Source organism: Podarcis liolepis, assembly GCF_965112155.1.
Source record: "Podarcis liolepis genome assembly, chromosome: 5".
Classification (NCBI taxonomy): domain Eukaryota; kingdom Metazoa; phylum Chordata; class Lepidosauria; order Squamata; family Lacertidae; genus Podarcis; species Podarcis liolepis.
Window position 1 is genome coordinate 72,816,998 of NC_139556.1, and position 288,358 is coordinate 73,105,355.

At 43.3% G+C, this 288,358-nt stretch overlaps 8 protein-coding genes and 5 long non-coding RNA genes across 24 annotated transcripts in view; 6 read left to right on the forward strand and 7 right to left on the reverse strand.

Moving 5' to 3' along the window:
- Positions 1 to 882, reverse strand: part of PAX3 (paired box 3) — a 108,000-nt gene extending 107,118 nt beyond the window's left edge. Inside the window, exon 1 of one of the 3 annotated variants that reach the window (XM_083506502.1) lies at positions 92 to 882. In XM_083506502.1, the coding sequence (XP_083362628.1) occupies positions 92 to 176 (85 nt within the window). In that variant the 5' untranslated portion in view covers positions 177 to 882. The remainder of the gene's footprint in view (positions 1 to 91) is intronic. The other 2 variants (XM_083506501.1, XM_083506500.1) reach the window with 2 other exon arrangements.
- A 14,154-nt stretch (positions 883 to 15,036) lies between these two features.
- On the forward strand, positions 15,037 to 164,302 carry LOC310708398. Its single transcript, XR_014526997.1, has 2 exons — positions 15,037 to 15,084; positions 163,636 to 164,302. It is a non-coding gene; the product is annotated as an uncharacterized lncRNA (long non-coding RNA).
- Positions 37,432 to 41,275, reverse strand: RNF228 (ring finger protein 228). Its single transcript, XM_083505813.1, has one exon. It carries the CDS (start codon positions 40,938 to 40,940, stop codon positions 39,972 to 39,974), a length of 969 nt encoding a protein of 322 aa, XP_083361939.1. The 5' UTR covers positions 40,941 to 41,275; the 3' UTR covers positions 37,432 to 39,971.
- On the reverse strand, positions 49,389 to 51,976 carry LOC310707803 (uncharacterized protein). Its single transcript, XM_083505201.1, has one exon. It carries the CDS (start codon positions 51,599 to 51,601, stop codon positions 50,801 to 50,803), a length of 801 nt encoding a protein of 266 aa, XP_083361327.1. The 5' UTR covers positions 51,602 to 51,976; the 3' UTR covers positions 49,389 to 50,800.
- On the forward strand, positions 64,307 to 93,886 carry SGPP2 (sphingosine-1-phosphate phosphatase 2). The gene is made up of 5 exons (XM_083506539.1): positions 64,307 to 64,652; positions 72,909 to 73,067; positions 86,828 to 87,007; positions 88,352 to 88,441; positions 92,969 to 93,886. Exons 1-5 carry the CDS (start codon positions 64,440 to 64,442, stop codon positions 93,509 to 93,511), a joined length of 1,185 nt encoding a protein of 394 aa, XP_083362665.1. The 5' UTR covers positions 64,307 to 64,439; the 3' UTR covers positions 93,512 to 93,886.
- Positions 97,644 to 124,612, reverse strand: FARSB (phenylalanyl-tRNA synthetase subunit beta). Its single transcript, XM_083506462.1, has 17 exons — positions 124,461 to 124,612; positions 123,153 to 123,208; positions 122,336 to 122,490; positions 121,396 to 121,468; positions 120,613 to 120,728; positions 119,110 to 119,260; positions 118,187 to 118,295; positions 117,622 to 117,692; positions 117,061 to 117,122; positions 116,061 to 116,112; positions 115,450 to 115,511; positions 112,148 to 112,355; positions 111,676 to 111,756; positions 110,455 to 110,547; positions 109,590 to 109,707; positions 107,820 to 107,972; positions 97,644 to 98,414 (listed from the first exon to the last, which is right to left on the reverse strand). Exons 1-17 carry the CDS (start codon positions 124,516 to 124,518, stop codon positions 98,263 to 98,265), a joined length of 1,770 nt encoding a protein of 589 aa, XP_083362588.1. The 5' UTR covers positions 124,519 to 124,612; the 3' UTR covers positions 97,644 to 98,262.
- Positions 98,421 to 105,331, forward strand: LOC310708402. The gene is made up of 2 exons (XR_014527001.1): positions 98,421 to 101,670; positions 104,832 to 105,331. It is a non-coding gene; the product is annotated as an uncharacterized lncRNA (long non-coding RNA).
- On the forward strand, positions 130,595 to 164,302 carry MOGAT1 (monoacylglycerol O-acyltransferase 1). The gene is given in 10 exon segments (XM_083506503.1): positions 130,595 to 130,963; positions 130,965 to 130,995; positions 130,998 to 131,384; positions 146,105 to 146,283; positions 147,309 to 147,513; positions 149,861 to 150,035; positions 153,458 to 153,657; positions 156,632 to 158,655; positions 159,219 to 159,948; positions 163,652 to 164,302. Coding segments are annotated over 8 exon segments (1,422 nt in total). The 5' UTR covers positions 130,595 to 130,873; the 3' UTR covers positions 156,787 to 158,655; positions 159,219 to 159,948; positions 163,652 to 164,302.
- On the reverse strand, positions 133,116 to 138,971 carry LOC310708401. Its single transcript, XR_014527000.1, has 3 exons — positions 138,861 to 138,971; positions 136,762 to 136,871; positions 133,116 to 133,284 (listed from the first exon to the last, which is right to left on the reverse strand). It is a non-coding gene; the product is annotated as an uncharacterized lncRNA (long non-coding RNA).
- An 18,562-nt stretch (positions 164,303 to 182,864) lies between the features above and the next one.
- Positions 182,865 to 242,866, forward strand: ACSL3 (acyl-CoA synthetase long chain family member 3). 10 transcript variants are annotated; one of them, XM_083506417.1, is made up of 18 exons: positions 182,865 to 183,402; positions 199,883 to 199,922; positions 202,037 to 202,135; positions 205,021 to 205,097; positions 206,672 to 207,095; positions 215,516 to 215,693; positions 223,744 to 223,853; positions 225,980 to 226,118; positions 227,298 to 227,454; positions 228,460 to 228,583; positions 229,369 to 229,440; positions 230,547 to 230,686; positions 231,425 to 231,597; positions 231,970 to 232,044; positions 234,304 to 234,495; positions 235,099 to 235,213; positions 236,724 to 236,881; positions 237,556 to 242,866. In XM_083506417.1, exons 5-18 carry the CDS (start codon positions 206,721 to 206,723, stop codon positions 237,717 to 237,719), a joined length of 2,172 nt encoding a protein of 723 aa, XP_083362543.1. In that variant the 5' UTR covers positions 182,865 to 183,402; positions 199,883 to 199,922; positions 202,037 to 202,135; positions 205,021 to 205,097; positions 206,672 to 206,720; the 3' UTR covers positions 237,720 to 242,866. The 10 variants fall into 10 exon arrangements, with proteins under 10 accessions (XP_083362543.1, XP_083362541.1, XP_083362546.1 ...); XM_083506416.1 differs by having other exon boundaries at positions 183,170 to 183,402; positions 199,878 to 199,922; XM_083506421.1 differs by having other exon boundaries at positions 183,235 to 183,402; positions 199,878 to 199,922; positions 202,037 to 202,205.
- On the reverse strand, positions 184,366 to 195,892 carry LOC310708385. The gene is made up of 3 exons (XR_014526982.1): positions 194,843 to 195,892; positions 189,772 to 189,951; positions 184,366 to 184,874 (listed from the first exon to the last, which is right to left on the reverse strand). It is a non-coding gene; the product is annotated as an uncharacterized lncRNA (long non-coding RNA).
- Positions 238,996 to 243,828, reverse strand: LOC310708373. Its single transcript, XR_014526964.1, has 2 exons — positions 240,565 to 243,828; positions 238,996 to 240,324 (listed from the first exon to the last, which is right to left on the reverse strand). It is a non-coding gene; the product is annotated as an uncharacterized lncRNA (long non-coding RNA).
- Positions 243,829 to 272,166: 28,338 nt separating this feature from the next.
- On the forward strand, positions 272,167 to 276,906 carry KCNE4 (potassium voltage-gated channel subfamily E regulatory subunit 4). Its single transcript, XM_083506664.1, has 2 exons — positions 272,167 to 272,873; positions 274,268 to 276,906. The coding sequence occupies exon 2, from the start codon at positions 274,294 to 274,296 to the stop codon at positions 274,804 to 274,806; it is 513 nt and encodes a 170-aa protein (XP_083362790.1). The 5' UTR covers positions 272,167 to 272,873; positions 274,268 to 274,293; the 3' UTR covers positions 274,807 to 276,906.
- The last annotated feature ends 11,452 nt before the right edge of the window (positions 276,907 to 288,358 follow it).

The following is a 288,358-nucleotide window of genomic DNA, read 5'->3' on the forward strand; positions in this document are numbered from 1 at the left end:
ATTGGCACCAAAGAAGGCCACAGATTCCCCCACCCCCTCCTCCCCACCCCACCCCACCCCAACATCCCATTTTCCTGCTCCACGGTCTTACCTTCTAATGGGAACCCGCTGCGAGGATAATTCTGTCCGGGAGCTGGTCGCATCATCCTTGGGACAGCTCCACCCAGACTTGTCATTTTGAAGGCAGCTTGACTCTCTTTCAACGTATTATATCCAGGTATGGCGGAGGTTAAGAGGAAAGGGCAAACGCAGATCAGCTCTGGGAAAAGATCCGCAGAGAATGAATCGAGTAGATTTGTTGCTGTTGCTGTTGTTGTTGTTGTTGTTGTTGTTGTTGTTAAAAAAGATATTAATAAAAAGGAGGGGAAGGAGAAAAGGGGGAAGGGATAAAGCTATGGGAAGGGGGGAAGGGGGGTCGTTGTCCCTGGTCTGTTTCTCAATCAAACGTGGTATCTCGAGTCAAAAATGTGGCCGAGAGAGAAAGTGAGAGCGAGGGAAAGAGAGAGTGAGCAAGGAAAAGGAGGTGGGGAAAGTTTTGCCCGGAGAAAAAGGCTGCCGAGGAAGCCGCGAGGTGCCTGGTCCCTGCCGTGGGGTGAGCTCACTTTGCTACGAACTGGGCTTGAGTGGCAGGAATGATTTCTTCCTGTTGTTGATACGAAGTGAAAGGAAGCTCCGCTCCGGAGTATTTATTAGTTCTTTCACCCCAAGCTTCCTTAGGATCTCTGCGCCGCGATTGGCCAGCCTGGAGACTGTCCCGTCTGGAGAAGACACGAGCTGATTGGACGACAGCGCCAACTTTCTCTTCTCCTCCTGACAATCGAAGGGCTCCGGCTTAGGAGGGTGACCCGGGATTTGCCTCTCTCTTCCCTTGATGAAGTGCCTTTTCTTTCAGAGAATGGCTGGACAGGAGAAAATGCAAGAGGAGCAGGGGAGGGAAGCGGCGGAGGAGGGAGGAGGAGGAGGAGAAGGTGGGGGGAAGGACGGTCCCTTCCTTTTTTCTCCCTTTTTTTTTACAACTCCTCTTGGCACAATGCCACTGTGCGAGAGATTACAATGAGGAAGTAGCCAACCTCTTGCATGGCTTGAAGTCAGTGTCTTTCTCTGCCTCTCTCTTTCTGGGCCACCTTTTCTTTCTTCTACAGCGAGGTTGTAAATGCGCAGCTGTACGCAGGGAAACTCAAGAGAAACTCCAGCGTTTCTCTCGAGACTATCCTTTGTCCTTTCAAACTCCAGACTAGATTCCCCTGGGCGTGTGTCTGGCATCCAGCAAAACTCTCTCTCTCTCTCTCTCTCTCTCTCTCTCTCTCTCTCTCTCTCTCTCTCTTACTTAGCCCCCACTCAACCCCCTCCCTTCTGTTTTCAAACTTTTCAAAGCAGCATTTGGAGGGAGTGGAAACCCAGCTTTCGGTGCAATCGTATTTTTAAAAACAAAACAAAAACCAAGACAGCGACGGCGGCAACAGGAATCTTTATAGATCCCCCCAAACGGATTCTTGCTTTTAAAAACTGGAAAGATAGGTAGGAGTCGGTCTTTGTGCACATTTACGGGGCCGTGTGCTGTATATATATACACACACACACACATATATACTGCACATTCCTATATATGTTTGCCAAAGTGAACTTTGCTAAGAAGCAGTTCTTCCCAGGAATTTATTATAGCATTGAAACTAAACTGCTGGGGGAGGGGAAGGGTTTTTTTTTAAAAAAAAGAAAAAGGAAAAAGGAAAAGAAAGAGGGAGAGAAAAGACTGACTAGGAGCTGAAGTGACCACAGCAGGATATGACGCCAGGAGTGTTGTAAAGACTGTCTGTCTTTAAAGAAGGTACTATTGTGCATGTCCTTTTATTTATAACTTAGTAAGTGCCAGCAAACTCGCCTCCTTTGCACTCTGAAGTGCCAGCCCGGCTTTCCACAGGGCTTTTTTTATTTGCAATAGTCTATTCAGTAACTGTCACTCTCAAGCCTCAAGTTATTCAAGACCTTAATCAATCAAAAGGATGAGAATCGTTCAGGTTTTCCCCCCTTTGAAATAAAGGAAACAATGAGTTTTAGGCTTCAAGTCCCTCCCCACCCTACTCCTCAACTTATGATACATTTTATAATTTCTGAGGGGCGGACAATGTTTGCCCGGTTTTCTTCCAGCCATACAATGAAAAGTTACCCGTAAATATAGAATAAAGTAAAAGCTGGTAGAAGTCTTTAAAAGGCGGGTCAGTTCCTCCCCCAGTGATAACTTAAAAGGAGTCCATGTGCAAAAGGAGTCCAGTATACGGTGGGGTTTTTTTCAAAATACTGAAGCCAATGCAATTTGAGTCTAGTCATTATTATATGGGTGGGTGCGCTCGCGGGTGCGCGCGTTTATATTGCCTTAAAAATATTTTGCTTTCCTAGTTAAAAGTCTCCCGACCGGCGGCTCCCAAAATCACAGAATTCGTAAACAGATCAAGGTACAGCAGATTGTTTGCCACTTTTAAGACGAACGCGTTCGTAGAACACTGTATTAATGTGTGGCTTTTGTACGTTACAAAAGCGCTAACCTGGCCCTGAAAGGTAATGAAAAGTAAGGAAAATATGCCCCTAAATATATTTTTTACAAAAGTTGAAAAAGAAATAAAACCTGTCGTTATTCTTGCTGTCGTCCACATATCATGGCCTGAGAGCAGACCCAATCCAAGCATGGCCTTTACTCCCAAGTAGCGCATTTAGGATGGAAGTGCCTGCGCCTTGTTCTTCCACAGGCACCCGAGGGCAGTCGGGGGAGCTAGCCGGATCTGGGAAATACGCCATGGTAGAAGAATTGTTGCTTCACAAAATACTTCGAATTTTCCAACCTACCTGGCTGGTTTGCAGAGATCGCTTTTTATTAAGTTTCGAAAAACACGCCTCTAGCCTTTTCTGAAAATCTCCAAGTTTTACTCAAGCCCTCCTGTTTTTGCCATGGCATTTGAAAGCGACTGGCTGAACAGTGAGAACCGTATTGCTTGAAGGGCCCAGGCAACAGATCTTGAAGCGCCAGGATAGTGAATAGATGTGAATTGAATTGAGGCACATTGTTTGTTTGGAAGCAGTTTCCATCGAACCGAATTGCGTTTAAGATCAGGGTGGGTGCCAAACATTGATTTCAGAGCTGCTGAATTAATAGCACAGTCCTAGAGGTGTAACTCCACTGAGACTTACACCTCATAAAGTGTGCATAGGATTGCAGCCTTAGAGTGAAATCTTATCTATGTCTACTCAGAAGTAAGCCCCAGGGGACCAAGGGACTCACCTGGGACTTACTCCTAGGTGTGTATAAGCCCCAGTGATCCTCCATTGCGCAGAAAATATCTTCCCATACATTATTTCCGTGTTCCTCGTCAACACTGTGACTAAAGGAAAATCATCTTCCTTTCCATGGGTGTGATGTCGTTTTATTTTTTAACCAGCTCAACCACATGGGCGCGCACACAGGGTAATTACTACACCTATGAACATTGGGGGGGGGGGAGGATTGCACTATACGAACTCTAAATGGCAGCAATTATTAACTGATTTGATTCAGAGTAGTCCTATTTGAGTCAACAGAACTCCCAATGTGTGTTTTTTGTTCTGTTTTACGATTCCCGATCGATACAGATCAATATGCAGCCGGGATTCTACTGATGTTTAGTCGGAAAGAAGTCTTGTTGAATGAGACTTACTCCCCAGTAAGAGTGCATAGATTGTTGCCTGCGTTTCAGCCTGAAGTGCGCAGAAATCAGACGTGCGTTAAAGGAATGGATCTAGAGCGCGTGTTATATACCTAGCATATATAGACTCGTCAACAGATTCGTCAACTCTCCATCCTCAGCTGTTTACTTGAAAGTAAATCGTCAGCTCTCCATCTTGATCCTCAACTATTTACGTGACACGAAATCCCCATTGATTTCCTTGCAATTTAGTTGCATCGGAGAGCCTGAAAAGCTGGAAGTGCGGTATATTGTTTCTCTGTCTTCCACCGTTTTAAAAAGAAAATTGTTTTAATTTACTATTAGTTCCGCCCTAATGACATCTCATTGCTCCCAACCCCGAGATCTATATTATTCGCCTGGTGTGTGTGTGGGGGGGGGGGTTGTCTGCGTGTATAACATAAGCTCATCACAATTGATCCTGCAGAGATAATGAAAGGGAGTCATCTTGCCAGGCCACCTTACCTTGCCTGTGCAAAACCAACTCTGAACCAAATTTGGCTGCCCCTTAAAAGCCAAACTAAGCTGGTTCCGGTTTGGACACAGTGCTTCGGGAAGCGATCCTGCCTAACTCTTCACCCTCTGGCATTGAAATGAATACGACCTTGCGCAAGCTCCATTATTTCCTTTGGGGCTCGTGGATGAGAATCTCCCGGTGGGTTGCTGTGACCTCTGTTCTTTAATTAGCTCCCAAAAGTGCTCATCCCCCCTCCAGCCTACAGGCCCAAAGCACAGGTCGGAAGAAAGGCTGCATTGGCCTTAAAAGAACATTGAAATTCAAACTCGTGGAATTGGGCAGCTCGGGCGTATGCTTTTGTAAAAAGTTATGACCAAAACTTAGACATAAAATGAAAGTGTCCTTTCTATTGCAGTGAAGCCCCAGGCCAAATGAACCCTGCTCCAGAATGCAGTTTTGGATTCTACCCCTCTCCGAAACACATTTAATTGGAAGCTTCCGATATATTCCACTCTACCATAAAGCAAGGTTGCAATCCTGTTGTTGGTTCTTACTATATTGAAGCGGCCCAATTCAAAGCACAATGAAGGTTTAAATCACCCTGTACACACTTACTTACCTGAGAGTAAGGCTCAATGAACTCAACAGGACACGCTCTTGAGTATCCATGCATAAATAACACTGCTGTTAGACTGCAATCCTATGCATATTTACCAGGAAGGAAGATCTACTGAACGGCGTAGGACCTGCTGTTGAGTAAATATGCCTAGAATTGCATTATAAGGTTCTTGTGCCTATTTACCATTAATATTAAGGAAATGATTTCTGAATCAACGTGCTTGGAAACGGGCAGAATATCCATGTTCCGGATGCGATCTTAATCATTGTTGAGTGGAAGTAGATTCCACTGAAATCACACAATCATATAGTGGGAAGGGACCTCAAAGACCTTCTAGCCTAACCCATTGCCTGAAAGTCACCTCTACTGCCTCTGCTTAAAAACATCTGGGGAAGAAGCATCCAGCACCTTCCAAGGCAATCCATTCAATCCCTTCCATCAACAGCTCTCAGGAAGTTCCTCCCAGTGCGTGAGTGAAAAACAACAACTTTCTTCTCCTTAGAAGAACGCATGGACTCTGGTCCTACCATATGGGCAACAGAAAAGAGACTCGCCCCATCCTCGAAGTGGCCAGCCTTTCAAAATAATAATAATAATAATAATAATAATAATAATAATAATAATAACAACAACAACAACAACAACAACAACAATAATAATAATAATAATAATAATAATAATAATAATAATAAATATCCCGCTCATCTGGTTGGGTTTCCCCAGCCACTCTGGGCGGCTCCCAACAGAATATTAAAAAACACAATAAAACATCAAACATTAAAAACTTCCCTAAACAGTGTTGCCTTCAGATGTCTTTTAAAAGTGAGATAGTTGCTTATTTCATTGACATATGCTGGGAGGGCATTCTACAGGGCAGGTGCCACTACCGAGAAGGCCCTCTGCCTGGTTCCCTGTAACCGCACTTCTCGCAGGGAGGAAGCCGCCAGAAGGCCCTCTGAGCTGGACCTCAGTGTCCGGGCTGAACGATAGGGGTGGAGACGCTCCTTATACTGGGATTTGTTTCCCGGTGCGTTAGGTGCGGAGTGCAGGTCCCAGTAACACTTTCTTAGATCCTAGCCCCATTTCTCTGGAAATCCGTCCGGAGGGATTTACACACAAGGAAAGCCGCGACGCCTGGAACAAGCTGAGAACTGGATTGCCCAACAGTGTCCTCTCTGCATTGCTCACTCTCACCGCCGCCTCCCTTTCACTTGGGTCCGAGCCTGCGGCCACTGAGCCACGCTGTGGGCCACCAGCCTCTCACCCTTCGTTCCCCACCCCGAAGCCCAGTGTGGGCCGTCTGCCAGCTCCGGGGATCCTGTGCTGTTGTTGCGTCCCGCTTGAATCCGCCGGGTCTCCCTCCCCACCACTAACATTAAGATATCTTCCCCCACGATCGCGCCAGCAGTGCCAGGCGCAACGCGACGCTGCTGAATAGCTCCATAGAGCAGAGCTTGGCTGGAGCTGCAGTTTCTAATTGGAACATTATTGCCCTTCAGGCCCCTCCGAGCGCAAAAAAATGGAGAGGGGAGCGCCGGTCTCCGGCAGGTCTCCATGCAGTTTTATAGCTCAGCATGCAGGAATTCAAGCCTCGTTTTCTAAGCGGCCTTCCGTTTGTTACAAGAAGCTCAGGACTGTATTCGGTAGGTATATAAAGAGAAAAGGCCCGGGCATCTGTGCGGCAAAGCTGGATTTTAAGATGGACGTGCAACAGGTCCTCATGATCTGTATCGGGAATTGCAACTCCCGTCTAATGGAGGCGGGCGCAGTTCGGCCACCTTGAAGCACCTTGAAGCCCCGTGGACTTTAATGGGCGAGAGAGTTAAGCAGGCGCTTAATTCTCTCCCCTGCTAAAGTCACTGGGACTTAGGACTGCAAGCCTAAAAGCAGTCTTTCTGGAACTCCAGTAGAGCTTATCTCAGAGTTAACCCGGGTGAAAGTGAAATTCAAGTACTGATTGGGGCTATTTTATAGCTACAGAAGTCCTTTTCAAACGATATGATGGGGGGAAATTATCAGGATTTATATACTGCTTAATCATCAAAATCTGAAAGCGGTTTACATAAAATAACTTGAGGGCAGAGGAGTGGCCTCTATAACAATTTCTCTCCACGTGTACTCGGAGGCAAGGAATCTCCGCAAGCACACGCTTCCACCTCTTTGGATCCTGTTCTGAGGCATCCTCCCTCCAGACGTGTGAGCGCTTCTACAGTTATTCACGCGCCAGGGCGTAAGACCTTGTGCAGGCTTCCACGCTATATGGAGGGTTCTCGATCGCGTGGTTTCCCTGCCGCCTTTCACACGTTTACGCGCTCTGAGTGGACACTAGCAGGAGGTCTACTCGCGCCGAACCCTCCCATACCCTCTCCTCGCGTGTTCACATTCAATGTCAGCAAACAGCCCCTCCCCCCCAACACGTGCCCCGCTCCATTTCTGAACTCTTGTTATTAACATGTGCTGCTGTTTTTCTTACTCGCCCACCTAGAAATACACTTTGGCTTTGCTAGTCCACCCCATAGCTGTCAACGTTTCCCTTTTTTAAAGGGAAATTCCCTTACTCCGAATAGGGAAAAGTTGACAGCTATGGTCCCTCCGATTTTCTTTTCCTGGTGCCGTCACTATCAGCATAACGCCTGAAGAGGGTTAATAATCTTCCCCAAAACAGTAAAGGCCATCCCCTCCGGAGACAAGTCGCTAATTTAAGTGTTTCTCCCCGTAAATTAGCAAATTCAGAATATGTACAACCAGCCAGATTGTAGCTGCAGATCATTTGCAAATAACCAAAGGCTTCACTTCTTAGGTATCAACCCTGATATAAACTCTGAACAAGAAGTAAGGCTGGAACCTTCAGATAATTTCCTTCCGAGGAGCCTCACGACAGGACGGATAAGATCTGAATTTCTGAAGGTCTGTTGTGCACAATCTTACGGTGATCTCATTGTCAAGAACTCTGGGTGGAGTCCAGAATCAATGCAGTCATAGGAATTCTATCATTGGCTTTAATGATGCGAGGACTGCATCCCAGATAAACAGCTCGGCTCTTCCCCTTTCTCAAAGTGAAAAGAAGCCGGGCAAGGCTATGGTCTCGTGGTCCTACGAACGGCTGACCGGACAATTATTCACGTTTTCCAAACGAGGCCGGCTACCGGCTAGATGGAGACATCCCTTCGCGAGTTTCCCATCGGACAAAGTGGACCCGTCCTCCCAGGGCCGTGCATGGCAAATTGTCGACTATGCTTGTCTTACACAACCAGACGTTCCTTTCACGGGACACAAAGAAAGGGTTTCATTTCATGGGGATTCAGAATTGCCCCACCAACCAGAAAGTTTGCGAAACCCGGAGGGGAGGGTTGGGAGGGAAAGGAGAACAAACACACGTAGCATCATTCTGCCGAGAAAAAATGCCAAGAATCGTCTCTCTGTGTGTGTGTGTTATTGGCTATCTGTGGTGAGTCTTTGGTGATAATATTGTGAATGAAAACGCGAGACCTCTGAGAAATGATGGCCTCCCTCGAAAGCAAATATCATTCTATTTAGGCTTCTGCTGCCTAAACAAAAAAAATGTGAACGAATAAAACAATCACACCAAGGAAGCGCGGTGCGGGAGGGAGTCCTTGGGACGTTCGAAATGCTCCCATTGGCTGAATCGGGCCCTCCGGCGTTCCATTGGAATTCTCCGTGCACTTTGGCATGAATGGCTCTGGCTACCCCTGCTGTGCGTAAAAATCTTCTTCTCTCTCCCCCGCCCCCAAGCCACCAGCAAGATCCTGGGGACCCGATCCCGTCCCGTCCCGGCTATTTGAGCGAAGAAAGGGCCGCCCCCCTTGGGCCTATGGCTTTTCATTTCCCAAGAGGAGACAAAAGTCGCTCAACTTCTTCCCCTGCCCGGGAACTTGTTCACATTCCAGGCGAACGATTAGCCACGAATGCCTGGACCCCCATATTAGCCCAGCGGAGAGGATTTCACGCCTTTCCAGTGGAAATAGCTAAAAATGCTCCTGCTAATTATAGAGCTCTTCCAGGCCAGGTGCACTTTTAATTGGATTAGTAAGTGCTCAATATTAAACCTGCAGCACATCAAATGGGCAGGGAAAATTAGAGCTATTAACAACACCCAGGCAATTATTTATGGACGGTAACATTAGTATGTTTCTCCCCTGTTGGAAGGAAAAATATCAATTATGCTATTTAGCAGGCTTCCCACCCGCTCTCAAATACAGTAGAAAGCTTTCCTATTCCAGTTTCTCATGATTTTTCTTTAATAAAAAAATAGAAGTCTAGCATAAAGGAACTTCTAAGCTGTTCGGGACAAGAATAACCTGCCAAATCACCTCCCGCCTCCTAACCTTTGGAGCATCTGTAAGTTTTTGCAAAGAATAATTCCAGTTGCCAACTTGGAAGAAAGATCTCCCCCCCCCCCTCAAAATTAAGGGAATTTTGTTTCCGTGTAGCTGCGTTTAGGCTTTTAGATTGCAAAGAAGAAAGAAAGAAAGAATTGGCGTGGCTGATCCTGCGAAAGATTCCCTTATGGAACAGGCAGTTTTATAAGAGAAGAGCACGATTCTGAAACGTGCCTCTCTTTATTGCACAACTCAGGCAGAAAACGATATAGCCCAAGTCAAGAACTTTCAATTTATGTTGATTTCAATGGAGAGTTAGACATGCACCTAGACAGTCTTTTCTCCCCTAAGTTTAGTTTTCGAAGCTTAGTTTTAGCTGGATCGTAAGTACACAATTTCAGTTCAGTCTTAGTTATTACTGGTTGTAGTTTAGCGGACCGTTTAGCGTGGTGAGTGTTGGTTTGCTTTTGTGGCTGTTTCTTTTTGAGCGACACACTCATTTTCTCTCTCCTTTTATTGCCTGCTTTTATCCCACGATATAGATTCACGGCAGACTGAATGAAAAACAAGTACCTTTTAAAAGTTATTTGTTTATTTTGAAAGTAAGTGTTGCTGATGGGGATTCCGCCGCCCCCCTGCAGCTCTTGGGGCGCACTTGGATGCATTTCTTCGTGCGCTGGCTAAAGCTATTTTGGTCCGGTGCTTGCCTTCACTTCGTTGGCTTCCTGAATAGGTAGGAAAACGTTGCTCCTGCCTCCCAAATGAAAGTGTAACGGCTAGAGGAAATTAACGCTGCGATTTGAGCGAAAAAAGTGAGTGTTTTCAGTGCAAACAAATGGAGCCAGCTAAGGAAACATAGGGGACGCTGGTGGCTCTGTGGGTTAAACCACAGAGCCTAGGGCTTGCCGATCAGAAGGTCAGCGGTTCGAATCCCCGCGACGGGGTGAGCTCCTGCTGCTCGATCCCGGCTCCTGCCAATCTAGCAGTTAAAAAACCACGTCAAAGCGCAAGACTGGACCTAATGGTCAGGGGTCCCTTTGCCTTTACAAGGAAGCATAGACTTCTCTGAACCCAGTTGCCTCAAGTTAGGAAATAGGAACTTTAGAAAGAAATCCCAGTGGCGGCAGGGTGGGGAACTACATTTGCCAACCCTCTCAGTGCTTACTTGGAAGTAAGTCCCACTGAGATTAATGGGGCTTACTCCTTTGTGTATTTAGGGTCACAGCCTAATGATTTCGTATTTTCGTTTATTTATGTATATGAAGAAGCACAACCATCCCTATCAACCGGTTAAAGGTGGGCTAAGTAGATGTAAACCTTTTGGTCCTGTTTCCATCCACCAGAGTGTATGCATGAAGTTGGGACCCTATACAGTGGTACCTCGGGTTACAGACGCTTCAGGTTACAGACGCTTCAGGTTACAGACTCCGCTAACCCAGAAATAGTACCTCAGGTTAAGAACTTTGCTTCAGGATGAGAACAGAATTCGTGCTCCGGCGGCGCAGCGACAGCGGGAGACCCCATTAGCTAAAGTGGTGCTTCTGGTTAAGAACAGTTTCAGGTTAAGAGCGGACCTCCGGAACGAATTAAGTTCTTAACCTGAGGTACCACTGTACTGTACAAGCTTTCTGAGAAGTAAGTCTCACTGCATTGGAATAAGCTGGACTTGACTTTTGATTGGAATGTTAGACTTCTGAGAAATCACACCCTGGATCCATCTGCAGGTTCAACGTTCTCAGGCAAGCCGAGCGATCCTCGGCAAGTTTGCGTGGAGCTAACAGTCCCACAGAGTTTGATTTCCCTGCCACATTGCTTAGACTTGCACGCCCCAAACGCTTCGGCGTCGTAAACAGTAGTGGGAATTGAGACGCAGGTTTAACTTTTGACTCCCAGCAAATTGCATGAATCTCCCGCGCTTTGAAGTCAGTTCCACTGGACCCAATAGGAATTTAATTTCCAAGTTAAGGCGTTTGGGATTGGGGCAAGGGTTTGGAATCTCTCCACCACTGCCACCCAGTTATTTGCAAGCACTGAGGCTGAAGCTGTAAACAGGAAAACAACCAAGCAGTTGGGAAGCTGATCTTAAATACGGCGTCCTCTTTTGTATTAAACATCTTATCTGGAGGAAGTAACGCTCACTGATTTCAACGGGACAAACTTCCAGGCAATATTTTTAGGATAGGACTTCAAAGCAAGAATTGACCATGTCTAACTCCCAGATAGATCCATCACTAACAGCTCAAGCCCTATGCAGCCTTAGAAAGTTAATTCCATTGACACTAATGCCATTTAATTGGACCTACTACTCTTTGGTTTTCTTCCACAAGTAAATATGTTTACAAACTGATATTAATTGCGAAAGTTTCGCCGAGTTGAGTTGAGATGTTCAAGATGTTGCATGCAAGCTTTACTTTTTAAAAAGTCCCACTTACAACTTATTCTTAAACATGGAAGTTAAGCCTCACGGGCTTCAAAGGGACTTACTCCCAGGTAAGTGAGTATAAGATTACATACAATCTTAATTGAGTGGCGTTTACTCCAAAGTAAATGTGCATGGATTGCAGATTTACCTCCTGTGAGCAAAAGAGCTGAAGAAATGCAAGCCGTCCAATTCTATCCATGTTTACTCGGAAGTAAGTCATATGCAGACTTATACATAAGCTTGTATGAATTAGTTTGCACAGGACTGTCCTATGCACACAAATATATTTGCAGTGCACTGTCACTGGAGCTGCATGCCCTCTCTTTATTTATTATAGTTTTTGCAAGGAATCAGAAGGGGTAAATCCATAACTAGCAGAAAACAGCAGACCCTAGCTATACAGCTAGGGACTAAATCTGCCATTCTAAGCAGACTAACATGGGGGCGTGTTTATTGAACACCGTGGAAATTACTTCCATCAAGTTAGGCATAAGCTCAGGCTTCACAGTTCAGTTTTTCACATTATATCCTGGTCTGAAATCAGTGAGACAATTGCCAATTTAAGACGTCTGAGCTTATGGCACTTGTTGAGATTCCACCCGCGTAACCCTCAGAATATTCGCTCATAAACTGAGTTCAGTTGGACTTACTGTCTGGTAAATGTGTATAAGGTTGCAGCCTTACGTTAATATCTCCGCCCCAAATATATAAAATCACTGAAGTGCATAGGGGGAAATCCTGAGTAAACGTCCTTAGGACAGTGTGAAAAGCAAGCTTTACGGTGGGGGGGCAGGAATCAGCTACCCTCTCTTAGTTTTATAACGTACGTAAGTATTATGTAGCTGTGCGTAAAGCATTACTACTCTCCGTGGGGTATATGCATTGGAATCTGGGCTTTAGCCTGCAAATAAAAATTCCTTTTCAGGATTGGGTGGGGCGGGGGCGGGAAAGAGAGATAAATGGACCCCTCTCTGCAGAAAGTAATGATTAGCGGACTATAAAACGAGCGCAGCGGTCTTAGGGTACCCCTCTGTTTCCAAGCGAAGTCAATTTCCACAGCCAACCGACGCTCACCAGGCTAGCGGCATTTTTATGACTCCGGTCAAGTGGCACCATCTCTCCTCAAAGGGAACCTCGCCTGGAAAAGCAGCAGGAAATTCGTCAGGCCGGCCCTGCTCGAGGTTTTGAGCAGCGGTCCTTGGATCCTTTGCAACGTCCTGCAGCGCCCAGATAATAAATTCCCTACGTTCTTCATAGCGAGACGATCTTCTCCAGCAACCGAACCCATCACTCCAGTTATACCCAACATATCAGATCTCCTTCGCCTGGCTCTGGTTGAGGGCAAAGATAATGCACACACCTCACGGATTTTATTGGGATTCCCTTCCGAGAAAGTGTCCTTTTGGTACGATGCCTTCGTCAGCTCGCGTCCCCAAACGCACTTGAGGGCGCATGTTCTATTGAAATAAAAGGGGCCTGCGGTCCAAGGATCAGAATGGTAGGTTAGAAATTCCCAAGCAGTCTTACACGGATGTATATATGAGATCTGAGTATCCTTGCATCCCAGTTCAACAGCGCTTACTCTTAAGTGTACAAAGATTTTTGCAGTTTGGGCTGTTGGGGGCACCTTTCCTCGAAGGACAGCGGACAGTCATACTATAAACTTAGGTTTTACAACGAGAGGAAACTTTATAAAGCAATCGCTGGCCACGTGTAATCCCAAAGGACTGGTAAATGGCAATTTTAATTGTTGGTTGCAGTAGGAACAGATCTGCAGTCACTGTTTAAACAATAAACACAGAAAGGCTCTTTGGTGCGGGACAGACTTCGCGCAGGTCCGTACCTGTGCACAGCCTGAACTATTCTAGAAAATAGAATAAACTAGGTACACTTTTCCTTAAATATGCATGGAATTGCTGTCTAAAGCTGCAGCGTATGCTCACTTATAACGGGATAAATCTCATTGATTTCAGTGGGCCTTATTTCCGAGGAAACATGCATAATCTCTTAAATATTCAGTAGAGCGCTGTGTGAAACTTTGTCCTGAAAGGTTGCAAAGATGTCAGAAGTCCACAGTAACTCGGAGCAGGACTTTTAGTGTGGCTGTCCCTGTTCTGTGGAATAGTATGTTCCTGTTCAGATATGACAGGCGCCCGCTGGCCGCTATCTTCACTTTCCGGAAACAATTGAAGAATTGAAGACAGCTGGATAAATGAGTCTTTTCCAGGAGTGTCTAATTTGTATTACTTTGGTTTTGTATTAAATATAACGGCTGTTTTGTGTTTTAAACTTTTTCTGTTGTTATTGTATATCGCCGTGGTACATATCCTTGAGGCAAGTGTGTAGAAGGGATGATGGTGATGATGATGATGGTGATGATTAGGCTGCATAACTTCAATCCTATGCACCCCCTTTAGGAGCAAGCCTTACCGAACTCAGTGAAACTTCCTTCCCAGCAAACATACACAGATAGGATCCGGTTTCACTTGCAAGTTCCACAACAGGCAGAAAACGCAAGAAAACTGACGCCACAGAAATCTAAAAACTGAAAGGGAAGTGTTTGATGAGTTTTTAACGTGTTTATGTCTAAATGATTTCGGTAAGAGCCTTAAATACTCAAAAGCTTGCAACAAGTGTGTGACATTTTGGTTGGTCCTAATACAGTGGTACCTCGGGTTACATACGCTTCAGGTTACATACCCTTCAGGTTACAGACTCCGCTAACCCAGAAATAGTGCTTCAGGTTAAGAACTTTGCTTCAGGATAAGAACAGAAATCGTGCTCCGGCGGCGGGGCAGCGGCGGGAGGCCCCATTAGCTAAAGTGGTGCTTCAGGTTAAGAACAGTTTCAGGTTAAGTACGGACCTCCGGAACGAATTAAGTACTTAACCCGAGGTACCACTGTAAAGGACAGATTTTTGAGTGATGTTTTTCCAGGTATTTTGGAGGGTTTATTTTTTTAAATGGACGAAGTAGGCTACAGTTGCTTTCTCTGAGTTCAAGAGAACTCAGTCTTAGGGAACAATGTATAGGTTTGCACGCGCCATTAAATGGGAAACTCTCATCTTTGTTTCGGTGGAAAATGCTTAACAACCAAGTATGCCCGCCTGGAGTTTCGGTGTCTCAAAGGTGAGAAAGTAAGTGTGTGTGTGTGTGTGTGTGTGTGTGTGTGTGTGTGTGTTTGTGTGCGTGTACACAAACACAAATACTGGACTGGCATCCAATACATTACCAAGCTAAGCTTCCAGATATTACTGTGAACATCCTAAGTGACCTGAAGGACACCGGCCAGACCACTGCGAACACTGTCCCCACTGAAATCCAAGCATTTTTGAGAAAATGAATTGGAATCGGTGCTGGTCATTTATTCTGGATATTATGCTATTTAAATGCCTTTACTGCAGGTAGCCATGACTTTTCATAATGAGAAGGATGTATAGAAATAGCTATATAACTAAATAAGCAACACGTACAGGGGTGTGTGTGTGTGTGTGTGTGTGTGTGTGAGAGAGAGAGAGAGAGAGAGAGTGTGTCCTGGTGTGCTTGAAGGATAATGTTTCCAAGGCTGAAATCTAAATACTTAGGGATAAATCCTGCCGAACTCCGAGGCCCTTTGCATGGGACCGGAGTGGACGTCAACAAAACACGACCCATTGGGCTGGAGTTCCAAACTCTCCTAGATAGACTCCCATAAAGCGCGCAGCCCTTCCCTCTGCCGCCGGCTGGTTAAGAGGCCACCCGCTTCCCCTCCCTGTTTCCCCGTCCCGGGTAAATGTGACACCCCCTCCCCAAGAGAGGGGAGCCAGCCTTCCTCTCCCCCTGCCTTTAGCCTTTTTTTTTTTTTAAAAAAAAAAGTCCTTCTCAATCAAGTAGCCCGAAGATTAATTGTTCGGAGGGTTCCTTTCACCTCCCTCGACTGTCGAAACATAATATGAGATGGCGAAAGAAAGGGGGGGAAATTAACAGTCAGGACCTAGAGAGAAAAAAGTGGGGGGAAGATTAACATTTGGGATCTTATGAAATGTAATCTGCATATCTAATTGATTCCCAGCATATCAGTTGAAAGGATAAAGATGTATATCTGCGCGATGGAGATTGCATTAATAGCCACATAAATAAAGGTTGGAAAGTCATCAGGGGGCCCTTTGAAGCTTGCGCCCCGCGCTTTTATGGCCCTGACACACTTTCGCAGCGCTCCCTCGAAGGACCGCCTTCGCTGAAGAAGAAGAAGAAGAAGAAGAAGAAGAAGAAGAAGAAGAAGAAGAAGAAGAAGAAGAAGAAGAAGAAGAAGAAGAAGAAGAAGAAGAAGAAGAAGAAGAACAACAACAACAACAACAACAACAACAACAACAACAACAACTCAGGAACCGAAGCATCTTGGTCATAAGAGAGAGACAGAGGAGGTTAGCTGGGCTTTCCCTGTTGCTCGCGGGCTGTGGACAAGGCAGGTGCGCTCAAGGGTGAAGAGCCTTCCGGGATCCCATCATCAGCGAAGAAATCAAGCGGAGACACAATTGGGGAGCCAGATACGTTGCAAAGAATTGCCAAAGAATCTCTCCCCAATCTCGCTTTCCCTCTCATCAGCTCCAAGGCGAAAAGGGAAAGGAGGCTGGATTTTACTGATGGATGGATTGGCCGCTTCATGACAAAATGAGAGATCTATGCCCTCTGCGAAATATATAAAACAATCCCACGGCCGTTACAATAGTAACATCAGTAAATAAAACACAGAGCAAAACAACCCGGTGAAAAGAGTTTATAGAAATAGCTTTCCTCTACAGACACACTTTGAAGAATGGATCATGCCTGAAGCAGATCCAGGTTAGGAAGCACTGCGGAATATTGGTTCGATTCCTAGGAGAGGCTGGTCTTGAAAAGGAGAGCGTGGGACGCGAGGAAATAGAGGTCGGGCAAGGCTAAGTGGGATAAAATGCCGTGCAGGGTTTCTGCGGTCCTGTAGACTGGGGGGGGGGGGGGGGAGCGGGCAAAGAAGCTGGACGGATTGCAGAGCTCAAATTCGCAAACGATGGGGGAGATTCGGGGTTTTAATTAGGCAGCCGAACTGTATTTATAAAATCATGCGTGGCATGAAGAAAGAGGACAGAGAAATGTTTTGCTCCCTCTCTAGAACTCGTAGTCATTCAATGCAGCGGAATGTTGGAAGAGTCAGGACAGAGAAAAGAAAGACCTTCACGGAACACATAGTTAAACTACGAACTCACTTCCACAGAAGGTGGTGGTGGCCTGGATGGCTTTAGAAGAGGTTTGGACCTTTAGAAGAGGTTTAGACATTCTTGGAGGAGACGGCTATTGATGGCTATGCTCTGCGTCCATGGTGGAAGGCAATACAGTGGTACCTCGGGTTAAGAACTTAATACGTTCCGGAGGTCCGTTCTTAACCTGAAACTGTTCTTAACCTGAGGTACTACTTTAGCTAATGGGGCTTCTTGCTGCTGCTGCGCCGCCACCGCTAGATTTCTGTTCTCATCCTGAAGCAAAGTTCTTAACCCGAGGTACTATTCCTGGGTTAGCGGAATCTGTAACCTGAAGCGTCTGTAACCCGAGGTACCACTGTAATGCTTCTGAATACCACTTCCTGGTAACCAAAGGAGGGGAGAGTGTTGTTCTGCTCGGATTCTGCTTGCAAGTTTCCCACAGGTTGGGCTAGATGGGCCATTGGTATGATCCAGCAGGCTCTTCACCTGGCACTGGTGAGCAGCATAATGTCCATCTAGGTGTAAGTAGATCTCCTAGGATCTGGGAGACCAGGGTTGTTGGAATCCCCTCTCAGCCATGAAGCTCACTGGGCAACCCTGGGCCAGTCACTGCCTCTCAGCCTAACCCAGAACACAGCTTCTACCCAGAACAAACTTAGTTGGTCTCTAAGGTGCTACTGGACGATTTTATTTATTTATTTCTACCTCACAGGGTTGTTGTGGGAAATAAATAAGGAGGGGATGAACAATGAACTCCATCTTGAGCTTCTTGGAACAAAGGTGGGATATAAACACAATAAATAAATAAGCCAGAGACAGTGCTGTACATGTGCGCTGCAGGTGTGTGTTTTCATGCACTGATGAGTGTGCAAGTGTGTGAATGATGAGTGAAGTAGGATGAAAGTGCCTGTGGGGTAAGTGTATATGTGTGCATAAGTTTGGCCTTCTCTACCCTGTTACATTATAGAGTAAGAAGAGTCTTGCTGGATCAGGTCAAAGGTCCATCTGGTCCAGTATCCTGTTCTCACAATGCCCAGCCAGATGCTTGTGCACTGATGGACCTACATTTTGGGGTCCCTGAAGCTTGAACTGTATAGGGACCCCTTCGCAACCAGCAACAAGGTCTGATTAACTCCTGTTATTGTCTTCAAAGGGGTTGTTCCACGGCAGATTGCCACATTTTCCCCATGAGTTTACATTTTTCCCTATCCACTCAAGTACTTTCATGAACTCATTGTTATTCTTCTCAGGTCTTGACCTCTGTCAAAAAAAGGGGGGGGGGGTTACATTTGCCACAGCAGAAGAGCCAATTTAGCACAACACTTCATCTCTATAACACCTGTGCTATTGAATCTCAAGCTTTGGGATTCTTGAAATTCATACAACAACAAAAAACTAAGCAACTTGTGATACTCAGATTGGGTCTACTAGACTTACGGGATAGATTCCAGGTGTATGTATTTTGTAACTTAAGTCTGCCTTCTGGGATCCATCTGTGAACAGAATGTGTGTGAGTAAATTCTTTTATACTTTTATACAAGACTATGTGGTGTCTAACCTTTTTATGAGGGAATAAAGGGAAATTATCAGGAAACTTATTTTAGAGGCTTATACAAGCCTGGCAAAGATGTTATCTGCTGTACAAGTTTAAAAAGGGGAATGTTACTCTGCTAAATTGTAGAACTTGTTAACACAAGTTGGGAAGGATATAATTAAACAATATATCCTCTCCTGCCTCCCTGAACGTTCCCACAGGAAGCCCATGATTGAAACAGGGATCTCCCCACCTATGATTCCCAATGTCTAGGGGAAACCTCTGTCTGTGGTGTTCTAGATCTGTATTTCCCAGTCTGTGGTCACAAAGCTCATGCAAGTGGATTATGGGCTTTTTAGAAGCACATCCAAAATAACGGCTGCTTTTAATCCTTAACTGGTGTGGTAATACCCCTTACAACTTTTTGTTTCATTGACATATTATAATGCCATGTTGACACTTTTAGGTGAAGTTGGAAAGGTTTGAGTCTCACATTTTAACACTTGTGAACCACTCTCTGGCAGGCAGATCAGAGGGCAATTGGCACAAAGGGCTCATATAAGGCGCTGCTTCTGTAACCATATGTTTTAAGAATACATTTTTTATAACTTATGAAGCAGAGTCCTGCAAAGAGAAGGCTGGCACTCTTACACTCCTATTAAAAACTGTGAATAACTTTGTAAGCAATATAAATATTTCAACAAATTCCACCTTAACAGGGCCATTAAGCAAACTTCTGCTTGGATGCCTCAAGGAGTGGTTAGGAAACAGGCGAACTTGAAGTCGAAATGCACAAAGCCAAAGGCTGCTGAAGTCCTAAGGTCCGAAAGTCAGATGACAATCAATGGATTTGGAGCAATATTCTAGATGGAAAACGAATTCTAGGTGGAAAACGAATCTGTCACACCTGCAAGACATCACTTGATGTTGCAGTCAGACCTCACCGTCCGTGTGACTAGGACGGTCGGTGATAAGCCACCAAAAATTAAGCTAGCAAACGGTGCACAAAGGCAGCGTGAGTCAGTACTGCGTCGAAGTTTTTGGAATACTTTTAAAGTGGATGTGTTTTAAAGCAAATCTCTTCGATTTGCTTTGCATTAGTGCCGCGCAATGTTTTCCTCTGCGTAAGTGACCCTGTGCTATTTAATTCCAAGATAGGCTGATTGAATTTACTTCCAAGTTAACCCTCTTAGGAGGCAGGGTGTTAGCAAAATGTTGCCTATCCTCATCCACCTCTAATGTGCTTTGCTTTGAACTCCTCTGCGTGAAGAAGAATGCTGTGTAACGCCAAAGCTGACATCCAGCCTGGTCCAGCCAAAGGCTCTGCCTTTGGGTTTTGTGTCTGCCTGTTTGTTTGTTTGTTTCAGTCCGCGGAACTAAATCAGCTACTGCCTGTGATGTCCTCGCTGCCGCTACGAGGGACCAGATACGCCTCCCGTCCTTCTTCGAGCAGCCTCGGTGCAGTGAGATCCGTGCGAGAAGCGAGGCCAGCCCTAGAACAGTAGCCGCTGCCGGTGTAGCTTATCTCCGGCGTTGACTCAGGGCTGAAGAACCTGGTCTGTTTATGAATGGGTGTTTGGTTTGCTGGGCGGAGCGCCGACTAGCTGCATGGAAGCGCCAAGGCGGGCTGGTGTGGAATCTCGGAGTGGGGTCACGACCTGAAATCACAAACCAATTCAAAATGTTTATTTTAGTCTCTCGCAGAAAGGCAGCGAGACCGCAGCGGGCAACCAAAATAAAGAATAAATCACAAAAGGAACACAACGGGCCAACCAGAAGAAAAACAAACTGTATTTGGTCACACCACAAATGGATACATTGGGTTCCTCCTTCTCCTCCTCTCCGGTCCTCCTCCGTCCTCCGCTTGCTTTTGGGATGGCGCAGAAGCTGGTGACGGCCATCACCACCAAAGGGTCCAAGCTTGTCTCTGCTGCTATCACTTATTCAAAGCCTTGCCTAGCCACTTTTGGTACTATGCTAAAGTTGAATTGGCTGCTGAAATTCCTAAGGCTACTGAGGACATGAAGGGATTGCTGAAGAGCACGCAGTCTGGCCGCATCAAACAACAGCTCACCTTCAAGGGACGGCTAAGGAAATCATAGGCAAACATGGCCTGGTTGGCTATAATGTTTGAAAGTTTTTGTTGGTTTTTTTGTTCCTAACAGTGTCTTAATATTAAATTATGGCGCAGAGATGAAATTGTGGGGGTCTTTACAAATATCATTCCGACTGGGGCAGAATCAGACGATGGTGACGTGAATGCTGAGGAGGATCCCTAAAATAGTCCTTCTCTTCCTCCTCCTGTTGGGGGGTAGGGGGGGCTATTCAAATAAATGCTGCACAAAGAAAAAACCCACACAAAATAATAAAAAATACAAATGGATACATTGGAAGAAAGCCTCCTCAAAATGCACCCCCTCCTTCCCCCCTTCTTTCTGAGGATGCCTTGCTTCCAAATCAATAGGACCATCTTGTTCTTAAATCAGCAAGAAATTAGAGAGAGAGAGAGAGAGAGAGAGAGAGAGAGAGAGAGAGAGATACCATATATGAGCAAGAATCCTAACTTTATTCTCAGAGAAACCACTGGGAATATTTATACTATTTATACTGGTTTATAATGGTTTCTTCCTAAGTAGAAGTAGCAAAGCAGTCCTATAATCTCTACTCAGAAGGAAGCCCTATTATTATTATTATTATTATTATTATTATTATTATTACTCAGTCAGTAGAGCATGAGACTCTTAATCTCAGGGCTATGGGTTTGAGCCCCACAATAAGCAAAAGATTCCTGCATTGTAGGGGGTTGGACTAGAGTACCCTCGTGCTGCCTTCCAACTCTATGATTCTATTTATTTACTATATTTACATCCAGCCTTCCTCCCAAGTTGGAATTCAAGGGTTCCTTGGTAAGTGTGCAGAATGGCAGCTGTCGTGTGCACAGGATCTCAAAATTGTGCAAGGTGTCACACTTCCTCACGTAAACATCTGAGGGCTGCCTTCCTTCTCATGCAAAATACTTGAAGTCTCTGAACTTCCATGGCCTGTGTAATGTGGAATCAGCTCATTTTATTTCCGTGGGGAGTTTTCTTTCTTTCATAAAGTTCACTGAATTGGGTGGGATTTACTGCTGGGTAAAAAAAGAGAGAGAGGTTTGCTGGGAACACTTCCCATTTACAAACTTATCCTTTTTGGCTACACGGAGTGCAAGGGCTGCACGTCCCTTACTTGGTGTGCTGCCTTTATGGGTTTATGGGGTTGTGGGTGGGAAGATTCTGGGTGCTGCCTGGGAAAAGCAGAGAGCTCCAGAAGGGTGTGGTGTCATTTGACCTCACCTTTTGTTTGGAGCTTAAGTTAGGAAGGGATAGCAACAGAAGTGAGGGTGCTCTACATAAATACATGCTTGTATACTTGGTGGGTAGAGCTGGTTGTGTCTGTTGTATTTGTGGGAATTTTCAGGGAGGCAGGAGAGGATATATTGTTTAATTATATCCTTCCCAACTTGTGTTAACAAGTTCTATAATTTAGCAGAGTAACATTCCCCTTTTTAAAAAATTGCACAGCGGATAACGTCTTTGCCAGGCTTGCATAAGCCTCTAAAATAAGTTTCCTGGTAATTCCCCTTTATTCCCTCTTAAAAGAATAGACACAACAAAGTCTTGTATAAAAGTATATAAAATAGTTTACTCACATTCTGTTCACAGAAGGATCCCAGAAGGCAGACTTAGGTTACAAAATATATAAACGTGGAATCTATCCAATAACCAGATACAGTGGTACCTCTGGATGCGAATGGGATCCATTCCGGAGCCCCGTTCACATCCTGAGTAGAATATAACACGCGTCTGCGCGTGCGCAGGTCACGTTTTGTCGCTTCCACGCATGCGTGTGATGTCATTTTGAGCGTCTGTGCATGCGCAAGCAGCAAAACACAGAAGTAACACGCTCCATTACTTCCGGGTCACCAAGGAGCGTAACTTGAAAACGCTCAACCTGAAGCATATTTAACCCAAGGTATGGCTGTAGTTCCTTTGTCCTCTCTTGGCTGAGAGCATCTCAGGCTAAGGAGATGTTGCTTCTTCAAGGAATGGAGTCAGAGAGAGATGGTTGCCTCCCCTGTGCTATTTTGTTATCTGCACTGGTGAGGTCACACCCACCTCTGGTTACATGTAGAGGATGTCTGTTCGAGCCCAGGAGGAAACAGGAAGTTCTGACTGGCTGGTCCAGACACCCCCTTTTATCTTCACTCTAGGAATGTTGTATTTGACTGCTATGTGTTTCACACCCCACAGTATTTTGGATCTGCTAGTAGTTATTATAGTGATTATACAAGGTGTTACCTGAAAGTTCGGTGAATGGTCACAGAAACCAGACAGTGAGAAATATTCAAACTTACATACCTTACAGGCCTTCAAAGTAGACCCCCTCTGATACAATGCACCGTTGATAACGTTCGTAGAACTGTTGGAAACTTCTGAAAAAGTCCTCTTTTCGGACTGCTTTCAGTTCCCTCGTCACAGCAGCTTTGACATGTAAAATGTTAGAAAATCTATGACCTTTCAGTAAAGATTTCAGTTTTGGAAAAAGAAAGAAATCCAGTGGGGACAGATTGGGAAAATATGAAGGGTGGGACAACTCAGTAACCTCAGTAACGATTTCATTTCACACAGAAAATGCAATTCTTCTGCCATCATTCAGACGGTCAAATGCCAATCAATAACTCACAGACTCTGTCAACATTTGCGGCTGCTCTGGTTGTTGACGGCCTGCCAGACCAAGGGCTATCTTTGATGGTTTGCTGCCCTTCACAGAAATGCTTAAACCACGCATACACTGTCTTTCAAGTTACAACTTCATCTCCATACACAATTGTGAGCATGTCGTGGGTTTCCAATGCCAATTGTATGTTCAAATATTTCTCGCTGTCCAATTTCTGTGACCATTCACCGAACTTTCCGGTCACACCTTGTATAATAATATATTATTATTATCATTTTTGTTTCATGTTTAAGAGGATATGTGCACCTCTTTTAAAAATTGTTCTCTTTTAAAATTTGATTTTTACTTGTGATGTTTATTTGAGGTGTGGTGGTTGGGGTTTGGACTAGGACTAAGCAGAACAGGGTTCAAGTTCCCACTCAGCCATGAAGTTCAGCTCTTGGGTTAGCCTAATCTACTTCCACAGGGTTAAGTAAAGGTAAAGGGACCCCTGACCATTAGGTCCAATCGTGACCGACTCTGGGGTTGTGGCACTCATCTCGCTTTATTGGCCAAGGGAGCCGGCGTACAGCTTCCGGGTCATGTGGCCAGCATGACTAAGCCACTTCTGGAAACGCCGTTTACCTTCCCGCCGGAGCAGTACCTATTTACCTACTTGCACTTTGATGTGCTTTTGAACTGCTAGGTTGGCAGGAGCAGGGACTGAGCAATGGAAGCTCACCCCGTTGCGGGGATTTGAACCGCCAACCTTCTGATAGGCAAGTCCTAGGCTCTATGGTTTAACCCACAGGCAAATACAGAGCCTCAAGCTCCTTGAAGGAAAAGGTGAGATAGAGATGCAATAATAAATAATTTTTAGGACTTTGTAACCCACTTAAGAGTTTTTTGTGTGTTTTTTAATGTGAAGTGGCAGACAAAAAAGTTAATTAAAGATGCCTAGGACTGACTTTCACATCCACTGACTTTGAAGCTCCATTGATTCCATTTGGATTGTTTCCAAGTGTTGGTGTTCTTGAGCTAGTACACATTCTAAGCACAATTTGGAAATTGGGCTCTATTGAGATCAGCAGACTGGCTTCCAAGGCCATGTGGGATTTGGGTTGTTAACGGGCTTTGACCCAATAACTCTCCCCTTAAGTAAAATGGGGACTAAGCATTTATGATTAACAGCCAGATGCACTTACCCATTGCACCACAACTAATCAGTTACTTTTTTAATCCAGCAAATTAACATCTAATTTCACATAGTATTAGAATAAATGGGGTTTTTTTAATGTGTGCTGAAGAAAAGCAACAAAATCTTGATGTTGCCTCTTGCAATTAGAAACGTAAGAAAGTAGAAGCCAGAAATTACAACAGTGGGTCATTTGGATCCCCTCCAATCTACTTGGTGGGTTGGTTATTTTACTGTTCAATTTATCATGGGTATCACATTATCACTCAGTACCAAGTAATACTTTGACTGGTGTGGAACTGCACGTTCTTCTCGCATTCACTTTTAAGCACAGTATCCTCCCTTGGGCTTGTTTTGGAGTGACGTCATGTGCTTTGGAGCAGCAAAGTTTTTCTGTATACATTGTAATGCTTCATCACAAGAGGAAAATAGATGCTTGGCATTCCACTACTGAGAAGGAAGCCTCATGGATCTTTATGGAAACTACATTTTTAAAAAACTGAGTTTAATCCTACAGTATGAGAAAATAAAATATTTCGGTTACTTCTGGTAGGGAAACTACTAGTAGGGCAGTAGTACTACAATAACAGTACTTTGTTGGGAGAACTATATGAATTTTCTGCTGGAGAGAAAGCGTGAAATCTTGGCCCCATCCAAGTCAATCACAAATTCCCTTTGACCTCAAGAGGGGTCACAATTTCACCCCCCTCTGCCCCTTCTGTCTTTAAAAGGACAGAGCATATTTTTAGAGGATTAACTGTGTAATCTACACGGCTGCCGGACTTTCTGCTTCTTGAGCTGATTCCATCAGCTTGGCTCCCATTTGTGATTTTTAAATCCCAGTAGAAGACAATCACCTCTCAGTTTACTGCAGAAAGGGAGTCCCTAGCTCAGGAGTCTTTTGTTTGGTGAAAGCAAGCATTCTGTTTGAGTTTCAGGAATTCTGTTCCTTCTGTCGGAAGATCATCTTTAATACCTCTACATTTTCAGACCCACAGACTATTTACCAGATCTAGATAGAAGCAATGTTGTACTATCAACCATCATGTCGTCTATGATATCCATTGTAGAGCACTGGACTATGGTCATCAACATTAGCTGGCAGCGCACAGGTGTAATAAATGTGATACAATCCATCTACTGTGTTAAGCATCGATGTGGCTAGCAGGCTGGCAAGACAACAGATGGACTGTCTGTTTTACACACTGGTTTCCAATAGTGTTGTCACACAATTTTTAAAACATAAAAAAAATACTAATCATATGAGTTTTAAAGATACATTTAAGATACCTGTAAATGTCTTCTCTAAAGACCTATGCTAAAGTTTTGTGTTAGTTTTCTGCTGCCTCCCACAAGTGTGCATTGACATATCCAGTTGGAGTTTGCAGTTAATACCTCCCAAAATGGTCAGATCTTCTCCAAACCTGTGCCAGAGTTTGGGGTGCATTTTCTGCTGTTCAGGGTTCAACCACAAAACATGAGCATTTGGGAGGGGGGACAGGACCAAATTTGGAGTTTCATAGTAAATGGACCTGGATTTATTTGTCCATGGCATACTTTTTGCATAATGGCAAACCCAATAGTTCTGAATCAAGGAGAATACTTACCGTACTTTGTAAATGATGTGTGCATGTGTGGAAGAAGAATTCCTATCTTAGAAAAAAAAGACAATGCTTCTTTTAAATATGGTGCTTGCAATCTTCTTTTTGTATCCCCATTGTGTGTGTGTGTGTGTGTCTGTTTGTCTACTGCCTAATTAATCAAAGACACCTTTAGGGTGTTGTTGTTCGTGCTTATTGACAGCATAATCCTATGCATATCTACTCAGAAGTAAGCCCCACTGAGGATGTGTTTCTTGGTTGATGTCTATGGGATTGCACTATAACATTTTTAAAAGTTGCTGTTCGAAATACACTTACCAGAGAATACGTATATACCATCGAACACAGTGCCAATTACTTATCAGTAAATATACTTTAACATTGTAACTCAAATTTCTTGATACAGAAAACTTGTTCTGGCTTAATAAAATACGCTAAGCTAACCTAACCTAATCGTGAAAAATTTTGGTTAACAATGGAAGCAGTATGATTCATATAGAATGGATGGCATGGTATTCTTGGAGAAAAGGATGTTCTGTTCTATAAAAAAAAATTAAAAAATCTGCTAAGTAATGGCCGACAGAGGGCAGCCTTCAGCAATAGTCCCATTTGAACTTCTGAGGTCACTTCCAGATGACCTGTTTCATACGCATTCAACCTGATTTGCTTGTGGGGAGATTAGACAAAGTTGCAAGAAGCAAGGGCTACCGCTCATTTTTATGTGTATCTTTCCGTATAAGGAAAAGTATGACCTTTTGGGGAAGCTGATTTTGAAGCACGGCGTTTCAAATCAGCTTTAATTGTGCAGCCTGCATCTGCTGGGATGTGATTGAATCCCATCCCCAATAGTGTAGCTGTAGGTGCTGATTCTACATCCTCAAAGTGGAAGAGAGAGCATGAGAACATTGCAGGCCTGAAGACTTTTTGTCTTATTAAGTGTTCGTTTTAATAACCACCTTGCCGTTTATTCTGCCCTTCTCCTAATCGGAAGGTGAAATCTACACCATCAGTAGAATGGAACAGTCACACATGTCTCAGACTGTGCCACTTCAGAAGTATGAGTGTGACTGTAAAATTCTATATCTATATCTATCTCCTTGATATACTGTCTTGATTTGCTGTCTGTCAGGAGGCGGAGTCAGGAGTAGGTCAGTAATAAAACACCCAGTGTCAGTGAAGTTAACTCTTTATTCAGAAAAACCAAAACAGTGCAGGCCTGGTGACCACAGCAACTCTTCCCAGTAGGTCTTGCCCCAATGAGGCAGTTGTGAGGACTGAAGGTCTCTGTCTTCCCATTGCTCCCTAAGACTCACCCTCCCCTTTGTAAGGAATCTCAGGCTCCTTACTCTCTTATTGCTCTGCCCTCTTCACTCCTCTACATGTTCTGGGAGACCAGTGAGAAGGGGAGCTGGTCATAGTGGGGGTAGGGGCACGGAGTCTACCTGGCTTCTTCAGCAGCCTGTCTCATCTCTGTCTCTTGGACCCCTTTCTCTCCTGTCTCTTGATTCTGGACTGCTCTCTGCCCCAGCCTCTCCCTGCTCACTATTCCGTTGTCTCTTCAGCTTCCTCCTCCTCCCAGTCTGCCCCCTCTTCTCCCTCTGACCACTAATCATCATCCCTGATGGACTTTTTGGAGCTAGCCGACCTGATCGGAAGAGTCCGTGACCAGAAGGAGGAGGACCAGGAAGAATGGAAGAACTTCAGAGATTATTTACTTAAATATGTTAAGATAAATTAATTAGAAATACTTGCGAAAAAAAAGATAGGCCAAGGATTTAAATATGTGAAGTTATAGAACATTATGTTTAAAGCAAAGATGAAAAGAAACAACGATGTTAAGAGGATTAAGTAAATTTTATGAGATTTTGTTTTGGAAAACCGTTACAATGATATATATTGAAATTCAGTCAAGGGAATTTGAGGAAGTCACTTAACAATGTTATTAAGATTGGATTAAGCACTGTTATGATGTGTGTGTTTTTTTGTTTATTTAAAATTTTGGAAAAGTAATTTAATTTTTTTTTAAAGAAACTAATCATCATCCCACACACCAATCCCCTGGCTCTGAACCTTCTTCATTTGGGGGTTCCCTTGGGGTTCCCCAGATGGTGCCTCCCAACACTCCTCTGCATTCAGCCAGTCCATAACACTATCTATATGCAGGGTAGATGATGTCTCTGCCACTGAAGCATCGTGAGAGGTGGCAAGCAGTGGGATGAATGAATCAATCAATCTGCCATGTGCCACACCTTCCCTCTAGTATTACAGTGACACTTCACTTTCTGCTTTGTTCCAGTTTCCAGAAAGTAAGAATCTAGTGCCTTACAGCAAAATCCAGGGTAGGTGTGATCAGGTAGTTGAAAGCCCTGAGACGTTTCCAAAACTACATGGCAAATACCCATGTAGGTCTTTGGAGAGTTTGGGCATATTTTAGGAAACAAAGTGTGAAGACAATTAACTAAGTGGTTGTGCCCAGCTAGGGAAAATGGGGCATTGACCCAGCAAGCTCAGCCTGCCCCAACTTGCCTGTCTTCTTATTTACAACAACCAATCAGGTAATGGATCTTCCTGCCATTGGCTCTGGCTCCACCTACTCTTGAGCTCCCTGCTTTCTGCCCTGCTGGTCCCAATGAGCATCAGTTTGTGGCACCAGTTGTACCACAATTAAAATTGCAATTACATGGTCAATCAGGATGTAATTACAACAGGGCAGGACTTGGGGGTGGGGGGAGACATCCAGGACTGCACTCAGCAGAACGTAAAGGGGGATCCCCAAACACAGTAGAACTGGCCATGTGCCACATTTTAAAGTAAAAAGAGAAATAACCCTTGGATGGTTAAGTCCAGTCAAAAGGCAACTATGGGCTGCGACACTCTTCTTGCTTTTCAGGCCCAGGGAGCAATGTTTGTCTACATGCAAAACAACATCAAACCTAGCGTTACGTAAAATACATTCAACAAACGCAAAAAAAATTTAATAATAATGTACATCTATGGTATAATTGTTTATATTATTCTTATTTGTTAAAATATGTTGAAATACGATATTATATTCATTCATATTATCTAGAACATGTATAACTGATGAAGCCCAGGAAGGCGAAACAAGGCATTATTCCAGAAATTCTTGTCAAGATTCTGTGGAACTGTACTAAGCTCACATTTGGATTTTATGAACATACAAAGACATACATGGAACAGAAACTAGCAGACATTTGGACTCTGTGAATGAACTGATCTATTGGGACTTCCATTTATATTGTTGTACTTTATGTGTTGATTATGTGCAAGAGAAATATTTGATACTGTGATAAAAACACAGAAGAGAATTGTTTATGTGAATGCACAGGCGGTTACATTTTTTGTGTGTTTGTTGAGCATTTGTCTACAGACAGCTTTCCAGGTCATGTGGCCAGCATGACTAAACTGCTACTGGCGCACAGAGGACCGTGACAGAAACCAGAGTGCAGAAACCTGCCACAGCAGTACCTATTTATCTACTGGTGTGCTTTTTGAACTGCTAGGTTGGCAGAGGCTGGGATAGAGCAACAGGAGCTCCCGCCCCCCCCCCATCCCCACCCCGTTGTGCAGATTCGAACCACAGACCTTCCAATCAGCAAGCCCAAGAGGCTTAATGGTTTAGACCACAGCACCACCCGCTCCCTCACATTTTAAAGTACACAAAGTAATACATATTACAATGTGAAGAACTCCCACCTGTATGAACATTTAGTCTGGAACATAAAATTATGCAGCTGCCTCCCAATGGAATTCACGAAGTGTGTATGCAGCTAAATTCTGTGCTATTCTGCAGTTCCAAACACCCTGCTGTGCTCAGTGGATGCAAACATATAGCAGCACTTCTGAATTGCTAAATGTGCATGCTACGAGCCCTCCCAGTCTTGACTTGGCACACTGATAACCTTAACAAATTGTAATAGTAATCAATGCTAAAGGTAGAGGTGGAGACAGTTTATTTAATATATTGACCACTTAGGGTTTCAAATGTTGTCACCAGCACTTTGAATACCGGCTGGAAAGAAAGAGGCAGCTAATGAAAGGAGCACTGAGATATTATGTTTCCAGAAAGCTGGTAACTCACCCCAGAGAGAATACTAGATGTCATCTGAGTATAGAGGCCACTGAACACCATTTCTCAAGATGATCTCATCCCGTGGCCTCATATATACACTGACAAAAAGGGACAGAGTCAAGCAATCTCTCCTGATCACTTGGGAGTTCAGGAAAGACTCTCTGTCTCTGTGTCTCTGTCTCTCTCTCCCCCACACCAAACAAACACAAAAACTGACTCAAGGGTATTGTTTTGCTGCTATTAAGTTCAGCAATCTCTTCAAGCATTAAGCATGAAAATGAGAGCCTTGTTGTCCAAATACCATAGAAATACGGCACACACACACACCCCAATGGTTACAGCATGGTGCTAATAACACCAAGGTTGCAGGTTCGATCCCTGTAAGGGACAACTGCATGTTTCCTGCACTGCTGGGGACTGGACTAGTTGATCCTCAGGGTCCCTTCCAACTCAATGATACTGTGGCAAAAGGCTTGATGGTAAAAAGTCATAAAAATATTAATTGATTTCAGTAAGAAAATCTCAGTGATAAGGATATGGTGGGAAAGAGACTTGGGACACAGCATTTCTGAGCACAAAATGCTCTGAATTTACCAGTTCAGGAAGCTCAATATAAAGTGTTATTATGCTGGTACTCAATGCCATCCAGGCTTAATAAAATCTGTTCAAGTGCATGTTTTAAGGGAGCAACCTTATAACAAGATGCAGTGGCCCTCCAGTTCAGCTGAGTTCAGCTAGTCCGGATGCAGCCCATTTGCCATCTCAATCTGGCCCACGGACGGTCCGGGAATCAGCGTGTTTTCACATGAGTAGAATGTGTCTTTTTATTTAAAATGCATCTCTGGGTTATTTGTGGGGCCTGCCTGGTGTTTTTACATGAGTAGAATGTGTGCTTTTATTTAAAAATGCATCTCTGGGTTATTTGTGGGGCATAGGAATGCATTCTTCTTCTTTTTTTCCAAAATATAGTCCAGCCCACCACATGGTCTGAGGGACAGTAGACCGGCCCACAGCTGAAAAAGGTTGCTGACCCCTGAGCTAGTCCCCAACCCAACCCAGTTCAGTCAAAGCCTGCTAAACCAAGGCTGATGAAAGTCTCCCCCAAGGAGTGTTCTGGGGGCATGGCAGGGCAGTGGCGTAGCGTGGGGGGTGCAGGGGGGGCCGGCCGCACCGGGCGCAACATCTGGGGGTTAGGGTTAGGGGGCGCAAATCCACGGGTTAGGGGGCGCAAATTACTTGCCTTGCCCCGGGTGCTGACAACCCATGCTATGCCACTGTGGCAGGGGCAGAAGCAGAGAGGGAGGACTTCTTGGACTGGGTCCTGATTCCATTCAGCTCAGTCATGTGGCCTGACAATCTAATGCAGAACACTGTTTTAAAGGCTTGTTTTCCAAGGCTGACGCAGAACCCCATCTTAATTGACAGTGGCATGATTTATGCCAGCTTCTTCTGCATAGGATTGCTCTGAGTGGTGTTGCTGCTTGCTCCCTCCCGGGCCAGCAGCAGCGCTTCCCGGGCCACTAGCTGACTGTGTAGTGGGGCAGACACGTTGGAGAGAAAGGCCAGGAAGTCAGCTGCATGTAACCCTCTCGTAGTTGAAGGTGCAGGCGGCACAGTCGGAATGTTCTGGCTAGCTTGGGGGAACTGGATTAGGTGACCTTCGTGGTCCCTTCCAAGTCTGCAATTCTATGATTTCTGTCTATGCCCTGGTTGCAGAAAAGGCGGCGGCAAGAAATCTCTGCTGGCTGCAGAGACGGGTGTCGCCGAACGAGTCGCCGCTCTGCTCCGGCAGGGGGCGCCGGACGTTAGAACAGGGGACAGGTGGCGGCCGCGGATGCTGTAGCGGCGAAGAAGGCGAGGGCGGGCCAGCTTGGCGTCGAGGAGCTGCGCGCTCCGCCATCCCACAGGGATGCCCACCAAAGACGTGACGCGGACGCCACCGAGATCCTCCGCGCTGGTCTTCTTGCTGCCTCTGCTTCGCGCTGCAGCGCAGGCGCGCGAACAGCCTGGGCGCGCGGCCTCCCCGTCGAAAGGCTTGCTGCAGATGCGGCGCTCGCGCTCTCGGAAAGGGGAGGAAGGAGGGGGCCGCCCTCGCTGCTGGGGTTCTTGGATCGCTTCCTCCTCCTCATGCTGGCGGCTGTTGCTCTCCTGGTCTGTTTGCTCCGCCTGTTCTGCCGTCAGAACTTCGTTTCATCGGAAGGCTTCGTTTTCCCGACGTGGGTGCAGGTGCAAAGGGCCAGATCTGGAGGCGACGCGGTTCTCCCCACTCCATGATGCGTGCGGGCAGCTGGCTGTAAACGGGCGTGCTTCTTTGGCTGTTGCTGCTGGTGGCTCCTCACCCCCCCCCTTCAGATTTCTCTCGCGGCTCCACGCCCCGCCGTCGAGCTTTACCGACGGTGTTACCCAGCACACAGTAGCGCCCAGGAGTGCCAGTTTGGCCTTGCGACCGTGGGTGCCCGCGGTCGTGGGTGCCATGCAGCGTGCATGGCCCTGGCACCGAAATTTGTGGGTGCCCTGCCCTTTCATGGGAGTCACCACCTATGGCACCTATGGTAGCGCCCCTTCCCTGAATATGAGCGCCCCTGTGATCGCATATCTCCGAAATTGTGCGTTTGGAAGTGCCTCCTCCGCTGCTAATGCCCCCCCCCAAGTGGGGTTCCTGATTTAGTAGCCAATATTTTCTAACACCTGCGTCTGCATTATTTTTATTATTTTTATTATTTTATAATAATTCTCAACCACGGAGAACCTTCTCTGGTTCCCAGTACCTCCCCAGTCCTGCCATACTGACTACACCAGCCTTTTCCATGGCTATACATCTCCAAGCCTCTTTCTCTCATCTGTGCCAAATCTTTTCTCAGAAAGTCATCTCTTGGGGCATATATCTACTTGCTTCATTTCAGCTACCCTTTGGGAACCATATAAAGGGGGGCACAAGTCAATGAGGCTGGAACCCTAAACAGCAGCAGCCACCCTGCTACACTGGGGCTGGGGGAGAAACTTGGTTTCACAGGTGCCAATAGGGCACCAATCAAATACACTTTGATTTGCTCAAAGTGTATTAGAACATGGACTGATTCCTCAGGAGTAATCATGATGTGAAATAATCAGCAACATTTCTGCTAAATGCTTCAGTTATTCTACTTCTGGGAACTTGGATTCTGACATGTACTCAGCTCTATACTAAATCTTCTGAAAACAAAATTTCCTTGCAGTCTCTATCTTATTATTGTGGGGTGTGAAACACATAGCAGTCAAGTAAAACATTCCTAGAGTGGACAAAAGGAGGAATGTTTGCACCAGCCAGTAGGTAAACTTCCTGTTTCTTCCTAGGCTGGGGCAAACTTCTTCTGCATGTGACTAGAGATGGGTGTGACCATACCTGCCCAGGTGACAAAAGCACCTGGGACACAGCCCTCCTTCTCTCTCTCTCTCTCTCTCTGACTCCATTCCTAGAAAAAGCAACATCTCTTCAAAATGGGTGGGTCATGGTAGTAGGTGAAAGGTACCTCTGGCCAATGCCACCATCTAGGTGTGTAGACTAGTAAAACAAGGGACATCTTATGATACTATGCCTCAGTCTCCAGAGCAGGGTAAATCCATCGATTATGGAAGTTCCAGTATCTTTTAAAAGGGCATATTGATCTCAGCACCTGATTTAGGGAGGTGTAGGTGGTTCCCCCACCCAGGATGCTGAGCCAAGTGGGCACAAAACTGAGAAGATCCATAATTGAGAAGATCCATTTGGGGATGCCAAATGCTGGCCTTATACAGGGCGTCATATTATGAAAGATTACCTTAACCTGCCCCTGCTTGACCTAACTTCCAATGTTTTCTATGCAGCCAGTCTCTAACCATGGCCAGACAGTGGGAAAGCACTTGGCTCTGGATCAGATGAAAAGGAGAGGTGCAGATGAGTGTCACCATAGTACTGATAGCTCCTGAACACCATGTGTTCATGCGGTCTCACTCAATGGCCTCATCTATGCATTGAACAGAACAGGGAGCAAAACCAAGGAATAATTCACAGTCCAGAGGTATAACCACACACAAACGTATCTGACTCAACTTTCATGTATTGTTGCCATTAAATACTTATTCATTCCTAGTAATAAATTAACAAGCTAATGAGGTTAAAACATAAACTGGGCACTGAAAGACATACCCTGCAATGCACAAAAATACTTGCATATCAAGTGCTAATTAGCAGGTTGCACAATCACTGGTGGCATTTTTAAATGTACAATAATCGCTTATGAAAGAGAGCAGTTAAGTAAAAATCCAAATCTGAAGGGTACAAAAAGTAGCTTAGGTATAAATCTGTATTATAGCATTTAAGCATGTCAAGAAGAAGAAACCACCCTAAGCACATTATAAAGGGGCTATCCTATGCACAAGATGCTGGTGTAATGTTAAGCTCGGTCAGGGTTAAGTATGGCGGATCCAAGCTTCATTCTGGAGCACGGCTACTGCTGACTGAGGCAGTCTAAGACTGGCAGAGGGGAAACAAACCATAGTTACACAACTCTTTTTGCCAGTTTAATTGATGTCAGGGTCCCAGGTCACATGACCAAGTTGAATGGGCTTAAGATCAAGTCCAAATCCCTGCTCTATGGTCCCACCCCCAGAATGCCCCTTTCCCAGGGCTTAAGACCTGCTAGGCTCCACTTAGCTGGCTTTGTCCTGGCTGAGCTGGAATGAGGGAGATAGAATATCTCTGTCTGAGCTGAGGATAGGGAGCTACACCAGCACAGCCTGACTGCGCCAGGAATCTCCTAGCTCAGCTAGAGATCCACTGGTTCCTGACCATGTTCATCCCGCCAGATCTTGCTATAGGATTGCTCCCTTGATGTGCAAAGAATGCTTTTCTATTTCACTTATTATGATTCAGGTCTACCACACAAATAAGATGCCAGTGCACATTAGAATACATATCTCAGTCAAAGCAACACAGTGTAAACAGGCTATCCTCACTCACATGTCCATTCAGTTGTGATTTAAGTGCTGGTTCTCAAGGCAGCAAGCAACACACAATTACTTGTAGAGTATAAAATACGTTTTTTAAAAACTCCCTATCAGTGAATACTTTGCTACAGAAGGAGTGATCACCCATGTTAAGTGATGACCGTCTATGATTAGCAGCCTTCACCACTAATGGAAACTGGAAGAAGGGGAGTGCTTTATTTTACTTTTGTGTAGTAGCAAGAAAAACAAGAATCTGCCCACAGGTACAAAAATGGTAAATATTTCCATCCAAACCTTTCCAATTCTATGTGGATTGTATTGGTTGCCAGTAGTCTACTTGTAACATCGAATGGTAGCTTCAGTTGCATGGTAAGCTTCAGTTGCATAGACTCCATGTGTCTGTTATAATGAACAGACAAATCTGGGACTAAGGTACACCCCTATAATCCATAGAAATCCACCTAACTGCCTCACAACTAGCCAGCCAGCCTTCTACAAGGCAGCTGGTAAGGGGAAGAGAAAGCATCTCTAGTAGTTCCATGCAGACCCAACATGGAAAAAGTTTATAAGCTCTTGGTTCCTGTGCAAGACTCATTCAGTGGCCCATCTCTTGGAGTGCTAATGATGCTCTCATGAGACCTTGTGAAACAATCTGACTTTTTGCAAGATCTCGTTAGAACATCCCCACCTCGCCTGAGAATAGCTAAAACCACATACGTTGAAAGTGTGTAAGAAGCAGGCATAGTGTAATGACAGAATCCAGCTGAGCTGACTCACCTTTAATATAGGTCTGTGGGCCTATATTTAAGAATAAGCCAACTATCCACAGCCAATTATTCAGTCAGCAGCAAACAAAAAAAAACCTGATAAAGATTAAATAATCTATCATAATCACACACACTTTAGAGCTTATCTACACAGAAAAAGCCAGTCATATGGTAATGCAGTTCCTGGACATTTCAAATTTCAATTGGGAGGTGGGACCAAAAAAAAAGGAAGTCCCCTTCACATTGATAGCTGTAGAGATTCCCTGATATCAAATTTTCTTTGTGAAGGGAGATTTTATAAATGAATTAATGGGAGGGTATTTTAACATTTGGGTCTCACATCAGCCTGAAGTGGTACAGTCCAGAAGCAATTTTACCATGCTTGAGAGACATGTAGACAAAAACATATGTCACATGCATGTTCAGAGGAAATTCACACTTGTGTGTTCATCACTATTTCTGTAGGTTCGCACACAAACCTAATTTGAGTACTGACAACTGAATGTGTGAACTATGTCTGAGATGTGATCACTGTTCTGAAGATTCTACTGATGATTCTACATCTGTAATGGCTTGTTTACATATGAAAGTCACCACAACACTGCAGCCATGAGCATGCACGTTTGAACAAGGCCTATGTGACTTTTTGGTGGCAGTAGCCCTTTTAACTTTAGCATCAAGCAATGGCTTGCACATGTGAATTGGCAATCACATATTAATTGCCACAGACAGAACTTTAGTATTATCTACTGTGAAAACACACACAGTATTTTCAGAGGGGAAAAGGCATGCATTCTTCAGAGAGCCCCCAAATATATGATGAATCAATACAATGAAAGGCTGGTACCTGGATGTCTGACCCACCAAACCCAAAAAGTGCATTTGGTGCAAAAAAAAATTAAAATAACAAATCACTAGCACTCTTTTAGTATTTTTTCCTGGGTGTACCGTACTTAAAAAACAACTACTGATCTCTATACTCTGGCTTCTCTTCAGATTGTATTATTCTATAGCACTTGTTATTCTAAAGTGCTTCCTCTCCTCAACAGGTGTGGTCCACATCCTGACAAATGTGTCTCGTTGATTTGTATGGACCTGGATAACACCCAACATAGCATCTATCTGGGTTCCAATTCTAACAAATAGCAGGGCCTTCTTCAGACATTATGTTCCTTATGTGACATGGGAGGGAACAGGGATGAGCTCGTGGTCTCCACCTCCTCATTGTCCATCCCCACTGCACTCCATAAACTGAGGGCTTTCTGTCTGCATTGGGGAGCCTTATCTACTTGTCTGCCTCTTCTTTTTTTGTCCTGTCTTCTGGATCAGCAATTCTCAACCTGTGAGTCCCCAGATGTTGTTGGACTACAACTCCCATCATCCCTAGCTAGCAAGGCCAGAGCTCAGGGATGATGGGAGTTGTAGCCCAACAACATTTGGGGATCCACAGGTTGAGAACCGCTGTTCTAGATTGTAAGTTGAGGGAAGGCACTGTCTTGCTTTTATTGATCTGGACTACTACTACTACTACTAATAATAATAATAATTTGTTTATACCCCGCCCTTCTGGCTGGGTTTCCCCAGCCACTCTGGGCGGCTTCCAACAAAATATTAAAAATACAATAAAACAACAGACATTAAAAACTTTCCTAAACAGAGCTCCCTTCAGATGCTTCCTCTGCAAGCCTTTATTTATTTATTTTTGGCTGAAGAGTAAGGCAAACGTTCTTTAAACAAATAAATAACTAAATACTTGCTGGTTATGATAAACAGTCTTAAGGAACTTTAAACATTGCTTTTTTTAAAAAAATGAATAAAGTGTCAAACAATTGGTCAGAAACTCAAAAGATGCTAGCAGAGTAGTATCTCCCTATATACATAAGAACATAACATGTTGGCGGCCATGCCAACTGCAGCATGAGAAATAACAGGCCAGCCCAGGCACAGTGTTTAATAGAGCCTTGGTTAAATGTACCCACAGCAAGGTTTAATGGGGGGCTGAGGAGCCCTTAACCCAGCAGTTTAGCAGCTCACTGGGCAAAGCAACTCACGTCCCCATTAAACACATCTGTAGGGAAGAGAGGCATTTCACAGAGCAGTTTAGTGAGCTCTGTTAAACCTTGAGTTGGGTGGGGTTGACAAGCTGATGGGCAGATGGGATCTCACATCCAGCCACTCCCGCATCTCCTTCAGACCTTCACTGAAATCTGAAAGCTCTGTGCTTCACTTTGAAGTCCTGACCTCACTATGACATCAGAGATTGACAATTGGAGAGCATGGGGGTGGAATGAGCTCAGTGAGTGAGTGGAAGGAGCTGGGGAAAATTTTTGGGAAGGTGTAAAGAGTAAGTGGAGTTGACAAGAAGAGTGAGCACCAGTGGAACACCTAGGTGGTGATGACGACAGCAACAGCTCTAGCTCTGCTTTATCTATTTGATTGTGTAGTTGGAGCGGGAAGTGAACTGTCCTCTTCATTGTCTTACAGATGCAGTGGAAGGGCATTTCCTCTGAACTCATACAACCCCTAACACCAAGCCACTTCCTCAGCCTTATCCGGGTTTTTCTTATTTGGGAATAGTCTCATTCAAGTACTGTATGTGTGCAGAGCCATCTTTCCCATAGGGCTTAGTGGTGCGTCGCGCCAGCGTGCTGGCCTCTCAGGAACGCCCCAGCGAGTGGGGGAGCTGTGCGGCTTTGCCAGTGGCCTCCCCTTTCCCTGCATGCCCGCCAGCTGTGCCCTGCCAACCATATGGCTGGCGGGCGTGCAGCTTGCCTCCCAAGCTTCTGTAGGGATCGCTCTCCCACGGCAGCATGGGAGAGAGTTGCAAACCCCACCCCACCCCGGATGACTGGCAGTTCGCAGTTTCACCGCCCCACCCCCACTATCTGTGGTAATTTGGGGGTGCTGGGCAGGCAGATATTTGCACCCCGGCGCCGCATCTGCTAAAGAAATGGTAACATAAGAAATGGCAGTTTTACACATTTCTTATTTGCATTTCATAATGCTAGCTCCAATTCTTTTCTCATCTCTGTGGAAATATGAATGGTAAAGAACTCCCAAGGAACAATAAGTGGGTCTGGTTTTGCCACACCTTGCACATCAGAAAGACATACAGTTGCAATCACTTTCTAACCACTTCTTTCATTTTCAAAGAACAAGAATAAAGGAATGTGACATGAAAGACCTGCCTATTTGAATGGCCTATCCCATACCCCAGCTTTGCTCCAGCTTTAACCACAAAAATATAGCAACACATATGATTCTACATCATGATCAACTGCATGGGGTGCCACACAACAAATACCACATTTCTTCAGTATGTCTTGGGGGAGCAGTGCATAATTTCTGAGAGAGGAAAGCATTTGTCTGCCTTGGAAGGTGCACCATCTAATCTAGGATGTGCATGAGGATTGTCCTTGGAAGAAGTGAGGAAAAGGCACTCTACAGAAACTCACTCTGCTTTAAACATTCCTGGAGTTTTAACTTTGGCACAACAAAGAGATGGCAGGGCTAAGTCCAGTCCAGATGCAAAAAAGGAACTCTGCAGGAGAGGTCATTGGCCTAAGACTTTTTTCCAGCCCATCATTCCTTCAGGAGGGTGAAAGTTTCATTCTTTTATTTCTCCAACCTCTGGGACCCTCCCAGCTTGTGTGGCAAGCTGGGAGATTTCTTCCTCATGGCCTTCCCACAAGAACGTGGGGAGCTGCCATTGGACAAGTATTGACCACTTCACTTCTACGGAGTCTTTCCCAGCCCTACACAGAGCAAAGGGTAGCCCATAAGAAGAAGAAATCAAAAATCATATTAAGGCAATGCCTTTATTAGACCAGAGCAGTGTGGAAACTTCCAAGTTCTCCAGAACTCTTCAACCATCTAATCACATGGAAGAGCTCAAAATCTCACACACTATTTTGTGTCATTTGGGTTGGCCCAATAAATACATTGCCCTAATGTGGATTTTGGAGTTTTCCCTGCCTACCTACTCAAGGTCCCTTTAACTAGTGTTGAAATTGTGATCTGCATGCAAAGGAGAGCTATGGACCCCTCCCCCCCAAAAAAAAACTTCCTACCTAGCATGCAAATCAGAAACCTTGCCAGGGGAAAAGGTGGCAACCCTGCCAAGGGTAGGAATCGCAAGCGTCCGGGTTGCCACATCTCTTGTTCTAACCAGGCTCCTATACCTTTAATAGTCGCCCGACATGAGAGACATTCGGAAGAGAAAGCTTTTCCCAGCCCGGCTGTGCAAATGTGGCGGGGAAGACCCCACCTGCTTAAACATCATGCAGCTTATCATGCACCGGAAATAAAGGAAGGAATAAATAAATTAAAAGCGGAGAGGCCGCCCCAACCCCGCCAGTCTAGCAGCGGCTCCTGCCCTCGGCAGCCACGCGGCCTGCGGGAGTGCTGCGCCCCGACGCCACCTCCCTGGAGCCGCCGGCCGTCGCTCTGGTGAAGAAGATAGTCCTGGGCTCGCTCCTGGATTTGTAGCTGTACATGAAAGGCACGGTGGAGGCGAAGAGGAGCACGAGGGCCACGCCGAGGAAGATGGAGCCCGTCAGCCACTCCATCCATGCGAAGCCCAGCAGCACCATGGCCAGGAAGGTGAACACCAGGCAGACACATCCCGCCTTCCGCCGGCAGGAGGCGCAGCAGTGGCCGTCGCCGGGGTCCTCCGAGCAAGAGGCGTCCGGGCTGCCCACGGTGATCGTGGCCGCGCCGCTGCTGCGGTCCGACGACGGCGAAGGCTGCCGGGCGGGGGGCCGGGGCACCTGCAGCAGCAGCAAGCGCTGGGCGCGCAGGTCGCGCAGCAGAGGCGCCCAGCCGCGCAGCTGCTGCAAGATGCCCTCCACCAGCTTGGTGTTGACGGGCAGGCTCTGCACGCGTCCGTCGGGCAGGGCCGTGCGGTGCCGGCACACCGGGCACGTGAGGTGGGAGTCGGGGGGAGCGCCCCGGCCCCGCGGAGAGTGCTCGCCGCCGCGCAGGTGCAGCTGCGCCAGGCAGTCCTGGCAGAAGGTGTGCAGGCACTCCAGCAGCTTGGGCGCGTGGCGCTCCAGGTCGAAGAAGTTGTAGCAGATGCGGCACTCGTACTCGCCCGAGCTGAGCAGCGCCTCGGGCTGCGGCGGCGCGGAAGGCGGCGCAGAAGGCACCCGGATGGCAGCTTCTGCAGCAGCAGCAGGAGCAGCAGCAGCAGGAGTAGGCTGCGCCTCGGTCCCTTTCAGCGCCTCCCCCTCCTTGCCATCCTGCCGAGCCCCTCCCTCGAGCTCGCCTGGGGTGCAGGCTTCCTGCTCTGCCTGCTGGTCCATGCTGTCCTCTTTGCCTCCGCGCATCAGGGGGCCGGGGCGGGAGATGCTCACTTTCCCCCTCCCCGGGATTCCGCGGGCTCTTCACATGCTCAGCTGGCCGCAGTTGCGCGTGATGCTCCCCCTTCCTTCCTCTCTCCTTTGCCTGGCGAAGGAGGCTTCGGCACCCCCTCGGGATGGCTTGGATCTCAGCACGACTCCCCTCCCCTCCCCCGCCTCCGGTGCCCCTCTTAAGGCTGCTTCTCCCCAGCCCGCTGACGTCACGCGGGTAGCCCCCCTCCCGTGGCCCGAGCGGGCAGAGGCTCTCTCCGGTGGCGGCCCCGCCACTCCCTCTCCGAAGCGGTGGGCCTGCCTGTGCGTGAGCTCATTTCCTCGGAGAGGGAAGCCGGAAGCTGCCGCCTGGCTTAAGGGGGCGGGTTTGGGGGGGAGCACCGGCACGAGCGGAGGAAGGGGAGACGGCGGGGAGCGAGACCCGCACCGAAGTGCTGCTATGCGGACAAGGCGTTCCACCCCATCCCGTGTGTGTGTGTGTGCGCAAGTGCTTTCAAATCCATATGTATATTCATATAGGTATAACAGAGAAAGGTAAAGAGGCAAGAGAGCCTCCCCTCCCCACCAGATTAGTTGCAGAATGCATTAAATTCACTAATTCAAAACGCATTCAAATAAAGGTGCCCGTCCACAGCCTCCCGTGAGTGCCAGGAGGTTCCCATGCTCCTTTGGAACCGTTTGTGAAATAAAGCTTATTTAACAGCACTATTCTTTTAGAAGTGTTATGGGAGAGAGCGAGAATCATAGAGTTGGAAAGACACTCCGTGGGTCATCTAGTTCAATGCGGGAATATTTTGCCCAATGTGGGGCTTGAACCCACGACCCTGAGATGAAGAGTCTTAGGCTCTACCAACTGAGCTATATATAAGGGAGTCTGCACTACGTTCAGGCTCAGCTGCCTGCTTTTGTTGTTGTTTCTCTACCATTAGGTATCTTGCTGTTAATTTATCCACTAAGTCCCATGTTTGTATTATTAGCCACACTTGGTAAAAGTTTGGGTTCAGCTGTGTGAATGTTTAAATAATGGCTGCACTTAATAAGAGGCTGCAAATCATGCCATGCACATAAGGGGGTAAAACAAACTTTGCATTACAATTTATAAAATTCAGTATTGTCAAAAAAGAGTGATGAGGGGAAAAGGTAAAGGGACCCCTGACCATAAGGTCCAGTTGCGGGCGACTCTGGGGTTGTGGCGCTCATCTCGCTTTATTAGCCGAGGGAGCTGGTGTACAGCTTCCGGGTCATGTGGCCAGCATGACTAAGCCGCTTCTGGTGAACCAGCTCAGTGCACGGAAACGCTGTTTACCTTCCCGCCAGAGCGGTACCTATTTATTTACTTACACTTTGACATGCTTTCAAACTGCTAGGTTGGCGGGAGCAGGGACCGAGCAACAGGAGCTCACCCCGTCACGGGGCTTCGAACTGCCAACCTTCTGATTGGCAAGCCCTAGGCTCTGTGGTTTAACCCACAACCACCCCCTAAAGGGGAACAACATTATTTTTGTTAATAACAGCACATACAATTTTGGCATGTATTTATTTTTTTATTACCTTGGGTTGAGGGTAGATGTTCTAAGGCAGGGGTGCATAAACAACTACCTCAGTTTCATATACATTGCCATCGGAAGAGGACAGAGCATTAAGCCCAGAGCCTAAAATTACCAACTGCACATCTGTATCCCTGTCCTTGCAGTGATGCTGCTGCCTGCCATAGAACAGCCAGCACTAGACTGTATGGACCAAAGGTACCTTCTTATGCACCTTTTTCAGGCTCCACTGAGTAGCATTGAGGCTGGTTGGTTTTCATTTTTAAAGCATATAAAACATTTTGCCCCATCTTTCTTCCAGTGGTGTTCAAGGCAGATCTTAACAAGAAAAGATTGAAACAAAATTCTAATACAAAGCAAAAAAACACACAAACAAAACCCAGAATGATCCAAAGCCACAGACAACAAATAACAACATCCATTAAGACCAATTTCCAGCAACATTAGAACAATTTCCCAATCAGACTTAAAACACTTAGTGCCCAAAAGCCTTCCTAAAAATGCTTCAGGGGCATTAGCAAGAGACCAAAGCAGACTTCCCTTCAGAAAGAGTTACAGAGTTACAGAAGAAAGGATCCTTCAGATCCTTCAGTTCCAAAGAACTTGTGGCCCTCCAGGTGTTGTTAGACTCCATGTTCCATTAGCCTCAGCCAACATCTGGATGACCACAGATTACCAGTCCATGCCATACATAAAGTAATATAAAGTAACAAACAAGATGAACTTTAACAGGGAGAAATGTAAAGTATTGCACTTGGGCAAAAAAAATGAGAGGCACAAATACAAGATGGGTGACACCTGGCTTGAGAGCAGTACATGTGAAAAGGATCTAGGAGTCTTGGTTGACCACAAACTTGACATGAGCCAACAGTGTGACGCGGCAGCTAAAAAGGCCAGTGCAATTCTGGGCTGCATCAATAGGAGTATAGCATCTAGATCAAGGGAAGTAATAGTGCCACTGTATTCTGCTCTGGTCAGACCTCACCTGGAGTACTGTGTCCAGTTCTGGGCACCACAGTTCAAGAAGGACGCTGACAAACTGGAACGTGTCCAGAGGAGGGCAACCAAAATGGTCAAAGGCCTGGAAACGATGCCTTATGAGGAACGGCTAAGGGAGCTGGGCATGTTTAGCCTGGAGAAGAGGAGGTTAAGGGGTGAATGATAGCCATGTTCAAATATATAAAAGGATGTCACATAGAGGAGGGAGAAAGGTTGTTTTCTGCTGCTCCAGAGAAGCAGACATGGAGCAATGGATCCAAACTACAAGAAAGAAGATTCCACCTAAACATTAGGAAGAACTTCCTGACAGTAAGAGCTGTTCGACAGTGGAATTTGCTGCCAAGGAGTGTGGTGGAGTCTCCTTTAGAGGTCTTTAAGCAGAGGCTTGACAACCATATGTCAGGAGTGCTCTGATGGTGTTTCCTGCTTGGCAGGGGGTTGGACTCGATGGCCCTTGTGGTCTCTTCCAACTCTATGATTCTAATCATCAGTATTTTGATTTGAAACCAACTGGAAGCTATTATCAATAACATGGTGTTCTATGTTCCCAACAGGCAGCCTGCTGTGAACAATTTCAGGCTAACAATCCTAACCTGCCCCCATTGACAGTGCTTGGCATAATGGCTGGGCTACTACCACATCCTCAGCCCTACTGATCATAGAATTGTAGAGTTAGGGACCCTGAGGATCATCTAGTCCAGCCCCCTGCAATGCAGGAATATGCAGCTGTCCCATACAGGGATCCAACCTGCAATCTTGACTTATCAGCACCATGCTCTAACCAATTGAGCTATCATGGCAGCCATGGTGGAAGGTGAAAGAGGAATGATAAGGGCTGATGTCTTCACATGGCACTTAAGAAAACAGCTCAGGATTTGTCCCATCCCCACCCTCCAAACACCCCATTTGGGGGGTTTCCACTGGTTCCCACCAGCAGGGAATCTGCCACCATGGCACTTTCCCATCTTGCAACTAGTGGGAAGCTGGCTGAGCCAGGGTAGTTGGGCAGAAGGACACCTACCAAACCCACCATCCCTAGTCCAGCACAAGGGGAGGACAGCATTGCTCTGTTATTCACCACTTTGTGGACCTGTTAAAGCTCCTGGACACAGGAGGCAGCCTCAGAGTGTGCTGCAGTGGTCCACATTTGAAAGTGTGTGTTATCTTCAAGTTCTAGGAACTGACACACCTGGTGGAGAAGCCTAAGCTGGGCAAAGATGCATCTGGCTACAGCCATCACCTAGACACCCAAGGTTAAGTCCAGGCCCAGAACCACCCATTCCACAAATGGGGCACAAAACGGCTTATCAGAATATCATCAAATACAGTGGTACCTCGCAAGACGAATGCCTCACAAGACAAAAAAACTCGCTAGACGAAAGGTTTTTCCGTTTTCGATTTGCCTCGCAAGACGAATTTCCCTATGGGCTTGTTTCGCAAGACGAAAACGTCTCGCGACTTTGTTTTCTTTGTCTAAAAAATTTCCCTTCAATTTTTGAACTTCTCTTTACAGTATGTGTGACTTTAAAGAGCAGTTAATAAAGTGTTGTTGTACCAAATTTGGCTTTGTTTGGACTTTTTTTGACCATAGGAACACATTAATTGATTTTCAATGCATTCCTATGGGATTTCGTGATTCGCAAGACGAAAAATTCGCTAGACGACAAAACTTGCGGAACGAATTAATTTCGTCTTGCGGGGCACCACTGTAGTAGCAACATAAAATGTTACATGAGAGTTCTTTCTGCCTTATTTGGAAAACTTGCAATGGCTCACTCACTGTTGACCTTCAATCACACACTCTATTTCTTTGGCAGATCTCGTTCTAAAGTGTTCCCTTTACACAACAGATGCAACCCACATCCTAATTGCAAGAGGCTCGTTTATTTTAATGGAACCGAATCGCACTCCATGGCAGCTTTTGCTAATGTGATACAAAAAATAAGAATTTTAATTCTCTTGTTTGCTTTGAGGCAAAATGAATAATAAAAAACCCATTGTGACCTATCCAAAGATAGATAAAACAAATATGAAACAGGTTCTAACATGCTGTGACAGACACCCTCACTGAAGGTGGGTGCTGGGTAATGTGGCTGATTTTATGGGTGTATTCATAGATTTAAAAAACCCTCCCCTTTCTAACCTCAGAAGAGGTCTATAATTAACTATTTCTGGTAATGTTTTTATTATTATTACTAAACAGCAGCAAAGTTTTGTGCTTCTGTGAAGGCTGCCTGATAGCCACTCTCCCCCCCCCCCCATCCAGTGGGTGAAAGTATGAGAAATCACTTCTGCAACAAAACTGAATTGTTTATTTATTTACACTCTATGAGGGTTTAAAGTGTGATAGCTTCACAAGTGAGGACAAAGCTTCTTTTAAGACACACATTCATAACAGAGAATTTCAAAGCAGCACTAGTTTCCAAACCAAGTCTCAGGAAGACTTTTTCCACCTGGAATAGCTATCAGTGTCCTAACTAGCAACACCCACGTAGCCCCTTCCAAGATTTAGCTTCCTCTCAGGGAATCCAAACTGAGTTGCACTACCTGGCTCGCCCCACTTAGATAGTCCAAGCTCCCAGCTCCCCACAGTAACATTTAGTCCCTATCTATACCCACTGACAGGTAATCCATGTCTGAGCCCACAGAGATAGTCAGAACCCCCCAATGCCCACACTGATGGAAAATCCCTTCTATCCTCAATGACAGATAGTCCCTATCTGAACCCTCTCAGTCAGAGACATCATCTGCCCACAGTGACAGAAAGTCCCTCTCTCTCACTCCTGATTGGCTGGGGGTTTCATCAGCTCTCGATGGTGGCTCCATCACCAGAGGCTGTCCCAGGGCCTCCCCACCACACATGCATTCTTTGAAAACTAGTATGAAACCACATGCTTTAAATACATTTTCCTGGATGTGCGGTATACTAATGGTCCCTAATATTACTAGACAAGGAGTTCCAGAGAAAAAGCACGGATTGATTCTTTGCAATGAAACAATGGACATTATTTGGCACTTATAAAAGTGCCAGTTCCACAGACTTAAATGTTGAGAGGCTAATGTGTTCCTTAAAGTAAACTGGCCCCATTGGGCTTACACATTGGTAAAGTTATTTATAAGCACTTCAACAATTTAACCTCTTAACTCTCCACGACACCCCCCTTCCCCCCACCCAAAAAACTGAATGACATCAGAGGGTGCTTATGCTATGTACAAAAGGACTGCAGTTATGACAGTCACAATCAAACATATTTAAGTATCATAAATATTACAGAGAAAAAACAGCACACTGAAGCATGCATTCTAAGCATGGGGTGTTCCTTCCTTCTGCATAATCTAAAATGAATGTTTAAAAGGACCCTTGAATTCAAGCTCCCATGTACAGCCTTTTATTTTACAAGTTGTGTACGAGCAAACCCTAGCCACAGTCACATGGCTAACAGGCTGCAAATGTTACGCAGTTTCCCAAAGTTCAGATCATGCATATGAAATCTCAGATTCAGACAGGAATATTTTAGAGCATTTATAGTTTTAAATCTCAAAGCACAGCAAGCAGGACTTCAGATTAAGCAGCATTTGGAGTTTTACTTTCAAAAGGCATTACGTGTAAACCTAAGGTAGATATGTTTGGAACAGTTACAATGCAAAATATACAGGTACTTATCATCTGAGTATACACGTTCAGTTTACAGAGCTCCTTTACATAGCATTTATCCTTAATCTTTACCGTATTTCTCTTTATTTATTTAGTTTAGCATTGCATTTAAATCCTCCAAGGAACTGAAGGCAGTATAATACATAGTTCGCCCCCTTATTCAGATGATCCATTGAGCTTCATGAATGGAGCCATGAACCCAGGTCCTAGTCCAATATGCTGACTCACTCAAAGGGGTCAGCAAATGTACAGCACACTCTGACACAGCAGCTTGGAAACTATAGGAGCTTCAAGACAGACTGGGCCATTCTCATAGCTTTCCTTAGGAAATTAGGTGGATCTAAGGCATTTCCCCCTTCCCTCTTGGAAATAAGCTGGGAGAATCACAACTGGAACTTTGCCCACAAGGCACTCTGAGTCCCAGACCTCATTTGGTGTAGCTGCTTCTTCAGAAACAGGAATGGGGTTTACATTTGCTTTAGGCACTCATTGTTGTTGAAAGTTCTAGCAAGACTGGGAGACTCTAACCTCAATGAGATAGCTACTGCACGCTCAAAACGTTGTACAGAAACACAATAGTCCATGTTCGATTTATTAAATTTTATCCCTGCAACTTGGTAGGTTATGAGTTTGAGGTAAGGGGTTGTTAACCAGTGGCCCTCCCATCTACAGATACATACTACAACTTCCATCATCCCTGACTTTTATCATTCTGGGTAGGAGCTGATGGGAGCTGGAGTCCCACAACAATTGGAGGGTCCCTGTTTCCCCATCCCTGCTTTTGATCAACACAACGATCCATTCAAATTCCAGTGGATACACAGCTCCAAAGTTAGAGTTTAAAAAAACACACAATTGCATCTGTTGTGGGAGTGATAATGGGATCAGGCCACACATGAATTGAGGCTATGACAACCTTCTTTCTTCCTCTGCTGCAGTCCTGAGGAAAATCAGCTATTTGCTTTGGTGAGGGGCTTCCTTTGGTTGCAAGTCCCCACTTGCATATATTTAGCAATCTCAGTTCTTTGAGTGCTAGTCCTTATGTAGTACTGTATGTACCCAAAAAAGGCACTGTCCATGCAGAAGAGGGAGCTTTGAGCAGGTTTAGGGGAAGCCCAAGGCTTGCAGAAGTATAGAAAGAACATCACAGGGAGGACAGAGTATACATACAGAGTATGGCAGTGGAATGCTGACTGGATGTTGCCAAGAGGGAAGGAAAACCAGGGGAGGAGTAGAAATGGACTGGATTGTCCTGGAAGAAGACAGGGCTGCAGCTAGCCAGCCATGAGCAGAAGCACTTCTTGCTGCAACTTTTTGTTGCAGGTTCCCCTTGTAGATATTAATAGCAAAATCAGTTCTTTGGGTGCTGGTTCTTATGCAGCCAAAGTGTCATTACCAAGAACAAGAAGGGGATATCAACACATTTAGGAGAAGTACAAAAAATATTTAGGGAGAAAAACTATGGGGCAAATGTCTTTCCCACCAAAAAAACAAAACGTCCAAAGAAGACTGTAAACGCAGAATACTGTCTGACTGCTGGTGAGAAAGGAGTGGAACCCTGAAGAGGAGCATTGCCACACTGCAAGATGTCATACATACACATTTATGTACATTTTCTACAATGTAACTCATGCTATAAGATGCTATTTTTGTAGATGCATCATATGCCTTGTGGGTTTTTTCATGAACATGTTAATGATTTATATGAATGTTTAATGGTGTTTATGTTTTTAAGTATAAACCACTTTGAGATCTTGGTAACAAGTGAGTAATAAACCTATTAACAACAACAACAACAACAGCAACAACAACACTGATAATTCTCTATATGGAGACAAATCCCTTTAATTTCTGATTTCAGCAGTCTTTTAATAATAATAATAATAATAATTTATTATTTGTACCCCGCCCATCTGGCTGGGTTTCCCCAGCCACTCTGGGCGGCTTCCACAGAAACCAAAAAACATTAAAATATCATACATTAAAAGCTTCCCTAAATAGGGCCACCTTAAGATGTTTTCTGAATGTCAGGTAGTTGTCCATCACCTTGACATCCGATGGGAGGGCATTCCACAGGGCGGGCGCCACCACCGAAAAGGCCCTCTGCCTGGTTCCCTGTAGCTTCGCTTCTCGCAATGAGGGAACCGCCAGAAGGCCCTCGGCGCTGGACCTCAGTGTCCGGGCAGAACGATGGGGGTGGAGACGCTCCTTCAGAAGAAAAGTTCATTTTCTTCTCTCACAGGGAAGAAGTGAGAACTAGTCAGAGAAATCAATGGAGAAAACAAATATTTTACTGTATCTGTGACCAGGCTCCAGCCTGTTCACCCCAAAACAAAAAGGTACAATCAAAAATAAAAGTTCACATTTATTTTATGTGAAACATTTGATTTTTTGATTTTTTTTTTATTTAGTTGTGGAATATTTAAAAATGTGCCTTTTCTGCAGGCAAGGCAGTGGAGCACTGGAAGTGACTTGGAAGGACTGGGTTACACTTTGCATGAGCTGTTTTTTGACTGTGAATGAGCCTCAGCCCCACTTCTTACCAGCAATATTAACAGTAGACTACAGTGCAAAGCAATCTCAAACTAGTGTCTCTGAGAGCAGCTCCACAGCCTTCAATAGGGGCATAATAGAGCAGACTACCTTACACAGTTGCACTGTAACCTAGGCTGACTCCCAACTTGTAACAGGTGATATGATGTAACTGGGCAACATGGGAGGGTTGTTGTACACAATTAATTCAACTCCTAACAGCAATATAATTTCAGAATTGACAGGGCTGTTGTAAACCATTATCTCTCAGCCACAACCCCTTCCAACACAGGAATGGATGCTTTTGCATTGGTATTTGCAATGGCAGGGCAATTTTTCAAAGGATGATGATGATGATGATGATGATGATGATGATAAAGAAATGGCTTAAATGCCTCTCTTATTATTATTTGTCTGGGGATGGAAACACATTAAAATCTGTTCCATTGATTTCTACGGTTATCTCCCACTTGTACTGGAGGGGTGGGGTCCATATTACAATGAGAGTCAGAAAATGGGAACCGCCCAAAATCTTGTGGCATATTCAAGATTAACATATTTATTATAGATCATCTGCTGCCTTAGATGGAGCATAAAGTGCCCCTCTCCAAAGTCAGGGTGCACAGTCAAGTCATTTTGGCAGCTTAGGCAGAAACACCAGCATGGACCTCTTCCCCCCTCCCTGGCAATAAAAAAAACACAGCAATCGTTGCTGAGTGTACATGGCTCCCCTAATAGGGCCAGCCTATTAGGCAGAGTGAGGTGTGGGCAGGGAGCAGTAGGATGGTGCTGAAGGGCAGAGCTGTGCATGCAATCCAGCCCCGTACTACCCTGGCCAACACCCTTTAAGTTAGTCTGCTGTCCCTTCACCAGTGCTGAAGTACGATGCCGCTGCTAGCCTGGTTAGTTTCTGTGCATGGAATGGAAAGGCTTCCCGAAGTAAGCATTCGGCTGGCCACCGTGAGAATAGGATGCTGGTCTGCGATGGGCCATTGACCTGATCTAACAGGTCTCTTCTGACGCTCTTTGCCTAACGGTAGGGCCGGTCCCCATTAAGCCCTTAGGTGCCAGAGGTCCACCAGAACGTCTTCAGGTGCAAGAACCTAAAAGGGAAGGACCAGGCAGGGTGGGCAAGGAGGGGATTCCCTCTGGTATCTCCTAATCTCTGTGTAACAGAGGATGAGGCAACAGGGCAGGATGCAGCAGAGGGAAGCCCCCAAGAATAGGACCCACGGGCTCCAGTTCCACAGCAGAGCGCTAATGAACGCTATGGAGAAGAACACCCCGAAGAGGAGGCAGAAGGCGACCCACACCCAAGGAATTTTCTCCACGAGCCGCTGGGGGCGCCCGTGGCAAGTGTGGCATCCCGAGCCCGGCTCCGCTTCTCCGTCGGGAACTGCAGAAGGAAGCGGCTGGGGCGCCGTCCCGTCGCTGCTACTCCTGCCGCCGCCCTGGTCCGGCAGGGGGCGCTGCTGGGCAGGCTGGGGTGCCGCTTGCGAAGGCCGAACAGGCTGCAAGGGCTCTGGAGGCAGCGGGCAGCTTGTGGCGGCCAGTGCGCGGTCGACGGGCAGGTTGGACACGCGGCCGTCTGGCAGGGCTGTCCGGTGCCTGCAGAGCGGGCAAGTGATGGTGGCCGCGCCGGGGTTACTGTGGCGGAGGCCGCGCCTGCAGCGCTCGGCTTGATGTACCTGGCTCAGGCAATCCAGGCAGAAAGTGTGGAGGCACTCGAGTTGTCGGGGAGGGCGGCACTCCACGTCGAAAGGGCCGTAGCAGATTCGGCATTCCTCCGTCCTGGAAGGGGCGGACACCCCCGCCGGCTCCCCTTGGGAACCTTCCGGCTCCCCATCCGGACCAGCTTTTGCCTTCAAGCTGTTGTCGCCGCAATCGTCTGCGGTGTCGCCCATCGTCTCATCCGAGGGGTGGGGCGCCTCTCAGGAAACCTCCTGCCCTGCCCGGCCTTCCTCTCGGCTGGCTCGACTCCACGGGAAAAGGGGGTGGTGGGAAAAACCTCAGCTCCGTGGGTGGGAAAGCAAATGCTGGGCGGGGGGATATTGGCGGCTGCGGAGCGCTGAAGCCAAAACAGGTGGTCGTTTCTCTCTCCCTCTGTCAATGCATTTCAGGTTGCGTGGTTCCCCCTCCCCTGTCACTGCTTCCGGGTCTCTTAGATCCTATAGCGGTCCTTTCCAAGTGTAGCCACAGGATGTTCCCCCTCCCCCTCCATCATGAGCTGGTCGATGATGTCATTCGAGGGGGTTCTGCATGGATTGCGGACATGCCAAGCAGTGATTCCAGCGTCAATTCCCGGAAACGATCATTCACTATGTAACCCTTCCATCCCCTGCGGATAGAAAGCCTGCATGTGGCAATGATTTTGGTTGTTTTTTTTAAACAAAAAAACAACACACACACACACATTTGAATTTCGATAAAGGAGGGCTGGCTCTCCGGACGTTCTATGAAAGCGTGCAATATGTGTTCATCTTCTGGAACCCCTCCTAAAATCTGAAGGTGGGAAGGAGGCACAGACAATCACCCACATATGACGCTGAGGCCCTCAAGGCAGGACTGGGGAACCTACCGCCCTCCAGGTGTTGTTGGAGTCCAACTCACATCATAATAGAATCATAGAATTGGAAGGGACCCTGAGGGTCATCTAGTCCAACCCCCTGCAATGCAAGAATTTCAACTAGCTCATACATGACAGGGGGACATCCATCCTCGGCCTAAAAACCTCCAAGGATGGAGAGTCCACAACCTCACATGGAAGTCTGTTCCACTGTCAAACAGCTCTTATCATCATAGAGTTCTTCCTAGTTTTCAGTCAGTATCTTCTTTCTTGTAACTTGAATTCATTGGTTCCGGTCACAACCTCCAGAGCAGGAGAAAACAATATTGCACCATCTATCATATGGTAAGCCCTTTAAATAAACAGGGGTACCTTGAGTTACATATGCTTCAGGTTACAGACTCCACTAACCCAGAAATAGTACCTCGGGTTAAGAACTTTGCTTCAGGATGAGAACAGAAATCGTGCAGCGGTGGGGCGGCAGTGGGAGGCCCCATTAGCTAAAGTGGTACCTCAGGTTAAGAACAGTTTCAGGTTAAGAACGGACCTCCGGAATGAATTAAGTACTTAACCCGAGGTACCACTGTATGAAGATGGCTACCATATCTCCACTCACTCTCCTCTGGCCAGGGAAGACGAGAGTTGAAGTACACCACCACCACAGGGCCAGAGCTTTCCATCCCTCTGAGAATGCACAGTAGGAAGAGCATTGTGGTTCCTTTTGGCTCCCATCCACATTCTTTCAATTCTACCTTACTACTCATCTGGTTCAAAGAGCTGCCCCTTTAATATTATTAAAGCAGCCAAACCTTCCATCAAACCCAGTGTACCTGTGCATCCTCTGCCCCATCTTGTCTGATGAAAGTGGCATTCAGATCCCGAATAGCTAACCTGGTTTGCATCTGCAACACTGGTAGACATCGTAACCACACTATGACATCTTGCTTTGTGTCCCTGTTCTTGATTGACCAAGTCTTATGACTTCTTCGCACATTACTCCTGAAAGATACACTTTCTCCTGGTGATGGGGAGAAGGGGATTCATATGAGAAATGAAACTTTTTGTGTTGATTTCAGAGAAAAGATGCACAAGCTTAAACATTATTTCAAGAGTTCTGACCAAAATTTGTCAATGAAAGACCTCTGTAAACAGGGATTAGGAGCACAGGAAAGTTGCCTTTCCTGGGACAGACCAGTTGGCTATCCCTAGCTAGCAGGAACAGTGATCAGGGATGATGGGAGTTATAGTCCAACAACATCTGGTGACCCAAGGCTGAAAAAGGCTGGTCTACACTAACTTGAAGAAGCTCCCCTGCGTCCCAAATGAGAGTCTGTCCCTGGCCCACTTGGAAATCTCCTGCGTTTCAGGTAGGTAGTCCTTACCAGCCCTGCCTCAGGATGTTGGAGATTTGACCTGGGACCTTTTGCATGGAAAGCATGAGCTCTACCACTGGGCTATAGTCCTTCTTCAAGGTTGGGGCAAATTCTGTGATGAAACCTAAATAAAGGCTAGCATGCTCTGTCCAACAGATTATCACAAAATGATTAAGTAAACCAGTTAGAGGTTGTCATGATTATAATAGAAACAAATAGATAAATAGACAGGCAGGCAGACAGACGGACGGATGGATGGATGGCCTGGATAGTCATTTTAGGATAAAGTAAGTTCAATGGGTAAGTACAAATGCTGTTCCCAACCTATTAGGATTTTGGCTGTGCCGTTTATGGAGAATGTGCCTATCATTGATAAACAAATTGACTTCACTTTCTCAAAGATGACAAACAGCTGTTGCTTCTTTGTCCCAGAATCCAAGGGTGTGACCTGATATTTGTAGCACCTGGGAGGAACTTTTTCAGCCTACGGTCTCCTTCTTGGGCCTAAATCTACAAGCTGATCTCATGGATGCAACACCAGCTTTATACCCGTCTCCCCCTTCTTGTGTAGCATCTTGCCTAACTACAAGATCTGGAGGACTTGAAAGCTTGTCACATTTTAGGGATATTTGGGACATTCCCAATAAAGATACAGTGGTACCTCGGGTTACATACGCTTCAGGTTACATACACTTCAGGTTACAGACTCCGCTAACCCAGAAATAGTACCTCAGGTTAAGAACTTTGCTTCAGGATGAGAACAGAAATCGTGCTCCAGCAGTGCGGCAGCAGCAGGGGGCCCCATTAGCTAAAGTGGTGCTTCAGGTTAAGAACAGTTTCAGGTTAAGAATGGACCTCCTGAACGAATTAAGTACTTAACCCGAGGTACCACTGTATTGCCTAGCTGTGTATTTTGGACTTCTTTTCTTAATTCAGCCTAATGCAGCTACTTTTGCTCTCTTTTTCATTGGTTGTAGACTTTAATGAGAGAATATTAATGCTGCTTCATGGTTGGTAGGTTTGGAAGATGGAAGGTGCAGAGAAACAGTTTGATGGGAGTTTGAATCTGAACAGTTGGGTTTTTAGTGGGATGGTGTTCAAAGAGAATTAGACAGATTCATGGAAGACAAGGCCAACTATTGCTACTAGCCACTACCTCCACAGTCAGACACATTGATACTTCTGAAAACCAGTTCCTGGGAAATGCAGGAGGGGGGAGGGCTCCTGTTTGTGGACTTCCCGCAGGCAACTGGTTGTCCATTGTGAATACAGGATGCTGGACTAGATAGGCCACTGGCATGATCCAGCAAACTCCTCTTATGTTCTTAACTGGACTGTAAAAAGCCTGGGAGGCTGCAGGAATCCTACTGTTCCCGGAATCTGATGTGGAAACAGTGGACGGTTTTAAACTAAATGGTTATGCCTGTACAATCACTTCTAGCTGTGCAATGTAACTTCTTCACACACACCCTAAATATGCTATTGGGTTTCTCCAACCCTCTGGAGCAGATTCAGGGACACAAAGTGAGAAAGAAAGAAATAAAATCCTGTAATGCTAACTCTGGGCTTTTCATTGCTTGGGGAAATGAGAAGCGCATTACTACACATAACAGGAATGAACAACACACACTTTCAGTCATTTTATTTTCTTAATACATGGTTTGTTTGTTTTTAAATGGCTTATTGCATGATCCAGGGAGTATCCTCCTAACTGGATTTAGAATTGCAGGGAAAGAACTGGGATTGCAAAGGAAGAAGGATTGAATGTGCTACTATTCCCACCTCAACAACCACACCCCAACCGCAGCTGCTGGCAGCAAAGGAGCATCAGGGACTTCTTACTCATGAGTAGGCTGATGACTCTGGGGCTGAAGATGTATGCTGCATCATTGTTCTCCATCCCGAACCAAAGCTTTTTACACTGGCGCTGGGGTATGGCGGATGGCTCCATCTCCTCCTCTAACAATTCCTGGGGTTCTTCATTGGCTATCAACCCAGAAAGCCACTGAAAGGGATGCTCAGCATTGGATTTAGGGGGCCTTCCTTCTCCTCAAGATCTTTGACCCACAGGGTGCCTGGTTCATTCTCTGAGACGTCAGTGTCTGGCCCTGGTCAGAGCTAGGCATGGCAGCTTACCATTGAATAGGTACGGACAGGAGGCTAAAATAAAGCAAATTCACATGCCTAGCTAAGCTGATGCAGCGAGCCCTGCTGTCTCTCTCTGAGGTGCACAGTTCACATAGACAATTCTGGGAAGGGATGTGCCATGTGGTTTGCTGGTCCCAGCTGAGCCAGTGGAAGAGTCTTGCCGTCTCACCTCTTCTGCACATAATGCAGGCAGATAGAAATAAATCTTTATCAACCAGAGAGACCTCTGCTTTAGATTTATTTTGTAGCAATTTATTTATTTCATTTATATACCACCTTTATCTTCCAATGATATCAAGGTTGTTTATGACAGGAGCTCGTCCTACACTCGAGTAGGACCCTGGTAGAGACACATGCCCGACTGGCATGTTCTCTCCCTCCTGGTCGTTCGTTCAGGAGCTTCATAAGCTTTCTTCAGCCCGAACATCACAGCAACCGATGCCAACAGACACCGGCACACTTATGGATCCACAAAGTCTTCGCAGCTTGCGTAACAGACCTCAGCATTTTGGCTAATCTACTGTATTTACATATAAACACACGCGGAGCACTGCAACATGGCCCCCTCTCTCTCTAGCATCAGACAGCAAAGAGAAAAGGACAATAGTCTCACTTCATGGAACACAGTAACACAAACATCCTGTCTCCGTCACTTCCCACTCTGTGGAGTCATAACATACACCGTCATGTGATAGACAACAATCCCATGACTGCAGTCATGGAGCAGGAATTCTAACAGTTTACACGGTTCTCCTTCACATTTCATCCTCACAACAACCCTGAAAAGTAGGCTAGGCTGAGAGATGGTGACTGGCTCAAGGTCACCCAGTGAGCTTCATGGCTGAGTGGGAATCCAAACCCTGATCTCCAAAGTCATCGTCCAACACTCTAACCATTACATCACAGTGTTTTATTGTGAACCAAGGAAGACATCAGACACTCTTGGAAGATTTTTTTCGGATTGAGGAACCACTTATTTATATTCTGCCTTTTTGCTGCTTGACTGCATGACTTGACCACAGCTAGAGTTTACGTGGTGAAGGGGAACCTGCCTTATCTTTTATTCATGATATTTGCTCACATTTCCAAGAATGAGAAAAGGGGCCTAACTGCCTTGTGATGAGTATAATGGCTACCTCAATATTTTCATCCCATATCATATCCCATTTCATCCCTGTTCAGGGAAGTTTTTAATGTATGATATTTTAGTGGTTTTTGGTTTCTATGGAAGCCGCCCAGAGTGGCTGGGGAAACCCAGCCAGATGGGCGGGGTACAAATAATAAATTATTATTATTATTATTATTATTATTATTATTATTATTATTATTTACAAGTCCTAAGTGCTCACAATGACCTACATGATAAACTTCTGCTTCTGTCTATAAACATACATATTCCTCAATAATTTATACTTAAAAGTGCTTTTGAGCATCATTTCCCATATTTGGGACACAAGTGTGCATACTCCTAACTGGATTTAGAATTGCAGGAAAAGAACTGGGAATGCAAAGGAAGAAGGATTGAATATGTCTATATTCCCATAAGCCCTCCATATATATTATTCAGTACCGTCTCATTCATTCCACTGTTTAAACTGAATGGCAGCTGAGCCTGACTTTCCATTCTCTCCCTTTACGCTCAGTACTGAGCTATTTTTGAAAGCCTGAAAATAAAACCTTCTATAGCTCAGTTGCTTTTCCAATTCATGATGGCCTCGGCTTTTCCTTAAGATTTTCTCATTCATCCAAACAAGTATTCATTTGCTCTTGGCTGTGCATATCATTGCAATCTTTGCTGGAGAAACATGCAAAGGAAACATTTGTCATTTGGGTTCTCAGTTCCCACAATTTGTCTTCTTAATTCAGAAAGCAGTTGGCTCCATATGTTCCAGAGAAAATCTCCAAAAACTGCTATGACTAGGCTGAGAAAATTCAAGGCACAGGACTCTAGCTTTGCAGAGAGGCGGGAAGTATTTGGACCATATGATGGTTTCAGAGCCAGTCTCATCATGAATTTTAACAATGACATCTTATTTGTATGAACATCTTTGTATAGCATTATTTGAATGAACATCTGCGTGTGTCTGGATGCAGAAATTGAGAAATAGAGGGGTTGAGCATGGTAGGAGCTTTTTGTTGTTGGTTGAGAAGAACAGAACAGAGACTCCTCACCTCTAAACATAGGCTAAGATTTGTAGTTGTTGTGCACTTATTTCAAATAGCTTCATCTGCAATTGAGTCTTGCCTATCCTTGGTTATTCAGAAAGAGGATGATGATCCAAACCTGATTGTAATGGTTCTAGGGGTTGCTCGTGCGTAAGCCGGTGCAAACACCTGGCTGGGTTGCCTGAGTGAACCTTTTCTGTCCGGACAGCCACTCACCCGTGGCTGTCTCAATCGCTGGCAGAATCCGCCAGTGGGCGTTTCTTAAACTTCTTCCAGCAAAGAAGCTCTTTGACGCCTAGTCTCCTCCTACTCTCTCTGCGCAAAAGCCTTCTGCGCAAGGAGGGCGTAGGTAGCGGAGGACCTCTACTCTCCCCCTGGTCCCCGGCAAGGAGTCATGGGACCACCTCGCCGCTTCCCCCATCTGCCCCCCTTCTCCTCTGGTGCTACGCTGATTCTCTTCCCCAGAAGATGGGCTGCTGCCTCTCCCAATCCCGGGACGCTCTCTGGAATCCCTCTGGATTTTGCTCTCTCCCTCCGGCACTGATGGCAGTTCCCTGACACTGATCAACCAACAGCCGGCCCTATCAATTGGCACAGTAAGGAAGCTGTCTCAGATAGCAGTTATGGAGAAAAGGGGTTGTCAGCAGCCTCCCTCTGAACTCCCTAAAATAAGCTGTTACTCTCAGGTGTGGGGTAGGACGCTGTCCCATCACCAGTGCTAAAGTAAGATTCAGCTACTCATTTGTATGTGGAATTGGCTAGGCTGCCATCTTGTCCTTTTCTTCAGGTGGCAATGAACTGTGAGCAGGTCCTGGTTCAACCACTCTTTGCTGCTGAAGCGATCATGGAGACTGGATTGCAGAGAAGAAAACATGACTTGCCACTACAGTCTTTTCCAGTGTTCTACAAGACTTCCATACCCCAGTTGCTTTAGGTACTAAGAGAGGTGAACAGCCTCAAGCCACACCTATCCCTGAACCAGTCAAGGGTTGTTGTTTTTTTAATCATCCAGGTGCTTTGTTATCCCAGCACCAACGGAGAAGAATCCATGTGTCAAGTACTTAGAACAGGTTTGTCATTTTTTGTCCTCTGATTTCAGTCTGAGCCTTTGATGACCTCTGCATGAATTCTGCTCCAACTTGAGTGGTGGTGGGGAGGCTTGGCTTTAAATGCAAATTATTTCACATTTCTCCTTCCATCCATAGTAGGGTGTAGGATCTTGATGCACTTACCTTACCTATGAGGTGGCCAAGGGGACTTTGTAAGTGTCCTTTCATTCTTCAAATAATATCACAGGAACATAGCAATGTGGGAAGGAAGGTGCTTTATACAGAATGAAACCACTGGTCTGTCTAGCTCAGTACTTCCTACGCGGACTGGCAATGACTCTCCAGGGTTTCACATGGGGCTCTAACATGGTGCTACCTGGAGGTGCCAGGGATTGAATTTGGGCCCTTTTGCATGCAAGGAAGATGCTCTACCATTGAGCAACTATTATGCAGAAGCAAACACACAGCTGCTTCTGCATAACACATGAAACACTTCTCCATGGATTAAAAAACAGAATCATTTGGGAAGGTAGGATTGGGTTTAAAAAGGTAACGAATCCTACTATTTCATCATTGCTCAGGATAGCGTAGGAAGAATTTGTAAAGTATGTTTTCGCTTTTGTGGTTAAGACAATTGCTACCTTCCACTGCTTCCATCCTACCTTTTAAAATTATTATTTTGCAACCGTATCACTGAGCACATACATTGAGGGGGGAATTGCTTTGGAAAGTCTTCCCCCCCCCCCGAATTGTGTTAAAACTCAACCAGCCATACTTCCTCATAACATTAAAACAATTTGGAGGAGATTAATTATTTTAAATGGCCTGCAAAACTTCAATGGAAATTACCCGTACCGTTTCGTGCAATGCAAATCATACATAATTACATAGCATTATCTGGTTACTTACCACATAAACAGGAAAGTTAATTGCTTCTATCTGAAGCAGATAAATATGCAGCAGGCAGCTGCTGTGCTGCTCACCCTTTTTACTATTTCACAGGATATGTTTACCTCACAATAAAATTCACTTCTTTTGTTCTTATGGTACCTTGAAATAGAAGTGGATGCCAAATGCAAAATAAGCATGCTAATGAGCAGAATTAAAAATATCCCAGTAACTATTAGATCAAAAAAAGCAAAATCTGAATAAAACTATTTAAAGAACAGATTTAATTTGGGGGGCTTACAGGGGTGGGGAACTTTACTTTTTGTTGAGGGCTGCATCCCCTCAGTTAATTTGTAAGGGGCTGCATGCCAGCTGGTGGGCAGAGTTTGAGCTGCTGATTGGCAAAGACATTCCTTTTTTGATGGCCCTCCTTCAAATTTACCGGTACTTCAGATTAGAATTCCCAGTCCTATTCAGGTCTATGCAGATAAACTCTACTGGGTTAGAAAAGGTTACAGTAAAATAAGCATACAGAGGATTTTGATTTTTCTCTCCAATACAACTGACCATATAGCTACACACACACACACACACACACACACACCCCTACCAACTTGTTCTCAGATAGATGGGGCACTATTTCTTTTCCCCAAAGTCTTGCAACCAAGGAAAAAAAGTTCAAAAAGCAAACATTGATTTATTTCTATTCAATAAAATACAGTGGTACCTTGGGTTAAGTACTTAATTCGTTCCGGAGGTCCGTTCTTAACCTGAAACTGTTCTTAACCTGAAGCACCACTTTAGCTAATGGGGCCTCCTGCTGCTGTCGTGCCACCGGAGCACGATTTCTGTTGTCATCCTGAAGCAAAGTTCTTAACCCGAGGTACTATTTCTGGGTTAGCAGAGTCTGTAACCTGAAGCGAATGTAACCTGAAGTGTATGTAACCTGAGCTACCACTGTACTGCCCTTTCCAGTTGTTCTGAATTTACATAGAAAGGAGCAATTGCACAGGAAGGAACTCTGACAGGATGTGAGAGTGGGGCAGCTTCAGGAGACATTGGGGCTAAATAAAATGAGGCCTAAATAACTTGTAGCCCATGAGAAGCAGGGTGCTCACCTGTGATGTAAAAGCATCAGGTAGGAAGTGATGGCGCAGACCCTTCTCTAAGCCCCTGAAGAGCCACTTCCAATTGGAGTCAACAGTACTAAGCTGGATAGATCAATGGTAGCTTCCTGTTCCTATGGTTATTCAGCAAACATGTGACCAAGTAGCAAATTCCATCCTTTCTGTGTCTGCCTCTCTGTCCACTATAGTTACGTAACTGGTTCTTATACAGGGAGAGAGATCTGAAAGTAGCCCTCTGGGATAACAAATGCTGGTGGCTTTGTTTTCCAAAAATTGCAGAAACCAGACTTTTCAGGTTTTTCTGCTGTCGTGATCACCACCGCTCACAACTTGGATCTCTCTAAGGCAGCATTCCCAAACCCGGTGCCATGCTGGCTGCAGCTGATGGGAGTTGTAGTCCAAAACACCTGGAGGGCACAGGTTGGGGAATGTTGCTCTAAGGGGAGCAGAGTGAGTTGTATATGGTTGGAAGGGGTTCTTTTCAGGCAGTTTGCAGAGCTAAACCTGCTTAACTCAACAGTAGAAGGATGTTTACTTCCAGGCCATTCTGTGGGTACTCCTTTTTACAAACAGATTTGTTGGGGAAAGGGCTGGAGTTGTTGTTTTTATATTTAAAAAAAGAGGGGCAATCAGTTTCCTGAGGTTTCTAGGCAAAACGTCTGTGATGTGTCTTTGCAAAGTTTCCACACAAAAATGTATATAAAAGAAGATGAATCAGATACTTAATGTTCCATGATTTTAAATTAATGCTTCTTGGAAGTATCCTGATTGCATTTATGCTGTGATACCATACCAAATAATTTCACATTAAGCTTAAGTTAAACTCCGTTAACTCTGGTTTCCTAGAGCAAGGTCAGCAAAATATTGAATATATTTTAAAGGAATTGCATATAACACAATACTTTTTTGTGTTAATTGGCACTGTCTGTTCTACTGGCATACTGATGTTTTTATTTATTTATTTATTTGGCTTCCTTGATTGTGGCACACTGTCCTCTGGGTTATGCACCTTTACAGTCCAATCCTATACAAGCGTACTCAGAAGCCCACAGAATTTCATGGGATTCCCAGGAAAGCATGAATAGAATCGCAGCCTTAATCAGTGGGAAGGTGCTGTGTGAACAAGCTTTCTTTGGGGCAGTAGTATAGGTGCAAATGGGGCTGGACCTTAGGGTCTCTCCTTACGCTTTGAGCAGAAGACCCTCTCTATTCTGTGTGGCAGAACGCTGGGACCACAGTGAAGTGCACAGCACAAAGCTTTGGAAAGACAACAGCATCAAAATGAGGGCACCAGGCTGTGCTGAGAGCAGTACTCTGTAAACAGGCGCATCTGCATTGCAGTCTTGTTTAGCCCCAGTTAAAGCGGCAGCACAGCCCAAAGTAGGCTGGCAGATAAGTAGCACCTGCAAAAGGAAAGAGCGGCTTTTTCTACAAAATCAACAATAGACTCAGAGCACCACTTGATGAGCTTTTGATGTTATTTAATCAGCCAGGACAAATTAAAGGTGATCCTATTATTTCAAGATGAGCATAGCGATACAAAGCACTGCTTTATGTGGGTCCCAAGTGGCAGATGTAACACAGCTGTGTCAGACTTATTGGACAGCACCTCTCCTGATTCTGGCTGAGAAACTGGAACTCATACATACTAGTGAATGAACTTTAACTAAGGCTGCAGTCCCAAGTCCACTTACCTTGAATTCAAAGGGGAATCTGAGCAGAAACGGTTTGGCTCATGCTGTAAATTTAGCAAATCTCTTACCTGGATTCAGTAGCTTTCTTTGGCCCTAGCACACCCATTGATTTTGTTGGTTACATTTCTATTCCACTTCCTTCTTATGCTCAGTAACTAAGGCTATGGCCCTATACAATTTACACAGCAGCAAGCCTCACTAAACTTAGACTCATAGAATTGTAGAGTTGGAAGGGACCTGCAGGAACATCTAGTCCAACCCCCTGCAATGCAGAAATATGCAGCTGTCCCATACAGGGATCGAACCTGCAACCTTGGCGTTATGAACACTATGCTGTAACCAAACCGTAAAAGGATTTCCTTCTGAGTGCACAAGATTACTTGGGACAGTATGTCCCTGCATCCCTTCTCTTTGTCCTCACACAGAGAGGTTGCACCTAGGGGCTGGTTTGGTTGGCCCTTGCCAAAGGTCCAGGCCCAAGGAGGGCACAAAAACTGAACCTCTCCACTCTGGCTTAGAGTGGCTAGAAGCCAGTCTGCCCATCCACACACTGCCTGGACTGCCCTTCTGCTGCTCTGGGCATCTGGACAAGGTTTTCAGGCTCCTCCAGGTGCCACGGTGGGGGAATCCAGTCACTGGTATGGGGCATAGCAACAGCTCTGCGGGGCCTCCTTCTCAGTTGGCCAGCAGTGCTATTAGAAGTGCAAGTGGACTCAGAGGGGAGAAAGAGGGAGAGAGTAATAAGAGTTGCCAGAGGAGGGAAAGGAAAGGAAAGGCAGAAGGAGGAAGAATGGAAAGCAGTGAGTGGAAGGAAGGAGGAAGGCTGGGAGGCAGGTAGACAGACTGATAGAGGAGGAGGAAAGGCAGAGCAGAGCAGACCCAACCTTGATGGCTGTGGACTTTAGGCTCTCAAATTTCAGCAGTGCCCTGTGTGGTACTAAAATTCAGTGCCCCTGTCTCTCAGGCTCCATTCTACAGCACTGTCACAGCGCCCAGTGCTGCTGAACCAGTTGTACTGCCCTAAAACCGCCTCTTCATGGAGGAAGTCACTAGCAGAGCGCGAAAGGCAGTGAGAAGGAAACTTTTGGGGTTTCTGGTCCTTGGTCTCCGATACATCTCATTGCCAAGGGTGCAAGTGATGCGGCAGGGTGCCGATACAGCTCATTGCCAAGGGCACAAGAGCTGAGGTACACCTCTGTCCCTGAAACAGCCTTGAAGGCACGTTCAGCTAAGAATCAGTGCCTTGTCCAAGTTCCTTCAAGGAGCTTCCTGGCGGAGTGGCGATTTGAACCTGGGTCTCAGCCCAACATCTAACCACCACCAGAGCAGATGCTCTATATAGCCAGAAGAAAGATCATTTGCAGTATTTCCCAAGGAAGATAGGGAAGTAGTCAGGCAGGTGTGGAGTTGGCTGGGTTTGAATGGCATTGGTTTCAGCTCCACATGGAGCAGGTTCGTGCAGCAATCTTGCGCTCCTGTCGGACTAAGAGATCACCCTGTCACCTCTCCCGCCTTCGTCATGCAAGGCGGGGCGGGGCGGGGCAAGGAGGGTCGTGGGCAGCGGCCAGGGGTGGGCGGGGCCTCGCCGCCTGCACCTGTCCGCGGGGCGCCAGGAGCCCCGCCCTTTCTCCTTGGCTCCTCCGCAACGCGGTGGCCGGCCGGCCGGGCTGGGCTGTGTTTGCGCGCCGCGCCTGGGCGGGGGAAGCGAGTCCCCAGCCGCCGGGAAGGAGGATGGCCTGCCTGCTGGACTCGCAGCCCGTGGCCCGCTTCCAGCGCTGCTGCGGGCTCTTTCCGGCCTCCGAGGGAGCGGCGGAGCAGGCCGGCAAGGTGGGGAACGGCAGCCCCCTCCACCTGCCCGCGAGGGACGTCGCCAATGGGCGCAGCAGTCCGGCCAAGCAGCGCGCCCACCCTCCGGCCCCCGGCGCCGCCAGCAACGGCTGGAAGGTAAGAAAGTTACAAAGGGAGAGGAAGGGGTTAATTGATACAGCGGCGGGGAGGGGGAGAGGAAAAGGTCCCGGGGCTCAAGCTGTAGCCTCTGACCCAGAAGCGCGTCCTAGAGACAGATAAGGAGCTTGGCACGTTGGACGGAAGAAATGGCACCTCCTTGAAAGCAGGTGAGTTGCGAGACCGCGTGAAATGCTTGCTATCCCGAGGAAATGGACTCTTCTCAGTCTTGCGCAGGTTTCCCCTGTCCGGGTCTCTCGCCCCACTATCTCGCTCCTTCCCCCCCCCCCCTTTTTCTCGCGGAGGCAGATGGATTTCCTGTTGTCCAAGTGAGGAAGGTTAAAGGGAGGGGAAGGGGAAAGAACTGCAGCCCCCGTTCCTTAGCTCAGCAATAACTGAGTTGCAAGTCTAGGACATCAGGGATAGCCGAAGATATTGTGCAGGACGCTTTTCATTTCAAGCCGAGCACCACAGCCTTTCGACCTCGGTTGTGCTGAGCTCGGGTTGACATGGCAGAGCACAGATAGGGAAGGCAGACTCTGCAATATCACGGAACGAGATTGTTGCAGAAGAATTTGGCAGTGTTATACCTACCTGACTTAATATCTAGCAAATTTCCTAGGCTGCTTTATTTTTCAGGTTAATTTTAAATGAAAGCAAATTGGGTGATTATAGGATAACCGCCCACCCCCCACCCTAAAGAAAAGGACTAGCGGATGATGAGATACTTGCTTCAGGATTTGTGAATGAGTTGACACTTTCCCAAGAGTTGCTGGTTTGCATTCATTTGAAATAAAGTACAAAATCAGGGCCTAGTGTGACAAAATTGAATTTGACCTTACATAGGTAGGGTGATGGCATTTTCATTTCAGTGAGAAACTAGGTGAAGAATTGGACTCCGCCCTTCAATAAAACTGAAAACGTGAACATTGTATTCCTTCCTGCTCCCAGAACTGATTAACTTCTATGATGTCAGAAGAAAATTATAATAAACCTCAGATATTGTGACATCATAAACCTATTGGCTTGGATCAAAAGATGTAAACTTTAAAGGAGTTCCTCCAATATAGCCCTTACCCCAGATTGTTTAAAGGCTCTGTTGATCCCAAAGCAATATTTTTGGGCGGGATCACAGGTGGTTATAGGGAAGTGTAAGGACTGAGAAACTTTCCTATTGTACAGTTCCTTAAGTAACCTTCGTATCCTAGCCATTGATTTCCTTTGTACCACCAGACTGGAATGATTCTGTACTAACGCAAGCAGGAACTTGATAAGGTAATGTTGGCTTACTCTTTGAAACTGTAACGCTTCCCTTGAGCATGGCAAGGCTGCTTAAGTGTTAAGAGATCTTCCCCCCCTCACAGTACTATGTCATAGAATTCCATGGAGACCATTGTGCACAAATAGAAACAATATGACTCTGTGATAATAGCTATTGTGATATGCCCAAACTGAACTCTGTTGAAAAGAGACACAAATTAATTAATTCTGATTGTGTGGGCACTGACGCACCAAGAATCAAGTGTGCTACCTGTGTAGCACTGCTAAAGAGGGTGTATGTGTGACTTTTATGAAATACTTCACTATTCAGGTGGACTTTGTAGATGAGCTAGTAATATCTGACCACTTCAATTTGTTTATCCTCTTGTCTCTAAAGGCTGGAGGTTTCTGAGCAGGGATCTATCACGTAAATGTACCAAAAGTCTCTTCCCTTTGTATTCTGTCCTCCCATGCTCCATTTATTATCTTATTTGTTTCCAGCTTATTGCTTCTGCACTTTACAGTGCAGTCCTACATACATGTTTCCTTGGAATCAAGTCCCATTACGATCCACAGGACTTATTCCCAGAAAAGTGGTTCTAGGGCTGCAGCTTTAATTTTTCTTTCTTATGCTATTGTTGTTCCTTCATAGGAACACAGGAACTTGTCTCATGCCAAGTGCAGCTCTTCAGTGTCCCAGACGGGCAACGTTCTGAGCCCTATCTAGAGATGTCTGGGCTAATAATAATAATAATTTATTATTTATACCCTGCCCATCTGGCTTGAACCTGAGACCTTTGGCTTACAGAGCAGATGTCGCGGCCCTCCCTGCCTTCCTCCTCTTCCTTTTCCAAAATTTGGTTTGTTTCTTGTGTCATCTCAGCCAACTACTTTCCTCCTGAATCGAGTTCATTTTCCTCCCCCCCTCCCCTTCTTTTGTTCCATAGCTTTCTCATTTTTTCCTTTCAGATCCTCTCCAATCCAATCCAAGCAAGCCAGTCTTTACTCTGATGTGAAAAACCCTTGCGTCAATCCAACAACACTGGGAGGGTGAAAGGTTCTTCATTCACACTCTAGTGGGATAAATGAGCTTTTTCATATTCAGAATAATGGAAACATTTAAAAAAACTTCTTTCCACCTTAAAGATCTCTATTGCCTTGCTCTTTCCTACCATTCCACTTACTCTGTCCTTCACATGTGTTTTTTAAATATATAACACACATACTCTATGCTGGTGTGCAGATTTTGTTTCTCCCCCACCCCTTCTCCAAGATGCTTTTCCTCCCTCCTTCCCCCAATCAACACATTAGCTTAGAACTATGCAGAGCAGCTCCAAAGAGCAAATTTCTAACGCAGGTGTGGAGGTTTGGCCCTCCAGGTGTTGTTGAGCTGCATCTCCCATCAGCCCCTGCAAGCATGGCCCGTGGCCAGGGATGATGGTAACTGTACATCTGGAGGGCCAATGGTTCCCCATGAAAAAGATGGGGAGTCACTTAACTTCTCTCTTAGAAAAGCCAGGCACTCACATCTGAATGCTGCGGTTCATGGAGAAAGTTTGGGCCCTGTCAAAAGGAGGTGGGGAATAATTCTACCCTTCCTTCCTCTGGTGTGGCTAGCAGCTGATTGGAAGAATCCAATTCTGTTTCTTCTCCATGCCTGGTTCATTTCTGGTGCTGGGCTTTGGGTTTGGACAATTGACTTCAGGAATGATGATTCAACTCTCTCCCTTTTGAGGTTATAATTAGATGGATACAATTATGGATAGACGCATGAAAGTGATGGTGTCTGCCACTGTTGCATCTAGTTTGGCCCCCATAAAGGTAGTTCTCCACTTAAAATCTAGCAAGATCTCGTATAGGGTCTGCTTATGTTATGTGAAACTGACGTTGCCTTGTAGGTGTCTTAAGACCCTAGCTGCCACTTTTACATGATTTCAAAATCATTAAATCTGCAAGGTATGCTAAAATCCTACTTGCCTTCAGCTCTGCACCATTTGGTAACTGTACAGCAGAGCTAATGTATTTTAAATCCTGGAGGCCATAATACCTAAAAGACTTTCTTAATTTTGGATTGCATTGCCTTCAGCATTTTACAGAACAATATTAATTTGGCACACAAATTATAGTTACTTTAAAAAATAAGCCTGACTAAGTAGAGTCAGGATTGGCTATTGTGCATTGTGTGGGTCTGATTATGAGTAACACTCAAATTCTAATCCCAAATCTGAAAACACCTATTTACTTGCCTTCGGCAACTCATTTTTCTACATAAAGTAGGGGTGATGGCTACATTAGAGTAGTGGAGCTTAATTTATTAATGTTGTACAACCCTTTGAAGATACAAAGCTCTAAATGAATGCTGAGGATTAGTATTGTCGAATCATGTTCCTCAGTTGGGTATTAAACTATAGAAACTCAATACAATATTGCAATTCTTGTGCTGGTGAAAGGTGAGGAGGAGGAGCAGGTTTGAAGTTTTATGGCATTATGTTTATTGCTGAAAGCAGAACAGGTAGGGGTATTTGTGTAGAAATGCATGTGTTCATGAAGAAAAAATCTGGTTTACAACCACACGTTATAATCTTCTGCTTTAGATGAAGGCTGAGCCAGATCTGATAAACTGATGCAGCAGAATTTTGTGGCACACAGATTTTCCTAAATGGAAGGGAATCACATTTTTGAATGCTCCGTGGTGACAGATAGTCCCTGTGCACTGAAAACTAGCATGTCTTTTGAAAATTATTCTTGAAATTACTGTCCCTCCCACGTCTGGAGCTGAGCTCAACTGAATACTGTTTGTAACTAGATCATGTGTTTAATACTTCATAAGGGAAATTTAATAATTTAAGACACTTGCATCCTTCAGTAAAGTATAACCATTTTTAGATTGCTATGGGAGTCTCACAAAGAATTTAGATTTAAACATCCATGTAACATCTCTGGAAAAATACAGGGATGGTGAGTTTAGACATGTCTGCTGCCTAGAACCTGAACAGAGCCTTGAATGCACACATTTTTCATTCTTGTGGGAGACTTGAGCCATTGGGAGTGCCTACAGCCCTGTTTTCACATCACTTTTCAAGGGAACAGGTTGTGAAATATACAGGGAATGGTCCCATCTACACTGCCACAGCCTCTTAGGAAGAAGGACAATCAATTCACAATTGTTGTAATATCCAGTGACAGCTGGAGGTAAGCTTGCAAGTTGCAGGCATCTAGGTGCAGCCCTGGGTACAGTGTGTGGCTCTTTGCACATCAGAGATTTAAGTTTCTCTCAAAGTCCTGTTGTAGCTGGTCCAGGATAATGTTACAGGATAACTCATGTGCATCACAATAGGAGAGCATTCCCTACATGCTTCTTGGAGTCAGAAAACAGAAAGGCTTAATCGCTGCCAATGATGGCAAGGTGCTTATATCTGGAGGCTATTCACAGAAGTCATTAAAAACTTGTTGCCAACACAGCTGCCCTGCTCTTTAGCTGTTTTCCCTTCACCTTTATCTTAACCACACACAACTCCTCTTGTCCCTAGGTTCTGTGGGATTTCCCCACAGCCTATTGTTTTTCATCTCTCTCCTTTTTTGCACCACTTCTCATCCTCCCATATTTTCCATCTGTCCTTTCATCATGTCATACTTCTGTATCCAGGTCCTCTCTGACCATTGTTGAGCTTCCTGCCCAAAGTTCTTTGTAAACTGCTTAGAGGTGTTTTATGCTAGTAAGTGGTGTGCATTTTTAAAAAATGCACACATTTTGTTTTTATTTATTGCATGTTCATCCTGCCCTTTCTGCAAGCAACCTGGGATGGTCTACTGTACATAATTTCCCACATTTTGCCCTCAAAATGTTCTTACCCTGGTAGGTAGAGAAATGAGGGAGAAATTCACTTTGCTTTTAAAGGCAAACCAACCCAATTTTCACCAACAATACATGAACCAACTGTTTGCAAGCAATGCATGAACCAAAGCGCAGTCGTCTTTCAAAATTTGCACTACTCTGAATTTTGCAGTGCAGTGTTCCCACCAAGCAGTGAGTTCAAAAATACATATTCCACGCTAAAGTGTGCATGAAATGAAAACAACATTAAAAAATGCATTGTATTGGGGAAAATTGCCTTGCAAAAATGTGCATATTAGGCTAAACTGCATTAAAAAAAATGTTTATTTTGAGAAATTCACACTTAAATGCTGACAAATTTTCAAGAGGACTTTAAAAAAATCACAAACTGATGTGAAAATGTAAAGAACTGAACTTAAGAATGGAAAACAGAGAAACTAAGAGAGATCAAAATTGTCTGTTTCACCTATTCCTCGTGGTAGACTTTGCTGAGAGAAGAATGCATTAAAGTCACACACTGAGCTTTGTGGCTCAATGAGATTTGAACAGCCACCATACCAGACTGGCTGGCAGTTTACTGCTCCCAGGGCCCCGTTTCCATTTAGCTTTACACTTCCTGTCGGCATCCTTCCTCCATGGAAAGCTGCCTTTATACTGAATCAGAGCATTGGTCCATCTAGCTCAGTATTGTCAACACTGACTGCTAGTGGTTCTCCAGGGTTTCAGGCAGGGATCTATCCCAGTGCTACCTCTAGTGCTTGGTGTTTTTGGAGTATACAGTCATGCTGGCTGGGAATGATGGGAGTTGTGCTTCAAAATCTCTGGAAGACACATGGTTAGTGGATGCTGCTTCAGACCATCATACAAAAAGGAGAGACCTTACGAAACAAGCTGCTGTCGCTACTCACTTTGTTGTTGTTCAGGCTGCTTATCCAGTCTGACCTCAGAGTTCAGTTCAGATGAATTTACCACTGTTGAAGTCGTGCCCCAAAAGTGTCTTCAGTCTATTTGCTTATTCCATTTCATTGTGTAAAATAACTTATTGTGTAAATATTATGTGTGGAAATGAACACTGTGATGAAGCGGTGCTGTTGCCCGGAATGAAAAGGAAGTATTAAAAATGGAGTTGCCTTGAAGGAAATTACTCTGAAAATCAAGCAGGAAGAAAATATCATTAACGCCAGTTAAGTTATGTGGTTCAAACTTCCCCGCACAATGCATTTCATAACTATGCATTTGTTTGGTTTCTGGATGGACAGCCCCCCCCTCTCTCTCTCCCTCTCCCTCTCCCCCCTGTTTTCATTAGATTTGCATAGCTTGTTCACTTAAATAAAACTGAGCTTTCCCAAATATAGTTAGAAGGGGACAAATAAGGCCAACCCATCCATGAGGCAAGGAGAGGTGACTGCCTCAGGTGGAAGGATTCACAGGAGCAGCAAATCTGGCCTTCAAGGAATGCATCTCCTGCTGCCACTCCTGTGGTGGCAGCTATGGCTGTGGCATGCTCCTTGGAGACTAGATCTGTCTCCTCCCTTTCAACACCTTCCCCACAATGATGCCTCTACCTGGTGGCTTCTTGGTGAATAGGAGGCTATACTGGTCTCATCCCACCCTTTGGGAGGAAATGGTGGGGGCTCCTGGGCTCTGCACCCCCTGGGTGTGATTCAGAGTGGGCCCCTTCCCACGATGGCCTTTGGTTCCACTTCAACCATTGGGTAAGGTTGATTTGAGTGCCCCCTGTTCTCAGTGTAGATCTTTATTCCCCCCCTTCCATGTTCTTGACATAAATCTTCACTCACATCTTCTTCCCTGATGGGGAAGTCACCATTTTGTGGTTCCTATCTGATGTCTTTCTTATCTTGGCCTATATAATGTTTATGTTTCTTTGTTTGTTATTGTTTTATATCATCCTCAGCAGGATAAGTGTTTCATTAATCGTTGATGGCTATATTGATTTTTAAATCTTGTATCCTGGAGTTTTTTGTCCAGTGACAACTAGATCTAGTGACGATGAAAAATGAAAAGCATCGCATCTAGCTTGGCCTTGAGAACCCAAGAACTGGCTTCCAGTCTTGGGCCAGAATTCCACCCAGTCCGGTTTCCTGTCTTCAAAAGTGCCTGGCCACATGCCCTGCAAAACTTGCAAATAATGCTAGTTTTTGTACTGGCAACTTTGCCCCTCTTTATAGTGCCTTGGGGAGGCAAGGATGTCAGTGAGCAAAATGCTCAGTCTGCTGTCTCAGTCACTGAGAGTAAGATGTCTGCATCTGCCTTTGCAACTATCCATGCCACCTTAGAAAGGTGTCCCTCGTCCTTTGAGAGCAGTTGGCTGTTCGGGAAGGCATATGCCTAAGTGGAGATTTTCCTTTTGTTTTCCAACGAACAGCTCCCCCCCCCCCAAATACGAGAAGCAAAGGAAAACTTAAAGGAAATGCTGTATCCTGTCCTCTGCCCCCACTGCCTGCACACATCAACACTCACATAAGAACTTTGTTGATTTGTGGGCGTTAATTGTATTCTCAGACTAGAAAAATGCTTTTCTGTTGAGAAAATAAATACTGGTTGCTTGTATCTTGTCCAAGGAAGAAGATTTTCACTGTGTGCCATTCACTGTGATATAGTAACATTTAGATAATATTGCAAACTAAATGAAATGAAGTCTGAGGTTTTAAATAATCAGCCCTATAAGTTTTTGTTCTGATCACAGGGACAGATTAAATTATGGTGTCTTGGTTCCCCTCCTTGTTATGTATTCAGAGCAATACTTTATCAGCATGGTATCTTGTACAACATGGATTTGATTCATTATTTGCTTATTATTTAGTTGGTTTTAGCTTAGGAGCAAATAGAAAGCAGGCTGTTACTTCTTGAGCTACGTTAGGCTTTTAAATTTTTTGGTACATTACCAGCTTTGTTTGTTTTGCATGATGTAATAGATTAATGTGGGTTAAAAGACATTTTTAACAAATTAATTTTTTAAAAAAGGCCAGTTAGGCAGGAAATGCATTAAACCCATGTGTTAAAACATGAGGACCCAAATGTCACATGCAAAGAGATCATTTGAATAACAAATTAGTTTCTGGAGGGCTGTTAGAGTGGCGAAGTAACATTGGTTTCTCTTCAGCAAAACATATTAACCTGTACAAAACAATTTCTCTTAGGACTGTTCACAAGAATACGTTGTAAAGAATTATTTCTACTACTACCTGTTCAGGATTTCCGCTGCAATGGGTCAAGAGGTTTTCTACATCACATTCCTCCCATTCAGTTACTGGAGCATTAACCCCTATGTTGCCAGAAGGCTGATACTTATGTGGTCTGTAAGTATTGCTCGGATTATTACTATATATGTTCAAGTTGTTGTAACATTATCAGCTGTTTTTTCTCTAGCTTTCTGGTTGCCAATCAAGCTGTATAACTTTTGACATTTCTAGCAACGAAAGATCTAGGGACACCTTAAAGACTAACAGCTTTCTTGGACTAGACTCTACTTCATCTTGCATCTAAAGGGAATGGATTCTAGTCAATGAAAATACCTCATACCATAATAAAATTGGTTGGTCTTTAAGATACCACAATACATGCTTTTGTTTTGACTGCAACATAATAGCATGTCCACCACTCTGGAAACAGAAAGGATGATAGTGTGCCTTCTAAAAAGGTAACATTAAAAAACGGTACTTATTTTATAGGTTGAGCTCGATTTATATGCAATTATAATTTTTGTATTAAATTCATTTTTTCGAAACGTTTCACCTGAAGTTCAAAGTTCTTGTCCCCAGTTTGGAATGTACAAGTGTCACACTTTACACAACTGGTATTACATCCAGTTGGTCGTTGATTCCTAGCATGTGTTCATACTGTTTTGGGATACACCAGGATAAAAATTTAGCAAACATAACTGCTTGCTCTTGCAGTATTTGAAAATCTGTGGGGGGGGGGGTTGGGGGGCGTGTTTGTACAGTTGTGGTGGACATCCTTAAGTTCAACGTTGTTTGGTATCAAGTAGTGCAAAATTAGTCAGTGGCACTTATTTCACTGATTTTTGAATCGGCCCTATACAAGACGTCATTCCATAGTTTTAATATATTGCTTGAAGCCATAAAAAAGAAACATGGCACCAACCAATCCAAAACTTTCAACTCCAACCCAAACATTCCATTGTGAAGTAGATGCAAGAATCTGTACAGCCATTCTTGCACCAGCACTGAATAGCCTTTTGAGAAAAGGTAGAGCTTACCTTCATTGATATTCACCCCTGACAGTGTGTGCCCAATGTCTCTGCAGGAGATGGTTGGTTGGTGAGTGCTGTTGAAGGCGACAGCCCTAGCCACCAACTGAACTTTGCACACACACCTGATAGACACCTGGGCACATAAATTGTGTGCATTGGCAGCCTCTTTTGCACTGTGTCGAAGCCAGCAGGGAATACTTGGCAAGGATCCCTGTTTCTGTGCCCAGACCTCCCTCAGTGAATTGGGGCAATAAAACACTCAGTTACAGAACTCCCGAGCCATGTTATTGCTTCAGTTTTCACATGGGTTAATGCTTGTTGCAAATTTGCACATCTCTTAAATGCTCTCCACGCTCCATGTTCTAAAGACAAACAAACAAACCCACCTTGCCATGTGAAAATGGAGATCATATGATCCTCCCATGCAGCTGTACCCACCTCAGTGACAGACAGTGTAAATTGGCCTTCATATGCTGTAGCTGAACTGAACCTGGCAAACCTTGCTTTTTAAGTTGAAGTACTCACGCCAGTTGTTTGCACTGGTTCTCCCTCATCGATGATTTTAGACTTGCTAGCTTTTCAGGAGTTTTAGGCCCAGGCTTTCTGGAGTTATTCATCCACACACACCTGCCTGGGCTCTGAGATCTTTGGGTGAGGCCCTTCTCTCGGTCCCACCACCTTCATAGGCGCGCTTGGTGGGGATGCGGGAAAGGGCCTTCTCAGTGGCTGCTCCCAGGCTTTGGAACTCTCTCCCTAAAGAAACTAGACTGGCTCCCTCCTTGTTGTCCTTCCGCTGGTAAACAAAGACTATTTTATTTCAAAAGGCCTTTGGGGACTGTTTTTTTTTAAAAAAAGAAAAAAGAAAAGAAAGAAATAGCTTTGCTGTGCTGTACTGTACTGTTTTTGGTATGTATATTTTAAAAGGTTTAAATTTTGTTAGATTTTAATTACTTTTCAGCTATTATCTTTTAGCCTTTTGTATTTTATCTGTGTTGTTTCAATTTGTGTAAGCCGCCTTGAGTCTTGCTCTGGGGAGGAAAGATGGGATATAAATAAATGTTATTGTCATTGTTGTTATCAGAACTGGACACAGAATACAGTGGTGCCTCGTAAGACGAAATTAATTCGTTCTGCGAGTTTTTTCGTCTTGCAAATTTTTCGTCTTGCGAAGCACGGTTTCCCTGGGTATTAACGGTTTTAAGAAAAAGGAAACAAACTTGCAAGACATTTTCGCCTTGCAAAGCAAGCCCATAGGGAAATTTGTCTTGTGAAGCAACTCAAAAAACGAAAAACTATTTCGTCTTGCGAGTTTTTCGTCTTGCGAGGCATTCGTCTTGTGAGGTACCACTGTAGTTTGGGCTAACCGACTGAAAGCAGACAGTGAGCTTTGTCCCCCGCTCTATATTCATTCTCCAAAATCCATATTCATCCCCGTATTTTGAAGCTGCTTAATAATATAATTCTTGACATAAACTTAAAACTTTTTGCAGCTGTGTGTAGTAGTGACCTCTGCTGGAGCCTGCTGGGTGTTACTAAGAAAGACCAAACTGATGCATGGAGTGTGTTTCACCCTCTGTTCTCCCTCTCCCTTGTAGTTCAGATGTTTTTTGAAAAATCTCAAACAGAAAAGATGAGGGGGAGAGACCAATACGTTCCATTTTTTTGAGTAAGATGCATTACTTTAGGCAATATCTCTGGGTCCAAAGGAGAGTGTCTCCCTGCTAGAAATAGACATCGTTTTTATTCCCTGCATGCTGGAGATAATATATAGGTACATTCAATAGTTTCTCCCAAGGCTTGGTGCATTCAAATGGCCATTCTTTGGTTAACACACAGGCAAGCCAGTTGCTTAATTTGCTAAGTTAAAAAGTATGTGGAGTTGTGACTCAGTGGTGGAGAATCTGCTTTGCATTCTGAACGTTCCAGGTTCAATTCCCTGCATCTCCACATAGCACTGGGAGAGAACCCAGCGTGAAACCCTGGAGATCTGCTGCCAAGCTGTGTGGACAATACTGAGCTAGGAGCATTGATGGTCTGACTTGGTTTATGGCAGCTTTCTAGGTTTCTAATTTTGGGGGGGAGGGAGGGGGCATTTTTAGGCTTGTCAGTATATCACAGCGTTTAAGTATTGGGAATGATGCAGTAGACACTTCTGTCTGAAAACTATATTTCTGCTAGAATTAACACACACAAAAAGTGAATTTATAGGTAACTTGTGTTTAACAACGTTCTACGCTGCCTGGTACTGGGAGATGTTGCTGCTGCACTCCTGCAATTTCCTCAGATAATGCCATTCGACATTCCAGAGCAAAAACTATGACGTCTCCCACTTGGGGAGACAAACCTAAAAAGTATTGTGGTATGTACCTGCTTTCTCACACCAGCCCTGACATCCTCTGCTTCAGGAATGTCTTGAAAACCTCAATTTCATAAGGAAAAGAGCCTGATAGATCTGGCCAACAGCCCAACTAGTCAGGATCCTGAACTCGCGCTAGCCAACCAGATGCCTGTGGGAAGCATGCAAGCAGGACGTGAGCACAAGATCCCACTGCTCTCCTGCGGTTTCTAGCAAAAAGGAATTCAGAAGCATTACTGTCTCCCATTGCTAAGAGTCATTGATAGCCTTGTCAGGAGTTCAGCCTACACTCGAGTAGGACCCTGGCAGAGACACATGCCCGACTGGCATGTTCTCTCCCTCCTGGTCGATCGTTCGGGAGCCTCAAAAGCTTTCTTCAGCCCGAACATCACAGTAACCGATGCCAACAGACACTGGCACACTTGGGGATCCACAAAGTCTTCGCAGCTTGCATAACAGACCTCAGCAACTCAGCATTTTGGCTAATCTACTGTATTTACATATAAACACACACAGAGCACTGCAACATGGCTCCCTCTCTCTCTAGCATCAGACAGCAAAGAGAAAAAGAACAAGGACAATAGTCCCACTTCAGGGAACACAGTAACACAAACATCCTGTCCCCATCACTTCCCACTCTGTGGAGTCAAAACATATACTGTCATGTGATAGACAACAATCCCATGACTGCAATCATGGAGCAGGAATTCTAATAAGCCGCCTCCTCCATGAATTTGTTTACTCCCCCTTTAAAGCTCTCCAAGCTGGTGGCCATTGCAGCTTCCTTCCTGTGGGAGTGAGTTCCATTGTTTGTCTTAAATCTCCCAACATTCAGCTTCACTGAATACTCACAAGTTCCAGTGTTATGGGAGAGGGGGACATTTCTCTGTGAATTTCCTCTATGCCAGGCATAATTTTATTAACTCCTATTGTGTCACCACTCACCTTGTCTCTAAACTGAGAATTCCCAATTGCTGCAAGCTTTCCTCATAGGGAAGTTGCTTCATCAGCTTTCATCAGCTTCTTCCAGTGTTAACTTGGACGTTATATATTGCCTCATTCTTCACATGACAGGAATGGTTTCAGCAGGTTTTGTTCATGAGAAACTGAAGTTCTGAGCAAGTAACCTAAATGGAATGAATTGCCATGCAGTTTTCCAGTTACATTGTTGATCTTATTTGACTGCATTGACCTGGCTAGAAGATGCAAAAAGCAGTCTTTAAAGATAAAGGTAAAGGTACCCCTGACCATTAGGTCCAGTTGCGGACGACTCTGGGGTTGCGGAGCTCATCTCACTCTATAGGCCAAGGGGGCCGGTGTTTGTCCGCAGACACCTTCCAGGTCATGTGGCCAACATGACTAAGCTGCTTCTGGCAAACCAGAGCAGGGCACGGAAACACCGTTTACCTTCCCACCAGAGCAGTACCTATTTATCTACTTGAACTTTGATGTGCTTTTGAACTGCTAGGTGGGCAGGAGCTGGGACTGAACAATGGGAGCTCACCCCGTCACAGGGATTCGAACTGCCGACCTTCTGACTGGCAAGCCCTAGGCTCTGTAGTTTAGACCACAGGGCCACCCGCGTCCTAAAAGCAGTCTTGGAACACTCATGGATCAAGGAAGTTGGTTTTCCCATTGCCAGGGTGCACAAGGAAATACAGAGAACACAACTCCTATTCGAAACAGGCTTTTAAAGCATGTGGGAGAAGAATTTTCCACCTGCTTAATCTCAGTGCTATTGTAAGCAGATTGTTAAGCTATTTGACTATCATGGTTCTCCATATTGTTCAGAACCTGCGGGGACAGGAATTGCTCCATAGCAGGAATAAACCTCCAGATCTCTATCCTTGGCTTTCGGAGTTCTGCCCAGGCTTCACCCTTCTCCACAACATGCCCAGTTCTGCACACACTGTGAGTGCTTTTACCTGACTGGACTGAGAAGTTTTTGGGTGGTGGTCTAGAAACCACACTGACCTTTGTGTATGAAAAGTTCCTCAGGAGGGAATGTGGCCCTGAGGCTGGCAAAAATTCCACACGCCTCCCTGCTTTATAGATTTACAAATGCACACCGGCATGTGCTGCCAGCTCAGGGACTCAAGCAGCATATATATGTGTATCTATGTTGAAGGGCTGAGCAGTGTGGACTTTGGCAGGGGAGTGTTTCATGTAAACTGATAGATTGCAGAAAAACAAGATGCCTGGCAGTAACTGGTGGAGAAATATTAGTGGTTGGACGATTTATTCCACCCCACCCCACCCCAGAAAACCAAGAGTGTCTCTACAAAGTGTGCACTGAGGTTTTTTCCAGCATTTTCATGATTGATCTCATTTTTGCTGTTCAGAGCATCTGTTCAGACCCCTCAAATATTTCATCAACAATGAATGTGCCTCATTGTATTCAATCATTAGATTTTAAAAGTGTGTGTCCTGCTTTTTGATGTAAAATACAACCATTGCAACTGTGTCAAGAGTAATTTTGACACAAATTTTAAAATGAGGCTTGTCTCAAAAGTACTATTTTACAACATGCAGAGAATAATATGCATAAACAAAACAGAGAGAGGAGCTGAGGGAAGTCTTTGGAGGCTGGGAGAGGGAGGGGGGAAATGTAATTGGTTACATTTGATTCATAATTTGATTTGTTAAATTTGTTTAATAAAAAATATTTTTTTAAAAGTACTAAAAAGCCAGAGGCAGCAATGCAACTAAGTATTCTTTTTTAAAAGCAGGATACAGAATTAGAACAAATGTTTATAAAATAAAAGACTCTAGCATGCAGGATTGTTGAAAAGTCTCTCTCTCTCTCTCTCTCTCTCTCTCTCTGTGTGTGTGTGTGTGTGTGTGTGTGTGTGTGTGTGTGCGTGTGTGTGTGTCCATATTGAAAACCTTGTTCATAGGATTCCTTCAAAATAAGAATTAGAGCTCGAGGACCATGGAATCCACCAAGCTGATTGGGTGCTGGCCACTAAATTCATTTCTACAAAATCCCCATTGAGAGTTAAATTACAACTGAAAATTATCTATCTGTACAAATACAAAAACCACTGCATTAGTGATCCTTCCCATTGATCTGTGCTGGTAAATGGCATTAAGCTCTTCAGGTGGGCATGCTCTGTGGTTTTTTAAATAACTCTCATAATCATGAGGTCAGATGATAGGTTTCCAGAAGAAGTCTCTCAAAATTTAAAAAGAGCTTTCTAATAGAAAAGCATTTCACAAACTTGAGCGCATCGATACATTGCTTCCCCAAGGAAGAAAAGAACCAGCAGCTTGCTAATAACTGTGGGTTCTCAAATAATCCTGTGCATTAGGTCCCCTAATTACAACTGTATGTTCCAATTTTGTATCGTACTTGGAATATTTAATTCCATTTGCCTCTGGTGTGTGTCACTTCTTGGGGGTTTTAGAGGAAACCTGACATCATGCGGTCAGTGTAATTGCATGCAGTCACAAGAGGAATTCCCACAGCCTCCAATCGCTAGTCAACAAATGCACCCTGCCTCAAAGCCCAGACAGTTAATGCAGAGAAGGGGACAGCATTTCTGGAGAAACGATCCCAGTGCAACGTGTCTGCTGGAGAAGGGATGAAGGTCCAAAATGTTATTGGACAGAGCACGGGCAGCTAACACCTGGCCCAGGAACCCGATTAAACCCTCAAGCAAAATTTTCCAGCACCCCAAGATCCCACCAGTTTTGGTGGTGGTGATGAAAAACAAAACAAAAATAATAAAGACACAAGGTTGTGGTGGGGCAAAAGGTTTGAACTTTTCTGAGCTTGGATAAAGATGCAAATTGCACCTTTCTGGGCCACCAGATAGGCCATTTGAGAAAATAAGAGTTGGTAACTGGCTCTCCTTGACTGATCTACTTATGCCCCTGTGTGTACACATGTGCAGGAGTGTGGTGTGGCCACAGCTACTTGTGGCATGCAGTTTCCCAGAGGTTTGACCAAGGGGAAATATGGTCCTTGAGATAGAGGCAAAGAATTGGGAAGGGAACGGTGCCACTAAAAGAATAGTATGTGGGACCACAAGAATTGTGCTATCTGTGGCGCGAACAAGGCAGTGAATATGTGGTGGTTGAAAAGTGCTGGAAAATCTATCGGGAGAAGGCCATGAGGAGGAAAGGCATCTTTCAAGTTGATGTGCCACTTTTCTGCCATCGTTGGTAGAATCAAGGCAGCTTAATAGAAGGTCACAAACACAATGGAATAAGAACTCCTGCAACATGATATGATATAATTAATGGCAATGCAATCAGGAGAACAGGCCATTCTTACAGCAATAGGAAAAGCAGAAGATCTGCTCTACCTATCCACCCACCCAAACATTTACACAAGAATGAAGCAACATCTGGAAAAAGGGGTGCATCTTGGAGTATTTTAAATTTATTTTCGAGACTTCGTTAAACGAATCCCGGTGATTCAGCAGCACTCTAATTAGCCATCTTGGAGAGCACATAAACATCTAAATGCAGCTGTCTTCTGTTACAGTAAATGTTTCTCTCTCTCAAATTAGGCCCACTTCCAAGTGGAAAAAGCCTTTGTGTTGAAGGTTGCATTTGAACGCCGACTAATTGGTTAAGAGCCTATAATTCGGTATTGGGTAGGCAAGGAAGGAGGTCGGGTGTGTGCTTCCACTGCTTGGATTTGAAATCTGAGACCAAGTAATTCCTTGTATGGATTAGAAATTTAAGTATATAGGAGTTGTGAGAGAACATGAAACCAAAGGTGCAAGCAGCGCTTATATCTAAAGTAATACAAAAGTGAGGGGGAGGGAGCAAGAAATCCCTCTCACTCCAAACCCAAAATAATTAAAATAAGTGAACAGGGAAGTTCTGCCACATGTCTAATTTGACATGCTCTTTTACTCCTTTACTGGTACTCTAAATTATGGACTATATACCAGATTTGTTTCTAATCTTGGGCTATCAAAATGGTCCAATCACATTTAGGCTGTCTTCATATATATTTCAGAAGTTCAGGGGCTTTCCTCTGTATTTCTGCTGAAAGAGGAGAGAAATATGTTGCCTTTTGTATTCCCATATCCCCCCCTTTGTTTACTGTAGCGCCTCTTTCTCCTTCTGTTTCTTAGACCTATACTTTGACCACACCACTGTACCTTCCCCCTCCTTCCAGTCTCTTCCATACATACAACACTTCCTGTTTTTAAATCTTGGGCTGCAGCGTTCCTTGGAAATGAAGGAGTTAAAACTGAGCTCTAAGAGGAAGCAAAGCATTGTGAGGTGTTTCTGTGCTTTACTTCAGTTTTCTAAATGTTGTGCAGAAAATTAGTCATGCTTTTCCCCCTCAGTTTTTGTGAGTCACACAATTTTAATCCCCATGCATTGCTTTGAAACTGTCAGCCCTGCTATCTTGCACTATCCATTATGTTTCCATTTTGCTGCTGCGGTAATGGGACCAAGAGCTCTAAATTCATTCTCTTCCAGTGCAAAAAAAGAAGCATGAAAAGCATACTGTTTGTATTCTAGTTGCTCTTTAAAAATTCCCCCTGTAGTTGGTCTGTATGGGTCAAGATCTGTAATGAAATAATAATAATAATAATAATAATAATAATAATAATAATAATAATAATTAATAATATAATTTATTTATACATACATACATGCCCTACCCATCTGACTAGGTTTCCCCAGCCACTCTGGGCAGCTCCCAACCGAATGTTAAAAACACAATACAACATTAAACATTAAAAACTTCCCTAAACAGGGCTGCCTTCAGATGTCTTTTAAAAGTCAGATAGTTGCTTATTTCCTTGACATTTGCTGGGAGGGCATTCTGCAGGGCAGGCGCCACTACTGAGAAGGCCCTCTGCTCGGTTCCCTGTAACATCACTTCTCACAGTGAGAGAGAAGGCCCTTGGCGCTGGACCTCAGTGTCTGGGCTGAACAATGGGTGTGGAGACGCTCCTTCAGGTATACAGGGCCAAGGCCATTTAGGGCCTTAAAGGTCAGCACCAATACTTTGAATTGTGTTCGGAAATGTACTGGCAGCCAATGCAGGTCTCTTAGGACCAGTGTTATATGGTCTCAGCGGCCACTCCCAGGCACCAGTCTAGCTGCCGGACATCCTTTAAAAAAAAACCTTTGACAGAAAGTCTTTAAAAAGAAGAAGAGAGAGACTTGGAACACTAGCTGTAAATAAAAATTGCTTTGAGAAAGAACATAAGACTCTTCATATTTGCAAAATCACTATCACCTCCATCATGGGATCATGGACAATTCTGTCCCAAGAAAACATTCTATAGTGAGAGGACACAGGGAAGGAAACCTCAGACCTGGGGGCCAAAGGTGACTCTCCAGGCCTCTTTACCTGACTCATAAGATTCTCCCCAGGCCACACACTTTCCAAAGACACACTCCCCTCACTAGCCCTACTTTCCACTCCCCTTGTGAGTTTTTCGTTGGCTGGGATGCATCCTCGAACTCACATAATGATTGCCTGAGTACACGTTTTGTTTGTGTGTGTGAAGCAGCCAGCCTATAGTCCAAAGGCAAAATCACATTTTGTTGCTCTGCCCTCTTTTGCCTCTGGCACCATCCCCACCACTGGCATGTGGTCTGCAGAAGCTTGCCCCCAAGGAAATCAGGTCCCACTAGCCAGAAAAGGATTCCCCAGTCCTGCTAATATGGTTTTCAGGTTTTGACTTGTAGAGTGACTTAATGAGCAACAGTTGGATTAAAAAGTTAAAAACAAACCTGTCTGGCACCAGCATCTAATTTTGCACTACCATCCCCAGGGATAGGCCTTCCTGTGCAAACTGGCATACAATTCCTGCCCAGGAATTTCCTTGTATGGAAGTTTCACACTCTTTCAGGACACACAGTAAGTGCATCAATAGCAGGTTGTGGTTCCACAAACCATTCATTGCTCATGCTTTCAATTACAATGGTACCTCGGGTTACATCTGCTTCAGGTTACATATGTTTCAGGTTACAGACTCCGCTAACCCAGAAATAGTACCGTGGGTTAAGAACTTTGCTTCAGGATGAGAACAGAAATCGTTATCTGGCGGCGTGGTGGCAGCAGGAGGCCCCATTAGCGAAAGTGGTGCTTCAGGTTAAGAACAGTTTCAGGTTAAGGATGGACCTCCAGAATGAATTAAGTACTTAACCCGAGGTACCACTATATTACTATTCATTCAGTTTATATCCCACACTTCCTCCCATCGAAGCCCAGAGCAGCAAACATAGAAATAATTGTGATATTAAACGGTTATTATCTTATCTTGACTAAAGCCTTATTAGTAATTCTGCTTCTCTCACACATCGGGGGGGGGGGGGGAATTGCCCTCAAGAGTGGCATTTCAGGTCTACTTTGTCATGAGCCAGAGTCACTTGCCCATAGTTTCCTTCCATTCATCAATGGAAGGAATCATCAAATGCCTGAGTAAACAGAACAGCTTTTTAATCTCCCCCCCCCCCTCAGGAAGACAGACAGACCTTATCAGGGAGGGCATTCCACAAACAGGTAACTACCATTGAAATGGCCCTGTCATGCCATGTTCAACATCACCTGGGCAGCCCATTTGTGTGATGTAAGTGCATCTTAAAGCTATCCTACAAATTAGTGGCCTTAAAAAGAGCAAAGACTAAAGCCAATGGTTTTCCCAGTAGTGATGTATGGAAGTGAGAGCTGGACCATAAAGAAGGCTGATCACTGAAGAATTGATGCTTTTGAATTATGGTGCTGGAGGAGACTCTTGAGAGTCCCATGAACTGCAAGAAGATCAAACCTACCCATTCTTAAGGAAATCAGCCCTGAGTTCTCACTGGAAGGACAGATCCTGAAGTTTGGTCACCTCATGAGAAGAGCCCTGGAAAAGACCCTGGTGTTGGGAAAGATGGAGGGCACAAGAAGAAGGGGACGACAGAGGACGAGATGGTTGGACAGTGTTCTTGAAGCTACCAACATGAGTGTGACCAGGAGGCAGTGCAAGACAGGAGTGCCTGGCGTGCTCTGGTCCATGAGTTCACGAAGAGTTGGACACGACTAAACGACAACAACAAAGCCAATGGCAGCTAAAAGATGTTGCCGCTAACTAAACTTGTGACATCAGCTTTTGAATTCTCAGCCATCCAACAAAATACAAGAAGTGATTCGCTTTGATATCATCGCTGGCTACGTTGCACGTGACAGCAGTAGTGAGCCAGAGTACTGATCACTTTTTAAGTGTTTTGAATCCCAGTGTCTTGTCTTCAACCATTCTGCAGTTGTGGTTCTGAACCAGAACAGCCGCTTCTTGTTCAGCAAAACTCATTTGTAAAAGTGAGGACGAAATGATGACAGAAGAGCATTCACACAAAAAGCTAAAATCCTCCCCAAAGATGCTGATGTGACCTGATGAGAAAAGACCTAGTTAGCCTTTTGCTATGATCTTGACCTCGTGACCCAGTTGAAAAAGTCACTACAGGCACTGTCCGTTACTAAATGTGTCTCATGGTCATCAAAGGAATTGTAACACTTCAGAAATGAGTGATTCATGGAGGAATTGAAGGCAAAAGCTGCAGTTCATGGGCCTTCAGTCTTGATTTTGGGATGGGGCTGGGGTGTTCTTCAATAGTTCTGTGACCTTCACTGCTGCATGTGTGAGAGCATTCTGGGAAAGTTCCTTGTACATGACAGCCAAATATTGACTCTTTAGCACCACGTCTCTATTCTTTAAGACCTTCACAGACATATTTAATCAAGATTTAATCAACTTAAAAGGAGCTGCTTAAAGGCAGTATAATATATTTGGGGTTTTAGCTCACCAAGGAGGATTGTGAATTAAACACAAAAGGAGGCCAGGAGGAGTCTTGGAAATAAAAGCAGGAAAATGATATGAAACTTATTCTGGAGGGGGATATTTGAGAATGTATAGGGAGTCCCAAGGAGAGAGAGATTTCATGTGGTGCTTGGTAGGGAAGAAGCACGGAGATAGAAAACACAAATCCCATGGATAGCAAACCACTGAGAACCTCTATGCCAGGCATAATTTTATCAACTCCTATTGTGTCACCACTCACCTTGTCTCTAAACTGAAAAGTCCCAAATGCTGCAAGCTTTCCTCATAGGGAAGTTGCTTCATCAGCTTTCATCAGCTTCTTCCAGTGTTAACTTGGACGTTATATATTGCCTCATTCTTCACATGACAGGAATGGTTTTAGCAGGTTTTGTTCATGAGAAACTGAAGTTCTGAGCAAGTAACCTAAATGGAATGAACTGCCATGCAGTTTTCCAGTTACATTGCTGATCTTATTTGACTGCATTGACTTGGCTAGAAGATGCAAAGCAGTCTTTATTTGTACTAAATTAAGACTGGTGTAGAAATATGTAGGCTTTAGAGTTTTGCAGCAGCACACACCCTTCCAATGCCTTAACAGGCATGTATCTAAGTTTTAGCAGTTCTTTAGCAATTTGCAAATTGTTGCCACATGGGTGAAAATTAAAGCGTTTTGCTCCAATCTCCTTGATTTGTTTTATTGGGGATAAGAAATATGGTTTTGGGAGATTTGTTTAGTTGGGGAGGAAACTGAATGACAAAGTGATCAACTCTGAAAAGCAGGTGGTGTAAAACATATATATATATTGCATTAGTCTGTGTCCCAAAGTTTACTGAAACACTCATGGATCAAGGAAGTTGGTTTTCCCATTGCCAGGGTGCACAAGGAAATACAGAGAACACAACTCCTATTCGAAACAGGCTTTTAAAGCATGTGGGAGAAGAATTTTCCTCTTGCAGTGAGATATGCTAGCACAAATTGTTATTTTTTCAGGTCTTTAATAATCTAGCTCTTCATGGCTTGCCATATCTTTACCCAAGGCATATATTTGCACAAGAAACTAAGTTCATAAAATGTGGAGCCCTTTTTTTCCCTTTTAAAGTTGAAATTTGCTCTTTTTGTTTTGATGGTCCCTGTTGTGAAGTTTAGCATTTTTAACCTGCTTCTTTCTATACACTCCAGTAATATTTCCTGTTGTTATTTCATTCACAGCAATATAAACTACAGAAAGCCAGAGGTAAATTATGCAATATTGCTGGTGTAACTTACCTCTTTTCCAAACTCTAAACAGGAGCAGGGGCTCCCCTAGCAGAGGGGTAATAATCCCTTAAAACAGAGTTTGACATACACCGCTTTTTTGCCAGTATAACTTTCTCTGGGTTACTTAGTCACATGTCTCTCCCCGCACCCAGTGTCTTGTCCCCACCATTCCCCTGAAACATCCTTTTGTGGGGACTTAATTCAGAGTCAGCTTTGCTAGCTGAGCCCCAGTTGATCTGGGATCAAGGAGCTATGCTGGCATATATCTGGCTGAGCTGGAGAGATGCCGATATGCTGGTCTCAAAAGTACCATGCCAAGATGACAGGAGTGAATTGCTGTAACTGAAAATGTGTCTGAGACTTGAGGGGGGGTGCTACTTGGGTGAAAGGCAGGGTATAAATGAAATGAAATAAGCACATCTCTGTTATCTGTGTGCTGTCTCCAGGTGGTTATGTACATTGGCCAAGTCTCAAAGGACCTGCTCAAGTGGCCCCGCCCTTGTTCTCCACCTGTTGTCAAGCTAGAAAAAAGGACCACTGCAGAGTATGGAATGCCATCCACACATGCAATGGCAGCAACCGCCATTTCTTTTACATTTGTGGTTACAACTGTGAACAAGTACAAGGTAGGCATGCAGTGTGGTGTGCTGGATAAGGCAGATCTTTCCAAACTTTTCGTGTTGGTGACACACTCTTTCTCATGCATCATTTCATGACACAGTACAGTAGTACCTCAGGTTACAGATGCTTCAGGTTACAGATGCTTCAGGTTACAGACGCTTCAGGTTACAGACGCTTCAGGTTACAGACTCTGCTAACCCAGAAATAGTACCTCAGGTTAAGAACTTTGCTTCAGGATGAGAACAGAAATTGTGCTCTGGTGGCACGGCAGCAGTGGGAGGCCCCATTAGCTAAAGTGGTGCTTCAGGTTAAGAACAGTTTCAGGTTCAGAACGGACCTCCAGAATGAATTAAGTTCTTAACCCGAGGTACCACTGTAATTCAGTTTTACTAGCAAACTGGAGGCTAAACTAACCCCTTTCCAGCCCCAGAAAGTGTAGCCTCTCCAAAAACTTTGGCTTAAATCTAAGAAGTGTAGGCTTGGTGTGTTCCCTTTCTCTCCCTCCCACACCATCTCAGGCAAAATTGCCCCACTGATCTTGCCACACAGGGGCAGCTCTAGCTGAATCCAGCATGATCTAAAAGCCTTTCCCTTTTACTCTGCAACCAGACCCCACATTCTACACATTCATCTGTATAATGGCATCATGACCACTTTGTTTTCAAGCCATGACCTAATAGTTTCTGTTATGTGCCTTTTCCAGGGATCTGAATCTCTCTTTCTGACGTGAGCTTTTCGCTCAGATCATTCCTAAGGATTTATAGCCAATTTGTTTGTTTGTGCTGATGTGAAGTTAGAATATTCTGTTCCATTTGGCTCCTGTCTGCTATTCTGTTACATAACCATACAGTTTGGAGACCTTATTTGGGAGCCCTTCACAATTGAATTTTGTATTCTTGACTGACTTTGCCATCTGCAAATGTGGCTACATCCACTGCTTGATTCCATATATTTATGAACAGGTCTAACGGCACAGGTCCAAATACGGGGGTGAGGTCCTCTTCACTATCTGTTGACTTCTTCATCCAGTGTTGGACTAAATAGAGTGCAGCTTTTGCATTTTCCATTCCTAGGGCTCAGTAGCCCCTGTGGAGGTTGAAATTTTATCCTTTTCCAACAATTGTAGGTGATTCATTTATTCTAAGGATAACATTACAAATCATCACTGCTAGTCCAGGTTGTTTGGAAATGTTACTTGAATACATCAAACTTCTGCTATTCTAGAATGCAGTTGATTCTGAATTAGAATGGCCTGGCCATTGATAAAAGTCTGATGGTGCCTTATTTGATTCTTTGTGATATATGCAACTGCTATTAATGTATCTTTCACTCCCCTTTTATGTTTACAGTACCCACTTGAACTAGGCCTGCTGGGAGCCTTCTTATTTTCAACTCTGGTATGCCTCAGCAGAATTTACACTGGAATGCACACAGTTTTGGTAAGGTCTCTCCTTAGTTTATTGCCCATTTTTTGGGATTTATATCCTGAAGCATGAACATAAACCAGTGCATGTTCAAAGCAAATGGAACACAAAAACTGCCTAAATTGTAGTTAAACCCTCTTCTAGAAATAGCACATAAACTTGCAGCTCAACCTATTCTGCATCCATTTTCTCTCTTTTCAACCTATCTTTTCCATGCAAAGCTCATGTATGTAACATATAATAAACAAGTAAGGCTGTTGTCATGTTGCAGTTCTCTTGGTGGCTGACAGGTGGCTGCTGCAAATAACAGCATGATGGTAAACTTCTGATAGCTGTTGGCCATTGGATGAGGAAGACAGAAGAAGGCAGGTATAAATCAAGGGAGGGGTGGCTTTGGTGGCCTCTAAATGGAGCGGGTAGGGTAGATGGGGTTGGTAAGTGAAGCAGAGGCACAGCCCCTTGTTTATAAATAATATCCTATGCTTGAACATCATCAGCCTCTCTCACTGCACGCATACATTGAGCACCATTCTTTAGGCATCTCTTGTTTTTACTGTAGTTACCCCTTGGGGCAAAGCCTTACTGGTAGAATTAAGTACAGTAGCTTGCTAGCTTAGTGGTGAGCTGGACTTTCTGCTCCTCCTTCTCCCAGGGCTACAAGTATTTCTGGTGACTGGGAAGGGCTGCAAAGCTGGGCGATTTGCTGGCTGGAATGCATAATCTTGACTCACAGTATGTTATATGACTACTCCTACATGTAGCCTCTTTCACTGAAAATTAGGCCTGATGTAGCTACTGTAGTGAGAAGAGGTGTGCATCATTTTTCATAGTGCCGCTAGCTGATTCTATACCATGAGCCTCCTGGATTCACTCATGACATTTGCTTGTTTACCATCCTCATCAGGCACATTGGTAAAGGTCTTGACCTCAGTAGATCAAACCAATAATTTGAAAGGGAGGATGTCTCCAGTCTAGATTTAACTAATGACCTAAAGTCAGACAGTAAAAATTCTCTGCATATTTCCCTTGATAAGTGATAAGAAGAGACTTTTCTAAATTCAGATGGGGTTGGTGGTAAAGAAGAGAGAAGCCTTTGTTGACATTCTTGAAAGAACAAAGCTACTGTAATTTGGGTGGGGAGGGGAGTCCCCTCCTTTCAATAGATTTAAATTATAGTTCTGTGAGATTTTTTTGCTATCACAAGAACATGAAATACAGTGCAGTCCTGTGCATGCCTATTCAGAAGTAAGGTCCATTCCATGAGACTTTGTCCCAGGTAAGTAACTGTTGAATTGTAGCCTTAAAAGATTTTAATATGGTTGCATAATTGGTTTATATATATTTTTTGTAAGTCACTTAGAGGCCTACTGTGGCATTTAGCAGTATATAACATAATAAAGACTAATAATAATAATAATGTAGCAGCAAAAAAATGTTCTGCAATTTAAATCTATTTGAATAAACTTTAAATCTATTTGAATAAACTTAGTTATCTATGTAGAAGATTTCTTGAATCTTGTCCTGATCCTAGAATAACTTCCACTCTTCTCTCACAACACCCTGGAATGTTGTAGATTCCAGCATCATGGAGGATGTAAAATGGTGGTCTGACCATCAACACAGTTGCTGCTACTATCACCTACAGTGGAAAAAACAAAACTAAAAAATAGCAAAATTGGAAGTCTGTGCTAATGGTGAATTCCATCCCTGAGAAACTGTTGGAGAGATTCCTTGCTTTGCTCTTGCCCTAAGAAATTCAACAGTGCCCACAATATATTTGCATCTGCACCCAAATATGGAGAATTTCAAGAGGCCATTAGTGCATAGCTCTAGGGTGAACCACTTGGAGGTTCTGTTTACCATCAAGTGGTATATACATTTTGTTTAAATAATAAGTAGCATATTATTACAAAAGTTGGGTGTCACCCCCCCCCACTCTCTCTACCAAGCCGTAGCAAAATTTCAGGGGGGTTCCAGGTGCTCACCCAGGGGCTGTGCTCCTTTGGAAAATTGAAGATGTGGTGGAGACAGTCTTAGCTTTAAGAAATATGATTGATTCAGCTATTTACACCTTCAGTCTGCATGGAGGGAGTCAAGCTCTTACAGCATAGTCATCTCAAGCAGGGCTTGTTTCCCACAGCAGTGCAACTTTGGAGTCAAAGGCATCACAACCAGTCAGCCTTCGGCCAGCCGTCCCAAGATGGATCTCAGTCTTCTCTTTCCACCCCCTGTCTTCTTCTTCTCCGTTTTTTAACTAAAAATCACTCTTTTCCTGTCACCGCTCACACATACCCCATCACCCTGGCAACCTCTGCCTGCCCAGGCCCAAGAAGGGCCAATAACACCTTTTGTCATGTTAATGCCTCTATGCCAGGTGAGCCCCTGGCTTGGAAAGGAACCTTAGCCTATATTTATCCACTGGCCTGCAATCTTCCCTTCAATACTCCAAATAATTAAAATCAAAATTTCTAGGGTTTAGCTCCCCCCCCCACCCTGCATACCAATAACCATATTCTTCATTTTACATTCACCATGGGCTGCAGATGTGTTGACATGATTTTAACATGCTATTCTTCTCGTATGTAATTGACAGTAGCTGAAGTCCTCTAAATGGTGCTTGCTTGCTTGCTTGCTTGCTTGCTTGCTTGCTTGCTTGCTTGGCTTGCTTCTCTTAATAAATTCCACTCTGACCTGACAAAGCTGGTTTCAGGCTGCTCAGCAGCAATCCAGACTTCAGTGTTAACATATGTTTTTGCCTGAAGATGCCTGTGCTGATCAACGGAGAGGCATAACTTAAATCCTTTGAACTGCATTCATCTACTTTTGTGATGGTTTTCTCCTTAATCTTTTCATTAATAGAGCTTCCTCCTTGTGCAAAAGTGGATGAAGGAAACATAATCCTCCTTTGAAATTAAGAGATTTAACAGATTATGGGTGGGGAAGGGCTTGGCATAGACAGAAACCTGTTGTTTAAACTTGCTTTAGATGTGTTCCTGAAACTATTTGCTTCAGTGAATTTGTCGCCAGTTTTTATTTGGGGGTTATATTGATGGTTTCATTGTCCTTTAGCAAGCAAAAAGAATGAAAATATCTATAGGGTTCTCCATGTGTACGGTGTGCACCAGAAGTGCCAGTATATTTGGGCACACTTAGATATTTTTGAGTGAGCACTGTCAGCATCACTCTGGTCACTTCTGCCCCCTTATCCCTGCCCCACACACAGCAGGAAGAGTGTGTCAGCAAACACACTTTGCTTTTACAAGGGCTCTGGGTTAAAGTCAGATCTGGTAGACTTGATGTGAGCCTTGAAAAGCACCCATAGCTGAGAGAGAAAATGCAAAAGACTTTGATTCTTCCAGCTTTCTTCTTCCTTCAGCTGCATGCACTTTTTCAAGGGAGAAAAAGCTAACACCTTTGTGCTGGTACTGCAGTAGAAGTTTCAAATATGACCATAAACTCAATAGCTTTAAAATAATAATTATAACAACAATGGGAGCACTATGGAGGAAACAGAGAAATTCATAGAGGCTTGTGAAGAATGTAGTCTGGATTCTCTGGAACAAACTGAGAAAGTACTACATAAATAATCGGGATAAAAGTTCTCCTCCTTCTTGTTTTAGCCTTTGAGTTTTGCTGCATAGGAATATGGTTGCTGCTGCAAATACATGAAATGGTAGGAAAATAACTTTTAGCAAAGAACTGGTGCAGAATGCACAGAATGTTACCAGGCAAGGAAATCACCTGCAAGGAAAAAAGTTTTCTGGGTTGATATCTCTTCCACTTGCCCCTCCCCCCCCCCGGTGTTTGTCAACTTGAACTAAATAAGGTAATTTATTTTTTGTGCTGCCAGGTAGATGAACCTATATGCACACTTTTCAGCGGGCATGCAGTTGTTCAAGTCCTTATCCAAATGCATTCTAAAGGAAGTGATTCATCTGTTAATCATTAACCTGGTAATACATAAAGCAAGATGACACAAGTTCCAGGGCCATAGCCTCAGAGGCCAAGGGTTGCTATGAGACTTTAGAGCCCTTCCTGAATTTTCAGCATTTTATTATTTCATTTGATTAAAGTTAATCTTTAGCCCCTGTACTTCATTCTTGAACAACCATGCATGTTTTCCCTTATATGCCCGTAAGTAAACTGTGGCCCCACCTTCTTCTGTCCCACCTAACTGGTTTGCAAAAGGCACTAAGAGGAGACGAGCATTTGAAACTTTTTTGGTTATGAAGTTATAAATTTAACTTAAATTAATTTGCTTAATTTGCCTGTATTTAGGCTTCCTTAAGGTCCATTTAATTTGTCAGCGGTCTTGCGAAGCTCCAAAATGCATTAACTTCAAAACAATTTGGCTCCGTTGTTCATAGGTTTTCTGCTCAGCATAGTTACATGTTCAATATACATAATATGCTCAAGCATCACAGCTCAGTGATCTTTAGCAATTCATCAGATACCCATTCTTACAGTTACTTTGGGAGAAGGATGGTCTGCTTGAAGGAAATGAGAATGCGCTGTATGCCTAACACCTCTATGTCTTTCTAGGACGTGATTGTTGGCAGCCTGATCTCAGCCATATTAACTGCTCTGGCTTATCCAACTTGGGACCTCCTTGACCACCTGATGCTGACCAGCCCCTGGTGCCCCATGTTCTGCATCGTTGTCCCCCTCATCTTATGCTACAACTACCCCAAACTGGATTACTATAGCCCCACTAGGGCAGACACAACCACTATTCTGGGAGCTGGAGCTGGAGCAATTACAGGGTTCTGGATAAACAACCACTACGTTTCAAATGTTTCGGCTGAAGAAGCGACACACAGCATCCCTTCGGTCACTGGCGAAATGCTCTTGATGGTTCTTGCACAGTTTTTGGTGGGAATTGCTGTACTGCTGATTATACGGCAGATCATCAAAAGCCTGGCTCTTAAATCACTGTGTTCTTGGTACAAGGTTTCTATTAATGACATTGAAGCTATGCAGCAAATAGAAATTGAAGTGCCCTATAAATTTATAACCTATTCTACCATCGGCCTGAGTGCTACAGTGCTTGTGCCATTGCTGCATAAATTATTGGGCTTAAACTGAATGGTGCACACTTTTTTTTAAGAAGCAGTCCTGATTATAGGGTGCAATAAAAATGCACGCAGAAGCAAAAACTTGAGCAGCAAAGTGTCGTGCCTTCCTGCATAGCTCTACAACATAGATAATAGTGGAGATCTAAACTGAGTTTCCAATAATTTTTGTTCGCTGCAATCTTTTAACACGCTGTGGCTGCTTCAGCGACTATGGCTGTCTGAGCTAAACGTTTAGTGCAACTAGAAGCCTGCCATGACAGACAGTCAGATCTGTTCTTCCTAGATCTAGTGGTTTGAAGAGGTTCTTCAGGGTTGTCAAACCTCAAAACAAGCCCTTCAAGGGATGCAGCCAGATCAGGGTAGTTGGAGAAGAGCCTCCCTTTTAGAAGACAAAGCAAAACTACAAAGTAATTATCCTTACAAGCTTAACAGTCTGAGAATTGGGAGGAAGATAAGCACTCTCAGGGAGAAATAAGATGCTGTAAACAGGGAAACTGGGTTGGCACTGAATCTGGCTGCCCATCTAGCAGGATGACGAACACTGGAGTCATATCTTGCAAAACAGACTCCCAGTCATACAAATTCACATGTATGGGTATAATTGTGTTGTGTTCTGAACATATCCATGTTATTAAATTAAGCTGTGTCATGTCTGAAACTGTGCTCTGGTATGGTATGCTATGGCATTGGCCCAGAATGTTGAAAACAATCACTGCTGCTGTGACTTGTAGGCCACCAAGAAATGAATTGCAAGGACCAAGTAACTGATGGCAAGTGCAAATGTGATTGCAGATTTTATTTTTTAACGTGATTGCAGATTTATTTTTTAACATGTCCTCTTTGTTTCCACTAATTGCTCTTGTGCAAAGTGATATTTCCCATTGGCAATGAAGGCTCCAGCAAGACCTGTGAAACAACTGTTGCCCTTTTTGGAGCTTGAGGACAGGATGAAACTAGCATTGGTCTGACTTTGACGCCGCCATTCCAGGTGTTGGTAAATTGCTATCTGCCTGCTGCTTTACATAGATTCCCACTGTAGGGAAGCAAATATAGCACTTATCAGAGCCTTTAAATGAAATGCTGCTTAGACATGCAGATTTGAGAATTAATGTCTAAATGTTAACCTAACTTTAATATAAACAACAACAACAACAAAAACCTAAACTAGGAATGGCTTAGGATGGGAGAGGGCTATTCTGTTCATGTCTTGCCCACGGGTTTCCAATAACGGCATCTGGTTAGCCACTTTAAGAACAGAATCTTGGAACTAGAAGATGCTTCCTTCTGATCCATTAAGACTGTTCATATATCCTTAAGCTTCAGTATTACATTAAGGGTATAACTCCTACGTATATCCCTGCAATTTGAACTTGTCCTATAAGAAATACAGGGCTCTCATCTTTCCCGCCATGCTCATTCTTTAGTTAACATGTTCTGTAAAATGTGGGGGTTGTATGAAGGCAAAGACCTGAAACCCACGGGGATTCTAATGACAATACAGAACTCCCCTGGAGCAGAATTTTTCAATATAAGTGTGGTTCTCTTCATCATGCTAAAGTAGACGCACTTGCAAGGTAGTGCTGGCATATATGGTATACTTGCTAAACCCCTCAATCTTCATCTAAATTGGAGGTGAATCTGTTGAGCTGGTAGGCAAGAATATGGGTTGTAAGAGAATATAAGGGTCCCTCCCATCTGCCAGCTACTGCATTCTCAACATCTCAGCAAATTATCGGTGTAACAGCAAGCTTGCACAGAAACGTGTGGTTGGACAGGGATATATATTTGCAAATAAATTTATGTGTCCCCGCCTTTGCAATGGCTTCAGATTTAGCTGTAGCTCTAAAACTGCTCTTTTAAATGCATCTATTTTATTCTTTTATGATCACATATGTATGCTGCGATTTATAAACCACAAGCTGCACAATTTCTATTTTTGTATTGTTTTACTGTAAGTTGTAAAGTGTATTCTGAAAATTCTGACTTTATTCAAACTGAAAATGTTTCCAGAAACTATTTTTTATTAAAGCTTATTTTGTCACATACATTGCAAGTGTATTATATAAAGTAGGAGGCTTCTATGAAGCAGGCAGGCATAAATGCCAAGTGGGCAGAAGATTGAAGGGCAACCCACTATTTTCATGCAGCAGATTTTTTGTTCATAGAATTGTAGAGTTGGAAGGGGGTCTTCTAGTCCAACTGCCTGCAATGCAGGAATCCCAACTAAAGCATCCATGGCAGACGGTCATCCAGCCTCTGCTTAAAAACCTCCAAGGAAGTAGAGTCCACCACCGCCAGAGGGAGACCATTCCAGTGTTAAATTACTCTTACTGTCAGAAAGATGCTTAGTTGGAATCTCCTTTCTTGTAACCTGAATCCACTGGTTCAGGTTCTACCCTCCACAGCAGAAGAAAACAAGCTTGCTCCATCCTCCATATGACAACCCTTCAGGTATCTGAAGATGGTTATTGTATCTCCTCCCAGTCTCCTCTTATCATACCCAGTTCCCTCAACCATTCCTCCTAAGGCTTGGTTTCCAGACCCTTGATCTTTATTGCCCTCCTCTGCACAAGTTCCAGCTTGTCAATGTCCTTCTTAAATTGTGGTGCCCATAACTAGACACAGTACTTCAAGTGTGTTCTAACCAAGGCAGAATACAACAGTACTATGACGTCCCTTGATCTGGACACATAACTTCTGTTGATGCATCCTAGAATAGCATCATTTTTTACAGCTTCATCACTGTTGATTCATGTCATGCTTGTGGTCTACTAGGACCACTACTTGCCTACTGGCAAGCCAGATGTCCCCCATCTTATATTTGTGCAGCTGGTTATTCTTATTTCATTTTGTTAGCTTTGGGCCAGTTCTCCAATCTGTTACGGTCATCTTGAATCCTGAGTCTGTCTTCTGCAGCATTAGCTACTCCTCCCAGTTTGGTGTCATCTGCAAATTTGTTGAGTATCACTCAATTCCTTCATCCAAGTCATTTATAAAGGCGTTGAACAACAACAGACCCAGGACAGAACAAGGAAACATTAGGGGGTACTCTTCGGGTTCCGTCAGCCAACCAGCTACAAATCCAAGTAACTGTCCAGCCCACATTTACCAGCTTCTTTGCAAAGGTATCATAGGGGACTTTGTCAAAGAATTACTGAAATCAAGATACACTACATCCACAGCACCCCCTGATCCACCAAGTTTATAACTATATCAAAAAGAGAGATTTGTCTGGCATTACTTGTGTTTGAGAAACCCATGTGCAGCATTCTTTTTAAATTGGTCACACACTGACTAATTGCTCACATTACTTCTTCCCAAGGTTCTCAGTACAGTGGTGCCCTGCAAGACGAATGCCTCGCAAGACGAAAAACTCGCTAGATGAAAGGGTTTTGCGTTGCTTCGCTAGACGAATTTCCCTATGGGCTTGCTTCGCAAGACGAAAACGTCTTGCGTTTTTTTTTAAAGCCGCTTGAAGAGGCGCAGTTGCGACGGACCGTGCTTCGCAAGACGAAAAACATCGCAAGACGAAAAGACTCACGGAACGAATTCTTTTCGTCTTGCGAGGCACCACTGTACTTCCATTTTGTCGCAGTTCCTTCCTGTTGGTGAGGACCAAGTCCAAGATAGATGAGCCCCTTGTTGCTGCTTCTACCTTCTGGGAAAGGAATTTGTCAGTGAGGCAACTGCAGAATTTGCTGGCCCTTACATTCTTGGCAGAGTTTGAGTTCCAACAAACACTGGGGTCGTTGAAATCTCCCATTACTGCCTTCTCTCTCCTTTTTGAAAGTTTGGTAATCTGCCATTGGAAGGCATCATCCAAGTCATCAGTCTGGCTTGGAGGTCTACAGTATACACGTTGTTTACATACTACAAGGCTATTTCTCCTCCCCTCCTGTTTGGTCTCCTCCTTTTCAACATGGCAACCCAAAGAGTTCCTTTAGGTAGATGTGATAGCTTCCAAAAATGCACTGGGGCTTTCTCATTTCATATTCCAGTGGCAGTTTCTCTGCCAGCACATAAGAAGTCAGGAGGGTGATAAGATGGTGTTCTGGCACACAGGTCCAGTTTGAGCAATCTCAGCCCTATGACAGAAGCAGTGCTCACCACACCAGTCTTTCTCATGGGAACTTAGGTGTATATAAATACAGAACCTTCAAGTTTTATTTTGATCCCTTCTTTACAATAAAACAGGTTAACATACAACAGTATCTATTATAGAAATCTTGCTTTAAAACTGCTGTACTTTACAAGAAATGCACATTTCTCAACCCTGAAGAGTTCATATCAACCCTATACAAAGAAAGCTTAATTCCTCAGTTCTGTTCACATTTGTTCAACATTTGCTATAATCAATTACGTTATTTCATGCAATAAAAGAATGTGATTCCTGTTATGCAGCTATAATCTGTTACAGTTTGAGATTCAGCCTCTGGAACATTCTCGAGAACAGATCATGTTCTTTGCCCATATATATTCATGGTAATATATTGAACTTTTTTATTTTTTACATCTGACTGATGGCTCAATCTGTTAAGAAAAGCCCTAAAAAAACCCCTGAAGGAAGTATTATTGCACTGAAGGAACATTTAGCAAAGAGCAAAATAAGACTTGTCTATTTCATTGCCTAATTTATTAAAATTAGGGACAGTGCCCGATGGTAGAAACAGACCATCTTGGAAACAGAACTATGTGGACTTTTGCAGGGGGGGGGAGGAAACAGAACTATGTGGACTGAAGAAGCATGCTGTTGTCAGGATTTCACACGAAAGGCTCAATTGTGATTTCTAGGGCAGAGCAGGGCATGGTGAGCTCAAATTGGGTGACGACGTCAGGGTGGAGTACTCCTAGCTTCCCAATAATCTGCCCTTTTGCAAAGATCTCAGCACAGCGTCCAGGGAAAAAAGCAGGGTCTGAAAGAAAAGGGGGGTGAGAGAAATGAATGTTTCTCATAATAATAATAGTAATAAATAATTATTATTTTATTATTTGTACCCCACCCATCTGACTGGGTTGCCCCAGCCATTCTGGGCACTGAACCTCAAGTAAACATCAAGAGCAGAAGGGTGTGTTACACGAGAATAATTTTTGCTAAAACAATGAAAGATTGCTTCTCTTATCATAGCCCAATTTTATTAATGCTAGAGAAGAAATATTTTTTGGGGGGTGGGGGATGAACCCTTAAGTAGACCTGCTTCACATTTCCAGGGCGAAGTGTAAGGGGTTGGACTACTAGACGATGCCTTGGGAATCCTTCAACTCTACAGTTCTTTGATTCTACATTCGGTGTACAGGTTACAAGCTTTTGCACAGAGTGAGTAAGAATGATGAATCCACCAAAGCTGCTTCATGTATCGTGAAACAAAATATGTCAATGCTTGGACAAATCATAATTCAGCTAAATAAGACTTATGAATGAGCCCCTGTACACAGCTGCTTGACCTTCTCTTCATGCAAGAGGAGAAACAAGCCATGGAGCCAGACTTAATACTAAATGGCTGTTACATTCAAAGCATGGAAACTGTGGTTAATGGCTTCCAAGCAAACAAGGATATGAAGACAACTTCATATCATGACTTATTATCCTGGCTTGTTTGGAAGCCATTAACCGTAGTTTCCCAAATGCACATGTTAACAGGCTGCTATAGTTAACTGTGATTCCTGGCTTGATTCACCGATTCCCACAAAATAAGGAAGTCATTCACATATACGTGGGCAACGTTCTGTGGGCCAATGATGATTAGTGAAATGGAACTACTAGTCTTAAATAGACAAAATGGCACCAATAAAGGCTTACCCTCTTGCAGTTGAAGTGATTTTGTCTCTTGCTGCACCCCTATGTGTAATCAAAATCTCCTGTAACTCATTCAAATCCTCTGAAACTAATAAAACTAAATGACCAATCCATGCATTCTTTTTCTCACGGTAAAGTCACACAGTAACTTTACCATGTAATTCTAATGCAGTGAAATGTTCATGAAACACATGGGAAGATTGCTATAAGATGAGGTCATTTTTAAAAATCTTTCGTCACCCCCAAAAATTGTGGTGGATGTTTCATAGGAATCTATTGTCAAACAAAAACTGTATTAATAGTCATCCATCAAAGACTTTCCTGTATTAAAGAGAGCAGAAACTTGGGGGTGGGCACTGGGTCCAAAGCTACGACCTTCACAATCCCTGAAGATGAGAGATCGCCAGAGGTGTATCTAGGGGTTGGGTAAGTTGGCCCCTGCTAAGGGCACAGGTCAGGGATGGGGTGCACCCCTCTCGGCGCCTCACCAGAAAAATCTGGACACTGCCGTGGGCTGTCACTACAGCCCTGTAGAGCTCCCTTCCCAGTCGGCCAACAGCGCTGGTGGTTACTTTGTGCAATGAGACTCCCCCATGAGGATGTTGCCACCTGGCCCTCCCTCCTAGCACGACCACTGCTTCCTGCCCTCCATTCCCCCTGCTTGTCCCGAGAGCAGACTTTCAGCTGATGTAGTAACTGAGAAACGTTAGGTGAGGCTCTGAATTTACCACAGCCGAGTCACTTTCCCCTCGTTTCTTTATGGCCTTGACCAATTTCCATCATAAGAATATTCAGATGTTTGAATTTTACTTTGGTGTCCACAAAATCAAGTTCTTATTGCCACAGACAGAGAATATTTAAAGTGTCCCAGGGCACCCCAAAGGTTGAGGCATGAAGGTATACCATCTCTACAATCTGTAATTAAAAATGGGCAAGGCACCAAGTAGTTTGTAATTCAGATATACACACACACATTGTGGGAACAGAAACTCTAAAACTAGCCTTGTCGTAGGAACACTACATGCAAGCAAGAGACAAAAATCACAGTTCATAGTAAGATTGTCACTTCTAAAGTGCTTTGAAGTTCAAAGAATCTGTTATTAAAGCTTTTACACTATGCCCCTAAGAACCAATAATTGCCTGTGTGTTCAGACTGCAGGACCACTTTGATTATTCAGGGCATAATTCTTTGGCCGCTAATCCAATCAAGTACCTAGTCTTTAGCACATTTTCTGGCTAATTGACCTTCAAAGGGCTTGTTGAATTCTCTGTGTGCTTGCCGGTCAAACACCTTGCATGGCTTTTCTTCTCTTCCCAATTCCTTCCCTTCTTCCCATGTTTGGGAGAAGAAGATTAAAGGGATAATATTGGGTCAGAGTTGGGAAAAGCTTTAGCGATCATAACAATTATATTCTTATAAGGGGATGGGGGAGAGTATCAGAAGTCAACACTTAAGTAACTGAGAAGCAGGAGACAGGTTATTCAGCATGACTACTGAAGTCCTGGTCACATTTTCCCTCAGATAAATGGTTATTTCCTGAACATAACTGGAACAAACCAGATGACTGAAATATGGTGTACACAAAGAAACAGTGATAGTCATGCCAGCAAATAACTTATTCTCTGGTGGTTCTCCAGAAAGCCTATAGAAATCCTCCATGGCTGCTCCTGTTCCAGAAGTTTAGCAAACTCTAACCACGCAAGTTACATCCATAAAGCTTAGATTTTGAAGAGTTTACACCCAAATATTTTGTAATATGTATCGAAATGTGACAGTCAAAACTCTGAAATGTCAGTTCACATTAGAAAAAATATGTTACTAAATACATGAATTGTCTTCAGTCTTTCAGGGATTAAAATGTAATATCTTTATTTGTTGCTCATTTCATAGCAAAGTGTTTAAGCTTTCCTAAATTTTACTATGTAAATTATTGTTTGATTTTTATCCTGCCCTTCCTCCCAAAGGAGCCCATACATAAACAGAAGTTATGTATTCTCTGCTGCACAAAAGCAATACTTTTACTGGTCATTCTATACGGCATATAAATCTTGTCCATGATTAAATATGGTTTTGCAAGAGAAAACACTATACTCTGCACACTCAAATATTCCCAAACTGGCATTAGTTACACACTGTCATAAAAAAGAAGAAATAAAAAAAATTACCACTTGCAGAACAGGAAATCTGATCTGAGTAAATGGCTTATGCTGGAAGTGAAACAGTTAATAGCCCCCAAAGTTCTTAATAAATGCAAGCCTAATCCCTCAATTCAAGAGCAGCCTCTCATCTCTTTTCATCTCTTTAAGGAACATCAAAAAGAAAAATATTTTACTATACATCTGAATCAGTGGGACAGGTGTAGTAGTCTCAACAGGTAAGAAGATACAAAGTGAAAAGGAATAATTACCTAGTCTGTCCATTCTGGAGTTAGGGGACCTGAACTGTCTTCAAGAAGCAAGAGGTTTGTGCTGCAGTTCTTTGAATAAGTATTCTGTGAACTGCCCTGAGACCTCCAGGTATAGGGCAGTATATAAATTCAATAAATAATAATAATAAATAACTGTTCTGTAACATCTATAAGGAAGTTTGTTGTTGAAAACATGACAAAGTTTCCATTAACTATTTCCCAACATCTGAAATTCACTACCTTCCTTCTGCACTTTCCCAGTGTTAACTCCCTGTAAAAGAATTTAGCTTATGAACAATAATCGCAGTCGATCAAAAGCAACCACGGTTTACAGAGACAGTAAAAATAAATTGCCCACAGACTTGGTTTTCCCAGGCAAAATACTAGAGTTGCATTCTTCAAATGCAGAATCCTACACACTTCTTTACTTACTTGCAATGAACTTATTGAAGGAAAACATATTACTGTAGTTCTGGGCAGATGACTCAAAACTTTGTACAAAGCCAACATGTGGAAAGAGTGAGAGGGGGACTGAGGCAACAGAACGCACCCACAATTTCCACCCATAAATCATACCTTATACACAGAGCTGCTGGGTGTCAAATGGGTGCTTATATTATAGGCAGCTTACTTCTCTGTGGAGTGTAAACAGACAGTATTTCGGAGGTTGGTTTGTTCTTCCTAAGTATGTCTGAAGTTCTCTACCCTTGTGATCCCTAAGACAAGATGTACTCCATGGATGCAGAAACACTTGCTAGTTACCTTGAATGCACAAGACTTTTCATATGATTTGAAAGTACCAAACAAGATAAAGTTCTCCACTACAGGCATGTTGTGGTGCTTCTATTTGGTAGTGCTGAAGACAATAAGAAACATTAGCATATAAAGATAACTGCTTCACCATCACTGTCTGAAGAGCGCTAAATTTTGGTGCCTATCTACAAACAATTTGAACAGAAGTGTCAAAATTGCTCAAATAGTATACTGTCAGCCTCAGCAAGAAATGAACCCATGCATAGAGCCTAAGTGATACTGGAATAATTATTCATTCTAAGGAAGTTCAACTGGTCCATTGGATCCAAATGCTAGGGTAGAATTCGTATCTTGAATATCTTCAAGGTGATGCTGACAGTTTAATGGGAAGGTCTCAAAGCACAACTGGGGCTTGTGTGGGAAGATGTCTCAGTATATTGATGGATTTTGCTGATGGCTTCAGCACCGTGTGACTTGCCTAGATTGGCATGGAGATTATATTTTAGGGTCAGAATTTTGACACACCAACATATTTAGCAGGAACTATGCTAGTATTTTTTCAGTGGCTTCAGGGACAGACAAAGCCTCACAAACACTGTGCCAGCTTTCCACTGATTTCTTGTGAGCCCACTTCACAGGTAGGACTGTCTGAGAACGACAAAAATATGACAAATCAAATCAAGATATGAACATGAGCCATGTTGGGCTGGGACCTGGGAGACCAGGGTTCAAATCCCCACTAAACCACGAAGCTCACTGGGTGGATTTGGGTCAGTCACCATCTCTTATAATAATAATAATTTATTACTTATACCCTGCTCGTCTGGCCGGGCCTCCCCAGCCACTCTGGGCAGCTCCCAACAGAATATTAAAAACATGATAAAACATCAAACATTAAGAACTTCCCTAAACAGGGTTGCCTTCAGATGTCTTCTAAAAGTCAGGTAGTTGTTTATTCCTTGACATCTGATAGGAGGGTGTTCCCACAGGGCAGGCGCCAGTACCAAGAAGGCCCTCTGCCTGGTTCCCTGCAACCTCACCTCCTGTAGTGAGAGAACCACCAGAAGGCCCTTGGAGCTGAACCTCAGTGTCCGGGCTGAACGATGGGGGTGTTGCCAGCAAGACAGAGGCAATCAGGTAGGCCTCCATCGTCGTCTCTGGACGATCTCCGTTCTCCCATTGGAACAGTATCAGTCAATTAGCGACACGAGCCTCAGACACATTCCAAGACTCGTGCACACACTTTTTGCAGAGTTTCCACAACGGAAGATTCACCCAGAAGAGCATATTTACAGCTTTATTCAACATTGGTCAGAACAAAGGAAAAACATGACTGCTCGCATTCGGGTCGAGGAAAACAGCCAGAAAATAAAATACATTCTGCAGACCACCTGAATGAAGCTTCTGAAGGACCACTGGCAGTTCACGCTCCACAGTTTGGAAACCCCTGTCCTGGGAGGTCACTAACTTGCACATTATGTAGGGAGAATTACAGCACATTATGCTCCTTTCACCGATCCCAATAAAGGGAACAGAGTGAAAGATTTTGATCTCAACACAATAAAGTGTTTGATCTCATGGCAGAGTGTCTAGAGCTTTCCCCTGTGGCTGTGAAACATTTCAAATGACCTCTAGTGAGAGAACTAAGTAAACTGCAGAACATCAATACAAATTCAGGAAGAAACACAACCTAGAAGCAGTCTTTTCATGGACTTGGAATCCTACCTCCTTCTAAGAGTCTCTACATTTACCCTTTCCACAGATGAATGTAAAAAAATTAATAATAATAAATGAACTATGTCCTGCCTCTATTCCATGATGGAACTCAATACAGTATATAGAAACTTTCTAGATAGCCTCCCATCCAGTCTCAGAACTGTTTAGTTTAAGCAAGGTTGCCTCATCTTGTGCCTTCTGACAATGTCCTGGGACCAGTTAGAACCAATTCATAACAGGATAGGAGAGATTATATGTAGCAGTAGGTGGGAGGTTCTCTCCCTTTGTATCACCCTAAACACTTGCCATTACATAAACATTTAAGCTGGTTCACCAGCTTGCAGTTGCTCCTATAACTCAAGTTACTGTAGGATTTATAAGGTTCAGTAGTTCATTTTTCAGGCTTTAAGAAATATAAGAGATTTGTGCTGCAGTTCTTTAAATATATATATATATATATATGGCAGAAAACTAGCTTATTAGGTTTGCATAATGCCTGACTAAAACAGCCTGCAACACATTTGTAACGCAAAAACCATTACAAACTATAGATTATAGTGTGACAAATCAAATACAAATGTTTCATATTTTGGTTTCTTTGTTAGGAGTTTATTACTAACAGCATGCTTTTATTTATTTATTTTCTTTTAAAAAAAAAGTTGCAGCTTAACTTCTGACACATCTTACCAATCTCCAAGACTCCAAGGAAAAATGGCAGGATGCAGAAATTATTCCCCAGCAAACTGCTTTGTGGCCAATCAAAGAACTAGTTGTGGACCTGGCAATAATTTAACTACCACCACTGCCTGGAGCCCCAGCATGACCTGTGAGAGATTATACGGGAAATGGCCATAGGCTCAGAAATGGAAAAAAACAACCACTGAGGTGTAACCCCTGCTCTGGGAACATGAGAGGAAGGGGTGGGGAATCCCTTTCAAATTACCAACTGTCCCCCAGTATAATAATCAATGGAGTAAACTGAGAATGTATCCTATTATGAAAGGTCTCAAACAGCATTGAGACTGGTTGCTTCTGAGACTATTATTTAACATTTTCATCAAGTGCTAAGTGAAGCATGATCAATGGGTATGGCCAGGTGGACATCTCAAAATGACATTGAGATTCTTGGAACATTACAACAAAGGTCATATTGTAGTTGTGAGAGTTGTTTTCCATTTTATGGTAATACAAATGTGCAGCACATATTTCAAAAATTGCAAATAACTCTTACTGCCAGACAAACCTTAAATGAAAAGCTGTCATTGCGATTTACTGTCATTAGGATTTTCCACACTGCGCCACACCTTCAATTAAACAAATGGAGCCCAGAAATAGAAAGAAGTGGAACACTGCTGAGATGCATCACCAGCGCTATTGCACAACTTTCCCAATGAGCACTGAAGAAGGTCCAAGACTTTAGAATAAGGCATTTACATCTCAGCTGTCAGGCTTCCAAGCGTATCTACATTATTAGGGCCACACATGGAACCTGATGTTCATGCAAAGCAGATCCTACAAAGATAGCAGAGTCTGCAGGCCTGATATTTTTCTCCTGCCCACCTGCCAGCCTCAAAATGCTCTCCAGAACACTAAGAGGCCTTCCTGAACTGCAGTGTCTGCAGTACATGACTGCTTGTGACAGAATCAACTGAAACCTGATGAAGGAACCTTACATAACCAAGAAGCTCTGCTTGTGCAATGAAAAGAGTAGCTATCATCTCCTCTGCCAGTAACTGCCTCTAAAGCCTTATGCTGTGATTCTTTCTAGCTATTAGAGATCCTTTTAACTGGAGAGGATGGGGGGCACCTTCTGTTTTGAGCAAAGATCTCTACTTTTTGAAAATCATGGAAGGATTTTAAAAATGTATTTCTTCCATTTAACCCTACCTAACCCTGCTCTTCCTCTGAAGAGTTCAATGATGCTTAGATATGGTTCCCAGACAGCTTTCTATCCAAGCAGCTTACAGGACCAGACATGCTTTGATTCTGTGTTAGAGCTGTATCATGTACCTTTGGACAGTTCTCAGGATCTAAAGTGGCAGTCCTCATGCATATACCTGGCAGAAGAAAGGACATGCCCGAAAAGGGACTTGAACCCTGAATACTAAGATTTCAAGGTTGATATTCTAAAAGTTTAACAATTCAGGCCTTTAGACAGAAAAAACAAGTACGGGAAGGGGAAGCTTCTCGTCCATGTGTGCCCATAAACGTATATTTAATCTATTTATGGATCAACCAAGGAACACTGAATGTAAAGACAGCACGTGACAGTCTCTAAGCTACGCAAAATGTAGTTTACAGTAATAGTCTGCTAATTTCAACGGAAAGCTTGTTTCATATCGTTTAACAAATTAATTTAGAAAATTGCAATTAAGTTTTTGAAAGGGGTGCTAAATTTTGGAGATGTATTTATGACTCTTAATAAGTGTCAGATGGTAAATATTTGGGATTGTCCCAGAATCCTTTCATAAAGGAGTATGGTTTCATCTTTAATAAAACTTGATCACTCAAGGCTAAAATTCTCTCCCAATATACTGCAGGGCTCCAGTTACACTAAACATCAGTGTGAAGGCCTGGGGAACATCACAATTTCACCCATATTTTCAAGCATCTGTAATTGTTGCACAGGTGTTGCTGCAAGGGCAAAAAGGTTGTGACCCTGAGATTAACTTAATGGATATTTAGGTATTACGGGAACAGAAGGTGATCTAATAACCGTGGTGTGCACATATGGAACAAGAACGAACATATACAGTAAACAGACACCTTTTCTAAATTATGAAATGAGCCAGATCATTACACAGATCTTAGCAAGGCTTTTATATTAAAAATGTACAAAGTTTTAACTGAAGTCACATACTTGCAACGCACACACTGAATGAAGTACAAGAATTAAACAAAAGAGCATCCTTATTGCAATTTATAAGGCAATTTTAATGACAACTACACAGCTAAGCTTCATTTCCCTCCCTCTTTTATAAAAGCTACTAGAAATTTGTAGCTCAACCTAACTTTGAGAGACACAGGCACTTCGTCATCGCCCATCACCCCCCCAGTTTAAATATAAACACACCTCAGAGAGCTATTTACAGCTCATTTTTAAAAGTGCATTAGGGACTCTCATTCTTATGGATAAAAAAGGATGGCCTCATGCTACTGTCCATTGGACATTCAGTTCCTCATGTTTCATTCAAATGGTATGAAGTAAAAAAAACCCCCGCTGTACTTCACAAACACCTGAGGTTCCACGAGGAAAATTGTGGTGCAACTGTATCAACCTTTGTGATAAAATACCTACCATCTGTATTGTTAGAAAGATCACTTCGCTGCACTGAAGAACTACAGAGCGACCAGAAGGAACATTGCCTCCTTACCCCAATTTTGGGAATTTACCTCTCTTCAATGGCCATGTGGCCCCATCTCTCTCTGTTCAGGAGAGTTCCCCCAAACTTCTGAAGAGTTTTTTGGGAGGTGAAGGGGCTAGAGGGGGTGAGAAATTCATTGCTGCTTCCTTCTGCTTGCACTACAAGACAAGTCATTGTCTCCAAATAATTGCTTTACTAGATAGGCAGTATATAAGGCTCTGATCCACCTGTTCAGCAACTACATGCAGGTAGGGTCCCTGGCATTTTCTGTGCTCCCCTTACCTTCAGTTGCTTTAATATAATATCCCTTCTCTTTACTTGGTGGGATATCCAGCAGCTGCATGACTCTATCCAGCAATCCATGAATTATCTCGAAACCAGGGTTTTTGTTATAGTAGACAGCACAAAGATGCCTATGGTTTCTTGTACCGACATCTGGAGAAGAAAGAGGAAACCAAAATTATTGGCTTTGCACAGACTGCATTTTATTGCTCTTGCCTGCTTTAATCCAATTTTTATCAGTGTTTATTTACAGTTACACACTGACCATCTGTAGATCAAAAGAAAAATACAGAATGTAATAACTTATTAAATAAAAGTAAATAAATAAGAACAAGCAAAAATAAAATGTCTTTTCCGAGGCTTAGTTCTTTTGCAGTATAAAACTCTGTTTGAATTGTACCACTTCAGACTAGTTGTGAGCGTTGTCAAGACTGAATCTTTGACTTTTTTTAAAAAAAGAACATTCCAGCTCATAGAAATCTAGCATGTCAAGAAAATGCATTTTAGCCTAGCCTTCTCCTTGGCATGCTGATTTTTGCTATAGTGTATAAACGCCACAATTATACACAGTTTAGTGTGATCTGAACAAGGCCTCAAAGGGCCTCAGGCTCATCCTCATCAATGGAAGAATGAAGCATATAAAATGCAATGAAAAACACAACTAGCATATACTGTAACAACAACAAATTTAAACCTCCACCTGCAGTCTGAAATGACACAGTCCAGGCAGAGCTTTATTACCACAGAGAGTACTCGGCCAAAGTCTGAGTCATATCCAGGCAGTACTAACAGCTCTAGATGTCTCTCCCTCTCTCTCTCACACACACACTCATGACATCCAGATTTGAAATATTGTACTTGATTATGAAGTTCATTCATTACAGACCAAATAGAGTGTTTGCTGCCAAATCTAAGGTAAGCTTTCTCAGTTCATTCTAACTAACTCGAAAACTATGGCGTCATTCCACAAAACAATTCTGCTGTGTTTTAAAAAAATGGACCAGCCAAATATATTAACATAAATTTCATATGTATTGTAGTGACTTCAAAGCACTGTCTGAAAAACCTGTTTAATACAATTTGCGAGCCAAGAAAACGCAATGAGAAATAAAATTGGTAAACGCTGCCCTCTAGCAACAAACTTTCATAAGACACTTGCATTTGGGTGAAGTACATCTTTTTTTACCATGTTGTTTTACAAGGTCTCCAAATGATTCGTTAAGACCCATGAATGATCTAATTGCAAAGCTCTACATAGGGCTCCTGAAACATGGCGGATAGAATAAGTAAAAGGACACGTGATTTAAAATATTAATTCAAAAGAGAGACATTTCAATAAAAACAGAGAGCTATTGTATAATCATCAACTTTACCCACTGAGTAAGTATATGCTGAAAGCATTTCAAAATTGAGGTATCATCCAGTCTAGTACAAAAGCAGAGCAGCCACCTGCAAGGGGATTCCCTGACATTCAACAGAGCCCTGTTTCTCCTTCTGCACCTATGTGGATGCCTGAGAGCACTCAGTTAGTGCAACAGGCCATGGCAAGTCTATTTGTGCCTTCCAATGCATACCTCTATGCTGTAGCAAGCAGAGCGGAAAGGCTGAACAGGGATATAGTACCTCTCATTCCTCCTGATGCACTGGCTGAGCACACCCATGTATGAACCCATGGCAGAGGGAAAACAGGAGATCTATCAGTGCGCTCAGGTGGGACTCAATCATGCCCTTGATTTCTGAAGACATTAGCATTTACTGAGATTATCTTACCTGTGGTGGAATCTTTCACTACAATGTCAGAGATTTCAAAGAGTTTCAGAGGTAAAGGCATTTTCCTGTTAGCGGCAATAGTTTTCAGAAGACCAGGCAAGAGAGTAGTGCGCGCCACCTGTAGGGCACATAGGGAACTTTATATATTAAACTTGTCTCTATAGGTAAGAACAGGGGTCAGCAAACTTTTTCAGTAAGGGGCCGGTCCACTGTCCCTCAGGCCTTGTGGGGGGCTGGACTATATTCTGAAGAAGAAGAAAAATAAATGAATTCCTATGCCCCACAAATAACCCAGAGATGCATTTTAAATAAAAGGACACATTCTACTCATGTAAAAACATGCTGATTCCCAGACCGTCCGTGGGCTGGATTTAGAAGGCAATTGAGCCGGATCTGGCCCCCGGGCTTTAGTTTGCCTACCCATGGGTAAGAACATCTCCAACTGAGAGCAAGACGTGGCAACATACACAAGAGTCAAGTATCAGCATTAATAGGAAATATATTTATTTCTCCCTTATTTCTCCCCTACACTTCAGCAATTCCCAGCCTCTTACAGTCCGCCAACACAGACCAACATTTGCAGGACTGTCTATGTAGTAATTATCTAAAACAAACTGCCTGTGGAAAAAAGCAATACTATTAAACTGGAGAATACAAGACTGAAATTAAATATTGCAAAAGATACTCAGGACTGACCACAAACAATGCTACCTATAAAACATGGCCTATGAAAGGCTTCTGATTGACATATTTCATACTTATATGCCACAGTAAATAAAAGTTTTTCATTGGCCATAACTCATTTAGAGTTACAAGCAACAAGCAGTTTTGTATTCTAGCCTAAAACTCAATTTATAATCCTCACCTGAAATTCTGCTGTTTTGGGATTTGCTATATGCACAGCTTTCGTTGTAGAGATGTCAACTCCCAGTTTATTAGCAATGTCTTCTTGGGAACACTGATATGAAAAGAAACAAATTAATTTAAACCCAACCAAGTTAAATAGAACTCAATTTCAAAAATTACTAATAGCAAAAAATAAATATCTAGGAATGGTCAGGATATGAAGGCTGGCAACACTAAATCTAACCGGGCTGGTCTGTGTTTAACTTTTTAAATTTGAACATGTAGTGTTGCATTTCAACACTAGTTATGTTATCTATTAATTTAGTACATTTGTTAGCCATTTTCCGGCATAAGCTCCTGAGACGGTGCAATCTTAAAAACACAAGAAATCTGAATATAATCCAGCCAAACCATAAAACAACAATGGAAACTAGCTATTCAAGATACTGGAAAAATAGAAGCATTTGCCTGGAACCAGAAATTCATCAAACTTCTTGTCCAGTGAGCTTCACTGATAAAGCATGCCAAACGCAGCACACCAAGTCCTCCCTTGGGTCACCAACTGCCTCCCCTCAAATAATGGCAGAACTCAAAGGAGAACCTCTGATGAAGAATATAGTTTTGGACAGATTTTTTAGGACAAAGGCTGGTCCTTCAGAAAGCCAGGTCTTAAGTTGCTTACAGCTTCAATAGTTAACATATTTAACAGTGAACTGTGCCTAAAAATGGACATTGCAGCTCTTTTAAGAGCAGGTGAGATGTTCTCTGTAAGACTGGGGTGTGGAACGCATGACCCTCCAGACGTTATTGGACCGGGCCTGAGGAGTTCCTTTTGGCTCAGGTATTAGCAGATCTATCAGTCAAGCTCCACTCTCTTTGATGTAGGACAGGACCAGCATAACTTACTGCCCCTCCAGAAAAGATGTTTCCAACAGGGCCTCAGTTCTGCAGAATCACTCTTAACATCATTGTGCAATGGCCAGCTTGCTCTCTTACTGGCCACAACCTTCCAAAAAGGAAGGTTCTTTATTTTTCATTTTCTCTCTTCATCCTGCTGATAAGCTCAGGCAGGGTCTTAGAACTCAAAAAACCAGAGCAACTATTCCTTTTTCACAGCTGTGAAATTTGTTTACACTGAAACATTAGCAAATCAGAGCCTGACAAAATGATCATACACCACTGCTGATGCCTGAATTCTCATTGAGATTATAGCAGTCTTAAATAGTTCTTTAACACGCACCAGAGAAAAAGTGAGCACTTCAGTAAAGCCTGCCGCTGCCAAATCTTGTCTCAGAAGTTCTGTGAGCTTATTGAGAGGAAGCTAGAGGGAACAGAAAATAATTTTGTCATCTTTCAGCTCAATGAATATCATGGAGATGACTGCGAGAACGGCTTTTCAAAAAAGGTTATCCCAAACAGCTACATCTGGCCTTGACTGAGGAAATGCAGTTCCCAGTTAGAGATTTAATATGGCCTCCAGGTTTAAACGTTGCCCTCCCCCTCCCCAAGCCCATCCACTGCAGGTCTTTGGAGTTTCTCAGATCAGTTGGGCATCTGTTTTGTATCCCTGCTACAGTAAACTCCCATTGCTAGAAGACATGACAGAATATTGTTTTAATTCTTAGGCGCAGTTTTCTTCTAAGAACCCTTCTGGCATACTTCTAGCCTTTAAACTGACAATACAGACTGTTTACTTAAGGGTGCAATCTTACTTGATTAGCTATGGTGTATGTTTTCGGAATAGTCATCTGAATGTTATTATAGCCATACGCTATTGCTGCGTCTTCTATGATATCACATGCATGGATAATGTCAGCTCTGGTAGGAGGGATTTCAACCTCTATATTGTTCCCATTCGCTATGACGTGTGACTTCAAACACATCCTGGTGAGCAGCTTTGCAAGGTTTGATGGAGTCTCACTAAAACATAAGCAAGAGTAATTTTTAAAGGAAAATATCACATGGTTTCATTCTGAAGCCACTGCCTTTCATTTTCACAGCGATCAAGCTAAAAAAAATGCCAAGACTCACAAATCAATCCAGGAGATAAAATAGTAGTATTTTTGCTGCACAACAGCAAACCTTATGATACTTGGTATTGAACAAGTCCTTAAGACCTTTAAAAAACAAAACAAAAAAACTGGCTTATAATTTTCAAACACCCGCATTGGCATTTCAAGCAAATATCGTTACCCCCTCAACTTGCACCAACATTTATCCTCTCACATTTATGAGAGGAAATACACAAATAGGAGTTTGAAAAGTTGCACCCAAGAGAAAGTGTGAAGTAATTAAAATGTCCCAGATCTCAAACAGACTGGTTTCATCTAATAAAGTGAAGCCTAAGTAAAAGATGAATAGTGCCTGTCCCTGACTGGAGCTCCTGCTAGAATTATATTATCTGGTGTGTATTTTCTTTTTACTTCTCGAGGGCAAGAGATCAGGGGTTGTATGGTGCAGTGCAGCAGTGTATAATTATGGTGTTGTACGGTACTATCACTGTTGAAAGGTACTATGCAACTACAATGTCCCTGACAGATGGTCAACCAGCCTATAATAGAAATAGGCTGCTTTGCAATGGACAGCACATATTTGGATACAATTAATCAGCATTCCCTATCCTGGTGTCTTCTAATCGATTTTGGACAACAGCTCCCATCAGCCCCAGTCAGCATGGCCAACTATCAGAGATGATGCAAGCTGTAGTTTAATAACATCTGAAGGTTGGGGAATAAAGGGCAATAAAGGCACACAGCATCTGATGATTAAAGGCTCAAATGGCAACATGGTTGTCCCCTCCATACCTAAACCAATGCTGTGATACAAAACAACATACCATCTCCAATCTCCCAAGTACCTTAGAACTGGACACCTAAATTTCGTAGCACTATCATCAAAATGGAAGAGAGCAGTCCCAGGAGCAGAAAGGTTTTAGAAGTTCAGCAGAGACATACACCTTAGCATGGGTCCCATTTTGGCCCATAAGGCCATTTTCCCCCAAACTAAACCCACCCACCCCACACCTGATGCCAGCTGCCAATCCAAACCACGAGTCTTAAAGTGTTTTCCTGATTGTGCATTAACAAGAGAGGTTTGCTCTCACTGTCAGTCAGGGGCACACAGCAGTGCAACTGATCCCAGAAGAAAGCAGGTCCTGGTGGCAACTTCAAGCTCCCTGGAATCCCATGGGGAGCTTCATAGCCAGTCAGTCTTTGAAGGGATCTGCCAAGAGCCCTGCTCAGTACTATCAACCAGCTGATCAACAGGACCTCAAAGCGCCGTGCCGGACTCTTTGCGACATCAGGTGGTTGACTAATTTGACCTGCAAATGATATGGGAAGGAAGGACATGGCCCAATAGCCAGATCCAATTCCCAGCTCCTGTTGTACAGATTAAGATTTCAGGTGTGGCATGGGTGGATGAGACCATGTGCCACTGAATCCGAGCACTGACATATGGGAGATGATTGGCCTTTAATTTATTTAATTTGTATATTGCCCTTCATCCCATAGATCTCAGGGTAGTTCACAACATAAAAATACAATATAAAAACACAAAACACATAATAGAAACAAGAGCAAACCCCCCACACAAACGAATACCCCTGCTCCCTCACCTCCTTCCACAAACACATTTAAAAGGGTATAGGATGTTAATCAGCCAAAGGCCTGGTTGAAGAGGAACATTTTTGCCTGGCACCTGAAGGTATACACCTGAAGGTGTATAATGAAGGTGCCAAGGTGGGGAGAGCATTCCACAAACAGAGCCACTACTGAGTGACAGATTTCCTGGTAGCAATGCTAAAGAAGTATTTCAGTGGAACAGTAATACAAGTAGAGAATGTTGGATGTGTTGGGATTCCATTCCACCCTTTGCTGCAGACATGGGGTTTTACATGTCACATGTCTGTTTACATTCCAGGACAAATTGCTGGTGTGAGCGGAACTTCCGCTCTGTATTGCTTTTGTTTTTAATCTCTCTCTGAGAAGACGGCAAGGAGAGATGCCATGTTTTCTTTGTCCTGAGTTATGTATAATAAATGCGTAGTTTAGTATGTGCCTACAGCTTCAAGCCTCTTCTGTTGCACAGTTCACACTGCTGAGTAATGTGTGCTCAAGACTGCAAGCTTGAGTCACTGATGTACATCGGAGCAGAGGTCGATGAATCTCCACATCGGCAAGGCTGAGGGGAGATGCTCCAGCTGGGGCCGAGCCAGCTGGCCTTTCGACCCCCTGATTCCAACAGGATGGGTCCATACTTGACTTCATTGCATTTCTGTCCCCAAATGAGTCCCACTAACACAACACATGGCAAGTGCTTTGGAATATCGTGATATAGTACATGGCATCTTAGCTTGCTTTTACGGGATGCTATATTATGTTATAGGTTTAATATGGTTGTGTTTCAGTGATGCATCAAGACCGTGTTTCTCATCTTAAGTTTATGCATGTTGTTGAACCGCTCCTTTGTTTTAACAAAGGGAGATATGTAAATAAAGCAGCAGCAGCAACAAATAAAAAGGTACAGCTTTGGAGCAACAGTACACATCCATTCAGAACTATCCAAGGAGAACGATTACTGAATGGTGGGTGCAACATTTATTCAGAGCACTAGTTGGCACTGTGGTATTTTGTAACATCATCATGATAGTTCTCTGGCCTGTAGCATCACGCACTGAGTTCATGAATATGTACAACAGACTTGAAGTTTAAATAAAATGGCATCTACGGCATTCTTGGCTCTACCAAACAAATTTTCATTCTGTTACTATTTTATTTTAGTTGAATTTTTTTGTTGTGTTTTGATTTTTAATTGTATATCCAAAAAGTGGGTTATATATCATAATAAAATATGGATCTCTAGGGTTCAAGCACCTCTCTGTATTCTAACCAGATCCTAAAAATGTATAAACCTAACAAGCATTAAAAATGTGACACAAATGCTGTCAATGGAACTATGTGCACCCTTCAAAGCCAAGAAAAAGCCAAGAGAAGAGCCAAGAGATTTAGCATACCTAATTCCGATTTTCTTATTCAGTATTTCAGGCTTTATCTTTTCCCGACGATAAGCCAGTTCCTGCAAAGAAGAGATTAAGTTTTAAGTATAGAAACCAATTTTGTCTCTAAGTGTATCACTCTCCTACATGTGTACTTAAAAACCTACAGGGCATTTATGTGCCACTCAGCACCCAGAAGAACAACCCAGAGCATGCTGGTGGAAGACCAGAAAGCCTACCTGGACAGAGTGAAGCAAGCTGCTTGAGGTGGCAGGATGAAGGTAGGGGTGGGAGTGGCAGAATACACAGGTCGTTTTAAAGTACTGGCCCTTCTAGGGAAATATTTAGGCTCCACTTCAGGTTGCAAAGCGTCCTGGCACTGCACTTGAAGATGGTAAGGGGGACAGTTTTGGGGAAATAGTTGGAACATTACCCTGTAAAAGAACTCTATGATGTGCAAGGGAACAAACAAGGGTACCCAAAGTGCTCTGCAGCAGACATGCAAGCTGGGAAAGAGAAAATACACCCTGTCTTATGACTCCTTTCAAAAAGTGGGTCCATCAATGTGTATTTATTAGTTTGCATTTATGAAAACAAAGCTCCGGTTGCATCACTTCTTCAATACTCACTGGAAAATTGTAGCTTTTTCCATTAGGGTAAGTTACTTCTGCTGCTTCAACACTGGAGGAGGGAAAAGCAAACAATGTTTAACTTGCGGGATACAGAAGACATGAACATTTTTGGTTTTGGTTTTAAGTGCTAAGGTTAACTCATGTGAAGTCAAATCAGTAATGATTAAATGGGCACAGGATTTAGGTCACAATATACAATCTGAAGACTGGATAAGACTTTGGAAAGTGAATTTGAAATTTACATATTGTATATTGTTGAAAGAGAATTACATGAAAATGATGTATAGATGGTACATTACACCAGTAAAACTGGCAAAAATGTATAGAGCAGAACAAAAAAACTGTTGGAGATGTAAGGAAGGGGAAGGTACATTTATCATGTGTGGTGGGATTGCAGAATCATTAAAAACTTTTGGGAAATGATATATAATAAATTTTAAAAAATGTTTAAGATTATATTTGTTAAAAAACCAGAAGCTTTTCTCTTAGGTATTTTAGGATAAGAATTGCTGGAAAAAAAACGGAATCTATTTATGTACGTGACAACAGCAGCAAGAATCTTAATAGCTCAAAACTGGAAGACTGGAGAAGTACCATCGAAAGCACAATGGCAAGAAAAGTTGATGAACTATGCAGAACTGGACAAGTTAACGGACAAATTGCATGAAAAGGATAATAGTGACTTTGAAAAAGAATGGGAACCTTTTACAATATATTTGCAGAAACGAGAAGAAGAAATGATCTCGTTGGCTGGATTTAAATAAACATTTACAACTTTATTTACTGAGAACAAGAAGTATAACAATTTGACAACATATTATAGTATACAAACAGCAAAATGCATCATTTGATGTAACAAACCAGAAAAGGTAGTTGAGGGAAGTCAACAGGGAGGGAGAAAATTGGAAAATGTATGTTTAGTAATGTTATTGGTTATTTGTTATGAGAAAAGAAACTTAATAAAAATTATTTTTTTAAAAAAAAAAGGTTAACTCACGTGAATTGCTTCTGACAGTATTCACTGAACATTGTGACGAGGATGTCAAGAACAATCTTCGCCTTTAAGAAATATTAAATATATACTGTTTAGTTTCATATACATATTTTAAATACAAGACTACAATGTTAGCTCACAATAAGATACTAAAGCAGTATCACCTTTAAAAACTAACTCCTCCCCTCCCCCCAAAAAAGTGAGGCAAGAGTTACCCAACCCAATCCCATTGGTTGAAGTCAACAGATTTTCTTGAAGATGAAGTGAGTGGATGCCTGTGGCTGGCAGACGAGAGCATCAAGTGGGTTATCGCTCTAAAATTAGATGTCCAAAGGAACAATCAATCCAACAACTATGAGATTGTAGGATCTGGTGACTCCATAAAACACCACCCTAAACTCTCATATAGACTTTGCCGAATATATATTTCTAGAGATTAATGTATGCTAGCAGCTTAGGTCAGCTTCAAAGATGAACCATTTCCAATTTACTTTGCAAATCAGAATTATACTTTCAGCAGAATTATGCTGTTCAGCATCTTACTGCTTTATCAAGCTTACTTACCTTGGTAAGATCTGTGGCTGTACATTCAATGAACACATTTCTGGTGTTAAGACTTATTTTTGTATGGTCCCCTGGAAAATACAGATACAGACATTTGAAGTTGTTTGATGCTGCAAAAGTGCTTTTATTTAAAATATGAGCAGGCGTCTAGACCTTGCCAATTTTTTTCCCCATACAGCAAAGACTTCACCTCAACTGAACACTGAAATTAGAGTTACAATTTGGTCCTGACAGGCATACTGATGTAATATGTACATTTCTGAACAACACTTTGTTACATTTACAGTATACATTTCATTTTCTCAGATTTCTACACTTTCAAAACAGCTTATATTCTTCTTTTAATATAGATTTGAGAGAATCAGACTGAGAGAATAGATGAAAAACACCCTCAAAAACAGAAAAGGTTACTATGCAACACAGGCTTCAGCAAAGAGATAATATCGTAACTGTATTGGTATAATCAAAATAATGAACTTCACCAGACCCTAACAGAAGAAGAAAGTCATGAGGTAGCAGATAGGAAGTACTAAATTAACACAAAATAAGAAAAGCACAATCTTACCATTAATTATCGGTGGCATTGAAAGCACAACACCATTGCTATCATAGATAACTGGGTAAAGGGGTTCATTTTCAATAATGTGTAGATAATGCCTCAGATGGCTATCCGTCTAAAACAAATAAAGCAGAAATATTTACATTTCTTTCCTAAGCAGTTACTGCAAGGTATCATCCTGCGATTGTAGCACCATGATATTATTTAAACAAAAGGAAAACATAACACTGCTGCTTCTAACAGATGTGTTTCATTCCTAGGATAAAAAAACGAAAAAAACATATGCTGAAGTTTCTCCAGAGAAAACATGCATGGGGGAAAATGTGAATTGAGCATCATTGTGATGTTTGGTTCAACAATGTAACTTTCTTCCATGTATTTTGCTTTAGTCATATTTTTCTTAAACTCCCTATCAGTTCCAAAACTGGTTTCCTATGTAGTATGGGGAGCTAATTGGGGGGGGGGGGAATGAAACCTCATTGTACACAGAGTACTAGTTGCATCATCTTCCAAATTCGAGCAGTCCAAATGTTCATACCAAGTGGGCCACAAGAGTAGATCAACACACACTGGATTAAATTTCCATATCATAAATTAAAATGCTCGCAATATATGTAAAATTAATATACACAATTAATATTATGTGTGTGTGTCTGTGTGTACACACAAGCACACATAATTAATAGTTAATTATTTAAATATTAAATAGTTATATTTAATTATTAAACAAATTTAATACACAAATAAATGTGCTTTCATGAATGAATGACACAAAAATATTTTTTAAAGGCTTTAAGTTTTTTTTTCTTGAATGCCGCTGAGCACTGCCAAAAAAGGCCTCGCAGACCACCCTGTCTAAACTGTGAACAATGTGTCTCTACACCTGCATTTTTTTTGAAGATACATCTTATTGATTTGTAGTCACCTACCCTGTACAGATCCATGATTTCAGAAGCATTGTATTCCTTGTCCTGATTCAAAGGTTTGAATTTAATTTCAGATGGCGGCTTAGCTGTGTATGTAAATGGGCCAGAGATTGTGTCAAGATCATGGGTACCAATTGCTACCAATGATCTTTTCCTATAAAATGAAAACAAGACAAATTAGCAATGAAGATTCCAACCACTCCAGAAATTCCTCATTAAAATATACAGATATCACAGAGGGGAAGCAGGCAGAGGGCCTTCTCAGTAGTGGCACCTGCCCTGTGGAATGTCCTCCCAGCATATGTCAAGGAAATAAGCAACTATCTACTTTTAAAAGACATCTGAAGGCAGCCCTGTTTGGGGAAGTTTTAAATGTTTAATGCTGTACTGTGTTTGCAATATTCGGTTGGAAGCTGCCCAGAGTGGCTGGGGAAACCCAGCCAGATGGACAGGGTATGTATAAATAAATAAATAAATAAATAACGCATCTTCTTTATAGAAATATTAAATCACTTCTGCTCAGTGGTCCAGTTGTCTTAAACAGCCTTCAATGTTACACAATAATATGCATATCAAAAGAGACCATGAAAAAAAGATTTATCCAAGAAGCTTCTTCAATTAGCCCTGATTTTTTTTAAAAAAATAGCTAATTGCTTTAAAATATAATGAAAACAGGGGTGTGGGTGGCGCTGTGGGTAAAACCTCAGTGCCTAGGGCTTGCCGATCGCATGGTCGGCGGTTCGAATCCGCGCGGCGGGGTGAGCTCCCGTCTTCGGTCCCAGCTCCTGCCCACCTAGCAGTTCGAAAGCACGCTTAAGTGCAAGTAGATAAATAGGTACCGCTTTATAGAGGGAAGGTAAACGGCGTTTCCGTGTGCTGCGCTGGTGCTGGCTCACCAGAGCAGCTTCGTCACTCTGGCCACGTGACCCGGAAGTGTCTGCGGACAGCGCTGGCCCCCGGCCTCTTAAGTGAGATGGGCGCACAACCCTAGAGTCGGACACGACTGGCCCATACGGGCAGGGGTACCTTTACCTTTTACCTTTATAATGAAAACATAAAAGACCACCTTCTTCTTCAATCACAACTTTTCCAAGAAACTGATCCAGTTGCTCGTCCCCCACTCTTGCTGCTGCGAGGCAGCACTGTATTTGAACCCAGGCTCATGGCTTTTTTCTCTCTTTCTGACCAAACCATAAGCAGTAGCAAGCGTTTGGTCTTGGCTTACTGCTCCTGGTTTGCTTGAGGAAAACAAATTGTGAGCTCAGGATTGGGTGTTAATGTCAAACCAAACCATGATGTAGCTCCCAGCAACATGGCAAGGGAGGAGTGAAGCAGCAGTGATTTGCACACTGTACACAAGATTGCTGTGTGTTCGCCTTTACATTATAGTGAAGCTTAACTATGGTTTAACACAATGTGTGAATGCTGCCAATGATTCATAATTCACCATTTAAAAAAACAACAACAATGTAATTTGTTCAACTGTATGCAGTATTGCCAACTAACCTGCATATATTTTGATGTAATTTTTCTTGAAGATCAATAAGGCTATCATAGCGGTTCTTGTCAAGAGTTATATTACGAAGCACTGCAGCCACAGCATAAGGACGGACTTGAGTAGTCTGCAATGTGTAAGGGTACATTACGAAGATTAGGGAATTTGACAAAGCGGGGTGGATTCTATTGTGCCACTAGGAAGCAATCCCAAAACACAGAATATTTTGCAATTAATTTTCACTTTGGGGGTGGACTGCACAAAGAAAAAAATACCATATTCTATCATGAAACTCTACCTAGGAGCAAGAAAAGGTTGACCAAGATCCAAAGAACTATGGAATGAGTTCTGGGATCCCTCAAGGTTGCTTTACATTTGCTTTTTATCAAACTACAAACCCCATCCCTGCAACCCACCACCTATACAATATGGTAAACTGTGTCTGAAACTGAAGAGTTTTTCAAAAGCAAGCTGCTGTAACAGCACAGAATTCTGAAATCCAAAGATAAGAAGTGAACATTTCACTGAGACAGTACAAACTCCTTACTTGGGGTTTAAACTGTGCCAATATTCACAGTAAATGACATCCAGAATAATTTGTCATCTCACATGCATATATTCCTGAAGACACACACGGTGACCAAAAGCCTTAGTACAGCTAACACCAAATTTTACTTTAAATCCAATAAAGCATAGACTTCAGAATTCCTAAAGAGAGGCCCCATCATTATCAGTTATGACAAATATTCATTGAAGTGTTATGTTGAGATGTACTGTAGTTGTGTTTTATTTACCTCTTCAGTGATGGTCAGCTTTTGAATTTCACCATTAGGTGGTGTGATCTTCTTGTATCTTGGAGCCCTAATTCTAAAATATTAAGCATTGAGATTAACATTCAAGAACAATTTTTACACATATACAAAAAAAGGAACAGCACTGAACCATGGATCCATGTTGTTCTCCAAACAACATATGCAACTCCTAAATATCAAACTCCCTTCTGCCACCTTCTAGTCAGCCATGCATACATGTGCACATAGGGCAAGAAGAAGTCTGTACCTTAAATATTTTAAATAGAACCAAACTTGAAGTGTTATTCAATATTTTAAAGCATCTAAATACAACTGGAAACAGTTGGTACCCTTTTTTGCTAGAAAGTATTAAGGTGCAGAGGTTGGATGTCCATCCATCATGGATGCTTTAGTTGAGATTCCTACATTTGAACTAGATTGAACTAGATGACCCCTGGGGTCTTTTCCAGCTCTACAGTTCTATCATTTTATCATTAGAGATAAGTCTTACTGGATTCAATAAGTGGCTGAGGAAATATGTGTAAGATGTAATGGGTGCTACTATCAACACATTATTTTGCAGGAAAATGTTGCTCAAATATAAACAGACATCCAATGAATGCAAATACAAGTTACATAAAACAAATAGAACAGAGTAAAATCACCACGTTTCTAATAATACTCAACTTTTCCTTGAAAACATTAGAAAATAGTGTGAGTTGGACTTAAGAGTATGTGTGTAAGTCAATACTCTTGCTTCCTAACGCATTGCAGTGCATTTGGAGTGCTCTGTAGATCTGCTTTACTTGCTTTTGAAACTTCAGCATCTACGGCCTAGTTACACAAATGCTTTTCAGGAACAGAACAAATGGAAGTGTTTTACCTAAGCACTTATTAGTAAACGAATAAAACAGGTTTGCAACATCTCCAAATACTACGGTACCTTTCTTTAAAGACCTGAAGTCCTCTGACGAGACCTTCCAAGCAAAGAAGGTCATATCGGTTAGCAGGAACATCAATTTTATAGAGAATGATTTCTGATGCACCCTCAGCCTTTTCACCACCTTTCTCTTTGCTTATTATTTCCTTCTCGGAAGTCTGAAATGAAACAAGCGTACTTCATAGGAAACTGTTTTGAAATCAGTAATACATATATGAAAAATAAAATGAGTTTGGTTAATGTGACTTTCATACAAACATGCAGATCACTAATAAAACACAGTTGTACTGAAGTTTTAAAAAGAAATGGTTGTCTATACCAGCCGGAGACATACAAATGTTTGATAGCACAACCCTAACTACTTTTACTCAGAATACCAAATATGATACAACTATATTTTTAGCAAAATTTGTATAGTGAAGCAGCCACATAACAGTGACAAGCCAAAGACCTTTTTTTTAAAAAAAGAAGCTATAAATTCTACTGACAACTAATTGCAGTCATTACTCATTAACACACTATTACATTTGACAGCAAAATAATAATACTGTACAGACTGGTTTTTCAGACCTCACCATTTGGAGAAACTTTTAGTCATTAACTTACTATAATAAAGTTCAACTACAGCCTGAACTTAGGAAAGATTATATGGAATAAAAAGTACTAAAAGTATAGTTTCACTATACTAGTAGGCTGTTCATTGAAGAGGGTCCTAAATATTCAGGAATAAAGTTTTGTAGGATGGCAGCTGGATTACACAACAAATGCCACAAATTAAATGTCTTTGCAAGCAGATATGTTAATAAAAATAATTACTTACAATTTCATCAAGTTCCAATCCAAACTCAAAGCATAGTTCATCAAATTCTTCATCCGCTGGAAAGGAATTTGTTTCATTAATTCTGGCATGTGCTAATATTTACAGTAAGTCAAAATGGTTCAGTCCTTGAAAAGGGCAACTGATTTTACCTGCTCGGTTGCAGAAGGGGCCAGAAAGTAACTCCAGTTCTGCAAAGTATCTAACTTCCCACTCCTACCTTAAAACATTGAAGGTATCTATACGTAATCCATACATATCATTTTGCAACTTGTTTTGTATCTCTCTTTGTGCTTCCTAGCACAGTAATTTAACATATGGTTACTAATTGCCAGTTGACAAGTATTCTTATCAGCTACATATAACCTCCCATTTGTGTTCCTCATCTAGCCCTTTTCGCACTCTTTCCCTCTTCATTGTACCAATTACATTTACTACCTGTGTAGTTTCTATTATAGAATGGGAAAGCCCACAGCTACGACAAACAAACAAATCTGAATCTAAAACAACAACAAAAGGCACATGAAGCTACAACCTTCTTCCAAGTATGTACAGCCATAATTTTCAACCACTGGTACCTCAAATTAAGTAGAAATGGGAAAAGGACCCCTGGTGTTGAGCCTGCTTGCATTGCAAGGGGCTGGACTGGATGACCCTCAGGGACCATCCCAACTCTATATGTAGTTCTATGATTCTACAGGAACAAGGGCTGGGCAAGACGCCTTCTGCTTTTCCCAACTCCTACAGATGCATGAACAGATCATAGCTGTCAACTTTTCCCTTTTCTTGAGAGGAATCCTATTCGGAATAAGGGAATTTCCCTTAAAAAAGGGGAAACGTTGACAGCTATGGAACAGATCCAGTCCAGGAATTCAATGCTTCCCTCCTTTGGCTGTGGAATGAATGAACAAAACCTCTTTCATTCCTTCTACGAAAGACAGAGGCACGCCTCAGGTTTCAGTCTGACCTGAAGCTAAAGGTATCTTAATAAATAATAATAATAATAAATATAGTATTTACACCCCAGCCACTCTGGGCAGCTTACTGGGGCACACACACAACCCCCCTCCCACCAGGACCCAGCCTTCCCCTTCTCCAGACGCCACACCGACCGACAGACCTGCAGGAGCCTGTCATTCCTTGCTGTCCCTTTCGCTGCCAGGGACCCCAGCAGCCTCTCAAGGCCTGATCCTGGACACATTTCCCCCAGCTCGTCTCCCTGGATTCCCTCGGCATGAGGGATGCCCAAACCCCGGTGGCGCGAGAACCACCACCACCACCACCCCTCGGCCCCCGCCGCTCCCCACTTACTGTAGCTCTTGCCCAGCGCTTGGAAAAGCAAATCCCGCTTCACGCTGACAGTCGGCATGGTCAGCAAAAGAGACGACGGGGCAAGAGCACCTCACTGCGCGTGCGCCAAGCGCGCCCCTGCAAGGAAAGCCCTTTCGCCGGGTCGGGCCTCGGGCCCTTTCCTTCTTTAATGAGTGCTGGCTAAATCAATGCCTGATCCGCGCCGCGGCGCTCCGATTCCTCCCAGCTCGCCCGGCTCACCCAAGGGCATACATAGGCTGTCATGAAGATAGTCGAGGGGCTAGATCATTATCGCGGCGCCTCCGTCAGCAGATGGGAATTCGCCTGCTGTTTGGGTGACCTTTGATCAGGCAAGATGAAGACAACTAAATAACGTTTGCATCAGCAACACGCTCTGCCCATAGACTTACGTAGGGCTGGAAGAGAATTGGCAGCCCCCCCCCCCGGTTTCCGGACTCATTCAGTTCCGCCGCCTGCAAGCGAGGCAACGTGTCTGGCTCTGAGTGCAAATGCATAGAGCGAACCGGATCTGCATTTGGCTGCGTGCTGGCTGCGGGGCAGAGAGCTGCGAGGGGGCGAGGGAGTTGTTAATTTAACTTTGCTGTGTTTTGCTTGTGGCTGAACTTTAATCATTAACTGCCTTTGTACCCCAGTGTGTTTTCAACTTGGTTGTGGGATGGGTACAGATGATTGACAGCGTGCGGTCCTTGACATGTCTGTAGGAAGGAAGCCCCATCGAATTCAGCGGGGCTTACTCCCAGGCAAGCGGCCAAAGGTGTGCAGCCTGAGCACATGGATACAGTTAGCAAACTGAGTTCACGTGAAACGTCTCTATATCCTGTTATATTTGTTCTGGTTTCAGGCAGGTAGCCATGTTGGTCTGACACAGTCGAAATAAATTTAAAAATGGTCCAGTAGGACTTTAAAGATAAAGGTAAAGGGACCCCTGACCATTAGGTCCAGTTGCGGACGACTCTGGCGTTGCAGTGCTCATCTCGCTTTATTGGTCTGGGGAGCCAGCGTACAGCTTCCGGGTCATGTGGCCAGCATGACTAAGCTGCTTCTGGTGAACCAGAGCAGCGCACAGAAACGCCATTTACCTTCCCACTGGAGCAGTACCTATTTATCTACTTGCACTTTGACGTGCTTTCGAACTGCTAGGTTGGCAGGAGCAGGGACTGAGCAACGGGAGCTCACCCCGTCGCAGGGATTCGAACCGCTACCTTCTGATCGGCAAGTCCTAGGCTCTGTGGTTTAACCCACAGCGCCACCCGTGTCCCTAGTAGGACTTTAGAGACCAACTAAGTTTGTTCTGAGTATCAAGCTTTCGTATCTGAAGAAGTGTGCATGCACACAAAAGCTTATACCCAGAACAAACTTAGTTGGTCTCTAAGGTGCTACTGGACAACTTTTTATTTTTTTGTTCTAGTGTCTATGTCCTGATAGGAATTTTCAGCGGAATCCTGTATCTGAAATGTTCTCTTTTCAACCAGAAAAATGGAGCCAGCAACAATTTTAAAAACTTTTATATGACAGCTGCTGTCAGCCACCTTCAGTCTCAGCCCCAGGGCCAAATCAATACAGTGGTACCTCGGGTTACATACGCTTCAGGTTACAGACTCCGCTAACCCAGAAATAGTACCTCAAGAAATAGTACCTCAAGTTAAGAATTTTGCTTCAGGATAAGAACAGAAATTGTGCAGCGGCGGCGCAGCGGCAGCAGGAGGCCCCATTAGCTAAAGTGGTGCTTCAGGTTAGGAACAGTTTCAGGTTAAGAACAGACCTCCAGAATGAATTAAGTTCTTAACCCGAGGTACCACTGTACAATTTGATGTTCAAAGTGAAGAACGAGATGGTGCACTTGCACACGGACCTATTTCTACATATAGAAACTGATTGAACTGGCATTTGATGCTTATGTCGGCACTGGTGACAGGGCAGCAGGCTCCTGAGGACAGCAAGATAGCTTAGGGAGCACAGGGCCAGCCACTTGCCACCACTCTCTCTCCCACCCCCAAAGCACCAGCTACTCCTCTTAAAGGTAGGGCTAGCCCTGGCTCTTTAATAGAAAGTGGTTTTAAACGTTCTCCCAAACTGCCACATCAGGATATTAACAACAGGTGACATTGCATTTACCTTGCATTATACGGTTGTCATATGCCACTCAGCTTTAGTTCCAGCCCAGGCTGTAATGTCAAGATAACAACCCTCATAAGCCAGTCTGCTTCTCTTACCATGCTTGCTGCTCCCCGCCCCCGCCCCCCAAAAATACCAGCATATCTCTCAGCCTCTCTTTCACATCACACCCATTTCACACCATGTGTGGAGACAACAGCACTGGAGAGTTTATTTCTCCTCTCCTGCAGCAGGAAGCATTTGCCAGACAACTGGGCGGGGGGGGGGGGGTGGGCACAGAAAATTCAAATATTTAAAATGCATTAGAACAAGTTTAATGGATGAATGCAAACTTTGGTCTTCTACTATTTTGTGAGATGGATATGTTTGTAATGGTACCAATCAGTGTAGCATTAAAGTCATAAGACTGAAACATGTCTCAGCATTTTCTGTTCCTTATTCCATCCTTGATTGATCTCCTAACAATGAGAGCCACAGTGTCAAATAACCAAGAAATCTCATCCACAGCCCAAAGAACAAGTCGTAATTGTTATGTCTTTGCTGGTTTACCATGCTTCAAAACACACACATCTTTCTTTCTTTCTTTCTTTCTTTCTTTCTTTCTTTCTTTCTTTCCTATGTAAAACTTTTCTGTAGAAAAATTGGACTAACTCCCTCACTGGGGGTCTTCAAGCAGAGAGTGAACAGCCCTCTGTTGGGGACACACTCGTTCTGATTTTCCTACATTGAGCAGGATGGTCCCCAGTTCTCCAATTTGGGGGAACACAATCACTGTTAAGAAACAATTCCCAAAGCTATAACAAGATAGTATTTTGATTTGTTTGTAAGGAACATAGGAATCTGCCATATACCAAGTCAGACCAGCTCAGTACTGTCAACACCAACTGACAATAGCTCCCCAGGGTTCCAAAGATAACAATCCCAGTCCTACCTTAAGACACCAGGGATTGAACCTGGAACCTTCTGCACACAAAGCAGATGCTCTGCAGCTGAGTCTACAGCCCTATTGATTTCATGGAGTAAGTAATACTATTGCTTCATCTGGTTCAGTATTGCCTATGCTGACAGCAGATTTCTACAGTTTCAATCAGGGAACTTCACCAGCCTTTCGGGAAGTTGCTGGGGACTGAACCTATGACCACATGCATGCAGCGCAGGTGCTCTACCACTGAACTGTAGCCTGTTACTTCTCCATTACCCCGCAGTAATGCTGCAATTCTAAACACATTTACTAGGGAATCTACTTGAACTCAGCAACAGTTACTTCTGAGTAAGCCTGTTGAGGAGTGCCCTGAAAACATAAAAGTAGGATTACCATTTAATGGCTTTTTCACTGTTATCTGCCCCAGTCCTTCTAAAGGAGGGATGGTGAAATTGTAGTCTGTCCCCCCCAATGCTGTTGTACCATAAGCTCACAGTTTATGTGGGGGTTACATTCCAGGGGTCACGCCTAAAGCCATAATCACAAAAAAGTAAAAACACATTGGGTTCAATGACATGTGGAATTGCCAAAGTTTTTTTTCCATGGACGCCTGCCCCGTTTCTGCACCCCCCTTTTAAAAAAACCAAAAAACATTTTTTGCCAAGTGTGTTAAGATGAATGCACACAAGTTAAATGCATGTAAGTTGGGGGTTAAAGGTAAAGGGTAAAGGGACCCCTGACCATAGGTCCAGTCGTGGCCGACTCTGGGGTTGCGGCGCTCATCTTGCTTTATTGGCCGAGGGAGCCAGCGTACAGCTTCCGGGTCATGTGGCCAGCATGACTAAACCGCTTCTGGTGAACCAGAGCAGCGCACGGAAATGCCGTTTACCTTCCCGCCAAAGCGGTACCTATTTATCTACTTGCACTTTGACGTGCTTTCAAACTGCTAGGTTGGCAGGAGCAGGGACTGAGCAATGGGAGTTCCATTGTGGGGATTCAAACCACCAACCTTCTGATCGGCAAGTCCTAGGCTCTGTGGTTTAACCCACAGCGCCACCCGCATTACTGTATTTCAATTCCCAACATGCAAGAGAATTGTAGTCCAGTTATATTTGGAAGACCATGGGTTCCCCACCTCTGACCTAAAGAGATCTGTGTTGGACTGCACATGTCAGATTAGGAACTGGGCGTGTTCGTCTGGTGCAGCAAACACAACCAAGTGACATTGTAACTCAATTTATTATGTCATGATAAGCTTCTGTGGACTCCAGTCCACTCCATCAGTTACATCTGATGGACTCCAGTCCATGAACACTTCTGCCATAATCAATTTCTTAAGTCTTTAAGGTGCCACAATATTTTGTTATTGATTTGCGTTATATTGCTTTCAATTTGAATTTGCATTCCCACATACATTCTGGCACTTGATGCAAAAAGACATTTTTAGAGCATAAGAAGACCAGAATTGGGTGTTGTTGTTTTTTAAAAAAGCACACAAACTATTGGTTTTCCCCAGATTCCACGTCTACTAGCCCCACATAAGGGAAGATGCAGAGGAGAAGTCAGGAGTCAAAATGGGGAAGAAGCAAATGTAATACCCTGCCTTGGCTGTGGACAAGTTTGTGATCAGTAGCAGAGGGGAAGTGTGTGAGCATGAGTCTTTGAGTCAGTGACAATGAATGGAAGCAGGAAGAACCCAACTTAGGTCATCATGCAAAGCATTTAAGCAACTAGGCTGAATCATGCAGATGAAGATTGTTGACGGTATACTGAGTTGCTACTGATAAAATTAGTCAAGGATCAAGAAAAAGAAGTTTTTTGTTTCAATTTTGGAAGTGTAAATACAGAGTTTCAATGCTACGTATGTATATTTCTTTTTAAAATGTTCAGAAAGGAAAATGCAACTAACTTGAGAAACCTCATGTCTTCCCAAATCTCCTCTTAACCCAAAGGGAGGGAAGTCAAGATAACGAAATCAGGGGAAAGGGAATTCCATCGGTAGGCAAACTGAGCCAACTTGTAATATCACCTGGAATCCATTGTTATGCAGACACTATGGCTAGCCTTCATGAACTTATATATGGATTTATTCTCCTCAACTGTTTGTGTACAGGGGAATACCCACTTACGTGAGGGTTCTGTTACTGTCTACCACCCACGTCAGTGGGATGAGTGTATGTGCCATCTAGTCTGCCTCCAAACTGCCCCCTTTGGGTGCTGCAAATGGCACATGTCAGCAGTTGAGTGCGTTCTGATCATGCATGAGTGGGGAGGAGCCTGTATATGGGTGCCAGCTTGAATAAAAATTGGGTGGAGGCCAAGTAAGCTCCGCTCTGCATAACTGATCACATGATGGGGCACACCCACACCATTTGAATGGCAGTTCCCATCAACTTTGGGGTGGCCCAGCTTCTTCAACTATTTTATTGGCAGGGGGGTGGGTGGGAGGGACATTGGCCCCAGGAGTTGGCTCCTATGATATGGTTTTATACAAGGTCAATCAATATATACTCTAAATTGAGGGGGGAATTTGCACCTGAACCATGTCCAATTAAAAATTGTCCCCAAGACCCCTGTCACCAGTCACCATTAACACCAAGCCTCCTAAGCCCAGCTCAAATGGCCAGTCAGCGCTAAGAGGTCCAGGAGAACCGATCTGGTCACCCCACCATCTTTCCACTCTGTGGTGTAAGTCATCCTCAGGAATGACAATGGGCAAATCCTCACCATACTTTCAAAGCACAGTCAACAGGCATTTAAAGCACTTGACTCCCCCTCTTAAGACTCTTGGAAACTGTAATTCCCCCTCTCACAGAACTACAATTCCCAGAATCCTTAACGAACCACAATTCCCAGGATTCTTTGGGTGGGGGAGAAGCTATGTTTAAATGTATGTTGTGAATGTGCCCTTTCAAGGAGGGTTCCTTGCAATAGCCAGCGGCTTCACACGAACAAGACACTTTTGTCTTTTCTGCAGCTGTAATCGACGCCCCTGAAGCAAATTGCATTTGCACACAAATTATTGGATCCTTGAACTAAGAGACGGCTTATTGCATGGGGGAGGCAGAAAAGAGCGCAGGAGGGGGAGAGCTGCGCCCAACAAGTAACTTACTCCATCCCGTTGTTGGAATTAAATGAAAAACACTTTTCAGTTATAAATGATAGCAATGGATAAACTGATTTGTTTAAGGCTGTGCAATCCTAAACGGGCTTACTGGGACGCTAACTGCCTCGAAAGCAGCAGGGCTTTACTTGCTCACAATAAGGACTTCAGGGAAGATACGTTTCGAATGGATCGTGTGGCAGTGTGAAATAGATCGGAGATCTAAGAAAGCCCCCACAACTTAGTTTGTCCATGTTGTGCCGCGTATGCCCTCTCCCCTTCCCCGGCCACAGGCTCCCCCTCCCCACGAGCAAGACCGCCTCCGAGGGGCTCTGTTGGGGCCGCCGCCACGTTCCGCGACCGGCGCAAGGAAGCAGCCCGGCCGGCAGCCAGGGCGGATCCTTGCAGCCTAGGCGCCGGGGAAAGCGCGGACCGAGGCGCAAAGCTCTCGTCGAGGTCTCCAATTCACGATCCCGCTTGGCTCCAGGGATCGCGCCGGCGGCAGGGCCCCGCCTCGGGATCTCCAAACTTGGAAGGGGCGATGGGCTCTCTCCACTGGCCAGGCGCAGCCCGGCCCGCGAGGAGGACCCACCCCGGGGGAGGCGAGAAGCCGCGCTCACCGTTGCCCTTTGGGCGTCTTCTGGCGTGAAGCCTCTCCGGCGGCGCGCCATGAAGGTCGAGTTCGCCCCGCTCAACATCCCCCTGGCGAGGAGGCTGCAGACGGCCGCCGTGTTTCAATGGGTCTTCTCGTTCCTGCTGCTAGGTAAGCGCGTCTGCGCCCCGTCTAGGTGCCCGATCCTCGCCTAGTTCGCTTGGACGTAAACAGAAACGGCAGCAAACGGATGTGTTCGCGCCGCAGGCTAGTGAAATTTAAGCCTGGTTGAAGCTGGGAATTGTCGAGTTGGTAGGGATCACGAGGGTCATCCCCCTATAATTAAGGGATCCTTTTTACCCAAGTAGGACTCGAACCCACGACCTTGAGATTAAGAATCTCATATTGTACCGACTGAGTTATCCCAGCTGTCGAAGGGGATGCATATACGATCGGGCTATAATGGAACTCTGTGCAGGCAGCTCAGTAAGTTTTACTTCTGAGTAAACATGCATAGGATGGGGCAGGGTTCGAGCTCTTGCACGGTGCAAGTTGACTCGCAAGTAAGTCTCACTAAGCTGAGGTTCAGTTCCAAGCAGCTATGCTGTAAGCCTGCTGCCTTACTAAGGAGTAAGTAGCCTTGAAACAAAGCGGGATTTAGGAAACCTGAGCAGAGTCTGGCTGTTGGCTTGCGGTTCTAAACGCGTTTGCTAGGAAATCAGCCCCTCCTCACTTGATGTGACTTACTCCAGAGTAAGGCAGCAAGCCAGTGCACACGTCTCTGTGACGAAATCCCCATTTAAAGGAGTGGGGCTTGCTTCAGAGTAAAAGTGCTTTAAGCTCAGACTGCACCATCTAGAAACAGGCAAGATGCGTTCAGTGTCCCACGTGGGGATTTGGAAAACTGCCTACTGGAACTTTATACATTTGCGATGAGCTTTGCGCGCTCTCGCGGAAAGGTTGTGATGATGTGATGGCTCTAGCGTTCTAAGAGAGCAATCCTATGCAGCAGAAGCTGGCGGAAAGCAGTGTTAAGTGCTACCCCACAAGTCACGTGACAGAGCTGAATAGGTTCAGGCTCCAATTTAAGTCCCTCCTCTCTGGTCCCACACCCAGAATGCCCCTTTTTGGGAAGTTACATTTGGCCTCACTTCAACTGGCTGAGCTGGGATGACAAAATTATGCAGGGCCATCTTTAGCATATACAGTGCCATGGTGCAAATTTTCCACCCGCCGCCCCCCAAAGTTGTTGAGTTTTTTTTAGGGAGTCTTGCACTGCTAAAAACATACCACCGATCGCGCCAGGGAAAGCAGCACACAGGTTGCGCCAGGTAAAATAGCATATCAAAAAGCCACCAGGGAAAACAGCATCACCGGACGGAAGGGGAGGCGATGCACACTTTTGCCCTTTCCCAAAGAGAAATCAGGAGTTTGCCATCCTCGGTGGCGTACTAAGGTCAGGTGGTGCCATTTAGGTGATTGATGGGTTAAGCAAATAAATTTTGATTACAGTACAGTGGTACCTCGGGTTAAGTACTTAATTCATTCTGGAGGTCTGTTCTTAACCTGAAACTGTTCTTAACCTGAAGCACCACTTTAGCTAATGGGGCCTCCTGCTGCTGCCGTGCCGCTGGAGCACAATTTCTGTTCTGATCCTGAAGCAAAGTTCTTAACCCGAGGTACTATTTCTGGGTTACTATTTCTGGGTCTGTAACCTGAAGCGTCTGTAGCCCGAGGTACCACTGTATTTGTATACTGTATTACCAAAAGATCATGATCTAGGATTCCATGATCAGCAGAGATGTCTTTTGGAGATATTTAAAGGACTATCTATACCCAGAAGTAAAAACTGCTAGAGTACTGGTCTGCACCTAGTGACACATTTCCAAATTATTACCGGTAATTTTGGATCCCAGGGACCAATGGGCGGGTCGGGGCCGGTTGGCCACGAGTGGGCAAGCAGAGTAGCTTCATTTAGTCAAGTGGGTTGGTTGCGAGAAGAAGCCTCGTGCCCCTTTGGCTCCGCAGGTTCGGGTTGACATGTCCATCATGCCTTGTACCAGATCTCAGTCTGAAAGCCAGAGCACCATCAAATTCCCAAAGCGGAAATCGATAAGGAGATGCCACAAACCTCTAGAGAATGAGGAGGCTTCGAAACTGGACACAAGCCCACTGTCAGTTTCACCCCAGAAGCAGGTCTTGCCTCTCAGCCCATGTAAACGTCTTGGAGATGACAATCTCTGCAATGTCACCCAGTTGCTGCCTTGCTCCCCGAGTAAGCAGGGTAAAAAAAAGAATAGCTTTCCATCCACTTCTCCCAAGGGCCGGGCTTTACTTTTCAGCGAGCGTTCAACCCCCAAATCTCCAACTAAGGGCAGCAATTTGGTTCCCTCTCGCTTTTGTGGTGGTCAAGAAACCCCTAACACTTCACAGCAGCATCGCCACCCAAGGATTATTACTTTTGGAGGGTCACTTTCTCATAACAATAAACTATTTCCCTCCACCCAGCTAGCAAAAAATCACAGTTCTTTTCAGATGGTAACTTAACACTGCCGTTGCCACCCGCTGCTTTAGTGAACAAGATGAAACCCTTCTGAGCACAACAGGAGAACTCCCATGGTGCTCAGCCTTCCATAAGTAGGTTCTGGAAATGGCCCTGGAGGTAGGAGCAGAGCCACTGAAGCACAGGGTTCCCAACCCCCACCTCCCTGAGATGCTCCAAAAGGATACCATGGTACTGAAAACTGCCAGTCCATCACGGGGAGCAAGCAGGGTCACATTCCACCTATCTTTCTCCCAACAACTGTCATCAACCATGGCTACTAAGGCAGGTTCAGTGGCATGGCCAGTCATGAAGCCAGACTAGAACGTATCCAAGTTGTTGCCTCCAAGCAAGCCTGGACTGTTGCCACCCTTTCTAGTGCTTTGCTCCCAAAGGGGCTATTTGCCAGTGTAATGGTTGTTTAACTACTGAGCCCAGGGAGATCTTCTTAAGGCAGGGATACACCACTGCATTCAGAGCTTACAATACCTCTCAGATAAAAAGGAACCTGTGAAATTCAGAGCTACCCAAAATCCTGTCTGGCGAGCAGATGCAAGAGTGCTGATTATCATTGTGATGATGGTTATTCTTTTTCAAATGGAGCTACTGCACCCAGTGGCGTAGCGCGGGTTGTCAGCACCCGGGGCAGGGCAAGTAATTTGCGCCCCCTAACCCGTGGATTTGCGCCTCCTAACCCTAACCCCCAGATGTTGCGCCCGGTGCGGCTGGCCCCCCTGCACCCCCCACGCTACGCCACTGACTGCACCCCACCCTGGGGTCCCTTGTGAAGAAGGGTGGGCTGAAAATATTTCAAGCAAATAGCTAAATGAGGAAAGCCCTGTTAAGTTTTACAGCTTAAAACCGGTTAACAATACAAAAGTTTACAACTGTTTTTCTTATAATCTGCTTCTGAAGTCAGAGCGGTGAGTCATTTTGTTGAAAAGGGGCTTTCGTTGTACTCTTTTTGCTGCCTGCTAAAAACATTTTTGTTTACCCAGATATTGAGAATGCTGGTGTGTTCTTCGTTTATTGCTGTTTCCAATTCTTTGGATGTTTTAATTGTTTTCACTAATAATTGCATTGTATTATTCTTTCTGTAAACTGCCTTGGGTTTTTTTTTTCGGGGGGGGGGGTTACAATCACTTGGTATATAAATTTAACGAAATAAAGAAAAATAAATAAATAATATGTTTAAAAAGAAACAAACAAGCATATCTTCACCCGCATCCTAGGCAGCTTATCCACGTGGCTATTGCCATACGATTGTCCCCTAAGTAATTTATAACTGCCTGACTTTAAGACTCTTCTGTGACATACTAGAAACAGTACTGGATGTACTGCAATTATTTAGCATGTGTGTGTGTGTAGGATAGTAATTTCTAACAGAAGAAGCTACTCTTGCAAGTTAGAATATGGAGACGAGGTGGAGTCAAAGAGATACCAAAGTTATTGTGTGAGTATAATCAGATGCAGCTATGGGGGGGGGGGGGGGAGAGAAGGAAAGAAAAATAGGTAATAGTAGCACCATGGTGAAGTGCTACAGTATAACCCATGCCCTACTCCTTAAACCTGAATGATGAATAGAAATGGCATTAAGAAAGGGGTGCTTCAAAAAAACATGCAAAACAAATCTTTATTGTTCCTTCATGGAGATGGTTGTGCAGGGCTTCAGTAGCCAAGCCTTCCTCTTCTCCCCTATAAAAACATAACATAACCATAACCAGTGGCTACTAATCAGCTCATTATCCATTGGAAATAACCTTCTAAGATCCTTCACCATAGCTGTCGAGCCATTTGTTACAGCAAACTGAAGTCAGAGCTTCAATTTCCCAACCAAGTCTTGGTTCACTGAGACTTCTCTGTCACATTACCTTCCTCCCTTCACCTTCTTGGTGATTTTTTTTTAAAGCTTTAACCACAGTTTAGCTGTAATTTTTAAGAGTAGTTTTTGTGTGAATTACCATAGATCGTTTGATGCTGTACTACTAACGGAAAACAGGGCAAAGAGGAGTTACTAAAAATAGCCATACCAACCAGTGCAGAGTTTTATATACAACCATCCAGATGGAAAAGATCCTGCTGGTTTCCAGTCTGCTGCTTGGACCAACAAAAACTGCACAGCCCACCTGTGACTTGAAAAGCTGTCTTTCTGAAAGCACTTCCTTTGATGGGAAATAAAACTTTTCCAAAGCCACAACTTTGCTTTGTGAGCTACCCTGCGCTTTTGGAAAACTAGGCTAGACATTTTTCTAAATAAAGTCCATGGGAAAGAATGGGAAGGAGAATAAACTTGGGTCACTCTTGGCTGCTCAGACACCAGAGTTTTTAAGAACGAAAAGTAAGCCTGCTGAATCAGGCCAATGGCTCATTTAGTCCTTCATTCTGTTCTCACAGTGGCCAACCAGATGCTTGTGGGAAGCTTGCAAGCTGGATGGGAGCACAATGCACTCTGCCCACTTGCAATTTGCAACAACTGGTATTCGGAGGCATAATGCCTCTGTCTGTAGTGGTAGAGCATAGTCGTCACAGCTTGTAGCTATTGATAGCCTTGTTTTAGTAATAATAATAATAACAACAACAACAATAAATTTTATTTATACCCCGCCCTCCCCAGCCAGGGCCGGGCTCAGGGCAGCTAACACCAGTAAAATTACAGTAGAAACATAATAGGGGGGGAAACCCCAATTTAAAATACAGGTTAAAATGCAATTTAAAATGCAGCCTCATTTTAAAAGTAGCCCAAAGATCAAAACCATAAGGGGAGGGAAACATAAGGGTCAGACTGAGTCCAAACCAAAGGCCAGGCGGAACAGCTCTGTCTTGCAGGCCCTACGGAAAGATGTCAAGTCCCACAGGGCCCTAGTCTCTTGTGACAGAGCATTCCACCAAGTCGGGGCCAGTACTGAAAAGGCCCTGGCCCTAGTTGAGACCAATCTAACCACCTTGTGACTTGGGACCTCCAAAATGTTGTCATTTGTGGACCTTAAGGCCCTCTGCGGGGCATACCAGGAGAGGCGGTCCCGTAGGTACGTGGGTTTTATAACTGTTGAAATAGTTCTTCTGAAATCTCTTGCTTAAAAGATTCCAAAAAAGGTCCTAATGATGACTGAAGTTTTCTGAGGACACAAAATGTCAACACAATATGCTAAAACTTTTTTGTATATATGGGAAATTAAGATTTGTACATTTCCTTTTGAGAAGCTACAATCTTTGCCAATATGAGTTATGTAGAGCTGTTCAGTTTTGCAATCCTAAACCCATTGATCTGGCAGTAAGTCTTACCGGTTTCAGAAAATACTTCCAATTGAATGTCTTTAGGATTACTGCCATTGCAAAACAAGAAATGTGATCTATTTCCTAAGCATAAACATATAGAGCAAAACTCAGCAGGATAGGTTACTAGGTCACTATTACATATGGAAGCAACCTAAAAACAACTGATTAGTGGTTTTATTAAATGTACAATACTCCCTCAGCAGCATAGCAAATACTGTAAAGGCTGATTAATTGTTTCAAGCTCTGAATTGCATTCTTCATTAAAGTAAAGCACTGGACATTTGGCAATTCAGTTGAGGAAGTTTGAAGTACGATTTGTGTTCTATCACAATTTGACTGGAAACGATGCCTTATGAGGAACAGCTAAGGGAGCTGGGCATGTTTAGCCTGGAGAAGAGGAGGTTAAGGGGTGATATGATAGCCATGTTCAAATATATAAAAGAATGTCATATAGAGGAGGGAGAAAGGTTGTTTTCTGCTGCTCCAGAGAAGCGGACACGGAGCAATGGATTCAAACTACAAGAAAGAATATTCCAACTAAACATTAGGAAGAACTTCCTGACAGTAAGAGCTGTTTGACAGTGGAATTTGCTGTCAAGGAGTGTGGTGGAGTCTCCTTCTTTGGAGGTCTTTAAGCAGAGGCTTGACAACCATATGTCAGGAGTGCTCTGATGGTGTTTCCTGCTTGGCAGGGGGTTGGACTCGATGGCCCTTGTGGTCTCTTCCAACTCTATGATTCTATGATTCTATGACTATCCTACAAAAGGATCGCAGGAGGAGCTAAACTACATACCATACTTTCCCATGTATGAGACAACATCCCCCTCCATTTTTCAGTACAGACTTGGGGGTCATCTTATACATGGAGTTCTACCATAAGTCTGTGGTGAGCTATGCATCAGCTCGGACATTCCTGGCAGCTCCTGAGTCAATGAGGCTGGGCTGTGGAGGTAGCTGTGGAGCCGAGGCGAGCAAGCAAGATTCAGGCTCCTGCCATTATGCAGTGAAAATACAGCACCACTTCCATCAACCAGGGCAGTGGGTCGATCAGGTGATTTAAAAGACTGATTTCTTAATTTTGGGCTCCCAAAATTGGAGTCATCTTATACATGGGGGCCTCTTCTACACAGAAAAATATGGTAATTTTCTGTAGGGCAGAAATTAACTAAAGTACCTTGGCGTGACCAGCACATATTGTTTCCCCCTTATGCTGGTGGAATTGTAAGGTACAAGAAACATATGTGGTGACATGAAACTATGTACCAAAGTTCTGAAAGCAGGTTGTAATGGAAACTGTTATTATTGTTGGCAAACAGGTTGCCCTGGATGCTAAGTTATGTCTCATCCAATTTTGATGACCAATTCTGACCTTACTTCTCAGCCATTAATTCTATATATCTGTTCCTTGCCCCTCATCTAGTGATCTGTCAAGGGTGGAAGGATGCATCTTGTTATTCTATAGATCTATTGCTTTTTTAAAAAGTCATGTTCTTTACCATTTCCAAAAAAGCCTGACTCATAAAATATGTGCCGCCAGGGGTGATGTGGACCCTACCGACTTTGCTTCTACTTTGGGGCCGTTTGTTATTTATATGTCCAAACAATCCCATGGTTGACACATTCCCACTAAATATGAGTTTATTTGGCAACATTCATGATTATTTGGTACAAATAGGAACCCTGTATTCCCAGTCACCTGGGCGGGGTACAAATATAACAACTACTACTATTGAAAAAACAAATAAAGCAAACTGTAGTATTTACCAAAGTCTTAAGCAACCAGAGATTGTGCTGATGATGTTTACATTACTTTTATTGCTGCTGCTTACCTTGTGAGGGGTAGCCCTGAGGAACGCCAATCAAGGGACTTACTTCAGAGAAGTCTAGTATGGCTTCGCACACACTGTAAATTGTGAACAGCTTGGTGTGGAGTTTTCCGGTTGTTACTTTTGAGCCAATGTTACAAATGCAATTTCTCACTGGAGAGAATGCAGAACTTGGCTTCCAAATTCCAAATGTGTGATGTGTGGAGTGTCACATTGTATGTCTGAGCCTGAATGAACAATCAGGAGGAACCTTTCCTTCAACCAGTGTGGCTAGTATAGAAGCAGTCAGAGCTGCAAGAGTCCCCTTCATAGCAGAGCTCTTGTGTCCTTATGAAACACTTCTCCATGGCTAATATAGCAAAAAGCCATTTGCATGAATTTGTGAAAATACTCTCTTGGAACTTTCAGCTTGTGGCTCATTTGTCCTAGCATACATCTAGTTTCTGCCAGAGGCTGCTCTCCAAAGCAGAACAGACAAAGATAGCAGTTGTTCTCTTATTAATCATCTGTAAAGATCAAGGACATGGTGACACGAGGAAGGCAACTGCATGGGGCTTCATGCAGATGAAGGAAATCAAGTCTCCCATCATTCCTGCTCGGCTTAGGCAAGTTTCTGTATATGGATGGGGCCTTACTGAGCATAGGTTTTTCCAGATCTACGAATGGTTTATGTAGCGGAATAACTGCTAGGGAATTATTGGCATCTGTCTGTCTCGAGAGTCAATGGAGTCTGCCTCAGGGGTGAAATCAAACCGCTGGAAGATCACAACGTCTGCTGTGGCTGCAGAGACCGGTAACTCCTAACTGCTGCTTCCCAAGTTGTTTTTGTTGCATTAGCAGCACTGAAGTGACCTCTCTGGGGTGCAAGCCTGGGCAGTGTTTATTATGGAGGTCTTGGACTGTCCAGATGACAATTCCCCTCTCTTGGCCTCACTGATGTGGTCCAAAGGAAAGCAGAGCAATACATTTGGCACCAGCTTGGCTGCAGGTGTTGCCAGAAGGAGGTATGCAAGACACCATCCAGGTATCTTAGAGACTCCATTCTGGATACCACAGGGTAGCAGGTACAGATTTTTTTTTTCCTCAGGGAAAATTAGGACCAGTGTTTTCCTTTGCCTAGATGGGCTACCTTCCTGGGTTGGTGAGCCACACCTGATCCTCACTTCCCTCTATGGCGCGTGCAGAAACCACCTTTTTGACTGTTGGACCCACTATTGGTCTTGTCTGCTCAATCTGCTGGAGCCTGTCTGCAGGGGAAGTCCCCAACCCACTGAGGGTTTGAGAGCCATTGGCTACCCTCCCCTGGTTTAGTCAGCCAGTCGGAACATTTGCCAGAATGTGGCTGCTGTCGCATGCTGACAGCTTCTAGCAGCCACAGGTGAGAGCTGAGTGCAGGATGGGGACCAAAGGTGGGCAAGCTACCCCAGAAGTAGCACGATGCATCTCCCGCCAGAGGTGTTCCTCCTAACCCCCCATACACTCCATACAAGAGAATAAAATGTTGCAAATAATTGGCAAAAAAAAAAGAAAAAAGATTGAATCTTTACCACAGTATGCAGCCTCGGTCCAGTATACCTGAAACGAGCGTCTCCACCCCCATCATTTTGCCTGGACACTGAGGTCCAGCGCCGAGGGCCTTCTGGTGGTTCCCTCACTGAGAGAAGCCAAGTTCCAAGTTACAGGGAACCAGGCAGAGGGCCTTCTCGGTAGTGGCACCTGCCCTGTGGAACGCCCTCCCACCAGATGTCAAAGAGAAAAACAACTACCAGACGTTTAGAAGACATCTGAAGGCAGCCCTCTTTAGGGAAGCTTTTAATGTTTAACAGACTACTGTATTTTAATACTTTGTTGGAAGCTGCCCAGAGTGACTGGGGCAGCCAGATGGGCGGGGTATAAATAATAAATTATTATTATTCTGCCACTCAACGTGCCCAGTGGTGCAGGGCAGGACTTTGGGCAGAAGTTCAGGGCCTCACTCAGCAGAATGTGGAGGAGTCCCCTGCCTCAAATGCAGCAAGGCTGGCTTGCCACATTTGAAACACGGCCATCGAAAGGAATTGCAATCCCACCTCTCCACATTCTTATACCCTTCAGCCTGGAGTCTAAAATTACCAAACGGCTCGCTTCTTTGTCGGTGAGGATGAATTGACTTTCTGTCATTCCATCCAATGCTCTGACAGCTCCTAAACCATTTATTATTCATTAATAGAAGCTAGAGGCACAGCCTCAGACAAGTGTTTCCTGCTTAATCCAATTAGTGTAATAATGTTTTGTTTGCTGAACACCCAGCGCGGATTAAGCACCAGGGAGACAACTTGCTTCAGTGCAATGACTTTGTGTGGTGCTTTTCTGTTAGGTTTTTATTTTATGCGTTGGATCCCAAATAATGTTGTATGTCTGACTGGAGTCAGGCTGTTTAGATGAGGAGCTATACAAGTGAGCCAAACTGGAAGTCTGGCTCCAAGCGCTTGCTTTCATGTATGCTGCAGTTCCATACAGTTTGAGGGTGAAAATAGGGATGTTGTCTGAATGCCAACATAGCTCTCTCCATCGCTGCACATTGCAATGACACCTCCTGCCATGTAACAGAAGCACAGTTATCTTCTTTTTAAACCTGGGGAATCTCTAATCTCACGATGAATCTCCTTGCGTATGCCGTCTAATACAACAAGTGGGTATTGCAGTGCAAATAAATGTTGCAGTGTGTTGGGCTCCCTATTCAGGATTCCAGTTGCTCCATTCTTTTCCACCACCCTGAGCAATTCGCAATCCACAGCCACTGAGCACACTTGGGCTGGATCTAGACACATCAAAGAAGCGTTTCAGTTAAACACATTGCAAACTTTGTATGAGAAACCGGGTTAGCAAAAATGGAACTCCACAGTGCCATCTGGTGTCATAGTGTTAGAATGCATAAAAATGCATATAAAGTCATATTTCTTTGCCAATGTAGCTGAGTTCTTGGTCCTCATAGGTCTGTTGGTGAATCACTCCCCTTCCTAGGCTTTTCCCCTACACACTGCAGGGTCCCCAGCCCACTATCTTCTTCTTGTCTGTGAATGTTGCCATTTTTGGCTGCGAAAGCAACAGCAATCACAATCTGAACATCAGAAATAGAGGAGATTATATATATTTATTATATGAATAAACACTTACATCAGGAATAGAAGTGAAGCTGATGCTCTTTTGTGAACTGGCCACTACTATTTATTGAAAGGGAATCCTCAAAATTGTTGCCAAAGCCCCCGAGAGACAGTTTTTTACTAGGAACAGGTACAGTGGTACCTCTGGATGCGAACGGGATCCTTTCCGGAGCCCCGTTCACATCCAGAAGCAAACGCAACCCACGTCCGTGCATCTGCGCAGGTCACGATTCGCCACTTCCACGCATGCGCGTGACGTCGTTTTGACCGTCTGCGCATGCACGATCGTCAAAACCTGGAAGTAACATGCTCCGTTGCTTCCGGGTCACCGCAGCAAGCAACCCAATAATACTTATCCCGAAGCTACTACAACCCGAGGTATGACTGTACTGGAAACCACAGAGGACGCAAAGTTCATAATCATTGCAACATATATTCAGGACTTTACAAGTCTAGTATTCAGCAGGGAGCAACAAACTCCGGTTCAGGTGAAGGAATTGCAAGATCTAGGCTAGGGAGCACACATGTAAACACACTGGAATCCTTGAGCTCTTCTTTCCTAATAGGCAGCTTGTTGTAACACACAGTACATCTAAAGTCATTGTGTTTTTGGTTCCCTAACCCACAGCCCTCAGAATATCCTTGGGGAGTCTGAAAAAGTCCCCCCACCCCTGCTCCTAGGTCATGTGGGGTATTATTTCAGTCTCACTTCCACATTGGCCATTAATGTGTCACCTATGGCCCTGTTTCCTTCAAACCACCCTGTTTCCCTTAGGGACGTAAAAACTGGTGCAAACCGAGGGGGGGGGGGGACCCTGCCCAAACCACAAGATGTTTGTGCCCTGCCCTCAATTTCATTTGTGCTAGAGGTGAAACCCAGCAGAGGGATAACTTTAGAATACACTTTCAATAATAAGTCCTTGTCTTGGAATATCTGAGGGAAAGTGCCTCTGGTCATGAGAAACACATTTAGGTTGTGTACACATTTAAAGCACCCCCATGCCAATTGAATCTTGGGAATTGTAGTTTTCCCCTTGCAGAGCTAGAGTTCCCAGAACCCTTCACAAACTACCCTCTCCATCTCCCATTTTATCCTCACAACAACCCTGTGAGGTAGTTTAGACAGAGATAGTGACTGGTCCAAGGCCACCTGCTTAAGATTTATGGTGTTTAGCAGGGGCTTGACCCCTGGGGAAAACCAAAGCTTGCAATTGGGTAGGAGAAATCACGCATGTGGAGAAAGTCAGGGATAAATTGAACAGGAAGGTGCAGGAGCTAAACTGAAATTAAATGCAAACAAGAGTGGTGGACTAGCTCATCCTGGATGGGGCTGGTGGCAGTTGTAGTCTAAATGACTGACCATTTACTCTTTCAGGTCCCTAACATTGCTCAGAGTGACACGCAGAGACTGACCAGTTGAACTGCCTGTGTCACTGTGTTGCCTTTCGCCAAAAATATGTTGTTGTCCAAGGTTTATGTAACTTGGTCTTCAACTTGCTTTTAATCAAAGCTGCTTAAGAACTCTCTCATGTGTTTGTTGTTGATCTTTTTAAAACCATGAGCTTTGTTAACTTTGCTTAACAGGTCATTCAGACAAACACAGAAAGAACAGTGGGTGTGTTAGTTTGAGCCTTAGTCTTTCTGAGTTCATTTGGCTTCCTACCCTAAGGAAAGCAGGACGCACATCTCAGGGTAAGCCCTTGGTTAGTACAAAAGCAAACTTATCCTATCAGCTTTTGTTGCTATCTGGATTGTGTGGCAGCCTTTGTGAAGTCTTTGAACAGCCCTGCCAGGTACTAGTCATCAAACTTTGTGTGGCTTTCATACCTCAAGGTCATGTTGATGTTAAGCCATGTGGAATCCTGCCAAGGAGCTGAAAGGGTAGTAATTCTGTCAAGCCGTGAGACTATATTGAGTCATTGTCATGTCAGGAACTTGCTGAGCCACAAATGGAATATGTACATCTCGGCTTTTGGAATAAGTTGCAAAACTTGTGCTGCAAGATACTTGTAATACAAGAACTCATGACCACTTGCTTGATAAATCAAGGGGAAAGTTTATCATAACTGTCCTCTCCCCTGAAACGTTCTCAGGATGCCTTTGCTTTAAGTTCTGCACGTACATGGGATTATTGTGCAGGCTCTTAATCTGTTAAAGTTTGGCACTGGGAGAAGACTCTCTCTTTTGAAAGTGTGTTACTCAAGAAAGATCTGGCCTTCCATGTCTTTCACGCTTCCAATTCCTTTCTGTCTCCTTGTCTCTTGCCAAATAATTTCTAAATTGTGTCGGATTGTGCATCTTGGATACAAGCTATATTACAGGAAACAAATGTATTTGATTTGGATGAGAAAGAAAATTGAGAGTTTAAAAAAACAAAGTTTGGCTTTAGACAATTTCTTCTCAAGTTCATTTCCCTTAAAATGGTGAATTCCTATACACGTCTACTTAGAAATATGTTCCATTGATTTAAATGAGCTTACCACTAAGTGAATTGATGTAGGATTGAAAGCAATGGAGCTTACTTCTGAGTAGACATGAACAGGGCAGCACTGTTGGCTGCCTATTTTCCTGAGGCTCTTGTTTGCTGTATCTGCCACTGTCGTGCTAGCCCTGATATTGACTGTGGATATCTGAAAAGCGACTTTTGCATCTATTCATGTATACATGTCATGATTAGAATAGTTTATCATTAGTGTGGTTGAATGGTTCCTTTTTATTCCCAAAGCTAAAAATAAATTATTGCCCAGCTTCAGCTTGAAACTATCATGGAATTGTAGTACCGAACCACATATTCTCAGCAGAATGATTAATATTTATCATTTTAAGTTATCCAAGGCAGGACATTATGCCTCTGTGCTCTGATTTCTGTTTTTATCAGGCAGAATGACAAAAATGAAACAAAATAAAGGAGAAGCCTTTGAAAGGGCAAAATAAAACCCCCAGCATTTGATGAAGGATTTCAAAGGGTATACAGTGGTACCTCGGGTTACAGACGCTTCAGGTTAAAGACACTTCAGGTTACAGACTCTGCTAAACCAGAAATAGTACCTTGGGTTAAGAACTTTGCTTCAGGATGAGAACAGAAATCGCGCAGTGGCAGCAGTGGGAGGCCCCATTAGCTAAAGTGGTACCTCAGGTTAAGAACAGTTTTAGGTTAAGAAAGGACCTCAGGAACGAATTAGGTTCTTAACCCAAGGTACCACTGTATATTGTTAATAAGCAAAAACAAAAAAAACCCTTCTATCTCTCTGTATCACATACTGATATAACAGTGGGGACCTTAGGCATAGGAATGCAAAGAATAGGATAGAACCCTCCACTGCTGTCAACAGCAATATGGCAGTGTTACGAGTTTTGGGGACAGAGAGCAGGTTGTATGTTAGAGTTGAGAGCAGAGAGTTGCAGAGAAGCAAAGTAGCAAGCTGGTGTGGCTATGGGGGAAGCACCCTTGATGGATTAGGTCAGGGGTCTGCAACCTTTAAGACAAAAAGAGCCACTTGGACCCGTTTCCGAAGAGAAAAAAAACTGGGAGCCGCAAAACTCGTCATTATAAAAATAACTTTTTTGTCACTTTTTATTATTTCTTTGACCCCTCAGAATTAATCCTCCTCATAGAAATAAACGTTAAATTAACAAGTTACCTTTTGTGTGTGTGTGTGTGTGTGTGTTCTTCACTCCCCTTCAAAACAGTGACCAGCGTACATGCCCCCTTTCAATGCAGTGACCAGCGTACATGCCCCCTTTCAATGCAGTGACCAGGTGACGTCGGGACGGTGCGTGACTAACGCACGCACTGCCCCCATGCGACGTCACAGCCAGTACAGCGCCCGCCACAGTGGGGAGTGTCGGGGCGCACAATGCGCCTCCTCCCCTCGTTAGTATCTGCCCCGGAGCCGCAGCAAAGGTGTAAAAGAGCCACATGCGGCTCCGGAGCCGCGGGTTGCAGACCCCTGGATTAGGTACAAGGAGAGAACCCTCAAGAGGCTACTGTTGGCCAGCCATAGGGATCATGATGGGAAAGGAGAAGGAAATGGCAAGGAGGTAAAATTATGAGTTGCATTCATCATATCAAATGTTTTGTGTTTTCTGTGTCTGTGTTTTTAGCACAATGCTGCTGTGGAATCTTCATGATCTTTGTGTTTGGAGATTACTGGTTTATCTCAGCTATTTATGCGCTCTGGCTCTACCTCGACTGGGAAACCCCCCAAACTGGGGGGCGAAGATCCAAGTGGGTCAGAAACTGGACTGTGTGGAGATACTTTAAGGAATACTTTCCAATTCAGGTGAGTGAAATATTTTGCAGTGAAAGTTAATGTGTTTGTGTGTGCCCACTTGTGCGCTCTGCGTATGTCCCAGAGCATGGTGAGGAAAGCCAATGTAGTTGGCATCTCGTTAGGATTCCACTTCTGTTTTGTTCCATTATTATTCCTGTGCTGAAACTTTGCACGTGTGGATGGCCAATGTGAAGAGGCCATCACAGAAACATGGCCACACGTTGCACTAAACCATGGCTGAGCACCACATTATGGTCCTTGGGCTTTGTACACTCCCCTTCTGTCCTTCAATGTGACTGGAAGAAATGGTTTTGAAAGCTTTCAGTCCTTTTCTTGCTTAACTACAGCTTGCTATGCAATCCTAACAAACCAACTATGGTTGGCTTGAAACAGCTTGAGCACAACAGGACTTATTTCTGAGTAATTGTGCATAGATTGCATTATAACACTATGGAGCTGAGATCTCTGTGTGTATATTCTCTACAAGTTCCACCTCTATTTCTTATTTTTTAACCCAAATTGAGGTCTCTTCCAGAGAAGCTGTTCTTTGAGCAATCTTTCTTATTTGTGGGTGTGGAGGTTATGCAACAGGACATCAAGAGAGGGTGGTGTAGTGGTTAAGAGCAGTAGTCTCGTAAACTGGTGAACCGGGTTCGTGTCTCCGCTCTTCCACATGCAGCTGCTGTGTGACCTTGGGCTAGTCACACTTCTTTGAAGTCTCTCAGCCCCACTCACCTCACAGAGTGTTTGTTGTGGGGGAGGAAGGGAAAGGAGAATGTTAGCCACTTTGAGACTCCTTAGGGTAGTGATAAAGTGGGATATCAAATCCAAACTCTTCATCCAAACTCTTCTTACCCCACACTTTCCAGAGCATTTCCCCATAACTTTCCATCTCATCAAAATGTCGGAGGGGGAGCAGGTTTGTTTTGCAAAAGCAATAATTAGCTTTCGTTGTGGGATCTGAATTGGCCAGTATGCAATTGCCAGTCAACTTTTAAATGAAGAGTGAACTTCTTACTGAGCCTTTATTTCAGCTCATAAAAACCTCAGATTTGGATCCAAGCCAGAACTACCTCTTTGGGTTTCATCCTCATGGCGTCCTTGTCGCTGGAGCTTTTGGAAACTTTTGCACAGAATACACAGGTTTTAAGAGGTTATTCCCTGGTCTGACTCCATACCTACACATCTTGCCTTTCTGGTTCAGGTGTCCTTTCTTCAGAGACTATATTATGTGTGCAGGTAAGCAGTAAACGCTAGTAATTCAGGTGTGTCTGTTTTTCCAAAAATGGAATTGATGTACAGTATTTTTTTAAAAAATGCGACCCGACTTGATTTCCAAAGCAACCAAACACAGTTAGCATATCAGATAATAACGGTGGGCTGTATTTAACATATCACTAAGGAGAATGTTCTGCCAGTTTCAGGAGTTTTCCTTGTGCAGCAAAACATTATTCCCCTCTGCTACCCCCATACACCAAAATACAAGTCACAAAGATTCAGAACTGTAGAACAGCCATCAGAAATGGAGCTCGCAAAAAGATCATTCACCAAAGGCCTTTTCAAAAAGCCACGTCTTCACCAGCCATGGCACTGTGGGTTAAACCACAGAGCCTAGGGCTTGCCGATCAGAAGGTCAGCGGTTCAAATCCCTGTGATGGGGTGAGCTCCCGTTGCTCGGTCCCTGCTCCTGCCAACCTAGCAGTTTGAAAGCATGTCAAAGTGCAAGTAGATAAATAGGTACCGCTCTGGCGGGAAGGTAAAGGGCATTTCCGTGCGCTGCTCTGGATCGCCAGAAGCGGCTTAGTCATGCTGGCCACATGACCTAGAAGCTGTACGCCAGCTCACTCGGCCAATAAAGCAAGATGAGCGCCGCAACCCCAGAGTCAGCCACGACTGGACCTAATGGTCAGGGGTCCCTTTACCTTTTACCTTTAATGCTTTCACCTGGCACACTTTGTTCACCTTGTAAAGTAAGCTCTGGGACGTGGCCTGATTCTCACAGCCCTATTCAGGTGTTCTCCATCTTCTGATAAACAGCATTCCACATCACCAGAGGATGCAGAAAGAGGAGATTCCGCTCTACAGATGTACTCCTCAGTGTCTGGGTAGTGAGAGGGCAGGGGGTTGCAGATGGGGATGAAGGATTTAGCTTCAATCACCCCCTCACATGATTATTAATTGCATGAGCAGGGCCGGATTTACATATAAGCTAAACAAGCTATAGCTTAGGGCCCCACTCTCTTGGGAAGCCCCCCAAAATTTAAAGGGAAAATAAAACGACGTACATTTCCAAAATATAAGATAAAAAACAAATAAAATAAAACTTACATACAGCAACTGTGTTTTGTGTTGTGGAGGCTCCTATGATGTAAGTAATGGGCCCCACCTGCTAGCCTGCTCCCTAAAATATCACTGGTTAGATACCTATTAGGTCCACAAATTACCATATAGCATATATTCAACACAGTGGCAGTGTGGTGTAGTGGTTAAGAGCGGTAGTCACGTAATCTGGGAAACCGGGTTCGTGTCTCCGCTCCTCCACATGCAGCTGCTGGGTGACCTTGGGCCAGTCACACTTCTGTGAAGTCTCTCAGCCCCACTCACCTCACAGAGTGTTTGTTGTGGGGGAGGAAGGGAAAGGAGAATGTTAGCCGCTTTGAGACTCCTGAAGGGGAGTGAAAGGCGGGATATCAAATCCAAACTCTTCTTCTTCTTCTTCTACAAAAAACAGTGACAATTTGTTGTTGACAAAGGACAGCTGGACATATAAAGGGCCCCATTACCTTCAGTAGCTTAGGGCCTCATCAAACCTAAATCTGGTCCTGTGCTTGAGGGGGAAACACCCAAACAGGGGTCATCAAATTCAGTAGTAACAACATGTAGGCTTTAATGTTTCATAAGTTAAAACGGTAGTTTGTTACAGAGCATATATAAGAAATAATTGGATATCAACTACAGATGAATCCACCATCTTTTGGGATAGCTTAAAAAAAGGACATAAGAGCAGAACATTGAAATCTAGTCAGAGTATTAATAGCAGCTAAATGGTGTACTCCCATAATTCCCACAGAACAAAAATAGTTTCAATAAAATTTGTTTTCTTGCCACAGTGACAGAATTAAAGGAGCTGGTATGCTTAAGGGAAGGTAGACAGAGAAATGAGCAATTTGAGAGTCAGTGGGCCCCTTTTAAGTACATGAAATGAGAACCTCAGTTAATTTTTTAAAAAAGCTTTTCCCACTGCTATCATATTCAATTAAATAATTTGATCATTGATGTTGTAGATATTTAAATAAACTGTAATATGAGTTTTTAGAAAACATATTTATATTTGTCTTATAATTCATTAAGGGCACAATCTTAATACAGGATTATTTCAAAATAAACGGTAAATTAGTGACTCTTAGATTGCATTATGTAATATGTCATTTGTAGACTGTTTGCATGTTTATAATAAAGAATTAACTACTGTACGGAGCACAAATTTAACTTCAGATTTTTTCATTCCACCTGACTAATGGTTTCCATGCAACACTGATCAGTTGATTGGGTATTCTGTTATTTATTTATTTATTCACACTTTCAGGGTTGGTTTCAGCATCCAAGAAGAGTGTGTCTCATGTGCTCAGCCACGAAGGCGGTGGAAATGTTGCTGTGATTGTAATTGGAGGAGCAGAAGAGTCTTTAGATGCCCGTCCTGGAAGCTTAACTCTTAGCATCCTCAAAAGGAAAGGGTTCATTAAGGTGGCTTTGAAACATGGGTAAGTTCTATGTGTAGACCTCACCCATTAAGAATAAAGTGGTAACACACAGGACATTAACTGGGAATCAAGAGAACTTGTCATTGAAATAAGATGGAATGTAGGTACCCAAAACATGAAATGGACTACAGTGGTACCTTGGATTAAGTACTTAATTCGTTCCGGAGGTCTGTTCTTAACCTGAAACTGTTCTTAACCTGAAGCACTACTTTAGCAAATGGGGCCTTCCACTGCCGCCGCGCCGCCGGAGCACGATTTCTGTTCTCATCCTGAAGCAAAGTTCTTAACCTGAGGTAATATTTCTGGGTTAGTAGAGTCTGTAACCTGAAGCGTATGTAACCCGAGGTACCACTGTACTTGATAGTATTCTATAAGTATATCTTGTCGTTGGCCACCGTCTGTCTCAGGAGACAATGGAGGAGTGTCTCTTCGGGGGTGAAGTCAAATGGTTGGAGAGTTACAGTGCTGTAGAGACTGATATGAGATAGACATGTTTTGTTGTGCTGCTGCAGATACACCATGGCGTTTCTTCTCTCTTCAGTCCTCCCCAGCAGTCATCCCTCCTCTGGTCACTGCTGCGGATACACAACCTACCTGTCTGTCTCTAGCACTGGGGCTGTCTGCAAGGCATTCTCCAACTTTTGCAATGCAGTTCCCCAGCCAAGTAACATCATAGTACGGAAACACACCTGCTGTGCCACAGTGTGCATTGACATGCATTACATTAGGGGAAATTGCTAGAGAAAATTGCATACAAAATCTGTCAATTGCAGTTCTCTCAGTTTCTCATTTTCCCCACCTTCAATTCAGTTCTCCATATTTCTGCAGCAATCTGTGACTTTTTAAAATCATCGTGAAAATTCATCAGCCTTTTAATGTGAATTTCTCCTAATACATTTTTGTACGGAGTTTCAACTTTTGCAAACAATTTCTCCTAATATAAAACATTTTTGTATGTTATTTTCACTAGTATATTCTTCCCTCCTCACTCCCCACTCCGATATGTGCCTTTTCATAAATGTTGGTTGGAGAACTGCATCCCAGAATTTGGATAAGTGCAAATTATGAAGAATTCACACATTGTTTTGGAAAGTGAGATATTGATCAATTTGGCTTTAAGTGTGAATTGAATTAAAATTATCCTCCACCCCACATCTATATAAAAACGAGGGAAGAAGTGCAGCGTTGTGAAATAGATTCCCCCTCCCAATAACAAGAACCAAATATTCACACAGAAAAGAGCTGTCTTATATATGTCTAAGAGTCATTTAATATGCAAGTTTGAAATTGCACATGTAGCAACTTCCTGTTTCATGACTTTTTTTTACTGTGTGCTTGCAATATTTCTTTGTAAGTGAGCTATTAGCCAACAGCAGTCCTATGGGCCATTCCCTTCCTGTGGTTATTGTTCCCGATTTCAACATTTCTTGCGTTTACTGTCATTTCTAACTTTATATCTTGGTAAAAGAGGCAGCCAACTACAATTTCATTAAAATCCCGTGCAAGTTTTTTTCTGCCCTGTGCTCAATACTTCACTGATTTTGGCTGGGGAGAGGGCTGCCTGCCTGGGCATGTGCCCTGTCTGTCCATGCCAGAATGTTTAGGCAAGCATATGGGCTGGCCATGCTTAGGTTTGGCAATAGTCCACACTGGCATGTGGTCTCCACATGATTAGCCAAGGATGAATGGAGCGCTCAGGCCAAAATAAGCTTAGCCACACACCTCTGATGTATGCAGTGCTATTTTTCTAGAAAAACAGGTGCTGGAACTCACCATGAACACCTCCCTCATTCTCTTAGAATGGAAACAGTGCCCACATGAGAGGTGCTAGAACTGAGTTCCGGCTGAAAGAAAGCCCTAAATGTATGGCATCTGCTTAGTTAGTCCCATTGGACTAACCTGGTTTAGTCCTGTACTAATATTGCATTTAGTTGTATAAATGGAGGCTTAGTCCTATTGCCTGTTGAGCTTTTCCTAGGAGGCAGTAGGTAGCAACATGAATTTTTAAAAACATCTACCTGGCATCTACAGTGTAATTGTCATGAACATGGAAGGTCTGAATGCTACCATATGTGCCAAAGTTATTTGTTGTTGTTTAGTCATTTGGTCGTGTCCGACTCTTCATGACCCCATGGACCAGAGCATGCCAGGCACTCCTGTCTTCTACTGCCTCCCACAGTTTTGTCAAACTCATGTTCGTAGCTTCGAGAACACTGTCCAACCATCTCGTCCTCTGTCATCCCCTTCTCCTTGTGCCCTCCTTCTTTCCCAACATCAGGGTCTTTTCCAGAGAGTCTTCTCTTCTCATGAGGTGGTGCTAAAGAGTCCATATTTGGCTGCCATGTACAAGGAACTTTCCCAGAATGCTCTCACACATGCAGCAGTGAAGGTCACAGAACTATTGAAGAACACCCCATCCCCATCCCAAAATCAAGACTGAAGGCCCATGAACTGCAGCTTTTGCCTTCAATTCCTGCATGAATCACTCATTTCTGAAGTGTTACAATTCCTTTGATGACCATGAGACACATTTAGTAACGGACAGTGCCTGTAGTGACTTTTTCAACTGGGTCGCGAGGTCAAGATCATAGCAAAAGGCTAACTAGGTCTTTTCTCATCAGGTCACATCAGCATCTTTGGGGAGGATTTTAGCTTTTTGTGTGAATGCTCTTCTGTCATCATTTCGTCCTCACTTTTACAAATGAGTTTTGCTGAACAAGAAGCGACTGTTCTGGTTCAGAACCACAACTGCAGAATGGTTGAAGACAAGACACTAGGATTCAAAACACTTAAAAAGTGATCAGTACTCTGGCTCACTACTGCTGTCACGTACAATGTAGCCAGCGATGATATCAAAGCGAATCACTTCTTGTATTTTGTTGGATGGCTGAGAATTCAAAAGCTGATGTCACAAGTTTAGTTAGTGGCAACATCTTTTAGCTGCCATTGGCTTTGTTGTCGTCGTTTAGTCGTGTCCAACTCTTCGTGAACTCATGGACCAGAGCACGCCAGGCACTCCTGTCTTCCACTGCCTCCCGCAGTTTGGTCAGACTCATGTTTGTAGCTTCGAGAACACTGTCCAACCATCTCACCCTCTGTCGTCCCCTTCTCCTTGTGCCCTCCATCTTTCCCAACACCAGGGTCTTTTCCAGGGCTCTTCTCATGAGGTGGCCAAAGTATTGGAGTCTCAGCTTCAGGATCTGTCCTTCCAGTGAGCACTCAGGGCTGATTTCCTTAAGAATGGATAGGTTTGATCTTTTTGCAGTCCATGGGAGTCTCAAGAGTCTCCTCCAGCACCATAATTCAAAAGCATCAATTCTTCGGTGATCAGCCATCTTTATGGTCCAGCTCCTTTAAATGGGTATACTTGTCAACCCATTGACGTGAATTATGTCAACTGCGTTGTTGCTTTTCTCTGGCAGGGCTCAACTGGTCCCAGTGTTTTCTTTTGGGGAAAATGAACTGTTCAAACAAGTTGCAAACCCCAAAGGATCAAGGCTCAGAACATTGCAAGAGAAACTGCAGAAGATTATGGGGTTTGCATTGCCTTTGTTTCATGGCAGAGGAATCTTTCAATATAGCTTTGGCGTGATGCCTTACAGGAAACCTGTTCACACTATTGGTAAGTTTTTTTTGCTCTCTTTTTGCTCTCATATGCACATGTTTAATATACAAATCTGTGTCAAGAAATAGTAGCTGCTTAGCCTTTGCAAACGGTTCCATATACCATCTAAGCACCAAATGCAGAAGAGGAAGAAGTTTGAAATAAGCATTTGTCTCTTTCCTGATCTTTTATTTATAGGTTTCCTCCTCTCCCCCTGCCCTTTGACTGTGTTGTGTTTATATGTAGCTCATAGAATTTGTCAGCAGAAAATAATCTACATAACATGCTTCAATTCATACTTTATTACCCGCATCCCTATGTTGTACGGTCGGTGTGGTATGTTGTGTTAAGAACATCATAAGAGCCTTTGTGGATCAGACCTTTTTTTTTTTTAAACTATTATTTCCATTTATATACTGCTCTTCTTACAAGATCCCAGAGCACTTCACAAGTAAAATACAAACCAAACAACTGCAACAACAAATCAAATAAGATGATATATTAAAATCACCAAAGCTTCAATACAGCAGTGAGATAATAAATACTTTGATTACATATCCTATAAAACACTGACAGTTGGGAAACTCTGGCCCGCGAGCGCTCCAATTGGAGAACAGCCTTTACCAAAGTTGTCATGGACTTTGAAGATGCTCAAACTCAGGATGAAAGGGAGAAACGTGCTAAGATGATAGCACATTTGGCAAAACCTCCCCATGATCAACTCCTGCCAGAAAATCTATGTCCCCACTGTGGAAGGACATGTGGATCCAGAATTGGCCTCCACAGTCACTTACAGACTCACCGTTAAGACCATGTTCATGGAAGACAATCTTACTCGGATATGAGTGATTCCCAGAGGAGGAGGAGGAGGACTTGGACCAGAGAGATTTGGGTTCCTACTGTACTCAACCAAGAAGCCCACTGGGTACACTTCAGTGATTGTGGATCCCATTATATCCCAGCTTGCTTACAGATCCCATTATCCCCATGCATGTCTCCTTGAGCTCCAAATAATTAGTGATTTAAAAATGTCCACTTACATTCCCATTTGGTTATCTACCAAAACCAGGTTATTTCAGGAGTTTGATAATATGTTGAGCAGTTTGTACTTTTTCCTATATTGCATTCCACCAATCCTGTACTTTGCGTAGTTTTCAAATGGTAAACTTCTAGCAACACACCATATTCTTGAGGTCTTGTGCAAGTATTATGTCAGCTACTTTAAAATGTAAACAGAATCATAAGATATGTTCTAACCACTTTTGTCAGGAGTGAAGAGAGGTCTGAAAACCACTTCTGGCTCAACTTTTGATTAAGAGAAGTGCTCTTCTAAAAAGTGGTGTTTTGCTTGCTACAGTATGATACGCCACAGAATATGTTGAGAGGTAGATTTGCATTTGTAAATACAAGTTAGAGATCATTAGAGGAGGTGTAGGAGAGAGGAGAAGAGGCTAAGAAAAGAACGAATGCTAACTGCAAAAACACTAGAACCTAAAAGGACAGGTGCATTCCTTTGGGCACTGACTGCTTAATTTAAACTGACCAATGCATGAGCCTTTTAGGGTGGAGCAGGTTCCAGGTGCTGATTCAACCTGATGCTTTATGAAAGTGATTTAAAAATAGCAAGAAAGAAATGCATGGTGGATGTGATTGAACAAAATAACTAACTTTTGGAAACTGAAAAGTATACAAGAACAATTTGCAACAAAGACACAGTTCTGTTAAACAAGAACACAAGGAGATCAATTGGCATACTCGTCATTTTAGACTGTGAATGCCTAGGTAAGTATAAGGACAAGTTCTATGATGTTTTGTATGCCTTTGTATCTTTGAGTACTTGTAAACATATCCCATGCATATAATAGTGTCCAAAATTTACAAACTAGTTCTAGGTTTAGATGGCACCATAAAGAAACAGGTTGTTCAGATAGCAGCAGTCATTTGATTATAAATATTGAATAAGGAAAATGTGCCCATTTTACTAGCCCAATAAAGTACAGTGGTACCTCGGGTTACATACGCTTCAGGTACAGACTCTGCTAACCCAGAAACAGTACCTTGGGTTAAGAACTTTGCTGCAGGATGAGAACAGAAATTGTGCTCTGGCGGCACGGCAGCAGCAGGAGGCCCCATTAGCTAAAGTGGTGCTTCAGGTTAAGTACCGTTTCAGGTTAAGAACGAACCTCCGGAACGAATTAAGTACTTAACCCGAGGTACCACTGTACTTCCATTCCTTAATAGGCAGATGCCTGTAATTAACAGAGCTGCAGCAGAAGTCCTTCCCACTTGCAAATCTATTTTCTTTGGACATATTGACATACTCTGTTTTCAGAATGGCTTCCTTTCGGCAAAAGAATCTGTCTTCAGTATGTGAGACTGTTTGGAAAAGCAGTTTGTTGGATGTAAACCACTTTGATTTAAAAAGCAAAACAAAAAACAATCGAGCAGTATATAATTTTTACGAAATAAATAAAATTGGGAATTTTACTTTTCATGTGACCATTCATTTTTGTTTGTTTTCACTTGCAAATTGATATTGCCATTCATACTGTATGTACATGAAGAAGTGTTGTAAGCAGCAACGTTGTATAGATCTTTGTTAACAGCTTCTGATGAAGTGGTGACACTGATCCTGCTAATTTCGCCAATATTTCCTTCTTGGACATTGCTGTTGCTCTGCAACAGAAACAAAACAGAACAGAACAGTGTGCTCTGCACACAGAACTATTTTTGAAAAATGTATTCAGGAAACCAACATAGTAAAGGGTATCCACATACCTCAGTGTGAGTGGTACTGAAAAATTGATAGGTAGATATTCCTAATGTCCACATTTGACAAGGTCATTTGTGATGCTCTGCTAATGCAGGAAAGTTTTAGGATTTGGATAGCTCTCAAGGTCCCTTACAATTTATGAAAGATCATTAGATATTTCAGAGCAATTACACAAATGACTCTCACTTGGATTTTCTTATTTTGTTTTTGATTTTGCAGTTGGGAACCCTATTGCAGTGAAACAGAATCTGAATCCCACCGTTGAAGAAATTAATCAACTCCACGAGAAATATCTGCAGGAACTCCAGGAGTTATTTGACAAAAACAAAGAAAAGTACGGGATATCAGAGCACGCATCTCTCACATTTACCTAAATTCAGGTTCAAGTACAAGGAGAATCTGATTCAGAAGAGTTGCTTGCTGGTGAAAAGCAACCTTTTACCCCATCCAACCCTTCTCTCCAACAACTTGCAAGAGTTACAATCTTCTTGTGTAGCTGGGTACAATGTGACGCATTTGCTTTAAAAAAAAAATGATTTGCAGTTCTCTCTGTGTTTTTGTATACTGTGTTTTGCTCTATTGTCTGGGAATGCATTTTTATTCCTTCTCTCAATGGATGCAGTTCTGTAACAAAACATTGCAAATCTACAAAGAATCCTAATGCTTTTTAATCTTGTGCTTTTTCCGAGACAGACTCAATCTGTAAGCACGGATAATTGGTCTGTACTATGTGAAGAAAGCGCTCATAGAATAAGTCTAGGGCTCCCATTCATCAGTCTTGTTCCTCCAGGAAATTTTTCCTACCTTTGAAACAGGTAGGGATTTTGCAGAGGTACGCTCTTGCAGAGTTCAGTTAGTATCCGAGTGGTTGCAGCAGAGAAGCCTTTGGTTTGTTTGTTTTTTTGAAAGAGAAGTGTATTGTGTCCATCTGAGTTGACTGAATAATTTTAAATGTTTCTGATGAATGCTCGTGTATGGCTTGTTGCCTAGCTATTGATCTGTATTTAACTATGCAATGCAATATGTGGCATATTCAGCATTCCTAAGCCATATGGTATTGTACTTGAAGTGATTTAATAAGCCAAAGATGCTCATTTAGCAGGGATGGGAACTTTGTACTTTTGTAATTGGTGTGTTTATTTAGAAGAGTAGTGTGATGAGGCAAAATTGATGATTCTCTGAAAGTTTGTTCACAGCACCCCTCCCAAATGATAATGGTAATAGAGGAAGACAAACCACTTTTGCTTCTAAAGGAGCCATGCATTGTGATTTTTTCCCTTTCAAAGCTCATTCACCAAAGAGACAGGTGGGAAGAGGTGCAAGTAATACTTTGCAATGTAACTTTTAAAACATTAGAACTGTGTTGCATATTCTCTAGCTTTCAGGTTGAGAGCAACAATTTCAGTGGGGCAGAAATATTTTGACAGAAAAAGTATTTGTAAACAATCACTCCCCTCCTTTTCTGTTCTGTATTATTGTTTTCCCTGGAGGCAAGTGCTTTTGCACCTATTTCCGCCCACTCTGCACTGCTGTCTTTCCTCATTTAAGTCACATAGTGATTCCCACTACTAGAGTATTGAGTAAACAGGATGACATCATTGCAGCCCAAGGACAAGGAACCTTTTTCAGCTCCCGGCCTGCATTCACTCTGTGGGGTCACATGACAGTGGTGAAGAGGGCCAGAGCAATGGATGGCATTCATTACCTTTCCACAGTAGGCTAGATTTTACACTCCCTCTTACACTCCTCGCGATGCTCCATCCAGGCAAGCAAGGAGCATTAGCTGAGTTCAAGGACACATTCCAGCCAGGCAAAAACTCCAAGGAGGCTGCAAAGCAGTGCTGATGAGGGCCGAGTGGGGTGGCTGGGGAAAGTCCCAAGAACAAGATAATAAAGGCCTGAATGGCTGCAACTGGCCTGTGGGTCCGAGATTCCTTATCCCTGTAACCAGTTAAATATAGCAGTGTATTGGATGGCACTGGGATCAATTAAGAAACAGGATAATGCTTCCTGGTTTAGTCACATGAGTGACCCCATCAAATCCGCTTGATTTTTTTGTTCTTTCCAAAGCATGTTTTTTTAGTAATCAAAAAGCTTTTGGCAGAGGGAAAATTAAGTCTAAGTATTATCAGTGGAAACCATGAAAAATGAGTTGGTGAAACAGCTCAGTCAGTAGAGCACGAGACTCTTAATCTCAGGGTTGTGGGTTCAAGCCTGACATTGGGCAAAAAGGTTTCTGCATTGCAAAATTAAGGGGAAGGATTTGCTGAAATAAAATTGGAAATTGGAATGCAGAAAGGGGAGGTATCTGGAAGTCAGTGAAATAAGTTTTAAGAAAAATGGATATGAAATTATACATGTTTGTTTTTTGTGTTTGTATGTTTGTATTGTGTATTGTGTATTGTTTGTGTTGATATAAATTGTGAAAATCCAATAAAAATCTATTTTAAAAAAAGGTTTCTGCATTGCAGGAGGTGGGACTAGATCAGGGGTCTGCAACCCGCGGCTCCGGAGCCGCATGTGGCTCTTTTACATCTTTGCTGCGGCTCCGGGGCAGATACTAGCGAGGGGAGGAGGCGCATTGTGCGCCCCAACACTCCTCACTGTGGCGGGCGCTGTACTGGCTGTGACGTCGCATGGGGGCGGTGCGTGCGTTAGTCACGCACCGTCCCGACGTCACCTTCCCGCCCGCTGTCAGATCGTGGCTCCGGAGATATATTTGTTTTAAATGTCACAATGGTTTTGCGGCTCCCAGTTGTTGTTTTTTCTTCAGAAACGGGTCCAAGTGGCTCTTTTTGTCTTAAAGGTTGCAGACCCCTGGACTAGATGACCCTTGTGGTCCTTTCCAACTCTACAGTTCTATGATTCTATTATCTGAATGTGTACAATTTCAGGCATTTGTTCCACTGGAAGCATTTGTCAGTTCAGAATTACACACACACACACACACACAAATTCTAAATTCCTAATTTATAGTTGCAGAGAGTTGCACCAACTAACCAAGCATGTAGCTGTAGTTTTTCATTTGAATCGAGCTCCAGACAACTGGATCATGCTTTGGAGGCATTGAGATTATTCCAGTGCAACTGAACAGCTGCTTGACATGAGTGATGTAATGCAAGAACTTAATTAAACAAGACTGAGGGGAAAATAAAGAGATAATATGAAAATTTGCCAATATTATTTTCCTCTACGAACCACTCATGCTTGAAGAGGGAGCTGGAAGTGGGGAGAAAAGAGCATATATTGTCTGGTCCAGTCCTTTCCTTTTAGTTTCTGATGGGAACGCTTGCTGAGGGACAAGCTAGCTAAGGCCGGACATCCTAGCAGCTGCTCTCCCGATACACAGAAGGTTGGTTTGCTGTCAGCATTTGCTTCAATTCCCCCTTGATATCACATTCTTGGTTCTTATGTCATTCTCAGCACTGCTGGTTCACAAAATTATTCAAAGCTCATTACTTCCTCATGCACCAGTTCACTTAAAAGGAGGTGTGTGTGTGTGTGAGAGAGAGAGAGAGAGAGAGAGAGAGAGAGAGGTAGGTGTGCATTTGATTGATCTGCCGCGGTCCCCGCTAATTGATTTGCGACTCCAATTAGCGATTTATGGCCGCCCGGCACACTTTCTCTTGTGCAGCTCTCAGTCACGTCTCAGCAGAGTTTCGCACAGCGGTGTAAACTGTCACGTAGTTTTGGCTTAGCATCCAGACAAACACACACAGCACCGGTTTGTCTATTTACAGCTTTTATTCCAACATTTCTCAGGAATTTCCAGGACTATTTGCAGCCATGACAGAACGGCATCCTTTCCCCACAAAGCACGCAGTGGGACTGACAAACTCTTCCCCAAGCTCCTCCCAAGCTTCCAAAAACTGACGTCAGAATGGTGTGGCATCATGGGAAGAACTTAACTCGTTAAGTTCCAGCCTCAACACCCCCCCTTGCTGCACCTTCTGACAAGACCCTTTTGAGTTCAACACCTTTCCCTTTGCCTTGTGCCACTTCCCGGCATCTTTCCCAGGCACCTGTTGAACCCCTTCAACACTCCCAGAATCACACTGTGCGAATCTGGCCCACGCACTTGTCGCTTGGTACCTTTCAGGTGGAATGCCCTTTGTTGTGCGACTAGACCTTCTGGGCATAAACTCAGATGTTACCTCTGACTCACTGCCACCAGGAACTGTGTCCTCCGCCTCACGGGATTCCCCTTCTGACTTAAAGCGTTTTCGAATCCTCTCCATTACACTCACAGGAGAACTAGGCTCACTCTTGGCCTCTCTTTTCACAACCTGTGGAGATACTACAGATACCTCCTCCTGTTCCTGACTTTGGTCAGTTACCTGATCGTCATCATCGAACTCAGCCTCTCTTTCCTCCCCCTCAGAATCTTCCTGTTCTGAGTCAGAGAGACACTCTGAGAGAACATCACGCTTGACAGCAGTCTTTGACTTTTTATCCTGCTCATAGAACTCAGCGTGCTTGCTGATCAGTAACTTACTCTGATCACCTGATGGAAACGCAAACCTCCATGCACTCGCTGTTGGCTCATACCCACAGAAAATCATTTTCCGGAACTTGGATCCATCTGGCCCCTGCAAAGCAGCAGGTACTGACACAGATGCATGTGACCCGAACATACGCAAAAAATGAATCTGGGGTTTCCTGCCATGCAACAACCTAAACGGTGTGTCACCTACCATTGAATTGTAGGTCCGATTCCAGGTGAAGCTTACATACTTGATTGCCTCCAGCCAAAACCTTGGAGGTAACCCAGAATCTTTCAGCAACACCTGTGCAGTTTTAACCAGAGCCTGACACTTCAGCCCTGCCACCCCCCACTGATTGGGTGAAGTCACTGTGTGACGTATCCCTTTCTTGCGAAAGAACTTCTGCAAAGCAGAACCTGTAAACTCAGCTCCTCTGTCACTTGTGACAGCTTGTACTTTGGTGGAAAACCTTATTTCTACCTCCTCAATCCAATGTTTGATCAGCTGTGCTGCATCATCCTTGGATTTGAGACCGTGTGTCCAGGAATTCTGTGTAAAATCTTCCTGCATCGTAAGCAGATACCTTGACCCTCCCAGACTTGGTTCCTTTACAGGACCCCACAAATCTATGTGAATTTGTTCAAAAGGTTTTGTTGTTATCCTCTCTACTTTCGGATAACTGCATCCTTTTACCTTTGCCAGTTTGCAAGTTTCACAACTTATAGCATGTCCACATTCTGAGATGTTACAACCTTTGGAAACTTCAGGTAGCACCTGTAGTTGTTCCAAACAACCATGAGCTGTTCGTGTATGCCAAGTATGGACACATGAATCATGATTGGGAATTGTAGCACGCAGTGCTTGTGCTTTCTCAACCTTCCCATCACCCTCCAGAGGCGTTTTAAGAATGAAGAGATCATTCTGCCCCTTTTTAACCTTGGCAAGCATCCTCCCTCCTTTGGAGATTGTGCACACATCATCCTGAAAACAAACCGTAAATCCCATTTTCAGTAAATAAGGCACAGATAAAAGACAGTGGTGCATCCCAGGAACAGTACAACTCTCCAACGTTTCCTGTAAAATAGACATAAAGAGATTTGTAACGTTAGTCACATATTTTTTCTGTCCATTTGCAAACAGTACAGTCTTCCCAACCGGAATTGCCTTGCAATTCCACCTCTCAACAGCAGGTGTCTCTGGAATCAAATTGCAATTAGCTGCAGAGTCAATAATAAAACTTAGTTCTGTCCCACAGCTGTCTTCAGACAAAGCCAGACTAGCTGTTATTTGATAAGTCTCCTCCTGGCACCTGGCACGTCCACCAGCCTCAGTCCCACGCCTGGTTGTTTTTCCAGACTGGTTGCCATGGAAACCCGACTGGTTCCCATGAGAGTTCAGCTGTTTGACCTTGGCAACATCCTGCCTTGCCTCTCTGCTCCGGTGGGGGCAATCTCGCCGCAGATGTCCCGGAGCATTACACACGTAGCAAAGACGAACTCCAGTGGAAAAACACTGCCTGGGGCTCTTTTCAGCTGGCCTGGCCCTCCTTCTTCCGGAATAGCACTCCTTGCCAGATCCGCCCCCCCTGAACTGCCGCTTCATTCCAGCAGGTTCAGTGGAAAACATTTCAAACTTGCCTTTGGAACCTTCCGCCCCCCCGACTTGCTCACTAGCACTCCTTGAGGCTAAATCATCAGGAACAGGGGCTCCAGCCATCTCTAGGCTTTCAGCTTCCACCTGCCCTTGGCCTCCTGCTGAGTCTTCACACAGACGTTTCAGCACTCGCCAAGCCTCACACGCAGATTCAACGCCTCCCAGGTGATGTTGCAAACTAGCATGAACACCTGCCCGCAACATGCAGACCTCAGCTTTCATAGCTTTCTCCCTCTGCATTTTCTCCTCCAGAGAAGCAGATTGCGATTTTCCTGCATCTCTGTCATCTCTGTCCACCAGTTGCACTGGTTCCCTCTGGGAAATGTCCCAAACTTCCGTGGCTATGAACCACGCTCTCACCCTTTTTGTCCAGGTATTCCACGCTTGGACGGTGAGTTCCTCAAGCTGTTCAAACGGAGCTTGAATCACCTCCTGGCCATCTGCCATCTTCCTCCCGTTCTCCCCAGACGCCCCAAGCTGTACTCACAAGATCACCAGCTCCCCTGGCGTGGAGAAACGATTCCCTGCTGCTCTCAGCTCCTTGGCTCCACAGCATTTAGCAACACAGGCAAATTTCTGCGTTTTTCAGCTTGCTTGCTTGCTTCCGCCTCCTACCGTGCCTCCTGCTCGAAACCGCAGATCAAAGCTCCCGGCAGTATCTCCCGTGACAGGTTTACGATCGATGATTTAGGTTACCCATAACCTGTGCATTTGATTGATCTGCCGCAGTCCCCGCTAATTGATTTGCGACTCCAATTAGCGATTTATGGCCGCCTGGCACACTTTCTCTTGCGCAGCTCTCAGTCACGTCTCAGCAGAGTTTCGCACAGCGGTGTAAACTGTCACGTAGTTTTGGCTTAGCATCCAGACAAACACACACAGCACCGGTTTGTCTATTTACAGCTTTTATTCCAACATTTCTCAGGAATTTCCAGGACTATTTGCAGCCATGACAGAACGGCATCCTTTCCCCACAAAGCACGCAGTGGGACTGACAAACTCTTCCCCAAGCTCCTCCCAAGCTTCCAAAAACTGACGTCAGAATGGTGTGGCATCATGGGAAGAACTTAACTCGTTAAGTTCCAGCCTCAACAGTAGGTAGGTCATGGGTCATACCGCCACTGATTGCCCTATACCTAAGACATCAATGATGGTTGGCCCCACTGAGATTGGCAGAACGGAAGGCTGGGAGTCTGACAGTAGGCAGAGTCAATGACAAGCAGAGCCATCTCATTCTAGTTTTGTGCCCAGTCCTCTGCTGAGTTTTACAAGGACAACATGGGAAACTGAAGAGAAGGAAGCTGACACGTGGGAGTGGTTAAGGGCAGATTGACGTTGGTGGGACAGTGTCCTGTTCATTCTAATGGACCCATCTCCACTGCCCACACTTTCCCTTAAAACCCCCAAAGAAAAACAGTTCTCTTACCATCTCCAAGCCTTCCCAGAAGAGAGTGACCACTTGCTAGTCTGACTAGCAAGTCTGACTTAGCAAAAGGCAACTTGCTACCTTCCAAGTGAAAGCAGTTCAGAGTGGGAGTATTGCTTCCTATAATAATCACATAGGTAATCCTAGCCAATCAAGAATAGCCCTTCAACAGGTGTTGCAGTGTGTTGAACATTCTTGCAAAATACATACACGCAAACTGCTGTTTTCTGCTGCTCCAGCCTTGTTGCTGTATTATGGCTTTTTAAAATACAGATTGATTATTTTGTTGAACGGAAGCTCAAGAAGAATAAACCATTTGGATATGAATATGTGGGTGTGCTTACATGTACTCAATCTTTTATGTGTGTTCTTTCATAATTATCTAGCAGCCCATTGATGAAGAGATTAGCTTCATGCGGTTTTAGCTTAGCCAATGTCTTTCCATCATGGTTTTATCACAATATCTTTATGCTATTTATATTGGCAGACAGTCCACTAAGATAATCTGCAGACACATCATGTAGTTCCGCTCCATTCAAAGGAGCTGGGTGTTGGTGATTTTCATATTCTTTCCACAATGGCATGTATGCAGCATGCTGTAATATAATGAAAATGAAGAAAGAAGGAGGTTTGATTAAGGCTACAATCGTATTCCCACTTACCTGGCAGGAAGCCCCATTGAACTCTTTGGGGCTTACTTCAGAGTAGACATGCACTGTAAATGTCTTGATGTATTAGTGTCTCATCACTGAACGAACGAAGGAAAGGAACAGCTGCTTCCTAGTATAAGGCTCTCAAATTTAATAATGGAAGATCAACATTGCAGCTTGTTGCTATGGAAGGGGAGAGAGTGAATTATCATTTGGAATATGAGAAGGGGAGGATAATATTATTAGTGTTGTGTATTTTCAAAGTAGTCTTAAATATTAAATATCTTATCCTTTGCAACAGCATTATCCTCCTATTGTGGCTGGATTCTGAAGCAAACACAGCCTGTTGACCAACTACTTTTCTGATATATTTAGTGAAGTAAAGTGAGTGAACTACAACTCCCATCAGCCCCAGCGAGTCTGGCCATTGGCTAGCGATGATGGGAGTAGGGATGGGGGCGATATTTGATTCAGGTAGCATGTAAAGCCGAATTTATCAAATTTGCACTTTCTGAAACAATATGAAAACACAGCCATCTTTTGAAATTTGCAGTTAACTGAATTTTGGGGTGTAGTTTTCCAACCAACCAAGGTCAAACAGTGGTCAAAACAGCATACGAAATGTGTTTTATCAGGAAAACTTTGCATTAAAATGCAATTTTAAAAATCATGATAGGTTCTTCCTGGGGGGAAAAAAATCTCAAATTGCTGCAGAAATGCAGAGAACTGAATTTGAGAATGGAAAAATGAGCAAGTGAGAGAACTGAAAGTGACAGAACCATCCGCCCCATAGGAGCATTATAGTTCAGTAACATCTGGAGGGCCAAAGGTTTCTACACCTGATGTTGAGGAAGAAAACTAACATCTCATATTTCAAGGAACATGTTGACTTTACCTTTGTGTAGTAATGCAGGAGTGGGTCATTTCTTGCAGCCAGGGCTTTTTTGAGACAGTACTTACTGGTATAGAATACCAGCACCTCTATTTTGGTCCCTCATGGCAAGTATTTTGTCCTGGCACCTGCAGCACTTCTATCAGTATACCTCATATTTTACCAAAAAAAAAAAAAAAGGGTTCTGCCTGCAGTTATGCAAGACAAACACACCTGCTTTATATTTCTTTAGCTCCACTAGATGGCATATCTCCTTTCTCGCCATCCATTTGTTATTTGCCAAATTGTGGACGAGAAAGAAATAACCTGGAGAGAGCAGAAAGTGAAAACCTACTCTCTGCTTCATTTTTGTATCATCAAAGCAAACCCCTTTCTATTCCTATGCTAAATCATCTTTCAGTGTCATGAGCAGTGGCTTATGGGTATGATTTTCACATTAGTAAAATATTCCTATGGTCTGAAGGGAAACCAGAGTTTCATGTTAGAAACACCAAGAACGAGGCCAGCACGTACATAGCCAACTCCTGAACCCACAAAGGAAATTTTAAAAACCTTAGAGATGATTTCTGCTAAGCAAGGAGGCAGGTGCCATTTAAACCAACGTAAGAGAGAAAGTCATCAAAATTGGGCTGTGGTATATAGCCTTTGCCCCTGTTTCTTCCACCAAGGTCCATTCCATCATCCAATGCCAAACATAAGAAACCCTGCAACTGACCTTCTTTGCTCTGTTACTCATGAGAGGAGTAAGAAGCCTGTTTGTAAGTTCCTAGGTCAGTGTAGGTGGATTTGAGCTGTTTGTCCATCTGCCTTCATCCCTTCTATTCTTAATAAAGCTTTATTTAATTGGGTTGTTGGAGTCCAGAATGTGTGTTTGCTAAACTCAAGGATTTTTGTAATCTCCCATGTGCCCTAACTGCTGGGTGCATTCTACTTGGTATAAGATTTGGGGTGTTAGAGAAAAGGAAGCTATTCTGATCTCTGGGAGAGTTTAAGAGCTAAGTGCTGGCTTCACTCCCCAAGTGAACTAAGAGGGATCTGGCTGGAAAATGCAGGGTATGTTGTCTCAGGATCCTTCCCCCCTTTTTTTCTTGAGCATGCCAGGATCCTGCTCCTGCAAGTTTGAGAGACAGTGGTGTGGCAACTGTTACCAGATAGTCAATACACATCTGGCCTACTCTACAAGGCAGTTGTGCAAGGCCTCCTCCTTCCATCAAACACACCAGAACTAATGGTCCTGCTGTACAATCCTGTTGCATAACAGTTGCTTTTAAACCATCTAGTGCAAAAAAAAATCTGGGAGCAATGCAGCACAGCATGCTTCATTCTTAAAGCTTATATCTGTAACGCTATGATCTGAGTAAATGCTAACTGGGCATATGCACCAACTTGCATAAGTTGTATGATGGGAATGATTGACATATGTGTGTGTAATTATATCTGTATTTAATGACTGGTGATTCTAACAATCAAGTGGGTGATTAGATGAAGTTGTAAGCTTATAAAGAAGCCTTGCAACTAAATTAAGAAAAGCTACCAGTTTAGCAGGGGAAAATACTAGCCTGTCCACCCAGTCCCCACTCTTCTATGTTCATACTTGTATTGATGGACGGTTGTCTTGTTTTAAAAGAACTGACAGACAGCCGGTTGATGGGAGCAATATTTGACAGTGCTAATCTGTATTACATAGGATTAACCAGGCTGAGTAATTAACTTGCATAAGCCCTTTAGGGCATTTAGAACACCCAAGGCATTCTTTATATTGTGATGTAAGGAATACTGAAAGGCAGGCAGTATTCCTTGCATTACAATAATTCATTCATTTTAGAGGAATGAAAAGCAAGGATGAATATCCTGTAGTACAGTGATTCCCAATTAGCTAAAAAAACAACACCTCAACAACTTTGCTAGTATCCGTATTTTTACATCTAGAAATATGGCAACCCTACCCAATTGGGAACCACTGCTCTAGAACAACAACAAACAACCTATATCAGTGCAAAAGACAGCAACATATGATCACAGATTAGCTAATTAAGATATCTCATTACCCAAACCAATCCGTTCTATTTAGTTTGCATTCCACTGGTGATCCTGCTCCTCTTCCCCTTCCAAACTTGCATATACCACCATTAAACCCCCAAGTACATGAATCGATTTCATGTAGAAGCAAACATATTGCAGTCCTACACACACCTACCCTGGGAATAAGTCCTGTTGACATACTGGGATTTACCTTTCAGCAAACATGCATAGGATTGCACTGCAGAACCTTTTATGTTTCTTCTGAACTTACATGCAAGTCAAAGACAGTTCTTACAAGCAGCAGGGAAGAGGCATTCAGGATGTCATAATGCTTGAATTTAGAAGTTAACTGTAAATTGTTCCACCTTCATTAATCCAACAAAATGAAACAACACCCCACCCCTGAGACACACTTGCCAATAAAGTCTGTCAATGATTGGCAACCAACTTTGCCAATAATGCCTGCCTGATTACTTCCAATGTCCTACCCTGGGGGTGGAGAACCTCTGGTTCATGAACCAAATGTGGTCCTCAATACCTCTTCAACTGGCCCATGGGACTCTCTCCATGCCATGCTCCTCAATCTACTACTCCATGCTAGCCTTGGATTTCTTTTGACTGACTAGAAAGTGGGCTGTGATAATGCTTTTTGTTTTCCTTGATGGAAAGGTGGGTGAACAGAGGGGTCTCAAAACCTCCAGTTGCAGCATGAGTTGAATGTATCCTATTGTACAAATATAAACTGCATCCATTGCTCTGCTGATTTTTGCCTCTGGTCCCCGCCCCCCAATTATACCTATGAGGGAATGTGGCCCTGAGGCTGGAAAACATTCCCTACCCGTGTCCTACTCAAATGCTACTGCCAAACTCTGACCCTTGGGGAGAGCTGGTTGTGCCCAAGGTAATGTAATATTGACCACAAATTAGGGGATAAATGTTGAGGGGAAACTGACCAATGTAAAAGATTAACTGGACTTTCCTAGGAGCTGCTCACATAGGCATATCAAGTCCCACTAAGCCGTTCCAAGAAAGACATTATGCCAAATATAATGTATTTTTACTGCCCTGACAGAGAAATCCACATCTGGGGATTGGCCAATACTGCCATCTTATCAGGTGAACTCTCACCCACTGAACTTAGTTCCTTCAAGATAAGATTTGAATTGGGCACCTCTTTGTAACTATGCAAGTTTGCATGGACTTTGACTAATGATCTTTCTGCCCTTTGAGGCTGAACATGGTTACAGACTGAGTCTACAGAGCTTTTTTTCCTCTGACATCAAGTGGGGTGGATTTTTTTGTTGCTGTTTTGTTTCATTCGCAGATCCTAGAGACTGCTTGCTGCCTGTTTACAGCAGACGGAGGATAGCCTGTAAGGTACAGAAGTGGGCAGGCAGAGACATGCACACTACCGGAGAAAATGTTATAGCGTTCTATTGGAAAAGATTTAAGCTGCATTCATTATACTAGTGCAGGGGTCAGCAAACTTTTTCAGCAAGGGGCCGGTCCACTGTCCCTCAGACCTTTGGGGAGGGGGGCTGGACTATATTTTGAAAAAACAAAACAAAAAATGAATTCCTATGCCCCCAAAATAACCCCGAGATGCATTTTAAATAAAAACACACATTCTACTCATGTAAAAACACATTGGTTCCCGGACTGTTCCCTGGCCGGATTTAGAAGGTGATTGGGCCGGATCCGGCCCCCCATGCCTTAGTTTGCCTACCCATGTACTAGGGCTCTGAGCTAACAATGTTCTAGGGATTCTGACAAAACATATAATCCACTTCTGTCAAAACAACCACTGCAATGCTTGTACATCCAGATCTGGCCCCTCTTTAGGAAATTCTCCTTCATGTTTTTTTGCTGACCGGTGTTCTTGGCAACCATTCACAAACACAGAGAAGAATGAAAATTCTGTACTGAATGTTCCAAACCAATCAAATTAAAGGATTCCTTGGTCTGACAATTTGGGGAAAGAGGCAGACAGCTGTTGCTGAAGAGTGCACGTGGACAGCTGTTTCTAATCTTATGGGTGAGAGTATTGCAGCATTTGTCTGAGAAAAAGGCATGGGTGTGTGTAATACACATCTGCAAAATACACATTCTGACTTCCATCCATTTCCACCTGCTGCAAGATTCAACCTGTCTTAAAAGTAAGCCAGCTCTACAAAATGTAGGCAGTTGTTCTTAACGGTTGCTTGTATGCCAAGTGAATCATCGTGGCTGTACTGTAATCCAAAGCTCTAATTCACAGGCCAGAATCCCTTTTTGGAAGGATGGGCTTGGGTATATCATAGTGTGAAGTACAAATTGTCTCTACCACCATTAAGGTGCCCCATATTTTTCTATACTCTGTCCCTGGCGTTTTTGCCAGTTGAAGACATATCATTATAGGCAAAGTATGGCATCCTTAACAGAGTTGCTTAAGAAAACCAACCAGTTTTAGGATAAAGGTAAAGGGACCCCTGACCATTAGGTCCAGTTGTGACCGACTCTAGGGTTGTGGCGCTCATCTCGCTTTATTGGCCGAGGGAGCCGGCGTACAGCTTCCGGGTCATGTGGCCAGCATGACTAAGCTGCTTCTGGCGAACCAGAGCAGTGCACGGAAACGCCGTTTACCTTCCCGCCGGAGCGGTACCTATTTATCTACTTGCACTCTGACATGCTTTCGAACTGCTAGGTGGGCAGGAGCTGGGACTGAGCAACAGGAGCTCACCCCGTCACGGGGATTCGAACCGCCAACCTTCTGATCAGCAAGTCCTAGGCTCTGTGGTTTAACCCACAGCACCACCCGTGTTTTAGGATAGCTTGATCCGAAAATGGTTTGTTCAGAATGAAGTTCCATTCATTTCTATCCAATCTTTTCAAGCCACAAGCATAGGTGGGATTGTAAGATGAAACGGCTGCTACTGGTAAATCTGCGATATTTAACTATAATACCCACTCTTACATTGGTGTTCAGTTCCAAGGATTCTGCTTATACATGAAAATCCCATATATTTAAACCCTTGGAGCTGTTCCACAGCTAGTGGGGTGGGGGAAGGGAATCCCCAGTACCTCCAGAGTCTGTGTGCCTAGTGGGCCTTGCCCAGCAACGGAGAAGAGTTGCTCTATGACATGGGCGTTTTTCTAGTATAAAATAAAGAGCACACAAAGCTTAAAAGAAATTAAATAAGAAACTTGTTCTTCTGCAAACAATGCACTGGGTAGTGCCATAAGCATATAACAGTTAAAATAATTGCACAGTTAACCACAGAGTAATGATCTCCATTTGGTAACGGCACCATGTTAGAGTCAAGAGAACAATATTGTTTGAGCACGAGGTATAGAAACATTGACATATTCAAACACAACCTTTATTACCTTGTTTCAGCAATGCTCTGCAAGCTGTGCTATATTAGCATATTCAGTAACTTCAGAAGTGTCAAGCTGATTTAGGCAGAAATCCTAACCCCACTCAATAGGCATGGGAATAAGTCCCATTGAATATAGAGGGACTTCCTTCTGAGTGATCTGTTTTAGGATTGCAATATAAGTGAAGATAAGAAGGGATAGTCTGTGAAGCGCATCTAGTGCTGTGCACTATTTCAGTTTTTTACTCTGAAATAGTGAGAGTATTTTAATATTTATGCTTTAAACAAAGGACCGAAGGTGGCAAGTGTTGATTTTGAAAGCCGCTAGCACTGAATGGTTACTTGTTGGCTTCATCAGTGTAAAAGTTAAAAGGCATGATTATTGATATTTCATTTTTCACTTAGGGGACTGTCTATCTTTAGAGTTATGTTGGCATGTAATGCCAGTGCTATGGTCTTAAGGCCCATAATATAGCAACCTTGGTGGAGCTAATCAGGTCTGCATATGGAAACCCTTATACATATCACATTTAACTCTATTGGAGAAAGGTGCCTGATATTGCTATGAAATAAACGAAGGCTCCAGATGGATTTGGTGCTTTTCCAAGTAAAGTATGTAAAATATATTGTTACATACCCCACCCTAATCTCTGAACAGTACAAATTCCAGGGGTTCCAGGCGCTTACCCAGGGTTCAGTTTCCTTGGAATGAGGGACAGATGAGACTGTGGTGTCTTTTTATTTTTTCTATGATATTTATTAATTTTCCAATAAAAGCAAATTTATAACATCATTAAACATCAAAAACTCATCACACATCTTTTTTTCTTTTAGACTTCCATCAACATGTCTGATAATTTTCCGTAATTATCACAAATCTTCCCATTTCTTAATTTATATTGCACTATATATATCTTATCTTACCATGTTGTTTAAACAATATTTCTACCAAATCTTCTTACAGAGCTTCTTGAAAACTTACAAACGTTATATCATTATCACAAATATTTTTAATATATTCTGTAAATTTAATCCAGTCCTCAGTGAATCTTTGGTCTCGTTGGTTGCGAATCCTCCCTGTCAATCTGTCCAGTTTCGTGTAATCCATTAATTTCGATCTCCATTCTTCAATCGTAGGCATTCGATCTCCATTCTTCAATCGTAGGCATAAAGACTGTGGTGTCTTTATGGTTTATTTACACATATACACAACACCAGAGGCTCACAGCACTAACACCCCAGAACAGGCTTCCTCAAACTTGGCTCTCCAGATGTTTTTGGCCTACAACTCCCATGATCCCTAGCTAGCAGGACCAGTGGTCAGGGATGATGGGAATTGTACTCTCAAAACACCTGGAGGGCCGAGTTTGAGGAAACCTGCCCCAGAAGGTCTTGCTTCTCCCATAGTCACAGTCTTGGATTCTGACACAAATCAAGCATGGCTCTCACTATCTGGTTCTGCCAGCAACCCACTCTCAGCTCATATATAGTGGTACCTCAGGTTACATACGCTTCAGGTTACAGACTCCGCTAACCCAGAAATAGTAACTCGGGTTAAGAACTTTGCTTCAGGATGAGAACAGAAATCGTGCAGCGGCGGCACGGCGGCAATGGGAGGCCCTATTAGCTAAAGTGGTGCTTCAGGTTAAGAACAGTTTCAGGTTAACAATGGACCTCCGCAACAAATTACTTTTGTCTTTCTCACTACCAGCCAGGTGAGTGAGGGGGTCCACCCATTTGCTCTCTGGCTCAGAGCCACTTCTTTTGTTATACTAATGAGGGTCCTCAGGACCATTCACTCACAAAGAAACTAGCCTGACTAGTTCAACAATGAAATCCTCCATTACATTTTAACCCTTGCTGAATCCAGAACCCCAGGAATGAGAAGGGATTCAGGCATCATACAGATTGACACCCTCCCCACAAAAAACTCCCAACAATACGTTCTTGCCCCGAAGATCTTATAGCTGAATTTCTATGAACTTGTAATGGAGAAATTGCAGCTATCATAACTACTGAATGACTTTTCGCTGATTTGGCTAGTGGAATTCTGTTCAGATTGCAACATACCACCTCGCCATATCCACGTTTCTTATTGCTTGGTTCTAACATGACACAAGTGCTATATTTGAATACACACAAATACACACAAAGTTTTTCCACCATTTGTGGTTCTGTGATTGCAAAACTCTTTTCTGTTTTTAGGCCCTGCCATAACCTGCCTTGTATAAATATTTTCTTAATGACAGGATATGAATAAGTAGAACAAATTTGTACCAGTTCTTCTTTCTAAAAATGATATCTAGCTCACCAGGTACTAAATAGTAATCATATTTGCAAGTGAAAGCTGCTAAAATGTCACTCCCCCTCCTCCCAGCCTACTCTACTCTTGCTGGGGTACTGCTCCCATCATATGCAACCATTGGCCATGCTGGTTAGTGCTGATGGGAGTGGGAGTCCAACAACTTCTAGAGGGCAAAAGGTTCATCACCGCTGGTGTTGTCCAACACTAGCCATTTACCTAGTTAATCTGAGAATCTAGGGAATGGAGGGTAAAATTATAAATAGTATAATAAGCTATTTGTTTTTTCCTCCTGATCACACTTCACTTATTGTTGACATTTGAGTCTTCAAAAGGCAACTTGCAAAACAGGTCTCACCATGCTTCAAAGGGCTGTTTCTGGGGTTTGTGCCATCCATTCAGGTGGAAAATTACTGTCGTGCTGTTGGAGCTAAGGCCTTACAATGTGAGAGACAGACTTTTGGATATTATTTGCAAACAGACGGGCAAGGAAACAAGATGGTTGTTGGAAAACTTGGAAGCCAAGACCCAAGTTTGGGGCAAGTACTCCTTGGTGAGAGATCCCCAGATTTAACATTGCAAAACATGCAGTATAGAAAAACATGGAAATATAGGATGTAAAACCTTAAAAATGTCCCCTTTCCAATGAACTTCCACATCCCCAGACCACACAATTAAAAAGTTATAAAATGATTTACTTACAAAACCCTTCAAATGTCAGATTGAGGTGCTTTTCCATACAGGAGTCTGAATAAGTTGCACAGGCAGTAAAATGTAGCTTAGTTACAAAATGGTACAAGTTTCTAAACTATTGGTAGGAAAACTTTAGTTTCAGACTCCCTTCTTGTCTGAAACAAACAAACAAACAAAAAGCTGACATAATGTTTCATGAACAGTTCATCAAATGTATTAAGTGCAATCCTAAACTGGCAGGCATTGGGGGAGGAAGAATAAAGAGGAGTGAGGTTGGAGAGAAATTAAGTGTGAAGCAAAGCAAGATAAAACCTACAGTGATAATTACATCACAGCAAAATAGTTATAGTGACAATTGACACAATAATTGTTGGTGATAATGCAAACATTACACTTTATGAATCTGGTGAGAGGAAGTGGGGGAAGGGGCAAACTCGACAACCAGTTCTTAAGTCACCTGCAGACTGTCATTATTTTGCAGGAGGGATTAGAACATACCCATTGGACTTCCGGGTTGGCGCCTCTGGTAATGGCGGATTTCCTCCGATCGGGAGGAATCCGCTCCATGGAAAACAGGGTCTGAACCGCCACGGCGAGGCGGAGACCCATCAAAAACCACAGGCGGGAGAAGACTGTGGACGTGGCATTCGGCTGGCACCTTTGCGCCCCCCCCTACTCACGGGGAAACCCGGTTTTAGGGGATCCGGAGCGACGTGGGGTGAGTGGCGCAGTGCTTTGAATCGACTGCTTCTTTCACGGAGTGAAGCCGCATTGCTGTTGCCGGAGAGCGCTGACTTTTTCCTGTGGACAACTGGATTTTAAACAACTGCCCGTGAGTAGAACGGAAAATTGGATTAAGAAATTTTTTAATTTGGCACTGAAGCGGGAAGGTCTAAACAGGAAGTCCGCCTTCTGCTTTTTGTAGATAGATTGAAGCAAAGACACGGCAAGCTAGAGTTTAGAAAGTCATCTGTAAAGGACCAAAATTTCATCATTTAAAATTACTGAACCCCCCTTGGAAGCAGGAGAAGAGGGGGAAGCTATTTTGGACTGTTTAAATCTGCAGAAGAGAGAGTAAAGAAAGGCAATTTCCCACTGTCTTGAACCTGGGAGTGGGGTGTCAGGACAGACGTTCTGGGGAAGTTCATTGACTATGGACAAACATTTTTGACAGATAGTTAAAAGAAGTCCATTGTTCCCCTTCGCATTTAAAAGGAAAAAAATATTGACAAAATATCCGAAAAAGGAAAACTTTGTTGCTAGACCTGCTTTAAAAAAAAAAAAGGATGGATACAAAAAGAAATTGTTTCCCCTAGAGGGAGCTTGTGAAACTGTTATTAAAACCGAACTGGGGAGCTTTGCAGCTGTAATAGATTAAGATCGTGGGACCAGACTTCAACCTTGAACAAGAATGTACTCGGAGGCTCTGGTGCTTGCCTTTTGCAAGACAAGTGCTTTATTGGAACAGTTACATGAGAAGATGGATTTGATGACTGTTGCAATCGGAAATTTTGGACAGACAGTGGGTACCTATATAGAACCCACTCAGGAATTAATCCAGGAATGTGCTTTGACAGATGAGATGAAGGAGGAGGCTGTTGCTGGACCCTGGGTGGCAGAGATGGAGGGAGCTGTGGCCCAGCAGGAACATGAGTTGTTGGATTTGACGAATGAACCTGGAAAAAGTCAGATTTGGAGAGATGGAGTTCTGTTTGGCTTGGAGATGGGGGGCTGGATGGACCCCCCTATGCAGGGATGTTTTGATTTTTCAAGTCTGGCTTTGGGCTGGGGGGAGCTCGGAGTTGTGGGGGCCCTTAACTTTGGAGGGGCCTTGAAACATGCCTTCAAATACCACGTGGATTTCGGTGTTGACTATGGAAAAGGGGCTGACTTGTCGAGAAGGGACAAAAATATTGTCAAGCTGGAGTCTCCCCGAGTGAAAGGAGCAGAAGACAAAGTAAAGTACAGGTATAAATATGAAGAAGACCTGCGGAAGGGACATGGAAGAGACTTAAGAGCCTCGGACATAAGGTCACCAGGTTGATGGACTAGATGGATGGGATAGAAAGGACTGACAAAACCCGAGACCAGGAAGAAGAGACGATGGATGAAGAGTGGAAGAAAGTTTTAAAAATTCATTTAGAAAAGTATTGTAAAATTAATGAGTATTAGAAAAATGTTGGAATGAAATTATTGGGCTTTAGCAGAAATGTTAAAAAGAATTATGTAAGAATATGTAATGGTTAAGAGAATTTGGTATAAATAAGATTTAAGTTTTAAGTTTTAGGACTTTTTATGGTAAAATAAGGTTAAAACAGATTAAGGTAATTTAATGACAGAATATTGTTAAAGATGGAAAGGATTTGCTGAGATAATTAATAACTAGAATACAAAAAAGGGAGGTGCGAGGAGGTCGATGAAATAAGGTAATGACAGTTAAGGATCTGGGAATATTGGATTTGATTTTAATTTTTTTGTTTATTTTTGCTTTTTACTTTTGATGTATTGTGTGTTTTGTTTTTTGTTTTTGACTTTGGTTTTTATTGATTTGTATTGTTTAATTGTTACTTTTATCTACTTTTTTCTTTCATTTTTCCCCCCTCTTGGTTTTTCCTTCTTATTTCTTTGTAACCTTAAAATTCTCAATAAATATTATTTTTTTAAAAAAATAGAACATACCCATTGAAGCAAATAAAGTGGATTAAAGTACTCCATTGCCCAACTCATTAAAAAACAACTTTCTACAGTTAGGAAAGAAATGGGGCACTGCAGTGAAAAACGCAGAAGAGCACATAATGAACAAGAGGACATATAAGCATCAGGCAAGCAAAAACAAGGATGAATGCTCATTGCTGTAAAGGTAAAAAAGGTAAAGGACCCCTGGACGGTTAAGTCCAGTCAAAGGTGCTCATCTTGCTTTCAGGCTGAAGGAGCCAGCCTTTGTCCACAGACAGCTTTCCGGATCATGTGGCCAGCATGACTAAACTGCTTCTGGTGCAACAGAACACCGTGACGGAAGTCGGAGCACACGGAAACACTGTTTACCTTCCCACCACAGCAGTACCTATTTATCTACTTGCACTGGTGTGCTTTCAAACTGCTAGGTTGGCAGGAGCTGGGATGGAGCAATGGGAGCTCACTCCGTCGTGGGAATTCAAACTGCTGACCTTGTGATTGGCAAGCCCAAGAGGCTCAGTGGTTTAGACCAGTGTTTCCCAACCGGTGTTCCGCGGCACACTAGTGTGCTGTGGAACTTTGCCTTGTGTTCCGTGGAGGCGGGCGAGTCGGGCGGTGAGAGGCGGGGCGGCGGCGGCGAGCACACGCGGGGCGGAGAGCGAGCGAGCTCCCACATCCCATTGCCGCTCGCCACTGGGCCTGCCCCAGGAGGTGGGGTTGCGGGCATCACGCCCTTCCCCACGTGAGCGGGGAATCCCATCCGCCCCCACGTGAGTGGGGAATCCCATCTCAGCCCCCGCGAGAGCAGGGGAATCCCATCCGGCCACGCCTCCTGGCTGGCTGGAGGGGGCGTGGCTTGCCCTTTTTAGGGCCGGAGCGGAGGGGGCTCGCCCTCTCTTCTCCGGCTAGCCCCATCGCCGCTCGCTACATCCTATCGCCGCTCAGCGAGCACACGCGGGGCAGCGAGCGAGCGAGCTCCCACATCCGACGGCACCAAGCAGGGGCCCTTGGCCGTGCCGGTGCCCACCGTGCCCGCCTCCGCCCAGGAGGGCGGCAAGCAGCCACCACCACCACCACCCCCGCCGCTGCCCGGCAACCGCGCCGCCGCCCCCGGCTACCCGCAGCGGGTGATCGTGCAGGCTTCGACGGGCGAGCTGCGAGCTCGGCGGGCAGCGCCTCCGTCCGCAGCGCCCGCCTCGCGGCTCTCATTCCCTGCCCCTGCCAAAGCTCACTCAGCCAAGCCGCGCTCTCCTTCCTGCCTCGCTTTGCTGCCTCCTCCCCCCACCCCCAAAGCTTGGAGGTTCCCCGGCAAGGGGGAGGAAAAAAAATTGAAAACTTTCACTTTCGTGCGTCCCTCCCGGCGTGACGCTGCGCGCTGATGTCACGGGGCTGTAATGGTGGTGTGCCGCGAGATTTTTTTCATCAAACAAGTGTGCCTTTGCCCAAAAAAGGTTGGGAAACACTGGTTTAGACCACAGCACCACCCATGTATAACCTCTCAGCAAACAAATCTGTACAAATGCTCAGTAAAGGGTGGACATAGCTTAACCTCCAAATAAGTGTTGTGCTAGCCAACTAGGATGAATGTTCAAATAAACAGGTTGTCTAGAGGAGAGCTATTAAATGTTAAATAGCAGTTCTTATAATGACCAGCTGAAATTGAACAGTTAGAGACAGAAGCTAGTTCTTTCAGCAGATGCTTCCCATCTCTTTCACTGCCACAACTTAGTTTTATGGTAAGAAAAATAGCCCATAGGTGGTGGTGGGAGGTAAATCCCTCTCTTCCACATGAATTTCCAAGTCTGATTTCAACCTCTGCCCCCCTCTGGGAGAACATTAATACAGCTGAGCATGATGTGCACTTTGGCTCTTAGATTACCAAGTTAAAGTGCAAGGGGATGGCATTTCATTTGGAATACGTCCCTGAGATACAAAAAGTTGGACAAAGGTTTCTAACAGAGTAAAGTTCAAGTGTGTTCAGCTCCATCCTGCTGGCTCAGTTTTTAACGCTGAGATCAATGTCCAGCTTAGAGTACACAGGGCATTTCCCCCCTCACCGATAGTTTGGTTATTGATAGATAGTCAAGGCTTTGGCCACAAAGAGGAAGGGTGGGTGGAAGGGAGGGAGAAAAGCTTAGTCTTTTTCACCCATGCACTGTTAATCCTCCATATTTAGATATCTTGGCAATTCCCTTATGGTAGGAAAAGTAATCAGAAACTTGAAGAAGTAGACACCGATAGATGTGTATGCCTTTCTGCTATCACAAATTTGGCAGTGACCTAGACATTTATAATGGCACCTCCCCTTCTCTGCTGGGTCAGGTCATAGGAGAATCTCTTGACAAGATGCCGTTCAGCCTCTTCTGATGTATCAGTGCTGAGTTCACCCATCATTTGAACCAGCAGTTTTGGGGTGGCTTAATAACTGTACATATATAACCACAAAACTAGGTAAAACCAGTCTGATAAGCAGAGTAGGTTGTGCTTAGATGGGAGAAAGTTCTTGCTGTATTTCATACCCTCCAGACCATTCCAGATCTGCCCATCCTCCATTTCCATTTCCTGCCTTGCATCCCTGCTGGTTCTTCACTTGTTATTGTTGAGCTCAAGCAAAGGACAGGTAACTGAGTACAATAGAAGTGAAGAAATGGACTTCTTGTAACTTAGTTATCTGCTCTGAACTCAGGCAAGAGGCTGATGCACTTAAGCCAACATTCTTCTCACACCAGGTCTGAGATCTTGTGAGACTTGTCACATATTTAAAAGATTAGGATGAGTGATGCTCACACTGGTATCTTGTTCCAGGAAGCTGCCCATCATTGTAACCCATATTCATGTAGACTAGTAAAACATTTCTGGTTAACCCCCAAAAGGGATGATCTCATGATTCTTGTGGTTTAGAAGCTGCCCCAAGCATTTTATTTGCACCAAATCAGGCACAGATTTTAGACCAGTCATTGTGAGGAAGGAAAGCGGGCATGAACAGTAGAGTTAACTATCATAAACAATGTAAGAGTTTTGTGCCCCATAAAAGGCTTGTTTTATTTTTATAAATGTGTGGAAATGATATATTGTTCCTGTTCCCAGAATTTGAAACTATGGTGGCCGAGTGTGTGTGTATCTGTATGGAGGAGTAAGTAATTTCCCCTTACATGTTTATCGTGGTTGGTTTATCTGAATGAATGGAGTTGACAATACAGGCTAATCTTGGACACAAACTGTTCACCTTAAAGCTTGACAAGATTAATAATTATCCACTGCAATTTTTCTTAAATGCTGGTTATTATTTCAATTATTGTATTTATATTCCGTCCTGCTGTCAAGGGGCTAATGATGGCATACATCCTCCCCCCGGTCCCCCAATTTTATCTATGCAACAACTCTCTGAGGTAGTAGGGAGTGACTGGCCCACAGTCACTCAGTGAGCTTCACAGTGGTGTGATGACTTGAATCTGGGTCTTCCCAGTCCTAGACCAACATTCTGAACATTATGCAGCACCACACTTTTTGGTCTTATACTTTGTCTCTTTAGCTTACTGCTAGCATTCTCCTGTTTCTAATGCTCAATAGCCATTTGCAATGGCTCTCTCTGTACTGGGTCAGGTCATCAGAGAAACCAGCTTCTTGAGGACTTGTCCTTTGTAACTGGGGCCATGTAAATAAACCATTGACAAAGGGGCAATGATGATTAATAGTTGCCTCAACCAGCAGATTGGCCGCTAAGACTTACTTGACCTGCTGACTTTTATCTTGTCTGCTCATTCTATGCTATCTGTTGACTTTACCCTGTCTGCTGATCTTACCTTGGCTGTTACAAATTAACAGCCCTTTGGGCTGCTCCTCCCTCCACAGTCTCTACCTTGCCCCACTCTTCCCTTTACCACAACTGGCCACCTCTTTAAAGAGACAGTAGGAAGGGCTTCTAAAATTAGATGGGAGAACAGAAGCAGCTTAGTTCCAGTGACTCCTGGTCAAGACCAAGGTGCCCTCTAAGGAGGTCAAGGGGACATTCTCCACCTCATGGATCACATGTTATTTCTCAGGCACAAAGCTCTGGCCATTGGTTACCTACAGTGATTGGTCATTGTTATCAACAATTCATAGTTGCATGCATTAGAATTATTCTTGCAAAAGGCACAAATCTCTTAAATTCAAGGGGGGTGATTGATATCCTAGGTGTTATGAGGTAATTTAACCATGCATTGATGCATTATGTTGTTGCAACCCATTCTGGGGTCTATGACAAAGAGTGAGATGTTATTATTATTATCACCATACATGTTCTTAAGTAACTGTACATATTTGTTTTATAGTTACATTGCCATAATGATTAGTGATATAACAAACACGTGCACTTACTTAAGTTGCTTCTAACTGAATTGCTCACCCACCTTTCATCCCAAGGTCCCAGGATGGGTTATAGCAATATAAATATACAATACAAAAATCAGTGAAAAGTTCTAAAGAGTTGAATAAGATCAGGGGCCCATCTAGTCTGGTAGCTTATTCTCACGGTAGCCAACCAGATTTCTATGGGGAGCCCCTCAAGGAGGACATGGCGATGCCTCTGACAATGGAATTTGTCTAAACCCCATTTAAAACCATCCAAGTTTACTTAACAGGCATAATGAAAGGAAGTCAGAAGAGGATGCAGGCCATTAGAAGGAAACTCCTATAAATCCCTGGAAATCTGCAAAATCAGTATCAATAGCCAAGAGGGGAAGTGCTCCTGAGCTTGGGTCTCGCCTGCAGGCATCTGGTGGCCATTGTGAGAACAGGACGCTGGACTAAACAGGCCACTGGCTTGATCCAGTAGGTTTTCCTTATGTTCTTAACCATTAAAAGTGGCTCCATGCTTTATGTGAGTTGTTTGTCAAAGGTACAATGGTACTACCCATGCTTAAACTGCCAGGTACATGCTCTTAAATGCTCATGTGCTTGGGATGGAGGGTTTAGTACAACCAGGGCTCTCAGCCCCACGTCAGCTGACACTTATGGGTGTGCACCTGTTGCTCGCACGTTGTACATTTGCCCCAGAAAACTCATGTAATATAGCAAACATGACTGATGTGTGGAGCTTCTCATAGTGAGCAGATTAGAGACTCAGACAACAGCTGCTTCCTATACAGCTTTGCTCAGGACTTTAGCACTAAACTGAAAGCGTGGGGGAAAGACCTTAGAAAAGAGAAAGGATGTTGTGGATGGCAGTCAGTGCAACATCCTCCATTGTAGATTGTGGTATCTACACTGTCCTTCTCCTCTCCACTGCTGTATGAAGTAGCAGAGTGTTGTGGGGATCACATTTGCCACACCTATAGAGCAATTCTGTGTGACATCAGTAGGAAATAATCACCTGCCCTAAGGCTAACATCCCTGGTACACTCACCAGGAATCAGAGCATGTTCAAAGGTACAGAGCTCATTGCCAAGTGCAGATAAGTGAATCGAAAGGGTGTTGTAATTTCCATTTTAAATCAATGGCGTAAACCGCTATGTAAACATATGCAAGATTGTGTTGCCTTCTTCCTGATGCAGTTAGTAGCAACCATACTCGCTATAATATGCATAGCTGTCAAGCTTCCCTTTTTTGCAGGAAATTCCCTTATTCCAGTGCCGTTTCCCGCTGCTATCCCGAATTGTTAGATATCCCGTAGACTGTCCCCAGGATAGGTGAGGCTGCTGATCCCTTATTTTCAAATCTGAAAGTTGACAGCTATGATAATATGAAACATCTTAAATAAATGTCAAGTGTGAGGGGACCCCCCCCCCAATTTAAAATGGATTCCTTCCTTCAAATCAGCAGAAACGCTGAAGCCGAGTTTTCTGTGTTCCATTCATGGTTTTCCTGCAGTCTCAATAGTGGTTGAGAAAGAACATGTGGGGATTACATCGTTATGTAATAAATAATAACTTGCTTAGATGGTAGAATTAAATGGCAGGAGTCGAGCAGGCAAGCCTCATTGATCCGTATGCTAAACTACACACGAACCATTAATTGTATTTATTCCATTTCCTACCTGCCTTTCACCGCGAGGTGCCGGGAAGGGTTGCAACGATACAGAATAACAGCATTAAAAGTAATTAGCAATCAGAAGAATTGGGTGATTTCTCCCTCCCTCTCTCTCCCTCGTATACATATCAGGCTGCAATCCTGTGTGCATGATATTTTCTGACTGGAACATGCACGACACGACTTGTATCATCACATTGGATCAGGAGCAACACATGACGACGACGAAAGTAACGCTGCTGCTGCTGCTACTACTACTAATGCAAGAGCCGATAAGCCCACGAGAGTGTCGTGTTTATTTGCAATGCAAAGACAAGATATATATAATATGGCACTTGGAGCCTACTTTCCCCCAGCAGCAGCTGTTAATGGGTCTCCTGTGTCATTCACCAGCGGCCCGCCAGCGGCTCCCGTAACCCCAGGCCCGGCGGTGACCGATAGTAACCCTTCGCGCAGCTCCCTCGCGCAACCCTCCTCGCAGACACAGCCGTTTTAGAACGCGGCAGCGCCAGCCCCTCGCGCGCCACCCCTAGCCAGCCAATGAGGATCCTCCGCCGCGGCATATGGAATGAGGATGCTCCTCGGCGGCGGTGGCGATTGTGAGGTGCGCCAGCTCGGAGCGGAAGGAAGGGAAGGAGGGGTCGGCGAGCGAGAGAGAGAGAAAGGAGGCGGTGGCGGGGCATCTCCGCGGCCTGGGCGCCGCTCATTGGCTCCGAGGGGGTTGGGCCCGCCCCCCGAAGCTGGAGCTACACAGCGCGGCCGGCCGAGGCGACCCTCGGCACACGCGCAGATCCCTTCGCCGGCTTCCCCCTGCTCCGGCCGCGGCGGTGAGTCAGGGCTGTGGAGTCGGCCGGCGGGCGGGCGGGCAGGCGAGGGCGAGCCCAGCTTAGCGGGCCAGCGGGTCAGAGGCGGCGGCGGCGAGGCAGGAGGGTCTCAGGCGGCGGGAGCCTCTCAGGCGCTGGCTGACGAACAGGGTCTCCTCTCAAGGGGAGGGAAGCGCGGGATCGGGGCCCACAGCATAGGAACAGGGAGGCGGCCACGGGCCCGGAGGTGCACGTGGGGAAGGGGCCGGGGGTGGTCGCTTCGCGGCGCTAGGCCTGCTGGATTTGGGACCACCCGATTTCATTCCGGGGCGATTAAATCCCGAGTAACTTCACACCAAGGTTACACGTCGGCACTTTCGCTTTTTATTTTTTATTGCTCGGTTGAGGCCCGCGGTGGTGGCAGCTGCGTGCACGCTTTCCCCCTCCGAGGGTTTTGCTTCCGAGCAGACGTGCCCTGGGTTGCGCCGCGGCATGTACTGACTAGGACGTCCCGCCTTCCAGGCACGTCTCTGCCGTGCCCCGGGTGGGTGTGCAAAGTCGTGCGCGGCTTTTTCACACGTGCAGATCTGTCGCCTGGAACAGAGTCTGCTGACAAATAAGCTTGTGTCCGCAGGGCCGTCCTATGCAGGAGGCTCCGTTGTACTCAGTGGGATTTAGACCCCAATATGATTTAGGTTTAGGATTGCCTAAAAAAGACCTTTCTTATACTCTCAGCTAGGAGGGAAAAATCAGGAGTAGTAAAGCCTACACTCCTGTAAACAATACTGGGTGCATGTGCACACACAGTTCTGAGGGCTCTGTCACTTCGTGCCAGCTAGAATTACAGTGCTAATTCTCTGCTTGTGTAAAGATAGTGGAATGGCTAGGACTCCAGTTCTCTTTTAGTATGTTAGGAAGCTCTTCCAAATGCACATATAACAACAATATGATACTGGTTGGTGTACAGAAAATGTATAAACAAGCATGGAAAGAGTAGGGAAAACCCACTTTTACACTGCTTTTCCTTTTGCCATGTACAAAAGGATAATAAGGCTGTAATCCTAACCCCTCTTAACTTGGGTACACATAAATGAATTCAATAGGACTTGCTTCTCAGTAGACATGGTTAGCGTTCTGTCATTGGGTTAGGTTAGGTGGACCGCCGCCCCTCCCCATGTATATAAAGACAACTTTCACTCAAATCCTGTTCCAAATATGCATGTTCATTGATACACATTGCTGGGGTGCATAACATGTTGCCAAGAAATGCAGATGAGGCTGCAACCTGGCATCCATTCATATTAAGTAGGTTCTGGGTGTTTAGGGAAGCTGAAGACTCGAGCTGTTATGGATTGGTTCGGCTTGTTAACAGTGATGTTGGTAGGGATTGGCTAGTGTTACTACGAGATTCTGATCTCTCACAGATGTGTCCTCTCTGTTGGGTTGCAGCAACCTCTCATGGAGACATCTCCTGGTTTTTGTTTCCCTTTCTGATTCTAAAGAACAGGGAAAGATATACAATAGTGTTAGTGTGGAGGATGAAAAATGTAGCCTCCCAGTCAGACATAGTTGGCTGCAGCTTAAAACACTGCTTATAAACTGATTCTGAAAAGTTGATAATGAGAAATTGAAATGAGCATTGTAACTAGAGGATCACAGCTAACATGATTGTATTCATACTGGCTGATGAGGTATGCACTGAGTTTGTATCAACAGTGTAGAGTAGAGGCCAACCTGTAATGTTGCACTTCTGACATGATACTAGAATCAGAGTTGGAGAGGTAGTTCTTTGTTTTGAAGATGCTAATTGATTGAACTACACTGATACATGATTAATCATTAAGCGACATTGAAATCTTACTAGGGTTAATTAAATATCAACTGTTACGGTAAGCCTGCAACTTGCACGCATTTAATTTGTGCGTATTCAGCTTTATGCATGTGGCAAAACATAAAAAAATAAAATTAAAAAGGGCAGGGTTCTGGGAAAAATGACTTTGGTAATTCCACCTACCATTGAACACAATGGGTTTTGATTATGCTGCGTGATTTTGGCTTTAGGCACAATCCCCGGAACGTAACTCTCACACAAGTTGAGGGTCTACTGTATTGGTAAAACATAAGTACAGGATGTGCCTTCAAATAATTCCTGCAATTTTTCCATGTAAGCCATATTTCTTAGTAGTTTTTTTCCTAATTTTCATTTCAGGACATAATTATGGCATTTTGAATAATTCAAGCCTTTTGTGTACTCACTGGATCTTGTAGATAGGAAATTGCAGTTATTAATTTCAAATGGGCAAAAGTAGGGCTCTTAAAATATGAGATTTCACGACATAACTGATAGGCTTTGATTAGGTTGTTTCTTTGATACTATAGCTGACTATTCATTGTCAAGCTACCTCTCCATAATACGGGAGATCAGACATATTTATATTAAAATAAAACATTTGTGTAAAGAAAAATAAACAGCCAGACCATGTAGCATAGTTCAGTGGTAATGCTATTACTTTCTCTTTTTCTGGATTGCCAGAACCAGGGATGCCAACAGGATTTTCTTGGCCTAGTACACTGTATGTAGCTTGTACTTTGTCCCACCCTCACCAAGGGTTATGAAGAAAGACATGAACCTTTTGCATAGCTATACCCATTTTAGCATTTATATCAGCAGCAACTTTCCCCCTGAAGAATTTCTTTATCCCCTCATAAGTGTGAAAACAGTCTCCATGTTGCTACTACAGTTGTATCTCAGTTTACGAACTTAATCCGTTCCGGAAGTCAGTTCTTAAACCAAAACTGTTCTTAAACCGAGGCATGCTTTCCCTAATGAGGTCTCCCATCGCCGGTGCCCTTCCACCATTCGGCTTCTGTTCTTAGACCAAGGTAAAGTTTGCAAACCAGGACACTACTTCCGGTTTTGCGGAGTTCGTAAACTGAATAGTTCGTAAACAGGGCTGTTCTTAAACAGAGGTACCACTGTATAACCAATAAACACCTCCCAGCTGCATTTACCTAACCCCCACCCCCTCAATATGCCAGGGTGGGCTACACTTCAGAGCTGTTAACTCTATTCCCTCTCCTCCCCAAATGGATATACTAATAATGATATTATTTTCATTGCAGGGAATTAAAATGATCGTACACTCAATGATTGTTTTGCAAGTATTTAAACTGAATGCAAGAGTATAAAGTCCTTGTTTCTACCTTCTTCCTTGCAGTAGCAGTTGTTTTTACTGGGCAGCAATCACAACTCTACAAGAAGAGAGGGTGGGTGGGGAACAGCTTCAGAATGAACCATGCATTCTCTTCTGTTATCTGAATCCAGGGGGGGAAATCACACACATCTGAAGGAAGACCCAAAGTCAGCTTCAAAATGAACCAGGGTCTTGAGGGTTTTGAGGGTCTTCCCTGGTGGATGTTTGACTCTAATATTTTTCTCTAGCACTTGTCAGTCACACCTGTTGTTTCAAAAATTGGCTAGAAGCACTGAAAAGCAGGAATAGGCTGATGGCTCACAAATCAGTTGTTCAGAATGGTGTCTGCATGTCTTGCTTCATAACTCTTGGTTCGTAAAGGCTAAAGACTTGTTTTTTTTAAATTTTATTTGAAAATGAAGTTCAGAGTCCAAACTCTTTTGGCTTTGAGCCCAGTTTAGCAGTGCTCTCCTCCTGCTGGGCCTGGAGAGGGAATTATACAAAACTGCCTCAATCTTGCTCTTCTGGTGGCACACTAAGGTTTCTATTACACAGGTGAATTTTTTGTGATCAGTGGTTTTGTCATGGTTCCTGCCAAAGTATATTGAGGTGTACCAGGAGTGTTATCTGTTGTTGAGGTAAACGTAATAATAGAGATAAGTGTAGGCAATGGTGCCCTACAGCATGTGTCTGGATGAGCAGGAAAGGGCATTCACCATAAATGTATGGATGGTATGTGGAAATTTCTAAAGGTTCAAAGCAGTACATTAAACAGCAAGGGTTATTAGCATGACAAAAAGAGACACAGGTGGCACTGTGGTCTAACCCACTGAGCCTCTTGGGCTTGCTGATTGCAAGGTTCGCAGTTTGAATCTGCATGATGGTGTGAGCTCCTGTTGCTCTGTCCCAGCTTCTGCCAACCTAGCAGTTCAAAAGCACACCAGTGCAATTAGATAAATAGGTACCACTGCAGCAGGAAGGTAAACGGCGTTTCTGTGTGCTCTGGCTTCTGTCATGGTATCCCGTTGCGCCAGAAGTGGTTTAGTCATACTGGCCACATGACCTGGAAAGCTGTCTGGACAAACGCCGGCTCCCTCAGCCTGAATGGAGATGAGTTCTGCAACCCAATAGTTGCCTTTGACTGGACTTAACCGTCCAGGGGCCCTTTACCTTTACCTTTGGCTAGGCACTTTCTTCTTTATAGGAGTTAACACCAGAGATGATGAAACATTCAAAGCTATCTTTTTTTCAGAATAAAATTGCATACTCTGGGAGGCAAACAGAGTTTCTTAAATTTCTAGGTCCTATATCACAGAACTATTACCCATATATGGTGGTGTAATATAGTGTTTATTTCTCTGCTATCACCTGCTTGTGGGCACCTTTCATCATGGAAATGCTTTTCTATGTATGCCAGAAATTGCTTTTCTCAGTGCATAGTCCTGTGTGTGCTGCAACATGTTCATAACGGTACCACAATTTATGCACTGGGCCTGTCCTTCAGTTTAACCCAGTAGGAAAGGCTTTGATGGTGGAAATGTTTTGTGAGCATATTGCAAAGGCTTCATTAATAAGGGCAATTGCTTATAACAAATGTTTAAAACATCATCATCTTGTTTGTGAAGGAACCCCAGTGTGTTTTGCGGAATTCGGGAAATATTTGTTGGCACATATTGGCCTGGTTAAGATGTAACATTAAACTATGGTTTATCAGTATGTGTTTGAATCTTGTCCGATACCCGTCTCCCTCCCTGTCTGGTAGGGCCACAATGAGATTAAAAGTGTCAATTAATAGCAGTCTAGTGTTGTACTTGTATCCTGAACTGTGTTTAAATCTGGGTTATTGAAACAAACAAAAAACTATGGTTAAAAATCACTTTGTCCAGGTTTGGGCATAATGATAAACCACAGTTAGTTTAAAAACAGAAGTGAAAACTTCCGATCTTGTGGCTGCTGAAAAGAGAAAGGGGCAGTGCATGACCCTGACTCTCTTACTCATATAATGATAAACCATGGTTTACTATTAAATTAATATAGTCAGTAATGTCGTGTGGAGCTCTAGTCAGACCTGCCAGCCTTCACTGTGGCCTCACATGACTTTTAGAGGTACCTTGTAGCTCTTTGGCTGTTCTCTGTAGGAGGAGACCATTTGTGTGAGCGAGATACTGTGCAAGAAACCTCAGCCCAGGCATAGACAAACTCGGCCCTCCAGATGTTTTGGGACTACAACTCCCAACACCCCTGACCAATGTTCCTGTTAGCTAGGGATGATGGGAGTTGTAGTCCCAAAACATCTGGAGGGCCAAGTTTGCCTATGTCTGCCTTAGTCCCTATTTCTGCTTTCCTTATTGAAGAAGCTACTAAGGCTTCCTAGAACCACCAAGGTTCTACTGGTGTATAAGACAATATATGTTTTGCTAGGATTTGCCATGGCAAACATGGATTCTTTTGCTTTGCAATGTGTGAATTTACCCTAATTCTCATGTGTGAAAGAATGTAGAGTGCAAGGAATGCACATTTAAACAGTACAGTGGAACCTCGTGTTACGTACCGTCCTTGCGAACACTTCAGGTTACGAGCTCTGCTAACCTGGAAGTAGATGCTCCTGGTTGCAAACTTTCCCCCAGGATGCGAGCGGAAGTCATGCACAGCAGCAGTATGAGGCACCATTAGTGAAAGCGCTCCTCGGGTTATGAACGGTTTCAGCTTAAGAACGGACCTCCAGAACGAATTAAGTCCGTAACCGGAGGTACCACTGTAAGAGGTTTGCTATTTTTTGTGCATTTTTATAGAATGCTTCACTAACAGTACAGGGTGAACATATAGCTTGTGTGACTTGTCTTAGAAAATAAATTTAAATGTAGCAATTAGACTGTTTTATAATTCAAACTTTATTCTTGAAATTGCATCATTGTAATTGTAGGTGAATTTGGGGGGCATCTTCTTACTTCCTATGTACATATAATGTACATAGATGGTATTGTATAAAAATGATATATATGACCTTAAGCTAGAACTCCTTAATCCAGGCATAGGCAAACTCTGGCCCTCCAGATGTTTGAGACTACAATTCCCATCATCCCTGACCACTGGTCCTGTTAGCCAGGGATGATGGGAATTGTAGTCCCAAACATCTGGAGGGCCGGAGTTTGCCTATGCCTGCCTTAATCAGTTAATTAAAATATAATGGCATAGTTACCACCAACTGGCATAGATACGTCTTCTTTCCCCCTGTATAATCTGTAGCACGAGTCTAACGTGTAGCAAGCAGGCAGGAAGAAATGAGATTTTTACAGATGAGATGTGGGCCTTCTGAGAACTTATCTTCTAAAGTTCCCTGTAGTGTCTTGGAGAAGTTTCTGTTTGTCTGTCTGTATACCTGTGAATATCAAAACGGGAATTTAGAAGTGAGTGTGCATTCATATGGCTGCATGGAACTTATATTCTTTGCCCTGGAGTATATTATAATTATTTTAATTAATTAATTACTGAATGGCTTCTAAGCAGTTAATTAATTTTTGTTTGGATAACTTGAGTGTGTTAGAAAAGATGACTTATGCAGAGGGGTCAACAAAGATGTAGTTTCAGTGGGAGAATATTAAAAATGTGGGTACACTTATCCCAGACCACCTTTTTCTATGTGTTCTATGTGTTCCAGTGTTCATGGAGGGCCTGAGCCTGATGAGCTAACAATGGGTGGTATTCAACTTACTTGAAGTAGATGGATTAAAATGAATGAAGTTAGGTCCATTAATTGCAGTGGGTCTCCTCTGAGTAAAGCTTAGTTGAACTTAGTTGAATAGCCTTAAAGATAGGCTAGCTACTCTGCTTTATGAGCATCAAGAGTTCATGGTTTGGGGTATTTGCTGTCTTGATTAGCACTGAAACCTAGTCCACTTGCTGTCCTTAGGTAATCACTTGTAGATCGCTTGTAGATACTTCAGACATTAAACACACTAAACTTAAATTACATTTTTCTTGTATCCGAGGTCTAAAGCACCTTCTATCAAGTCATTCAACAAAATGATGGCATTGCATTTTGCTATTAAGGGAAGAAAGATGAAAATTACATGTTTCATTTATGGTTTGCCAAAATCAGAAGTGAGGGGAGGGACAGAAGGGGCCTCTACTGCTGGCAGGAACTCCTAAGGTATTTAGGAAAACTGCATTAAAAGAGAAGCTCCTTCAGCCCAAATATTTGTAGTTTGTGCATCTTACTGCTGGTTCACCAAGATCTAGTACTCATTTTGTGACAAACTTGAACTGTACCACTTGCATAATTGAATGCTTTACTGTATGAAATCCTCGGGATAGTCTAATATTTTATTTGTAGAAGTGGGTGCAATATTCAGGTTTTACACTGTGAAATGCCCTGAGATTTATGGATGAAGGGCGGTATACAAATTTGATTTATTATAGTTGTTTATTATTATTATTATTATTATTATTCAGTTATGGAAGCTGAATCTGCAGTCTGAAGTGGTATAGTCATGGTGTATCACCTCAGTAAACACCAGGGACTTACGTAGTCTTTGCTCTTGTAGACTGGATAAGTTTGCATCTCACATCTCCCCTACCTGCAGCTTGGTCATTATTGAAGGGAACATGTCTGGGTATCTAGAGCTGGTGACTATAGTCTTCTGTTTATCCAATTAATCTTAGTCAACTACCAAGTGGTACTTAGTCACAATGATGCTCTAATTCTGTAGACAAAGGACATCTGTTGTATCTATAGTAAGGAATGTTATCTCTTATGTTTGAAAGGCTTAGTAATAAAGGTTTTCATTGTTTCTTAACCATGCACACATGATGCAAGGCCTAAGCAACTTTTTGATCTCATTGGATAAATGAATTTGGTGGGAATTACAAAAGATGAAAGTGTTGGGGGTGCTTGGCATCGTACAGCAATGAATTAGCACTATATACTGACCACATCTTACTGTAACATTTGAGGGTTACTTAGGTTTCTGAAAATACAGAACAAATGCCTTGAGGACCTCCTCAAGTGTGCCTGCAAGCCTGAAGTTGTAACATACACCCCTGCTCACATTTTTAAAGGCTCTTTTGACATTGAGACCTGAATGCACTCCAGAATTTGGCACCTCAAATGTCAACAAGGATAGCAAAAAAAGAAGGAAAAGGACCATTTTATTTTATCAAGAAGAAAATAAGCATTCTTACTAAAAAAAAGTTGAAGAAGCTGTGTGTGTGTTAAAAATAGGTTGAATTAAAAACCAATAAAAGACTATTATTATATTGAAAAGCATGCCTCAGAACATAGAAAAACTAGGATGCAGTAAAATTGGTTAGGGAAAGTGGAGTGTTATGTCGGATGAAGGAGATTTGGCTGAAGTTGATATTGGAAGGAAAACTGATACTGAGTAGAACACGGGTGGTGAACCTCTAGACTAGAGTCTGCAGGTCAAACCTAACCCAGCAGGGGTTCAGATTTAGTCCACAAGCATGATTTCCCCAAATTATGCCCACCTGCAGTAAAGCAGTAGTCTGTGATCACCAAATGAGCAAAATAGAATGAGAGATGTAGCACAGGAAAGGGGCAGATTTCCCTCAAGAGGAAGGGACCCAATTAGGGGCTTGAAAGCACAGGATAAAAGGAGCAGGGAGAGAAAGGGACTGGCTGAGACACAGAGAGACTGGGATGACAGAGTAAAAAGCTAAAAGAGAAGGGTCATTCTGCCCTATGGAGCAGAAAGTGGGTGAAGTAGATGGGCTTGGGGCTGGTAGAGAAGGCAAGGGGGAAAATGAAGGGTTTGGCTAGCCAATGGACTTGCTTGCCAGGGAAGAGGAGCGAGATTTCATATCTTCCTTTATTTCTCAGTTGTTGGAGTTTGTTGGGGTGGTAGTATGGAGACCTCTGAAGTAAGAAGTAGCAGAGGATAGAAAAGAGACAAGGACAGTGATGTGTATGTGCTACTGTGTGGAAAGTAACATTTCTGTAGTGGGTTCCAAAGATTCCTAGTTGCTAAGATGAAAAACATGTTTTATGCTCAAGTTGGCCTTAAATATTAAAATACTAAAGACTACAAATGCTGTATTCCTGGTAGTAATTGGGTGTTAAAAGTTTTAAAATGGTGCCAGACAGGAAGCTTGTCCTAAATATCTGAGTCAAAATAAAAAATTCCTTCCAGTAGCACCTTAAAGACCAACTAAGTTAGTTCTTGGTATGAGCTTTCGTGTGCAAGCACACTTCTTCAGATAGGTATCTGAAGAAGTGTGCATGCACACGAAAGCTCATACCAAGAACTAACTTAGTTGGTCTTTAAGGTGCTACTGGAAGGAATTTTTTATTTTGACTATGGCAGACCAACACGGCTACCTATCTACTACTAAATATCTGAGGTATGGCTCCTACAGGTGCATCTTTATTCTGCTGTCCTAATGAGTAGAAGGAAAAGGATTAATTTCTTTTGTGGGTTTTCTGGTGGGAGCCCTGGGCCTTTGAAACTACCAGATTAGATATTGTGGGGAAAGAAGTAAGATTTTAGGTATTTGCATTTTGGCTTAACATGTTTAGAAGGTGTCTGTTGTTCTTTTCTTTAACTTTCAATTTAGAAGTGTTTAGAAAGATTCACAGTGAAGAAATCAATTGATTTCACAGGAGGTGTTGTATCTCTTGAATGTGCTCTGACTGAGTTACTTTAATGGAGATTCTCTCCAGGCCATATTAACTTCACTTCTCAGGTACAGGCTACCAAAACAAAAGCTGGATTTTTTTGGGGTACTTTGTAACAAATTATCCAACATTCAGTTTCAAAGTGTTTAACACATGAATGACTATAGCTCAGTGGTAAAGGTAAAGGTACCCCTGCCCGTACAGGCCAGTCATGTCTGACTCTGGGGTTGTGCGCCCATCTCACTTAAGAGGCCGGGGGCCAGCGCTGTCTGAAGACACTTCCGGGTCACGTGGCCAGCGTGACAAGCTGCACCTGGCGAGCCAGCGCAGCACATGGAAACGCCGTTTGCCTTCCCACTAGTAAGCGGTCCCTATTTATCTACTTGCACCCGGGGGTGCTTTTGAACTGCTAGGTTGGCAGGCGCTGGGACCGAGCAACGGGAGCGTACCCTGCCGCGGGGATTCGAACCGCCGACCTGACGATCGGCAAGTCCTAAGCGCTGAGGTTTTACCCACAGCGCCACCCGCGTCCCAGTGGTAGAGCACATGTTTTGCATGGAAAGGATTCCAAGTTCAGTTCCTGGTATCTCCAGGCAGGGCTGGGGAAAAACTTTGTCTTGAAACTCCAGAGAACTATTGCCAGTCATTGTTGAGAATGCAGACCATAAGCAAGCTGGACCAGTGGTCTGATTTGGCATAAGGCAATTTATACCAAAAGCACAACTAGCAGAAGGAAACTCCACATGTTAAAAGAAAGATTCCTTGGAGACTACCTCTCCCCATACATGCGTGTTACAAAAAGTAATGTACATACATTACTTCTGTTTCAGTGTATCTGAAGAAGTGTGCATGCACACGAAAGCTCATACCAAGAACTAACTTAGTTGGTCTTTAAGGTGCTACTGGAAGGATTTTTTTTTATTTTGACTATGGCAGACCAACACGGCTACCTATCTGTAACTCTCCCCATACATGTACTGATTGCTTCCTTGGCTTCTGGTTTGTGATTATCACAGTTGGCTGCAATGTCTGAGTTGTGCAATTTGGATTGTGACTACTAGTTAATAGTAAGAGATATTCAGCGAGTTACATTGACAGGTGATTGACATCATAAAGCATCAGTCAATACCAGCCCTTGCTAATTCAACCCGAAACCTACCACTAAGTAACAGTACGTAATAGGGAAAGCACATGAGCCATGAAGAAGCCACTATTTCCTCCTTTCCTCCTCCTTTGCTGCCTTCTGTCATGCAGTTATTTTATAGCCCAGGCAAAAGATGCTCCTGCTTGCTTGCCTGGTCTTCACTATCAATGACTGCATGAACAATTCCTATTGTCTGTTGCTCTGCTATTTCTGTTGTCTGCTACTGGAGATAACCCTACCCCCTGCAAGATTCAGTGTACTGAGGAAAGTACTGGATTCTAGTAATATGCTTTCAATCCTCACTGTGCCCTGTGTTGTGGAATATCTCTCCTATCCTTTCCCAATCTCTGAAACTGTTACAAAAAAAGGGTCATGCACAGTCATTGTGTTGCACAACTAAGTGAGATACTGCTAGCTAAACAGTCAATTTTAAACTACTTCATAAAGTCTATGATGTTATCTTTATGGACCTTACACTTCTGATTGCCATACCTCAGATAGCGTGAGACACTTGGAAACTACTGAGCCTCTTGGTCTTGCTGATCGGAAGGTCGGTGGTTCAAATCCGCACAATGGGGTGAGCTCCCGTTGCTCTGTCCCAGCTTCTGCCAACCTAGCAGTTCAAAAGCACACCAGTGCAAGTAGATAAATAGGTACCACTGCAGCAGGAAGGTAAACAGCGCTTCCATGTGCTCTGGCACTTGTCACGGTGTCCCACTACACCAGAAGTGGTTTAGTCATGCTGGCCACATGATGCGGAAAGCTGTCTGTAGACAAATGCCGGCTCCCTCAGCCTGAAAAGCGAGATGAGCGCCGCAAACCCATAGTCGCCTTTGACTGGACTTAACCATCCAGGGGTCCTTTACCTTTTTTCTCTCTATATATGAGTCATCTGAGGTATATATAATTTAGATTGCCAGCTTTAAGCTGTGGCTTTTCAATTCTCTCAGTGCAGAGTTCATCTTTGGAATGAATTGCCATAGATTGTTCTTATGCCCCAGTGCATAAAATAGCTCTCTTAAAACCACTTAAGGGATGACTAATGTGTTTGTGGCCATTAAATCAGTCTTGTATTTAACAACTTGCCAGGTAGCTGTGAGTGATGAGGAATTCTATGCAGGTGAGTACTCTTGCCACACTCCACTTGGATACAATGTTAATGGCAAAGGATGGAAAATTCCTTCTCTTCCACATTCAACACAGGAGGGATGCCCTTTGCTTTTCTTTCTAATAGAAGGCAAGCTTTTTGTTTTGTTTTCACTAGCCTGCTAAGAGGCCACTAAGTTTGCATTTCCATACTAGCTGCAGAGGAGGGGGCTTGCACTAATTTTTTTGCTGGGGAGTAAGCTTTGTGAGCTTAATTTACAAGGCTGTGCTAAATCACAAAACACTATCTTTAATGTAGAGAATATACTTCTGGGTTTTAGGTAGCAATTGACTAACAAAGGGTGAAAATCACCCTGCTCTTGTGAAATCCTCTACAGGCATCTGGCCAGGAATTCCTTTCTAAAGTGAGCAGTGCTGGGGCTCAAGACCCTGTGGAAGTACCGTATTTTTCGCTCTAACACGCATCTGACCATAACACGCACGTAGTTTTTAGAGGAGGAAAACAAGGAAAAAATATTCTAAACGAAACAGTGGATGTATGATTTTTATGGTTCATACTGTGGCCACAGACATGTGATCTGACAGTGAGTTTGGGGTAGCCCAATGCAAAAATCCTGAGGATCTATGTGGATCCATGCTTTGTAACCACGTTTTTGCGCCATTGCGGCCCCATGAAACAGTGGGTGGTTGTGTGTTTTTTGGTGCAGGCTGTAGCCATGGAAATGCTATGTGATCTGATGGTGAATTTGGGGTGACCCAGTGCAAAAATCCTGAGGATCCATGTGGATCCGTGCTTTGTAACCACGTTACAAAGGCTCAGAGCTCGAGGTTGGTTTTATTTTGCTGCTGGTTGCTTAAATTTTATCTTTCCTGCCGTCCCTCTGCAGCCTCATTGCTCTGTTTAGAGAGCGTGCAGACTTTTGCTAGCCTCTGTCCCTCCTCCCATGTAAGCGGCTGCTGCCGGCTTTGCTGCCATGGCTCTCCTTCCCTCCCTCCTCCCCGGCTCCAGGTCGCTTTAAAGCAAGCAAAGTGAGAGCCTCATAGAGTGTGTAAGCGGCTCCTGTTTTGCTTGACTGATGGCAGCCGTGGCTCTGATCCGTGCATTCGCTCCGTAACACGCACAGGCATTTCCCCTTACTTTCTAGGAGCAAAAAAGTGCGTGTTTTGGAGCGAAAATTACGGTACTAGCCTCTTATATTGGAAGGGTTTATTCTAATTTACAATACAGTATGGTATAATTACTCGGGATAAGAGGGAGAACACTTTTGTGTGTGGTCAATTCTAGAGGTAAGATAGCTATGCTAGTGAGTTATAGATTATGTCAGAGGTTTTCAACCTTTGTGAGTCCACCTACTTGACTAGCTACATTCTTTCTGTGGGGCTCAGGAGCCCAGTTATGTCACCACTTGCCTGCAGAGCTGGCAGCCTCTCACCCGTTTTTGAACACCCTCCCATGTGGAGTTTTCCCTTAGCCTCCTCTACTCTCCCCTCTCTTTGGGAGTCCTCTGAGCAGCCTCCCCCCAAAGAGAGGTGCTTTCCAGAGGCACCATTCACCTGCAGAGCTTATAGCCAGGACTGCTGCAATAAACAGCTGTGCAAGCATCAGAGAGGGCATCAGAGGTAGGACAGAGGGACCAGAGTAAAGTGTGACAGGCGCCAGTGTTGCCAGTGGCACCCCTGACCATCATTCAAGGCACCCCAGGGTACAGCGGCACACTGGTTGAAGACCACTGGATTATGTGTTTGATGGCACTGCTGTGTTATAACGTCCAAGGCTAAATCCATGCATTTCCCATTAGTGAGGAGCCAACATTAAGCTCTGCATCTGGTTAGCCAGTACAGCATCTAGTTAGCCAGAAATACTGACAGAATGCTGAGCTAAGACATCTGCTTGTCTGATTTAATACTGGTTGCCATGTCTTCCCGATACTGTGTATATAACATCAAGCAGCAGTTGCACAGGTAGAGCTTTCCTCATCTTCTTGATGAAATTATGAAAAGAGCTATAGTAATTAACCTATAAAGTGATAAAGAGGGGCAAGGATTTTTTAAAAATCAGTTCACAGGTAAGCAAACAAATGGTAGACATTTACATTTGCAGTTACTAAACATGAACAATAAAAACCTTATTAATTCACATCATTTTTTATAAAGTATAGCAATTATTTGTTTGGCTGTATTAGCAGAATAATACTATGTCTACTGCAATGTAGAATGAATAAGAATACCCCACAATTGCCACCTTTTTATAGTGTGAAAACTTGTTTTGCCTGAAAGTTTGTTTATAATTTAAAAGGCCCCCAGGAAATTTTGAATCTAAAGGCGTATTAATAAAATATTTACCAAATAAAATCTTAAGGCTGTTGGTGTGCCCAATACATGGTCATTTCACAGATCACTAGACTGCATTGCTTTTGTGTGGCAATCAACATTTAATGTTTACTATCCTGGTGAGCTAATAAAAAGCTCCAGAGTAAAACACCTATGCCATGTATCATAACAGTTTGTTTACCTTCACACCCCAACTTGCTGTTGACTTGCTCAAATTATATAATTTTGATGACTATCCTGGTAAAAGATCTATTTCACTTTACTTTTGCTGTTTCATTACAAAAATAGAGTTTGAAATCAAAGTAAGCATTCCAGTCCATTAGGCTGCATATGTGCCTTAAGGGTGCAGATTGTCAAACATGGTGACAGGACCTGCCCAAGGGAGGAGGAAACTGGTCATCCAGACATTGTTGTACTTCATTTCCGAGCAGCCCCAGCCAGCCGTGCCAGTGAGCTGCAAATAATGGGAAGTGTAGTCCAATTTTTAATAAAGTAACCTTCAGGAAAAGTGTTGCATGAAGTATCATACGATACCCGTAAAGACCAACACAAGGCAGTTTAATCGACACTCCTAAAGCTGCATTGAAACGTAACACATTCAAGGAAGCAGGGAAAACCCTACATGTTTGTGAGATCGCGCTTAAAGCATGTTGCAGCTCTCCTAAACTCGTGATAGGCTCGTTGGGCGTTTCCCAGTACCCGCTCCTGTGCAGAAACATGTGCAACCGGCTTCCTTAAAACTACTGGGAGCTCTATAGCGGAGCTCCCCCCCTCCCCACTGAAACAACCGCAGCCGCACCTTTTGGCTCCAACCCGGCAGCCAAACCTTGCTTATCTTTTGACACCGAATCCCCGTGGAATGTGCGTGAAGCCAAGTTTCCCCGATGCGCGGCGCTCCCCTCGAGGGGAGGGCGGAGTTTACGGGCTGGGGGCGTGGAAACAGGCCAGTGCCTGCCGGCTTGCAGCCACGTGGGCTCCGAGCGGCTGCTTTTGTCTGGGTCTCGGATGGGGAGGGGCGGGCTAGAGGGAAGCGGCCGCTGTTCGAACCGCGTCACAAAGCGGATTTTCCGTTTCCACGGCAACGCCTCCTCCTCCTCTGAGGCTGCTCTCAACCCCCGGGACAAGGAATCGGATGGCAGTGGGTGCTGCCTGGTACACCTAGCGGGTGGGGGGCGGGGGGACGAAGGTCGCCTCCCCCCCTCCCGCCTACCAAGGGATCCCACTTGGCCAGGTAAGGTTTGCACCCCAGCCAGAGTTGCACCATTAGGAACAGCGCAGCGCCTCCTCCGTCATCCGGGTGACGATGCTGAAAGACGCCAAGCAAGCGTCACTCGGCTCACTCAGCGCTTTCTCTTCGCCAACTTCCACGCGTTTTCCCCGAAGCTATATATAGATATATATAGATACAAGTTGCCTCAACGCTTTCCTGTTCTCCTGTTAGAAATGAATAGCGAAAGGGCGATTGTTCCGTTCTTTGGTTTTAGCTCCAATTTTAAGATGCTTATACCCACTACTGGTTTTTGTTTTTTTAAGATAGCGAGCCACAAGCCCAGCGGAAGAAATAAAAACATTAAGGCACGTGTGCTATCAAAAAGGAAAGAGGCCCCAAATAATCTTTCCTTTAATTCACGCAATTAGTTCCAGATTTGACAGTTTCCCCTTGAACTGAATACTGCTGCCGCATAGCTTTTGATGGGGCTAGATTATCACCAGGCTTCTCACCCAACACTAGTTACTGCTGCTAGTTGATGAAGTAGCTGAAGACTTAACTGCAGTCCTATGTACACTGACCCAGGCTCCTAGTAAATATGCATAGGATTGCAAGCTAAGGTTGCAATCACGCACCAGAACGTAAGACCAATTTAACTCCCATCACACTTAGTACACTTAGTAGACACAGGATTGTATGTGAAGTACATATAAAATAGATTAGTAGCTTAAATTTTGTATCTGGGTGTTTTCAATCCATTATTTTTCTGTATTGTCGCCACCCAAACTGGGGCAGAAGCAAATGGTTTGCTGGTTCACTGTGGAGCCTGATATATGTTACAGCAAAGTAATTTTGTGACATATTTTTCTTTGTTTGCAGTATAGCCCTGAAATGCAACTGAGCAGTGCACAGAAAGTTCAGCAGGTAGTAAAATTAAACTGTATAATGTGCAAACAACTTTATGATATATTTGTAAAATTAATAGCAAGGTGCATTTGTTGTTATTTATTTATTTATTACATTAATAGTCCACCTTTCCTCCAAGGAACTCAAGGTGGATAGATAATTCTCCCTCTCCTCATGTTAGCCTAACCTCCCTCACAGAGTTGTTATGAGGATGAGTGATGGTGACTGGCCCAAGGCCACTCAATGGACTTTATGACCAAGTAGGGTTTTGAACTGGACGGTCTCCCAAGTCTTAGTCCATCACTAACCATTACACCGCACTGGGTTTAGCTGATACCTCATGCATTTATACTTCTGCTCTGCATTATACTTCTGCCCTGTAAAAGGTGCAGGGGAGCAACTGTGAGTAGGATTGTGTTTTAAGTGGGAGTTTCCTTTTCATTAACAGCTATAAAATCACATCATGTACTGTATGGGCTTACACATTGTTTCCCTTTCATGTTTAACTCTACCAAGTGAAACCCTTAAACGCACAGTTGACAAACAGCCACAAAATACCCAACCATGTACGCTAGCGGAAGTGCATCTGATGATAACATATGCAGGCTATTGCAACCAAATAAAAGTATGTAGTGAGTATGGTGATATCAAGCCAGAAAAAATATCAGGTTTTGTTTCCGGATTAAATATGAAGTGTAATATTATTGCCCCTTCAACACCAGAATCATTGTCACATTCTGCATCTGTTTTTAGATATTTAATCATTTTGTGCATCCTTAAATTGTGTATAAATTAAATTGATAATAATAATAATTCTGATAATCATGGGTCCTTGTTAATCTTTTTGATAATTTGTTAATCTTTTTGATAATTTGACTGTGCCTCATGCACTGTTCTCAGAAAAAAAGCAACCAAGTTCAGATCTTATCGAACATTCCATAACTTTTCCTTAGGCTATCTGAATGGAATTCATGGATTGCAGTTTGAGAAACTGTGCTCTAGGACTTCACTCTCATATTATCTCATATTATCATAGAACCATAGAGTTGGAAGGGACCCCAAGGGTCATCTATTCCAACCCCCTGCAGTACAGTAATTTTTTTCTCAGTGTGGGGCTTAAACCCACAACCCTGAGATTTAGAGCCATATGCTCTAATGACTGAGTTATCTAGAAAAACCTCATTATTCTATATTAGATTTGACTGTTGCGAACTGAGTTGAATGCTATTGTTAAAAAAAGAATAAAGCTAATCAAGGTTAGGCAATTGTCAAGGCAAAAATGAAAACTGTACACTAGAAGTTCTTGTAGTTTTAAGCATTTATGAATTCTTTTGGATTCTCGCCTTATGATCTTGGGGGCAGATGGCCTTGGCCTTCCTTAGGACATATGTGCAAAAGTTGAAGAGAGAATTGTTTTGTTAAGCCCATCAGTAATTCTTCTAGCCCAGTCTTTCAGCATGTTGTTCTTGCATGTTTGAAATTTTATTATTGTTTGCAAAGTACACATTTCTGCTATTTGGAGGATACAGGCTGTTGTGACTTAATTCCTCTTTGTGAGATAGTGGGCTTTTGTGTTGTCCGCAAGAGAAGCTCCTGAAGATGTTTTCTGTGCCAGTTCCTAACTGTAGTCACCTGGTGTCTGCATCCACTGCTGTGAGCAGGACTCAAATTTTAGAGTACTGGCAAATTATCAAAAAGCAATTGTTCCCTGTGACATACCAAAAATGGAATACCACACGTGGTGGTAGATGTGCATGATCTGTTAGACATGGGCTAGTAACCAACAGAATCCAGATTTGAGTGGATGGTGCACATCTCATAGTTGGATAAATTGGCCTGTGACTTGGAATCAATATGATGTATAATTGCTTAGTCTTGGATGTTAGGTTTTAGTTTTTTTGGGTTGTGAGCCTCCCTGAATGCTGTGTTGGTGGGATACAAATCCAGGAAATAAATAGAACGGAATGCAATGGACTATGGGGTACCATGGCAGTAATTGTATTTTGTCTGTATCTAATTAATGTAGTGCAACTTGGAAAATTTGCAGGTTGGATCTTGCAGCTATTTAGGTGAAAGGGCAGCAATTAGTTTTTTATAGTTGCTTTAATTTAGTTTCACATTTTTGTCTTTAGATTTCTGCAACGTTGTGGGTGAAATACTCAGCTGAGACTGAAGCGCCTAGAAACTGCTGTCCCATCGGTACCAACCACAACAATGAGAAGTCATTTAAGGTTTCTTTGTCTTGACACTTTGTGCTTTATTCTAGTTTAATTGTTCGTCACAGGATTATCAGATAAGCTGGTAAACACATTTTTATCTGGATTTCCCCCCACTTTCCCATTTAAGAACCGTACCTCTGAAAGTAATTATTGTATAATAATTGTATAATGGGATCAGTCAGTGCATTTCCCAGAATTCTGGACAGACTGATTTTGAATAAATCCTAAAACACATTTTCTTTGAAACAGGCTTTAATGCTTGAGTGGAACCTGGCAAAAAAATATTTAAAGCTGCATCCATAATATAGTATGTCACCAAAGAGATTGTGGGCAAAATAAAGCAAATAAAGACTATATAAGCCACCTTGCTCCTTGTAGTACCAGGGTGCAGTTTAGAAAGGGTGAAGTGGGGAATCAACCTGCCTTCTCCCTACCCCCTTGTATTTCAGAGTTGACCGGGACTACTTGTTAGCAGGTGCTCTTGAAGAATAACTTAAATAGTATTTTTTTAAATATAATTTAATTTTAACCGTGCTGAAGAGTGGGCCTTTGAAACCTGTTCTTTGTTATTAAAACCTAAAAAGCTTGCCATGATTTGTGTTCTTTCTTCGAGATGGAGAATATAGACCATGTGGCATACTTTCTGGAAACTCACAAGTAGCAATTTCAGGGAAATCAAATTCCCAGGGGAAAAATGCTGTTTGTATCCCACCTCCGCCCCCAAGAGCTCAATATGATATACTTGCTTCTCTCTCTCTATTTTATCCCCACGTCATCCTTGTGGGATAGGTCAGGTTAAGAGATAGTAACTGGCCAAAGGTCACCCAATGGGTTTCAGGGCTAGGTAGGGATTTGAATCCTGGACTCCCAGGTCCTAGTGCAGTACTTTAACCACTGCACCACAGTGGCTGTTACTTAATTACTTAAATCTTGTTATATTTTTGTAAAATCACCCTATTTTTATCATTATTGTTAAGCCTTATCATGAATTAATGAAAACATCTCATTAAGCTTACAGTAAAATTAAACTTGCACATAATTCAAAATAAGGTCTAACTATATTTAAAAAGGGGGGGGGGGACACGGGTGGCGCTGTGGGTTAAACCACAGAGCCTAGGACTTGCAGATCAGAAGGTCAGCAGTTCAAATCCCTGCGACACGGTGTGCTCCCGTTGCTCGGTCCCTGCTCCTGCCAACCTAGCAGTTCGAAAACACGTCAAAGTGCAAGTAGATAAATAGGTACCGCTCCGGCGGGAAGGTAAACGGTGTTTCCGTGCGCTGCTCTGGTTCGCCAGAAGCGGCTTAGTCATGCTGGCCACATGACCCGGAAACTGTACGCTGGCTCCCTCGGCCACTAAAGCGAGGTGAGCGCTGCAACCCCAGAGTCGGCCACGACTGGACCTAATGGTCAGGGGTCCCTTTACCTTTATATTAAAAAAAATAGGGTGGTATTCAGCTAAGTTTTACTCATAGTGGAACCATAGGAATTAATGAAGATGATTAAGTTAAGTTTGTTAATTTCAGTGAGTCTACTCTGACTAAAACTTAGTTGAGTAATACCCATAACAGCAACTATTATACTACCAATAACAGCAAAAAAACCAACCCACAAATCTTGACCCCAACAAAACAAACAAACACAATATTCGTCCCTGCTAGCTTCTAGGCATCCATAGTAGGAAGTATTTCAGGGGTCACAGGATAAACTGGTCTCTGGCTGCCGCCACTGCCACAGCACCACCTCTTGTAGCTGGAGTCAGTCAGCATAGGCCAGGTGAAAGTAGGCCAGCACAAAGGGGGCAGTTCCTGCAGGACTCGGAGCACCCATCAGTCCTTCAGACCATTTCCAGTGAAGAGGAAAGACCAAGGTTGTGGCACTAGAACAAAGCCAGTATTTTTATTCAACCTAGATGCCCACACTATCGCAGAGAGACTGCAGGAAAGAGAGGCTTTAGAAATTAAGACCTGCACTACAACAAGTTGGTTCTCTGTTGATTAGTAGAGGAACTGAACAATGGGGAAGACACAGCTGATCTTTTTGTCCAGTGGGCCTGTGGGCCTTTTATGACCAAGCCCACAGGTACAATCTCCCTGCCCAAATTCTTACTTGAATTGTTTACTAGAAGTATACAGAGATTGCCATCAAGCCTTCTGCTTTGCGCTGCATATTTCAGGACAGAAATTGGGGCTACTGGCACTGCTTTCTCTTTACATGAAGAAAGGAATCTTTAATCAACTTCATAAATTCGTTAGTTTTTAAAAGTAAAGTGCCACAAAACTGTTAAATTCATGGATGTTAATTGCTGTCTGAAACTGGTTGGCAGAATTCTCTCTAATATTATGCTGGTACCAGGCAGGGATTTTCCTGTTCTCCCGGGCCTTTTAGCATATATTTAAATATTGATATTAGCACATTTAGCTGCTATTTTCTTTTATGGTTATGACTCCTATATTATTGAGGTCTTTTGGTGCACATTGTGCAATGTTAAGTGCTTCAATTCAATTTTATCGATAGCATGACTGTTTGTTGAAGAGTTCTGTGTAAAAGTTTGCATATCCCCTAGTTTGTAGATTTTGACCACAATCTTAATAGCATTAGCCAGGCTTGTCTGTAACTTGCTTACTCCAGAACACATGCAGAAAGGTTGGCTGGGTTGGGTTTGCTGAATGTTGTGGTAGCCTTGGTTAATAATTGTGAAATGTAATTGCATGTAAAATATTTTGTAATATATTTTTATCCCATCGTTTTTCAGATAGCTTATTATAGCTTGTAGTAAAATTTATTTGAAGTACTATGAATGTAGTATGATAATTTGTGGCGAGAGCATGCCCTTCTATCATTATCTGAACTTTGGTTTGTGAGCTAAAAGCATACCATTTCTCTTGCTTTCTTACAGGCACAACAGAAGGTGTTAATGCAAGTTCTGCCAGTGAATTAAACATATATTTAAAGGCCACATAGCAATATGGCTTGGTAAGTAAGGTGAACAAGTAAGATGACATTTTATGATGTTGTGCCATTTCTCAATGTTCAAAAAACATTCCTTATTTTTTTAAAAAAAGGGTAATTGTAAACACTGTGTCATTCATTTTCCTTGCTTAATTTAGCTTTAATGAATGTCTATAATTTGCCGTAAGTACTGGATAGGAGGACTGCAGCTAGTCAGTTTGGTAGGAAATTGTGAGCTATGCGGACCAGTGGCAGATTCAGTAGAAAATTTCGGGTTTCCTGTGTTTTTTGAAAAAAAAAGTTTGGGGTTTTTTGCAATTTATTTTTGAGTATATTTTAAGAATGACTCTTCTAAGTATACTGAGAATTTTGTACTATTCTTTTGAACAACATATATTTGACTTTATAAGGTCTAGACATTGTTCACAGGTATCTTTATACAGTGGTACCTCGGTTTATGAACTTAATTCATTCCAGAAGTCCGTTCTTAAACCAAAACCATTCTTAAACCGAGGCATGCTTTCCCTAATGAGGCCTCCCACCACCCGTGCCCTTCCACCGTTCATTGACCGAAGTAAAGTTCTCAAGCCAAGACACTATTTCTGGTTTTGCGAAGTTTGTAAACCAGATTGTTCTTAAACCGGACTGTCCTTAAACCGAGGTACCACTGTATGGGCTCAATTCAGATGTCCCAAACACATTCTCCAAATCATGGTTTGGAGGTTCGAGAATGTGATGCAGACTCCTTGTGCCTGAAATGCTTCTTTCCTTCTACGCTTCCCAGTTTACCTCATCATTTTATCATGATCAACCACTTGGCAGCAGTTTGCCTTTCAACTACGGTTTGAAATAGGTTTGTCAGCCATAGCTTGGAGGCAAAGTGCTAAGCATCATTTGTCAGTTGGGCTGCTGTTTTGAACTTTGATTAGATGAACCAGGAACCCTTGGAGGAAAGTGCTAACCTTCATTTGACAATTAGCCCCACAATTCTGTGATTTTATGAGTTCGTCGTGAAAAATTTGGTTAAAGAAAACAAGGAAGTGGAAGAGGGACCTGTGTAGAGAGGAGGGGTAGGTAAATGTCTTTCTCAGTTTCCTACCTCAGGAACCCTTTAACTCAGGGGTCCGCAACCTTTAAGACAAAAAGAGCCACTTGACTTGGACCCGTTTCCGAAGAAAAAAGAACTGGGAGCTGCAAAACCAGGAAGGTGACGTCGGGATGGTGTGTGACTAACGCACGCACCGCCCCCATGCGACATCACAGTCAGTACAGTGCCCGCCACAGTGGGGAGTGTCGGGGCACACAATGCGCCTCCTCCCGTCGCTAGTATCCGCCCCGGAGCCGCGGCAAAGGTGTAAAAGAGCCACATGCGGCTCTGGAGCCGCGGGTTGCAGACCCCTGCTTTAACTGGAGGTGCTGTGAATCAAACATGGGGGACTCATACATGAAAGATGTTCTCAAACATTTAACCTCTCCACTTTTGCTTGGCCTTTTTAACTTGATTATAGTTCCATAAATGGAATATGAGTTTTAATTATGAAACCTAAGTCAATGCGGTCAATGTGTGATGATAGTTTCCCCCTTCTTTTCTGTTTTAGGACTTCATTGATCTTTTTGTGATATACTTTGTCAGCTACACAGGAGAGCATGAAATCTTCAAAAATGGACTCTATGAAGCTAAAGCATGATATCAATCCATTGCTTCTTTTTTTTATAAACTTTGTAATCTTGCTTTACACAGTTATAACTTTTATTCCATGGTATTTATTTTCTGGAGCAAGACATGTCATAGCCAAGTCAAAGCAAATTAAAGCTAAACCTGTGAGTTGCAGGCCAGGCAGTGCATACAGATCTGTTAACAGTTTGCATTGCTTAGCATCTGTATTATACCCTGGTTGTGATACACTCGACAAAGCTTTCAAGTATGCTAGGAGTAAATTTAAGGACAGAAAACTCCTGGGAACACGGGAAGTCTTGAAGGAGGAAGATGAAATCCAGCCATCTGGAAAGGTTTTTAAAAAGGTATGCTATGTTTCCGTCTTTTTAAAAACATCCCTTTTAAAATGGAATGTGAAGCAGAGGTGAGGAACCTGTAACCCTCCACATATTGCTGAACTACATATCCCATCATCCCTGCCTATTCGCCATGCTGGCTGGCACTGGTGGCCTTTGGGAGTCTGCCAACATCAGGAGAGGGCACAGGTTCCCCACTCCTAGTGTAAAATCTTTTATGTTGTAAGGAAGGAGTATAGACAGTGCATATGCAGTCATGGTATGGAAAGCAGGCTAGTGTATGTTTTTGCGTCAAATTTAAATATAATAGTGCTCCTTGGTAAGATTGATTTGACAGAGGGAAGCATGTCTACTGTGTGGATCTTTTCAGAACAGTTGGCTACAGATGAGTTCTCACAAATCTTCTCCTGGGTCTTGATGGATAATTTGTATGTTTGCTACCTTTGGTTGGGATAGTGCCATCTCAAACTTCCAGTTTAGTAATCAAATTCACGGAGGTGGGTACATTTTTATGGCTGATGGTCATCTACTGTTGCTCTAGTTTTTCAAACTTTGTTGACTTGGACCCTTGTTGGGAGAAGTTCTGAGGCTTAAATGGTGGAGGGGACAAGAAGGAAAGGCTGCCCGGGGCAGCAATCGCCTGGAATCTTGGAGGGCCCCCACAGGCCGCACAATAGTTTGTGTGAAATAGCACTGTGGGAAATGGCTGGAGACTTCAGACTTGCTTATAATAGTAGAGAATCACTGATGCATGGTTTAAGTGGGTTTTTACTTTGTTTTCATGAACCCAGAAATCCCATTGCCAGGTTACTGATGGCATCTGCTCCTCCCTCTTTGATGACTGTCCTGAACGCAAAGATCTGTTTGCCCAAGTTCTCCATACACTGCAGAGAAAATACTTGTATTTGACAGACCAACACCCCCCAACTCCAAGTCCTTTGACTTTTTTCTCTTGGCTCATTTTGGTGAAGGAAAGAATCGGTGTGCTCTAGTGGGCATTTTGGTGTTGGTAGACACTTCTATGTGCAGGAGTTAAACTCAACATTCTCCATTTAGTTCCAGTGCTTCGAAAGTATTGGCCCTAAAGGGAAGTCTTCTTTCTGCACATAACTGTTAGTCTCTTTCTGCATAAAACTGCTCCATTTTGGGGAAGTTTTGCTCCTCTTTTTTCTTGCTTTTTAAGAAGTCTTGCTCATAGGTTTTTCCCTGCCTTTGCACACACTGTTACGAACCTGCTCTTCACGCCTAGCTGACCACATCCACAGAACTTGATTGTTACATTGTTTCCCTGCCTAGCTGACCATATCTACAGAACCTGATTGTTATATTGTTTGTGCCAATTAATCCCTAGTTACAATTCAATTAGGAGGCTTCATGCCTGTCTAGTTCTGGCTCCGATTCTCAGCATCAATGATAAATGATCACATGTAATCCCCACCTTTCAGATGTAATTCCCGCCTTAGTACTTATGTTAACCAATTACAAGTTTCTGTGTGTATGTATCAACCAATCAACCACAGGCCCACCTGGGGCAATGCTTGCAATATTCAATAAAATAGGCTCTCAGGGCCCGCCCTGACAGACGCCTAGCTACACCTGCCTCTCTCGTCTCCCATGATTTTTCATTTCTACAGGCCCAGTGCATACGTAAACCCAGGACATAGCTTGGCTTAGTGCAAACAAGCAAACTGCCACAGAAAAGAATGGGACAGTTTTGCTCTTCCCTGGTTGTTTTGTCGCTGTACTGAACCAGACCATGGTTTGGCTTAATGTGCCATTCAGACATGGGCTTGTGGGTTAGCTCTTTCCAGACATGCCAAGAGCTGTGACAAAAGGTTGCCCCAAGATTCACATTTTGTGGTTTGTCTGGAGAGCTAAACTAGGAGACTGGGTTCAGATGACAACACAAAGCCAAAAAATGGCTTAGCTGCACAGCAAAATGGCCATTACCTGTGCAGGTAATGTGAACAACGACGCTGTAAAAGGGAGGAGTGCTCTTGTGATTTTAAAGTCTGGGTGATTAATCCCTTCCTAGCATGGAGGTACAGGTTCTTACAAATCTGTTCAATAGCTGTCTTTATTTTCTGTCTCAGCAGTCATGTCTAACCGTCCATTTAAAGTCTTCTGTTTCTGGAGAATCACGTAACTGGGATATGGTGCTAAACATAGCTTAAATTATGCCCATAGGGTAGCATTATTAGAATTGAGAACAGGTAGGAGCGCTCATTAGTTCCACAATCGCTACTCTTTATTAAAATTGTTATAACTATTAATCAATAAAACAGACCAAACGTTATACCCTGAGCCAGCTTTTGACTTTCCTACCATTTTCTAAAAACAAAGGAAATTGTGTTAATGCCTGGCCAGTCCATCTTCAGGGGTCTTTTACCATCCCCATACAGAGAGACTGGGGAATAACCTAGGACTCTCTCCATGTCCGCTACTGCTGAGTTAAGACCCTCCTTCCCACATTCAGCAGGAGTGCAGGGAGCTCATCCAGTGAACAAATTAGTCATATTGCCTTTGTACCACTGCTCTCTTACCTATTTTTTATACTCTTAAGTTTCTTCTTGTTGCATATGGAGGATTTTAATAGGAAGCACGGGCTGTGTGCTCTTGGTTTATTATATACCCTTGAATGTAAGATGAGGAAAAAAGTACGCCACTCCTTGCTTGCATTCTCTCTTCCTGCCAGAGGTCTTGAGGCAGGGGATGGATTGGTGATAATTGCGGGCAGCCACAAATACTGGCTTCCGAGTGAGTCCAGCTAAAACTTGCTATTCATGAGCTGCGAGGGCTTGTGATTCATAAATGTGCATGACCCTCATCCTGGTTGGCTTGAAAAGTTACAGAAAACAAGTTGTTACTGCCTGCAAACGGCTTTTGAGCATAGATTAACATTTTAGCTACTTAGTAAGTTTATTTTCTAAGCATAATTAGTGGAATGAATGTTCAGTATGAGGGAGCTTTAGGCCATTCTATTATGCAAGTTATTAAACTACTTGGCAGTTGCAAAATGCCAAATGGATGGAACTGCTTATTCTCCTCTTATTTTTCTTTTTAAGGGAAAGAGGGGGGGCAGGGAAGAATGATCTGATTAAAATGTTGAGTTTATCCACTGGTGGACCACTTTTGAGTTGTGGGAGCATTGTAGTTCTTTGGCCCTGAAGTGCAGCCCAGGTCAAGCTTTTCCAGAACACTTTAGCCCACGTGACCTTCCTCTAGCAGAATGGTCATCTTAGTTTCCCCACTTTTTATAATAATGTGTCTGGCAAAGCTTTATGAGGGGCTGTCTTCCTTTCTGAGCTTCTGTTTGACCCCCCCCCCCCAACTGGACCTGGGAAGTGAGAAGAAAGAGAAGTGAGAGTTAAGTTCTTTGCCCCTTATACTCTAAAGCAGCTTGGATAATGTCAAGGGGGGGGGGGGGGAAACCGTGAACTCCACAGAGCTCACCTCCTCTCCACAATTGTGTGTGCCACTTTTTGGGGTGGGGAGAACCCATAGAACCTTCCAAGTTGCTCCTGCCCAACCTCCTGCAGAGAAGTGAGTCACATAACTGGAACACTTACTCCTTCAGTAAGCCTCATTCTCCCAGCTCCATGTCAGTGTTAATATGGTGGCTAAAGTAGGGAAAAAGGAGTTGTCAGACTGCATTTGGTACAGTTCACATAAAGTATTTTAAAAGCCATATTGGCTTTTATTGAACGTGCTAGACTACTGAAATGGCGAGCGTGGTGTGATGTTAAAAACAGATTTAAATATGCATGCAGATAAGTCATTGGATAATTTTTGTTACTGCTTTCAGCCATTTAGCTAAGATCTAGTGTAGATTTATATCATGCCCCGTCATCACCAGGTTTCTCAGGGCAGTTCAGAAATATAAATACAATAACCAAAAACAAACAAAAACCAAGCTGTAAAATACAACTAAGAATAATAGCCTCCAATTCATCTGTTCTGACTTTTAGAAACATGCTGAAAACTTTTCTGTTCCTCCAGAACTATGCATGTAGTTAAGAGTACACCCCCCATGGTCAATTGATGCATGTTTTTAATTTCTATTTGTTTTAAACTAGTTTTTAACTTTCTATAATTTTATCATCTGGTTTTATGTTGTAAACTGCTGCAATATATATACAGTGGTGCCCCGCAAGACGAATGCCTCGCAAGACGAAAAACTCGCTAGACGAAAGAGTTTTCCGTTTTTTGAGTCGTTCCGCAAGACGAATTTCCCTATGGGCTTGCTTCGCAAGACGAAACGTCTTGCGAGTTCTTGCGAGTTTGTTTCCTTTTTCCGCTAAGCCGCTAAGCCGTTAATAGCCAATAAGCTGCTAAGCCGTTAATAGCCGCTAATAGCCGTGCTTCGCAAGACGAAAAAACCGCAAGACAAAGAGACTCGCGGAACGGATTAATTTCGTCTTGCGAGGCACCACTGTGTGTGTGTGTGTGTGTGTGTGTGTGTGTATATATATATATATATATATGCTTTCGTAGATTTTCACGGGTACAGGAATGCAGGTTTTGGTGTCTTCGGGTGTCTTCCCGTGTAAGAGTTGGGAGTTGACTCAGTTGTCAAGTGGTCTTTGTCAGCCAGGCGTTTGGTTCTGGACAACTGAGTTACAGAATCTCTCAAATGTGTTAATCGCCAATGGATACCAGCAAAACAGGGTTACGAAGCTAATCCAAAAAGAAACACCCCCCAAAAACCAAGACACAGAAGAAAACAATGGCATGGCCCTCCTTCCTTATATCAAGGGCACTACAGATAAAATTAGCAAAATCCTCCATAAACACAATATCAAAACAGCCTTTTGCACCAACCAAAAAATAGCCAATATCCTCAGAAACCCCAAAGATAAAATCCAGTTGGAAAACCAAGGGGTCTATGAAATACCCTGCAAAGTCTGCCCAGCCACGTACATTGGACAAACAAACAGACGAATAAATGCACGTATCGCAGAACACAAGAATGCCGTCAAAAAAGAAGAAAAAACTTCCTCTCTTTTCCAACACATGAAAGAAACAGGACACGAAATTAATTTTGCAGATTCCAAATTGCTCTTTAACATGGAACATCACCACAAGAGAATAATCATGGAAGCCATCGAGATAGAGAAACACCCTCACAACATGAACAAGCGTGACGACACGTCCCGCCTGCCAGACATCTGGAAATTAGCCCTCCCCACAAAAACCGACTCCAGAACCAGAGGCACACAGAACGCCATCACCAATCAACCACACCAGACCCAAACCCAGACCCTCTCCACAGATAAATTACAGACACCATCCAGTAGCCAAACCATAGTGGCACCTCCGGATGCTGCACCCCCCTGCAATCCCTACACAGATCTGGCTGGCACAGGGCACAAAACCACAGCTCGCCCCTATACACGAAGCCAAGCCAGAGCACAACTAAGTGCAGTACAGCCATCTTCTCAGAAAAACTCTTCACAAGCTCAAGAGGTCAAGACACGGAAGCTTTAGCAACTAATCCACACCTAATGACCCACCTAAGTGGTACTCAGAATATCACTCAAGAAATCACTCAAGATATCCCTCAAGTAATTAAAGAACAAAAGAAGAAAAGGCACACTAACCTGGGAACTTCCTCTCTGTCCAGAACGTTGGAGGCTATACACCACACCCCCTCAACAGTATTTATAGGAACTCAAACACTGAGACCCTGCTCTGTTCCAGTAACAAGAAGCCGAAAGCACCAGCCTGAAGATGACGAGTGAGACCTCGTCGAAACGTCGCCTAGACACCCCAACTCTTACACGGGAAGACACCCGAAGACACCAAAACCTGCATTCCTGTACCCGTGAAAATCTACGAAAGCATATATATATATATATATATATATATGAGAGACAGCAATATATAGATCTATTTTATAAATAAATATTACAAACAACATGACAACGCTGTCCTGTGTCCATAATACTAATGTCAAGAAGGCTCTCTGGTGAATAGCAATCAGAATAAGCACACTTGCTGCTATTCTGTTTTGTTCCATATGATGGCAGTATTGGATATGTTCTAGTTTATTTAAACACAAACAAAAGACCACAAGTGTAGATTATAAAATCCTGTTTATTTTCAAGTGCATAATTGCTGGTGAATTTAACTGCTTGTCTTACTTTTTCCTTCCATTACTGAAATTTAAGAGTTTATGCATAAAAATCTAAAGTTTTGGGGGATATTTACAACAAAATTCTGCATTCCCATCTGAGAATTGTTTATTTCTTTTGTACTGAAAAATAGAATTTTATACATTTAGGAGAAAATTGCAGTGCGATAAACGTTTGTAATTTTCCTCTGTGTCCTAAGTGGCACATAAGGTTCATAATTTTTGTCAAAACTCTTGTATGGAATCTGAAGAGGAGGCTTTCCTTTTAATTCAGTGAGGGAATGCAAGCTGAAGGGTGTAAGTTGCCATTTTGTGCATGTTGATTTGAATGCAGGTCTCATTGACTGCAGTGAGGGCTTACTCCTAGCAGGTCTTGTTAGGAGCACAACCTTAGTAACCTCATGGCCACATTGAAATTTACTTTATTTTTGATCACAGCAGACTTGTATTTGTACTTAAGTGTTATAACAAAAAGCACACACTAGAGAGCAGTGTTTATCTTTTTATGCTCACTTTTGTTGAACGCTTTTTGCTTGTGCGGTGCAGCACTAGGTAAAATAGCCTTCTGTGTGCAAAATTGCATAGATTAGACACTCCAGTCTCTTCCTATTAAAGCTGCTGTCATGGTGTGAGGCAGGGGGCTAGCGACCACACTCAGTTCCTCAGTGGAGACCAAGAGGATGGCAGGTCTGGGATCTGTGGCAAACACTGTGCAGCATGGGCCCCTTACCCACAGTTGCTGCTTAGTGTAGAAGCTTTAACAGGAAAAAACCTTAGCAGTTTTGCTGATCTGGAAACCCATAGTCTAGATGTGTTTTTAGTAGCATTGTCTGGATTTTATGTAATATGATATTAGTAGCTTCAGTCCTTTTTTTTAGAAACACAAATGTAGTCCAAAAAACTGGTATGAAACTGAAAATCAAAGTTGTCATTGGGTTTTGAATCTGAAATGTCTTTCTAATGTTGAACACACCTCCCTGCTTTCTTCCAGTTCTTTGAAATCCCACCTGATGTTGCGAGTGGCAAGACTGCTTTTGGGAAACTGCCTGTTGCAGTCCTAGCCCTTGGTTGGCAGCGCACTTGCGCTAGCCAAGGCAGGAGGTGGGGGTCCATGGGCGAATGCCCCTTTGTGGGTCATTTGTGGGTCATCTCTCTGGCTGGTACAGCATGGATGCTAAGATTGGGCCTGTCCCTATCATGTGGCGGTGGCAAGTCTGCATAGGATCTTCTGTCATTCCATCCCCACTCCAAAATGCCCTGCTTCTGGGGGGTTTCTGGTGGAAATACTACCACTGGTACATCCCACCTGCTGCTTGTGTGGGCACTTTGGGGCACTCCTCACCAGCAGGCCTTCCCCGATGTCGGAGGCTGGCAGAGCTTTCCTGATGCTGAAGGCCAAAGAAGCTATGCAGCACTGAGTAGAGGACCCCTCTGCTCTATTCAGTATCCTCTCCAGCATGGTGGATTTGGGCTTGGGATTGTTTCACCCCTAAATTCTTCTTGAATAGCACTTACAGATAATTGATACAATTCTGATACCGTATTGGCCCGAATATAAGTTGCACCCGCAAATAAGCCACATCCTTAAAATTCAAGGGGGGGGGGGAGGAAAAAAGACAATACCTGAATATAAGCCACTCCCTTAAAATTGGGTTGCAGGCTGAAAATTGCTGCGGTTGGTAGAAGTGTAACTCTTAGCCAATTTAAGGCTTTGATCTTGCAAGCCCGCAAAAGTTACCGTACAATTGCTAAAAGTGCAAATTGCAATTCAATCGCTACAATTCCACAGGCACTCACACCCGCAAATGGCAAATGAACCGTCTTAAGCTCTCAAATAGGAAATGAAACATTTTTTTGTTCTGTTTTACCGTATGTCTGTTTCAGCAGTGATATCGTAAAAGCCCATTTTTGTAAGGTTGCGAATTTAAGCTGCACTTTCACTTTTCACGGTTGGAATTTGGGAAAAAAAGTGAGGCTTATATTCAAGACCAATACGGGCAGTTGGTATAACAGAATTAATCCATTCACTTGACTAGGGAGATAAGAAACAGTTCCGTACCCTTCCTTTTCTATATTGTATTTTTATTCATACAGCACCACTTTGCACAGTAAGTTTTGGAAAGTAACCTATGCAAAATGTCATGTCTGCGTCTCATGGGCCTTTCAATCTAAATATTGTTAGAAAGGAAAACAAACATGGAGATGAAAGACAAAGGCAAGCAAGTACACAGAAATGCAGTTATGCATGCTTAGGCTTGTTTGTGATTTTTAAAAAAGTCTTTTTTTATTTATTAAGGTTGTCCTTGGAAAATATCTGTGGCTCTCGTACGATGATGTTTTCAATAAAGCGAAAAAATTTGGAGATGGATTAACTGTGTTGGGCATTCAACCGAAGACGAACATTGCCATCTTCTGTGAAACTAGAGCAGAGTGGATGATCGCTGCCCAAGCTTGCTTCATGAACAACTTCATACGTAAGCATTTTCTTATGGCAATATCAGGGTTTTTTTGTGTTTTTGGATACACTGAGAAGGTTTTCCTAACACTTTTAATGACTTGTGTAGGGCAGCTACTATTGTCCCTAAATTAGTATGATTAAATTTTGTTTTGAAGATTCTTCCTCTGTCTCCTCCTAGGACTTGGGTTGCCATCTCCATGGAATTGCAAAGATACCAGTTCCTAGGATGAGCCGATGGTTAACCTTCTGGCTTTGGGAAGGGTGGGAATTTCCCTTTCTCACACAACCTTTCTTAGGTTCGGTTTCCTCCAAGCACATGCGGCAGTTTTGGAGGGCAGGCAGTTTTCTTCCAAGCATCACACTTCTTTTCAGCCCAGAAAACCATCGTTACAAGTCCAATTCCAGTTCATTTGTGCAAGAGCAGTGCTTCAGCAGTGCTAGAGCATTAGGAAGAACGTTGTGACAGTAAGAGCTGTTTGACAGTGGAATGAACTACCTTGGAAGGTAGTGGAATCTCCTTCATTGCATGTTTTTAAGCAGAGGTTGGATGGTCATCCGTCAGGGATTCTCCGCTTATACCGTATTTTTTGCCCTATTGGATGCACCGGCCCATAGGACGCACCTAGTTTTCAGGGGGGGGGGGAATCAAGGGGAAAAAATATGACACCCCCCCCCCGCAGCTCTGGGAGCAGCGGACAGGCTGCACGCAGCCTGTGCGCTACTCCAAGACCTTCTCCCTGCTTTTGCAGGAGGTGGCGGAATTCCCCCACCTCCCGCAAAAGCCCACAGGAGCCGTGCGCGACTCCTACGGGCTTTTCGACCAGGAGGGAAAAGGGACTGAAACGGCCAGTCAGTCCCTTCTCCCTCCTCGGGGAAAAGCCCCCAAGAGCGGCACGCTCTTCAAAGGGTGCGCGGCTCCTGCGGGCTTTTCTATGAGGTGGGGGAATTCCCCCACCTCCTAGAAAAGCCAGCAGAAGCCGCGGAGCCCCTTTAAAGAGCGCACGGCTTTTGCCTGCTTTTGTGGGAGGTGGGGGAATTCCCTCTGGGGCTGGCCATGGGGGAAGTGCTGCTTTCCCCACCACCAGCCTCAAAGCCGGGTCGGAGAGTAGCGGGAAGGCGTCGCGCGCCTTCCCTCTGCCCCCCATCCTCTAGGGCTGGCCATGGGGGAAGCGCTGCTTTCCCCACCGCCAGCCTCAAAGAGCAGACTCTCCTGGCTTCAGCGGAAGCAACGCAAAGCCTCCGGAGCGCAGGCTTCGGAGGCTTCGCGTTGCTATCGCTGAAGCCAAGGAGCCTGCATTCGCCCCATAAGACGCACACACATTTCCCCTTCATTTTTGGAGGGAAAAAGTGCGTCTTATAGGGCGAAAAATACGGTAATTCCTGCATTGCAGGGGGTTGGACTGAAAGGCCTTTTGGGTCTCTTCCAGCTCTACAATTCTGTGATTCTAAAGGACACTAATAAAAGCATCTTTCTTGGTAAGGGGCAGAGAACAATGTCTGTAGAAGACTGAACAATTCTTTCCGATTTTTATATATTTGTATTGTATGTTCTCACCAAAAAGTTAATAGGAGCAATTAAAAGACCCTTTCATGGTAAAAACAGCAAACATATATGAATGAAATTTGTTTCATTCAGAGAGCAGTTTTGCAGAATGTTAAATTACAACTCAAAAGAGAAATCACTTAAAGCCCAAGTAGAAAAAGGAACTGAGACTGGTATAATAGGCCATTGTAAGCAATTGCAAAAAGCACTTTGAAGATTTGGTAATTCTTCCTTGGCAGATTATTATATATAGCTTCTCTATAGCTGTGGGAGTAACTTGTTACATCTTTTCTTTCAACGGAAGCTTTGCTGCTTCTGTCTCCCCTCATAGTTTTTGCTCTAATTACTTCAGTATATTCTGAGGAAAATAGAACTGACACCCATTTAAAAGGAAAGCATCTTATTGAATGTAAGCTGTACATGTAACATGTATCTCTGCAAAATCTCCACAAGCTTTGCATGTAGTACTTTTGCTACTTTCTGGAGCTGCAGGGCTTGGCAAGAGCATGGTCCGGGCTTGGGCAGTAGTCCCCTTCACCAGTGTAAAGCTGCAGCTTCTTTAGCTAAGCCAGTGACAGAAGTGGCTGCTGACAGGAGGGCTGCCTGCTATCGTTTCTAGACCAGGAATCAATGACATCATGCCCTCCTGATGTTATGAACTGTGACTCCTGTCACTCCCAATTATTATTGGCTGTGCTGATTGCAGCTGATGAGAGTTGTAGTCCAAAATTCTGGAAAGTACCAGTATCATGGCTACTTCTGTTCTAGATGATGGAATAAAAGAAAAGCTGGCACAGCTTCCATTATTGTATAGGCTACATAGTGATAATTGCTTTCTTCTTCTTCTTCTTCTTCTTCTTCTTCTTCTTCTTCTTCGTCTTCGTCTTCGTCTTCGTCTTCGTCTTCGTCATACAACACCCTATACCCACAGGTCTCAGGGTGTTTCACAGGATAAAATCACAATATAAAACCACAAAATATACATACAGTCATACCTCAGGATAAATACACTTCAGGTTGAGCACTTTCAGGTTGCGCTCCGCGGCGACCCGGAAGTAACGGAGCGTGTTACTTCCGGGTTTCGTCACTTGCACATGCGCAGACAGCAAAAATGACGTCACGCGCATGTGCGGAAGCGGTGAAATGCGACCCGCGCACACGCAGACACACTGTCGCACCTTACATTCTGTTTGGGATGCAAACGGGGCTCCAGAACGGATCCCATTTGCATCCCGAGGTACCACTGTAATCAAAATAAAGATGAGAACAAGCCAATGGTAGGGAGATGGTAAGCTTAGAGGAAGTTCAAGCTTGACATTCCCGTCTTCCATTTTTTGTTGTTCTTTTCCAAATGATACTTGGTGCGTCTTGGTCGTGGTTTACAGGATAAAATCTGAGCATGCTCAGTCCCCTTTTTTTTGGCGGTGGGGGGAGACTCATTATGGCTTTTTATTTTTAGGTTTTTTTTAAAAAAGGTAGTTTATAAAACCTTTGCCTTCCACTGTTCCTCAGCGAATGAATGTTTTCCCCTCCGAGTTCCATTTCTCTCAGCACTCAGCAGCTTAGTTCACTACTAGATTGAGTGATGATCTTTGCTTCTTTTTTATTCGTTAATCTCACATCTTTATTGTGCAGCCAAGGACTCTCACCAAATCATACAATACTACAATAAAAAAGTACACCACTCATAAAACATTGCGGTATCCGATATCTTTTACAACAATAAAAACTTCAACCCTCTTAACTGTAAACATTTCCTAGGAAAAAAAAGGATTTTACTCACTCGCAGTCGTATTCTGCATTTAGTTTCAGAGCCAACAGTTCTCTGCTATCTGTGACTTGCTTCATCCACCTTGGATTATTAAATCATTCTGGCAATCAAGCATATGGGATTTCCATGAATCACAAATATTGGAGTTGCAAGGAACCCTGAGTGTCAGCTAATCCAACCCCCTGCAGTTAGGAATCTCAATTATTTTAATAGACAGAATCACAACTAGAAAGCTAGCTGAGTCAAATATGATCTGATAACTACTAGCTGACTTGGCTGCTTCTGCTCTGCATCTTCCTTCCCTCCATGTTCATCTCTGTGGTTCCATGGTAAGTTCCTCCTCCCTAACCGCCTTGTTCACCAGTATGCCTTTACCTGGCCATGCCTGTCATAGTTATGTAGAGTTCAGTTCCCTCCTCCAGCGATCTGTGGAGCACATGGGGCATGCACAATATCCTCAGACCTCTTGGAATATGTTTATGAAAGTAATGGAAATGCTCCTATACTCCATTTTATAGCTGCTTGTAACCCTGTAATACTGTACACAAATACAGTACATAATGCATTTCCAGTGCATTCTCTCCCTTGTCAAACACTCAGTAATTCAAAACAACAGCTATCCACATCACATTTGCAAATCCTTATTGTGAATCAATAGAGACTTAAGTATCAACACAAGTAATATCTACTTTGGTTCTATGGTGTATGTATACAAATTATGGTTTGCCTTGGTTTGGGTGAAATCGCAAATTATTGTTTGTTGACACCTTGGAGCTAAGAGAGATAATCAGAATTGTGGTGTGGTAATAAAGCTCATAGTCACAAAGCCATCGTTCATAATTTGGCATGACAGCTGAACTAGCTCAGTACTTGCCTGCAGGGGGCATTGTGGAAAACACTGCTGCAAAGAAAAAAATTACACTGGAAGGCAGCATTATGGATAATCCCCCCCCCCCCACTGTTTGTCTTTAAAAAAAATAAGGAGAGTTATTAAAGTACCCAAAAGCTGTATAGATAGATAGATAGATAGAGATAGAGATAGAGATAGAGATAGAGATAGAGATAGAGAGATAGAGAGATAGAGAGATAGATAGATAGATAGATAGATAGATAGATAGATAGATAGATAGATAGATAGATAGCACCATCAGAAATACTGCAATTCTGTGGCAAGTTCCACTTAGACCTTTATAAAACTTTTAACTTTCCAAAGGGTCAGTTTAAGGTAATGTGAAAATGTAGGGAAATGCTGAAATGTGTGGAATCAAGAAATTTGCATTTGAAAGGGGGGTTGGTAGGAAGGGAGATGGTGGGGATTTAAGTGGATGTTTCAAGTTTCTGAGACGTGCTTCAGCTCACAGTGTGACACAGCATTTGGTGATGTCAAATGAATGAACTTGGCTGACTTGCTTGCTGGCAGATGGTAATATTGTCATATGCTTTTCACGTAGTCGTTTCTGAAACTTGAGTTGCAGGCAGTGAAACGCAACGAATTAAATTTTGTTTAATGTTTCAAGGAAATATGTTTGCTAATCTAGATTTGGCCAAGTACTGCTCTTCCTGAATGGGCCTGATCTAACTGTGCTTATTTTTTTAAATCTTCATTCTTCTGTGGCACATGTCCCCTCCATCTACTAACTGCATTTTAAACTTTACTGTTATTTTAAAGGATTTTTCTGCCTGATTGTTATGGTAACTTATGTGCATATTTAGTCAAAACTGCCCTGATTTTTGTTCTTGATAATATTTTATTCCTTGGAGATAAGTGAATGAACATTGTTCACAGTCCAATGGGACAAACAGTAGAGCATGTCCCTTAAATTAGCCCCCCCCCGTCCAGAATCAATTTCTTTAAGTGTAAGTATTTGAAAATAGCTCCATAACAAGAATTGTCTTGGAAAGCTTTTTCTGCTTTGTCATTGCTAGAAAGTAACAAATCTACACCTGGCGGCTTTTACTTTACAGTTTGTAACACTATAATTTTTAATCAGATTATATTTGTGCATGAAGAAGTGCTATACACAGTGTTAAGTGGCAACTCGGCGGATCAGACTGCACGATAATCACTTGCAGCTGCTGTGGCTCACTTCATCTCTTTCTTCATGACATCAGTGCAGCATTTTGTAAACTGGACAAGCTTCTTGACTTCATTAACTGCCTAATTGTTTTTCACTTCGTTCATCTCCCCCCCCCCTTCCCCCTCCAGTTTTTAGGTGAATAATATCAATGGTTTTTTGAGAGATTATACTCTTTCTTCCTCGGCTTGCTGAGAGCCTGCTAGGGAAATCTTGTGTTTATATAATGAGGGTCATTGGACTGAGCAGAGAGAGCACATGGGAACTAATAAAGGCAATCTTTTGTACTTTGCTCCCACCAAATTAAAGAAAACAATGTACATGTGTACTTGCTTTGCAACAGTTTGGAATTGTGTTCCTTGTTAAATACCCTCATGGCAACCATTCAGATTTTTGAATCAAGGAAAATGGTTTTTGTTGTAACCAGTGACTCCAAAGAACTACAGTGCAACTAATAGCTGAATTGTATGCCTGAGACTATCAATTTCAGGACCTTGTATCTGAGTATAAGGCTGCAATTCTACAGTATACTTGCCTGATGAAATGTCCTGTTGAACTTTGTTTAGGATTACACTACATGCTTTTGATTTATCAACATACAAGGCTGTTTCTCAGGTGCAAATGCACACTTCAAAATCCGCAAACAAGCAACAGCAAATTCTTTCGCAGCAAATATGTGTGCATATCTTTTAAAAAGCACTTTACAATCCCATACCGTATAGGCTAATTGCTGTTTATGTATATAAATAGACATCTTAAACATGTTCGCTGAGATGTATGAACTGATGTGTATGTTACAGCTTTAAGCTGAGACTGTTGGCAACCGTTTTGTTGTGTTAATGTACTTCTGCCAAGCCCAGGCTTTCATTCTGACACTGAGAATTCCCAGGCTACTGCTATGGCTTCTGGGAAGTGGCTGACACTGACACAGAAACTCTCCATGCATAGGACCAGAATGATGAGATGGCTGGCATTACATAGCATAGCTACGGTTGGGGTCAGAAAAATGGCAGAGGCTGCTTTTTAAAGCACTTTGCACAATAATCAGGATGTTATAGCAGAACTTGCTTTCAAGTGAGCAGCGTAGATACACAGCTCTGATGTCCATAAAGCATTTGTAGAATTCCCGAATTGATCCAGATCCTTGTGCACAGCAGTGAGTTGCATACAGAGTTCTATGCATGAGGTCCTTTCCTGCCAAGATAATAAAGCCACCATCTGTTTTCTCAGTGTTGAGGAGACTAGCTGAAACCAAAGTCCCCAAGCAGGTGATCAGAGTTGCCATATCTCTGCAAATATTAGATACTCCTTTTGCCACTGCAAAACCAAATTTTGCTACATCACAATAACTTAAATATAATTGTGGCCAATGTTACTTGCTTTTCAAGTTTGTTTGGAGAATAATTGTATGCCCGAATTAACTCTTAAAGCAGGGGTTGGCAAAAAAATTTAGCCGCTGGCCGGTCCACTGTCCCTCAGATCTTGTGGCGGACAGGAGAAGCAGCTGCTGCCGCTGCTGCTTCTCATGGGTAGGCAGAGTGAGCTTGTCCGCTCTGCTCTCTGGCCCACAGGAGCACCAGGGCGGCGGCAGAAGATGAGTGGTGCGAAAGGGCTGGCTCTGGACTGCTTAAAATGGCGCTTAGCCAGCTCAGCCCAGCCCCCTTCCTCCTCTAGGCAGGGTGGGAAGAAGCCAGGAGGAGGGAGTGAGGCGCCGCTGCCACGGTGTGTGTGAGGAAGGGGGGGGGGAATGGAATGGCACAGAAAAAAAATGGCACAGCCCGAATGAACAGAATCTCCATGTCAATCCACGGACAGTCCGCAGGCTGGATCTTGAAAGCAAATGGACCTGATATGGCCTGCGGACCTTAGTTTGCTGACCCCTGTCTTAAAGTAATTACCATATTTTTTGCTCTATGACTCACTTTTTCCCTCCTAAAAAGTAAGGGGAAATGTGTGTGCGTCTTATGGAGCGAATGCAGGCTGCACAGCTATCCCAGGAGCCAGAAGAGGGATTGCTGCTTTCACTGCGCAGTGATCCCTTTTGCTCTTCTGGCTTCTGAGATTCAGAATATATTTTTTCTCGTTTTCCTCCTCCAAAAACTAGGTGCGTCTTGTGGTCTGGTGTGTCTTATAGAGCGAAAAATACGGTGCATTAAAATATTACTTCACTGGGATAACTCAGTTGGTGGTGAGAGTCTTAATTTCAGGGTCCTGGGTTCAAGCCCCACCTTGGGCAAAAGAATCCTGCATTGCAGGGGGTTGGAAAAGATGCCCCTCGTGGTCCTTCCCAACTCTACAGTTTTATGATCCTTTGATAATATGTTTGGGAAGTATCTAAGGTGGAAGTCCTTTCCGTGCTCTGTTCTCTCATATTGTGTTGCGAGTGCGGTGTAGAACTAAAAAGTCACATTACCTCTTCTGTAAAGAAAAGAAGAGGGATCCTGCTAGTGTGGCTTGGAAAATAAGATTGCCATTCTTCAGAGTACAAATATGCATAGTGAAACCAAAGTACATTTGCATTTTATGTTTCTCAAAGTTTGAAATCTCGAATTTGAAGCAGCAGTGTACTGAGACGATTTCAGCATGCAGTGTCTCTTTTGTATCCTGGACATTTATAGTATATGTGTCTAATAATAATAATTAATAATAGGAAATTCATTATTCATTTCCTCCCCAGTTGTTACACTTTATGCCACACTAGGAGGCCCTGCGATAGTACATGGGTTAAATGAAACTGCAGTGACAACCATTATTACCAGCAGAGAATTGATGCAAACAAAACTGAAGGTAAGGATTCTCCTTGACTACATAAATTGGATGCGGATCCAAATGTGGATTTTGTTCATTTGTTTATTCAGTTCTATAGAGGAAAATGTGATATACATATAGTGCAGGTTTTTTCTCTTGCTCTACAGATTTATGTTCTTATGTAACAGAAGATTACGGAAGTGTAAATGATTTGGATGCACCTATAGTTTCCATTTAAAAAAGGACTGTGATCCCCACCCCCATAATGGTGCTTAACTCAATACAGTGGTACTTCTGGTTGTGAACGGGATCCGTTCCGGAGCTCCGGCCAAATCCCGAGGAATTTGCAACTGGAGGATCCCACTTCTGCGCATGCGCGTGGTGCAGTTCAGTGCTTCTGCGCATGTGCATGGCAAAACCCGGAAAAATACTTCTGGATTTGCCGTGTACGTATCCCGAAGGAGTCTGATCCTGAAGGATACGTAACCAGAGGTGAACGCAACTAGAGGTACCACTGTACTAGATAGCCCTCTGACAGTGACACACACTTCAGGGAATGTGGCCAATTTTTCATTCTTGCAAAGTGTCATGTACATGGACGGTGTGCTATGTATAAATGTTTCATTTCCTAGTATTGTGGTGGTAGTAGTAGTAAAATTTATTTATATCCTACCCTTAGTAGGGCTATGCTGCCCCATATCTTCTATTTGTGGTCTCTTGGCCCTGGATCAGGCCAATCTGCCCTGCTTGTATCAACCTGGGAACCTCCCACCCTGTCCTGGATCTGTCCCCAAAGCAAGTCAGGAGGTGCAGCTCAGGTGGAGGGTGGGGTTTGTGTGCCTCTGAATTTGTAATCTGGCTGCCATGGTTTAATCTTATATTGTAAAAAGCTGTGTACATCAGTTAGCCAATAATACAGCCTAAACAATTTTAACAAGATTTGCGGGGGGGGGGGCAGGGCGGGGGGAGAGCCAGCAAACTTGTCAAGACGTGATGGGTTCCTCTCTGTTTGCTTCTAATTGAACAAAGCATGGAAAAATCACCGCAGATCTGAAGTTTCTTTCCATAAAAGGGTTTGTTAAATATCCTGTTTTTGAGCATTGGCTTCATAGGCCAACATCTTGACTCACAGTGTAACCATAAAAGCACTTTGGGGACCATATGTCTCCAAGTGTAATCTATATTATAATTCGCTAAAAGTATTTGTAGCAGCAGAGCCAGGGAACCCAAAGATAGGATGGCTAGAGGAAGGAGTGGACAGAAGAAGAAGAAGAAGAAGAAGAAATGATATATGGAGAAGAATTCTGAGGGGAAATGACAAGCGAAATGGGCAGCTGAGAAAAGCCGTGCCTTTTTAAGTTCATCATTAGAACTTTAATGCACACCGTTTTTAGTGTCAGCAAGAATTGTTATAAATTACATTGATACTGTTTATTCCAAACATATTGAAATTTCACAACTGGCTGGTTGTGGTAGTAAATAGTAGTTAATCAACTTGCCCTCTTTTTACCCACCCTTCACCATAAGGTTCCAGGACTAGTTAAAATGTGAAAATTAAATCTTAAAATTGGTTAAAACAATTTGCAAGCAAAAGAATAGGGTTAAAACAAGTTACGACTGAAAGAATATACCTTAAAAATATATTAGCACTGTTAGCAGCTTAAGGTAAAGGTAAAGGGACCCCTGACCATTAGGTCCAGTCGTGACTGACTCTGGGGTTGCGGCGCTCATCTCGCTTTATTGGCCGAGGGAGCCGGCGTACAGCTTCCGGGTCATGTGGCCAGCATGACTAAGCCGCTTCTGGCGAACCAGAGCAGCGCACGGAAATGCCGTTTACCTTCCCGCCAGAGCGGTACTTATTTATCTACTTGCACTTTGACTTGCTTTCGAACTGCTAGGTTGGCAGGAGCAGGGACCGAGCAACGGGAGCTCACCCCATCACGGGGATTCGAGCCGCCGACCTTCTGATCGGCAAGCCCTAGGCTCTGTGGTTTAACCCACAGCGCCACCTGCATCCCCACCTAGCAGCTTAGATGACATCAAATTAGCTTTTTTGAATGCGCTCTATTTACAGCAGGTTGAACTATTAAAGTATAGAACTGCAAATGTAGGGCATTATGATTATTATGATGGAAACAAACTGTTTGCCCCATCTTTTTCTGCAGAGTATTGCTTCTCAGATTCCTCTGATGCGCCATATTATTACTGTGGATGGCACACCAACAACATGGTCAGAATTCCCCAAAGGGGTAATCGTTCACACGATGGCATCTGTTCAAGCTATGGGAGAGAAAACAGAAAACTGTACGTATACCTTTTCCTTTTTCCTAATGATAGTATTTTCTTGAAAACTGTGAAGGAAATCTAAGACATGATAATGCTAAATGTGGTTAATATCTTGCCAGTTATATTCTGCCCAGGGTATATGGTGGATGTGTGTTGTGTTGGTAACTTATTATTTTTAGCGTATGTTTGTTTAATCAGAATACAGAGTTTGTGTAGCAGTATTTTTTAAAGAAAACAACTTCTAAGGCAGTGTTTCCCAAACGTTTTTGGGCAACGGCACACCTGTTTACTGAAAAAAAATCTCGCGGCACACCACCATTAAAGCCCCGCCCCGTGACGTCAGCGCGCAGCGTCACGCTGGGAGGGACGCACAAAAGTGAAAGTTTTTTCCCTCGGCAGCTTCTCGAAAGGCTTCTCTCAGCTGCGCTCACTCCGCCTCAGAGAGGATTTCCCCTCCGGTCCCATGCGTTCGTTTGGGGCATCGCATCGCTCCGGCTGCTCCCTCTCCCGCCGCGCAGGAGCGATACCTCTCTCTGGCTCTCCCTCCGCGCAGGCTGAGGGAGGGAGGGAGGGGCGCGTGTGACCCGTCTCTGCTGGGAGACCAAACCCAGCGAGGCAGAGTCGCGCGGAGGCGCCCAGGCAGCGCTGCCGGCTGCGAGGAGGAGCGCCAGGCAGCAGCAGGAGGCGCGGCCTCTCCTCGCCCCCGCCGCCCCGCCTCTCGCCGCCCGACTCGCCCGCCTCCCTCCAGGCATCTCGCGGCACACGAGGCAACGTCTCACGGCACACTCGTGTGCCGCGGAACACCGGTTGGGAAACACTGTTCTAAGGAATACCTGATATCAGGTGAACCTACCAGTGGAAAGATGCATCCTGGTTGCTAGTAAAACATGAAGGGCAAATGAAGATTCCAGGGATTACTAGAAAATAAGATGGAAGCAGGAAAAGTGTATTGTAGGGTAGCGGGAAACAGCAGCACTTTAGGACTCTCAGGGTTCCTGTTCCCTAGTGTCCAGAGAAACCACTTATCAGTCACAGCCCCGACTTCACTCATTGGCTTAAAATGGTGACATATAAAAATGTAGAACACATTAAGGTTTACAACAAGAATAACTTAGTAGTCAATATTTTAGATTTTCAGAATCTTTCAATTTTGCTTTCTTTCAAATTGTTTTGACGCTTGCTTCTTTTTTGTTTAAGTTCCAGCCAACAAGCAGAAGCAGAGACCGTTGCCGTCGGACATTGCAGTAATAATGTATACCAGTGGTTCTACAGGTGTCCCCAAAGGCGTTATGATCTCGCATTGTAATCTTATTTCTGGTATAACTGGGATGGCTGAAAGGATTCCTAATCTTGGGTGTGTAACACACGTAATCCTAAATGACGCTTTTATCGCTTTATCACTGAAATGAACACATTAGGGTATATGTTGTTTAGGTCCTTAGAGAAATAATTAAACTTCTGTTGCACAAAAAGAACCCCTACTGTAAGAGCTCTTCATGCTCACCTAAAATGTTCGAATATATGTGGTCAAATTGTTCTGGTTTATGTTCTTTAGTATTGGATATTCAGAAAAGAGAAGTTCTGTGCCTGTTTTACTAGTCTGGCAAGAGTACCATTTTCAGTACAAATAGATTGTCAGGAATGATAAATCACAAAAAACCCAGACCTTTTTGCACTAGTGTGATTGTATTTTGCAAATACAAACATGATTATTGAAACCTCAAAGCTATTTGGAACAAGGGATTTCCTGTAGCTTTCTTTACCCTTTGATAGTTGAAGCTTAAATATGCTACAGAGACACCCATCCATGGGCAAATGGGTGGGGGCGCCTACTTGCCAATACCTGAAATTGCAGTAACATCAAGTGACTTGTTTTTGGCCAAGCAGTTTTTGAAATGAAACCACGGCAGAAAAGTCGCAGTACCAGTTCCTGCAACCTCCCTTTTGACTTAGCCCTGTATTTACCTTCTCTGACAACTGATGTCCTATGACTTGGGGTTAGGGCAGGTGAGTGCGTGATTTGGCCAGAACTGCCTCACAGGCCAAATGAGGAGACCTTGTGGACCAGAGGTCCCCCCCCCCCATGGTGCTACATTTTCCATTGATACTGAACTAATTAATTATGGAGGTGAAATGTTCTGACTGATTTAAGAAAAAGAATGGTTAGTAGTCTTACTTCTGGTAAATCGTGCTGCCAGAATGCTTAACCACATGCAAGAGGAGAATGTATAATTCGGCCTGCTCTTGCAAAGTTGTTGTGCCAGGATGCTCTTTAGATTATGCTGCTGCTGCAGTCTCAAGCAGTGGGTTGACACAACTTGGCACAGAGTTTACCGTAATCTCTCTCTTATTCCCCTAGAGAGAAAGATACTTACATTGGATACTTGCCACTTGCTCATGTTTTGGAGTTAAGTGCTGAACTTGTTTGCTTGACTCACGGATGCCGTATTGGCTACTCATCACCTCAAACATTAAGTGATCAGGTAAGGTTCTCCCACTTCCAAACAAATCAGACCATAGCACGGTTTTTAAAAGCACATTTTTCTACTACACAAATTCCCCATCTGACACCCCACACTAAAAGGGGGAAAAGCTGAACAAGCACACAGTCTGCTTGGCTTAGACCTTGTATCAATGGTGGCTTCTTCATGGGAGTCAGTAGTTCTGATTCATTTATGAATCTGCCTCAGTTCAGCAGAGACAAAAAAAAAAAAAGCACTTTTAAGGGTATTTACAAGAAAGGGTTGCCTGCCAAAAGATGAAGGTAAATAAGTGATGTTTCTGTCCTAAAAGAAGGTTCTTTGTATGGTTTGGGCAATTTGTTTTTAGCATGGAAACGGAGTGCATTTTACCCTTATAATTAGTGCACATTCTGCCCTGATACTGCTTGGCATGTAAGTGCTTAACACAAGCATAACATGACTAATTCCTCACCCCCTTTTTTCAAAATCTGCATCATCCACTTTCCAACTGTACACACAACATTTTGTGTCTAACTACCCACTGAAAACAACCTTGGACCATAGTATCAAATTACACATTTTTAAACTTATCTAAAATATATGTGAAATTAAGTATTTGTCTACTTAAAAGGGTATCTGTTTCAATATCTCTTGACGAAAATATGTCGTAGATGCTTTCTGACCCAGCGCTATGGTGAAACATGATTTTTTTCTCAGTGTGTGCATCTTTTACGCTGGGCAAACAAGAGGATTTTTGATGAAGACTAACTTAAGGTTACATGTTGCTTTCTTCACTTCTCTTTTAGTCCTCTAAAATAAAGAAAGGAAGTAAAGGTGATGTTTCTGCACTGAAGCCAACTCTAATGGCAGCTGTGCCGGTAAGTTGTGCATTTGAAGCCTGCCTTTTTCAAGAGTTACATATGATGAGATGATGATTTGAAGGTAGCTTAGTTAGTACCTTAGGATTTTCTCTACTGCCCACTTAAGCGGTTCCCATGTAATCCTTCATTCCACTATGGTTGGGTGAATTCATGTTTTCAATAAACATTAATGATAAAACTAATCCTGCCAATTTATATTATTAATAAGTTGCTTAAAACATAGTATTAATATTTACTATGACATGTATCCTGACAATTACATGTGGAATAAAGCTTATTTTCCTCCTCTCTCCTCCTCAGTGCAGCCCCCCAAAAAGTGGTATGAGCGGATAGATTTGAGGGGGAAACAGTTAACGTTTGAAGTTGTTTTATGCCAAGCTTTCTGTTATGGTTCATGCTGTGTATCAAGGGTGGGGAACTGCTGGCCCACAGGCAAAACCTGGCATGCTAGGCCTCCCCATTTGTCCCACCAGGCCATTTTTTAGGAAGCCATGTCCACCCACTCTAGACCTGAAGTTGTCCATGATGTTGGTAAGGATGGGGCTTCAGAGGAACAGTTGGGAGCTTAAAGTGAGCAGTGGATTGTTGTTTTTCTGGAGCTGATGGGTGGTGAGAGCATACCTTGCTGAAGGTGGGGGAAGCTGTTTCCATTCAGTTGAAATAACTTCTCTCTCCCAGTGCTGCTCTTTGAACCTCCAAAAGCTGGCGGTTAAAGTGTTGCACCGTTTGAAAGCCCTTTCCCAAACAGTCCTACACTGCTCTTTAAAACCTCTGTGCAGCTCCTCAAACCTCTGAAGACTTCAGAAGAGTGCAGAATGGTTAGGGAAAGGGCTTTCAAACAGCCCTTTGTAGACAGCACAGCACTGCTCCTTATGGCCCTGTTTTAGGAGGTTTCAGGAGCTACGTGGAGCTGTTTGCAAAGGGCTTTTAAGAAGCCCTACACTGCGCTTTGAACTCCTGAAAACCAAAGCCCACCTGTCAAATTTGGCCTGCCCCCTCTAATGTTCTCTAATACTAATGCGCTCAGAGACCTGTGCAGTAAATCAAAATTTATCGCTTGTTGTTGGCTTGCTTTGATATGCCTAATTAATTTCTGTAACTAGGAAATCATGGATCGAATCTACAAAAATGTCATGAATCGAGTTAACGAAATGTCCAATTTCCAACGTAATCTGTTTATATTGGCTTATAATTACAAGATGGAACAGATTTCAAAAGGCTACACTACTCCATTGTGTGACAGGTAGGTAACTGAGGGAGTGGTGTGCGTGTTTTTCCCCTTAAGGGGTGAAGATTTTACTCAGGGAGATGGACGGATGAAGAGCGGCCTGCATGGCTGAATCTGTCACGGAACCAGGACACTTTTGCTGGCTATTAGAAGACAGGGCTAGGTAGCAATACACAAATCTGGTAGTCTGGATGGGAGGATAGGTACCTTAATTAATGATCAAAACTAGTACTTGGAATTGAGCCTGGAAATAAATTGAAGAGTATTGCCGTTGTTTTCTGAACGTCTTTGGGCATATTTATGTGGGAAAGCAGCATTCAAATTTAAATAGTAAAAATAGTAAGGTATTTAAAAGAAAGAAAAAAACATTTATATTACTCAGTTGCCTAGTCTGTATTGCCCAGTTTGTACTCCCTCTCATCTACCTTTGTTTATAAACTTACACACACTTTCTAGGAAGTACGGTAATTCCCATTGAAATCAGTGGGACTTGCTTCTCCATAAGCATGCATAGAATTCATTTTTTAAAAATATGATTCCTTTCCATAGAAAAACCATGCTCAAAGTGGCTAACTACAGGATCAGCTATAAATAATAAGCAAAACACATCAAAAAGTATACAAAATCGAACAGTTTCCACATAAATTGTGCCATATATGTTGCAGAACTTGCTATGTGCAGTGATTTCCGTGTCTTCTTTATTATTGATATTATTTTTATTGAGCAATAAAAACATACTCTTAACCTTTTTAGACTTATTTTCCGGAAAGTCCGGATGCTGCTGGGTGGGAAGATTCGGGTCTTGTTGTGTGGAGGAGCTCCACTTTCTGCAGCAACTCAAAGATTCATGAACATCTGTTTCTGTTGCCCAGTGGGACAGGGCTATGGACTAACAGAATCCGCTGGGGCTGGAACGATAACAGAAGGTAAGTGGCGGGTTTAGGTTGAGGTGCCCATCCAGGTGTAGAGATATAGTTAGGTGTTACCAGTAAAGTCATAGTACTTTACTCCAAAATCTCTCTGTAAATTTGACATGCATTTTAATATGAATTTTCTTCTGTAATAAAGTATTTTTTAACTGCTGATTTGTCAGTCTTTTAGGTCAGCTTGTTTTTACACCTGACTTTTCTTGACAATTATTAATGCCTAGTTTAGAGATTTTTATGATTTAAGTGGTATACAAATTCTATTAAATAAATAAAAACAAATGGTGCATGGGGTATTCAAAGAAATATTTAGATGGTTTCTAAGCTGTACCTCTTGAATTCCTAATGATGTTTTATTTTCCAAAATTTCAGTTTGGGACTATGCCACAGGCAGAGTGGGAGCACCCTTGGTTTGCTGTGAAATCAAGCTCATGAATTGGGTAGAAGGTGGGAAGTTCTTTATTCAATGTTTATTATCTTTATTATCCTTTTGTTTGAAGACTGACTGAAACATTTTGTTTAAATAGAATAATGTGGCAGTGATCCAGTGAGCTCTTTATTAGCATGCTTCCAAAGGCTGGCTTGCTGGTGGCTGGACTAAAAGCAACACCCTCCGATATTTCATAAACTACCTATGAGAGCAGAACTAGCCCTAACATCAGAGATCATTTACCAGCTCCCCCATGATGATATTTCCCCCCATTAGCTTTAAAAACAGCCAGTGGCACCTGATTTGGGTTGGAGATGTAGTCCTACATTTAATGACCCTTTTCCTTTGACTATTTCCAAGACTGTGAATAAGCCCACTGAAACTCTTAGCAACAGGTGGAGGGGAGGAAACAGCGACGTCTCTGAGAGAGAAAATTTGGCTTGGGAGAACATGTGTTAGGAGCATAGTACCCCAAACGCAGGGCCTCTCTGCCACACATTCTTCCATGCCTTATGTTCCACAGTGAAAAGCTTGAGGTCAAGAGGCAGGTTTCTTGTTTTCCCTCAGCCTCACTGCCAGCTGAATACCACCCATGATCTGGGTTCCATGCCATCTGAGGAAAGAGAGTTCTTAGCTAAATGCCTCTGCTCAGCTCACCCTTCCCTTTAAACCTCCCCCCCCGCAAGGTGCACTTTATCAATTAGCACAAGGTTTTGTTTGTGTCTTCTCAATGACATCTCAAAAAGTAGTAGTCGGTGGAGAGACAGCTTAGTCAGTTCATTGAGCAAAAAGAACAAAGGGTTAAACACAATCCTTTTTCCCTGTCTCTAATTACATTTCCTAATGCAAACTTATGATCTCTTGCTATTCTGCACAATATCGTATTGCTGCCTCTCTCCCAGGTGTGAAGTGTTTTAAGTCTCCATAGAATTCCCCCTTAAATTGCCCACACATAGCTAGATACTGGTAGGTAGCCGTGTTGGCCTGACGCAGTAGAAATATATATATATAAAATAAAATTGTCCAGTAGCACCTTAGAGATCAACAAAGTTTGTGCTTGGTATAAGCTTTCTTGTGTATGCAAACTTCTTAGTTGGTCTCTAAGGTGCTACTGGACAAGTCATATTATTATTTTTATATATTTTTGTAGCTAGATACTGCTAGTCTTCCCCTATGAGTATGGATGCATTCCATAAGAAATAGGAATCCTGAATTTATGCTGGGAACAAATGATACATTGGTTTTCTAGCTGAACATCTTGTGTCAATTTTTCAATAAATCACCTGTTGTGTTGTGCACAGAAATGTTGGAATAAATATTCTTAAAAGCAAGCGCAAGAAGATCAGCAATATTTATCAGCATATTTGTTCTATTTTCAGCAGTCTGGAGAAATAATCCAAGCACTATATATTTTTGTTTCTCTTTTAAATTATATTATAAAGTCTGCTAGATAAAGAAATATTAACGAAGAGAAACATACACAAGGACTTGCAATGCTTCAAAATGCTGGATTCACTAAAGTTCAGTGTAAACTGCATTTGATTTGTTTCCCTGCTTACTTTGAGCCTCATGATGGAAACTGTGAGTCATTGTTAATGAGATAAATGGTAGACAACTAGGTCTATAAAACTGGCACCCTAACAGCTGTGTGTTAGAGTGGATTGTTTGGATTCAGATGTGGAAGACTTGGGCTCAAAATCTTGTTCTTAGGCGTTGCTTTCAGGGCCACCGCACATACTAACCTCTGTGTTGAGAAAAGTAATCTGCATATTGGAAGAGCACATGTTTTGCCCCATTGCATCATATATCCTTTTCCATTTTGCTAAGTATGTCTGAAGTGGCATATCATTTCATCTGATATCTAAATAAGCTGCACAGTCAACTAATTACATCTCTAGACAGCTTTTGAAGTTCAAATTGATTCATTCGCATCCTGTGCTCCCTGAAATTGGCTTGTCTGGGTTCAGGAGACACCCCAGAACAGCACACAAGGGAGGAAAGGGGGATTGTTCTCTCTGGCAAGCTGTAATACTTGCGCTGTTAGAACATTCATCACAGTGCAACAGTGAATTCCACCCAAAGTTCTCTTCCTCTGCACATCCTCAGTGGTTTGGGCATTGTAACATTCTGAGGTATTATTGCTTACGGTTTTCAAGTTTATGTTGCCTTGAAACATAGCATAACATATTTTGGAATGTGGCTACTCTGTATTTTAAAAATATATACGGTACATATTTATACATTAACACTCCCACTTCATGAAATTTATATTATAGGTGGATACTTTAACACAGACAAACCATATCCCAGAGGCGAGATTGTTATTGGAGGTCAGAACATAACTATGGGCTACTACAAAAATGAAGAACGGACCCGAAGTGATTTCATGGTGGATGAGAATGGACAGAGGTGGCTCTACACTGGTGACATTGGGGAATTCCAGACAGATGGTTGTCTAAAAATTATTGGTGAGTTAATCCTGTAATACTTGACTGAGCTAGACTATTGCAGAAATACCATTTCATGCCACAGACATGGTTTTTCTATGATTTATATGAGCATGTTCAAGATTTAAATACATGTTGTGGGACTTTATGAAGTCACTAGACAAAAGGTTTAATGCAAGATCATTTTTTTTAAAAAGTCTAACCCGTGATTGATCTGTTGAAGGGCTTAAGCACATTAGCAGAAGTTAGCCACAGAAATCCAGTCTAGATCATTTAAATCTCAGATTCCCCTGAAGAGGGAGTGATTATGGAATTCTGTTAAGCTGGTCCTGAAGACCTTCGCTTCATTACTGTATTTTAGTTTTTACTATTATATTGATGATTAGGCTTTTGGTGTGAGGCAATGGATATCTTAAATGGTTTCATATTGTATGGGATTTGGATGGTTTTGTATATCTTTGTGAGCTGCTTTGTGGAGTGTGGTTCACAAAAGGCAGAATAGAAATCTGTTAAGTAAATAAAAGAAACTCCACGTCTGCAGTGAGTTTCCTCCTGTACACCTGTGTTTAATGTATTCTGAACTTTTAATGAATGTCACATTAATTTTATTTCCCCTTTTTATAGATCGGAAAAAAGACCTTGTAAAACTTCAAGCGGGAGAATATGTTTCTCTCGGTAAAGTTGAAGCTGCTTTGAAGAATCTTCCACTGATAGATAATATTTGTGTATATGCGAGCAGGTAAGACAGCCTGTGTAATCATGTGTTTGTGCTAGAGCAGTGTTTGCACCTAGAAACTTTTATATGCTTTTAGCTGAAAAGTTATCACATGCCCTTTTGAATTTGCATAGACTTGATAGGAGAATAAATTCCTTCTGATCCATTCATCACCAGCTGGTGACTCAATGGCAAAGAAGAAGAAAATTTAAAGCTAGCTGTATTGTGACTTACTGTCCCAAAACATCCATATTTAATTGTCTTTGAAGGGAACTGCTAATAGGTTTTTGTCCCAAGACCAACTGCTGAATTGGTTTACAGAACTCCCATAAGCTTAGATCTTGGCTACATGTTACAGCTGTTCATACTGGAAGCAGATACTGGAATCCTGAAGCTCTCCTTCCTACATCTTGTCCTATCGGGCAAGGAGAAATGGAGTGTCTTCAAGCCCAGGCTCACCCATTGCTTTTCCCTGACCTCCTAGGAAGGAGGAAGGGTACCGAGCAAATGAAAAGAGTAGGAAATAGCTTTTTGCCTGACAGAGGTGTTTTGCTTTTGTTCATTTTAATCTAGTGTGTGCTGTGGAAAGTGCAGTTGCAAATCTTCATTGTTCCCCATCAACTCCTAGTGACACTTAACAAACAAGATTTAACTAATCAGTAAGATTTAACATCCTGCCAACCTAGCAGTTCGAAAGCACCTCAAAGTGCAAGTAGATAAATAGATACCGCTCCGGTGGGAAGGTAAACGGCATTTCCATGCGCTGCTCTGGTTCGCCAGAAGCGGATTGGTCATGCTGGCCACATGACTCGGAAGCTGTACGCCGGCTCCCTTGGCCAATAAAGCGAGATGAGCGCCGCAACCCCAGAGTCGGTCACGACTGGACCTAATGGTCAGGGGTCCCCTTTACCCTTTTAAGATTTAACAATTGTCTCCTTGCCTGAAAAAAAAGTATTTCCTGCTCCTTTGGTTTCCCAGGGGCTCTATTGCTGAGGGTCTTTAAAGGTTTGTTCCTGTAATGTCAAACCATGGTTTTGGTTTTATGGCTGAGCAAGTCCGATACAATGGATTTACAGTGTAAACTTGCCATGGTATGTGTAAACTTGCCATGGGGTGCACACTGCAATAGTAACTCTTTGGCAAAAGTAACATGTGCTCCACTCTATACTTGGGCATAAGTTTAGGGCATAAGATCCATGTACAGTGGTACCTTGGGTTAAGTACTTAATTCGTTCCGGAGGTCCGTTCTTAACCTGAAACTGTTCTTAACCTGAAGCACCACTTTAGCTAATGGGGCCTCCTGCTGCCGCCACGCCACCAGAGCACAATTCCTGTTCTTATCCTGAAGCAAAGTTCTTAATCTGAAGCACTATTTCTGGGTTAGTGGAGTCTGTAACCTGAAGTGTATGTAACTTCAAGTGTATGTAACCTGAGGTACCACTGTATAGTAAAATACGAAAAGTTGCATAAAGCCAAGAAGAAATATAAACATCAGTCTGAAATGGTGTGCATCTCTCTCTCTCGCTCTCTTTAGTTTCCAGTCTTACGTCATTGGATTTGTTGTGCCAAACCATAAAGAACTTAAAGAGTTAGCACGAAAGAAAGGATTTAAAGGAACTGTGGAGGAGATATGTAACAGTCCTGAAATGGAAAAAGAAGCACAGAAGATTATAGCTGAAGCTGCTTACATAGGTAAGCAAAGTTGCATAGTAAAATGCAGAACAACTGTTAATAAAAGAAAGGTATCAGAAAAGTGATAGGATCTACTTGAAAATATTAGATTCTTTTTCATCACCATTAGTTGTTGAGGAATTGCTTAAAAAACAACAATTAAAAATTACAGTAGAGCTTCATCTGCTTTCTCACATCCTGTTTCCCACACTAGCCAACCACATGCTTCCAGGAAGTTCACAACCAAGGCATTAAGGCAACAGCTCTTCCCTGCTATTGCTGTTCATATTCCCCATTCACATACTCATCTTCCATGAATGTGGCTAATCTCCTGTTGAAGACCGCTAAGCTCATGTCCATCACCACATCTCATTGCATGGGATTCCACAGATGAATGGTTCATTGTGTAAAATACCTCATTTGTCTGCCTTGACTTTGCTGCCCATTTCTTTTATTGGATGACACCAGCTTTAGTACAGTATTGTCAAAGCAGGAAGAACTTTCTGCACCCCATACCTCTGTGATTTCCATTCTTCTAAGCTAAACACCCAAAATGTTTTAGCCTTTCCTCAGAGGGGATGATGCTGCAATTCCTTGATCATTGTGGTTGACCTTTTTCTGCCCCTTTCCCAGCTCTGTGCTGTCCTCTTTGAAATACACTGTATAATTGGATGTTTTTTCTCTCTCTGTTGTAGCTAATCTGGAGAAATTTGAAATCCCACTCAAAATTCGTTTGAGCCCTGAACCTTGGACCCCAGAGACGGGCTTGGTGACAGATGCCTTCAAACTAAAACGGAAAGAGCTTACTGCACACTACCAGGAAGATATTAATCGAATGTATGGAACAAAAATAAAATAATGGTTTTTTTTCTTGCACCACTTTGCTATGGTGAGCTCAGATCAAATAGGAAATACTTGAATCACACGTCTCATCACTTGGGACCAACATTAAAAACATCTTTACTCACTCTCAGCTTATGCTGTTTCTTCTGATAATATCAGCGTCTTTAACTGGCAGGATTAGTAAAATGTTAAGGCAGAAAATTGGTGTCTGTCTCCTTTTTCCCTCCCTTAGTTTTTTTCTGCTACCTTGTCAGTGAGTGGATTTTCCTAAATGTCCTTTTGGGCTAACCTGATTTTGAAGCCTCAAGTTTTTAAACCTGATTTATAAATCCTGTATAATGTTTCCATTCGTAACTTTTTGAAGTTTGGATATATAGAGGGAGAACTTGGCTATATACAAAATGATTAGTTTGGGGGCCTTTTTTACGTAAATATTTAAATATTAAAGAGGTATCAATGTGAAATTATGTACAATGAAATGACTTATTGGTGAAAATCATTGTTGGCCAGAACACCAGATTATTTGTTGCTGTGCAATTGTTTTGTATAAAATTGCAAGAGAAATAGTCTGATATTCTGACTTATAAAGTAACAGCTGAAGTATGTGCCTGACAATTTCCTCCTACATATATATTTTATTTTTATCTGAAATAAGGAAAAATGGTCATGGCAAAGTGCTGTATATAAGCAGGCCTTCCTGCAAAACAAGGGTGAATGAGGCTTGAGTCATGCGAAGTATGTTCTAAGACAGCAGATGTGACACCTGTGAATAATCTGTTTAACAGACATAGTTCAATATTGAAAATATATTGAGGCCATTTTATAAAGAAATTGACTTGTTAAAACTAGTGACAACTCAGTTTTAAATGAATTGCATTCTGATTGACAATGTCCTTTACTAAGATGGGACTTTTATGTGTGTTGGTTTTTATCTGCTTTACAATTCAGGCTGTTTCTCTCTTTTTTATTATTATTATGTGCGTATAAATCAGCAGTTACAGTCCAGTTCAGGTCTAGCTGAAGCCCAAATGTTTTAAGAACACAGTCGATTGCGACGTTCTCCTGCACAAGCCTAGCCAAAATGGATTTGAATTGCGTGTGTGTGTAGGGGGTTTGCACAAGATAAATTCATGGTGGATTGTGCTGTTGGAGAACATTTTCAAATGTACTGATGGTGATTTGTTTACTATTGTCTGTCTCAGTGTCATGGGTGCTGATGGAAATGTCGTCTTTAATTATCCCATTGTTGGTACCTTACTCCTGTACGCAAGTTACTTGGGCATATAATTTGCTGTTTCGAAAGAAAACATTCTTCCAGATTAACTGTATTTGAGATAATAACCTTGAGTCCCTTTTTTTTTTGGTCATTGTTGTGCCCAAAATCTTCAGTTTGAAAGTGTGTTCCTTTGTGTGCTTCATTATAAGAACTACCATTGGGCTCCAGTCCACATGCTCTGGTGTGTGCACAGATAACTGTAGAAGCAGAACAGGACGGACTGCAGAATTGGGGAAAGCAGTGTGCAGGCAATGGCATGGGCATGCTGTGCTTTTCCTGACATTGAAGTGGTGGCACAGCCCCTGCTGATTCAGTTCTGTGTGGGCATCTGAGGGTTAACTGGAGTTCCAGATTATTATGATGTGTTGAGAAAGTTTTAAGTGCCACATAAGATCTCAGTCTGGAAAACCTTTCAATATTTGGTTCATCTACTTACCCCCCCCCCCCAGCAATATTACAAATATAATTGCTATGGTCTACTTGAGAATATAGAAGATGTAGAGTAATTGATATCCAATTGTGACATTCCACAAATGAGATTTCTCCTTCCTCTCCTCTTCCCTACAGCCCCCCTGTGCCCCCCCCCCAATTCTACTTGGTTGGGTGATCCTCTGGAGCAGGTTGGGGGCTGGGAATGTGGGGGGGGGGGCACATCTGCTGGTGCAACGGTTGATCTCTCCCATACACGAGTAAGTCTGATGTGTGGAAGAGGCTTTAATTTGAAAAGGTTTCTTTCCTCAAATTACAAAAACAGTGGCCTTGGACCTATATCTTGGCAGTAGGGCATTGGATATTCAGATTTTGGACACTATCTGGCCAGCATTAAGCACTTTAAAACCCATTGATGGAGAATGAAAGCTTGCTTCTCTCCCAGTGAAAACAATGGAGCTTACAAATGCTTAATTTTGGTTGAATCATGCCCATCCTATACTTGAAAAAAACTGTGGCCACAGATTCTTAAAAAGCTTTAATTGGGGAGGCAAATTAACTATTGCATCTTAATTAGAAAAAAAAATACAGAATGTGTATAGAGTGATATGTTCTCCTAATATATGGAGTTCTATTGCAACGTGTCAGGTTGGTTTCTATAATTAAAATGAGTTGGCTCACTAATTGAAGCTACTACTGTATTCCTTGGGAACTCAATTAATGCATTAGGATTTTGCATTTGGTTTATTCTTTTTATGTTATGAAATGAAATAGGCTGGTGGAATTATCTAAATCTGCCTTCCCCAACCTGCGGTTCACCTGATTTTCTGGACTACAACTCCCATCACCCCCCCCCCCCCAGCCAGCAGGGCCAGTATGGTCCAATAACGCCTGGAAGGCACAAGGTTGGGGCAGCCTGATCTAAGCTAAGATACAAGATCCCACAGCTGCAAATGAGTAATTGAAGTTCATTTTTTTAAATTTTCGAAATCACTTTGGATATCATTTTAAAAATTACGGTGTTTAGGTTGCCTTGGCCATGAAAACTTATTAGGAGAAAAATAAGGTAGATGGGTGTTAAAAATATTTCTTTCATCTTGAATTGCTCAATTTCACATTTATCTAGTTCCTCTATTGTGCTTAAAACGTTACACACCTTCTTTAATAACAATTTGTGGGAATAGCATTTGTGACACAATCCAGAACTAAATCCATTGTTCTATTGAAATCAGTAGACTGATCAGTCCATTGAGTCCAGTGGGTCTGCTCTGAGAATGACAAACGCTAGATACTGCCCTCTGTTTTTTAGAAACATTAGATGACACATTTCTGGTTGTATGGGTTCAACCTTGTCATTAAAACTGATGGATTTTTAAAATCATTGCTAACATACCTCTGAGAATTGTCACAAATTAGTTTTCTGAGCATCGCTGTGCTCTCTTTATTGGAGAAATGTTGTATATGACAGCTATTGTTTGCAGTGAAGATACCAAATGGCCTAACATGTGGCTACATGGAATAGCTTATTATTTCCATTGAATGGTTTTCATGCTGGAGGGTTCTTTATGCTTTTTTAGATTCAGGTACTAAAGCAAAGAACCAAAGTGAAAAGACTATGGGCCATAAATAGTCTTTGATCACCAAAATTAAAGGAGTGGGTTTTTTGGGGTTTGTTTTCAGCTTGTTTTTTGGCAGTCTCTTTTCTATTTTCCTTGTTTGTGCTGCAGTATCTTCTAGGCTGTTGAACTGTGAGCATTCTTTTATCCCTCTGGCTGCATGCCATTGTGGCTTCTCTGTAGCAGGACCAGAAGTAAAAGTGAGCAGAGACAGTAGGCCTTCCTTAGCAACCAGACCTGGAAACGCGGTTGTGTAGCTTCAGAACCTTAAGAGCCTTGCCATTTTTAAAAAAGCCATTGCATGGCAAATGTGTTTAAACATCTTTTTGAAAAAGAAAAGAGCTGCAGAGGAGAAGTCCTTGAGCTTTGGCCTTCAAGCAGTTTTCTGCTTGCCTCTATCACCACTTTTCTACCCACACAGCAAAAAGATATTTTGAAAAGCAGTTGAGTGAAGCAGTCCTGAATTAAAGAAATGGGCTTGAGTGAGACAGGGTTCAGCAATTCCTCCCTCTGCTTAAGAGTACAGCTCCCATAGCTGCTTCCCCACATTTTCCAAAATAGTAGGGAGATTGTTATGTAGCTGTGTGCTACTTTAGCTTTGACCCACAGGAACATTTGGGACCATTCGCTTCCTGTCCCAGTGAAGAGATGTAGTTTTGAAAGATGGATTTCAGCAGTAAATGTGATTAAGACTTACTGCTGCCAAGGGGGATCTACCTTCCCATAGGATTCCACATTGCTGTGGGATCTGGTGAATAATGTGACTACCTGCATGTGAGTGATCCTGTGGATCTTGCCAGCTTAAAACCACATAGGTTCAAGCCACAAGAATGTGATTTCCACAGGACTGCAGATGTGGGAAGAGGTCCATAGTCATTCAAGATAGGAACTATGGGGAAACAGAATGAACTGTAAAAGTGCCACATTAAAAAAAAAAAGTTCAGGGTTTAAAAAATCAATACATTTTGCCCCAGATACTGCATGTATCCTTGAACAAGGAGAAGCAAAGCTTCATGTGGAAATGAATGTAAATGAAATTGCCCAAGCACTGCTTCCTGTCATTCATTTCACCAGGTCTTGTGATGGAGCCCCATGCAAACTCTATAGAAAAGAATAAAGCAGCAGTGATTGTACTCTTTTATGTCAGGAAACACTTTTTATGTGGTTTTACTGATGCTGCTGCTATTGCAGTTTACAATTAATACATCTATTTACCTCAAGGGGAAGCTGTCTTTTTAGCAGTAAAATAATTCGCTGAAGTTAAAGCTAAAAGCAGTGTGCAATTAAATCTCAAAATGAAGCCTACAAGTGTTCTCTGGGCTTTTGCTTTTTAGCAAAGATGAGAAAAATGTATAGAGTTGAAATAAAAAACTTCCTTGAGCCTATAATGCTTGAGAATTTATGCAGCAAATTCAGCAGAATAGAAATCCTTAGAAAATAACTGTTGGCTGCAAAATTCCACAAGCTGGGTTTTCTTTCTTCCTGCTTTAAGACTTCCACTTCACCCATTTGACTAATTTTTGAAATTTTTAAAGTAAATGTAATGTGTGTGTTCTGGGCTTGTATGAAAATTGTTTGCATTTGTTGTCTTCTAAAGTGGCAAAAAGAGAGAACTGTTTTAAAAGGCTGTACACATATTAGACCAAGCTGAAAACATAACTGGATGACCAGTTGTTCATTGTACTAATTGATTATTTAATGTAAATTCATTCATCTTGGTTGTTATTCTGAACTGCCTGAAAATGTGTCTATCATAACTTGAGTTATATTGTATGAATTATTTATTTGTAATTGGACATTTACACTTCAAAAATAAAATTAAAATTGAGTTTCACAAGTTAATTTGCTTCCTGTTTTGTATTTTTCTAGAGAGTCACCCTGATGGGCCTTTAACCCTATTCCTTGCTTCATAGAATTAATGACAGTGCAAGCTTATATATTATATGCCTGCTCCATGGGAATTACCCCCAAGTAAGTGCATATACCAGGCTTTCTCAACCTTGGGTCCCTAGATGTCAAGACCCCGAGGCCTCCCTTTATGTTGAATAATAACACTTGGACATAGTATATTAGGGTAAATGGGCAAATTTGGGCCACAACTTTATTGGTTACAGAATGTGAGCGGTATTGGATTAGGCATTGGCATTAAACTGACTATATCTGAATCCTGCCCACCATGCAGGTAGTCCAGTAAAGGTCAACCACCAATAGGGGGAGCCCTGTTGATGTACATCAACTAAGAGCTCCCCCAGGGTCCCCGATGGGGTCGTGACATGACCCTAGCCCCTACCCGGGCTTCAGACAAGATCCACACCCCCGGATCCCTTTAACGAAATACCCTTAAAATGGAGGGGCAGGTGATGGCCACACCTCCCCTCTCCCAAACCAGGTTTTACCAATGCCTAACCGCCAAACCTTCCAAAAGTTGTGACGATTGCTACGAGGTAGGCGAAAGCCAAATGGCCAGTACCAATTTGCCAAGTGGAAAAATTCCTACCAGGCCCCCTCAACAGGAGACCAACCGAGGTCCATAGCAAGGCCAATATGTCGAACGCTTGAAGGGAGGGCGGGAGATCTGCGGAAGCTGGAACGAGAAGGGAGATCCCTGGCCACGTGGCTGCTTAAAAGCACTAAGCCACGCCCTCCGGCCAGGGTCTCCCTAATGACACGGGGGCTTAGCAGGAGGCCACATGGCCTGTCCACAACACCACCCCACCTGGAAGTGGAGCGGCCTTGTTGGACTACCATTCCCATCATCCCTGACTGCTGCCCCTGCTGGCTCTGGATGATGGGAGTTGTAGTCCAACAACATCTGAGGACCCAAAGTTGAGAAAGCCTGGAATACTGTATATCATTGCAGCCAAACTCAGAATTGGGAATGCCTTCTTCAGTTGGAAGAGGAAGCAGTGTCTGCAACCCAGGACTAAAACGCTCACTTCTTTGATGCCTTTATGATGCGCCTGTGCTCCATGCCCCCTGTTCCTGTGACCTAGTCTGTCTTATGTGAACAGCAGCATCAGCAGTGGAAGGGAGAAACTGAGGTGTGCCTTGAGGCATCCTTATCTTGTACAGTGGTGCCCCGTAAGACGAATGCCTCGCAAGACGAAAAACTCGCTAGACGAAAGAGTTTTCCGTTTTTTGAGTCGTTCCGCAATACGAATTTCCCTATGGGCTTGCTTCGCAAGACAAAACGTCTTGCGAGTTCTTGCGAGTTTGTTTCCTTTTTCTTAAAGCCGCTAAGCCGTTAATAGCCGCTAAGCCGCTAATAGCTGTGCTTCGCAAGACGAAAAAAACGCAAGACGAAGAGACTCGTGGAACGGATTAATTTCGTCTTGCGAGGCACCACTGTATAAGCAACCAAGGGCCAGAAAAAGTTTGCTTTCAAAAGCAGCCCACCGTTCCAAATTCCTGTGAGCAATTGTGCATTTTTTGCATTTTCTTAAATGGCGAAGCGCAGTATTAGGTGGAGTTGTGTCGTGCTGTAGTCTCGCAACTCCTTGGACAGTGTTTAGTCCCCTTTGGGTTTCATTACCAAACTTAAAACCATGGAGAGACCTGGTTTGAACAAAGACATTGGATTCTTATTATACATGACTAAGCCATTTTTCACCTTCTCACCCCTTGCCTTTTCCTGTAAGACCTATTGCAGTTGTTAAGAGTCGTCAACAGGCTCATCTCAGCTATCTGCCAATCTCCCATTCCCACCACCCTTCTGAGTAATACCCCTCTCCACCTTCTCACTATATAGAAGGATCTGGCAACTTCTGTTTCAGTGTATCTGAAGAAGTGTGCATGCACACGAAAGCTCATACCAAGAACTAACTTAGTTGGTCTTTAAGGTGCTACTAGAAGGAATTTTTTTATTTTGACTATGGCAGACCAACATGGCTACCTATCTGTAATTGGGTTTCTGGGAACATTTTGGCAAGAAATACAGAATGTGCATATTTCATGTGAAGAAGAAGAAATCTTGAGAATGTTACATAAATGCCAACACTGAAAATGCCAACACTGATGTAGAACAGATGGTCCAGCAGCTTTACTCTTTTATAGAGGGTTTGGTCCCATTGGAAATGGTGCTTATTTCCTGATTCTGATTCCACAGCACTTTCTGAGGTTTAGTATACACTGCCGGCAGAAGCTGGGGTGCTGTAATTGGACAGGAGTTGTCTGTTTAAAAGCCCTAGTGAACACACAGTGATTTGTACAAGCGGCTACATCGCTCCTAACATCATATTGCTCATTGATGCTTGGCTGAACTAGAAACACTTTCCATTGAACTATAGTGCGTTTGAGGTAATACAAAGCTTTCTGCAGCATTTGATCTGCGTCTGTTCTTGCATGTCATTGCTTCTTGTAGCAGTTGCCAAATGATGCACATTAATTTTATTATATTCCATAACATTTATATACTGCTTGATTGTCAAAAAGAAAAGAAAAACCCTGTAGCAGTTTGTAGGTTTTACCTCTGTAGCCTCTCCCATAATAACCTGTAGTGCAGGTATAGGCAAACTTTGGGCCTCCAGATGTTTTGGGATTACAACTCCCATCATCCCTAGCTAACAGGACCAGTGGTCAGGGATGATGGGAGTTGTAGTCCCAAAACATCTGGAGGCCCAAAGTTTGCCTATTCCTGGTGTAGTGGGAGAGATTAATGAGTAGGGTCCTACTTTGGAGTTCTTGAAGAAGCAGAAGCCCCCTGAACTTCAGCAGTTGACCACAATTTTTCAATGAGAGAACCTAACTTGGGCTAGTTAAGGTTGTGCCTTCCATATGTTGTTGGTCTGCAAATCCTAGCAACGTGACTCAGCCTAGAGAATCATCTGGGATGATGAGATTCTGGAGGGGCACCACATTGACTATCCCAATCTAACTTCTGGGACTGTGATTGCAGAACTTGTACGTTGTGCCGTTTTAATAGGATTCATTCCGTCATAAACTGGCAAAGTTCCTCAAACGACCTTGACTCAATCTGACGTGGTTACTCCCACGCTGTCAATACTTTGGGGATTTCATTGCTTTCATCTGTTTGGTTCTTTTCCCTCTCTCACTTTCCTTAAAGAAAAAAGAACCCCTCCCCCCCCAAATATTCCAGCAGTTGTGAGCATAGCTTTCATACTTCCTCTGAAATAGCATACAAGCAACAGTGTAAAGTTTGTTGTGGACAGTCGAAGCTGAACTTGCTGTGTGAGGCATAGGACTAGTGTTATTCTATCTGGACTGGTTACTGTTTTTGGACCCAAAAGTTCTGCGTTTCACCTTTGGAATCCTATACTACAGGGACCAGGATATCCAAAATACCTATCACTTGGGTCCAACATCTGAGACCCTGCTCCATGTTCCTCTGCCACGGGGGTGGTGGGTGAGCACACATGAGGCAGGGTCTTTTCAGTCTTGGTACTGCAACTCTTGCTTGACCTTCCAAGGAAGGTCTGCTTGGCATAATCAGTGCTGCCTTTTTTAGTGAATGGTGACTACTTGGCCGTTTAGGATGGCCTTGTGATAAAAATCAGACTGGTATTCTGCTGTTGTTGAGGCAATATGATTGTCTTAAATGGCATTGAGAGCGGGCTGGGTTTTTTATGCACTTTTTTATTTTTGGAAATGTTTTAACAATTCAATTTTTTCTTAGGAATGCTCTTGACTGTTGTTAATTTACTTGGGCATCCATTGAGATCCCCTGAACTAAGAAATACTGTAAATATGTAATCACTAGGGGCTACCACCACTGATCACTCTGCTCACCAACCCTTGCCACCTCTTCTGCTACCCTTATGCCCCACCTGATCAACACATACTCATTTAAGCTGACAGCACTGCAGATATTTGTACATCAGGTGTGGGAAACCTTTGGCCCTCCAGATGCTGCTGAACTACAATTCCCATTAGCTCCAGAAAGAATGACCAAGGATGCTGTGAGTTATTGTTGGGCAACATCTGGAGGGCCAAAGGTTCCCTACACCTGAGGTAGAGGTTGCCTTCACATGTAGCAAAACCTGCTTAGGTCTGATACATCTATCTGTGAATCTTGCCATTGGATAAATTTGTAGAAAAGTTGCAGCTCATTTAAAAGAATGCAACATTCTTTCTGTACAGTCCTAATTTCTTCAGCTATCTTCAGCTAGTGGGAAATCAAGTTAACCATCATCAATTTATTCCATTGATTTCAATGTAATGAAAGAATTCCTAACTTTGCCTGGGTTCAACCCAAAGCAATATTAATTTTAAATATAAGATTCCCCTACTCAGAAGGGTGTGCATTTTTCAATTTCACCAGCGATTGGAGTAAAAGCTGTCTGAAATTCTCATTAGATTTCTGAACAGTGGAAAGCTGTGCACTGTGGCTAAACTTTCCATTCACGATTCAAAAGGCTCAGATGAACAGGTCAGCTTGGACTGAACATTTTAACTTTTCCAAGATTGACCCTTGGACAAGAATTCTTCTTTATCCCAGCCACATATGTCGTGGAGGATCACACATTCGGAGGAAGACATGACTGATATTCTTATGCACTGTTTTAGACTCGGATGCATTTACTGTTGAAGTAACATTTTTGCAATTAATTTTGAGTGTTGCAATGAAAGAAAGTAGATACAGAGTTGCCTGACACCAGACCATTTATTCTTGCACTCACCCAACTTTTCAAAAGCTCCAGAGAAAATTTCAGTTTGTGCTTTCCTCTGTGATCATCCAAGCAATAAAGTGGACTGCTTATTAATGCTCTTATAATGTTTAAAATAATTTTTTTTCTAATCTCATTTGATTGTTTTTCTTTTTTGCACCCTAAGAATATTGGCCGGGGGACTTCTGACTCTCCACATGGTTCTGACACTGTTGCAGAAGTATCTGGATGTCTCCCAGGCCAACTCCTTTTTAAAGCAAACTATGAGTCACTGGTTTCTAAGATGCTATTAATTGAGCAATCACATTTCTAACACAACTCTGAGCATTGGTTTGTATATATGAGTCATGCAAAGGAATCGTAATACAGTGGTGCCTCGCAAGACAAAAAGAATCCGTTCCACGAGTCTCTTCATCTTGCGGTTTTTTCGTCTTGCGTAGCAAGCCCATTAGCGGCTTAGTGGATTAGCGCTATTAGCGGCTTAGCGGGCTTAGCGGATCAGCTGGTAAACGGCTTAGCGGATCAGCTGATAAGCGGCTTAGCGGATCAGCTGGTAAACGGCTTAGCAGATCAGCTGATAAGCGGCTTAGCGGCTTGGGAAAAAGGGGGGGGAGGAAAAAAACCCCCGCAGGAACTCGCAAGAAATTGTCGTCTTGTGAGGCAAGCCCATAGGAAATTCGTTTTGCGAAGCACCTCCAAAACGGAAAACCCTTTCGTGTAGCGGGTTTTCCGTCTTGCGAGGCATTCGTCTTGTGGGGCACCACTGTACAATGGTACTTTGGTTCTCAAACTTCAATTGGAAGCTGCTGAAGACGCATCCGACATTTGTTTGCAAACCGGAACACTTACTTCTGGGTTTGCTGCATTCGGGAGCCGATTTATTCGACAACTAAACTGTTTGGGAGCCAAGGTACCACTGTACATATTTACTCAGAAGTAAGTCCCCCTGACGCGGGTGGCGCTGTGGGTTAAACCACAGAGCCTAGGTCTTGCCGATCAGAAGGTTGGTGGTTCGAATCCCCATGATGGGGTGAGCTCTCGTTGCTTGGTCCCTGCTCCTGCCAACCTAGCAGTTCGAAAGCACGTCAAAGTACAAGTAGATAAATAGGTACCGGTCCGGTGGAAAGGTAAACGGCGTTTCCGTGCACTGCTCTGGTTTGCCAGAAGCGGCCTAGTCATGCTGGCCACATGACCCGGAAGCCGTATGCTGTCTCCCTCAGTCAATAAAACAAGATGAGTGCCACAACCCCAGAGTCGTCCACAACTGGACCTAATGGTCAGGGGTCCCTTTACCTTTAAGTCCCCCTGAGTTCATTGTGTTCAGTTAACCAATCATGTGAATGGTGAAAACAGCAGGTTATTCTGTGGGAGGGTAATATAAATATTCTCACAGTAAATAGACGCATGAAATTGTTGTTTAGATAACACCAATAAATGAATACTTGTGTATGGCTGTTTTTGCAAGTCATGCATAAGAGAGCAATTTTATGGGGCGGGGGAGTGGGGAAGAATCCATGGGAGAGAGATCACAAGTCTAAAGTCCTGTTTGGCTTATACAGGCAGCCCCTGGAAAAGAGGGTGGTGTTTTTCCCTTAAAAAAACAAAAACAGAAGAACAGTTCTGCTTGATCAGACCTGTGGCGCATCTAGTACAGTGGTACCTTGGGTTACATATGCTTCAGGTTACATACGCTTCAGGTTACAGACTCCGCTAACCCAGAAATAGTGCTTCAGGTTAAGAACTTTGCTTCAGGATGAGAACAGAAATCGTGCTCTGGCAGCGCGGCGGCAGCAGCAGGAGGCCCCATTAGCAGTTTCAGGTTAAGTAAGGACCTCCAGAACAAATTAAGTACTTAACCCGAGGTACCACTGTACAGTATTCTGTTCTCATAGTGGCCAGCCAGTTATGGAAACCTGCAAGCAACAGTACTCTCCCTACTTATATTCAGAGGTACACTGCCTCTGAGAGTGAGCATAGCTACTGTGGCTAGTAGCCATAGCACACACATGCATGCACATGCTAACACACACACACACACACGAGCACATAGCATTGGCACTTGCTTTTTCCATATAAAAAATAACATTTATCCCCCCCCCCCCCGCCGCTTCTATTTATGTTTCACTGTGACTATATTGCCATGGCACATTCTGCACCAAAGGGTGATTTAAATAAAAAATGAGTTCAATCAAAAATATTTATATGCTGCTTTTCTAGTCAAATCCTGTCCAAAGTAGCTTCCAACAATAAAAATTACAAGTAGTATATTGAATAATCAATATTACAAAAAAGAAACTAAAAATAAAGCAGATCTAAACTCAACTTGTTAAAAGTCCTATGTTTATGCGTGTGCTTCAAAGGGTTTGCTATTTGAAATTCGCTGCACTTAAGCACAAATGAAATAACAAAACCGATATGTTTTGGAACTGTCTTTCATACAAAGTTACATCTCACAGGCTCATATGCTTTCCAGATGAAGAATATGAACCCTGCCTGGTTCCATCAGCTGGCTAGACCCAGCCTGGCTTCTCAAATGCATGAAGTTTGCCAAAAGAGTTTTCCATGATGATATCAGATGTCACTGCTGGAACTAGAACACTCTGTAGTTGTGAGCATCAATACTAGCTGTTTCTCCAAAACAAAGGCCAGCTGCCGCGGAAAAAACTCCTCTCAATAACTAGCTTGATGTCGGGTAGATCAGAGAACAAAACTCTTGCTGTATTTAAAGCAAAATCAGATTTCCCAGGGAGAAAAGAGGGATGTTTTATTAGAGGAAGTGATCAATAAAGAAATCATCATGAGTTTGGACTGACTGTTGATAAAGACTTCCCAGAGTAATAAACACAGTATCTCAGCAGCTTAAGCACATCATTTGGGCTGGTTTCCTGTAATACCTTTTCATGAGCATCTCAAACAGTAGATGCTTATATGTCTCAAGCCACAATCTCATTGTCATTGTGGCTACTTGAGTTTCCAGAGATGAAGGTGGTTCAAGGATAAGGATGGGAAAAATCTGTCTATTTTGGTTCCTTTCCATTTTTCATTTGTCCACTCCTTAGTTTTCCACATTTCCACATCAGTGCCCTCATGAAAATTCATCAGAACCACACCCCAATCAGCTAATATACACTTTTTTGGTATGCAATTTTACCTAATAAACCTATCATTGCAAAGCAATTTTCTGCAGTAAAAAGGTGTTTGTCATTTTCACAAATATTGGTATTTGTATTCACTCTTTAGTATGTGTATTTTTTAAAAAGACGTTATTTTATTATATTGCAAAGTGTGGAGAAATGCAAATTTCAAAGAATGGTTATGTTTCTGTCTGTGTATTGTTCTGGAAATTATAAATTAAGTAAGTTCATCTGTAATATTCAAGGAACACCCTAGTCTGCATATTTAAGGAACTACATAAACTGGTCCAGGGCAACCAGCATGAGAAATGGCAATCTCATCACCATCGACATTATAGAAACATATAGCTTTGCTGTGTTGTTATAATTCAAATGAATTGCATTGTAATGTTTGTCTTCATTCTATGATCTGAGTTGGCTTGAGCAATCTCTTCTGGAATGAAAAGACAGTGTGAAAAATTTGATAGGCAGTCGAGTCCCATGGCAGACTGTGTGGGGCATCCCTTGTTTGAATGCATTCTCATGTCAGGATCTCCATAAAAAAACACTGAAAGCAGCATTTCCAGGGAGGAAAATGAATGATGCTGTGGAAAATAAGTGGGAGGAAGAATTATGCACACACACACAAAAAACTGTGTCTTTATACTTAATGCAGAAACTGACTCATACAGGCATGTTTTCCTTCAAGTGGAACTGTAGGTAGGCAGCCGAGTTCCTAAATGTTCCTGCCGATATATTTTCCTGAAACATCAGCGTAATATCATTGCTAGTGATGTAACATCAGCACAGCAGCTGGTACGTCAAATCGCAAGTGTTTCTTTGCTGGCACAATGCGTCTCAGAACAGGACTGTAAGAGAATCGGAAGCAGAGCCAGCAGACCTGCTGCTGTGAAACTTCGTGCGTATTCAACATTGACTTCGTTCAAAGTCATACGTGCATAAAGGGGGGGGGGGATAAAGTATTGCATATCAGGGAATGGGGTGCAGGGGTGAAAGGAAAGGTGCTAAAGAGGGATTGGCCATTCATTAAAAGTGTGATGGGGAGGGATTTTAAAGGACACTTTAGAAGTGTGGTATTCTTTGCCAACTTGCTTCCCAAACATGTTTGACAGTTATGGCTCCTCCACACAATCTATTCACGGAGCCAGTTACAGATAGGTAGCTGTGTTGGTCTGCCATAGTCAAAATAAAAAAATTCCTTCCAGTAGCACCTTAAAGAGCAACTAAGTTACCAACTAAGTTACCAAGAGCTAACTTAGTTGGTCTTTAAGGTGCTACTGGAAGGAATTTTTTTATTCACGGAGCATTCGTCTTGACTTGTTTGCACTATTTTTGTTTAGAGGCCACACGATGCCTAGTCTTTATTGAGCATTTGTTCTGATTTGTTTACAGGCTGGTTATAAAGCAATGAGCTGAGCATTCATTCTGCATTCATAATGGTTTGCTTGTGGGGTATTTATGCCACACTTTTCACAACTTTGGATTCCAGAATATGATCCCATATAGTGTCCCCTCCCTCAAATTACTATTTCATCCAGTGTAGTAAATAGAGTCACTTCAAGTGATGATCATTTTTTAAATTCAAAAAGTCTGTTTGTTTTTACCAAGAGTTAAATATGCCTTCTCAACGTCTCCAGAAGTTTCGCTCTTAATGACATCTTCAATATCTTTGCCAGTCTGCTAAAGTGCAATGATCAAATAAATCTTTAAAAAAGAGCTTTTCCTCGTCACTTTCGTAACTGCGAAAAAGGCCTGCTTTTTTTTAAAAAAGCAGATTTGAAGTACTAAGGTGACATAGCACCTTAGTCTACTTTAATTGGTCAATTTATGGGATGAGCTTGAATCCTTCCTGCAAAATACTGACAATCTGGAGGCACTCTTAGGAGTAACATGGTGGGATGGCATTTGCAGGAGCGTCTCGTCCTCCCAAAAAAACACCACCCCATTGTTGAGAATTCTACTCATAACCCCCCCCCAAAAAAAAACCTCATGTGGAAATTTGGAGAACCGTGAATTTAAGACTAGAAAATGGAGAAAGCAAAATTGACATATTTGTCCAACTCTGCTTGAAATACCCTATTTCTCTTGTCACTGAAAACAGCAGGCAAGTAGAGCTTTCTGGGATGTGTACCCTTTGAATAAAGTGCCACAAATGTTTCTTTTTGCTGGCAAGCACCCTGAGTCCTTTAAAACACTTATATTTAAGCACTAGCCTGCTAGCCCCAGTGAAGGGCATGCAGGCAAGTGAGTGGGCTGTCAAAAGGATGAATGAAGTGCTCCATCTTTCCTCTAGGCCCAACATAGTAACCAGGTGGGCTGCCAGAGGAGGAAAGACTTCTCCACATCCAACAGAGATTTGGAGTGCGCTGCTTCAGGAGAGATGGACTCTCGGTCTCTCTTCTGATAGCCAACCCCCACCCCCAGCAGGATTAAACAACAACAACAACAACAATTATAATATTTTTTTATTTATACCTCACCCTTCTTGGTTCAAAAACCAGGCTCAGGGCGGCTAACAACAAATTTAAAACACTTTAAAACACTTAATTATAAAAGCAGCATAAAATATAGTATAAAAACATGAATAACAATAAAATTCAAAAATCAATTAGATAATCCCCAGGGCTAGCTGGCTGAATTGGTCCTACTTGGGCCAGCGAGGAGGCCAGGGGAGTATTAGCTGTGGGGTCTCAGAGCAGGTAATCTTCATAAAAGGGGAGGGGGAAGGAAGAGAAGGGAAATAAAAGATTAGGCTGAATTCAAATTAAAGGCCTGGCACAATAGCTCTGTTTTACAGGTCCGATGGAAGGAGATTAAATCCTGAAGGGCCCTAGTCTCATGGGACAGAGCATTCCACCAGGTCGGAGCCATCACTGAAAAGGCCCTGGCCTTGGTGGAGGATAGTCTGACTTCCTTAGGGCCCAGGACCTCTAAATTATGGTTCTTCATAGATTTTTGCAGGCTTGTAACTTTTTGGGGGGCTGGGGGGCGGGGAGGAGACTAATTTACAAGGCTTCTTTAATGGCAGATGACAGCCAGATATTCACCTGTTGTAGCTTCCCCATCACTCCATCTCATGGCTTCCCAGTAGGGTAGCAATAAAACAGCTAGCACATTTGCAAAGCTAAGCATGGTCTGGTCTGGTTTCAAATTGGACGGGGGACCGAGTGCTGAGATTCCTGCATTGCAGGGGGTTGGACTAGATGGCCCTGAGGGTGCCTACCAACTCTACAATTCTAAAAGTTTATGAATCTATGTCAGGAATAGCTTTGCCTGTCTAATTTCTGCCTTCCGTGCAACTACTAAAAGCCTAGGAGCCCTAGCTTTTAAGACATTTTAGGCAACAGTGTATTAGAAGGGTCTCACATTGCAGCTTCTATCAAAAAGAGGATGAGATGAAAAGGCAAGCTATATAATCAAATCATCAGCCTGATGGAATTTCCAAATGTGTGTAGCCTGTTGTACATAATGCAGCTACTGTTTCATTTCACAGGCCTGTGAGCTACATTGCGCTTCAGGCCGTGATGTTCAAGAAGCCATGCTCTGATAATCATTTCCCTATCATCAGAATTCTTTTAGTGCCAGCCTTTCCTGGAATAAGCAATTTGCGGCCCCTTATCATTGGTCTTTTCTTCTAAACCTGGAAGAGAAATGAAACGCACCTAAGAGGAACACGCCATCTCATTTATGTATAAGAAGGGAGGCAAATTATGGCAGTTCCAAAATCACTGTGCTATTGCAGTCTCTGCTGCAGCTGCTGATGAATTTCCATCACAAAGAAAACAGGGGAAACTCACTTATTTAACCCTTTCACATTATGCTCTTGTAGCTGCTGGTAGATTGACTAGAGCTTGACTGAGAACATCTTTTATAGTCTGACACATTATATAGGTGAATAATGAACTCAGGTTCTGAGTTCTGACAGCTATGGGATTAAAACAGGAGAGAGAAGTATTGGTATGCTCAGAGGAATCCCAACGTTTCCAGAAGTAGGCAAAAGAATCTTTACGAAAATAAATCCGCAGGGGCAAAATGCCACAACAGCCCCCTAAGACTGAGCATATACAGTAGCCACAGAATACCAACCTTAGCTACCTCAGTTCTTTCCTGGAGCACAGCAGCTTGTTGGTCAAGTTAGTCTAGCTCATGAAGAGCAATAACTTGCCACAGCTGTGCTTGGTTTCCAGAGAGGAAGCCTATTTACAGTGGTACCTTGAGTTACAGATGCTTCAGGTTACAGACTCCACTAATCCAGAAACAGTACCTCTGGTTAAGAACTTTGCTTCAGGATGAGAACAGAAATCTGCACGACGGCGGCGTAGCGGCAGTGGGAGGCCCCATTAGCTAAAGTGGTACCTCAGGTTAAGAACAGTTTCAAGTTAAGTACGGACCTCTGGAATGAATTAAGTTCTTAACCTGAGGTACCACTGTATTTGGCAGCCAGGGCTGCAAGTGGGTCACCGCCGCAAGACCAACCCCAAAAAAGAAGATACAAAAGGGACAAATCCCTTTGAGTTTCTCCTCCAGGATGTGACGAGAGTGAGGTGTTCACTGTGGGTGAGTGGCATTTGAAGAGCTTCCTCTTAGGTAAGAGATTGAAGCAGTTGGGCAGGGCAGGGGGAGATGTGTGTTATCTTGGCTTCCAAGTGAGAAGGGGAATGCTAGGGAGCCATACCTGTGTTGAATACATGAATGGAGTTCATCTAGTGTGATCGCTGCCTGTTTGGTAATTCTGCTATTTTATATTGTTCGGCTGATTTATTGTCTCTTTCTTTTGTATGCTTTTCACTGCTTTGGAGACATTTGGTCCAAGAAGTGGCATATAAATAAGCTATAACATTAACAGAACCCACTCCTGAGGGTCTTGTGGGGGTCAGCAAATGGAAAACCAGGAGTATGGAGAAGAGTCGAATGCAGTTTTATGAAAGAAGGCAAAAATATCTGGCTGGAACACTGAACAAGATCATTCCAGAAGCCAGCATACTGATTGTAGGGCCCACTTGAAAACCTATATTGCCATTGCAAAATGGTTCATTCTTTCATTTCTTCATGTTTTCATTAATTTTAGAAGAGCAGGTGCAAAATACACCAGTCTCCTAGTTCCGCAGGAATTATTTCAAAGGCATGTCTTAGCTAAGCAACAGGCGTCCCCATCTAGTTTGTGTGAATTAGAACATCTTGCCACATCTTGAATCTAATATGCATGCAGCATCCAGATGTCTGATCTTCCAGAGCAATTTAATTTCCACAGCTGACTTTGCCCCCCTCCCCTGCACCTTTGCAGGTAGCTATGGCAACCAGCATTTCACCGCTGACATCTAAGCAGGCCACTGGTAACCATGATTCAAGACAATTATGACTACTGGTTGGTTTCTCCTTTTTGTGTGTGCACGTGGGGGAACATCTAAAGCATTCTGCATCCGTATCTTTGGGGAAAGAACGACTTCGTTTCAATCCTTGGTAAGTAGGATAGAGAATCTGTCAAGCACAGCCAAATCAACAGCACCTGTCCTTTGCTTGGCAGTGTGCAGATGGTGCCGCAGACCTGCCTGCACATCACTAGGTGATAGATGTGGTATTTTGTTCCTCCAAACAGCGTGCTCCTCTGTACTGTGTGTGGAACCATATTTAGAAGAGCAACTCCTGTACAGAAACCTGTTACTTCTCACAGACTGACCAGGGCAAAGGATGGAAAACACTCTGCATGACACAGTTGCTAGATTAATGACTGAGCTGGGATCCATCGTACATGTTTGCAGGGAAAGCATGGCACTGAACCCTGTGCGTGTTGACTTGAAAGTCCCACTGTGCTCAGTGGGGTATATTTTTCCTAATAAGTGAAGGGGGATTGATTGTTAACCCACCCTGAGAATTGTAGCTCTGGGAGGAGGGGAATATGGTTTCCTAAAAACTCTCAGCACCCTTAACAAACTACAGCTCCCAGAATTCTTTGGGGCAAGTCGTGAGTGTTTAAAGTTGTATGATAGGGCTTTTTTGCAGCCAGAACTCACCGGAACTCAGTTCTGGCACCTCTCAGGTGAGCGCCATTGCCATTATTAGACAACAAGGGAGGTGTTCATACTGAGTTCTGGCACCCCTTTTTCTAGAAAAATAGCACTGATGATAGTGCTTTAACAGTATGGTGTGGATATGGCCTTTATCCTTAAACTGGACTTCTACTGGGCAGCCCCTCAAACATGTGGCAGTTGCAAATAAAGGATTGTCCTCTGAGAGCCCTTCAAGTTGAGGGTTGTCCTTTGCAAAGTAATAATAATAATAATAATAATAATAATAATAATAATAATAATAATAATAATAATTTATTTATACCCCGCCCATCTGGCTGGGTTTCCCCAGCCACTCTGGGCGGCTTCCAACAGAATATTAAAATATAATAGTAAGGCTCCATTGCCACACTACGGTGCTCTCAGCCTCTGTATTCAGAAGAACTAAGTATTCTTCATGCATGGAAGAGTCTGGCGGTGGCTGAGTTTGTTTGTTTGTTTTGGTAATTTCAGTATCTAAAGGCAGGAATGCATTTCATGGTGTTCTTCAGTTTTGAAAGAAACTGTGTGTATCTTTTAGGAATACTGATTGTAAACTCCTAAGGTTTTCAATATAAGGATGCCTTCATAAAGAATATTTGCCTTCTTGCACATATCATGTCAAAAAGATAAGACTGTTATGTCTGGAACAGAAGCAACAATGATATAACTGTTAGATTTCCATAACTCTTTCCAAGCTAAACAGTCTTCTCAGATGTTCATAGTTTTCTTGAAATGTTCTTTGCCTGCCAGTTTTGGAACAGCCAAAGGAACCACAATGCAGTTCCTCTCAAGGAGCATAAAGTCAACATTGACTCTGGTCACACTACTTTAGACAGAATTAGGGCAAAACAAATAAAACCAAGACAGATATAACACTGTGTAAATTTTGTAAATTTTAATCTGGACACGTCCTCTTTGCTGACCAAAGTGCTAACGTCTTGTAAGGAAATCAGCTTGGGAAATGTAGCTTAATTCTATTTGCAGCTTATTTGCAGAGAAGCTGAGGTCTTGCAACAGGCCTTGCTTTGGCACAGAAGTGCATCTTAGAAACTTTACAAATATTCTGTTTTCCTGCTGCAGGGATGAGGGTTTGCAATGTATTGTTATTGTTATGTATTGTTATATTTTAGGCGGATATATATACCAACCTAGTGGCTCATAGACTCAAACTCTCAGGTCATTTCAACCCTTTGGGAGTCACCAGCAATATGTTGTGTCAGTTGCAGTGGCAAAGCTTCCTGTCTGAGTGCATTGTGTTATTTGCTCTTTCCTATGCTTCCATATCTGATGTGCACTTTATTCTCTCTGACGACTGAACAATCCCTTGATGTGTGTGTGTGTGTGTGTGTGTGAGAGAGAGAGAGAGAGAGAGAGAGAGAGAGAGAGAAAGAGAGAGAGAGAGAGAGAGAGAGAGAGAGAGAAAACATGTGGCCCTCCAGAGGTTGTTACATTACAGCAGGTACAGTGGTACCTCAGTTTACATACACTTCAGGTTACATATGCTTCAGGTTACAGACTCCGCTAACCCAGAAATAGTACCTTGGGTTAAGAACTTTGCTTCAGGATAAGAACAGAAATCGTGCTCCGGCAGCGCAGTGGCAGCGGGAGGCCCCATTAGCTAAAGTGGTGCTTCAGGTTAAGAACAGTTTCAGGTTAAGAACGGACCTCCAGAACGAATTAAGTACGTAACCCGAGGTACCACTGTATTCTCATTGGCCACATGGGCTGGAGCTGGTGGGAGTCTGAGTCTAACAACTTTCCCCATCCCTATTTGATATACACCTATCCTGCCTTTCAGCTGACGAGCAGCATACATAAAACCAAGGCAATCAATAATAGCTAATAAAACAACAAAAGTGACACAGTTAATCATGATAAAAAGCAGCATTACAGGCAAGAATTGTTGAAATTCAGCAGAATATAAATCCAGCACTTTTAAGTAGCAGGAAAGGGTGGAATTTGCCCATTCCCCCAAACTGTGATAATTTTATATACTGTGACATTTATCCTATAGCAGTTCTGGGATGTCATCTGTGCAGAGAATACAAGAGAAGCATTTAAAGGCACCATAAATCATTAAGGATACATAGTAAATAGGTATTGCTGACAAGGCAAACTCCAAAAGGCTGTATTTCTGCCACATTAGTATTTTCTCTCTCTCTTCAAACTGCTGCTGTTATCAGATTCAAGAGTGCGCCTTAATTTAGGCTGAGCAACCGACAGCTAAAGTAGGCCCAAGTTGAAGCACTATTTTACCATTTCCTTTCCAATGACCTCCATGTTCTTAACAAGTGTGTGTGCATGTCGTGTGTATGCATATGGGAAGATTGAATGCCACCGACCATCTGAGTCACTTTCTCCAACTAGCTTAGTATTGCCTTGACTGGCCATGGCTCTCTGGGGTTTCAGAAAGGGCTATTTTTCATCCCTCCCAAGAATGCTAGAGAAGGTGTAGCTAAATTGGTGCTGCCCAGATGTTGCTGGATTGCAACCAGGGATTGTCAAATCTGTCCGTTTTCTGCCTCATTCATTCATTCATTCATTCATTCAAAAAGGACATCTTGAAAATCCAACAGCATTTGTGTGCTCACTGTGCCTAATATACACATTTTTGCAAAGCAATTTCCATTCATACAATGCATTTTTTGTATGTTACTTCTTCCCTAAATATATGCATTTTTAGGCACACTTATACATGCATTTTTGTACACTTTACTTGGCAGGAGTAAAGTGCCATTATCCAAAGTTATTACTTGCATTGTAAAATTCAGAGCAGGGCAGATTTCAAAGGATGGCTGTGTTTCAGTCCTCATTGTTTTTTTTCAGAAAGTGTGAGTTAGACAGGTTTGCTTTTTAAATAGGAGCAGGTTAGAATCTCTTCCTCATCCCACCATCCCTGAGCATCAGCCATGCTGGCTGGGACTGATGGAAGTTGCATCCCAATAACATCTGGATGGCATCACATTGAACCAGTGAACTTTTGTATGGAAAGGTTGCACTCTGCCATTAAGTCGCAGCCCTATATATTTCCTATATTATTGCAATGGCATACTGTACACTTCTTGGATTTGTTTTCTTGAAGAAACTTCTTTTAAGAATTGCATCATCTAAGCCCTCACTTTATTCCCTTTTCCTAGATTCTCTTACATGCTTCAGAAACCACTGACCCATGCACAGCAAAAGGACCACACACATTTTTGGTACACCAGCTGTTCATTTGTTTACACTGAGTGTCTAACTGCATGTCATTAGAAGACAACTGGATATCACTTAAATACCTAGAGGAGGAGCCCCAGCATTCCTCTGGATTAACAATAATCTTTATTAGTACTATTCCTCTTATTTAAATATACAAGTATTAATCATACCAAGTTGGTTGAAAATTTCAGCAAAAGTATTCTAGAAACATCCCCGTTTCCTTGATAATCTAAAGTTTTTACTTGCTTACTCACAACAGAATCTAGTTTTTAAAAATATGATGTTAATGTATCTTCATGTAGCAGATTTTATATATACAGGATGGTATACAAAGAGATTTTAAAAACTACAATGCAGTATGAAACACAGCAAGCTCAACATCAAAAAAATGAAGATCATGGCCACTGGGCCAATCACCTCCTAGCAAATAGAAGGGGAAGAAATAGAGGCAGTGAGAGATTTTACTTTCTTGGGCTCCATGATCACTGCAGATGATGACAGCAGCCACAAAATTAAAAGATGCCTGCTTCTTGAGAGAAAAGCAATGACAAACCTAGACAGCATCTTAAAAAGCAGAGACATCACCTTGCCAACAAAGGTCCGTATAGTTAAAGCTATGGTTTTCCCAGTAGTGATGTATGGAAGTGAGAGCTGGACCATAAAGAAGGCTGATCACCGAAGAATTGATGCTTTTGAATTATGGTGCTGGAGGAGACTCTTGAGAGTCCCATGGACTGCAAGAAGATCAAACCTATCCATTCTTAAGGAAATCAGCCCTGAGTGCTCACTGGAAGGACAGATCGTGAAGCTGTGGCTCCAATACTTTGGCCACCTCATGAGAAGAGAAGACTCCCTGGAAAAGACCCTGATGTTGGGAAAGATTGAGGGCACAAGGAGAAGGGGACGACAGAGGACGAGATGGTTGGACAGTGTTCTCGAAGCTACCAGCATGAGTTTGACCAAACTGCGGGAGGCAGTGGAAGACAGGAGTGCCTGGCGTGCTCTGGTCCATGGGTTCACGAAGAGTCGGACACGACTAAATGACTAAACAACAACAACTTCTTACGGTCATTCCAAGTCGTGACCGTGGCAAATACCAAAGTAGCTGGCGGGTTTGCTGCTGTTCACACATGCGCAGAAGTGGGCAATCACCGCTCATGCCTGCGCACAATGGCGCCTCTCCCAGCGACCCATTTTGACCTCCGGACGGACCTCCGGAATGGATTATGGTCGCAAATACAGGTTCCACTGTATAATAACTGGGGCTGGCAGCACTTCCCCATTTCAGAATGAAATGAAAAAACACGTCTTCCACTTCTTTCATGCTCTGTGGACTATGGTCTTGATCCCATTGTCTACTTCTCTGAACTCTAGAACACGGACAGCTAACATGGGCTTGATGCAGCGCCACGAGCAATGTTTTCTTCCCCACAAATTTGGTCAGACGTGGAAAAAAGGAAAAAAAGATAGTGGGCAAAGTGCTTGCTCACCCCGTGATGCAAATCACCCCCTCCCTGATAATCAGAGCAGTCATTAGAGGAGTCGGTAGGGAGTGAGCCATGCAGATCAGCTGAGGAAGGGGGCGTGCATGCATGACTTGTATGTGTGTGTATGTGGGCCACCTCACAGCCTGATAGCCACACCCACTGCCAACACCCACCCACCCACCCACAAGTGTGTGTGCATGTGCGTGTAGAATGGAGAAACTTGAGAGTAACTGGATATGTGTTGGCACCAGTGAGCTCACCCACCCGGCAAGTAGTCACAGTTCAGAATCGTCCAGTCAGGGAGCTTGACAATAACTTTATCATTTATTTCTCAAACAGGAATTCAATTGCTGTAGGAAACTCCAGGCTCCACCCAGATGTAACTAAGTCCAGTGCCTCCTAGTGACTACCCTGTAGAACAACATTATCCATGCAATTCCTAGCGCATTTGTGTAGCCGCAGAGAAATCCAAGAGGCTGCATAGCGCCGCATGAACAAGCTGCTCCCTTTCACATTAATTTTAAGCCAGGGAAAAATAATGTGCAGCGTTAAAAAAAAAAAAGAGAGGCTTCTTCACCAGTCATCCTAGGTCACTATGACCTTAATAGCATAGCAGCTGTTTCATTTCTACATGGATAGCAGATGCTGAGCTGCAGTTCAAATGTACCCTGCTTGGGTCTTCTTCCAGCATAAGGCGACACACATTTCACACGCATATGTCTTATTTCTGCTGAATATTTTGGTTCGTGTTCACAGTATGTTGTTTTTGTTTTTGCAAGCAATATGACCGTCTCCATTAATGTCTAAGGCCTCTGCTGTCTTGAAGCATGAGTTTAGATGCTGAACAAATTTCTCAGGACACAAAGTTCTCTTTGACTCCCCCTCCCTTTTCCTTACGGTTCATTCATAGGCTGCATTTACACAGTGGTTTATTCCATTTCCCTAACTGTTAATTTCTGCATTATAGTTGAGCTTTCACCTGACATAAAAGCACTTCTGGAAAACTACCGGAATACACTACTTGTTTCGTGTTCATTTCCAGGTTGTTTGAATCCAGAAAAAAATCCATTTGCAGACTCTTTAACCTGGAAAGTAGCAGAAGTAAAGTGACAAAAGTTGGGGTTGTATACTGGCATACAGATATTTTCCGCTGTTTTCATATTAAATTCAATATGAAGCATTGTTTTTTCTTCCTTTTCCATTAATTTTTTTGAGTGTCAGCCAGCTTTCAGATACATTTTATTTCCCTTAGTTCTGTTTTTAACTATTTGAAACAATTTATCCCAACAAGTCTTTCCTACTAATGATTTGTGGACTGTTTTAAGTATTGCAACTCCTGCAGGTACACCAAAATGACACTGACAAACATGTAATGTGTGCTGATGAGGGAAAATGTTGCTTGCACATATATATTTTACAAACAAACATAATTACCGTACATACGCTATCTACTGGCTCTTGATCAATGACTTTCCATTTTTACCAGAATTTGCCCATTTTGCAAATAGCTTTTCTGCATTTATTAGGGGGAAGAATTCAGAATTCAGATGCTATGAATTTGGCTGGAGTAGGGCCGTGTTCGCGGATGGGACGCGGGTGGTGCTGTGGGTTAAACCACAGAGCCTAGGACTTGCTGATCAGAAGGTCGGCAGTTCGAATCCCCATGACGGGGTGAGCTCCCGTTGCTCGGTCCCTGCTCCTGCCAACCTAGCAGTTCAAAAGCACATCAAAGTGCAAGTAGATAAATAGGTACTGCTCTGGCGTGAAGGTAAACGGGGTTTCTGTGCGCTGCTCTGGTTCGCCAGAAGCGGCTTAGTCATGCTGGCCACATGACCCGGAAGCTGTACGCCGGCTCCCTTGGCCAATAAAGTGAGATGAGCGCTGCAACCCCAGAGTCGGTCACGACTGGACCTAATGGTCAGGAGTCCCTTTAGCTTTACCTTTAGGGCCGTGTTCACCTATAAATAGCTGCTTGTTCTGCTTTTGTGTTGATTGAAAGAAGCAGCCTACAGTGGTACCTTAGTAGTTGAACGGCTTAATTCAGGCATCCCCAAACTCGGCCCTCCAGATGTTTTGGGACTACAACTCCCATCATCCCTAGCTAACAGGACCAGTGGTCAGGGATGATGGGAATTGTAGCCCCAAAACTTCTGAAGGGCCGAGTTTGGGGATGCTTGGCTTAGATGAACAAATCGGCTCCTGAACGTGGCAAACCTGGAAGTGAGTGTTCTGGTTTGTGAACGTTTTTTGGAAGCCAAACATCCGATGCGGCATTCACTTGCGTGCAGGAAGCTCCTGCATCCAATCGGAAGCCGCGCCTTGGTTTTTGAACTGTTCCAGGAGTTGAACGGACTCCCAGAACAGATTAAATTTGAGAACCAAGGTACCACTGTATTATCATTTATTGTCAGTGTCAAATGGGAGAACAAAGTCCTGCAGAATGAATGAATCTGAACAAATTGATTTGCCCCAAGTGTGCCAAGTTCAGATCTTTCAAGTGTCTCTGGCATATTACCTCTGGTATATATCTCTAAGTTACAATAATCTGCCACGAGGTATCCCAAACGGCATTCAACAAGTTGTTGAAGGATGCTGGAGAATCTGTCTCATATGAGGATCAGTCTGAATCAAAATCCATCTGCCATTCTTTTTTGTCAGCTATCACCTGCCCTCAGATTCTCTGCCAATTTAAGACCTGTGCTGTTTTCTGCCAGTTGTTGCAATCTGTCAAACTATTAGTCTGACCAAAAATATTTTCGGTACAACAGTTGTTGTATAGTTTATTAAAGAGATGGATTGGTGGCCTCGTTCCATTTTCTGGAGTAGAGAGGTGCTCTAATATGCTTGAAAACAAAACAAAACAAAACCCTCAATGCTATTTGACTCCTCTTACAGATTGCAAGTTTGACTCAGGTGTAGACTACATGAAAAACCAATTGCATCAACACCAATTGCATCCTGTTGCTGTTTTTATTTTGATTATGTACATTGTGGTTTTATATTCTGATTTTATCCTGTGAACTGCCCTGAGACCTGCAGGTATTGGGCAATATATAAATTCAATAAATAAAATAAATAATAGATGTACTACACGAATAGAGGACAAAACTGGGTTTTCCTGGTGTGCTGAACCTTGTTTATGGAACGCAGGCTCCAAACTGATTTATTTGCCAGGTCATATACATGTCCCTGGCAGGGCTCCAACTCCAGGACTCTGCAAGATTTCTCCTAGTCTCTGGGATGAGAGGGAGAAAAGAGCCTGGAGGACAGTGGTACACATTTAATTCACTGTTCAATGCAAGCCATTTGGGTTTAGTTAGAAGTGAGCAGACTTCCTGACTTCAGAGCATTTGACTTCCCTGCTGGTTAATTTCCTGATTTAAGCAAGAAATAGTTTTCTTTGCTTTATTTGCACAGTGTCAGGTCATGAGAAAACTCCACCAAATCATTCTTTGCTAATGGAAGCGCTATGTTAAAATAATGGGAGCTCTTGCTCTCGCTCGGCTTGCTTCGTTGCTAGCAATGAGAGCCATGCTGCAAAGTTCAGAAAAGGGCAACCCAAATGACAGAGCTTTTGTAGTTTAGCAAAAAAAGTAAGAGGTGGCATGAGAGAAGTCTGAAATTATGCATGGCATGGAGAAAGGTCCCTCCCCCGGGAGGGGAGAGTGCCTTTGTGCTTGGGTCCTGCTTGTGAGTTTTCCACAGGCATCTTCTTGAGAAGATGGTGCTGCACTAGATGGGTCCTTGGCCTGATCCAAAGGCTCTTGTTGAGTTCTTAAAGAGCCCCAACCTCTTCCACTTTCTGTTCATTTCAGATTGCTCCCCCCACCCCACAATTAGAAATTAGAAACTATTATTTTCAGAATCTTTCAGAACTAGCAAAACTGGAGAACGTGGAAGATGCTCATAGCCAAAATATTACCATTTGAATTCACTTCCTAGATGAGATGTAGCATTGTGTTCAGTGAAATTAAAATACAGTGGTACCTCAGGTTAAGCACTTAATTCGTTCCAGAGGTCCGTACTTAACCTGAAACTGTTTTTAACCTGAAGCACCACTTTTGCTAATGGGGCCTCCTGCTGCTGCCGCGCCGCCTCATCCTGAAGCAAAGTTCTTAACCTGAAGCAATATTTCTGGGTTAGCAGAGTCTGTAACCTGAAGCATATGTAACCTGAGGTACCACTGTATTGTACTTAATTTGCTTCCAAAACTGGGGGTTATAAGCATCTACTTCAGAGTTAATTCCCCAAAGCGTTCTGACTTGAAAAATTCTCAATCCCTTTGTGCCAGATTTATGTCTGAATATTCAGATACGACAATGCTAAAATGTAATTACGTAACTGTTCTCCCTTGCTTAGTGTATTGGTGTAAACAGGGGGAAAGTAATGTTTGAAGTTTCCCTAATGGGGGCATCTGCTGGGAAAGGGAGAAATAACCCCAAATTGAGCAAATGTCTACTCAACTTTTGGGTGATTTCATCTTTCTCCAGCAGCCCCTTGTTTGCCCCCCACATTAAATTTTTTTATTTAAACCAATTGAGGTCTCCTTATAGGACACAGTCCTCTTTTGGAGGCCTAAAAACAAGCAATGGACACCACCGTTCATATAATACAATTTAATACAATATACAGAATTTTCAAACCACAAAATGTCAATAAGCCAGCAAGCTTCCCTGTAACTTGAGTTAATCAACATTTAAAAATATTACTCATAAAAATGGCAAAAAATCAGCAATCTAAGCAATACTCCAAAAACAAAGGACAACAATCTTAATACAATCCTCTTTACCAAAAGCCAACTGGAATAGATGGGTCCTCAAAGCACATTATTCAAGAGATGCCCCTGATTCTCCATGGAGACTTTTTTGGGGGACACAGATGTCTGCAGTAGGGAGGCTGCAACAGGAAGCTCTCCTCCTGTGAAATTTCTTATGTTATCTCAGGATCCAAATAATTTCCCATATTTATCTTCATGCCTCTCTTTCCGTAAATACCCAGTGCTAGAAAGTGGGGGAAATCCTAACGTCTACTCCCTTGTCCTCCTCCTGCCCTTCCTTTCACACTGATAATAAACAGATTGCTTCAGGGAAGGATAGTCACGGTTTGTATACACGCCACTCAGCTACATGCAGAGTGTTGTGGAGCCAGTGGGAATTGAATGGGAATCAGCATCTCATGCATCAAGAAAAGGGTTGATGTCATTAATCCTCTCTGACTCAGATAGAATCTGGCAGATACGCACAAGGACTATGCTCTTTTCCAAAGGGTTAATGCAGCATTTTTTTTTCTTCACAGAAGGCTGCAGGATTTAGCTGTTCAGCTCCCTGGGGAGAATAGTTGCTTTCAAGCAGGTTGTGTGGCGGCAGATGTATACCATCCTATTTCCTGTTCCCCTAGACCAGCAGTTCTCAACCTGTGGGTCCCCAGATGTTGTTGGACTACAACTCCCATAATCCCTGAGCTCTGGCCTTGCTAGCTAGGGATGATGGGAGTTGTAGTCCAACAACACCTGTGGACCCACAGGTTGAGAACCGCTGCCCTAGACAGACATTGGAATGCATAGATTTATGAGGCAGGGGGAGGGGAGGGCTGGCAGAAGGTTCAGCGGGTGCACCTTCCTTGTGGCAAGGGGTTGGTCTTGATCATCTTTCGGTTCTTTCCAGCACTATAATTCTAGGCTGCTAAGTTGCTCTGAAATACTTGCTGCTATTTCTCATATTCCCGTAGTAGAGGAAAGATGGAGAACTCCTGACTCACCCATATGACGTGTTGGGTTGTTATACACATGCATCACAGGTGGAATTGAGACTCAGGAGGAGGCTTCCAGATAAGCAGGTCCCTTTGGCCACACAATGGAACTTAGCATCTCCTCACCTTTTGAGTCCACCCCCAGGCTCCCTAAGTATCTTCTCCAACCCTCAGGAGCAAATTTAGAGGAGAAGGAGGGGAAGTTGTGTAAATGTAAGAGCCATGCTCATCATTTCTCATTCTTTCATTTCATTTCATCCATTCCATTCCACTCCATTCCATTTGTATCGCGTACTTTCTCTAAGCATTCAGAGCAGTGTTTTAGCCTCATAGCAACCTGGTGAAGTAGGCTGCTACAGTGGAACCTTGGTTATCGAACGCTTTGGAAGTCAAACGGTCTTCCGGAATAGATTACATTTGACTACCGAGCTTCCACTGTACTAGGGTCTTGCTTTACATAGGACAGCTTTCTCTCTGAAGGGCTGTCTATCTGAAGGAGTCTTCTCTTTGAAGGGCTGCCTAGTCCAAGTCCTGTTTGTAGGCAATGAACCCTAAGAAGGGGCAGTGGAAGGGGCCCAGAGTTGCTCCTCCACAGTTAGCTCCTGGACAGCAAGCCGAGCCAACATAGTGAGAATTTTTATACTTCTATTTGAATTATCTTAATTACTTCTAAATGTGCCTCTATCCATTCAAATCAGCAGATACAAATTCAGTGCAAAACTGCACCCCCCCCACCCAGGAGATGCATTTTGTTATGTGTGAGTGGCACTCTAGTCAGAGAAATGAATTGTCTGAAGCCACTCGGTCATGTTCTTGACTGAGCAGGGATTCGAACAAAGGTTTCGGATCCAAGAATTTTCAGCCTCCCAACCCAGCAAGCTACCTATTGAAGCATAAGTTGGAGCAATATTTTGTTTTTGTATGGGACATTACTGACAAAGCACAGATGGGATTGTTGTTTTGTTTTCTGTATGCCCTATCATATCAGGAATTATATGAATTGGAGGAGAGGCGACAGGAGGGAGAAATGAAATATTCCCAGCAGGTCTATAGCCACATGGATTAATACCAAAGAGTTCTCAGCATAGAAAATTACATGTGTTTTTCTTTCTTCTGGGTGTCTAGAAAAGCTATTGTAGCAATTCCTTTGCCACCAGGGAGAAAGGCTTCTGTGTTTTTAGCTGCTTTCCAATTGCTATTTATTCAGAGATTAGCAGGGGAGTGGGACTGAATTTGGACCCAACAATCTCCACAAAGTTGGAAAAAGCAAACTTTGGGTACTCATACTTAGTTTACAGATGATTATGCAAGTCTGTGGGGGATGTGAAATGCCAGATATGATATACTTAGGTCAACATTAGAAATAATATTACGAGATAAGGGACGGGTGGGTGACACACACACATACAGACTTGGCAAAGCAATGCTGCAGACGGATGATGTTGTATCAAATCCCCATGGATATTAATCCTACATCAACAACTCCTGGGCCATTGTATGGGAACGTGTGATGAGGGGAAAAGATCGTCATCTTAGACAACAAAGCCATGTTGATTTCAAATGATGGGAAGCCCATTATTCTAGTCTTTATGTCTCTGCATTAAAAAATAAATAAATTTGAAGATTGAAAGTTTTTGATTCTATAATTACATGCTTGTTTAACCTTTAAAGAGCCAAGACTCAACTGGGAAATATCCAGGCTCTATCATCAAGGAGTCTTCAAAATCCAGTGAGAATTTGAAATGCCCTTTCACATACACATCCCTGAAAGTTACGCAGTGGGGATGACATTTATGTTATACACAGAGAGCATGGCTGATTCAGGTCTATTTTCTCATCTTGGCCCTAGATCACTCTATTTGCTTCTGGGATAGATTACGTGATGTGTAATTTCAGTAAATAAAAAGGAAGATAGCAGGATGGCAGAGAATGGGTGGTTGCACTTGCTTGGTGAAAACATAATGGAACATAAACAGCTGCCAAATTACCATCCAGATTTCACTTACTAAAATCTTTAATAGCTGCTTTTCTAACTAACTAATTCTTCCACAGCAACTGACAATAAAAATGATACAACACCTAAAACAAGCCAAGTGAAAAGTAGGACAGAAAAGTATGCCATAACCCAAATACTTATGTTAAAGAAAGAAAGAAATGTTTTCACTTGCAACTATCTGGGTGGACTTTGCAGCTGTTTCCACACTAGCTGTGTGGTCTGGAATTGTCATATTTTGTTCAGTCACTTCTTACAGAGAATCCTGACAACATGTTTGCTAGCCTATTACATGGCAACCTTTCTCTAGTCTTCTTCTCTCCGCCCCCCCCCAAACATGATTTGTGGCAGGAATGCAGTGCAATTGTATCAGCAGCCTATTCACAGTGTTAGAGCACTGAGATTTTTCAGGACTTCTGTGCCTTTCATTAAAAGCTTCTGCCTCATGTCTCTGCCCTTTTTATTACTTCCTGTTGAGGGCAGAAGCAGTTTAATGGAAGAAAAGCGTCTTAAATATCCTTTGAAGGGTCACTTCCATTACCTTTAATGGCAGTTGCTGTGATGGTGGTGGGGTCTGAGGAGGATACAATGTGGTTGGTGCTACATTTAACGGGGGAAGATTCTAGTGCATAGTACAAAGTTGCATTGCTGATGCCTTAATTGTCCTTAAAAAAAAGACCAGTGATGAATGAATGAAAATGCACACACACACACACACACACACACACACTCAGACACACAGTTTCTTCCTGGGCAAAGTGGATGAAAACCACATTGCTGGAAGCAATCAGAAACAGCTCCCCAAAAGCAGTAATATAGGATACTTGACATTCTGCCCACATGCTTCTCATGGATGCCTGCCATAGACTGACTGGATGCAGAGCAGTGGTGGGAGGCACCAACTGGGGAACCCCCCAAGAGAAGAAGGCTCAGAGCTAGGAGATTGGTAGTGGGATGATGAGTGGTCAGAGGGAGAAGAGTGAGAAAACTGGGAGGAGGAGGAGTGCTGGAAGCTGAAGAGGTAACAAGGTTTAGTGAGCAGGAAGAGACTGGGACAGAGAGCAGTCCAGAACCATAGGCAGAAGAGGAGGCTGGAGAGGAGAGGGAGGCCAAGAGGCAGAGATGAGTCCAGCTGGTGAGGAAGCCAGGCTGCCTCCCAGTCTTGGTGCGACCAGCTTTCCTGCCCCCTTGTCTTCCAGAACCCAAAGGGGTATGAAGAAGGAGGAGCAAAGACAGGCAAGACGATGGAGCCTCAGATTGCTTTGGAAGGAACTGGGGGAGAAGGAGACTTAGGGAGCTGTGGGAAAGTGGGGATCTTCAGTCCTCACAGCTACCTCATAGGGGCAAGATCTACTGGGAAGAATTGCTGTGCTCTCTAGACCTGGCCTTCTGAGTTGTCTTGTTTCTTTCAACAGAGTCAACTTCACTGAAGCCATATGAGTTATAGCTGACTTGCTCCTGGCACTTGCTCCTGACAATGCCTTATTTTATCAGTTAAAGCCATTGCTATTAACCATCACCACAGCTGGCAAAGAAAAGACTGCAGTTTGAACGATTTACTACTTGCAGCAGCTATATTGTACTAATGCACCCAATTGAAGGATAGCGTCAGATGGATTGCTTAGGAAGCAATTGCAACATGAACCAATGTGTCTCAGAACTCCAGCCAGACACTGTGAATGTTTGTATCTGGGAAGTACTATTCTAGCACATCCTGGAACTTTCCATTAGTGATGGGGCAAACACTGGAAGCAGAAGGATTTCACTAACTGAGCACACTTGAATATCTGTGAGCAGTGAGACAGTCCACCCTAAGTCAGTTAAGTCAAATTTCAAACTATTGTAAGGTTACCGTGCCTGCTGTAGCTGTAGAGACTAATACAGGAGTGACGTGTTTTTCTTGCAGTTGTGGCAGGTGAAGGTATCCAGCTGTGCTGCTGCAGATGTGATCCTCCCAATGGTCATTCTGTTAGAATTCCTGCTCCATGATTGCAGTCATGGGATTGTTGTCTATCACATGACGGTGTATATTTTGACTCCACAGAATGGGAAGTGACGGAGACAGAATGTTTGTCTTACTGTGTTCTGTGAAGTGGGACTATTGTCCTTTGTTCTTTTCCTCTTTGCTGTCTGATGCTAGAGAGAGAGGGAGCCATGTTGCAGTGCTCCGTGTGTGTTTATATGTAAGTAAAGTAGATTAGCCAAAATGCTGAGTTGCTGAGGTCTGTTACGCAACTGGTAGACTCTGTGGATCCCTAAGTGTGCCGGTGTCTGTTGGCATCGGTCGCTGTGATGTTCGGGCAGAAGAAAGCTTTTGAAGCTCCCGAATGAAAGACCAGGAGGGAGAGAACATGCCAGTCGGGCATGTGTCTCTGCCAGGGTCCTACTCGAGAGTAGGCTGAGCTCCTGACACATTCATCATCTGGTCACTGCTCTGGATGCACAACCTATCTGTCTCCAGGCACTGTGGTCGTCTGCAAGGCATTCCCACATAGTGGAGTTGATGTTGCCAGCCTTCATATCTTGTTTGCCTATGCAATGCACAGTCCGTCTGCCAACAGGCTTGGTGCCTGAAACCAGCTCCCTGTAGATCACATCCCTGGGGATCCTGCCACCTTCCAGAAGGACTTAGGCTTTCAACTATCATTTATCACATTAGAAAACAAGAGTCTGCATCTTGCTGAAAAGAGTAAAATGGGTTTGACCTATTTGCAGAAGGAAGCGGCACGATTTGATTAGAGTTCAGAGTGCACTGCTGCCAGGCTTTAAACCACAATGCCATATAACTAGTTCCCCAGAGCAATTTCAAAGTCAGTCGGCAACAGGACATATGGATGTTGGGGAAATTGGATTCCATTAGCAAGCTTACCTAATTCACACTTCTGAAACAATATATGAGCTGAATCTGTGTACAAAAATGCACATACTAGAGGAAAGTGTGCATATAAATACATATAATAGTGGATATACAGTAGCATACAAAAATTCATTATATTAGGCAAAATTGCTTTGCAAAAAAACAAGGAAAAATAGCACTAAAATGCTGGTGGATTTTCATGAATACTTTTTCTTTCAGTTACAAACTGATGTGGAAATGTGGAGAATTGAAATTAAGATAGGGAATTGAGAAACCTATATATACACCCCTATATTTGACATATTCCTCCATCCCTACTTGAAGATGGCCATGAAAGGGATTTTCTACTGATTGCTCTTTCTCTTAACTGTATTGCCCTGTAAAGCTTCTTCCTCCATTGGCACAAAGCGACCATCGGTACAAATCACAGTTTCCACCACTGGAGTGTGAGTGCCTGAGTTGTGTTTGTGTCCACACTCTCTGGCACTGAGCTTTGTTTAGGAAAAGTTACTCAGCATCCCCAGCCTTTTTCATTTTCACAGAGGTGTCAGGAATCCAACCAGTTAAACCGCAAGCCTTTGAGTTCATGCACTGACTCCAGCATGCAGCTATTGTAAACTCTTGGGAATCACGTGATGAAACTTCTCTTCAGAGGCTATTAATTCTGGCAGCGGACAGAGAAAGTTTCCAGAACTCAGGAAACCGCTTCGTGAACAGTCTTCTTGGGAGCTTTGGGAAGCACAAAATTATTTGCAGACTCACGTAAGTTGTTCAAGTCTCTTTTTCTTTGTTTCACTGCACTAGATATAATAGTGTTTTCTTATTATTACCTTGTGTAGAACAACACTGATAAGCTATGTATTCAGATTCTCAGAGCTTTGATGCATTAAGCTTGTCTGGATAGTAAGCCTTCCCCCAAAACTTTTTTTGCCTTCCAAGTTTATATATTTCTTGTATTTTAGAATGGCTTTTTCACCCTTTGTTCACATACTCTCGTTGTGGTGCTGTCTGCTGGATTATCTTCAGACAAAACCAAAATATTGCTCCGGTAGAAGCCCAAGTCTATGAAGCTCTATATATTTTTTTCAAAAGGAAAGGAAAACTGCCATATGATTATTATTATAAGAAATAGCATTTTGTACACTTTTTCTTAGTAAGACATGCAACAGCCCAGGGCAAGCATTATCCTCATCTTGCAGAACTGAGAGTGGATGACTGATGCTGAGGAAACTCAATGGCTATGGTGACATTTGAACCAGAATCTTCTCAGCTCACACTCCCAGGCTGCGTAAACACTATACCTTTAGAACACATTTGAAACACATGTTTCCCTCAGAGTATTCTGGGCACTGTAGTTCACCTCTCACAGAGTTCCTATTCCCAACAACCTTCAATCAACTGCAGTGGTCAGAATTCCTTGAGAGGAGAACTGTGCTTTAAAGGTACCATGTCTATGCAGCCACCAAACATGACACCAGCTCTCATAGAATTAGGGGACGGCAAGAGATGCACACTGCATAAAGGATAGACTACACCTCAGGGGCACAACACTATGCTATTCATGCAGAAGATCCCAGGTTCAATCCCTGGGATCTCCAATTATCAAGGAGCAGGCAGCAGGCACTGTGAGAGGCCAGAAAGCTGCTGCCGGACGGGGTGGATGTCATGGAGCTAGATGGAAACCTGGTGTAAAGTCATTGAGATGGACCTCCTCTAACCTTCCTTAAAATATTCCTAACTGATAAAACTGTTCTACTGTATTATTTCCAGCATAATAATATGATGGCCCTCTAGATATTGTTGAATTGCAACTCCTACCAGCCCCAACCACTATAGACAAAGGCTGGTATGATGGGAATTGTAATCCAGCAATATTTGGAGGGCCACCCTGTCTCCATCCCTGGTCCTGAATATTAGCTCCCACATCTGTAATAAAGGAATAAGAATGCTTGGCATCTTTCCTGGGCAGTTGCAAAGTATATAAAATACTGATTATGATGATGGTGGTCGTTTGGCATTGTTCCTTTTCTTTTGAAAATAGATAGACCAAGGATTTCCCATTTGCAGCTATTTAGCTTTCTAAAAATGTTTGTATTTATTTTGTTTTCTGGGTTTTGATTTTTGGGTTTGATGTCCCGACCTATTTCCTCTTGCAGGTTCCTGGTTCCCCCACAGTGCTTTGATGTTCACAATGGATCATTTGAACATGACCCAGCCCATGCTTGCTGCTGAAAGCACAGGACCTGCTGCCTCCACTCTTGAGAAAGGCGGAGGGAACGGAAACGAATACTTCTATGTCCTGATCGTGATGTCCTTCTACGGCATCTTCCTGATGGGCATCATGCTGGGCTACATGAAGTCCAAGAGGAAGGAGAAGAAATCCAACTTGCTGCTGCTCTACAAGGATGAGGAGAGGGCATGGGGACAGGCTGTCAAGCCTCTGCCCACCATCTCGGGACTGAGGTCTGTCCAGATCCCCATGATGTTCAGCATGCTGCAAGAGAGCATGGCACCGGCTCTCTCCTGCACCCTCTGCTCCATGGAAGGCAGCAGCGTGAGCGAGTCTTCCTTGACAGACGTTCACCTCACTATTCAAGAGGAAGTGGCTGATGCCGAGCTGGGAGAAACAGGCGAAGTGGCTCTCCTCGATGACAGCAGTGAAGGTTCTTCGGAAAGCATCCACCAAAATTCCTAGCGCTTGCAGGACCTGGAGACACAGCATCTTTCGAATGAGTAGAACTGAAGGAAAATCATTTCCCATTTTGCCTCCTGTCTCGATTTGTTGAGCACCAGTGATGGAAGGGGTGCTTGGAAGCAGGGAGGAGAGGCAGCAAGCAGAAAAACAACTGGGTAGGCATTTGTTGTGCATAGGAGAATAGTCTTGTTATTAAGGACAGGGAGGGATTTTTCTCTCCTGGAAAATGTGTTTGTGTGGCCTCTCTGTTTGCTTTAGAATGCTGCAAATATCTGGGAAGTAGCTGAGAAACATCAGGGATGTTTCGTGAATGAGCTGCCAGCCTCATGGATCTGGTCTTATGAGTGTTTCACCCCCATAAGCAAGTCTAAAAGAAAGAGTTTCTGTGGAAAATGTGGTCACCAAGGGCAGGGATAATGCAATACCAAACAAAGAGCTTTGCTTCAGCCAATGACTAAGCAGGAGCATAGTTTAATTCATTCTTGACTCTCAGATATGTGCAGCTGTGTCAGAAGAAGTAGGTCCATGCGCAAGTATATCTGAACAAATATTTCTTTCAGAGTGTCCGTGAAAGAAATGCAGCTACATCCATCCATATCAGCAGACCATGATCTCAATCCACGGGGATACTCAAACTCTTTTCATTTTAGTAGCATTTAGAGGGGGTGGGGTGGGGTAACACAATGAAACAGAGTGGGCACCATGGCGAAATTCTACAAAAACAGACACAGATCAGGCTAGGTCTGCATCATGATGCATGTATTTCTATGTCCTTATTTGCTGTAAGAATGTTTACCCCAATGGCTCCATTCAGCTATCATATGAAAAGCATGAATCAGAGCCCAAATCATATTTCAAGTTTCATAGCAGATGGGGGCAAATCATGGTTCAAATCTGCTTGCCTGCTTTTGTTTTCCATCTGTACAACACTCTTGTTCCAATGATTCAAGATACGGAACATGGCCTGTAACTGGCAATTTAGATTTCACACTGTAGCACCATTATCACAAACCACTGGGCTGGATTCAGACTAAGTTAGTCATGCTTGAAATCAGTGGGAGTTAAGTTAGTAATGATAAACTTGTCCCACTGATTGTAATGGGAACAAAGCGTTACTGGCTTAGCCTGGATCCAACCTTTTGTTTGCAAATGCCCTTCAAACTTAATTCCTGTTTCTCATTTGCTGGCTGTCTGCAAACCACAGTTTGTAAGTTCAAATATCACGCTAAGCCATAGGTAAGCTTTTTAACCATAGTTTGGCACTGGTGTCTCTGCAGAACTGAACCACACTGTATGTTCATATTACAAATGCTTGAAACTTGCCAGTTAAACCTCTGCACAATTTTCATAGAGGGTTTCATAGCACTGGGGCAGAGGGGTTTTGCTTCCATCATGCATTGCACTGGACAATAACGTCAGATCGGTCTCATAAGTCTGAGAACAGAAATGCTGCCAAAATGCCTCTCTGAGTTTTCTGAGCTAAATAGCTCCAGAACATATTCATTGCCATGGGATACGGTGTGGGAAAACAGAGCATGAAAAGGGGACAGGCGCAAATGAGGCAAAGAGCTCTCATTTCCCACTCCCATCTGAAAGTCTCAGTTCCAAGTTCTGTATGAGTGGGGACAGACTAAATGGGACCTTCACCTCCTCTTTCTGATGTCACTGGGGATACTTTTGTTTGTGCAGAGACTTTGTTGCTCATTGACGAGTGGCTGCAGATCTCATTAAAGGCAATGGGAATATTTCATTGACTCGGCCGATCAACCCGCAAGCATGAATTCTGGGTTGCTTTATTCCAAGAGGGACTGTTTTAAGTTTTCAAAGGAGCCAAATTACTTCTGGCATGTTGCCTGGAATCACTTGAATCCTGAAACTTTCCAACTCCGACTTTCGAGTTGTCATGTTTTTCCGTTGCTTTGTCCTCATTTCTTTGATTTCCGTACAAATCTACTTGTCACTCTCTCTTTGCTTCAAAAGACAATTGTGTATATACTTTGATACCAAGCTGTATATATTTGTCTTACATATTTAAGTTTAACTGTTCCTTTCTGACAAACACTAATTTTTATTTAAATAAAGCGATCACTCTTTTGTGAATTTTCTGCGGTGTGTGCTCAGTACTCCAATGGGGTCTCTGTGACTCAGGATTCCCTGGGGCAAATCTCACCTTTTCCATGAACTCTGCCTTGAGTAAGTTGCTGTGTCTCAAACTCAGTCCTCCCTTGCTTTCCCACCACTTCAATATGGAGCTAAGGTTGTTGTAAGGATTGCAACAGACCAGAATTACAGTGGCATGACTTCAACATTAGCCAAATTTTTTCCTCCCCCATCTAGCCTGATAAAGAGTTCTGGGGGACTCAAAAGCTTGCACACAGTGTGTATTTTGAGCCAACATACCTACTTTTATTTTGTGCAACAAGATAATGTTTCTGAAGCACTTGGTAGCACAGAACAAGGCAGTGGGCATTCTAGTTTATGGAAATTGTGGCTGAAATTGCCACTGAAAGAAGTGAACAAACAGGTCTGCTTTTGATGGTAGGAGTGGGGAACCTTTTTCAGCTGAATGACTGCATTCCTTCACAGGGAACCTTTTGGGGGTTGCATTCCAGTGGTGGGCAGAGGAAAAAATGTGTGGGGCAGTACGAGATTTAAGGTGGTTCCCCTACACACGGTGCCAAGCCGAGCGGGCACAGAACTGAGAAAATAACTGAGAAGATCCATTTGGGAGCACCAAATTCTCACAGGTGCCATATTACAAAAGATTACTAAAGTCTTCCCCTGTGTGGGTCAATGAATAAGACTCTTACCTTTCTACAACAGGCTGCATCCCAGACATGCAAAATTCACTCTTTTTGCACGCATCTCTCTCTCTCTCCTCTCCATCGAGGCAAGAGGCATGATAATAGTTCAAGGACAGATTTTGGCCATGCAAAACACGAAGAGGCATAAAGCAGGGCTGAGAAGAGGGGAGGTCTGGAGTGGAGGAGGGCCAGGGGAGCATCTCAAAGGCCCGATAGACTAGGGGTGCTGCATTTGGCCACAGGACACAAGGTTCCCACCCCAGGCCTGGGGAGAGTCCTGAGGGCTGGATAAAAAGGCTCAGAGGGGGCTGAATTTGGACCATGGACCTGGACTTCCCTACCACTGCACTGCTACAAGTTTTCTTAACCTGAATGTGGAATGCCGTTCTGGTTGAGCATTTGGACTTGTATCTAATATACAACAAGATCCCCTTGAAAGTCTGTGGCGGCACTAGCGGTGATAATCCCAAGCAACTAGTTCCCAAATTGCCACCCTAATATAACTGGGACATTGCTTCTCCTGGGATTAACGCTGTCTAATGTGAAAGATTACCTTACAGCTTTCCAGTGATGACATTCAAACGCTAAGAGCATCAATATTGCCATCTTAGGACATAGCAGTGGTTGAGCCTGGAAGCTGCCAACCAACAATTAGCACTTGAGCAGCAGACTGAGCAGACACACAGGTCAACTGGTCACAATCTTCCTCACTATGTTATTCTATTTAAATTACAGTTTCTAAATTTGCCTCTACTAACTTAGTTGGTCTTTAAGGTGCTACTGGAAGGAATTTTTTTATTTTGACTATGGCAGACCAACACGGCTACCTATCTGAAATTTGCCTCTATATGCAAGATGAAGAAACTTATGGAAATCCATTCCTTCTTTTGTCCTCTATCTGGGTGATGCATATTTTCTTTTTGGGCTATCCTACTGCTGATGATGTAAGTGGAGGACATGTGACTGGGCTTGCCTTAGCTAAAGGACTGTTGGGCTGTCTTGGTACTCCTTTAAAGGCCCACTTGAATCAGTGGACTCTGAGTAGCAGGCTGCAGGGGATGGCAGGAGGAGAGTTAGGCTTCTGAGTGTGGCCTAGACAGGTCCGTAGGAAGCCAGTTAGAGACGACATAATTGCAAAACACCTCGCATATACATGCTGGTAGCATAATGGGTTTAAAGTGATTTAATTGGATACCAAGGGATTGGAAAGAAGCCTGTATGCACACTTTCTTGATTTCTGCAAGACAAAAGAACAGAGATGTGCTCTTTAGCACAATAAGTAATGAATATAAGAAAATTAGAAAAGTAATGGGGAAGGGGACCCCGTTGTAATAAAGTAGGTACAAGCAGCTGATGCAGATCAGAATCCCAGCAACCAGCTCCATTGATTAAATACATAAATAAATGATAAATGAAATAAGACATTTTTAATATTCTCCCAGCTCAGTAACAGGAGAATTGCAATTTAACAGCCATGGCACAAAAGGAAAAAAGACTGGGAGGGCAGAGGGGGAAAAGCAAGCTCATGTATTACCTGAGAGCAAGCCCCACTGAGTTCAGTAGAACTTCTGTGTTGACATGGTTGCACCAGCACTGTTAGTTACTATCTGTCTTGCGCTCCCTGTTTCAAATGGCTAAACTGTAGGATTTTAACCTTTTGGAAAGGGCTCCAAGGGTGCAGGATTGTAAATGATGGCAGTAAAGCCTGGAAATGTAGGGCAAGCAGGGCAGAGAGCAGCGGCTTCACCAACTACCTTACAGACCAGACCAACGGCTCATCTAGCCAAATGTCCTGTTCTCACAGGGATCAGTCAGATTGTCTGTGGGGAAAACCCACAGGCAGGATTCATGCACAAGAACACTCATTAATGTATGCATTTTTTACAGTCTTTTTAAAACATACACCTTTTTGTATAGGTCTCTTTGGTCAGAAAATCACACTGCAAAATTCAGAGGTCAGTGAATTTTGAAGGATAGCTGTTTTAGTTTGTATGTTGTTTCAGGAAATGCAAATTTCCCAATTAATACGCATTCCAAGCTGAATTTCTTCTTCAACCCTCCTGCAAGGGACACACAGCTTTGCTTGTACTGTGATCCACTGGAAGATGTCAGGGCTGTGAAGGGAAAAGTGATGGCCCACTCCACGGCAAAACAATGGCTTTTGAGACTCGGGTAACCAAAATGTACCATCTGAAAATGTATGTTTCTCTAAGGTCTGCTCTTCTGACTCCCAACTGTGCATGGAGTCTTCAAACATTTCCATTCACTTTGATTTTGGGTTGTTATGCAATTAAGCTGGTGACCTTTAGCAACATTGGAACTAATATGAAATCAAAACAAACACTGAAGTTCAGCTTAACCTGATCCAGAAATTCTTGAAATATTTTCAACAAGGGACGTAAGCCAAAAACTATATAGTATATATGAATTAGCTGACAGGTCCACAATAAAATTCTCTCCAAGATCTAACATAGGCCTGATTTGCCCTGGCTACATGCCGGGGTGAGCTGGGGGTGGGGCAGGGGGAATGCAAAATGTGCTGGACTTCCATAAAACATGTCTCATTTGCTTGGGAGAAATAGGCCTTGGCACAAATGCAATGCATGTTCACATCTGGCCAGAGTAAACATTAAAAAAACCCTCTTGCTTAACTTGACTAGTTAATTGGCAATGACATGGAAAGCAAAGTGGTTTCCTGGATGCCTGTTGACCTGAATATCACCCCTTACTGTCCACCCCCCTGCCCCCTGCCAGAATGAAGGCAGTTGTGGTACTCGGGGAAAGGGATGGCAAAACAACATGAGCCCAGCATAGACCTAGATTTCAATGAGGTGATAAATTTAGGTCTCTGGGGACAGACACTTCAGACTATAGGCAGGGACTCCTGTGATGGAATGCTCCTCCATGAGAAAAATATTCCTGTACATAGAAAATGACAATTTCAGGAAGAAGGCCAGGCTACAAAGCCTTCTGCCAGTCACCCACAAGGTGTGACCGGAAAGTTCGGTGAATGGTCACAGAAATGGGACAGCAAGAACATACAATCGGCATCGGAAACCCACAAAATGCTCACAATTGTGTACAGAGATGAAGCTGAAACTCAAAAACAGTGTATGAGTGGTTTAAGCATTCCGGTGAAGGGCGGCAAACAATCAAAGATGACCCTCAGTCTGGCAGACCGCCGACGAGCAGAATGGCGGCACATGTTGACAGGGTTCATGAGTTATTGATGTGGGAGTGACGTTTGTCTGTCCAAATGATGGCAGAAGAATTGCATATTCTGCGTGAAATCGTTACTGAGGTTACTGAATTGTCCCACCCTCCATATTCTCCCCATCTAGCTCCACCGGACTTCTTTCTTTTTCCAAAACTGAACTCTGCCCTGAAAGGGCACAGATTTCCCAACATTTCACACGTCCAAGCTGCTGTGACAAGGGAATTGAAAACAGTACGAAAAGCGAACTTCTCCAGAAGTTTCCAACAGTTCTATGAACATTGTCAATGGTGCATTGCATCAGAGGGGGCCTACTTTGAAGGCCTGTAAAGTATGTATGTTGGAATATTTCTCGCTGTCCGATTTCTGTGACCATTCACTGAACTTTCCAGTCACACCTTGCAGTTTTCCACGCAGAAGAGATTTTTTGGGGTAGGAGGAGCATATGGTAATGGGACCCTCTCCCCACATCTACAGTCTGAAGTGGTAGAATTCAAGGGCAACTTTAGCACTGAAGGGTCTATGATGAACAAGGGAAGAAGTTAGATGAGGTCAGCTAGCACAGGATATACGGAACAAAATGTGGGAAAAGCAATCTTGATTAAATTGAGGGAAATTTCACTGACAGTATATTGCATGGATTGTATGTAACCTTGGTAAGACTTGCACAAATAATGCAATGTACTGGAGATGGTGTAATCAAAGAAGGACATGCATACACATGTGGTGGAATTGTGCGAGCCAGTGGCAAGTTTTGGGGAAAGAAGTACAGTGGTGCCCCGCAAGACGAATGCCTCGCAAGACAAAAAACTCGCTAGACGAAAGGGTTTTGCGGTTTTTGAGCTGCTTTGCAAGACGAATTTCCCTATGGGCTTGCTTCGCAAGACGAAAACGTCTTGCAAGTTTGTTTCCTATTTCTTAACACCGTTAATACAGTTGCGACTTGACTTCGAGGAGCAACTCATAGAACGTGGTGTGGTAGCCTTTTTTGAGGTTTTTGAAGACTTTGGTGATTTTTGAAGCTTTTCCAAAACTTTTCCAACACCGTGCTTCGCAAGACGAAAAATTCGCTAGACGAAAAAACTCGCGGAACGAATTAATTTCGTCTTGCGAGGCACCACTGTAATAACAAAACACCCACTATAGTTTTCAGCAATCTTGGCTTTATTAACAAATATGGAACAAAAAAAATGAGACAGGTAAATCCAAAGACATAATAGGCATTATGACACTAGCAGCTATAGTGAGAAATGCAGAGACAGTTGGCTCCTTAACCCTGGCTCACTGACATCAGGAATTATGGCAAAGAACCATTGCTGAAAAATTGACACACAAGATTTGCTTAGCCAAGGGTGTGGGTAATTTAGACTTTTACCTTGTGTTTGGCATGACACCATAACCTACTCAAATGGAAAAGGGTCTATAAACACCTTTCAAAAATCTCGTTTTTTTTAACTATGGAAGAGAGATTAAATGAGTGATAGCATTGAACACCAGTCTTTAAAATTAACTGGGCAAACCTGGGATGGGAGAAAAAAAGCAAAGACGAATATAGAACTTAAGATCCTTGATGGACTTTGCTGTGCGAACCTATAACCAATGACTTGTACTTATTTGTTCTGTTTTTTCTTTCATTTGTGTTCATTTTTATGCAGTGTTCGTTACTTAGCAAATAAATAAATGAAGGTGGTTCACATGAAATGATACATGACTGGATCTCCTACATCATCAACAGCAGCAGCTTTACCGGCCTGCCAAATCAGGTCAGGGCTGTGGTGCTTGAGGGTGCAACATAAACTCTTTCCCCTGTTCACAATTCCACATCTAATGCTGTTACTGGTCCCATGGGAAAACATACAGGTCTCTTCACACTAATGAACGCAGAAGGGACATCCACTTATTTTGTCTGGCTTGGGATGGTGTAGTGAGTTGATCCTCTTCCGATAGCTAGCCTCTATGTGCATTGGGAGGGTTTAGGTGAGAGCAAACACCCCCCTTAGCTTTGTCCCTGTGCTCCTTTGAATCTTAACATCCTTTGTTGAGGAGACTAGCTATATGTTTCTGTATGCAGTTATTTTTTAAAAAAAATTCTACTGCAAATGCTAGATCAAGTGCTCTGGGCTTGCATGGAATAGTGTCCTTGAACAATTGTTAGTCGTAGAACGAATTATCAAACCATATGAGACCTCATAGGGAACTGATATCTGTCATTGCTGAGGAAAAAACAACAACCATTGAATTACATTTCTGCTCTGAAGCATGGGAAATTTAAATATTTGAGGTTGGATCCAACTAGGTCATAGAGGAGACCCATTGAAATCAATGAACTTCACGGAGTCATTACCACCTTAATTTCATGGATTTCAAAAAATTTACTCTGAGACAGATAGAACCCCCCCCCCTTAAATCACGAGCACAGTGTTTGGGTTTTAAAGCATGGGGTGGGGTCTTCATAGTTGAAAGCAGACAATTTTATAGCTTTTAGTAACTCGTAGTTGCAGAAAATATTTCAGAAAGTCAACATGCAACAGAAGGGTTTGTGGGGCTGTCTACAGCAAAAACCCTTTGTTTCCGGGGGGTGTGTGTGTGTGTGTGAGGAATCCTAGAATTGTAGACCGGGAAGGGACTTCAAGGGTCATCTAGTCTAATGCCCTGCAGTGCAGGAATAATCCTTCCAGATTGTTTCAGAATATTGCAGGAGGTTGGACTAGGTAAACCTTAGAGTCCCTTCCAACACTACATGTATATTTCCTATGTTTTTGGGTTCAGCTAAGTTTTCTTCAGAGTACACCCACTGAAATTAAAGAACATGACTAAGTTAGGTCAATGAATTTCAATGCATCCACTCTAAGTAAAACTTAGTTGGCTACCACTATTGGTTCGTGTGTTCATCACGTTCATATAATTCCGCCTCCTACAATTACAGTGGAACGTACAGTTTGACCAAGCAATGCTTCTGCATGGCCTATATTTGTTTCACATTTACAACAGCAGAGGATGTGCTAAGTAACATAGCCTGGATAAAAAATAGGTGCAATTTTGGAGCAGAGTTCTTCCTACTCCAAACAGACTAGGAAGCTTACAGATGACCATTTATCACCACTCAGTGCCTGTAACCAGTCGGTAATAATATGTGCTCATTGTTTGGTAGAACAGCAGACTCTTACCACATCACTTCTGCAGCAGCATAGGAATGTAGAAAAGCAGACAAGTGGTAAGATGACCTCACTATGTGTAAGGAAAATACAGATGATGAGCTACCAGTCATTCTGAGCACACCATGTTAAGTTCCCACTTGGTAAATGATTATTCAGACTCACTCAACTTGTGCATAGTAAGAGGAATGGCAGATTTTTTAAAAAAGCAGGAGTAATGTAAGAACAAGACCATGGGTTACATCCAATGTTGCCATCCCACTTGCACTACAAACTTCTGGAGCAGATTTTGGAGTGCACAGGTAGAGAGAAGAAGAAGGGGAAAGTCCCACTGTGTGAATGGAACACTGCTCATGCAGTATTAGATACAACATGTACATATTTGTCTAACACCACCACTAAGCAGATTCAAACCGCTGACCTTCTGATCAGCAAGGCCAAAAGGCTCAGTGGTTTAGACCACAGTGACACCCGCATCGTTGCTCTGTCCCAGCTTCTGCCAACCTAGCAGTTTGAAAGTGCACCAGTGCAAGTAGATAAATAGGCGGGGAAGGTGAACAATATTCCCATGCACTCTGACTTCCGTCACCAGAAGTGGTTCACTCATGCTGGCCACATGACCTGGAAAGCTGTCTGAGGACAAACACCGGCTCTCTTGGCCTGAAAGCAAGATGAGCACCACACCCCATAGTCGCCTTTGACTGGACTTAACCATCCAGGGGTCCTTTACCGTTACCTGCACATTTAATACCCCCAAGCTATGTTGTCATTGGAGTGAAGGCCTTTGGACACAGGTAGGAAGCCCAGAATCTGCTACATTCAAGGACATGTTCTTGGGGAAGGGATGTAGCTCAGTACTACTGCACATGCCCTGCATACCAGAGGTTCCAGGTTGAATTCTTGGTATTTCTCAGTAGAGCTGAGAACAATTCCTGCTTGAAATCCTGGAGAACCACCACCAGGCATTGTTCACAATACTGAGCTAGATGGTCCAGTGGTCTGACTTGGTATAAGACACCTTCCTAAGTTCTTATGTTCTATCGATGGTGAGAGAAGCTCAGTGTGTGTTTGTAGAAATAAACCTAGCATCAAGGGAGCAAAGGTAAGCCAAGGCTGGCATGGTGAGGGCATCTGTCCCCGCCCCCATATATATATGACATACATGCCAAAAAATACGGTTATACAAATGATACAGGTTACCAAATATCGAAAATAATAATTAGCAAGAAGAAAAAATACAAAGAAAATGATGCATATCACAGAGAAAAAGAAAAAAGAAAGAAAGAAATAGAAAGATTAGAAAAAAGTCAAAAGAAAAGTAGAAAAAAATAACTTCCTTCAACCACTATATATAGTTTATATGATCGTGTTTCTTTGGTTGTCTGTAATCATTTTAAGCTTTATGGAGAGACCATTGGTTTACCTGTGGAATTTTTAGTCTAGACTGAGTCAATCATAATTTTGGGAACCTACTTTCTTTATATAGTATATGAGGGCATCTGTTTTGAATTAGCTGACTTCTTTTTGAAGACCATATAACACCGGTCCTGAAAGACCTGCAATGAGATTTCTGAAGCAGGTTTATCATGATGAGAAAGTAGGCAGAAAACAGGCTCGCTTACTCATCGGTTCTCAGTCCTACCAGATATGCTCATGGCTACGGGCTTCGTGGTGATTAGAAGAACACGAAGCTCATACTCCAAACACTGCTTTCTCACAGTACGTTCCCCACAGGATTTCCCTCATGCCTGAATCCCCCGCCCACTCAGGCCCAGAGAACTATAAACTAATTAAATAATGTATTTTGGAGGCTGGGAAAGAAGGGAAAAAATGTTGTTATTGCTGTAAAATGTTTGGCTAGTACATAGATAATTTGTTCAATTAAAAGCACCAAAAACAACTAGATAACTGTAAGCTATGGAATGGACATGACCCAGATTTCTGTACTAGACAGAATCTTCTGTACTAGACAGAATCTTTGTGTTATTTGCTTGAGAAACCCCAAATCTGAGATACTGCCATAAAGCCATAAAAATGGTATTGTTGGAAATCGTATTTTTTTATTTTTATTTTTAAAGTTCAGGCTTTACTTGTGCCTAAGTATTTAGAACAGTATAGTTCTGAGCCATTCCTTCTCCCTTGCTCAACTTATTCACCATTGTTTGTCTGTTACCAATAATTTAAAAAATTTGTTACTCACATATTTATCAGCACCAGTTGCTTCTGCTTCCAGCTGTGCGCACTATTAGATAACTGACAACCAATGGATGCAGTTCAAAGCAGAAACAATGAGAGACTGAGAAGCAAGTGCACACAAAATGGAATATAAGAACACGAGAAAAGCCTGCTGGATCAGGCCTGTGGTCCAGTTAGTCCAGCATCCTGTTCTCCCACTGGCCAACTAAACACCTGTAGGAAACCCACAAGCAGGACTCAAGCACAACAGCACTCTTGACTCCTGTGGCTTCAAGCAACTGGTACTCAGAAATAGTACTGTCTTCAACCATGGAGGCAGATCACTGTCATCATAGCTAGAAGCTATTGAAGTGGCAGCCATTTTGTATGTGCCAACCCTTACTCTGCAGTTATCAGGGAACTTCTGGAACTGAGAACTTTATGTTTGGTTCTCGCAAGTCTTTTCTTTAATGCCCTGACTTTGTTACCACAATATTCAAATGCCTTGTGTTCTGTGGAGTCAGGATCAGGATCTACCTACCACAGTGCTGAGGCAATTATACTCACATGCAGTGAACATATCTAATTGATATCACTGGAGCTGCAGGCAAAAACCTCATATCCTCCCTTTCTTTTTCCACTGTGGAAAGTTACACATTATTTCCTTGAGCTCTATCGGGGAGATTAATGGTTTGTGAAAGAACATTTGGGATTTAGATTGTCATCAAGAGACTCATAAAGCAAACATGCAAAAAGTGGAAATGTAGCTTGGTTCCCTCAGCTGTAAAGTATGAATGCCAAGTTGCATTGAGTGCTGGCACAAAGAACCCCATCTTCCTCCCATTAAAATAGGGTTAGTGGAACTGACAACCCAATGTCAGGAATACTTAAAAGACTGCTTGGAAACAAATTGGATTCTGTTTGCTGTAAATTTCCACGTGAGACTGCAAGGCCTTTATACGTCACTAGAAAGATTTGGTCAGCGACTGGGAACATTTTTTTCCCCTTGGAAAAAACCATTGCTAGATCTCTTTCCTTGGATCAAATGTGAAGCACAGCCTGGAAAATGATTAATTTGCATGGGTGCTACATAATATGGGTCATAGTTACACATATCTGCTCTGTCTGAGCATGCTTGCTTGTCTCTCTGGACTGGCCTCTGGGCTTCTCTCCAGGGAAAAAGGAATCCTGCACATCATTTACTCATAAAGAAAAGGATTGGGGGGAAGTCAGCCATTAGAAAGTCAATGCTGGGGCCCTGGAGATTTGCACTGTGCTCTCTAGGATAGGGGGGAGCGGGGAGGGGGAGAGAGATTGTACTAACTATGAGAAAAAGGGAGGGGGGCTGCATAAGCCAACAGCCCTTTAGAATGCACTCCTCCATAGGAAAAGCAGAGATCACAATCTACTCCACAAAACTATGTATAAACAGTGCGACAGATATGTCTCTGGATGTCATTGCAATATTTTAGATGCTGGGCAGTAATCCACTTACTAAAACTCGATACTCCAAAGATTTTGGCATCAAAAGAAGCGCACACTCTGAGAGCAAAGTCCCTCACATCTGCTGCAGACCTGCTGCCACAATGGTTGCAGGGCCTGTGGAGGTCATTAGAGCACCATCTGGCCAACACTTATGGGATCAGTTTCCCTTATGGCGGCCTGAGGTTGTGGGCAGGGACAGTTGCAGCAGTGAGGCCAATCACATGTTCTGTTGGCCCATCTTGGCTAATATCTAGCAGGCAAGGACTGACTGGGAGGGTCCAGGAAGTGTTGAATGATGCCCACTGCCTTGAAAGAGGCAGTGATGTGGCCATTCTTGACAAGGTCCGTCCTGGACCCTGAGGTATTAGATAACTACAGCCCACGTATGAATAACATCCTTTTTTCTGGACATGGTGTTTTTTTCTTTTGTTTTTTTTACTAGTAAGATTGTATTGTAATGCATTGCAATAAAAAAACTAATCTAAACGAAAAGAAAGAAAAAAAGAAAAAGAATTCAAAGTTTTCTTTCAAAGTTAAATCTTAACTTGTCCCACACAGAGAAAGGTGAACCCTGCCAGCTCTCACCTGGGAGCCTCCCTCCCCCCCGCCCTCCCACCCTGGGAGATCTTCCCTTCCCTGTGGCTTGCACAAGGCATGGTGATCAAGATAATGGTGGCCAGCCAGCTGCAGACATAATAATCATAATCATAATAATAATT

Coding starts and splice junctions, on each gene's coding strand:
- RNF228 (XM_083505813.1), bottom strand. CDS start 40,940: ATGCGCGGAGGCAAAGAGGACAGCATGGACCAGCAGGCAGAGCAGGAA.
- LOC310707803 (XM_083505201.1), bottom strand. CDS start 51,601: ATGGGCGACACCGCAGACGATTGCGGCGACAACAGCTTGAAGGCAAAA.
- SGPP2 (XM_083506539.1), top strand. CDS start 64,440: ATGGCCTGCCTGCTGGACTCGCAGCCCGTGGCCCGCTTCCAGCGCTGC. Junction 64,653..72,908: donor CCGCCAGCAACGGCTGGAAG/GTAAGAAAGTTA, acceptor AATTTCTCTTAG/GACTGTTCACAAGAATACGT. Junction 73,068..86,827: donor GGCTGATACTTATGTGGTCT/GTAAGTATTGCT, acceptor TGCTGTCTCCAG/GTGGTTATGTACATTGGCCA.
- FARSB (XM_083506462.1), bottom strand. CDS start 124,518: ATGCCGACTGTCAGCGTGAAGCGGGATTTGCTTTTCCAAGCGCTGGGC. Junction 122,491..123,152: donor GATTGGAACTTGATGAAATT/GTAAGTAATTAT, acceptor GTTTCATTTCAG/ACTTCCGAGAAGGAAATAAT. Junction 98,415..107,819: donor TTATATTAAAGCAACTGAAG/GTAAGGGGAGCA, acceptor CTTTTCTTTCAG/ACCCTGCTTTTTTCCCTGGA.
- ACSL3 (XM_083506417.1), top strand. CDS start 206,721: ATGAAATCTTCAAAAATGGACTCTATGAAGCTAAAGCATGATATCAAT. Junction 223,854..225,979: donor TGATGCAAACAAAACTGAAG/GTAAGGATTCTC, acceptor CTTTTTCTGCAG/AGTATTGCTTCTCAGATTCC. Junction 232,045..234,303: donor GCTCATGAATTGGGTAGAAG/GTGGGAAGTTCT, acceptor TTTATATTATAG/GTGGATACTTTAACACAGAC.
- KCNE4 (XM_083506664.1), top strand. CDS start 274,294: ATGTTCACAATGGATCATTTGAACATGACCCAGCCCATGCTTGCTGCT.